At 28.7% G+C, this 288,358-nt stretch overlaps 21 protein-coding genes, 1 long non-coding RNA gene and 1 other non-coding gene across 34 annotated transcripts; 7 read left to right on the top strand and 16 right to left on the bottom strand.

Moving 5' to 3' along the window:
- Positions 1–2,305: 2,305 nt before the first annotated feature.
- Positions 2,306–2,424, bottom strand: LOC122853598. The gene has a single exon (XR_006373935.1). It is a non-coding gene; the product is annotated as a 5S ribosomal RNA (ribosomal RNA).
- Positions 2,425–6,972: 4,548 nt separating this feature from the next.
- Positions 6,973–59,125, top strand: LOC122851866 (paired box protein Pax-6-like). Of its 3 annotated transcripts, none has more exons than XM_044151355.1 (10): positions 6,973–7,177; positions 10,266–10,383; positions 28,234–28,399; positions 29,596–29,776; positions 38,079–38,278; positions 38,604–38,713; positions 57,029–57,288; positions 57,509–57,792; positions 57,882–58,186; positions 58,768–59,125. In XM_044151355.1, exons 2-10 carry the CDS (start codon positions 10,371–10,373, stop codon positions 58,854–58,856), a joined length of 1,608 nt encoding a protein of 535 aa, XP_044007290.1. In that variant the 5' UTR covers positions 6,973–7,177; positions 10,266–10,370; the 3' UTR covers positions 58,857–59,125. The 3 variants fall into 3 exon arrangements, 2 of the variants coding, with proteins under 2 accessions (XP_044007290.1, XP_044007289.1); XM_044151354.1 differs by having other exon boundaries at positions 6,974–7,177; positions 57,482–57,792; positions 58,768–59,123; XR_006373747.1 differs by having other exon boundaries at positions 6,975–7,177; positions 57,482–57,792; positions 57,882–58,334; positions 58,768–59,123.
- On the bottom strand, positions 44,281–46,245 carry LOC122851879 (pro-resilin-like). The gene is made up of 3 exons (XM_044151375.1): positions 46,151–46,245; positions 45,387–46,070; positions 44,281–44,974 (listed from the first exon to the last, which is right to left on the bottom strand). The coding sequence occupies exons 1-3, from the start codon at positions 46,154–46,156 to the stop codon at positions 44,522–44,524; spliced, it is 1,143 nt and encodes a 380-aa protein (XP_044007310.1). The 5' UTR covers positions 46,157–46,245; the 3' UTR covers positions 44,281–44,521.
- Positions 59,126–59,210: 85 nt separating the features above from the next.
- LOC122851873 (zinc finger CCCH domain-containing protein 11A-like) lies at positions 59,211–66,457 on the bottom strand. Its single transcript, XM_044151364.1, has 6 exons — positions 66,236–66,457; positions 65,894–65,990; positions 65,425–65,544; positions 65,173–65,350; positions 64,950–65,066; positions 59,211–61,417 (listed from the first exon to the last, which is right to left on the bottom strand). Exons 2-6 carry the CDS (start codon positions 65,951–65,953, stop codon positions 60,549–60,551), a joined length of 1,344 nt encoding a protein of 447 aa, XP_044007299.1. The 5' UTR covers positions 65,954–65,990; positions 66,236–66,457; the 3' UTR covers positions 59,211–60,548.
- Positions 62,819–64,955, bottom strand: LOC122851891 (morphogenetic regulator of filamentous growth protein 1-like). The gene has a single exon (XM_044151392.1). It carries the CDS (start codon positions 64,852–64,854, stop codon positions 64,420–64,422), a length of 435 nt encoding a protein of 144 aa, XP_044007327.1. The 5' UTR covers positions 64,855–64,955; the 3' UTR covers positions 62,819–64,419.
- A 9,262-nt stretch (positions 66,458–75,719) lies between the features above and the next one.
- LOC122851865 (leucine-rich repeat-containing protein 27-like) lies at positions 75,720–78,875 on the top strand. Its single transcript, XM_044151353.1, has 10 exons — positions 75,720–75,823; positions 75,952–76,284; positions 76,349–76,753; positions 76,825–77,014; positions 77,097–77,255; positions 77,328–77,511; positions 78,062–78,166; positions 78,247–78,329; positions 78,418–78,647; positions 78,731–78,875. Exons 2-10 carry the CDS (start codon positions 76,057–76,059, stop codon positions 78,857–78,859), a joined length of 1,713 nt encoding a protein of 570 aa, XP_044007288.1. The 5' UTR covers positions 75,720–75,823; positions 75,952–76,056; the 3' UTR covers positions 78,860–78,875.
- A 25-nt stretch (positions 78,876–78,900) lies between these two features.
- On the bottom strand, positions 78,901–86,064 carry LOC122851854 (protein O-GlcNAcase). Of its 2 annotated transcripts, XM_044151335.1 has the most exons (10): positions 85,645–86,064; positions 85,493–85,544; positions 83,729–85,412; positions 83,429–83,603; positions 81,532–81,585; positions 80,755–80,840; positions 80,511–80,680; positions 80,228–80,423; positions 79,976–80,135; positions 78,901–79,892 (listed from the first exon to the last, which is right to left on the bottom strand). In XM_044151335.1, exons 1-10 carry the CDS (start codon positions 85,712–85,714, stop codon positions 79,756–79,758), a joined length of 2,784 nt encoding a protein of 927 aa, XP_044007270.1. In that variant the 5' UTR covers positions 85,715–86,064; the 3' UTR covers positions 78,901–79,755. The 2 variants fall into 2 exon arrangements, with proteins under 2 accessions (XP_044007270.1, XP_044007271.1); XM_044151336.1 differs by lacking the exon at positions 81,532–81,585 and having other exon boundaries at positions 78,958–79,892; positions 85,645–86,062.
- A 111-nt stretch (positions 86,065–86,175) lies between these two features.
- On the top strand, positions 86,176–88,910 carry LOC122851863 (coiled-coil domain-containing protein 22 homolog). Its single transcript, XM_044151350.1, has 6 exons — positions 86,176–86,462; positions 86,608–86,779; positions 86,870–87,820; positions 87,906–88,346; positions 88,436–88,631; positions 88,707–88,910. Exons 1-5 carry the CDS (start codon positions 86,413–86,415, stop codon positions 88,553–88,555), a joined length of 1,734 nt encoding a protein of 577 aa, XP_044007285.1. The 5' UTR covers positions 86,176–86,412; the 3' UTR covers positions 88,556–88,631; positions 88,707–88,910.
- Positions 88,911–88,941: 31 nt separating this feature from the next.
- On the bottom strand, positions 88,942–90,778 carry LOC122851874. Its single transcript, XM_044151366.1, has 3 exons — positions 90,662–90,778; positions 89,349–90,502; positions 88,942–89,279 (listed from the first exon to the last, which is right to left on the bottom strand). Exons 2-3 carry the CDS (start codon positions 90,408–90,410, stop codon positions 88,998–89,000), a joined length of 1,344 nt encoding a protein of 447 aa, XP_044007301.1. The 5' UTR covers positions 90,411–90,502; positions 90,662–90,778; the 3' UTR covers positions 88,942–88,997.
- LOC122851864 (ufm1-specific protease 2-like) lies at positions 90,615–93,465 on the top strand. Of its 2 annotated transcripts, none has more exons than XM_044151351.1 (6): positions 90,615–90,915; positions 91,165–91,374; positions 91,449–91,676; positions 91,771–92,272; positions 92,346–92,870; positions 92,940–93,465. In XM_044151351.1, exons 1-6 carry the CDS (start codon positions 90,877–90,879, stop codon positions 93,149–93,151), a joined length of 1,716 nt encoding a protein of 571 aa, XP_044007286.1. In that variant the 5' UTR covers positions 90,615–90,876; the 3' UTR covers positions 93,152–93,465. The 2 variants fall into 2 exon arrangements, with proteins under 2 accessions (XP_044007286.1, XP_044007287.1); XM_044151352.1 differs by having other exon boundaries at positions 90,798–91,047; positions 92,940–93,407.
- LOC122851895 (mitochondrial import inner membrane translocase subunit Tim8-like) lies at positions 93,456–94,132 on the bottom strand. Its single transcript, XM_044151395.1, has 3 exons — positions 94,015–94,132; positions 93,755–93,887; positions 93,456–93,667 (listed from the first exon to the last, which is right to left on the bottom strand). Exons 2-3 carry the CDS (start codon positions 93,872–93,874, stop codon positions 93,494–93,496), a joined length of 294 nt encoding a protein of 97 aa, XP_044007330.1. The 5' UTR covers positions 93,875–93,887; positions 94,015–94,132; the 3' UTR covers positions 93,456–93,493.
- A 53-nt stretch (positions 94,133–94,185) lies between these two features.
- Positions 94,186–96,200, top strand: LOC122851876 (exosome complex component RRP45-like). Its single transcript, XM_044151373.1, has 8 exons — positions 94,186–94,355; positions 94,429–94,523; positions 94,598–94,820; positions 94,895–95,112; positions 95,171–95,398; positions 95,470–95,728; positions 95,804–95,957; positions 96,093–96,200. The coding sequence occupies exons 1-8, from the start codon at positions 94,290–94,292 to the stop codon at positions 96,149–96,151; spliced, it is 1,302 nt and encodes a 433-aa protein (XP_044007308.1). The 5' UTR covers positions 94,186–94,289; the 3' UTR covers positions 96,152–96,200.
- Positions 96,201–96,245: 45 nt separating this feature from the next.
- Positions 96,246–98,279, bottom strand: LOC122851890 (histone deacetylase complex subunit SAP30 homolog). Of its 2 annotated transcripts, XM_044151390.1 has the most exons (4): positions 98,210–98,279; positions 97,130–97,286; positions 96,762–96,989; positions 96,391–96,659 (listed from the first exon to the last, which is right to left on the bottom strand). In XM_044151390.1, exons 1-4 carry the CDS (start codon positions 98,230–98,232, stop codon positions 96,531–96,533), a joined length of 537 nt encoding a protein of 178 aa, XP_044007325.1. In that variant the 5' UTR covers positions 98,233–98,279; the 3' UTR covers positions 96,391–96,530. The 2 variants fall into 2 exon arrangements, with proteins under 2 accessions (XP_044007326.1, XP_044007325.1); XM_044151391.1 differs by lacking the exon at positions 98,210–98,279 and having other exon boundaries at positions 96,246–96,659; positions 97,130–97,923.
- A 1,145-nt stretch (positions 98,280–99,424) lies between these two features.
- Positions 99,425–114,786, top strand: LOC122851875 (high mobility group protein DSP1-like). 6 transcript variants are annotated; one of them, XM_044151370.1, is made up of 6 exons: positions 99,425–100,457; positions 108,060–108,811; positions 111,132–111,353; positions 112,290–112,456; positions 112,547–112,721; positions 113,981–114,786. In XM_044151370.1, the coding sequence occupies exons 2-6, from the start codon at positions 108,158–108,160 to the stop codon at positions 114,101–114,103; spliced, it is 1,341 nt and encodes a 446-aa protein (XP_044007305.1). In that variant the 5' UTR covers positions 99,425–100,457; positions 108,060–108,157; the 3' UTR covers positions 114,104–114,786. The 6 variants fall into 6 exon arrangements, with proteins under 6 accessions (XP_044007305.1, XP_044007306.1, XP_044007302.1 ...); XM_044151371.1 differs by lacking the exon at positions 99,425–100,457 and adding an exon at positions 106,598–107,700 and having other exon boundaries at positions 113,212–114,786; XM_044151367.1 differs by lacking the exon at positions 99,425–100,457 and adding an exon at positions 106,599–107,700.
- Positions 114,787–116,165: 1,379 nt separating this feature from the next.
- On the bottom strand, positions 116,166–118,630 carry LOC122851861 (alkylated DNA repair protein alkB homolog 8-like). Of its 2 annotated transcripts, none has more exons than XM_044151348.1 (6): positions 118,438–118,630; positions 117,921–118,149; positions 117,526–117,849; positions 117,048–117,433; positions 116,808–116,963; positions 116,166–116,736 (listed from the first exon to the last, which is right to left on the bottom strand). In XM_044151348.1, exons 1-6 carry the CDS (start codon positions 118,546–118,548, stop codon positions 116,194–116,196), a joined length of 1,749 nt encoding a protein of 582 aa, XP_044007283.1. In that variant the 5' UTR covers positions 118,549–118,630; the 3' UTR covers positions 116,166–116,193. The 2 variants fall into 2 exon arrangements, with proteins under 2 accessions (XP_044007283.1, XP_044007284.1); XM_044151349.1 differs by having other exon boundaries at positions 116,172–116,736; positions 117,921–118,184; positions 118,438–118,536.
- A 3,256-nt stretch (positions 118,631–121,886) lies between these two features.
- Positions 121,887–124,994, top strand: LOC122851856 (endoplasmin homolog). The gene is made up of 2 exons (XM_044151337.1): positions 121,887–122,244; positions 122,361–124,994. Exons 1-2 carry the CDS (start codon positions 122,199–122,201, stop codon positions 124,721–124,723), a joined length of 2,409 nt encoding a protein of 802 aa, XP_044007272.1. The 5' UTR covers positions 121,887–122,198; the 3' UTR covers positions 124,724–124,994.
- A 110-nt stretch (positions 124,995–125,104) lies between these two features.
- Positions 125,105–130,027, bottom strand: LOC122851849 (nuclear pore complex protein Nup160 homolog). The gene is given in 5 exon segments (XM_044151327.1): positions 125,105–125,431; positions 125,550–127,651; positions 127,654–129,548; positions 129,550–129,577; positions 129,791–130,027. Coding segments are annotated over 5 exon segments (4,215 nt in total). The 5' UTR covers positions 129,876–130,027; the 3' UTR covers positions 125,105–125,326.
- Positions 130,028–185,484: 55,457 nt separating this feature from the next.
- Positions 185,485–186,189, bottom strand: LOC122851896. Its single transcript, XR_006373749.1, has 3 exons — positions 186,029–186,189; positions 185,766–185,961; positions 185,485–185,647 (listed from the first exon to the last, which is right to left on the bottom strand). It is a non-coding gene; the product is annotated as an uncharacterized LOC122851896 (long non-coding RNA).
- Positions 186,190–192,995: 6,806 nt separating this feature from the next.
- LOC122850847 lies at positions 192,996–194,213 on the bottom strand. The gene is made up of 3 exons (XM_044149906.1): positions 194,040–194,213; positions 193,793–193,881; positions 192,996–193,709 (listed from the first exon to the last, which is right to left on the bottom strand). Exons 2-3 carry the CDS (start codon positions 193,871–193,873, stop codon positions 192,996–192,998), a joined length of 795 nt encoding a protein of 264 aa, XP_044005841.1. The 5' UTR covers positions 193,874–193,881; positions 194,040–194,213.
- Positions 194,214–197,622: 3,409 nt separating this feature from the next.
- On the bottom strand, positions 197,623–201,866 carry LOC122850848 (probable serine/threonine-protein kinase dyrk1). Its single transcript, XM_044149907.1, has 5 exons — positions 201,450–201,866; positions 201,028–201,358; positions 199,415–199,570; positions 197,769–198,053; positions 197,623–197,672 (listed from the first exon to the last, which is right to left on the bottom strand). Exons 1-5 carry the CDS (start codon positions 201,864–201,866, stop codon positions 197,623–197,625), a joined length of 1,239 nt encoding a protein of 412 aa, XP_044005842.1.
- A 26,010-nt stretch (positions 201,867–227,876) lies between these two features.
- LOC122850849 lies at positions 227,877–232,906 on the bottom strand. Its single transcript, XM_044149908.1, has 5 exons — positions 232,642–232,906; positions 228,971–229,360; positions 228,742–228,833; positions 228,120–228,671; positions 227,877–227,885 (listed from the first exon to the last, which is right to left on the bottom strand). Exons 1-5 carry the CDS (start codon positions 232,904–232,906, stop codon positions 227,877–227,879), a joined length of 1,308 nt encoding a protein of 435 aa, XP_044005843.1.
- Positions 232,907–233,495: 589 nt separating this feature from the next.
- Positions 233,496–234,680, bottom strand: LOC122850850. The gene has a single exon (XM_044149910.1). It carries the CDS (start codon positions 234,678–234,680, stop codon positions 233,496–233,498), a length of 1,185 nt encoding a protein of 394 aa, XP_044005845.1.
- A 30,345-nt stretch (positions 234,681–265,025) lies between these two features.
- Positions 265,026–266,261, bottom strand: LOC122850851. Its single transcript, XM_044149911.1, has 2 exons — positions 265,653–266,261; positions 265,026–265,580 (listed from the first exon to the last, which is right to left on the bottom strand). Exons 1-2 carry the CDS (start codon positions 266,259–266,261, stop codon positions 265,026–265,028), a joined length of 1,164 nt encoding a protein of 387 aa, XP_044005846.1.
- Between the last annotated feature and the right edge of the window lie 22,097 nt (positions 266,262–288,358).

Raw genomic sequence — 288,358 nt, forward strand, 5'->3', positions numbered from 1 at the left:
ATCTTACAGGTAATAAAGATGTTGGCAAAAAACAATAATATTAAAATCAATCTTGCCTGGATACCATCTCACCAAGGTATATCAGGCAATGAAACAGCTGACGTAGAAGCCAAAAAAGCTATAACATCTGGTTTGATGAGACTTGATGAACCACTAACACCACAAGAATTCAAAAACTCATTAAAAAAACAAGTTTAAATTGCTGGAACAACCTGTGGACCAATGCAGACACGAAATTACATCAAGTAAGAAACAATATTTGGGAAAATACTGAATCATGTTATAATAGAAGTGACCAATGTATCATTACCAGGCTCAGAATTGGTCACACAAGAACAACTCATGAATACCTGATGAACAATACTGAACCACCGGTATGCCAACACTGCAATGAAGATCTCACTGTGACACACTTATTAACAGAATGTAATTATTTTTCAACACTTAGAAATTCACTAAGATTACCAACAAACATCAAGACTCTACTATCTGAGAAAAAAGAATACCCAAACCTACTAAAATTTATAAAAAATAGTAAAATTGATATTTAAAAAAAAAAAAAAAAACTAAACTAAAACTAAAAATCAAATATAATACAATCAATGTAAATCATTTTTTCTTTTTTACTATTTTAAAATAATGTACTAAGTCGCTCATGACCTCAGCTGTTAATGCGACTTTAAATAAAGATAAAAAAAAAAAAAAAAAAAGTTTATTTTTTTTTAAGTTAGGTAAATATATTATTAACTACTTAACTCATCAGTTAAAAAAAACACCTTTTTTTTATCATTTAATATATAAAAATCAACTAGGTCATAAACCAGGGCATAATTTTTCGACTAAAAAATTATTACCACTTTTATCAATATTTTTATTATTTATTTATAAACTAATTTTTTTCATAGTTCACCTCGACTCGATTTTCAGACGGACATAAACTGGTCAACTTATGAATTTTTTCAAATATTTTTTAATAATTAAAAATTATAAAAAAAAGTGATTTATTAATTTTTATCATCAAGAGAAAATATAAATTTTAGACAACTCACAGTAAAGGCAACAGTCAGATATTGTTATCGTAGAAACGTGGAAACGAGGTTGACAGTATTTTAGAGTGGGTATAAGCAGAGTGAAGCCTGCACCGAGGTCCCATTAGTCCGACATTTTGTGCTTGCCGTATGGAGTCGGTATAAGAGGTTTTCGTCACTCCCGAACTCACCGTATGAAGTGGGTATAAGAGGGTTCCGTCACTTCCGAGGTAAAAATCATCTATGGCTTCACTCTGCTTATACCCACTCTACAGTATTTCAGATCGCAGTGACATCATCGATCAGACGAGAACTAGTGTTTTCAACGGAATATGGTCGTTCTAAGTAAATACGAAAATTCGATCCGATCAGTTTAGATCTAGCTATGATCGAATTTTCGTATTTATTTTATGCAATCAACATAGAAAAAAAACTAATAGAGCTGGTAATAATTGTTTTGGAGCTTGAAAGTCTCCAGATAATGACCATATCACGATGAAAATACCAGTTCTCGTCTTAAATCTGTAAGTAGGTTTTAATAATCAACAATTTTCCTACACTTCATTCATAATTAATATAATAACATAACTGCAATCGAAGAATATTAAATAATATAATAAATGAAACCAAACATGTAAAAATCACAACATAAATTGATGCATAAGATGTGATAACAGTAGATTTATACCTAAAATTTAAGTTAAGTTGTCACTACACAACATACAGATACATTGTTTTGTACTTTTATACATATATATAGTAATTAGATATGTAATAGTACTCATTTGTTAATTAAATAAAGATTTATTTATAAAAAAAAAAAAAAAGTTCTCGTCTGATCACTGAAGTCAAGCATCGATGAGCGTGGTTAGTACTTGGATGGGTGACCGCTTGGGAACACCACGTGTCGTTATCTTTTTTTTTTTTTTTTTATTTTTTATTTTGTTTTATCAATTAATATTTTTTAATATCCAAAATAATGCCACATCTATATGGCTCATTCTAGACTGTATTTTCAAAATTTGGTTTGTCAATATGTAGATAAATAAAAAAACGAAAAATTATTGTTAAGTAATAAAAAAAAAGTATATAATAGGAGACATGAAAAATGAGTCTTGGGAGAATCAGCCATAGATTTCCTGAAAAAAATTTTTTTTACGCTTGAGAGAGATGCTCCAGAAGTTCAAAAATTTCGTAGTTTTCACCAAAAAGTTACAACCTTACATTCTCAAAGTTAACAATTAAATACAACAAAATAAAAAAAAAAAAAAAAAAAAAGATAACGACACGTGGTGTTCCCAAGCGGTCACCCATCCAAGTACTAACCACGCTCAACGATGCTTGACTTCAGTGATCAGACGAGAACTGGTATTTTCATCGTGATATGGTCGTTATCTGAAGATTACGATATAGCATTTTCCAAAACAATTACGACCATTTGTCTATACCGAGTATGAACGTAAGGTGTACGTCAATTCTATTGTCTTGGCAAAAATTTGAAAGTCAAACCCTGCTTGGTATAAACTCAGTCGGTGACTTTGGTTGTAACTATAGTTCAATGTTTTCTTAAGATGAGCAAAATGAAAATTAATTTTGAAAAATCTCGTTGCAATCAAGTACTTAGCTTCACGAAACAGTTTTTTTTTTTTTTTCGTTACAGGAATATTTTGCAGTTGATAATTAACAACAGCTTACAACATGTGTCTTCCACTCACTTTCTATTTAAAAAGAAAAAAAATATCTCCAATTTATTTTAGTTAAAGGCTATACGAAATTCCTATTGAAATCTTATGGTTTTTTTGAAGTTTGATTTTTGGTCAATGGAAGTTTTAAAAAATCCAAGAAATCATAGTTAAATATAAAGCAGAATAACACGAGACGCCTGTTGCATGTTCAAGCTTAGTGTGTAATGTCATCATCGATACCGCAATACTAAACGTAGAAACGTGTTGTCACGAGTTGAAGAAAAATAAAAAAGATATAATATAAAGTGAAATACAATAAAAAAAGATAGATAAAAAAATATATATATTTAATCCAATGTATGTATTTGTGCGTATATGTACATTTTTATTTTTTATACTGTACAAGCAAGTATTTCAAGGGGGGAATTTATATTTAGCCCAGGTGGGAGATTGGGTAGTGATGCAAGAGGGGAAATTTTGTTGAGTTAAAAATCCTATTGGTGGGTTAACTTGACAAAGGCGTGGTTAAATTGTACCCACCCAATAATAAACAAGCGACTCCTACTTGTTAATTTGTTTGCTTTGTCCTCCAAGTTTTTGATTTATATATGCTGGAGAATTTTTTCTAAAAATTTTAAGTGTAACACATAAAAGTAAAAAATAAAAATACCCTAAACAAAATTTCCAAAATTCATTTACAATTCAAAGTCAACACAAAACTTTTCTTTTTTCGAATAGAAAAAATCTTTTAGAAATTGAGAAAAAAAAAAAAAAAACAGATGATTTAGTTAATTATTTTTTAACAATATTTTTAAATCTGAAATAATCTATTTCTATTTTCTATATTCTTTTAAATTGATCGTATAGTCATAATAGAAAAAAAATTTTTTTTTTTTTTTAATTTTTATTTGAGAAAGAAAAATTCTGTCGGGTAACAATATTTTTCTATAAAGTAATAAAATAATTTTTTGATTGGAAAAATATTATTATCTCGTCTTAATTAAAAATTTTCTAAATCGAAAAAAATTTGATGGAAACAAAAAAAAATTTTTATCAATTAAAAACATGTTTTATTATTTTATATGAAAACATTTTTATACAGAAAAATTCAACAAATATAGCTTTTTCAGTGTATATTTAAAGTTTATAAAAGCACTGATTTACTTTTTGGTTAAAAAATTCGTTTTTTTTTAAAGGCCAGACAAAAGTTAGATAATTTTTTAAACTTATAATAACTTAATATAATTATTTTTACATCTGAATTATTATTTTTTTTTTTTTTTTACGTTTATTATTTTTATGTTTTGTTGGATCAGTTGCAACTAGATTCAGAATTTTTATAAACCGCTCATTAATATTATATTTACATAAATTTTTATATGATACTCTGCTTGTTTTTTATTTATTTTTTTTTTTTTTTTGTAGATCAAACGTTTTATATTACGTGATCTTCATTACGACAAATATTTGAAATACACTGAATAATCAATTAAATTTCGTAATATTGATTTTTTAAATTTATTTTCATAATAATAATGTTTTTTTTTCATTAATAAATTAGGTCACGCAAATGCTCAAGATTTCATATCAAAATGATAATATTTTTTTTTGATTTTATAAATCCTCGTTCTTTGGAAAAATAATTTTTTTTTCTCATAAATTTTTTATGATCAACTTATTGACCTACATTCGAAATTAATTGCTCTGAAAAAATGCTAAATGACTATTTTTTTCTATTTTTATTTTTTTTTTTTCGTTGAATAAATTATAAATGAAAATTAAAAAAAGGAAAAATATAAATAATGTATATTTAAAAAAATTATTATTATTATATAAAAATTAAATTAACGTTTTATTGTATTTTGTATATATTATGAATATATTTTGAGATATTTTGAATGTAATAAGAATTGGGGAAAATCCTTAGAAACGGTTAGTGACTTGACCTTGGTTGGATTCACGCGTAAGTGAACAAACGCAAAATCGAAACGCGTTACTTCCAACCGCGTGGATACCCTAAAGCTGAATTCACATTGCCAGTGACTACGTGGGGATTCCTTGAAGTAACCCCTCTTTATTTTTTGCCCCTTTTTCCTTGTCACCGAATCATCCCTTTGTGGGGGTGACGTAAACGAGAAAATTCTAAATAATACATCTTCAAATACTTGTTTCATATATACAAACTTACTGTTATTTAAAAAATTTATTAAAAAATACTTTAAAAGTACTGTTTCAATTTTGTTACTGTTTTTTAATTTTCTCAACTAATTTATTTACTGAAATAATCATTATACACAATACACATATTATACATACAATTCTATTTATTTTTTGTTTTACAATTTTTCGAATATATACAGTGACTTTTGATAATTCAAAATTTTTCGATTCTGTCTGACCTGCCCATACTGCTTAGTGTCAATTCACTGTGTATAATGATATTGAAAATATTTTTAAATCAAAATAAAAAAAATGTAATTTTATTGTTGCATTGAAGTAGGTTCTTGTAACGACACGTGTTAAAATATATTGAGGGTTCTTAAGGGTCAACTTGGGCCACTTTTTTTTTTTTTTTTTCATCTCAACTGGCATGAATGTTGCACGTTTCCAAGTACTCTTTAAATTTCGATATTTGATACCGTTGCACTTTTGTCTAATATTTTCAAAAAAATTCAATTTTTTTCGAATGATAATTTCATTTTTTATTGTCATAATAATTTTCGAGAAAATCCAGTTCTCTAAAAAAAAATATTTCAATGTATTATTACAGAGATATATTGGTGAATTTTTATTTTTTATTATATTTTCTGAGAAAAAAAGACAACGACACACACACGAGAGAGGGTGGCTAAGGGTGAGTCACCCGTGGCGCACTCTGGCGTGAATAACACGGTCTCGCACCCCCGTCTTTTCCTCATTTCTCCCTATAGTAGTGCACGCGTGACTAGATAACGTTTTGCACAAGGGGGGACAAACGCCAATTATATTTTAATAACCTGTGCCGATATGCTGCGTCTCTTCTGTTGCGACAAAATTCATCAGCTTTATATATAGATATTTTAATAAAAGCCATATTTTATTATTTTTTTTTTAAATACCCAAAAATTCCGTATTATCCACGAATCATTTCATTTCATATTCATATAAATTCCTACCCTCAAAAAAAAAAAAAAAATACATAGAAAAATGAAAAAAAAGAGAAGTGTATCATATCATATATGTATATTGAGGTTGAGAGACTTTCAGTGAGTACGTATTATATATACGTATATAAAACAAAAAAAATAATGATTTAAATTCCTCAAAAATATTTTGAAAAAAATATTTATTCCCGCGAGTATCAAAAAACTCGAAACATCCTAGATGATAAAGAAATGTAGCCAAGAAAAAGAAAAAAACCAACACCAAACGAAGCAGACGGGCCGCAGGTCGGTTTCCATCTGCCACCGTATATTTTTGTGGACTTTTTCGTCTGTATGATACAGACTGTATCCTCTTTCCAACCCTTATTTCATGCTGAAGAAATATCGCGCGTGCGCCCTTTTCTCTTAAATGCTGTATGAGCGCCCCCAATAGTCCCTTCCGCGCGGTTGAGCATCTCCACCATTCAGAATCGATGATGTCACGTAGGCCGGGGCGCATTTATTCTTCCCCTCTTGCTCTCTTATCCATCTCCCACTTCTCTTATAAAATGAAAAGTGGGGGTCACAAATTTTGATCCTATTGGTTAACAAATTCCACTACCCTACCAACACTCACTACTGTCGTGTTTGTGTTACGTGAGCAACAGACAAAGACAAACAATCATATACACATTCACAGCAAGTATCTAAACTTCTCGCACACACATTACAATTTATATTTTAGATGTTGCAGTGTGAGACAAGAGGGCGGGTTTGATTCAGTCTCGCTTTCTCTCTCTCTCTCACTCTCTCTTTTCCATGCGTCTATGATTTTGTTGAGGTGACTTTTATTCCAAAATATTTCACTTGGTTTGTTCGCGTCCGCGCCAAAACGCCACGCGACTCCGTGTCTCTACGTTATTACGGAGTTTTAAGTTAAAATTATATTTCAAGTTATCGTTATTGTAACCGTCAACAATCGGATATTTTTATGTGCACGATTATTTATTTATTTTATTTATCTTAATTAAGTAATTAATGATATAAAATGTTTATTATAAAATTTATTTATTTTAATTTTTTTTCAATTTGCTGATTTTAAAAATTAAGAAAAAAAATATTTATATTTATATTGCAAATTATTTATTTATTATTTAAAAATAAAAAACAAAAAAATTTTAATAAAAAATTTGTGTGAAACTTTGGAGTATTTTCATTAGTGGATTTCAAGTTATAGATTTTAAAAATTATTATTATTTTTTTTTTTTTTTCTCTTCTATTGACAGTGAATAATTGTTGAGGAATCTGATAAGTGCTGAAAAACTGCCGCCGGCAAATCTTGGTGAGTTTTCATAATTTTGATTTTTTTATTTTTCTTTTATTATGAGATCAATGACAAACTCTTTAGAAAAATCCGAACAACGTTGTTTTTTTCTTTTTTATTTTTTTTTATATCCCTAAATGTATTGAATATGGGAAATTGCCCGGGGTTTTTGAAATATATAATATAGCATATATACACAGACTTGAGAAGTCCCGACGGATCAGCTCTTGCAAAAAAAATAAAAAAATACAACCCCGCTGTGACTCTTTTTTGGTACTTCAATCGAGCATGCCAAGGCTCCGAAAGATACCCCCTGTAGATTTTTTAAAGCTTGAAATTTAAAATAACCCATATGCATATAATGATATAAAAAAATCTTTATTATCCTTTAGTTCCCATAAAAAAAAATAGTCAATTTTTCTTATATATATGTATTAATAAACTTGAAGAAAATAAAATAAACAATTATTTAAAATTTGATCTTCTACAAGTTCTATCAAATCATTTTAGGGTGACTGGTTTAAATATTTTTAACATTGAAAAAAAAAAATGGTAATTAGATATTAAGACAACGTAGAGATAGTGAGAGATTCTTCACATAGTGCTAGAGAGTGATAGAGAGGATTTAAATACTGCCCGGAGACTCAGATAGAGTTCTGAGGAGAAAAATTTCATCCCTTTATAAAGATTTCATCAAACTAATACTTGAATATAAATGTATATCATCGAGAATTTACTAATCTAAACTTTTTTTTGCGTTATCGAAAACAAATATTTTTTCCATTCAAATGTGTAAAAATAAAAAAATGTCTCCATATAATAAAAAAATGTTTACAGACGGTCTCACTTTAAACTTATACAAAAAGAATAGACCAATTAAAAATTATATTTTACGGAAGTATATATATATTTATTAAAATTTTGACTGACAACTAATTAATATCACGTTTCCGTCTGACTTTTACTGAGTTAAACTGATGAAGGGTTGAAGAATGTCATGTATATTTTGGGTACATATACCTGACTCAAGTATAAAACATAACTGTAATGGCTCAACTTCATCCCCCATGAGCACGAAGCATTTACCATATTATCTACACATTATTATACATCCTCATGATATACAATAGATTCCTCTTTCAGCCTGTTCGCAATATTGTATTATAAACTTTGCTCTGATGAAATTTATCTTAATGACGTTTTCCTTCAGTTGGTAAATTCACAACTATTTTCATTGTATATATGATGAGTAAAAATAATGTATATTTGTTACTCATTTTCTTTTAATTAACTTGTATATATATATATATAGAAGTGTTTATTATACGCACGAGTAGTTATTCTAATTGACAAAAACAACAGAAAAGTTTGTCAAAAAGTCAGCTGTTTAAATTAAGAAAATATTATTTTACACCGATAATAATATGGCTAGAAACATAATTATTTTATCTATCTATGCTATACTTATCTTATAGTCATTTAGAATCAATTTAAAATAAAAAAGACTGATTTTTATACAATCTATAAGGTTATTTTGAATGTATATGATATTCCGTTTGATTTAATACAAGTAAAAAAAAAATATTATTAAATGACAATCTTTAGATAATGACCTCTAAAAATAGCTTGACATAATTTTTTTTTTTTCTTTTATCGATGAAATAAAAGTATACAGCTGTGGTTTTATAGAAATATAAACCATCTATATACATTTTGAGGTATTTTTTTCAGAAAAAAAAAATCGAGGACAAATTCTTTATGCATAATATATTGTTGATAAAAAGAATAAAAAAAAAAAAAAATTCACACTCAAGATAATAAATATTAAAAAATCAAAACTGCCACATGCCTCGTGGTTTTCCAATCAGAATTCAATGAGACGTTAAAAAAAAAAAAAAAAATCAAATTATTGTACCAATCGAAATGCAAGAGAATTTAACTTGACAACTTGAGATAAAAATTCCAAAATAATAATAATAGTAATAATATCAATAATAATAATAATAATAATTTTTAAGAGATAATTTTTTTTTAATTTAATTAGATATTGTGAGTTTGAAATAATATTTTGTATTTATGAATGTCTAGATACGATAAATACTATTATAATCATTATTATTAACATTACTATTTTTATTAAACGTATGTGTAGGTTAAAAATGAGCTAAAAAAAAAAGAAGTGGGGCGTGTTCGCTAAATCGACAGCTTGGCGTCTTGTAAACACAAGCCGGCGCGATCCTGTTTGCGCTCGCTCGGGCATAATCCGAGGTAATCCCCTTCGTACAATACGCCCAGTGATTTACTCTGCAACTTATTTTTTATTTTTTTTTTATATAAATATTATATAGATATAGATATAAATTTTTTTATTGCACACATTTTGGCTGAAAAAAATATAACTTTTATCAGAAAAATAAATAAAAATACATATTTTTTTCTTTTTTTACTTAATTCAATCAGTTATTTTTAATATTTTTTAAAATATATATATTTGAAAACAATTTTAATTGGTATTGTTACGAGGGATTTCCACTCTAAAATTTTTTTTCCATTTTCTTTTTATATTTAGACTTTTGAGTAGTCACTAATTATGGTGTACTAGTACTGCAATCGAATTACAGCAATATATAAGAGTATAATTGACACACTTGAAATCAATCTTCAAATTCAGTCGCCGAAATAAAAAAAAAGACATGTGTTAATTAGTATATAAAAGACAAAAAAATGTTTTTCTTTTTGTAAATTTGTATGTTTGTGTTTAAATTTATTTTTTTTTAAATTTTATTTTCTACGAAGGTTCAGTGAACTTGTAAAAAGGTTTTTAGTTTTGAGTTGGGTTGAGATCAAAGTACGCAACTTGTTTCAAGTGTCAACGATTGACACAGCTGCGATTAACCAAGGTCGACTTTTATTAAAATTTTATATATATATACATATCTGTGTCTTTTGACTAATGTAAAAATATACTTAATAAATAATATAAATGTATCGTTATATTTTTTAAGTATCATTTTGGTGATTTAATATCGATTAAATTGGATTGATTAAAATTCAAATGATTATATATTTATTTTTAATTATTATTTTTATTTTTAATTGTTTTCAGTGACGTATAGTGATCAAAAGCCTGAAGATTTTACCTTCGCAGCAGTTGGGCGCTGCGGTCGCTCCATGGCCGGGCGCCACTGGCCTCCTGTCAGTCGCTGATGATATGGCCCACAAAGGTAAATAAATCCTTTTTTTTAATTCTATTTCAATACTCTAACATTTCAAACTTTCCGGTTTTCTTACTAAGATATAAGTATAGGTATATTATAGAAAACAAAAAAAAAAAATTAATAATAAAATACAGCTTTATATTATTAAATAACTCGAGATAAAATTTGAGTCTTTTTTCAGTATTAAATAAAGAGATAGGTTCTAAAAAGAGGATTGCTATATATATGCTACTAAAAAAACAATTCGAAAGAAGTCTGCTATCAAAAAATAGTTTTAGAAATACCTTTTGTATGAAGTAAATATTAAAAACATACTCTAAATATTCACACTGATATTCAGAAGTTTAATATATATTTGAAAAAATGCACATGAACCTAAACTTTTGAAGATTTATTTTTTTTAAAAAACAAAAATTTTGAAAATTTTAAATCACAGAGAGATTCCTGTGATGTCTCATCAAAATCTCACTCCAAGTCTTGTTTGAGACACTCAAAGAAATATTCTTGAATATCCGAGGGGAAATAAAATCAAGCATTTGAGAAGTATTTTTGATGTCTTCTAGTGTTTAAATTATTTTTGGATATTTTATTGGAATTTCGAAAGGTATAAGTGAGAAGCTCGAGGATTGATTCTAAAATACGATTGACTCTGAAGTTTTTTAAAAAGGTTTAAAAAGTATTTTGGTACCCCAATTTTTTTTTTTTTTTTAGGGATCATCGAATACCTCTCATCTTTTTATAAATATACTTTTAACGGTATACTCAGAAACACAAAATTGTTTCACCTGCAAAATGACTCGATTTTTTCATCTGAGAAACTAAAAAAAATAATTAATGGTCAAACAATATACATTATGAGTGTTCGATTATGCGTCTCAACAACCCAGGATAAAAATTTTAGGTACGGAAAAAGTCTTGAAAAATAAGATTTAGAGTAAGTTTGGTGAAAATAAGACCAATTCTGATGGTTGCCAATATCACTACTTTGTCAGGACTTTTTAAAAGTCCTAAAAAAGTATGGAAAAATAAGTCTTTTGGAAATTACTTCGAAAAGGTACGGAATTTCAAGACCTTTTCGGAACTTTTCAGTGTTCACAACGTATATCCATCAGATCAGAGTCTTAAATTCAAACACTTTTTCCAGACCAAATTTGAATGACTTGACAAAAAAAATACCTTGTCCTGATTATCAGGACTTTTTTAGACCGAAATTAAGACATTCAATCAAAATAATACTTTCGTTTTTAAATTCGTACTTCTTCAGGTCTTTTTCCATACTATCAATATAGTTTTTCCATACTTTTTCAGACTTCAAGACTTTCTCCGTATATACTTGAAATTTTTATCCCGGGAACGTTTAAATAATGCATTGATTACTTAAATCATATCCATATATATATATTGTTTTGTAAACGACCACTTGAGCTTTCATTTACACCTCGGTGCAGCCCGTGTAGGAGACTACAACACGGCCATGCAACGGCCGATGCATGGCGAAATTCTGCCATTAATGGGCCACTCATACGCCGGGCCTGGCGCGTTACACCATTCTAATATATTGGCTGCCATTATTGGCCCATTAACATTTGCCAAGATCGGCCCATTACTTGCGAAATCAATTATTTTTATAAATAAAAATAAAAAAAATATTTCTTTTTTCAATTGCATATATAGATTATCGAGTCCAACTCTGTTTTTTTTATAATAAATGTTTTTTTTTTCCTGTCTCTCGCTGGGCACGAACTTTCGACCGAAAACCTAAACCTACACTAAACCTATGCATTAACTAACTGAGCCACGAGCGCGATATATATATATTGGAAGTTTTTTGTTCTCTTGTAGTAATTAAGTTCACTCGTAGACTTGGTAGACTTTTTTGAAGATGATTATTCAAATACAAATATATTTATTTATTCATTTAATTTTAATGCTCCATTGTTGATTTTTTTTTTTCTATTGTCTTGTTTTTTTTTTGCCATGAATTGGCCGATGAACGGTAGCCATTAAATGGCCAGCCATGAATTTGCCATGAATTGGCCGATGAACGATAGCCATTAATGACCAGCCATGAATTTGCCATGAATTGGCTGATGAACAGTAGCCATTAAATGGCCAGCTATGAATTTGCCAAGGATCGGCCAATGAACGGCAGCCATTAAATGGCCAGTAATGCATTTACCATGAATTGGCCGATGAATGGCAGCCATTGAATGGCCAGTAATGCATTTACCATGAATTGGCCGATGAATGGCAGCCATTGAATGGCCAGCCAATTAATGGCCAGACGTTGGCCAAGACAAGACTGCCAATCTTGGCAACACAATAATGGACCGATCGTTTGCCAAGTATATCCCATTAATGGCCCTTGCTTGGCTACCAATCATGGGCTGCCGTTTATCGGCCAGTGTATGGCCGTGTTTCCATGCTTGGCGATTCCTACACGGGAGGGTAGATTCCCCACCTTAACCTGAACGTAAGGCTTATAAATCGATGTCAGTTCGAGCTAAAATAGAGAAATTCCCCAGAGATCAAACAGAGATATTGAAATCTTATATTTTACTAATATTTTTTGTCTTATTCAATTATAATAATTAAGTCTTTTTGGGATCTCATAAAGATCTCTCCTAAATCTCGTTTGTGAGACTGATATAGATTTTTCAGAGACAAATTAAAGAAGAATTGAAGAAAAATTAGAGGCGATATAAAAATTTCCCTGCAGTGACAGAACAGATAAAAAAAAACGTAGAGTCGGACTTAAGGTCGGAGTTAAAGCTGGTGCAGGTAGATATTGTTGAATTTCAAAAATTAAATGTTTATTTATTTAATTGTGTTATTATTGAATTAAGAGAATTTATTCACACATATTTAGGTCAATCTTAGAATCCATATGTAAAAAAAACGTCGAGTCGAAGTCGGTGCAAGTAGATATTTATTGAAAAAAAAGTTCAAAAAGTTATTCGTTGTTAACTTGTTCAATTTATCTCTAATTTGTCTCTAATTTTTCTTCAATTCTTCTTCAATTTGTCTCTGAAAAATCGCTATCTGTCTAAATCTAAATCCGTCACAAACGAGATTTAGAAGAGATTTTGAAAACTCTAAATTCTTTATATAGATATACATCGATACGATTGATAATTTTAAAAAAACTTAATAAATTAATTTTTTTATAAATTATATATTCAGAAATATATTTGTCAAGTAAGATCGTTGAGACGTTAAATAAACGAGCAAGTTAAAAAATCGAGTGAATCCACAAGTGAGTAAACATTTAAGATATAGAGTCTCGCGTCGACGAACCAAGTAGAATACGTACAAATGTATATATATATAGATACGGGTGAATGGATATGATTCTCAGGAGCGCACGTTCAGGATGCTTGAAAATCGCCCGAGTTATCTGACCGAGTGCGCGTGACCATTGGGGTGAATAGCGTTAAGTTAACGCTGGATCATCGAATCAAGACACGACACACAGACACAATTTCTCAAAAAATCAATCAAATTTATTCATCTCTTTTTCATTGGTTTACATAAGAAATGTACATATTCAAAAAATTGATAAATTACACTTTTTTTTTTTTTTTTTGTTTCAAGAGCTGTAGACACTTTATATTAGAACCAAAAAAAGCGTCTTTTTAATACCTATAGGTCTTTTTAATACCTTTTTTTTAATACCTTTTTTAATACCTTTTTAATACGTCTTTTTAATACCTATACAATCTGTGTACATATTTTTTGTTTTGAATAATTGTTAATGCCGTAATTGGGCTATAGGAGTCCTGCTTGCATATAAAAATCGAAATCGTTATTGGCACCGATACGGGGAAATTAACGGGAAATACGGAGACATTACGGGTTTCACACACAACGTAATCAGTTCCTCACACACAATTTATTCTGGATAGCTGTCCAATGACTAACCAATTGGTTCCTTCTTCTATAGCGGTCCAAATTCTGGTTACTGCAGCTGAAAATTTCTTTCAGTGTGCACTGGAGTTTCGAAAAGTTCAATTTTCAAGTGTGCTATGAAAGCGGTACCAGTATCCATTTTTAAAATTTTTTATTTTTTTTCGTATAAAATATCTAAAAAATTTTGAGAGATGTTTGAAAGACAAACTAGAGATTTCAAAAAATTATAAAAAAAATTCAATATATCTAATTTGTCTCTTGAACATTTCAAAAAATTTTAGAATTAATGAAAAATAGTATATTTCGTTACAAGTGCCCACTCAGAGAGTGTGCTCTCAACGAATTTGGAGGGGCAAGCACGAGCCTTGGCGAGTGTTTCCCCTCCAAATGAGTTGTGAGCGGGCTCTCTGATTGGGCACATGTGGCCAATCCTCTATTTTATAAGTTACTAGGGACAGTGGTAATAATGTGTGAATTTCTAAAAAGCGCACTACCCCTCTTGCGCTTTGGAAATTCACACATTGTTCCCACTGCCCTTGTAACATAAAAGATATTTCGAAATCTCTATATCAATCTCACAAACAAGACTTGAAAGAGATCTCTAAGAGATTGAACTTTATCAAAAAAAAAACTGTAGGAAAAAAAATCAAAACACTATAGAAACATCAATCAATAAAAAATTTTGAAAATGCATAAATGAATGATAAAAATTTCTGCGCAGAGGAGGATCAGTTGCTTCAGCAATTGTCTCGTTTCTATATAACTTTTTTTCTATTCAATTACTATTTAAAAACATCAAAGTAAATAAATTTAAAAAAATGTATTTTTTAAATTTAACGATTTATTTAACAGTTTTTTTTATTAAATTTTCTTTGAACCGTCGGTTAAAGGTAGAAGAAAGTGCTTCTTGACGACTCTTATTCAATTAATTCGTAACTGCTGGCGACAGAAATGCCGCCACCATCCTCTGCAGTAGCACGTTCTCTACTTTTATTCCTTTTTCATCGTGAGTAAAAAAAAGGTTTATAAAAAAAAAAAAAAAAAAAAAAAATTTAGAGAACCTGACTGAAGCGCCGTTAAGAAATCTCAGCATCAAAGATCGACCCACCCTCTTTCTTTTTTCATTTTCTGCCTCTAGTTTTTTTCCGGCCCTCTTAAATATTTTTTTACACTTTTTTATTTTTATTTTTTTTGACAATTTTTTTTATTTTTTTCTTTTTCTTCAGCCCCGTCTATTTTCCATCCCCTGCTTTTATCGTTTTATTTTTGCAAAGTATTGATTCAATGATTTTTCGGGTATATGCGTTATGAATTTTCCACAAAGAGAGATAGACTGTGTACTCTCAGTGAAATTCGTGCGATATTCATTCAACTGTAAAATTTTCTCTTCAAACAGAACCGCCCTGGGGGTATTATATTTATATATATATATCATATGCCTATACGCAATATTTTAAACTAAAATTTTCTGTAGCTAAACAAAATAAAAAATAAAATACAATTTAAAAAATTATAAAAATATAAGTATACAGATAAATTTATAGAGATAAACGAATTTAAATATTTCATTTATTTTATTAGAGCTTATTATAAGCTTAAGTATTTCTAAAGTTCAGCTTATAACTAGATATAAAATATACAATTCTAAATCTATAGCAAAAATAGATGAATATTCGACAATCGATACTTTTTTTTTTTGGAGCAACGAAACTGAAAAAAAAATATTTGTTTGAGAAGAAAAATTTTGGCATTCAAAAATATACTTTCCTAAAATAATAAAATAGTTTTTTAATTAAAGAACAATTTTTTTTTGTCTTCATTCAGTATTTTGATTGAAAAAATTTTGAATTGTTTGAAAATTATTTTGTTATTATATATAGAGAAATTTTTATATTCCAAAAATTTTATTCTTTAAATGCTTTTTTCAGTGTAATACTTTTGTATACTTTTTTACATCAAAAATACCCTGTGAACAGTATATTTTATGATTATAGATATTTTTATACTGTTGAATATAAACTCGAGCAGTTTTAATTTCTGCCATGGTTGTTGAATTTTTAATAAAATTTCAATCTTTAAATTAAAAATAATCAAGTCATATTTACAATACTCTTTTTTATATTCATTATAAATATGTCTCTTGAGTTTCTTAGCTTGTATATATAGAAAATTGACGCAGATGATCGAGGTATAACATGTATATATACATATAATTCATAATGCATATATATATATATTTCAATATGAACCGCCCTTTTGGTTATTTTTATATATATATTAAGCCTATAATTTTTAAATTTTTTAAGCTGTTTTAAAGACTAAATCATCTTGAATATACAATTTTACAATTTCTCAAAAAGGACCATTTTTTTTTTCTGAATTTTTTTTTTCACAGAATCAGGTACATAATACGCATTTTGATCACAGCAAAACTAGATATAGAAATATAAATATTTTTTATCTTTAGAAATTTTTATTTTCGCAAAAAAACTTTCAAAGTGCAAAACGAAAATTTACAAGGAAAATATAGTTTTATTTTATTTTTTAAATAAAGCATATTTTATAAAATTATATTCATTTTAAAAAAAATTTTTTCTGGAAAAGAATTTTTTTGATTGAAAAAAAAAAAATTTAGAAAATAAATGTAAAAGAAATTTTTATTTCTACCAAAATTTTATTATTGCTAAAAATGCTTGTGTGTGTATACTTGATTCTGTGAAAAAATTCAGAAAAAAATGATTATTTTTTGAAAATTGCAAAAATCGTGATATTTAAATGTTGTTGCTTTTAAAAAATATTGAAAAAAATCTAAAAAAATTAAGCTTATTTCCTTTAGAATCAAAAATAGCTCTTATTTCAAAATAGAAAATTGACGCAGATGATCGAGGTATAACATGTATATATACATATATATATATATATATATATATATATATTATCATATATAATGAGTCAATTTGAGATCGATTCGAAGTATCATTTATATCAGGAATATAAGTATTTTTAATGACGATTAATGGTTGTTTATGTAAGTCTAAAAATGACTCGAATATTTTATCCTGAATCGCTAAACTGCAATGATTTTTATTTGTTTTTTTTTTCGATATGTTTTAAATACAACGTCAGCGATATGAAGTTTTATATTTTTCAACCCCTCTAACTTAACTTTTACTTCAACTTTCAACATCCAATGCATGTTTATTCTTTTTATTTTGCATTAAACCCCGACGGCATCTTTCATCCGAGAATGCAAAAAGTCGCGACTCTTTTTCCAAGCGTCAACGGATTTCACCCTTTTTTTTCTTCTTCTTTTAGCATACATCTAGACTTTCATTTTCATCCCTTGTATAATATAAAACAAGTGCTATGGATATATCTTTTTTTCAAAATTGAGTAAACTCAAAATAGTAAAAACATTTGTTAATGTATAAATCCCTGAAAATTTGAATTGTATTTTCATTATATTTTTTTTTTTTTTATTTATTTTTTGCTGTTAAAAGGAGGGTAAACATTAGTAAATATTATGACAAATTATAGATTCGTTTACTTGAAAAAGAGATTCAAATATTTATTGTAAGACATACATAACACAACTGTCGTTTTAATATTTCCCCTAAATGTTTTGTGAGATTACATTCGAGATTACATCGGTAAACTGCATTGTATAATTTTTTTATTTCATTTTATTCGTCAAATATTTGAATGGAAAGAAAAAAATTGAGTATTATATTAGCTCTTTTGCAACAAGACAAGAAAAAAATAATAATGAAAAAAATTAATTGCATATTTGCATGTAAATTGTAAAATAAATTGTTTTTCAATTAGTTAAAGTAATTTTTTATGAAACTAAATATTTAATAAATATTTTTATAAATAATATTCAATTATGATTAACAAATTATTGAAATTGATTATATATATAATATATTAAATTTTGAAGAGAAAATTATTCGTTATACATTTAAAAAGAGCTTTGATATTTGATAATAACTTTTATTCATTGATATTATTGTTTAAACTTAAATTTTTATTTTTTATAAACATATAAAATATATTTCTAAATATTATATTTAAAATATTTATATAAGTATATTATTGTGGTCAAATATCAAAACTGATCATCTCGATACTCAGTTTAATTATTGCTTAAATGTACCCCTGTAGTGGATCACCCTCTGTGTCGTTCAGTCAAAATTGGAAGTGAATATATAAAAACCCAGCAAATAACTCTCATGGGAACGAGAGTACCCGTGGTGAAACCACAATGACATCGGCTTTAACATTTGGACATTTTATAAACTCAATAGATTCAGTGTACACCTTGTGTGATCCTAAGGATATTGTGAGTCTATTAAACAACTTCATCGACTATATTTCTTGCGTCAACGAACCCCTTGTAAATTGTTTTTTTTTTTCTTATTTCATTCATTTTTTTTTTTTCAAAACGTGAATTCCAAAAATGCAAAAAAAAAAATAAAATAATAGCACTGAATTTTTTGGATCAAAAATAGTTTTTTTATTCATAAAAAATTCCCCTTAATCGATGGATTACATAATATGATAGAACACATGTCGAACGTTATTATTTTGTTAAATTTTATTATACACAAAAAAAAAAAAGAGAAAAATTAAATAAGTTTATCTTGAAAAAATAGGGAAAAAAAAATTAAGTAGACAGTTATTTGTTGTAAAAAAAAAATAAAAAGAAAGTAAAAGTTATAAATGACAAAAAAAAAATAAAGAGATATTATATTGTCAACAATTTTCTAACTAGAAAAGTGGTGACCTCGAGACATATTTCATTGAAAATTATTTGTTTTTTCACATAATTTTTTTTAGAATGGAAAGAAAATGAAAAAAAAATTCGAGACAATGGAAATGTCGAAGATGAAAATAGCGAAGAGAGAGAAATGGGTGGCGTATAGGGGTTGGCTGATGAAAGGGGAGGGTTGAAGAGGTCGGGGATGTTGATATGCCAACGTCGATGTACTGAGCGTCGGCACGAGATGAGAGCAGAGAGAAAGAGAGAGAGAGAGAGAGAGAAAGACCTGCGGACAGACCTTTTCCACGTTGCGCACCCGTAGAAGCGGCTCTGACAGATCCATTGGCGCGTAATAACGCGTTTACGAGGCTCTTTGTCCGGTATGCCCGCTTTGGACCACGTCCGCCTCGTGCTCACCTTATTCCAGGTACATCTCATCCTCTTCTCGTTTCTCATTCTACTCACTCACTCTATAATAGCCGGCTATATACAAAACAACCTAGAGCAAATTGAGAGGAGTCTCGAGTCTCATTTACCTTCTTTTGCACGGGTTGACAAAATACCTTATTTAATTATTCAATTTAAAAAATTAAAAAAATTTTTATAATCATGTTTTACGTAAACATATTTTGCCACTTTAAAAATTATAAATATACTTTTAATTAATAGACACGTGCAAACTAACAAATTTCTGAACTTGGTCAATGATCAAGTTATCAGAAAACAAGAGTTGGATCCTTTCAAGTAATTGAATATATTGTTGATAAGTTATTAATGCATCGACTTGCGATAGAACAGATACGATATTCGTTTTCCTGAACACATTGCAAAGCTCACATGCAGTCCAGGAAATAAACAATGTGTATGAGCCAGTCTACCAATTACGAGCGCCGATTTGGGCCTCATCTTTCCGATTTTCTCATAACTTTGTGAGTCGATAGGCCTCTCCGAAATAGTAACCCCCAAATTTTTTTAGGTTTTTCATCCATTATTCTGGCCGTTAGTATATGGGTAGAATTTTAACACATTAAATAAAAATATGATTAAAAATACTTTTTTGTGTAAAATTTTTTCAGCTTCTCAAACAAAATATTAATTTTTTTCTATAGAACGTATAAAAAACTTGGAAAATCCAGTTTTAAGTATATAAAAAGCTGTTTTTGTGAAATCGCCCATAGATCGATGTTGGATATTTTTTAAAATAATTTTTTCGAAAAACACTAAAGAAAATTTTACAATCAATATGTAAAATTCAGAATTGGATCTCTGTAAAAATGGCTAGAGTCAATGAAAATGCTATAAATTTTGTACTGATTTCCCAACTTTCAAAATAATTTAAGCAAAATATATCATAACCAAAACAATCTTTTCTTCTCTCAAATTTCCAATTACTAAAATTTATCTATTTTATTATAGAAATATTGCCGTGGAAACATTAAAAGAAAATTTTTTTTTTTTTTAGTAAATAAATTTTTATCTTTGTCATATCCCTGGTGAAAAAATTTCTCCGGATTTTCTTCAAATGTCTCCGGATTTTGTACGGATTTCACCTTAAGGTGAAAAAATTTAGTTATATTACCTTGAAATAGGTATTAATAATACTAATGATGACTCATCATCTTTTTCGTCTACACGTACCCTGCAATAGTAACATTATTATTATTATTATTATAATTGAAATATAATTAATGTAATATCGCTTGAATAAAGAAATGTTAGTTTTTATATAACTTTTAAATTTAATTTATTATCTTCTTTAATAAGATCAAATAAATTATGACATATATTGACTGAAAACAGTTACAAATACTTGAATTTATTGTGTCAATACTTGAGAATAAAAAAAAAATATCATATATATATGTGTATTTCTGTTTCGAATAGAGAATAAAAATAAAATAAAATAAAAAAAACATGTTCGCAACAATAAGCTCTATTATTACTTCAACTATTTTATGTATTTATTTTTACTTTTGTATATTTTGTACGTCGGTCAGCTCTACTCCCATCAGTAGCTTCCGTGTAGATCTTATTCTTTTTTTTTTTTTCTATTCACCTGGTCAAGTTAGAGTAGAGAAAAAAATAAAAAAAAAATAAAAATAGTCTGGACCCTCGTCATGTCAACTATTTCAGAGCATCTCAATTCTCAATAACATAACACACTCGAGATAGAAAAATAAAATAACACATAACAAACATTTTAACCGACCCTACAAATAAAATTTCACCGACAAAAATTTATATACAAGACGCGTTTTTTAAATTCCAGGTATAACAAACTGAAGATGAGAATACACTAAAATCACATTTTTCATCGTCTTTTATCATGCTTTTCTTTTTTTTTTTTTTTTTTCTATTAATATTGTTATTATTTTATTATATATTTTCATCCCCAATTTTTCGCTGCAACTTGTCATCAAACGACAACTGTTTATCCTGCATCTGGCCAATCTCATAAATTATCGTGTCGTATACATATATGAGACTCCATATATTTCCTTTTGTGTCATGTTATACAAACCGACAACAAAACCATGACTCTAAGAATTATATTTTTACGACAAATTTCTAAACATCATCAAAATGACATTTTTTTATTTGACAATTTTTTTTTTTTTTTTTTTCCTTCAATAGTATATTTTTATTTGTTTGTTTTTTTTTATTTTTTTTATTTTATGACCTTGTTGATGACATTTTTAACAAGGACCTCAAGCGGTAAATTTTCGAGTGAGCTATATATATTTTGCCATACATTTATGGTGTTCTAGTGTACAAGAGTGGCACACACAACAATAAGGCTTTCATTCTATTTTACCGGAAGCACTTTCAAAGAGACGATTGAGATGCCAATTCTGTTATGGAATTTATTATTATTGGTCATTCGTCTTTTTTACTCTTGAGATATAGTTTTGTGCTGCCACTGAGTTAACAATGAAGATTTTTATACACCAGCTCTTTTTCATCTTCTCAATATCCCTATCAATGTTTATTTAATAAATTGCGGTAATAAAATACTAATACTTGAATTATTTAAGTTCAATTAGATTTCTTGTATTTATTTTGTTAATATCTTTAATTCATAAATTTGAAAAAAAAAAAAAAAAGATTATCAACAAACACTCTGAAGCATCAATATAATGTTGAGATGCAAATAAATTATAAAAAAAGTCAATGTAAGCTTGATTTAATTACTCTTTGTAAGGACAAAAATCAATTAAGAATTTAATTGTGCTATTCAGTGATCAGTCTGAGGTTAAGCTCAATTAAAACAATATAATTTATTTTGAAATGATTTCTATACTTCGGAGTGCTATATTCATCTTGAAAGTCTTGGTGTTACGCTGCCTTGAAAGTCTCCTGCAGGCATGCCAAGTATAATTAGATAAGTCATGACAGTTGTGACTGTTTGACTTTTGGAAGTCAGATTGTTGATTATATACCATATTACTCCCTAAAATCTTTTTATCTAATTCCTATTTATTTCACAAAAATTGGAACCTTTATTTTCCAATAATTGTTTTCGTAAACTTACAAAACAACACTGAAAAAGTACGAAAGATTACTCGAAAAATTACAATGTTATATCTACATGTTTTTAAAAGTCCAGCTTTATTATAGTCAGAAAAAGGAAAATAAAACGATCAACTGTCATTCTATAATGAGCTCTAATTTTGGATATTTTTTAAAGCACTTAGCCTCAGCATACCGTATATTATGTAAACATTATAAATACTGATACTATATAGCATACTAATAGTGACGATTTTGTTGCTAACAACCACGGAGCAATTGATGTGACAATAAATAAAAATAAAAAAAAATAAAATGCATTAACGGACGACCTTTAGTCTTTTACCAATTGGAAATTGAAAATTTCTTAAACTCCGGTGGGATGGCACGTTTGGGTACATCATTTTTGGTCTGATACACACAATATGTATAAAATTAAATAATTAAATTCTTAACCTTACAATTATTTATGATAAAAAAGATAATGCTTTTAGTGTCAATAAACACTGTCTCCAACTTTCATTCAGTTTTTACACTTATATGCTTTTGTATAGGAAACATTAGGGAATTATAGGAAAATCACTAAAATTTCGTGCTGCTATCTGCCGCTAAATTTCGACAACTTTTAAAAAAATTATTAAATAACGACTATCGTAATTGTTTAGATCTTTATTAATTAATTAACTAATCAATTAAAAGAGCTCGCACTATCGTCAAAAAATTCATTAAAACATTTTCTACAAGTTATATATGGTTAAAAATGCTCAAGAAATGACTCTTTTGTGGTTTATTTCATTGTGTAAAGCACTTACTCAGGTTTTTTTTATAAACAATTGCTGATTATAAGTAAACTAATTGTTGAAAAAATTCCAAGTATAACCTTGGTTGTAGATTTTGGCATGTATAATCCATTAAAACAAAAAAAAAACGCATGTAAAATGATTTTTAAAGAAGTTGTGTAATTTCTAAAAAAAACAGATATTGGTTTTTGTTGAATAAATAAATGAATTTAACAAATAAAAATAAAAACGACCTTTAAAAATATCAATTTCGTTCCGTATACTTTATTCTGTCAAATTTTCGCATCCATGAATTTTGCTTAGTTTTCTTAATATTTCCCTTTGAATATTTTTTTCAAATTTTCTTTTGTAATTTATAGTTTCATTATTCATCTCAACAATTTTATTTTTATCAGAGGCTGTGGCTTTTGCTAAAATCTTTCATTTGAGCCTAATATGAACAGTCTATCTTAATTATTATGGAAACTATGATAGTGGTCTTCTTAAAAAGTGTACAGAAAGCAATACTAGCAATCCCACCTCCGTAAAAATAATGAAAGAAAATTTCTGGAAATTTCATGACATGTAATGATAATAAAATAAAATCAAATATTTTATTATTATTATTATCATTATTTTTATTAATAAAAAACTTGCTAGACGGAGATCGAGTCATTCGCCTGTCACAATCGATTATCACGCTTGATGAAGAGGCGGGACCACCGTGTGCCAAAAGGGAAAGCAAAAGAGTTGTGAAAAAAAAAATTAAAAAAAAAACTACCTCAAGAAAAAGAAAAGAAAATAACGGGAATGATGAATTTACTGTCTAAATCGAACTGCTATATATATATATATATAATATAAAAAAGAATCTGAGAAATATGGTATACCACTCGAGTTTGTAACTTTTATTTATATATATATATATTTTAAAATTTTTTTTTTTATATATTATATATTTATTTATAAAAATACATCATCAAATAATGATGTGAAAAAAATTATACATTATTTTTAATAAAAAATGTAATATTTTCTATCGGTTAAAATCGATCTGTTTAATCAACGTTGTAATAACTTATAAATAGATCATTATCTCCATGTAAGTAACTCGTCAGATATGAAAAAAAAAAAAAAAAAAAAAATTCCAACAAAAATAAATTATTATTTTACATATGTATAATAATAAATTGACTCAAAATATAATGCATACTAAATATTTAATTTAAAAAATATTTTAAGCAAATAAAAACGTGTATATAAAAGGCTAAACAAAAAAATGAATATAAAAAAAAAGGGGGAAAAGCTAATGAAGTCTTAATAAAAGTAAATCTTTTATGAGGGTTTTATTTCTCCAACTGATATATATATATATATATATTAAATACATAAATGTTACAATATGAAAACACATATTACTTGAGTATATATACCCAATATACCTACCATTACACATTGTACAGAGAGTGTGAGAGAAAAAAAAATAACAAGAGAGAGATAGGAGCATCGGCACTCGAGTGCACCCCAGTGTTAGTAACGAGTCTCTATCGTGTTCCCTATACTCCGTTTGGCTTGTCTACACTCTGGCATGTATAATAACAGTACATACAATTTTGCCTTATTCTATACACCGATGTATTTATCCCTATAACACAATAGACCAACATTCTACACATTGTAAAACATGGTACTCTCAACCGAGTGACAAGCAACGTGTTATGTTGTTTTTCATTTTTTTTTTTATATATATATATATGCACTGCAAATTATTTTTTGCCATTCATGTATCGAAACCTCGATTTTCGATGCATGCGTTCAGCCTCGAAAACGGCATATTCCGGAACTTCTCCTGTCGGCGTAGTTTTAGACACTGCGAAAATTCTATACACTCTCGGCGTGGTAGAGAACTGTGTAGAAAATTTTTCTACACACTTCGAAAATTTTGTGCACTCCCGGCGGTGGATTAGCACCGGGGAAATAACATTATTCAAGAGTCACGTTGGCTTGATATTTTATTGTCGTGTATGTGTTTGTGTGACGTATGTTCGTTGGTCCTAAGTCAATAGACCACATTATAATGAATTCAACTGATTAATGTCATTATTAAATTTTAATTTAATTGTTATTATTAATTGATTATAATTATTAATTCAATTAAATATTGTTGTAAATTAAATTAATTATTATTATTATTAATTAAATTGATTATTATGATCAATTCAATTGAATATTATTATAAACTAAATTAATTATTATTATTTATTGAACTGATTAGTATTATTAATTAAATTGATTATCATTATTATTTATTGGATTGATTATTATTATTTATTAAATTGATTTTTATTGTTTATTAAATTAATTGATATTATTGATTAAATTAATTTTTATTTTTGATTTATATGATTATTATTATTGATTTAATTGATTATTATTGTTTATTAAATTGATTATTATTATTGATTTAATTAATTATTATTATTATTAATTTAATTGATTATTATTATTATTTATTGGATTGATTATTATCATTTTTTAAATTGATCTTTATTGTTTATTAAATTGATTATTGATATTAATTTAATTAATTATATTATTGATTTAATTGATTATTATTGTTTATTAAATTAATTGATATTATTGATTAAATTAGTTTTTATTTTTAATTTAATTGATTATTATTATTGATTCAATTAATTATTATTATTAATTTAATTGATTATTAAAGTCACATGCATCAAAATCTCGGTTTCGAAACATTCATGGCAAAAAATAGTGTGTGTAACTCGGGCATAAAAATTGAGAATTGTGGATGTGTGTGTGCGCGCTACGCATGCACCTCATCCAATTCTCAATTACCTAAATACCTAAAAATACTAATTAGTCATTAAACACTATTACAAACACATACATATCCTATCACTCGTATTATATTATTATCTCGACTTCTTTAAAAAATAATAAAATTATATATTTGTCCTTTTTCAAAATAAACCACCCTTTTTTTTTTTACATTATTTTATATCAGTTTTAAGAAAGAAAAAAAATAACAAAAAATTCAACAAGAAAAATCGATGACATTTCCCTTAAATTTATCGCCTGTTTTTCACGCACGATTGAACTTTTTCTGATAATAAATAATAATAATAATATTAATGAAATAAAAAATTGTAGAGTATACACGGAGAAAAATTTTCAGCAAATTTTGCTATGGCGCCATATCATTGAGGGTCTATCTTTTGACTATTAAAATATTTACTATCATGTGAACAAAAAAAAACAATTTTTGCTTTGAAAAATTAAAATGTACCATAGCAATTTATATAATGTTTTTTTTTTGCTATGTTCAGATAAAAAATTACAACGCATTAAGAAATTTTTACCAAGGCCAAATTTATAAGTTAAAATAATCTAGCCTAAAAATTACATTGCACCATAGCAAAATATATTTATTTTTTTTTTTGCTTTGTTATTCATAAAATTTTACGTTGTTGCTGTGGACAAAATTAAAATGATCCTCTGAAAATTTACAATGTGCCATAGTAAAAATTTAATTCTCTTAGAAATCCTATAGGTGTCACTGATAAATACAAAGCAACATGGTTAAAATTACAATGGGCCATAGCAAAAGCAATGTCAACCACCCCCACTTCTTAGCCGACTGCGCAGGCGTGTCTTTGCTTATGTTTCAGTTGTTAATAAAAAACAAACAAATGTTAGCTTTTGTAAATGTTGTTGTGGCGCAGCGGATAACAATAGAATTCTGTTCGGAAGGTTTGGGGTTCAAACCCTGGTTTAGGTTAATAAATGAAATAAAATAAAATAAAATAAATGAAATAAAAAAAAACAAATAAATAAATTATAGATATTGACAATAAAAAATTATTATAATATTTTCAATAAATGGAATAAATTTGCGTTTGACCATAACAAAATACTATGGTTTACACAAAAAATAGCCACGCCCACACGATATTTTGCTATGGCCCATATGAAAATATCATGAAACCAATAGATGGCGCAGCTCAGCTATGGGCCATTGTAAAATTTGCTATGTTTTTTTCGTAAAAAAAAATAAAAAATTCTCTCCGTGTAAAAAAAAATATTATAATATCATATTGAAAATAAAAAAATAGATAAAGTAAATTTTTCAAATACGCAAAAAATATTTATATATATACGTGCACCATGGTTTTAAAAAAAAAGTTTATATATTTTATTGAAGTAGAAAATTCAGGATCACACGGGGATTCCTCATAAATTATATTGAGAAATAATCCATGGTAAAGATATATTGTTATATATGAAAAAAAAAAAAAAAAGTATAGATCAGAGTCAAGCTGTCCAGATTCGACAAACCAATTTTGTATGTCTTTTCTACTACTCAAAAATAAAAATGTTTTAAATAATATTCTATATAAGTATATAAGTGTTTAAAATGAATGAAAAAAAAAAATTCTAAGTGTGTGGGCGTGTCGAAATTGAAACCACCCGCTGTGGAATGAAGATCTGAAAAAGAGAGAAAATATAATAAAAAAAAAAAAAAAATTAGGGGGAAAGACGCGGCATTTGAGTTGTCATCGGCACAATGAGCCAAAGGTTATCTACGATGAATTTTTTCTGTCTAACACTCACCCTCTTTATCCACCCCTCTTCATCTTGAGAAAGAGTGCGCAAAGAAAAAAAAAAAAACTGTGGATATTTTTTGACTTGGATGAAAAATAGCATTAAACTATTGTCTAATTTTTTTTTTTATTTATTTGACAGTCTTGTGTTATATACTTGAGCTATGTATAAAAAATAAAAAAAACTTTTTTATTTTGTGTATTTTTTATTTTTCTTTTAAAAATTTACAAGTTTAAATTAATAAAATCAATTATTTTTGTTTGTTGATAGGTCATAGTGGTGTAAATCAATTAGGTGGTGTTTTTGTTGGTGGTCGACCACTTCCCGACTCGACACGACAAAAAATTGTTGAACTTGCACATTCGGGGGCTAGACCATGCGATATCTCAAGGATACTTCAGGTCAGCAATGGATGCGTCTCGAAGATACTTGGCAGGTTAGTTTGAAGTAGTTTACGATAATCATTAATAGTCTCTAGTGCATTACATTTAATTTTATACAAAAATATATAAGTGACAAGTGTGTTTTTTTTTTTTTTTTTTCCTTTTCACCAAGTTGGTCAACAATTTTCCCAAATGCAATTATTGTTATATATGCAAAAATATTTATTAGTTGGAATATCGCAACTGAATTTATTTATAACATTTATAGTTTTTATAAATAAATTTTTTATCTTGCTTAATTGTATTGGAAAATTACGAATAATATGTTAGAGCTTTGCAATTGAAAACATGCTTTCAATATATATTTCGTCATTTTCATAATTAAGAGCTTTATAGTGCTACCTATATAAGAACTAATGCCAAACTGCAGTTCTGATATAGTTATTAATCATTTTGATAATCATGAGACATAGTATACATGTATAAGACTTAAATAATACAGTATTATTATTATATGTTTTCTTAGTAAGAATAATAAAATAATAATAACAAAGTAAAAAAAATTGAAAACTATACATATACATGTATATATTGTATTTTATTCTATATTCACAACCTCGACCAACTACTAGCCCAGGGGTTTTCGCATCTAAATTATTTAAAAACCTCCAGTTTAGTTAGTCTAGTGTTGTAAATAAAATAAAATACAATACAATTAATATATATAAGTTTTAAATTCTTTTCTGAAATCAATGAAAACGAGATTTGTGAAATCCAGTCCTGTTGCTCAGAAACAAATAGCTCAAATATGAAAAAGTTGCGCGCGCAGCTGACCACAAGAATGTCAACCACGTGTGCATGTCTCACATACATTTTAAGAATTTAATTTTTTCTCATTTAAACTTTATACATGTATATTTTCATACAGCTCTTGATGGAATATATTTTGTGCAAATTTATTACTTCATAACAACATTTAAACGCATACATTTAACTATATATACCGAGTTCGTTTCTAAAACATAATCATCACGATAAAATAATCAAGTAAATTACTAATAAATATTGTTTATTGTATTTATTGATTATACACTCTGTAGTCGTGATGTGACTATATCAAACAATGAATAGCTCTATATATATATATATACATATATTAAAACCATTGTTATACAATTAATTCAGTGAAGTGAGTTAAATATTTTTGGGATCTGTACCGAATTGAACCGCAAGCTTACTACTGTTCCAGGTATTATGAAACAGGCTCAATAAGACCAAGAGCAATTGGTGGTAGTAAACCTCGTGTTGCAACTGCTGAAGTTGTTGGTAAAATATCACTGTACAAAAGTGAATGTCCATCAATATTCGCATGGGAAATACGTGATCGATTGCTTCAAGAAGGTGTTTGTACCAACGACAACATTCCAAGTGTAAGTAAATTTTAAAATAGTACATATATAATAGTAATAATAATAATATATACATGAATATAATGAAGGAAAAAAAAACTCGTTGTTGCAAAATTATTCGCGTGCGTCCAATGAAATACTAGGGTTCATAACAACCCCAAGCTGAAGCTTCAATAGAAGAAGAAAAAGATAAAATAAGTTTCTATTTAGAAAAGTAAGACAGTGATAGAAGCAAGTAAAGGGCTGTCCTTTAAGCATCATCCACCTTCATTTTAATTTTCTCTGTCTTACTCACACTTTCTTGGATGATTGGCTTCCAAAACTGATGGGATTCACCATCCCTTCTGTCTTTCGTCGTCGTTGTGGGTCTTTTAGTAATGACTCCCAAGTATTCCTTCACGTTTACTCGCACCCTCGCCGCACTTATATATTTAATACTTCGTCTATATACATTTATATTCCCTAGATATAAGCATTGTCAGAAAGCTCTTCAATCCAGCTCTTTTTAATGTTTAAATTCTTTAATTCTAAAAATCACCATTTTGTCTTCAAACAAACATACGAAAGTTCTTGACAAGCTTTATTCAAATATATTTATATTTATTTTTTTTTTTGAACTTATTTATTTGTTTGTTCATTTATTTAAAAAAAAAATAAAAAAAAAGAAAAAGTTTGTATACAATTTTATTATTGCTTTTTTATTTATTTGTTTATTTTTTTATTATTTGTTTTATTTTATTTTTTTGACGAGTGTTGTGCTCAGTTAGGCGTTAATAAATTTAGTTTTGCTTTAAATATATATAATGGAATATTACACGGACCATTAAAGAATCGTTAATCTTAACCCACAACAAGTTATCGGTAACTTGAGCTTTGGAGAATACAACATTGGCTCGCTGGAAAATTTTTCGGTGCGATGCTCACTTGGAACTTTCATCCGGATTATACCGCGACGCCTTTGATCCTTCGAATATCGTATTTTTTTATTTTATTTTTTTTTTAACCTTTCTTCTGATTTTTTTCTGACTTTATCAATATATGTATATTTATTTTAAATCAGGGTTATTTTTGATTTATCTCTTTTATGATATTTTGCTCTAACTAACTATATATATATATATATATATATATATATATATATATATAATTATAATTGAAAAGTTTTTTTAAAGATTCAATTTTTATTATGTAGGGAAAACTTTCTTTATATTTGTTCGCTTGTTGAAAAAAAAGAATTCAACTGAGTTTGAGACACGGGGTTTTTTACTAATCAAATTACCAAACTATTTCATTACAAAGTTCTCTGAAAATCAGGATAAAATCATTTGAATTATTGTGAAATTATTTTAAAAAAAAAGATACTTCAGTGATTTCTTGAGATAATTTTCAGTCTCTAGAGAATAAAAATGCCAATTGAAAAGAAATAAAGTTTTTGACATTTTATAAATAACATTGCCAAATAAAGAATAATAATAATTGATAATAATTAAGTTATAAATATATGGAGTTAAAAATATTTAAATAAAAAAGTCATAATGTATGTATAAACACAAAAAAAAAAAAAAAAAAAAAAAAAACAGAAAATTAAATAAACTATTATTCTTTATTTGAAATCACAATCAACAGCAAAACTCTCAGTTGACAAAGTTAAAATATGTTACTGTAAAGTGACATTAGGTTTTCTGTGTGAAATGATGAAAAAAAAAAATATTCTATAAGCGAGTTGTGACGATTGGGAAAAATTTTATTATTCTCAGACATTACTCCCGTTATTGTAATGCAATCAAATTGAATACCCTGGGTAAACAATTTCCTTTTTTTTATTCTTTTGTTTTTATTTTATTCGTTATTTATATTAAATTTCAAAATTTTTTAAATTTTCTTTACATTATTAATTCTTTTATTTGCTAGACAATTTTTTTTCTTCTTTTTACTTTTCATTAAATACACATAATTCAATGTTGTTTTTTTTTTTTTATCAACTTTTATTTTATTTGTTTTTTGATTTTAAATGTCAGGGTTAAAATAAATAATGAAAATTTGTCGCATGTCCAAAATGGTTTTGTTCACTATCTCATTCTATCTCATTCCATTTTATTCTCAAACCATTTGGCTTCTGTATTTGAATCTGGCACCCGGTGTAGTAGCGGCCGCGTTATTGGTTTATTCGCACCACTGATTCGGAACTCAGGGGTTCTCAATTCACATTTCAGCATCTAACTCATCATAAAATTTATACAAAAAAAAAAAAACAAATTATTTAATAATATTATATATATTTTTATCTATCATTGATATAAAAAATTTAATTTTTTTTTTTTTCCAATTATATAATATCAAAAATCGATATAACTTATAAGTTGTCTCTTTTTTATTCGTAAATTATTTAGTATATAAAATTTAATTTTTATTCGTTCAAATTAACTGTTAACTTGATGATTAAGCCGCTAAATTGTAAAAGTCATGAGAAAAAAATTATCCTTATTTTTTATCGTATATATATGCATTATTTAGTTACATCCAGTATATATAAAAGTTTATACAAAGAGTATATATATAACCTAGTTATTTCAAAAATAAAAATTTAAACTAACCAAATAGAATGAAAAAAAAAAAAAATTCATTGTTTTTATATTTTGTGAAGAAAAATACTTGTGGGGGGAATTTGATAGAAACGCGGTAAAGTAACCGCAACAATGCCTCTCTGGGTGAGTAATAGATGGTCTAGAAGAGCCAAGGCAAGTGAATTGTTAGTTCTATTGGTCCTTGGAAGGAGTATATAAAGACTTGGATAAAAGAGATGCGCCAATGACAACATCAGATGTATAAAATAAGAGAAAGCAAGTCAGTAAATATATATGTTTTATAAGGATTAAGGAGGGTTATATATATACAAAAAAAGGAATATCAGGGGAAATAGCGCGAAGAAACGACACCCTTTGCCTCGTCGTTCTCGCGTAAATCAATGTGACCCTTGCCTCCCCTCATCCCTCTTCTTTAAGTTTGCAGGGTTCCTTGTCGACTTCTGGCGCGTCACGCGAACGACCCCTTTAGATGTGCTATATAGTTTCTGGTTGTGTGTTTCTATACTACTACTAGATATATGGGGATGTTGTAATATAGCTAGGGTATATATAGTGAAGAAGGATAAAATCAAGGGTGAGGTAAGTTAGGGGGTGTTGGAGACGTCCGGCTACTGCATTATGTATTTCTCACCAAACCAACCTCGACTTTCATACCAACTTTAACTCAACGCGTCGTCGTTATTTTATTTTTTTTTTTTCTCATCCTCTATCTTATCTCTTGACTTCCTAACGCCACTTTTTCTTTCGTTTCATTATTATTATTATTATTATTGTCCTTTTTTTCTCGTTTTTTATGTGTGTCTTGCTGCTTTAATCAGCGATCATGGTCCGGCAATATTTTTTTCAGAATAAAGAAAAAATAAAAATGTATAAATATAAATAAATCAATTTCTTTGAAATGGAATTTTTATTTTTTTCTATTTTCTCAATCAAAAATTTCATATATTATATATGAATATAAAAATATTAATAATCATTTGGATATATTATCTTAAATCTATACACCAATCAATTGTTCACCATCATTATTTTTATTTACATCAGATTTTTGGTTTCAAAGAAATTTATATTAAAACGAAAAAAATTCGACCCTATAATTTTCCTGCATCAAAAAATCTGTAACTATCATACTAAGCAATAAAAATAGACGCGTGGCATCTCCTCCTCCACACCCTAAATATATTTGTATTTAGTACAACATGCATGTAGATTTTTTATGTATTTTTTTTTTTTTTGGTAAAAATAAAATTGTTACATTTTTTTTTGTACCCTACTGTTAAAACCTTGAAAAGCGAGATTAAAAGCTGTGATTATATACATGGAAATTGAGCTGGGTTATATCCCCCTTTTTCCTCTTTATTCCATTCCTTTTTATCCCCCTCTTTCCCCCTTATTTTATCCACCCCCTTAACATACACAATCATCTTTCTTCTTCCCCATTTCAAATTGCGAATACCAGACGTTCCTCGGTTTCTATTTAAATGTAATTTGTATCTAGGACTACCACCTAAAATTTTTCGACTAAAATATAAGGATATAGTGAGTATTATATATAGAAATTAGATGGTTTGGGGGTAATATCTTTCCTCATCTCCGTCAACCACCATGTGGTCTTTTACCTCTTTTATATATGTACAAACAAACAAACATAAATAATATACTTTTTTTTTTTTTCATTTTTTCCACCTGAAAAATTTACAAATATTTAGGTTTATTTTAAAATTTCTCGGGTTTACCAAGCATCATGAGTTTACTTACACAATTAAAATACCATAAAATTAAAAAATTAATGTACTTATGAGCTGAAATATTATTATTCGCAGAAAAAACTTCACAGTCAACCCTTGTATTAAGTTCAAAAATTAGTTTAGTCAATAGAACAAAAATATAAACAACATATCTTTGAATAAAAATAAATAAATCTGCAGTAATATAGAGAAATTGTATATGAATGAATATTTTTTTTTTTTTTTTGTATAAATTATTAAAGCAATATCAATTTTCTCATACTAATTATTATAAGAATTAACTAATATATAGAAAAAGCAATTTTAATTTTAAAAGTAAAACAAAGAAAAGAAACAAAAAATTTTATTTCCACATAATGATCTCTGACGTACTAAACGGACAATATGGACCCCAAAATTAGGTGGTATTCAAGTTTTATCAGAAAAAGTTTCAACAAACCTGTAAAAAAAAGTGAGCTAATATACTGCAAGTAGTAAGTTAACATGAAAATTTAAGCAATTGGTAAAAATAAGAATTTTGGGAAAAAATTTTTTTTTTTTTATATTTCCCATGGGGTAGAAAAAAGTAAATAATGACAAAGGGGTTTGTTACATTATACGTTTAAAAATCAGTATAACAATATCCTTAAAAAAAAATTTTTTTCACAATAAAAAAAAATTATCATCGCTTACAGTGTGACGAAATTCGACCGAAATATTTGATAAATAATTTTTATTGAGCTCGTGCATGGTAACGTGTGTCAGAAATGTATATATATTTTACAAATTGGTATATATATGTATAAAAAAGGGAGTAAATACAAACCGAAGGGTGCAATATAATGACAGGTTTAAGTGCCAACAATTCACTGTCGTGTAATTATCAATTTGTTCCAACCCTCAAATTAACATACACCTATATTTATACAATACAGCTTTATTCACATCTCGTTGACATTACTCTCTTAATATAAAATTAAAAAAATGACAACATATATTTTTAATATTTATTATTATTTTATTTATTATACTCGTTAATCAGTTATCTGTAGGGAAAATATTAATTCAAATACTCGAGACTTGGGTGTTGCATGTATATATATACAACGACAAGGGAATGATAAAATTGAAAAAAAATAATAATAATAATTTTACATCCAGCTTATCTTCCAAGTTTCAATACACTCCACATATTATATTATTTGTTCAACACGTTATAGTATACACCAGCAATGTTGAGAGCATCATTGAAATTGGCTTTAAATGTTGAATGCAATGATGAGTGTATTACACTTCTTTTTTTTTTCATAATTTTTACCCTTACAACTTTTTTTGTTTTTAATTATGTAATTCTTTTTTATTTTTTATATTTATATTTTCTCTCCACGAATATAATCATCGAGAAGCCTTATTGCGATACGCACTGCTACTATCAAGCCATCAACATAATATTATGACGTCTCTATCCGGCTTCACAATAATAATAATCACAACCCCCTGTGTAACATATCACTTGTCTATGAGAACAAGATACAGATATATATATCAGCAGGGGGTGGAACATGGATAAAAAACGAAGGCTGGGAGGATTTGTCTCGTGTTTATTTTTTTTATATTTTTTTATATCTACCCCTGGCACTCTTCATCTGAGCTCTCTTTATATCATGATGCTTCACACTTCACGCTTCATGCTAATATAATCGATCGACAATGTGTCTCGTCATATTTTCAACCCCTCGACACGCGACTTGTGATTGTTGTATTTTGTCACTCTGTGCGTGAATTGTCTGTTTATTTATTAAAATATATATCTTAATCTTTTAGATTTTTTAATATTTATATCGATTATATAGAAAATAAAAGAGTAATATGACAACAGATTATTTGGAAATTTTATAATTTTTTTCAAAACTTTTTAATAAAAAGTACAGTAGTTTTTAGTATATACAGTGAATACATTTTTAAGATCAAAAACTTGAAGTTTAACAATTTTAATGTGAGAAATTACAATGTCGTTATAGTAAACTATATTGATATTGAGAGGTTGTTCACGAGATAATTTAGTGGTTCAATATTTCAAATTTGTGATTGCAATGAGTTTCACATGAATTCACTTATTACAAATGATTGCAAGTTATTTTAAGTGATTTTTCAATAAAATCAATAATTTCAACAATGAAAAAAATGTATCAATGTATTTCCTTTATTTATCAACTCGAACATATACTTGCATAAAAAAAATTCATGTCACGTGAAATATGTGATTGCATTATTGCATTAATAATTGCAAGATTGCAAAAAACTTAAAGTTATCTCAAATATTTTTAATGATTGCAAGCAATCATTAAATCAAAAGTGAAAAATAATTTTTTTCAATTTCATGATATTTCAAGTGATTACATAGTGTTGCTAATTGATTTAAAAAAAGTATAGTTGGGTGATTTTATTTGTAAATGAGCAACTGTTGGTCTAATAAATAAATCAAGATTTCATCAGTACCAACGTATAAGTATCTATAGATATACACTACAAATTACATATAAATTTATAAACTAATTATCCGAGAAAATGAATAATAATTAAGGTAAATTTTATATATAATAATTAGAATAGAATAAATAGTTTGATATATATAATATGTAGACTGTGGGATATATTGGCCGTGGGATTGCATCACGTGGTTCCCTGTAGAGAAAAAGAAACGCCCGGACAGCCGGTTCACATTTAATGTTATATATATTGGCAAAAAAAGAGAATGAGTTAGTACCCTCGAGAAGCGTGTCACAAGCATCACAACGTTGAAACGCGCTGACATTTCGGACCCCCATCGCGATAAACCACCCCGCTGAACATGTCGAGTATCACCAAGCTCGACCACGTCGTCTCGGTATTCCCAGGAGCTACTTGATATTTTTCTTCCATCATCTTTTTACATTTTTTTTTTTTTTTTTTATATATATATACATACTACTTGCGAACAAATATAATATATATTTTCATCTATAAAATATTTTAAATGTTTAATGTATTTTGATGTCATTAATATTATTATATCACGTACATGTATATATATTTAAAGCTTAAACCTCGACTGTATTCATTTTATTTATACTCTATTTAATTATTTATTTATTCATTTATTTATTTTCAATAAAATTTTTCACTTTCAAAGTGGCTTGCTAAGGTAACAACAATGATTACAAGAGTCACCGGTATACAATTGAGGGTGCTATTGTGAATCGATTTATTTATTTTTCTTTTTTATATTCTATGACAATTGGTCTAAAGTGGTAGACCGTGACACATGTCTCGTTGATGTGGTGATATATTTTTTTCAAGACCAAAGAAATAAAATAAAATGCTTCTACCGCGGTAAATAAAAAAATATATATATTTATATATTTATATGAAAAAATATTATGGCAAAACAGTTGGACACTCGATGTCGTCTCAAATGTCGTTTGACTGACATTTTTTTTTTTTTTTGGGTCCTCAAATTTTTTGTGGTTTTATTGGCCTTATAGTTATTATTATTATTATTATTATGTAATATCATGTTTATTATTTTGACTTCGAGAAAAAAAAAATTTATATATATCTATATACTGCCTATATTTTTCATTTAATTCTTTGTATTTTTTATTTTATTTTTTATTTTTTTATCCCATCGAGATTTCAACACTCTTGCTGATAAATCCCAATGGAAATCGAGGTAATTTTCACGCAACTGATTAAACCAGTATTTTAATCATCAAGTAATAAAAGTCACGAGGCAATCAGGCTAAAGCACTTGAACATACAATTCGACTTGAAAACTCTCTATGTTTATTTATTTTTATTACTCTTTTTATTTTCTTTCTCATCTTTTTTCGATTTTTACGAAAGACAGAGCGTAAAAATTATGGCATATTGAATAAATTATATATGGAAAATTTTTTATTTACACATTAACTATATAAACATATATACTTTTAAATGTAATTAATTTGATGTGCAATATTGATGTTACAGGTGTCATCAATAAACAGGGTACTTAGAAATTTAGCTGCACAAAAAGAACAACGTCAACAACATCAACAACAACACCAACAACAACAACAACAACAGCAACAATCTGTTGGTGTTGGTGCATCTAGTCCAGGTGAAAGTGTTTATGATAAATTAAGGCTTCTAAATGGACAAACAAATGGATGGCCAAGACCAAATCCTTGGTAATTTTATTGATTATATATACATGTATACATGTACTCTAAAAAAAAAGGTTTTCATGAGATTATTATTTTTAATTTAGGAATATTTTATTCAAAATAATACAATGTCAAATACAAATCAAGTAAATTATTTTTTTTTATACTTTTTATTTCAAATAAACAACCAATTTTTATATTTTTTTTTCTATATATAATCATAAAGAAACTTTTTTTTTTTATGTACTTTAAATTTAATTTTCATTTATGAGTTTTTTTTTTTTTTTTTGTTTACATGATTTATTTAGTTGAAATAAAATTCAAATTTTTTTAATTTTTTTTTTTTAAGGTATCCAACAGGTGCTGGTAGTCCATTTCCATCACTACAAAGATCATTGAGTCCAAGTCATTGCACAGTACTTGCACCTGATCCTGCAGATATACTACATGCAAAAAAAAGTGAGTTTTATAAAATTTATTATATATTTTCAATGAATTATACATATGTACATAATATTGTGTTTCGTATCAAAGAGAGAGAGACCACAAAGCACTTTGTTGTTCACTTGCAATATAGCCTCCAGGCGTTATTTGCCAAATTGGTACCACAAACTGTAGTAATTTTCACAAACAAACACATGTGAAGGCAAATATATTTGTGTGTTATCATTTGAAAGGATTATACACACGTTAATATTATATAATTAATCTTGTGCATACAAAGGTACATATATATGGAGGAAGATGTATTAATATCAATCATGTATTCGTTGTGCTCATGACATATAGATGGCACACCAAAAAAAAAAAAAAGCAACATCTAAAATTATCATAATGTTTTTATACGGGTTATATGAAAAAACTTGGAATTATATATTAGAAGAATTTTTCTTTTTCATCTGCATATAAACTAAAATGAAAAATTATCGATTATTCTGGTAGTTTTTACTTTTTACGGAGAACCCAATGCAATTTTCACATATATAATTACCGTAAAATTTTCTCAGCTTTCAGAGTTTACAGCTTTTCGTATAATTAAAACTCAATTTTGAATTTTATGCAGATTCTAGAAAAAAATAATTTTTGTTTTGTCAAAAGACATATAATAATGATACTTGTTATAATTTCCCTATTCAAATTTGAAATATAATTATCATTTATTCAATTAATCTTCAAATAAATGATGTGAGAGGTTTTAAATAATAAAAAAAATAAATCAGATTAAAGATTTCGTCAAACTGCATCGACTTAAAACCATTCAACTTGAGTCCTATGTACAAAAATTTTTAGAAAAACCATTCAGTTATAGTCCATGCAGTAATCTCATGTGCTCACACCATACACGAATAATATGTTTACAATATATTTAACGTATCTATAGATTAAATCTTATAATTAATTTACCATCAAAGACAGTGATTATCTGTGAAAGACGTTGTTGTGGTTAGGGTATAATTTCAAATAGCAACTGTTGCAGTATATTTCACAACCACACATGTGGACCCCGCCGGCTAGGATTACCGTGGGGGTGTTTTCCATAACTTGTTTCTACCACACTATTTTATACATCTAGGGGTAGTTTGTTGAAACAACGCCCCAGGGTCTTCAAGGACCCCCAAAGGACCAACAAACTCGATTATATCGCAATCATCGGGTTCTAATCGCTGCAACTGTTTATGATAAAAAAAAAACTATTTATATATTATATTTTGAAAAATATACATTATGAAAAAATGTACTTTAAAAAATAAAAAATAATGCATATCCATATATGAAAAAAATAAAAAAAAAAACCATGTGCAGCATATTTATATTTTGACGAACTGTTTTGTCTTTTCTCGAAGGTGAAAAAACAATGCCACGACCCTTCATCACTGGCTTTTCACCCTGTATATACATATATATTTTTTTTCTTTCCCTTTTTTAGTCCGCTTGCTCAACTTTTTTCTTTTTTCTATAACTCTTTTTTACTTCTTTCATATTGTTTTTTTCTTTTTTTTGTAGTTGTGTGTGTTTCTTTGGCCTCCTCGTGGAATTCTCTCGCATAAGAGAAAAAACACTCTTTTTATAGGTCGATGCATCCATTGTTAATAATATTTTTTTCTTACCATAGAAAATTATAAAAGATTAAAATAACATCTATTTTGTATTGATCATATTTATATTGATTAAAAATGTTACAACTTTTTTTTTTTCCAATATTACGTACATATATATAAAATTATCGAAAAAAAGATGGCTGCTGGGATTTAAATGGAGTCTTTATTGAAAGGACACCTTTTATCATCTCTTTACAGTTTATCTTGTTCTGATGTTGTCTTTTATTATTATTATTTTTTTTTTTTTCAACATCTTTTGTTTATATATTTTCTTTAGCTCAGAGCGTTGCCGCGTTTTCGATGCGAAAATCTTTTATATCGTTGATCGAGACAATGCCACGTTACTCCATACACTGTTTTATGGTAAAGTCTTGTCTTTTGCAGAATAGATGAACAACAAAAAAAAAAAAAAAAATTACAAAACAACTAAAAGAAAAATATAAAACAAAAAAAACAAACAAACTCAAAAGCCAGTATGAGCTGTGTATATATGCATGAACCTTTGAAATGTTTCATACTTTATATATGAATCATAAAAATGATTGCTTTTGAGGTTAAGAAAAATATAGAGTATGTATTCGCAGGTCAGTAAATCTGTCACATTGAGTCGTGTCAATTCTCAGTATAACGATTTATCGTATCCGTCAATCTTCAGCTCTGATGACCTCCTGTTCGTATATCATATTACTATTACTTGGTCTCGTCACCCAATATATATATATATATATGCGTATATATAGATATACAATATGTAACACACGCCCATGTTTATATACTCGTTTCCCATTTATTATTTATTCAAAGTGATTTATCTCGGCTTTTTGCCTTTTGTCTTTTCATGGCTGGTGTGTTTATCCGACCGCGCCATCGCCACGACTCCTATCCTCGGTTGGATAGGATAAGAATCTTGAATTGTGGGGAATGGTGGAAGGTGTCACGTCACATATTACTCATAAATATATTTTTTTCTTTTCTTTATAAACAAGATACAATTATTATTATTATTATTATTATAAAACATGTGAAAAATGTGTCATAATTTATAATATATTATAAAACTATAGGTATATTTATAAAAAATATCGTTTTTTGAAGACTTTATAATTGTCCATTTTTTGAAAATAATAAGTTAATAAACATTGTAAAAAAAAAAAATATTTCATAGTTACGTATAGATTATTGAGAAATAATGAGAGTTTAAAACCACCAAAAAAAAACCACCAATTGTTAACAAATCTTATTATAATTTAAATAAAGAAATAAAAAAAAATCAACAAAAACTACCAAAATAACAAGAATTGTCAAAACTGAATTCATGAATTTATTCATCTTTTATTTTCAAGAACAACAAGTTAACTAGCAATCCAAAAACTTCAAAATTCTTAAGAGATGATCAGGTTTTCCAAGCTGAACAATTTAAGCTCCATTTGAGCTTTCTATGATAATTATATTTTACGAGTTGTAATCAATAAACTATTTTTCTTTGGTGATTGTACATGATCTCACACCGTAGTAAAATATAATGATAATATCGGTCAAATGGCAAATGCAAATTAATAGAAAAAAAAAAAAAATGTTTTAAGACCCTTTGGAATAATTACAGCGTGAGATGCGAGAAAGAAGTTCAAGTGTCTTGGGATGAGGACAAAGTGTCGTCAATCCTCCCCTAAGACGGAAAAGAGTTCTTTTCACTCGGCACTTTTAGTCTCTTGGACGTTGGTTGAGGGTGAATACGATAATAAAAAGAAAAAAAAAATAGGGTGGATGATCTGCTCCGTAATGCCAATCGATACCTTCTTTTATACGCTTCTACATTTTTCCTTCAATAACATAAAAAAAAAAAAAAACCCGGATACTTAGGAGTGGTTGGCACGGGCTAAGAATTTGCCTTGGGTTAAAAACGTGAGTTGAATCTTTTGAACAATTTGTAGATTTTTAAATCTATTTGAAACTTTTTTTTTTTTATTATTTATTTAGAATTTATATATAAAATTTTTGTTCCTATATTTTTTTCATTTTTTTTTTATCGATCTATTTAATGAAAGACTTGAAAAACAAAAAGCATTTCATTTTAGTCATTTACTCTTTCTTTCAATTGTTGTTGTTTTTTTTTTTTTCATTTCTTATTTTTTAATACATGAACTGTTGGGGAATGATTGAAGAGCTTCCTGCTGAGTTTGTCTAGATACTGGATTTATTTTTTTAAATGTCAGTATGTATACCATACAGAGTTCCACCTGCTTCGATGTTTTTCGCTCTTTTGTACTATCATCGACCTCCTTCTGTGACTTATCCGTATATTACTGTGCCCAATTGCACTATAAAATTTTTTCTTTTTATTTTCGCACTTTGTTTTTTTTTGTCTATCATATATACAAAGAATTTTTTTACTAATCAAATAGGTATATACACAGGCTTTCAAAACTTGTCAATAAATGATGAAATATACTGTGAGTGACAAAACAATCAAATTATATATATATAGTAGGTTTTTTTTTAAGGGTAGTTTTAATTCAAGGTAGCCGAAATATTATTGAACTTTGATGAAAAATACATTCTTTATTATGAATTTAGTTTACAAATATATAAGCTTGAATTTAATTCTCACTGAAAAAAAATATATTCTGATTGAAGCAAAATAATAATATAACTCAAAAAACAATAAGAAATAGAGAAAACAGCAGGAGTTCTCTTGAGTCTCAATTAGGAACAAGAGTCGTAGGGAGATATATATATATATATATATATATATCATCAAAAAGCTCTTTTAAATGCAGCATATTCTGTCTTTCTCTGAAATTTCTCACTCGGTCAGATTGACTCTGAAACCACGCAATGCCAACCCTTTTATTGCACCAGATGTCACACTTGAAACGTCTTTTCTTCGCCTTCTGCTATTGAATTATTTCACTCAACTCTGCACATATATATATATATTAAATAATCACTTTGTATATATATAATATTCTTTTCCGATCTAGTAATTAGCAAACAAAGTATCTAATTACAATAAATACAAGTATTTTTATTTTTTTTTATTTTTCACGCATATTGTTTACAACTTTTCCAATTCGTTGATTCGAATTGCCTTGTATAATAAAGCTTCAAACAATTGAATAATGAGGTATATAAATTTTACATATATATAATGCTCATTTATTAGAATATATATATAGAACATTTTTATAATATAATTATGTTTCCTAATTAAAATTATTAATAGATTCTTTTATCAAAAATCTAAAAAAAAAATACTTTTATAATTGATTCATTAATTTTTTTACTACCGGGAAACAAAAAAATAAAAAATATATAGTAAAAAATAAAAAAAAATTCTAATGTTCAAGATAGTTTTTAATCTCTTGCAGATATCAGAGAGTATAGGTACATAAAATGGTTTATCGCAAATATGATTCTTTTTTTATCTCAGGAAAAATAAAATTTACGTGAAAAAAAGGCATCACTGGATCTAGCTTTTATAAAAATTAATATTCCCTACGTGGGTGAGAAGGATGAGTTTTTTTTTTTTTTTTTTTTTTTTTTTTGTCGGAACAAAAAAAAAGTAGATAATGGTGTGTATATAGGATATAAGTTGGCGCCTTGCCGGTTAAAATTTTTCCCGTCCAACGAAATATAGAATGAAAAAAGCTGAGAAACTCTGTTTTTTTTTAAAAAAAAAAAAACTTAAACACTGGATAAAACTGCCAAGTCGATAGTTGTAATTCAAGCGTGATGAAATAATTCCAACATAAAGTTTGAAACCTTATTTTTCTATCGCACGATAATTATTCCATTAATGATTATCTGATTCGACAATGATGGAATTGTACCAGCAGTGATGTTATGAAACACGCGCCCTTGCGCACGCCATTCGTTTGAGCGCGATATTAAATTTCTGGAATTTTGCGGTTAAGCGTGTCTAGGATATTCCTATATATATATATATAATAGAATGTACATATATGTATACGTAAATGCTGTATACAGAATTTTACTCTTCCTTCAATAATAAATATACGTCTCTCGTATTTTCCAATTCAAAATAATATAACAATTCATAAAAAACAAAATTTGATGCAAGAATATTTTCAGTATATTGAAAGAACAAATTAATAATGATAAATTTACAATTTAACAACTTTATGGATTATTGTTTGTTTTCTTTTTTTTAAAGAGAAATTAAAAATCGCTGTTCAGGTAGTTGATAGTTTGCTGTATAAGTTGTGTATGATGAACTAACTGGTGCAACAATACCACTTGGAATTTCAGCAGCTAATGGTTGAACTTCAAGTTTAGCTGGTGATGCTTGAATTTTTAAATTTTTTGGACTTGTTTCACGAATTGCAACAACTGGTTGTTCAGCATTTATTGCCAATTTTGATGGTGCAAATTGTAATTTTTGAAGTGGTTGATAAGCGTATACTGGTCCACGAAGTGGTTCAACATTTTCAGCACGTATTTTAGCAAAATATTTCATTGCTTCAATATCTTGACTGCTAACATATTGTACACGTTGTAAACGACCGTCGGGAAGTGCAACATAATATTCACCAGATTCTTTTTTTGATTCATCAACATCACCAATTTCTTCAAGATCATTTACAGAGTCAACTGGCTCAGCCTATAAATAAAACAATTCAATGAAAAATTAATATTATATATCTTTGTAATATGTAAATGTCATAAATTCTTAAAATACCATCATGTCAAATTTTTTTTTGTTTATCTATATATACATGAAGTTACTAAATCACAAATTCAGACAAGTTTTTATGTGGCACCTCATTTAAAGTCAAAGTGAGGTGAAGCATTTACTCGTGTGGATATATGTGTATTTGTATATGTGTGTTCCGGCCATGATCGAAAGTCAACAATGATACGAATACTAAACAGTTATTTTTCGAGAATTCAACGTTACAGATAGACGAATTGTATAAATTCAGTTTGGGATAGTCATTTAAAATTCAGTAAATGTAACTGACAAAGTGTATCGGATGGTAAAAGTTGTTTGAATGGAAAAATAGCAATTTTACCTGTGATTCTACTCCACTTGATGAATTGGTAGATTCTTCATAGTCTGTTGCAGTTACTGGTTCAATTGTTGTGTATTCAGGTGCACCATATTGTTGTGGAAATTGTACTGGTCCACCATATTGATTTTGTGGTGATTGAACTGGTGCACCATACTGATTTTGAGATGATTGAACTGGGCCGCCATATTGGTTTGATGGTTGAGCTGGTGCTCCATATTGATTTGATGATTGAGCTGGGCTTCCATATGGATTTGATGGTTGAGCTGGGCTTCCATATTGATTTGATGGTTGAGCTGGTGCTCCATATTGTTTTTGTGGTGAAAATTGTGCACTAATTTGTCTTTCAGGTACTAATTGTGTAGTAAATTGTTTTTGTGGTGAACCATACTGATTTGATGGTTTAGCTGGTGCACCATATTGTTTTTGAGGCTCAACTGGACCACCATATTCTTTTGATGGTTTAACAGGAGCACCATACTGGCCTTGAGGCTGAACTGGTGCTTGTTGTTGTTGTTGTTTTTGTGGTAGTTCAAAAGCTGGGCCATCTGGTTTCCAGCCAGATGCTTGATATGGAGCCTCTTCTTGCTGTTTAGCAAAGTAGTATGTCTTATCATTTTGATACTCCTGGCGATAACTCGGTGGTTCTGCCAGTGTCATAGCAATAAGACAAGCAATAATAACAATCTGTAATAAAATTTATTTATTTAATATCTAATTATTTTTTGAAATTTCAATTTATGGTATATATTATATATTTTAATTACCTTCATGTTTACTGCAGTTGATACTTTGAACAATATCAATTTACTGATGTCCTGTCATTGGATTCATCGACTATTTATACGTGTCTGTTCATCACACTCCCACCAATATTTATCGTCACATATGACATTGGCCCTCTTAAAAACAATGTCATAAGTTCCAACAACACAAGGACAATTACACAAACAAAAAAAAATGTATGACTCTTCATTCATTTCGATTAACATTTAACTTTCAGTTATTAAATTAATATATACTATAAATTAAAACAATAAAATTTTGTTTTCTTTTTATGTTTTGTTTATAATCAACGTAAATTTTTATAAATGTGTTTCTCCGATTTCCTGGGATTTCATTCGTCTCAACCGGAAATATATATCCGCTGGGAAATCCTTACTCACATCATCTCCTTCCATGTTTATCACAAGGGCTGAATGATATTCCCCAGGACACTGTCCACTTCATCAAAGTGTGGAATCGAGTTGACCCTAAAATACATCCACAGTACATTTGTATACACATATACATATATATATATATATATATATTCAGTAGACTTTGGTGAAGGACAAGGAAAACGATTACAGCATCGATTGTTATTTCATGCGTCCAGGACATCGTGTCACACAAATACCTTCCAAACAAAATACGTGCGTCTTTCTGTATAATTTCGCATGTATATTTTAACAAACGGTCATTACAAATTCTATTCACAAACAAAACATATATATATATATATAAACACTATATTCATATGTGAATTTATATAATTTATGCACAATATCATTTGCAATATAATAAATTCACATATGAGCTAAATTTTGTTCATCATTATTCCAAGATGCCAAGGAGACTTGAGAGACTGACACCATGACTTCAAAATGCAGTAAAAAATACTGTGACTTATCTAACTGCATGATTGCAATGACTGCATTCAACAGAAATTAATAACTACATAAATTTCGTTATTTATTTTCAATTTCACACATTGCAAAATCGTAATTTCATATTTAAACTTAAACATAATCATATAAACTCTTTGATTATTACATTCACATTATTGCAAAGACTGCAGAGACTATATTAAAAATAATTTTTGTTAGATAAAAAAGTAAAGAAATATTTTCTCTTATGCAGAGATTTACTTAAAAAAAATAAAATAATAAGATGGTTTAGCTACATTGCTATATGTCAGTCTCAGATTTTGTGATTGTATGTGTGTTTACGGTGAGGGATAAAGAGAAGGAAAAAAAAGCTGCATGCAAGAATGAAGGGGTGGAAGGCTCCACGGCAAAGCAAATTATTCACACTCAAACGATTCCATTTCAATATCAGGCCGAGCCCAGGGACAAAAGAAGGGCGAGATGCCTGTCTCCCTTCTGCTTTTGCTTTTTGCCGATGTCCTCCCCCCGCCCTGTATACTACTACTACTACTTTTATACTACTATATTACTACTACACTTACTGATGCTCTTGTTCCTATTTTTGACTCTGTCTGTAGCCCACAGGCCTCTTATTTTTTTGACAATTCTTCATTTCTAAATCCACCTACAATCCCTCTGTCTTTTTACATTCTTTTTGACCTCTTGTATATATCAACAAATATTATACCTTCCGTCATTGCTTATTTTCAAATTTTTTTTTACCCAAACTATGTATATGTTTTGCCAAAGTAGATATCAAGTTTTGAAAAAAAGAGTACTCGTTTCGAAAAAAAAAAAAATTATATTATATATTTTTAAATAAAAACTTTTCATATAAGTGGAAAAAGAAAAAATAGTTCTTAAATTTAGAAATTTTTTTTTTGTAAATTTAAAACATGCACTAACGAAACTATTATTTATTGACAAAAAAAGTTTTATGATAGAAAATAAAAAATTGTTTTCTAGAAACTTTTTCCCTCAGTCGAAAGTGTATGCAATTCTCATAGATTTTATTTGTTTTCAAAAAATTTTACCATTGATTTTTGTAAATTTATTACAGAAAAAAATAAGACAATTTTCATGTTGGTATAGACCAAAGTAATCGAATATACTGAAAATACATGCAGGGGCGGTTGTGTGGATTCTCAACTTATGCGAAAATAAACCCTTGGAAATTTTTCCTGTCCGTCTAAACTGGATTAATCGTCTATGAAAGGGTGAAAGCTATATATACAGAGATTATATACACATATTTATTTCGTCACGTCTGTCGAAACCCCTTCTCTTTCTATACAATTGTATCCATATTTCACTGTATTCCACTACAAATTCATTTAATTTTATTCAAACAAAGAAATCATATTACAAAAAAACTGTTTTTCCAAATTAAGTAGTTAGTTTATAAACAGGTTAACATATATATATTTAAATAAAAAGAAAAAAAAATAGCTGTTATGAGGAAAATAATAATTTTAAATATTCCTGATCAGGATGGTTAAATTACTTGAAGTGTTTACATAATATATAAAGTGACTCAAGCCAATAATTGACGTTTCAGAGGTCGTCTGCGTGGTCGGAATTTTCAATCAGTACTATTAAATTTTCACGTTCCGTCAAACAAACACCGTAGTTTATCTATTTTTGTCTTTCTCTTAACATCAGTGAAACGTAAATCCCCAGTGACACACCAGTTGCGCGTCCCCAAATACCCATAATACCCATCAGCATCATCATCGCTTCCGCATTAGTATAACATATCACCATCAAATTAACAAAAAGAAGATTCATTTAAAAAAAAAGTTAAATTATATACTATAAAGTTAAATTTTGTATAAAAGAAATACTTTTTAAATTAAATTACAACTATAAATATATTTTAGAAAATACTTTGTTCTTGTTTTTTATTTGTGGTATATATTTTAAAAATTTTCTTTTATAGTTTTTTCATAATTAAGTCATTCTGCTAAATATTTATATTTATATCTTAAGAATTTTTTAAATATTTGAGACATATATTTTTTAATAATTCTTTTTTTATAATATGATTTATTATAAAATTATTTATAATTAAATTTCCTTTGAAGTTTTTGTACACGATAGATTTCCAATCTCTCTTCAACATCCAGATTCAGAATCCCGAGTAGAAATTCAGGTCAGGTTCGGATCAAGCCCTGATCAGGCTTGCCTGATTTCAAATCCAATCTGGATCCAGATACTGGATCCGAACCTGATCAGGATGTAACGCTTTTTCGTAAGGTTTGGATCCAGAATGGATCAGGATACCTGATCAGGCTGTAGTAAAGATACATGATCCATAATGGATCCAGATACTGGATCCGAACCTGATCAGGATGTAACGCTTTTTCGTAAGGTTCGGATCCAGAATGGATCAGGATACCTGATCAGGCTGTGGTAAAGATACATGATCCATAATGGATCCAGATTCCGGATCAAAACTGGATCAGGATACATGATTTATTCAAAAAAAAAATTAATGATTTCAAATTTATTTTTTTTTTAATTTGAAATCTAACGCTTAACAGAATACAGATAAACTTTATTATTACAAACTGACCTAATTGATAATTTACCTAACTAATTATTGCTACGACCGGGGTTCGAACCCTTCGCCACGGGATTACAACGCTAGTACTTGACACGCTCGGCCATTGAGGCATTCGATAATCCGTACTAACTTTTGGTCCTCATAGGTTCTACAAATTGCCTGATCAGGATAGCATCAGGCTATCTGTATTTTATCCTTAATAGGGATAGCCTGATCCATTCTGGAACAAGACTGGATCAAGAAAAAATTATTTGAAAAAAAAATAAATGCAATAATTTTTTCTTGATCAAGATTTGATCCAGAATGGATCGAACTACTAAGGATAAAACAGGCCTGATATCTATCAGCTAATTATTAAAGACGCAAATTTGATACTTGTTTCTTCATCCATTTTGGATCCAGCTAGCCTTACTCTATCCTTAATAGAGTAGCCTGATCCATTCTGGATCAAGACTGGATCAAGAAAAAATTATTTGAAAAAAAAATAAATGCAATAATTTTTTCTTGATCAAGATTTGATCCAGAATGGATCAAGATACTATAATAAGAATAAAATACAGATAGCCTGATGCTATCCTGATCAGGCAATTTGTAAAATTCAAAGACGCAAATTTGATACTTGTTTCTTCATCCATTTTGGATCCAGCTAGCCTTACTCTATCCTTAATAGAGTAGCCTGATCCATTCTGGATCAAGACTGGATCAAGAAAAAATTATTTGAAAAAAAAATAAATGCAATAATTTTTTCTTGATCAAGATTTGATCCAGAATGGATCAAGCTACTCTATTAAGGATAAAATACAGATAGCCTGATGCTATCCTGATCAGGCAATTTGTAAAATTCAAAGACGCAAATTTGATACTTTTTTCTTTATCCATTTTGGATCCAGCTAGCCTTACTCTATCCTTAATAGAGTAGCCTGATCCATTCTCGATCAAATCTTGATCAAGAAAAAATTATTTGAAAAAAAAATAAATTCAATAATTTTTCCTTGATCAAGATTTGATCCAGAATGGATCAGGCTACTCTATTAAGGATAAAATACAGATAGCCTGATGCTATCCTGATCAGGCAATTTGTAAAATTCAAAGAAGCAAATTTGATACTTTTTTCTTTATCCATTTTGGATCCAGCTAGCCTTACACTATCCTTAATAGAGATAGCCTGATCAGTTCTGGATCAAATCTTGATCAAGGAAAAATTATTTGAAAAAAAAATAAATTCAATAATTTTTTCTTGATCAAGATTTGATCCAGAAATAGTCAAACTATTAAGGATAAAATACAGATAGCCTGATGTTATCTTGATCAGGCCATTCCTACTCTATCTTTAATAGGGGTAGCCTGATCCAATCCGGATCAGGACTTGATCAAGAAGAAATTATTTAAAAATTAAATAAATTTAATACTTTTATCTTGATCAAGTCCTGATCCGGACTGGATCAGGCTATCCCTATTAAGAAGGTGCCTGATCCAGGCTTGATCAGGATGTGATAGAGTTACTTGAATAGGGATAGCCTTACGATATCCTGATCAGGCCTGGATCAGTGTTCAGGCTATCCTGAACAAGTTTCTACTCGGGATGTCTAAAGCTATTCCAAATATGTAAAAAAAAATTTTGACTCCATAAAAAGTGAATGCTCTCTCTGAGAATAAAAATAAAGACAATTAAAATTTTCTTGAAATATATCAACACGAAAAAATTGTTGAAAATGAAAAAGATATAAAGTTAGTATTGTTGATTACGATAAAACAACTTTTGAACATGACCCCTTTAAGACAAACACATATAAAGTATACAAAAGATTTGGTTTGTTAAATGCTGTAAAGATTCATGTTGTAGTGGAAAGAGGTGATGCTAATCGAGAAGGTAAACTTTGTGGCGTAAACCACGGTATAAAGACTGAAGTTCTTATATATATAGCATAGCGTAAACGAAGCTTAACCACCTCTATACCATTTGGGGGTAGTAGATATTTTGCGCGAGCGCGCATACTCATCCACCCGCGCTTGTATTACTAGAAACGGGGCTTATAAGAAGGGTTTTAACTCTTAACTTTCTTGAAGGAGTCTGAGTATATGTATATATAGTCAAAGCGGCACAGTTTAAACTTGCAAAAGTACATCGTGAGTCAAGAGGATGGAAGTAATTGCTTGAATTTCACCTTACACTGTATTTTGGCGCGTGTCATAATTTTTTACAAGGTGATTTAAGAAATTTGATTGATATTTTTTACAACATTTAAAGTTGCATTATTCATATATATAATATGCATGTTCTTTTTTTTATATATTTTAAAATTGAAACAATCTATCGACTCAATTGATGCAAAAGACAAAATGAAAAATCGAAATAAATGAAAATAAACGAAAAAAATATACAAGTACTTGCATTTAGGTTCTTTCATCAGTCTTTTTGTGTTCCGGGGCGGACGAACGAACAGTAGCACCGGAATTTGATTGAGTTGCGCATAAGAAGATTTGCCGGCAGCAGTAGCAGTATTCGTTGAAGCGTTTGTTGGCAAAGAGGATTGTGAGTTGAAATCTATGGAATCACTTCGTGCAAAAGCAACGCGAGGAGTTTGGTTATAACATGAAAAAAGGGGAGAGTTTTATATAGCAAAATTCATTTTCTACTCCCCGAACTTCCTCTGCTCATCTACTGTGAATATACAACAGTTGTATAGTATATATACCAAAGAAGAGGGAGTTACAAATGAATCGCGTAATAACCCTATATAGCTAGTCGCATCAAGCCCACCGGGGAACTGCTTATGCATTCGATCGCACGGATGGTTGAACCTAATCGAGTTGTCGATATATATACTTCCTTATACCATCGTCTTCAAAAATATATTTTTTTTTTCATTTAAAAATTATCAATGTTTTTTTTTTTTTATGTATTTATATTAATTTATGATTTGTTTTTTTGGTTTTTTTTTGAATGAAATTTTCTGCGATCAAGTATAATAGCTTTTTCAAGCTTCTGCTTATATAATAGTAATAAACAAAAAAAATTGGTTTTCAATATCTTATGGATATTATATGCTTCATATATAAACTCAAAATACGTTTTTATATATTTTCAAATAAGTTTAAAATATAATGATATTGAAAAAACAATGAATCATAATATAAGTATATACAAGGACCCAAGTAGAAATAAGAGTCAATTTGACGTCAATTTGAGGTCACCTTTTGACTTTACATGTTAATTTGATAGGAGAAGTCAAAAAATTGACTTTCATTTCTACCTGGGGACAAGAAAAACGAAATGATTATAGATATATGTATAGGAAACTTTAATGAAAACATGAAAATTAAGCAACCACAACTACTAAACTTGTTCAAGTTTATAAATACTAGAAATATTTTCTAATCTATATATATTATAATATATCATATGATCTATATATGAAAAATATTTTTAACTTTAACAAGCATTTTTGTTGAATTCAATCAACAATTTTAAGCACTTCAATGATATAAATACTCATTTTTTATAATCAACACAAAAAAAAAGCATTATTCAAACTTGAATGAAAGTAAATTAACATTTAAAATGTGTAAGTTTATGATGCAAAAAAAAATATTAACATTCGTTTCTAGTTGTCTTAGCTGTTTTCATAATTTTACATATTTTTTCTATGTTATAACATAAGCTGCAGTGAAAATATTGATATAATTTTTCTGGGATTTACTCCGATTTATTCCACTTTTGCCCGATCGATCTCCGATTTACTCTTTTTTTAAAAATTAATTCCGTTTCCCTACAATTTACTCCGACTTAATCTTCTTTTCTCGGATATTCACTAGATTTTTTTTATTTATACTTCATTAACAAAATTGAAAGTAAATTTTTTAGTAAATCGGAGCAAAGTGTCAATTGAGAAAATTTTTGTTCACAAGCGTTGAATAATATAAAAATGCGTGAAATAATATTAAAATAAAATACACATATGTATAAAGATGCGTGGCAACTTTTTATATATAATATAAAGAGATATTATAAAAATGAACAGTGATAATCGGTCGAGGGGTGAGAGGTGTGACAGCGTAACAAAACGACCTATCGCCAACTTTTATATAAATATATTTCCAACTTCTCTGATGCGTACAGCCTCAACGAAATAAAAAAAAACCAAAAATAAGAATGAATAATATATAAATACAAGTTATGTTTAAAAAAAAACTGTTGAATTTATGGGGTGGGGTATAAAAAATGAGAGTCGCATTATACGTTATTAGTCGACCCTAATAACAAAGGACAACCGTTTTGTACCAACTAGACATCATCCTTTTAACATCTGTATCATAACCCCCCACTTCTAGTTTTTTTTTTCTTCTTCTTTATCAACCATTTTATGCATCTGCCGCGTGATACACCGCCATTTTATCATGTATCTACCACGAAAAATGACATTTACACATCAATGATTTTAAATTCTCTCGCCCTTAATTTTTTCTTTTTTTCTGACTCGTACTATTTTTAGTAACACACTTTATATTTGAAAAAGCCAAGTATGTTTTTTTTTTTTATTTTCTTTGTGAGTACATTGTATTTGCATAAGTTGACGTTTAAAACAAACAGTTGGCTTACATATTGTTTCATACATATTGGTTTCTTTTAAACGAATTTAAAATCATCAAGAGTTTGCTACTTGAAATTTTTAATGGTTCTACTTTTTCATTATTGATTTGTTCTATTGTTTTAATTGTTCTATATGTATACCAAACTGGCACGTGGTCGTTTCTGTATTATAATATAATGTCTTTGTTTTTGAATGTTTAAAAAAACGTTTAGCTATAAACGAAACATCTTTAAAAAATTGAAAAAAAAAAAGAACAATACTCTTTTGCTATAATAACTAAACAATGTAATTTAATTTTTATAAAACTTACAGTCGTTATGAAGAGTATACTTTGTGTCGCGTGCGTGCACATTACGCTTGACCAAACCAAATATTATTTTATTCTCATACAACACAAGTGTATAAATTCATTCAAATAGTTTTTTATTGTTATTTGTCCACCATTTACAGTTCTTTATATCGATGCTCTTTCCTGACTTTTTTTTTTTATATCATCGACCGAAAGCATTATATCTGTAGCAGATTTTTCAAATATATATTTTGTATATATAGTGGTGAATTGTATATGTTCGCCATTACAGTCCAACGAATTTCAACTTAAAAATCAAGACAGCCCGTGTCTCTATATACATATACGGTTTTTTTTTTTATTTTTGACTTTTTCTTGGTTCTTTTTATTTTTATTTGTTCTTAAACCGGTCCGATGACTTCTGTCTGAATACATGTTGGCGTACATATAGCTAAAAGATATATACATATATAAAAAGGTTTCGATCGACAAAATGGCACATTCTCCATCCTTTTGTCTGCGTATATAAAATAAAATGCAAGGAAAAAAAAAAAACAATTCAATATGATTGTAAAATGTGATAAAATAAAAAAAAAAAAAATTTTTTTAATATATATATATATATATTTTTAAATGAAATAAAATATTTTATTCAGTTGTATGTTAGTTGATGCGTAAATTGTTATAACACAGCGTTAAACTTTCGGTAAAGTGCTGTGATGTACAAATAAAGCGTGATATCAAGAACATAGATATTGCATATATATATACATTATGGTGTAGTTTGAGTCAAACTGTTTGACTCTAATAGTATTGGTGCATGTTGCGGAAGGAACTTGCTTCGCAAGTTGTCGTACGCAGGAATAAGGAAGGAAATGTCGAGGTAGATTAGATGGGTGGAGTGTATATGCGTTATATAAAATTTGGGGGTGGTGAATGTTCCAAGACACGATGGTTTTAATTGCTGCTTAAGGCACCCTCGTTCGTGTAAACCTACTCTCTTCGCCTAGCACATCCGTAACTTTAATTCTCATTTCATTAATATATATATATGCGACTATGCGCGTTTAACAACGACGCTTGCAACTTTGCGCATTTCTTTTTTTATCCTTTATCTTTATCACTTTCTGTGTATATATGTACCTCTTAAAATTCGCAAGTAAGTTTACGGTCTTCTCTTCTCTTCTTGTGGCTCTACGCCAAAAGTATCCTTATATATATATATATATATATATATATATATTGCATCACAGTTTGTACAAAAAAACGATGCAAAGCTGGTTTGATACCACATCGGAGTGTGGCATGAACATTTTTCATTTTATCATGTGTTATGTCAAAAAAGATTAAAACTTTTTACTCACTTTTTTTTCACGTTTAAAATAAAAAAGATTATCTATTTTTAGGACATTTTATTTAAATGTTTGTTGATTAAAAATTTATATAATTTAAAATTACAAACCATATCACAATTTTATATATATTTTTTTTTTCAAAAAGAATTGTAAACTTATGAAAATAATGAAACAGTGCACTTGTACATGTAATTTTATAGAAATATATATTTAGGTTTTTATTTCTTAAATTCAAAATATTTTTTATTGATTGTATATACATATTGTAAAGTACAGTTATATAAACATATATAGGTAAATATTTCTCTTCAAAATAATTTATTGCCTTAAATTTTTATTATTAAAAATTTTATGAATTACCAAAATATTGAAAAAAAAAAACAAATAAATATATTTAAATGTTAATATATATTTTTATATTTTATTTTAAGGATAAAAGTGAAAGGACTCGTTATCAAGTTTCCATTACCACATAGCCGCATAAGAGAGAAAGAGAAAACAATGAGTAAAGTTGTATGCCTGGGGGTGAAAACGTCGAGCATCTTATCGCGTTCTCCAACCCTATATAGAATTTTCACCTTTACCTCTTTTCCTTCCTCTTCTTATATATTTTTCTTCTTGTTCTTCTTCTTCTTCACCATCTTCACCATCATCTTCTCATTCTGTTCTTCATATTGTCGATGTATACATATATATAGCATCTTTATCAAGTTAAAGTCTGGGGTTCTAGCTAAAACTCACTGACGCCTGAACGCACTCACCCAGAAACCAACGATAAGGTTTGCCAGGCGACGCCTACAATCCTACGCACACTTTACTCATTTTCTCTCTATCTCTCTTTCTGCATGTACACTACTCATATATGAAATGATATCTATATTTTTCACAACTATATATAACAATATCTGTCAGCATATAACAGCGTCACTAACGTTTTCATTATTCCTCATGAACGCCATTCATCTATATAATACAAAAGAATATTTAAAAAAAAATGACAAAAAAGAAAAAGAGCAGGAAAATTGAATAATCTAATTTTTTGACCGCATTTTCATTTTTATATAGAAATAAAAAAAAATATAAAAATTGTATATGAATAAATGTTGTGGTATTTAAAAATATAATATTAAGTTTTTATTTCTTTTTTTTTTGCAGTTGCAGAATTAGAGGGTGGTGCTCATTCAGATGAGACAAACAGCGGTGGTGATAATAGCAATGCTGGTAGTGTATCTGGTGGTCCTGATGATGACCAAGCTAGACTTAGATTAAAACGTAAATTACAACGTAATCGTACGAGTTTTACAAATGAACAAATTGATGCACTTGAAAAAGAATTTGAAAGAACACATTATCCAGATGTATTTGCAAGAGAAAGATTAGCTGGTAAAATTGGCCTACCAGAAGCAAGAATACAGGTACTATGATATAATTAATTATTAAATTTAAAAATTTTTAATAATTATTTGTTTTTTTGAATTTATTTTTTTATTTTTTTTTTTTTAAATCATTTTGTATACACATGTATAGATACATATATATACAATAATGATTTAATATTTAGTATGTATATTTTTTATTTTATTTTTTCGAATCTTTCAACTAACTCAGGTATGGTTTTCGAATCGTCGTGCAAAGTGGAGACGTGAAGAAAAATTAAGAACACAAAGAAGGGACACTGGACAGCAACAACAACAACAACAACAACAGCAACAACAACAGCAACAACAACAGCAACAACAACAGCAACAACAGCAGCAACAACAACAACAAGGACTAACACATGTTGGACTTGGACATCCAACACCACCACCACCAAGTAGTATTTTACCTCCACAAGCACCAAGTCCACCTAGACTTCACCATGGTTTTGCACCGACAGGTGTTTATCCTGGTATACCAAGTATGCCTGATGCCTATAGGTAATTGAAATGAAACAAAATATATATATTACTATCAACTTATTGATTATAAGTATAAATTAATAATAATTATTATTTAAATTAAATAGCCCAATGACGTCAATGCCAAGTTTCACAATGTCAGGACAACAAAGTCAACAACATGTAAATAGTATGTCATCACTAACTGGTAGTGGTATGGGACCAATGGGTATGTCTGTCGGTATGTCTGTTGGACCAACACCAGCATCGTGTCTTCATCAACGTGATAATGGTTATTCATGTGGTGTTGGACGTCCATCAAGTTATGAAACATTACATCTTGGATATAGTACAAGACCAAATTGCAGTCCAACTCAGCCTTATCATACAACCGGCCTCAATCAATATCACAATCAAAATACAAATTCAACTGGTGAGTGTCTACCACACTCACTGCTAGCACTATGATCATCATGGTCCCAGGGACTAGGACTTGGCTATCATCATTCACCTGGATTACCATTATAAATTAATTAATAAAACTACACGAGAACAACTACACAATGATAAATATTTAATCGGTAATGGATTTGCCAATAAACATTACCGTATGACAATTAATTAGTTTTTTTTTAATATTTTTTTTTCTTTACTTAAATTATAATTAATAACACAATATCGATTACAAAAGAATAATTTACTTCTTTTTTTTTTTGACTTTGTTGGTTTCTTTATGATATTGAGTCGGTCAACAATATTTCGATTAGCTTTTTACCTGTGAGTTTTTGATTGACCGAGTTAAATGACAACTAATATATTTTATTCAAACAAATTTGTTAGATTGATTATAAAATTTTATATAAATTAATTTTTTTATATACACTTTTAAATAAACCAACAAAGCCAAAAATAAGATTTAATACTAGTTTATTAATTGCAAATAATATCACAACTATAAATAGTAATTACAACAAATTAAAATACATATAATTATGAAAAATTTTTGTTTCTTAGGTTTGCCGGGTGTTAGTGTGCCAATTGCTGTACCTGGACAGCCAGCACCAGATATGGCAGCCCAGTACTGGTCATCGCGACTTCAGTGACCATGGTGGTCATCCACCTCAACCTCATAGTCACACTGAATTATTATATTTTGTTTTAAGATATTTTTTAAATTTTTTATGTGTTAAATATTTTAAATAATATTCGATTATAAAATTTATATTATAATTGTTCAAAGTGATTTTATTATTAATTTATGAGAAGATAAAGATTGTGTTAATCATGTGCAAGAAATTTTTTTTTTTATAATAATAATTCAAGGGGTATTAATAGTTTAACAATGCTTTTTTTTTTTTCAATTTTTTTTTTTTTCTAGAGCAAAATTTACATTTTAATTTACAATGTAGAGTTTTATCGATTAAAACTGATGATGAGAAAATGAAACTATAATTTTGTTTGATATCAATTTTTTTATATTTTCTTGGATAAACGTCTTGTTGAACATCGGTTAAACCAACGTCGATAATTGAAGTAAAAAAAAAAAAAAAAAAATCATTTTTAATAATCGACTCGTTAAGTTTGTTACAATCACAAGTAAAAGAAAAAAATACAATAAAAACCACAGTAGAATTTTCAAAGTAGATAAACAAAATAATAAACTAATAATTAATAATAATTAATGATAATTAATAATAATAATAACTATGACAGATACGAAAAAAAAAAAAAAAAAAAAACCACTTACAATTAGTAATATTTATATACTCATGTAACAAAAATTTCAAAAATGGATTAACCGATGAATGGTTGTTTCGTGTGCGACCCTTTCATTGACTCGTCATCTTCTTTCATTTGCCAAAAAAAAAAAAATATATATATATATTATATATAGAATATCTACACTCAAATTGTAAATTTGAAAAATGAATTAGTTAATTATTTGATATTTATGATATTAATTAAACTCACTGTCTTTTTATTTAAAAAAAAATGTAAAAATGTAATTTTTTTTGTGAGGACGAATCGATGATAAATAACGAATTGTGATTTATCTTATTAGGCCAAGATGTTTTAAGCGTACAATTATATCATTCTAAATAAATAAATAAAAATAAAAAACAAACAAAACAATAGATATAGATAAATTAATTTATTATTTACTTTAAATACCTTATATTTTTTTGTTCTCATGAAATTTTATAATTTTTACACACTTACCTTTAATTCATTCATATTAACTTATCAAATAACTTTATATTTTATCGATAAAAACAATAATTTTCTTTTTTTTATTAAAGACTTTTTTTTTTTTTATTGATAAATTGATATTATCACTCAATTTTCTATCTAATTTTCATCTAATTTCAATAATCAAAGTCAAGTTTTTTTAAATTTTATTATTATGATAATTATTGAATTATAATATTAATAAATCTGATATTTTCTAATAAATATGTAGCATTATCAATTCACCTTTGATTCAATATTTTTAAATCAATCAGTACGCGTACAATAATAATAATAGTAATAATAATAATAAATAAAATTAAAAGAATACATACATGACTCATTCAACCATGAATTTTAGATGTCTTGCTAAATAATATTATTATGAAATGATTATGTCATTTTTAAACTCATAGAATAAAACATAAATACTACACTCTAACCACGTATGACAAATATAAAAACAAACAAAAAAAGTTGACTATATTAATTCTAATATTATACATTTTACATATTAAAAAAAAAGTTATAATTTTTTTAACTGACACATTGAAAATAAAAACAAATCAGTCAAGTAATGCATCAATGTCTTTAAGCACATCATCAGACTCATCTTGAAAATGATCATTTGAATGTCCATCAATAAATTGATCAATTTTTAAATCATCAATATTTTCATCAATATCAATTTTTTTATCATTATCATTTTGAATATTTTCTAATGATGATACAATAATTTTTTGATTATTAATATCATCAGTACTACTGTCACAAAGACGTACTTCAATTTTTCCACTAATTTTACAATCTTCATCATCAATTTTAGTTCTACGTAATCTAACTGGTGGTACTATTGATAATTTTTCAATTTTACATTTTTTTTCATTACAATCATTAGTATTATTATCAATGTTATCATTAGAATCATCAAAATTACGTTTTCTTGATAATATTTTATTAGTATCACTTGATATTTTTACTTTATCAAGTGTTATTATTGCACTTTTTGTTATATCACTTGAATTATTTATTAATTTATCATCAATTAATGATTCATTTTTACGTTTACGTATTTCATCTAGTGTTAATATTTTAAAATTTAAATCACCACTTGTATTTATTGTTTTATTTTCTTGTTTTAATTGACCTATTTTATCACGTGAATATAGTGATAATGTTTTTCTAATTGTTCGTATTACTGATGGTTTTTTTTCTTTTCCACCACCAGTTTGTTGTTGATATGAACTACTTGGTACAACTGCTGCTGCTCCTGTTGTTGTTGTTGATGATGATGATGATTGCTCGTATGAATAGTATGCTGCACTCTCAGCTTGTATTTCTTCCAGTCTAATCTCTTCGTATGTTTTGCAGTATGGTACACTTGTTGTTGACTGGTTTTTACTTGGTGATGATGTTACACCTTCACTATCTGACTCTGCAAGAACACGGGAAGATTCGAGTTGACTATTAGTTGACAGTTTTTTTCTTCCAATCTTCATTTAGTTTTTTATAAATTTATTTTTATATATATTATAATTTTTTTTTCAAGCTTTCTTGAATATTTTATCAAGTTATTATCATTTTTTTTTTCTTGAGACTGAAAATGGTTGGTTAATCTTTTTATTATTATTATTATTATTATTATACGAAGACACGAAACAACTAGATGAAAAATTAAAATTAATTATATAATTTTTTTATTTCATCTATATTTTAAATTATTCATTTTAGTAACGTGTCGACGTAAATAGCCTTTGTTTTTTTGTTTGTTATTGTTAAATGAAAAAATACTGAAAATTAAATTAGAATAAAATCATTGATGATCATATTAAAAATAAGAATAAACAGGGTTCCGTTTTGATATATAAACTGTCTAACTTTCTTCACTCATTTTTTTTGGTATTAATTTAATATTTCTTGTTTTTTTTTTTTCATTATCGTGGTATGAAGTTTATTGAAATCCAAAAATCATCGTAGCGATTAAATAGCTTTTCATTCGCTTACATTGATTTATATAATTATGTGTATTTAATTATTAGCGTTATTTTTATTTTTCAAACTATTATATAAATGTGATGTTGATTGTTTATTATTGAGAAAAAAAAAAAAAAAAAAATTGTAACTTTTGAGTTCTGATTTAATTATATATACATAAACGCAAGAAATTATTTGTTACTTTTTTTTTTTTTTTCAATTATATACTTACATGATTTGAAATAATATCATTTTTTTAATATATATTTTTATGGCAATGAATAAACGATATTTTTTTTTTTTTAATAAAGTATATTAAATGAATAATAACCGTCGTAACAACGATGGTATTGAAAGTTTTTTTTTTTTTTTTGTTACATTATTTCTCGTTTTTTATTTTTTTTTATTTTCAAATACAAACATATTTTTTGTTAACAAATTTTTTTTGTAACAAATGAAAATGTCAATACGACGGTTTCACATACACTCAGAAATCTTTTTTTTTTTTTTTCTTTTAACTTTTTTTTTTTTTTTTTTTTTTTGCAAGCTGTTGTGCAAATTATTCTCTTTTAATATATTTAATATATTGTTTACGCAAGTAAGTGAAATATAGAGAAATTCTATTTCAAACTAAACAAAAAAAAAAAAAAATTAATTCCATTTTTTAAACGGAAAAATAACCATTTGACTCGAGTCAATTCGCGTAATCATATTATAATTAATCAATAAATATTTAATATTGATAATAATAAATCAGTTTTTGTTGATCAGTTAATAAACAATTAAAATGATCAACAAAAATATATAAATTGATTTAAACAAATGTAAATGAATTAAACAAAAACAAATAAAATTTGTAAACTTTTAGCAAGCCGAGGATCACCGTTGTAAAAAAGCGGGTACATTGAAAGCTTATGCGAAATTTAATTATTATTTTCATAATATTACGATTTTGTTATTATTTATCATTTTTATCTATTTTTTATAATAAAAAAAAACAACAAAAAACTTGATACAATTTATTTTTCTGAGGCTAAATCCCTGCGTAAGACTCCGCTCCACTTTCTAAGTTTTTTTCTAATATAAACTTTTATTTATTCTTTCTATCGTCATGCATTGTACCAAAGACGAAGATAATTTGTATCATTATCATTTTTTTTTTTTAATAACTTCTTTATTTTTTTAACAAGAAAAAAATTCATTTTTTAATTTTTAAATTTATCATTTTAAGCGCGATAGTATTTTTATGAAAAAAATTAATCTTTCATTCGTCATTTTTTTTTTTTTTCAATTTTTTAATCTATTCTTCTTATTCAACTATTTTTTTTTTATTAATTTTTTTTTTCTGTTTGGAAATATCGTGTGTAAAGCCAAAACATATGAAGGCATATTCTTTTGAATATTTTTTTTCAGCTTTTTTTTTTGCTGAGGATTGTTTATGCACGTTTTGATAAATCCTTCGGGCTAACAATTAATAACTAATTAATTAACAAAAAGAAAAAAAAAAAAAATTAATTGGTGAAAAATTGTATACAATTGTTTATTTTATAATTCAATTGAAATTTTTAATTTATTCAATCGTTTATTATTTTAGGGATGCACTAGGTCGCCTAATCTTTTTTTTTTTCTTGTTTGTCTGTGCAAAATTTTTTGCTAACTGAATCACCGACTGGCCAAATAAATGTGTTTAATTATAAAAATCTTTTTCTTTTTAATTCATCAATTTAGTTTTCAATTGAAAAAAAAAAACAAACAAACAAGCAAATCATCAGTCAGATCCACGTGGACCAGGTGACTAAATCCCCAGCGCACGTTAAACTATTATTATTATTTTTTGTTTTTTTATTTATTTTCGAAATATGTAACTACCTCAAAACTAAAAATATCACTAATATTTCAAAGAAACAAATTATTTTTATATTCTCAAACAAATATATCCCTTAACTTTTTAGAAGTCTATTCTAAAAACGAACAACAAAATACAAACTGTGCTAATAAAGAAGATATTGCAATAGATCATAGGTGCAGTGTAAGAAGAAAGTAAATAAAAACCAACAAAATTATCTACTTACTAAAAAAAAATAAAATAAAGGAAAAAAAAAAAAAAAACAAATTCATCTAATATAACAACTAGAATTTTCTAGTTGATTATTGTTATTATTATTATTATTAGATAATAACTATTCCGGATAGTTGAATAAATGATTAATTATTCTATAGAAACATCCATTCAATCAACGTAATTATTCATGTGTTTTGCAATTAATAATGCAAATATTTTTGTTTCTATCTTTTTTTTTTTTATATATCATCAATGTTCCGAAGTATAAAAAAAATAACAAAAGAATAGAAACCAAGACACTCACCGCCAGGTGATAAAATTGATTATTTCAATTTATAAAATTGTTATTTAAAATTCCTACCAATAGCCCTTCACAATTAATATTTGATAATCGTATTTTATTAATATCTTCTGTATGGTGTATAACCGATAAATGGAAATGGATATCGCGTTCTATGTGATGTTCCATTTGGTTCATGTATACCACTATGATAATTACGATGTAATTGCGAATTATTTGAATTATGTAATTGTATTGTTTGACCATGATGGCCCAATGAATGATAATGACTTTGTTGTGTAAAAGTTGCAAGATGACATGCTGCAGCTGCAATTGCTGATTGTTGTTGAACCTGTTGTTGAACTTGTTGTTGGGCTTGTTGAGCTTGTTGTTGATAAGATTGTACACTTGTTTGTGTAACATTTTGACGATTTTGTATATTGGTTAAACTTGAACCAGCAATATTAATTCGATTTGTTAAGTCAATGTCGATTGGTATTGTCATTTGATTACGTAAACCGAGGGCTGTTGCTGTAATATTATGACGTAAATTCATATTTGTTGATAGGCTAGATGGTAGGGATAATGTGCCTGGCGTGAGGTAGTGTACGTTGAAAGATGGACGACGGGGGGGCTAGTAAAGCCTCATACCTTCGTCAAAATTTACGATCAAAGGATCGACTGCTGGACTACCGATGAAACTTCCAGCTTCACTGCTACCACGTCCTTGATCTGATTCACCACCACTTCCATCGAATTTTCCATCATCTAAATTTGATTTTTCATTGATATTTATTATTTATAATTTACTAAATACTCTATATGAAATAAAATGGTCTTTCTTTTATAAATATCAACTAAAAATTTTATTCACCTGGACGATTTGACCACTCTTGACTGACTGGTTTGAGTTGCATATCACTTGTCTTGGGTTGATTAATCAAAGCTTGTTCACTGGCTGAACGTTCAGCAGCATGCATAAATGGGCAATGTGGTTTTTTGCATCCTCCTCTTTGTGATTCCCAATAGCATGGAATTGATTTGCGATTTTTCTATAACAATTAAAAAATTCAATTACTAAATTTTATTTAATAATTGTATCATTTTTTTTTTTTTTTCTATTTACCTTGAGTTCCATGTGTCTAAAATTGCAATGTTCATTTAAGCAATTACCCTGCTGCCAATATTGACACATGACTTCACAGCCAAGTGCCGAAGATTCATGTCGGAATCCACAACTATCTCCCTATTAATACAAAAAAATTATCATTATAAATTTATAGTCTTCAACTTGAAATTTAAATTAAGTTAAATTTCTTAATTTGAAATAAGAAAATAAATATATAAATAATATGGATAGAGGTGTGGAAGGAATAAGTGAAAGAGTGAGGGTGATTGTATTATTTTCATAATGATTTCTCGGATTTTTTGTTCAATATGGCGTCCTAACCTCTCAAAAAAAAAGTCCATTGCATACAATATGGGACTATAAATCTCCTCTATCCTCTCTCTACCATCATCACTCCAAGTAAACTTCAACAACAACAAGTAATTAAATAAATAATAAAATAATATTGACTCAATAATCAACATACCTTGGTACATGTGGAATAGTAAAAAAAGTAGCAATCTTGATTTTTGTGGTTCTGCTCCATTGTGAAAATTTTGTAAAACAATAAATCGTGTTCTATGCTGTAAAAATAAAAAAAAAAAATTGATTAAAATAAATAAAAACGAATAAATATTAATAACTATTGTAAACTGAACGATAAAAAAAATACAAAATCAACTCATTTTAAAATGGAGTAAAAAATTTTACACGTGTAAAATAAAAAAAAAAAAAAAAAAACATTATGTTGGAAACTTAAAAGTAAAATTTTCCAACAAATAAAATATGTCGTAATTTGATAATAAAAATTAAATAAATATTTAAATACCTTTTAATTATTTATGAAGGGAGGTACAAGGTCACTTATGTAGGTATATTTTAATTGCTTGTTCACAAATTCACTAAAATACGTGTTTCAAGCTTACAGATTATAGCTAGCTTTTCTTTTTTTTTTTTTTACTTTCACACGGCTCCTTCACTGAATCGCGGAACACACGCTATCAAGCAATAGTCAAGGAAATGTTTCGGTGTGTGCACTGTACAGGTGCGTGTGTGAGTTAGTGGTTCTACGCCGGAAATGAGGTAGACAGATAGTGATGTCAGTGGAATTTTTACCGTTAAATAACAGCGGTAAATTACTGAAAAATAATTATTGAGTTTTTTTTTACCATTTGAAGGAAAAGCCATTGGGTGCATGGGTGCATTTTTTTTCGTTTTGCAATTGTAAATTTGTAATACCGGCCAAAATTTTATAGGAAAAAGCTGTTTCTTGTAGTGGCAGTACTGGCACATGACATTATTTTTTTGGCTTCCAATTATTAAATGGATAACTGTTCAATGTTTATATCAAACTGAAATAAATTGAAAATTGACTTGTTGTGATTGTTTGTTATTGTCACATAGCTCGTACCACACATTATCGTAAACTGTAAAGCCTGGAGTATTGCATAGAGAAATTTATCACTTTTGTCGTTGTTTCTGTTTCTAGTTTTTAGTCGGTATTACAGGGCGAAATTGCAAAACGAAAAAAAATTTTTTATTAAAGGAATGCACCCACTAAGCCAAGTTTAGTTTATTGGCTGGGGTACGTTCCAAAACCTTCGTTCAGTTCGGTATATCAAGATGGCGGATTTCAGTGTTTTTTTTTGCCATTTTTTTTATCGCAATAATAAATTAATCACTCATACTTATTATTGATTAGAATAAAAAATAACTAACTACTATTATTCTCCTTTCTCAACTAAAAATACATCAACTGACACTAATATAGAAAAGTTTATAGGGCTGTTTAAAATTTTCATATATTTGATTTGAATCGCTGCCATCTTGATATACCGAACCGAACGAGGTTTTGGAACGTACCCCTGCTTTCTTTCATGAACTTAATAGGTGCTTTCTTTTGTGTATTTATTTTTTTTCACTTTCATGCGCCTGTCATGCAAACTTGATGAGAAAACAGTGACGTCGAACAAATAATTCTTAAAAAATAAAAATTAAAACATGGCTGATCCATCCCTTCATGTCCTACGCTGTTTCTGTTTCTTTCATGAACATAATGTTCAGAACATTGATGTGATCTCCATCAGCGCAAGCGTAGACGCAGATGCGCAGAATTACTTATTTAAAAAAAAATGGCTGTGCATTGGCGCCGGTATTATATTTATATTTTTCTGCTAATGTTAAGGTGAAACACAAGTTGTTCTGTTTTACCGGTAAAGTCTGTATGCTTTTACATACAAAAAAAATACTATTATTATTATTTTAATTTTTTCCTATATAAAACACATGGGCTTTACCGGTAAAACAGAACAACTTGTGTTTCACCTTAAGATAAATATAATGTCAGTGGTTGCCGGCGTCAATGCACAGCCATTTTTTTTTAAATAAGTATTCTGCGCATCTGCGCCTACGCGTGCACTGATGGAGATCACATCAATGTTCTGAACATTAAGTTCATGAAAGAAAGCAGCCATTATTTAATACTAAATTGAAGTATATAATTTCTTTCAGCAGTCCAATTCACAGGGCATTACAATTTAGGGCTTTTTTCCTCCACTGGCGGCGCTTGTAGAGCTTTTGTATGTGAAATCTATATAAAAAAAATCAATATTACAGGTGCTGAAGCAACTGTGCCTCCCTGCGGGGGTAATTTTAATTTCTTCTTTAATATATATTAAAATTCGTGACTACAAATTTATTTCATTCTCTATTGTTACAGCTAAAATTTATTTAATTTTCATTCATTTTGCTTGTTCCTTCTAATGGGTCATCTCCATGTCCAGAATCGCTTTCTCCTAACCTTTTAAACTCTCTGTTTTTATTCATTTTGTTGTACTATGATTTAAGCCTGTCAATGTTAAATATTTATTACAAAATTGTCGAGTTCGATTGTATTTATTCTATTTACTTTTTTCTCTCGGTTGAATCAGGGTTTAACGTTTTAGTTGTTGCTGAAGTCGTCATTATATTTTTAATTTTTTTATATTCATTTATTTTCAATTCCTTTAATACTAGCACATCATCCTTTTTTCCCTAGAAATTTTTTGCCTTTTCATTCCATATAGTTAGTTCAATCTAAAATATATTTTCTTTGGTAAATTTATTATCTTTATTTAGTTTAATCAAACTTTTTTTCATTTAAATTTTATTTTACTTCATAATCACTGTCGTCTGCAAATGTTATTGTTCTTTATTTTAATAACCGTCCTGACATTGCATATATAAATTCCACTTTATTGCTATTATGATTGCGATGATATCTAAATAATGTCATTATTACTATTGAATAGTTTTCTTTTTTTTTTTTTTTTTTTTGCTAAAATTATTTTGCAAATGAATTAATTGGTAGATGTACAATTTCTTGTATTTTTTTAAACTCGAAATTAATGTTTGGTATATTTTCATTTTCCTCATTGTCATCGAATTTTATATTAGCTTCTACTGGTATCATTATTTCTTTATTATTTATTGATGGGTATTGTTCATTAATTTTTCTCAATAATCCTCCAGTGATCGTATATATTTTGTTTAAATTGAATATTTAATAATTTATCGTGTTAATAAATTTTTTTTAAATCTTTTTGTTGAAAAATCTTGTTGAAAAATATGATTTTTTCATGATATTTTGCTATACTTTTATTTTTTTTTAACTGATATTTTCCTAATATTTTTCTATAATTATCGTATTTTTCTTTATATTCAGTGATTTTTCTATATTTTTGTTTATTCGTTTATATATTCTTTATTTTCCTATATTTTTCTTCATTTTCCATATTCATCGTGTTTAGATTGATTAAGGGACTTAGAAAATTTTCAGGGGGGGGGGGGGCATAATTGATATGTTGCCTTATTTATCGTTTTTTTCTTTATATTCAGTCACTTTTCTATATTTTCCTTTATATTCACTGATATTTCCCATATTTATCGTTTTTTCTTTATATTCACTGATTTTTCTTCGATATTTTTCCATATGTATCGTATTTTTCTTCATATTCAGTGATTTTTCTTTCATATTTACTGATATTTTCCATATTTATCGTATTTTTCTTTATATTCAGTAAGTTTTCCTTGATATTTACTGATATTTCCCTGATATTTTCCCATAATTATAAGAGTTTTCTTTATATTTAGCGCTTTTTTCTTTATATTTACTGATATTTTTCCATATTTATCGGTTTTTTCTTTATATTCAGTAATTTTTCCTTCATATTTACTGATATTTTCCCATATTTATCGTTTTTCTTCTTTATATTCAGTGATTTTTCTATATTTTTCTTCATATTCAATGATGTTCCCCATATTTATCGTATTTAGATTAAGGGACTTAGAAAATTTGCGGAGGGGGGGGGACTACCATGGTTGGGGGGGGGGTCCAGATGAAAAGCGAAAACAATAGGAAATTAAAATTCCCTAAAAAAAATGTGACAAGCGCCATCACCGGCAAAAAAAAGCCCTAAATTGTAAAAAATTTGCCCTGTGAATTGGACTGCTGCAGTAGGTGCTTTCTTTTGTGTATTTTTTTGTCTTATTTTCGCGCATGCGCAGTTAAATGCGCTGTCAGCAAAAAGTCAGTTTGCAACAGCGTAGCATATGTCAATAGGTGCTTTCTTTTGGGTGTTTATTTTTTTTCCTGTTTATTTTTACGCATGCGCCGTTGAATCCGCAGTCAACAAAAAGTCAGTTTGCAACAGCGTAGGATATGAGAGGCTGGATCAGCCATGTTTCAATTTTTATTTTTTAAGAATTATTTGTTCGACGCCACTGTACTCTTCTCATGTTTGTATAATATGCGCATGTGCATGATCATGCGCATTGAAGTGAAAAAATATAAATACACAAAAGAAAGCACCTAATGCCTATTTTTCAAGAATTATTCGTTTTACGCCACCGCTCTTTCCTCATGTTTGCATAATATGCGCATGTGCATGATCATGCGCATTGAAGTGAAAAAAAATAAATACACAGAAGAAAGCACTTAGTGATTTTTTTTTCACTTCTATGCACATGATTATACACATGCGCATATTATGCGAAATCGTGGAGTGAACAAAGGCGTCGAATACGTAATTCTTAAAAAATAAGAATTCAAACATAGCTAATACAGCCTCTTTAACGTCTCATGTACTACGTTGTTGCAAACTGACTTTTTGCTGACTGCGCATTCAACTGCGCATGCGTAAAAATAAACAGAAGAAAAAATAAACACCCAAAAGAAAGCACCTTTTAACGTCTCATGTACTACGTTGTTGCAAACTGACTTTTTGCTGACTGCGCATTCAACTGCGCATGCGTAAAAATAAACAGAAGAAAAAATAAACACCCAAAAGAAAGCACCTAATAGTTTTCTCAGTCGCTCGGGATAACTTACCAGCAGTCCATTTCACAGGGCAAATTTTTTACAATTTAGGGCTTTTTTTGCCGCTGATGGCACTTGTAAAATTTTTTTTATATAGATTTCACATACAAAAGCTCCACAAGCGTCGCCAGTGGAGGGGAAAAAGCCCTAAATTTCGATGCTCCCGCCACATTTACCTATCGTGTGACGTGTTCAATGTGGGGTGCGTTCTGCACATGAAGAATAGAGAACAGGAGGACGAACTTAAGGGATTACCATCACCAATCAAAAACGCAGATAGAGCCTTGGAATTTATTAAGTAGATTAATGAAATAATAATACATACGCTCAAATTTTTTGATAATTTTCTTGTAGCTAATTACTCAGTAATTAATTACTAAAGTAGGCTACGTTTTCGGAGGTTATACATAGGTTCTTATGGAGAGTCCGGTTTAGTTTTTAGAAACCTGGTTAGCCATTTTATGGAAAACGCAGATAGCTTTATCAAAAACTAAAGATAGATAGAGAATAAGGAAACTTTTGATATAAAAATTAATAGGGCTTCGAGACCTTTTTATTTTACAAAAAAAAAAAAATAAATTTTTGTCTTTGTCTAAATACTTAAGTGCAAGTGAGAAACAAGATTTTCTCCTTCTTTTTTATCTCCTTCGCAATCATAGAAATATTATGTTTCTAAATTGCCATCCGCAAGAGATCTCTAGATATGAGTGGGTAACAACTTAAGGAGGTTATGCACAAATTCATTGCGGGTGTTGCGGGGCGCTTCTGACGTCACAGACAAAACTGAAATCCGACTACACTGTAAAAAAATAAAGTGAAAAGCGCCTGCGCCCCATATACAATATATGGGATTGCGGGTATGTGTGTGTTTTTGAACATGCCATACGTTGCCACATCTAATTTTTGTAAAGTTTATAATTAATTACTCATTAATTGACCGATCAACATATGAAAATTTTTCGCGCAATTAATAAAACTCGGTTTCTAGTATATGTGTGATTTTTTTCAAGACTTTTTCATCATTTTTTCTATCCGAAAAAAATGGTTGAAATCTCCATAAGAGCCAATGTTAAATATTATTTTCAATAATTAATTACAAAAAATTTAACCGATCAACATAAGAAAATAATTATACCGTTGTATTCAGAATGAAAAGATCTACTTGTGTACAAAATTTCAGAAGATTCTCATTATATTTTTTAAAAAAAGAGTAATTTGTGCATAACCTCCTTAAATGGGGCTATCAAGCCAAAAACGCTACAAAAACCAACAAGGTGAATTAGTTCTATTTTGGCCGGTAGATTACTCTGATGCCAGGCTTGGACCACTTTTAGTTGTAGTAGTTACGTACGTGTGATAATATATGAAACGATATCTTCACATGTGTAGGTGCAATGTTTATGTTTATTTATCATTGTTGATCATATCAATGTGTGAAGTTAATGTTTATTTTATTAAACAATATATTTGATAACTTTTAACAATTATATTTTAAATTTTAATTACTATCATATACCGGCACGATCAACATATTTTTCTCACTAAATACTTTAAAATTTTAATTCAACATATTATTTTAAAAAACTGTGCATGTTAGGTTATGCTGATAGTAGTGTTAAATAATTTAATAATAATATTTATGTTTCAATGTAATAATAAGAAAATTATTAATAATAAAATATTTTTAAATAAATAAATACTGTCAATAATAAACATTGATAAACAACGACACACACACTCAGCAGTCCAATTCACGGGGCAAATTTTTTACAATTTAGGGCTTTTTTTTGCCGGTGATGGCGCTTGTAAAATTTTTTTTATATAGATTTCACATACAAAAGCTCCACAAGCGCTGTCAGTGTAGGAAAAAAGCCCTAAATTGTAATGCCCTGTGAATTGGACTGCAGCAGCTCACAACTGTCAGTTGGATGGTCCAAGAGCGCTATTTCGCCCTCTTGGTATAAATTTTAAAACTAATTCACGAGTCGATTTTTATACACATTTTTAGCTTACGGAGTTCGTCCTCCTGTTCTCTATTCTTCATGGTTCTGCAGTCCAATTCACAGGGCATTACAATTTAGGGCTCTTTTCCTCCACTGGCGGCGCTTGTGGAACTTTTGTATGTGAAATCTATAGAAAAAAAATTTAACAAGCGCCATCAGCGGCAAAAAATAGCCCTAAATTGTAAAAAATTTGCCCTGTGAATTGGACTGCAGGGGTAGCGATTGACATGTATAAAACATAATGTTTTAAACCAGTGTTGGGTAAGGTATCTTACATACATCGAGGTATCTTACATTGCGTTCACAGTGCGTTCTATTAATAAAAGTGGGACCTTCATGCTACAATGACATAGGAATTAATGTCGCCACGAAAAATATGTGGTAAGCAGCATTAATTCCTTAGCTTTATTTTTTCCTTAGGGTTCAAACTCACGACAAGCTAACTTTCGCTTGTAAACATGGCCGACATAATTCTGAGCGATCTGAGTATGCGCAACACGTAAAATTACGAGGAAAATCACGTCAATTGGAGATATAAAGTGCTTTCTTTTAAGTGTTTATTTTTTTCACTTTAATGCGCATGATCATACACATGCGCATATTATGCAAACATGGGGAGAGAACAGTGGTGTCAAACAAATAATTATTATAAAACAAGAATTAAAACATAGCTGATCCAGCCCCTCATGTACTACGCTGTTGCAATTTGACTATTTTTGACGCATTCAACTACGCATACGCAAAAATAAATAGGAAAAAAAATAAACACCCAAAAAGAAAGCACCTTATAGGTGCATTCTTTCGTTCATTTTTTGTTGGTGTATCATGACCGCGCATTTGCGCAAAAGCTGAAAAAGTACGTGAGTTTTTAAGTTTTGTAACTTTAAAACACAAATTAGGGATTGTGTATGGTTATATAAATAATCTACTGTCAAAATTTCAAAAATTTTTCTGTATTTGTACTTCCTGTTGAACATCCCTTAAACAGTGATGGGTTTATAAGATATCTCGTAAATTACAATAATTTACACGACATGGTTCCTTACATGAAGTATCTTACACAAAGTTTGCTGCGCTATCTTGCAGCAGCCATGGAACCTTGATTCCACAGTCAGTAATTCGACGTTTTTTTATTTATTATGGCAAACAAGGTCTGTAGGGTCTGTAGATTAATAGACGGCTGGGATCAGGTAGAGTGGGTATAAGCAGAGTGAAGCCGTCGAGGTCCCATTAGTCCGACATTTTGTGCTCGCCGTATGGAGCGAGTATAAGAGGTTTTCGTCACTTCCGAGCTCACCGTATGGAGTGGGTATAAGAGGGTTCCGTCACTTCCGAGATAAAAATCATCTATGGCTTTATACTCTGCTAGAGTGGGCAGTGTTGGGTAAATGGTCGATTTTTGAGGTTTCATACACTTACAGTAAGATACTGTAAGATACTGTAAGAAACTGTAAGATACCTCTGACTTTTGAACTTATTCTTATTGACACTCGACAATTAGTTCTTATTGCTCGATATATATTGGTACATGTAATTTATTTGTTATATAAATATATATAATATCAAGGAAAACCAGTTTGAAGGAATTAATGTTGTTCGAAACATAATTTTTTGGCAACATTAATTTCTTAGCTCCATCCTTTCCTTAGCTACTGCTTTTCCTCGGACATTTTCTATTTAGTAAATAAATAATATACATGTCATTTTATTTTTAAAAGATGGAAATGTCCAAGAAAAAGCAGTAGCTAAGGGAAAAATGTAGCTAAGGAATTAATGTTGCTTAAAAAAGAATTTCTTTGGCAACTGTAATTCCTTAGCTCCATCTTTTCCTTAGCTACTATTTTTCTTTGGGATTTTTATTTATTTAAAAAATAAAATGCATGTAATTTTATTTATTAAATAAATTAAAATGTCCAAGGTAAAGCAGTAGCTAAGAAAGATAAAAACTAAAATTAATGTTGCCAAAAAATTATGTTTCAAAAGGGTAATGTTGCTTTAATTTTAAATAACTAATTTTTTAAATAAAATCCCAAGGAAAATAGTAGCTAAGGAGATGGAGCTAAGGAATTACAGTTGCCAAAGAAATTTTTTAAGCAACATTAATTCTTAGCTACATCTTTCCCATACTGTTATTTTGAATTTTTATTTATTTAATAAATGAATTACATGTATTTATCAAATAAAAAAAAATTGTAGCACGAAGGTTCCACTTTTATTCGTAGAAGGCGCTGGGAACGCAATGTAAGATACCTCGATGTATGAAACCGATGATGTAAGATACGGTATCTTACATGGTATCTTACATGTGTAAGATACCAAGGTATCTTACCTACCCGACACTGAGAGTGGGTATAAGCAGAGTGGTGCCAACAGCGGGTTCAGGTCCGCCATATCGTGCTTTTTGTATAGAGTTGGTATAGGCACAGTGACGTCACTTCTGGGCACCTTTTTGCTATTGGCGTCACTCTGCTTATACCCACTCTACCCCTCTATACTCTGCTTATACCCACTCTAGCAAGGTCTGTAGATTAATAGACGGCTGGGATAAGGTCGTCGCACAAGCATCAAACATGACCGACTTTTAGGCGCGCATTATTTAAACCATCTTTATAGCTTACCTACATCTGGTCTATTACAGAAACAGTATACAACAAGAAGTTAACACTTAATTTTTTTCAATTAATAATTAATTAAATATTCTGAAAAATTGACAAAGTTATCAGACAGTTTAATATAAATAGTTGTAAAAAAGTGAAACAAAAGTTACTCGAATAATATAATTTTTTCTTTTTCAATATAAAAATAAAATAATCTACAGACCTTGATGGCAAATGGCTGAGAAATTAATCTAGAGTACGCGACTTAATTTATTTGGTTACGATGTACATCCTTTCCTTAGCAACATTTTCCAATAACTTTTTAATTAATTGATTGAATGGCAAATTTAATGAAAACTTTAAGCTTTAAATATAAAAAAAAATTATCAATTAAAAAAAATGATTTGCGAGAACGTTATTTATTTTGTTTTAATCAACGAGACGTTTAATCATTAAACAATGTTAGTTTTTTTTAAATTATATTCATTTTTTTATTTAATTAGAAACAAAAATAATTATTTGATGATTGATTATAAGATTTTTTACATGATATCCAGAAACTCTATAATATATTCCATGTTTTCCTTAGTTACATTTGTAAGACTGGGAAAGAATGCTTTTGTTTAAATGGGTTGTCCTGGTGATTTTCATAAACAAAATGTTGTTAATTTGATAACTCTCAAACTAAATATGCATGTGGATCAATAAAATTATCAAAACCATCAAGATGTCTGAAGAATTAACAAAAAACTTATTGAAAAGTTATTATGGCTTTGGAGAAATAAAACAAAAAAATGCTACTAACTTTTTGGCAACACATATGGGTTTTGATTATTTATATTTTGATGATAAGATTGTCTCAAATGATAGTAATGATTGTTTAACCAATAACAATCTTAATAGGATCGATCTACATGACAAGGTAGTTGTGTGTTATAATTTTCTAAATAAAACTGTAAATTTTTTTATGACATTTTTTGTTATAGATTGATGTCAAAGATGACACAAACCAGTTTACTATTGGTGACCATCTTCAACGTTCTTGGCGAGCATTAGATGATGACACTAACTTGATAGTGAATCACGAGTCTGATAAAGAGCCTCAAAACGCACCTAAAATTAAAAACCTGGACGATAACAATACGAAAAATTTTAAGTTGAATTATCCCTGTGATACAGACAATCGAGATGACTCAGCTTCAGACATTTCTTCAATGTCTATGAAAAAAAAAACAAAAAAAAAACAAAAAAAGAAATTGGCAGATGCTGTTCTTTCAATTCCAGTAAATGATAAAAAATTGCCAATTATTACTGACCAATTTTGTGACATGACAAACTCTCACTTGGAAGAATTTCCTCAATATTTTTTAAATAAAATTGCAAATATTAAGGTAAAAGATAAAAATTAAACTCACAAAAGCTTAAATATTTACTAATTTATATTTTCATTTATTTTTATTAGATGATTTATCTGGAAAGTAATTTATTATCAGAACTTCCTAGTGATTTTTTTGATATTTTAAGGCATCTTCAATGGTTTGATATCAGAAACAATCGTCTAAAATCTCTTCCTTCCTCAATAAAAAATCATTCTTGTCTTGAAACAATTATGCTTCAAGGAAATTTATTAGAGAAACTTCCTCTAGAACTCGGTAAGTTTTTATTAAATGCTTTTTCTTTAAATAAATTTAAGTGTTGATAAATGATTTTTTTGTTTCATTTCTTAATGTTTAGGTCTTATACCAAAACTAAAAACACTTCACACAAGCGGAAATCCACTGAGTTATCCGTCTACAGATATTTTAAATAAAGGATTTTCAAGAATAATACAATTTTTACGTGAAGAATGGAATAAACTTAATCCAAATGAACAAGTTTTTTCTCCATCAGCAGGTAAAAAATTAATCTCAAAAATAAATAAACAAAATACAAAATTATCTATCTGAAAAATAAAAATATATTTAGGTTCGAAAATGATCAAGTCATCGTCAACAGATTTTTCTAATAATCTTTCGACTATATCAAAATTGTCATCGGGTTCATATAAACAACTAAAAACAACCTCATCAGTATCAACTTTAACTTTATCATCAAAAAAAAAAAAACTAACAACACGAGAAAAATCTAGAAATTATAAACCAAGTAACAGGTATGAATCATTATCAATGAACGAGTGGCATCTTCTCGAGTTAAATAATAAAAAAAATAAAATCACTGATTTAGAAGAACACTTAAAAAATACATCACCATCTTCTCATCAGGATGACATTATTAATTATCAACAGATTAAAATTAAAATAAATGAATTAAACATTGACAAAAAAAAGACAATAACAAACACGTCGGGTTCATTATGTTCGAGTACTCGTGATATTGGTGTTTTCGTAAATTTAGATAGTTTTGATAATGAAAAATTAAACTATTGTGGTAAGGGTGGGTTGAGACTGCCAAAAATTGTTAATAAAAATTTTTCAAGAGATTGTCAAAGATTGGAGGATGTAAAAGTGAAAGAAAGGGTTTATGATATCATGACAAATAATAGAATCATGACAAAAATTCGCCCAATGAGGCTTGATGATCCTGATTGGACACTCGCTTTTATCGAAACTTATTTGGAGGGAATTAATAAGCCGGCTGAATGGTTCCCACAACATAGAAATCATTATTAATTTAATTTATTATTTTTTAATTTTATTTAGGTGTAGAAAAATTCATAATGAAGAGTTTCTAGAAGAAAAACTTCGATGGATTTTGAAAGTCAAGGAAATACTTATCGAACAATCAAAAGTTCTTCAACAAAACAAGTAATCTTTTTGTTTTTATTTCAATTATTTATTAAATATTTTATAAAAATAACGAGATAAATTTTTTTTTTTACAACCAGAAATCAAGATGCTTTAAATTTATGGAGAATGAAAAGAAAAAATATCGATAAAAATATTGAGAAAGCTTCTTCCAGAACTGAAGGTTAATAATTATTATTTACCTTTTTTTATTTTTTAAATTATTTTTTTGTTTACAAAATTTAAAATAAAATGAAATATAAATTTCTTAGAAGATATTCCGTTTGCCATCGACATAAGAGATATGCCGTTTTTAAAAACACATAAAAATAAAAAATTAATAGACAAGAAAAAAGCAAGTTTTTTTAAAAATACTGATGAAATCGATACTAAAATGAGAGAGATTTTCGAATCATTGAAATTATCAGAAAACAGAGATCAAAATATTAAAAATCAAGGACCTGATTTGCATTTAAATGTTCTTAAATCTAAAATAAAAAAGGTTTTTCAATTTCAATTATATTAGTTATATTAATAGTTGAAAAATAAAATAATGCTAATAATAATGATTTTTCTATTTTATAGATTGAAGAACTGTACTCTGAGATTCAAAAGTTGAAAAGATTTAATACCACGACAATATCAAAAAATTATAATGGACCAAATATTGAAAAAGAAGTTGTTTACAAACTGCTTCCTTCGATGATAATATAAATAAATTGAAAAAGATTTTAAATAATATCAATGCAATTTTAAATAAAAATTTTGTTTCAATTTATTATTTTCCAGGACTTATTCAATAATATAAATCATGGTGTTAAAATTTTTTAAATCAAGCATAAATTGCGCTCAACTAAACGTAAATGAGATTTAACGAGATTCATTTTTTTTACATCATTTATTCAATACACATTTGATTGGATAAATGATTGTTCACCGGAAATGAAAATAATCTGCAACTCAACTTAATTTTTAATATATTTATTTTTGTTGTTTTTTTTTTTCTTCTTGCATAATTAACTATTAAGAAACAATTTAAAAGTATTGTACATGGCCTGACAGAAGACATTAAAAAAAAAAAAAAAAATTCATTTGATATGACGACAATAATTTGATTATTGTTCAAATATTATTTTTTTTCATTAATTTTGTTTGATTATCTTTAAAATTATTTCTTGAAAAATTTAAAATACATTGCTATTTTTTAAAACCATTTTGTGCCAAAAATTGTTAACCGGAATAACTGCAACTTCCCCAGTGCAACTTTTTATTGGACATTTCATTGCTATTATTAGTTAAAAATTATTGGGATTCATGTAAATGTTATTTGCATTTATTTATTTACATATTTTTAATTTTCAATGTTGTTATATCAAAAAAATTACTGTTTCATTTTTTCTTTTAAAAACCAGACTTTAAATTGAAGTACCGAAATATCTTTTATTTAAAAAAAAATTCTCATTATTTTTATTCGTTTGGAAAATTTTAAAGTTAAAAAAAAGTATGATAATTTTATTATCATATTAATTTTTGACAATGATACAAACTGATAGTGGTCCAATTAGCCTAGTTGTCAATTATGATTAATGAAAATACACTTTATTACGAATTTAAAAACTTCTGCACATTGTGATGACACCAGGATTTTCGTCTTGACCAGGTTGATAATCAATAAATCCTAACTTTCCATAAAATTCATGAGATTCTTTGTCCATTGGTGACATTGTTGTGTGAACCCCAAATGATCCTGTCATAAAAAATGGTAAATTCAATAGTATATTTACGAAGATAATAGTATATATAATAATTAAATATAAAAATGTAGTTTACCATTTGCTCGTAAAGCAGCAAGTATACATGTTGTTAATCTTTTAGCAACCGATTGATCTGTAACTGTTGGTAGTATTGAGCACATAATTGATGATGGGTTTTGTCGACACAATTGTTCAGATACATCCGGAACAAATGAATGAAAATATCTTATTGCTTCCTAATAAAAAAAAAAAAAACATAATAATCATTTAGACATATTTTAATTGATATCATTTTGAAAAATTAGTTTTTTAAATTAATAAAACTCACTTGAATACTCGCTGGCAAATCATTTGTAATATCCTCCAATGGATATTTACTTTGTAATTCTGGAATCCATGAAATAAGCATTTTTTGATTGAATAACTTTATATTCAAAGCAGCTGTAACATATCCAACGATACCTTCATCGTCTTCAACAATCATACAAAATTCTGGACTCAATGTTAGATATCCACCAACAAGTCTGTTAAAAAATAAAATATAAATTATCATATAAAGTAATACATTAAGGGATTTTTCAAATTTATTAAATATATAAAATATAAATTACCTGTCTGCAACAGCTTGTGATCCAGTAACACCAGTTATTCTATTACAAACAACATAAACAGCTTCTTCATCAGTTGGTAAATAGGGTCTAATTGTGTATATTTTACTTGTTGGTATATCTGGTGCTTTATAAACAAATAAATCATTTCCACTATCAACCGGTATCAACCTCTGAAAAAACAAGACAATGAAAAAATTGTTTTTTTTATTTTTTAAACGTGAAAATATTAAAAATATCGAGTTACTTGGAGATCAGCAGTAAGACCACCTCGAAATACCCAGGGTTCTTGATCACCACTCATGAATGTCTCTTTCCAACCATTGGAAAACCCTGTTGTATCATAAACAAAAAAAAATATTTATTAAAATATCCAGCAAAAAGTTGAAATTTTTATATTAATTTTTCAAATAACTATTTTCTAATCTACTTATTTAAATCAAGACTTAATATTTTTTCAATTAATTTAAGTGGATAAATTTTATTACATTATTTATAAATAAAATAATATTGAGTCTTGTTCGCGCATCACAGATTCTTGAATTTATTATATGTATATATATATTAATATACTATTTTTGATTTTTAAAAATAAATATCTTTGCTGATAATGACAGTAATGCACCTGTAAAAATATTATCTGGAAAAAGCAGAAGACGCTAAAAAGACTGAAGAATAAAATTAAAAAAAAAAAATTATAAACGCAATTTTAAAAAACAGAATTATCTTATCAAGAGTCTGTGATTTTTTTTTAATTACCCATTAACTTTGGTACTTTTTAATATTTTTTTAAATCTTGCTTTGACAACTACGCGCTTGGTTTTACGCGCAACCGCTGTTATTATTTATTTATTTATTTTCATTTAGTATCAAACATTAACATTGTAAAATAATTCATGGTACATGATATTATGCCAGCAATTTAATTTGGAGTGTTATTTTCAGTTTAATAAATAGCGTTAATGGTTGATACTTATATAATAACACGCGCTTTGAGTTACTTAGTAAAAAGTAAATCCCATACATGTGTAGCTCCCCTGAGTAAACGATGTCATTGTTGCTGGAAATCTGCCAAACGCTATAAACAAGAGAAAAAAAAAAAAAACAAACGTAGAGTTTTTTAATTATTCTTGTATTCAAAATTGCAAATAAAAACATATTCTATTTTAAAAAACAACAATTTATATCTATACCCAAGTATAAAAAATTTGGGTAAAAAAAAAAAAAAACAATTAATTACTTAATTTTTTAGGTCATGAATTATATAGATTGTTGATCTTTTCTGAAAAAAATATTGAAATAATTGTTTAAAAATCCAGGAACTTAATCTGCATGTGATAATATTTGTTCTATTACTTTGTATTACTATTACTATTTATGTTGTAATACATTTTTCTATGTAAGTAATCAATATTTTAAAACTGAAATTTTGATTTTATTTGAGTATCCCCGGTGAGAATTTGTTTTCGACTATTTTTACGGTGAATGAAAGACTGAAATGACTGAAGATATGGAGAAAAAGTCGAAGAAATTTCTCGGTCATGTACCGATATTAGAGCAATTATTTTCACAAGGGATGCTGAAAACATGTATACAGTACTTCTGCATGTCTATTTCTATACAGTTTACATTTATTAATTATTATTATTTTTTTTTCTTTTCATCATATTAATTAACTATTTTTCATTTTATAATTTTTAATTTTTCACGAAATACAAAAAAATGAAAAGAAAAAAATTATAATCTCAAGCTATCTCGGTGAAAAAATTTCTTGTTTTAAAAGACTTTGTTTATTTGAGAAAAATTTTCTAAAGAAATAAAGATTCCTTGAAATTAAATTGAATACCAACTCGTTAATTCAAGTGAGGATTTAATTTAATGATTCTATTTTGAACCAAATACTGATTTGACTAACGTTTTCCGAAAACTTAGGGTAATTCAATCATTTATTAAAATATTCAACTTCAGATTTAGCTAGTGTTTCAAAAGAATTAACATTTTAATATTACTATTTTTTGACAATCTTTGAAAAATTATGTTAATAAAAGTCAGGCTATTTAACACAACCATTTTTTATCCATCAAAAAATATTTTTTTTCCAGATTTACTCCGAAGAGAAATTTTTCTACTATTAAAAATTATTACGAAGGCAAAATATTTCACGCCAAAAAATTATAATATGGAAAACTTTTGACTGTTTTGATTACGTAAAAATGCGTATGGTAAAAAAATAAAAAGAATACAGAAAAATATTTCACCGGGGCGATTTTCGATAAAAGTGTTATAATGTGTAATAATACTAATTATGATTTATCAAATGATAAATGATAATAATAGTAATCCACTGGTGCTAAATGCAGTAAATTAATAAATAAATAAGTATATATATTTTTATAATAATCAAAGTACAAATATTTTTTAAAAAATCAAAAACAAATAAATGGAAAATAATTAATTAATCAAAATATTAAAAAATAATATAATTAATAAAAAACAGAACAGAAGCACGTCCATATTTTTGAACAAATTAAATATATATATATTTTTTTAAAAATAAGTTAATATTTGAAAAAATTTTTTTAGATCAATTTTAAAAGTTTTTTGTTCAAAAAATATACATAGGTAAACCTTAAAATATGATTGAACAAAAAACTTAAAATTGATAAACAAAAAAATTAGAAAAAAAACAATTAATCGCACTAAATTTAGAAAACAATGGAATTTGTATTTTATTTTTCACAAAAAAGATCAACATATATATATATATATTTATATTTTCAAAACCGAAAAAAATATGAAAAATTGGAAAATAGTTTATTTTTTCTTTTAAGTGTAAGCAAAAGTTTTGGGCAAATTGTTTTTTTTTTTTTTTAAATTTGAATTATATTTTTAAAAGTAATTAATAGTCATTAAAAACGTACCTAGCCATTTGACGTAACTATTTAAAAGTGATACAACTCCCCGCATGTCCCACACATAGGAATAAAGATCATAAAGAAGTTCTCGATTATTACAAAAAGTAAGACGTTCAAATAATCTGTTAACTGCATTGCACATATCATTTATTTTAGCAGCACGTGTATGCCACTCTTCAATCTGTAAAACAAAAAAAAATTAATTATAATAATAAGTGATTTTTAAAAAATACTAAAATTAAAAATCAAAATCAAGTTTTTTTTAAAACTTGGTAAAATTATTTTGAAAAAAAACTAAAAACTTACATCAGCTTTGCTTCCTTCATCTTCATCTTTTCTTTTATTAATTATAACATGAGCATTAATTTTTAACCAATTAAATTCTTGAAGCACCTGTATAGCTTGTCCACCATGCTCAAAAGGTAAATAAAATAAATCACATAATAAAGATAAATCTTCATATGTTAATTGTTTATTAACATCCTTAATATCACTATCTAAATTATTAATATTTTCATGTTCATTTTCAACAATCATTTGATTACCATTAATTGTTGGTGATGTAGTATCAACTTCAACTTGCATACTACCAGATGTACCACTACAAGTTGATGTATTTTCAACCATAGCATCATCTTCTGTTGAAATTTTAGCAACATGTGCTGGTGAATTTGTAGGCGTTGTATTACAATCCATTGGTTCATTTATACTTGATAGAGTTGTTAATAAAGTTGTTGGTTCACCATCCAATGTACTACCAACAACTGGTACCAATGCTTCATTAACAACTTTTGAATCAGATACGAGTGAATTCATAACGGGTCCAGATATTGGTTGTCCAAAACTTTCACTACTAGTAACAGTAGAACATACTTCAGCCAGTGCCTGTAGATGATTTGAACCACCTGTATTACTTGTTGCTGTTGTTGTTGTTGAAACAGTTGTATTTGTTGTTGTTGTTAAACTCATACAAGTATTAACAGATGGTATTATTGGTATCGGTATTGTTGGTGCAACACATGGTTGTGGTTTAGCAATAACACCCCATGCTGCACGTTTTTTATAAAATTCTGGTAGCCAATCATTTATTGCATTTTTTAGTGCATGTCTTGGATGATACATATTTGGTGATAATGTTGATGGTACATCTTCACCAATAACACCATCTTCAGTTTCAGTTTCAAGTTTAATATCAGCTGATACAGTATCATTTAAACTTAAATCACGTTTACCATCAACATTACATCTACTCCATTGTGCTAATGTATGAATTGCAATAAAATTAGCACCATATTCACAATTTGGATTTGTCAATACACCACGTAATTTTGGTATTAAATCTGGTGATCTACCTGAATATGGTCCAAGAAAAACACGTTTTTGATCATAATCATTTGCATGTAAATTATCCCATATAACTGGTGGACGTTTTAATACTTCTGTTATTTCTTCAATTGATTCAATTGTTAATAAACGTGATACAACTTTTGGTCCTGTCCACATTATATCAATTTCTTGAGCTAATTTACTGCCAAGAGTATTGAGATACTCGGAAGATGATACATTTGGCATTGCTCTTGTTGAACAATATTGAGTTGGACAGAGAAGAAATTTTGGTTGACCCAAATGTTGAAATATATCATTTGTAACAGATACTTGAGCATGGGCAAATGATTGAAATACTTCTTTGTCTGCTTCACTCATTTCAGGCTCAATGTCATCAAATAACAGAGCAAATGCAACACAACCAAATTGACTAACTTGTTCTAATTTACGTTTCAATGCTGTTACTTCTTTGACATTTGAATATGTTATATCTAGTCCTGGTGATAAAGCATAATAAAATGATATTCCTGATTCTTTTGCTGATGTTATTAGACCAGTTAAATGTTCAGCTTCTTCAACTGTGTAGAGATCACGCCAGTATGCACGATGTTTATAATCATCTTTTGGAGCATACAAATAAGAATCCATTTCCCATTTTTTCATTCTGTAATTAATCATCATTGAAAAAAAGAAAAATAATTTTTATTTTTTGTTTTTTTTTCAAGGTTACATATGGATACTTACTTTTGAAAAAGATCCTTTCGTTGCTCTGTTGTCCAAGGGCGACCATAAAAGCCTTGAAAATAAAAAATATATTGTTAATTTTTATCAAGAATAATAATCAAAAAATTGAATTTTTATATTGAAAATATTTTTAAATAATTTTTTAATTTTACCTTCAACAACGCCACAAATAAAGTTTCCATTTTTAACATTTGTATTTGTTTCGCCGTTAGTATCACCCATTATTTTAAAAAATTTAATTTATCTTATAAAAATAAATGAAAATAGTCAGTTTTTTACTGTTGAAAAAAAAAAATGATAAACAAAAAATAAAACAATTAATTAATATAGCAAAATTGAAATTTGATTGTTGGCAAATGTCAATACACTTATTTATTTGTTTGTCAAAATTTGGTATACAATCATTATGAATAATAATATATCATTATATATCTGTTATAATTAATACACCGGTCACTTTGTGATGATCAGTGATGATAACTCAATTTATTATTTTTTTTTTGACTTTTTTATATTTATTTTTTTGACAGTGTAAACTGTGTAAATGTCTTGAACTAGTATCGATATTGGCTCGTCTGGAAATATTTAGATATTATTTATAATAATAATAACAATGTTAATAAATACATTCGATATTATCGATTATCGAATTCACGATATATCGAGATCCAACAAGATAAGTATACATAACATTACACCCCTTGATCTATCATCCTGTCATTGATAGCAATAATTGACAACTCATTGACACTGTTATCATCACATACAAAACAACAGATACATATATAAACAACACCCACTGACACACACTCACTCATACGAGAACCGAGTCCACCGAGTCTTATGGCGGATGATAATAACTCATAAAATTTCAATTATTATAATAACAATTGTTAAATTCATAATTTTATATCATAATCATGGAAGAAGTTGACAATATAATAATTCATTCGTTACGACAAATTGGCTGGTAAATCAATCATTTTTTATTTTTTATATATTTTCATTTATTTATTATTTCATCTAGATGTATTTTTTTTCATCAATGGATAACCTGGTGAATACTATGTCATTCAATTGGATTATAACTAAATAATAAAATATTAATTTTACAGTGATATTGATGATTGTACTACAAATTTAGGATCTTTTAATACTGAACTTGTTGTTGATGCAGCTGTTAGATGTTTAGAAATAATACGTCCAGGTATTGGAATATCCAGAGTACTACCTATTAACATGGCAGCAAGATTTAGACTTGGTGCAACACTTGCACAAACATGTTCGGTAATTTAACAATAACAAATATATATTTATTTATTTTATCAAGTTATTGTTTTTTATTCAATTAAAATATATATATTTTTTAAACAATAGGATCTTGGATACAGAGGTGATATTGGCTATCAAACATTTCTCTACTCATCTGAAATAGATTTAAGAAAAGTATTCATTTTTTTAATTGAAAAATTACCAAAAGAAAGTGATAAAGAAATAAATGAACCAATTAGTAAAATTGATGAACTTGAAAAACAAGTTAATAATATAATGTCAAATGAATTATCATGTTCATGGTTACCTCATAATAGTCATAATAAAAAAACTGGATTTATAAAAATGCCTTATAAAAGTTATGATATTGATTTGCCATCAACAAGTACTGATTTACATTTTCAAGAATATTATGAAAAATATCAATTACAAGTGCCTGAACAATTGATTAAACCTGATTATTTATTACCATCAATTATATCAAAATGTTCAAGAGATAAATATGGAAAACCAACAGATATTATTGAAAGACTAGAGTGGATTAATTCACAAGCAATACAACATACATCATCATATGTTAATAATCAAGAAGACAAAACAATGAGTAGATTTACTTTGAATGAAAGATTACAATCATCAGAAAAATCAAGTTTTGATGAAGAAACAAAAACACCAGAATTAATTAATAAACAAAAATCAACAACAGAAGAACGACAAAATCAAGAAATTGATAGAATAAAGCTAAATTGTGAAAAATTAAAATCTGAAATTGAAATAATTCAAAATGATATGAAAAAATTATCAAATCAAATGACACAATTAAATGCAAAACAAATTGAAGAAGAAAAAAAATTAGAATTAAGAGATGAAGAAAAAAAAAATAAAGCAAGAACATATGATCTTCTTGAAGATGGTGAAAATAATTTTAAAAAACTTGAAACAATTATTGATGCTGGAAAAAAAAAATTAATTAATCTTGCAAATCAATGGGAAAAACATCGAGCACCTTTGATACAAAAATACAGAGATGAAAGAGAAAAATATTCAGCAAAAGCAGTAATTAAAATTATACAATTATTTTTTGTTATAATAGATAATAATAATATAAATAATAATAATAATTTTTTTTTTAATATTTCAGAGTACAAGTAAAAAAAAAATAGATCAATTACGTCAACTTCGTGAAAAAGAAAAAGAATTGATAGAAGAATGTAAACTAAAAGATCATCAATATACTCAATTAGTTGCTGAAGTACAAAAGCTTCCAAATGAAACAAATCGTTCAGCTTATACACAAAGAATATTAGAAATAATAAATAATGTTAGAAAACAATGTGATGAAATAGATAAAGTACTTGGTGATACACGAGAAATTCAAAAAGAAATAAATATGTTAACAGGAAAATTAGAAAGATCATTTACTGTTGTTGATGAACTTATATTTAGAAATGCTAAAACAAATGAAGCTTCAAAACGTGCATATAAATTATTAGCAACCTTACATTCTGATTGTAGTGAACTTGTAACACTTGTTGAAGAAACTGGTACAACTTGCAGAGAAATACGTGATCTCGAAGAACAGGTAAATAAATTGAATATATTAATAATTATTATTGATTGATTGTATCAAAAAAGTATAAATAAATAAAAAAAATATTGAATTACTTTTAGATTGATTCAGAATCAACAAAAAATGTTGAAGCAAATTTAGAACGTATAACTGCTGACTTAAAACAAATGAGACAAGAGACTGCTTCATTAACAACTCAACTTGCCACAAAAAATTATTGATTTTGATATTATCCATTAATATATTTTATAAATATTTTTTTACAATTATATTTTATAAAAATTTTGTTATACTTTGGTGAGTATTTAAAAAATTTTATTAAAGCAAATTTTTGTCTCAACGAAAAATGAAAAATTAATTATATATTTACAGGAAATCCAGAAATTTTCTATCTAGCCAGAATTTTTTAAGAAATAGCTCAGTAACAAATGTTAAATAAATAAAATGAAAAAATTTTAAAAAACAAAAATGCCATAAATATTGGAGTAACAAAAAAAAAAAGTTGTAAATAAATAATATAAAAAATAAAAAATAACTTACCAATAATTGCAATAAAAAAAAAAAAAATTATTTATATATTTTTAAATTGTATTTTTTTTTATTTTTTTAATCATTTTAATTGTTGGTTGATTTTGATAATTTAATCTGTATATAAAAAACATATTATTGTACTCTTGATTTTTTAGTTATTTCAGGAGGTATGTAATTATTTTCGAGATCCTCTTTGACTTCAAGAATTGGACCATATGTTTCTTCTTCCCATTGTAATTTTTTCTCAATTTCCAGTTCAATTTCCTCCTCTTTGTCAAAGAAATTTAAAAGTCTTTCTTCTGTTTGGATTTCTTTTTTAGTTTTTTCAACATTTTCGAGTCTTCGTTTTTTGTCTAAATCTTCAATTTGCTTGTGAAGTAGATCCATTCGTTCTTTATCCCATTCTTCGTAGCACTAGAAAATAAAAATATGAAAAATAAATAACTCATTTTCTCAATTTTTTTGAAAAATAAATAAACTTACTTGAAGCTGTTTTTTGATGTCATTTTCTTCATGATCTTTAACAGCTTTTTTTACTCTCTCTTCTTGTTCTTCTAAATAGCAGCCTTCTTTCAAACCCACTTGCCTTAATTTTTCCAAAATTGTTTTAAGACTTTTTACTTCATCAGTAATTTTATCCTCAGGAATATCTTGCAGTTCTTTATCAACAATGTTTAACATTTTTGTATAAATAACATCCTTTACTCCAGCATCAATATAGCTTTTAGCAAGTTCTGCAGCTTTATCATATTTTTTCCACAGTATAAGTCCACCAAGATGACAACTTCTTCCCAAAGTATCGTTAGAATTTTTCGAGAAAAATACCAGTGTCTTACCGGCAATTTCTTTTGGCTCACGAATATCAAAGTGATCATCAAAATAAGGGTTTCTTAAATATCCAACTCTAACCTTGACAACTTCTTCTTTTGGATTAACTGGAGGTGGGGGTGGTAATGTCCAGCTGTCAATGTTCTCAAGATATTGAAGACAAGAATAAACACTTAGTTCATTTGTTAGTTTGTGATCAGCATCTTCTTGAAGCATTAACAGACTTCCAATTTTAGTGGCTGATACGAAATCTTTTTCTTTGATAAATTGATTCATCAGAACGTTGTAAGTAAAATGATCAGGAAATATGCCATAATTTAAACGATCATTTAAAACTTCAAGGAGAGTTTTTTTGTCATTTATTTCAAGAAAATAACGAATAACAGCGTGTTGAGTTGATTCTAAAATATTTGTTGCTTCTGTACTATTTCGTAAACGATGAAGAATGTCAATTAATTCATCAACTCGTTCTGGATCTTTCAGGGTATTTGCAAATATATCAACGTCAATTGCGCTTGCTAGGCCAGACTTATTAAAACGTTGATCTAATTCTAGAAACATGTCACTTGGATTTATTTTGCTGAGAAGAGGTGATTCTAATCTACGATTCCAGGCATCTGTGCATGGATATGATTCGGATAAAAATGTCCTTTCGAATCGACGACATTTATGAATACGCAAAAGACACCGGCTACTTGATTTAACTGAATTCCACATTTTTAAATTTTTTAAAATAGTTATTATTTTTGTTAGCTAATTTTAGCAACTCTAAATACTCATCTCTCCAGTTTTTTTTAATTGTAAATAATCTATAATAAACATAAACAGTTAGTTGTTATTTGAAATATATCCAAGTTCAACAAATTAATTTTGAGGTTATGTTTTTTAATACATAATTAGTTTATTTTTAATTTTTTTTTTAATGATTGTTGCTCAAATTATTGTCCAACAATATATTCTAATATTACCTTAATATTGTTATGCAATTGTTGAGTCAAATCAAACTTTAAAATAATAGTAATAATTAATATTATTGTTTATTATTCAGTAACAATTTTTTTTTAGACTTTTATATTAAAAAACACGTTGAAGATGACACTTTGAAGTTGCTGAGTATCGTGCTTAACAAATCAGCTGTTCGAAATATAATATGATAATATATCAAACGCGATAATCGATACTTATGTTTTTTGATAAAAATCATCAACACACCATCAGTTTGGTATACATACACTATACAGTTATTTTAATGAGAAAAAAATTAATTAACTAATTAATCATTGATATAATAAAATAATAAATTAAAAATAAAAACATGACGCCAAAACTCAGAATCGCTAAAAAAGTGTTAAAAGTAATTAAAAAATTATTAAAGAAATAAAAATCATTGTTTATAAACATCAGTATTTGATAAATGTCAACCCATATGTTTTCCAAATCATTAATAATAATGTTAATTTTTTTTTTTTAGAGACTTTTGGAGTTGAAAACAACCAACACAGGCAGATTATTCGGAGTAATGTCTGATAATTCGTTAACTGTTCTTGGTTTTGCTCTTAATCCAACTGATGATGATGCAATTGAACCAGCTGCTTTACAGCTCAATATGCCAGTTGAAATTGATCTATGCGGTGTATTATTCATTGGTGATTGTAAAGAAGATATTCCTGATGCTTTCAAAGTACACAAACAATTGTTAAAAATTATAATATCATCATTAGTTATTTATGATAATTAATTTTTTTAATATTTCAGGACATTGATATAACCGATAATCCTCTTTTAATTAAATACAATTTGAGTAACCACCAACTTGAACCATATTACTATGTTCATCAAACATTAAAACCAGCTGGTGAATTGGAGGTGATTGATCAAGATGAAATTTGGGAAAAATTTTATTACATCAGACTCAAAACAAGTATACCAATGTTGACACAAAAAAATGATATTATTGAAGCTTTCCAGACAACAAGAAAAAATGTAAAAGAGAAAAAAAAATAATAATTTTTTTTGATTATTCAATTAATAATTACAAGTTGACGAATAATGTTTTTTTTTTTTTCTATTTTCACAGCTTGCATCAGGAAATATTGGTTTTCACTTTCCTGACAGCAACACATACCTATTAGGCAATGATGATGAATCCACCGAAATATCCCTAAAAAATTTGTCTAAAAAAGGATCGAATGAGTTGAAAAAAAATAGCGAAGCTAATACAAGAATAATTGATGCAATTGATGCTAGTATGTTAATTGGTATGACTAGTGAAAAATCAATTGATGGAAGTATGAAATTTGCTCCGGTACTTCAACAAGTTACAAGACCATTTGAAAGTCTTCAATTTAATTTAAATATTGATGCACTATCTCTTGTTGGCCATAATCTAAAAGCATCACAGCTTTACTCAATTCTTGTTGAATCAGTTTGTCGTAACACCAGACTTATTGAAAGATCAATTGCTCAACAATTAAATAATAAAGATAAATTTAAAGTACCAGAATTAATGCATTTCAGACCAAAATCTTGTCCAGTCATCACTATTAGTTATCCAGTTGGATGTACTGATGATGAAACTAGTACGAATTTTATAAAAATTAATCATTTAAAGTTTTAAAAATTGATAAATTAATTTTATTGTTTTATTTACAGAATCATATCGTAAAAAACTACACAAAGCATTAGCATTAGATTTATCAAAGCCTCTATTTTGTCGAGGTAATGCTGTTAAATTTTCAAATGATATAAAATCAAATGAACCAATATTGAGGCCACATGATGCTGTCCCATTACCACAAGGTTCAATTAGTCTTGGAATTGTCAAAGGACTTTATGCTTATCATCACTATATGCAAGATAATTTTGATGACAATGGCTGGGGCTGTGCTTATCGATCATTCCAGACAGTATTTTCGTGGTTTAAGTTGCAAGGATTCACACAGAAAAATGTGCCAACACACAAAGAAATACAAAAATGTCTTGTCGATATAGGTGATAAAGGACAAAATTTTATTGGATCTAGACAATGGATTGGATCAACTGAAGTTGGATTTGTTCTTGAAACACTTTTGGGAATTTCAATTAAAGTTTTGAATGCACGAAGTGGAGCTGATATGGTTGATCAGTTTAACAGCTTGAAAGATCATTTTGACATCCAGGGAACTCCTGTTATGATTGGTAATTTGAAAAAAAAAAAGATATTTTAATAATTTTGATTCTTTAATTTTCTTTTTATATATTTTTTAGGTGGAGGAGTTCTTGCTCATACTATACTTGGAGTAAGCCAAAATCAAGATACAGATGAAATTAAATTTTTAATACTTGATCCTCACTATACTGGACCAGAAAATTTAACTACAATTATCAACAAAGGCTGGTGTGCATGGAAAGGAATGAATTTTTGGAAAAAAGATGCATTTTACAACATGTGTCTACCACAACGACCATCACGATACTGATGATTTTAAAATGATTATCCAAGTGGATAAAAAAAAATCAAATTCTATCTAATTTTAAAGTTTTAAATTTTAACAAAAAATATCTTCTACTTTTATGTTTTTTTTTTTTCGTCCTATTATTCTTTAAAAATTTATTGTACACATCTGAATAATTAATTAATATAAAAAAAAAAAATCAAAACGTTTATATATTTTAATTGTTTTTTATTAAATCAACGATTAAAATTTTTATTTGTAACTTAAATATTGTTTTTTTTTTTTATTACAAAATTTATTGTGATAGAAAAAAAAGAAAAAGTTAACATTGAAAGTAATTTACTAGAATTTTTATTTAATTAACTTTTACATTCCTCCAGCTGATTTTTGAAGAATCTGAGCAAATCTGTTTGTAATGAGGAGTGAAACATCGATAAATCTATCAACACAATTATTAAGGCATGTTTCAGTTTTACCATCAAGTTTGCTACCTGGTTTGTCAACACATTTTTCCCAGCAAAAATCATTAAACTCGTGAATCTATCACAAAAAAAAAAAAAAATATGTATTAGATGACGTAATTTTCTTGATTGTTGAAAAATTATTTGATAAATTATATTTATTTACCTGAGCTGTAAATTGAGCTTTTTGTTTTTCCATCATTAAAAAATTATCAAGCTCTGAGTCAACTGCTCCAGCTTTTGGTTTTGGTGCATCTTGAAATGATGAATTAAATAATTCTGCCATTTTACTTTTATTACTGAAAAAAAAATGACAAATTGAATTGGTTAATTTTCACCATTTTATCATCAATACTCAAAAAAATATGATTATTAAAATTTTTTAAAATTTATTAACTGATTAATAATATTAAACTAATTAATTACCTTTTTAATATTTTTTTCTATATTTTATTTTTCGTTATTAATTAATAATCTCGTCTTTTAACTTCCGTCACGTGTAGATATGCAAAGAATGTGTGTATACACTGCCTACAGTATGACTGCTTATATGTAGTAAAAACTAAAATGAATTTATCAACAGAACATAACCTATGATATATTGAGTTAGATTGTATATAAATTGATAAATTGTTCATTGGATTCTGGTAAACACTTATAAATCATAATAAATAATACATTAATTATCACAGTTTATTACAATGAAAGAAACAACACTTTCAAGATGTGAACGAGAGTTTATAAACACTGCTGTATCAGAAAATATTGCAAGTATTATTAATTTTAGTTTTATTGTTTTAAATATTTTTTTTCTAATTTAATTTTTTGATTTTTTTGCAGAGGTTAGATGGAAGAAAATTATTGGAATCACGAGATTTTAAATTATATTTTGGATCAACTTGGGGAACCTGTATTGCAAGTCTTGGATTAACAAAGTAAATTAATTTTTAATAAACATAACAAATTGAATAAGAAAAAAATGTTTAATTTTGTTAATTTATTTTTTTAGAGTTGTTGCTAGTGTTTCATGTGATATTCAATCACCAAAAGCATCACGACCAAATGAAGGAATGATTTTTATAAATGTTGAACTAAATCCACTAGCAGCATCACATTTTGAACCAGGTAGACAAACTGAACTTGGTGTTCTAATTAATCGTCAACTTGAAAAATGTTTTAAAGATTCAAGATGTATTGATTTAGAATCACTCTGTATTGTTGCTGATCAAAAGGTACATCTTTAATCATCTTAATAATTTCCAAAGTACATGAAATATTTTAATATTATTTAATTAAATTTAAATAGGTTTGGAACATAAGAGTTGATGTTAATGTTATTAATCACGATGGTAATTTAATTGACTGTGCGTCAATTGCAACACTTGCTGCGTTATCACATTTTCATCGACCTGATGTAACATCAACTGGTGATTCAATAATTATTCACAGTTTTGCAGAAAAAGATCCACTTCCTTTAACACTTTTTCATAGTCCAATTTGTGTTTCATTAACAACGTTTGAAAAGTAAATATTTATATTTATTAATATTATATTATTTATTAATTTATTAAATTTATTTTAGTGGAATAACAGTTATGGATCCAACATATATTGAAGAAAGATTAGGAGTAACACAATTAACACTTGGATTAAATGCTTATCGAGAAATGTGTTGTCTTCATTTTGACCATACAACAAGAAGCAGAGTATCAACAGATATTTTATCAAATGTCATGAATAAAGCAGCAAATTGTGCTGTTAATCTCGTTAAAAAAATCAAAGATATTGTTAAAACAGATGTTCAAACTAGGTAAGAATTAAAATTATCATTAAAATATTTATGTATTTAAAAAAAAAAAAAAAAACCTGATTGTCTTCTAGATACAACAAGGAAGAAGCCAAAGCCTGCAGATTCAAAGACACCATTCCCACTGATAAAATTACATCAATGATGACAGAAAGGATACAGATAAGATTAGCCAGATGGAATACAGCAACAAATTATAAAATAGAAAATGAATCACAAACTAAAGATAATAATGATAAAAATGATGAAGACATTAACGATGTTGAAATGGATCAAGATGACACTAAAGTTGTCAAACTAGATATCCAATCAGCAGAGTTAATTAACAATAATGTCAGCAATTTTTTTGTTTTCTTTCAAGTTTCTTTGTTTTTCACAAATTTTTAATTGAATAATTAATGATTACAGGCAAATAAAATTGGTGAAGGTGGTAAAAATACATGGAATCTTTCTGAACCATCAGACGAAGATATGGAAGAAAATAATGAAAGCGAAAACGATAATGATGATATTGAAGTCATTGATGTCAACGAAAAGGATAATAAATCAATTGAAAATATTGGTAATATATACTTGTTAAATTATTTAATAATCAAAAATTGTTTTATCTTTTTTTTTTTTGTTCTTTTTTTTCTCAAAAAATTGCATAGTATATTTTTTTAATTTACTTAATTATTGATTTATATTTTGTTTTTAGAACTGAGCGACAGTGAAGAGGAAGACACTGGGACTCTGACAAAAGATGATTTGATATGATAATACTTAACTTAAAATTAATATTTTTCATTTTAAAAATTAAAATAATTACAATAAAATAATGATTGTTTAATTTTTGAGTCTTAATAAACATATATAATTATAAAAATCACCATCATTTTTTTTTTTTTTTTTCTTTTACAAATAAAATTCGTAAAAAATATTTATCATTATTTATCAATAAGTGAAAAATAATACATATTAAAATTTTTTTTAGTTACTAATAGGTTTTTTTTGTGTTGTTTAATTTTTTTTTAAATTTTTTCTTTGTAATTGATGATAAAAATTGGAAATTAAATGATGAAAAAATATTAATAATAACGATGAAAAATTAATTAAGTTATCGAGATTTCGACTCGAATTGAGTCAAAGCCTATAGCTACGTTGCATCACTGTTTAAACCATTTTTTTGATCAAGTTTATTTGAATTTATTTTAACTGTGTCGATGAAAAGACTCAACGCATCTTTTTCAGATACTGGAATTGTCTTAAAATGCTGCATAAGTGCCTGTGAAATAAAAAAACAAAAAAAAAAAATTATTACATTAATTTACACTAATAAGAAAAGATAATTAAAATTTACTCATTTAAAAAAAAAATAATATATTACATCAGCAAGTTGAGCCTTATTGAGTCCGGGTTTGGTTGATACTTTAAAATGTTTTTTATATCTTCTCAATGTACCAATTTGAAGTTGAAACAAATCAACCTCTGGCAAGTCATTTTCAGTTTCACCAGAATCATCTTCTGAATCTTTTCTTCGTCTTTGCTGTTGTTGCTTTGATCTGGCATTTTGTATTACTTGCTTATGGTGGTCACAGATGTAAATATGACGAGCCTGTGAATGTTGTTGTCAATTTTATTTGTTTGTTTTTTGTTATTTTATTTTATTTTTTTTTTCTAGCTTAAATAATTTACAACTATTTTTTAAATATGTATACATGTATAAATATGTAGGATAATGTTTTTTTTTCTTACCGCTTGATCTATATTAAGCTTGAGTCTTCTTTGAGTAACTGTTTTTTGAATTCTTTTGCTGTATGATGCATTACCAGCTGCTCTTAAACAACGTTCACCATCGTCAACCAAACAACAAACTTGATCAGCTGCTCCCCTCGAGTCCTCTTCGCCAGTGCTAAATCCATTCATTATTAATTAATAAAATATATTCTCTCAATATATTATCAATTAATGGTCACAAATCACAATTTTATTTCTATTGTTTTTTATTTTACAATTCAATTTTCATAAATTATTTAAACTGTCACTGAGCATTTTTACAGTTTCTCCAAGTATAAATTTCATAATTATTATAAATTAATATCATTATTATTTTATATAAAAATAAATAAATGTCACTGAATCATCAATAATAATAAAATATTAAAAAATTAACCGGTCAATTGAAAAAATTAAAAACTTTTATTCAAAAGAATATTGATGAATAAAATAAATTATTAAATTTTCACTAACAATCAGGTGTTTTGACAGTTTAATGTCGATTTGCATTACACTTTAATAATAATTAATATTTTATTTATCTTGTAATTGACATGATGACGAAACAACTGTATCCTTGAACAAAAAAATACGCTTTATACTTTGGAGCAATGTCAAATAATATAAATAATATAATATTAGAAATATATATATAACGATGCAATGACACGTTTATGGTGAAATTCCGGCAACTCTCTCAAAATGTTAAAAGATTATTTTATTATCATTATCCCCACACGATGGTTGCACACACACGCAGACAAGCGCTTGCATAGACAAACCTGGGAGCAACAAATTTGCCAGATTGATTGTAGAAAAAAACGAAAAAAATATGGTAAAAAAAAAAAAAAAAAATAAGAAAAATTTACTTCTCTCTCTTTTTCTCGATGCAATAAAACTCTCACTCGATATTATTGGTCAAACTCTGCCATTTTCTTTAGCTATCAACCAATAATATCATAATATCTTATTGATGAAATTTTCAAATAATTTTCAAGTATCATTAATTAATTGTATTTTATTTTTTTATAACATAAAAAACATGTGTTATATTGTTACCTGAAAATTTTTAAATAACACATTTAATGTGACATGATTACATACGAAAAAACGCTTTTTTTCAGAGATAGTTTTACTAAATTTGATTATTATTATTATTATTATTATTAAATTTTCTCTCTTTCTCTTTTCTTTTTTGATGGTCAAAAAAATTAACAATTTACAACAATAACATAATATTTATCGTAATGAATAATAATAATAATATTAATAATGGTATAGTTTAAACAAAAAGGTTAAAGAAAGGTTAGGTTAGTTGCATAATTATCATTATTATTTTGTTTCGATAAGTGTCGCCATCTTTATTGTTATTATTTTTCAAGAAAACAACAATATTAGTTTATGCACACTTGTTATAATGATTAAATATTGATGCTTTAAAAATTATACAACTGATAATAATAAAAAAATATATATATTTTTAATATGCAAAATATATAAAATGAGATAAATTATAATGATTAATGTAAAGAACACCAATTTGCCGCAAATTTTTATTTAATGATAAATTTAGCCACAGTGATAGTGATGTCACTGTGATATTATTCCAATGCCAATAGTAAAAACAAGTAAAAACTTATGTTAACGTGTGTTAACGTTAAATTGGTAAAAGGTTGTTTCTGATTGGTTTATTTTTTGCGGCTTATCTTAAATAAACCAATGAAAATTGATGATTTCTGTATGCTATACGACGTATACCGCATAAGTGGCGTGGGGCCCTGCGTTATTCGAAGCAACGAGAGAATCCTTTTAGCTGTAGAGCCAACTGTCCAGGTAAGAGAATAAATATATATAAAAAAAAAAAAAAAAAAGTAAAAATATAAAAAAAAATATTTTATTTTCATCATAATAATCTTAATTAAACATAATTTTGTGTTAATATTATTATTGTTCATTGATTTTTTTTTTTCAAGTAATTATTCGCATGACAATAATGACAAATCCGTTTCAATTCTACGAAAAAATAGAGATCATTTATATGCATAAGTGTGAACGAGTAAAAAAAATGATCAAAATATGTTAAACGTGTTGAACGCGAGTGTATTTTTATTTTTTATTTTTTTTAATTTATAAAATGTAATAATTAGTGATTTATTATTGAGATTGACGACAGTAGTGGCCGTGGTTTTATTTGTGTTTTTTTAAGATAAAACATAAATTCATATGCATTTTAATTTATTCCGAAAAATAAAATGCGTGATAAATAAAATTTCTTTTTTTTTTTTCTTTTTTTCTCAAGTGTTAAATATTATGTCAGTGTGACTTGGTAACAATAATTATATTTGAAAAAAAAAAAAAAAAAAAAATTTCTCGCTTTTTACCAAACATAAAACAGTCATCCATTGAAAATGGCTGCCTTATTTCATTGTTAATAATAACGTCATATAATTTGTCCATTGATATCTCAATAAATTTACTCTAATATTTTGCAGTAATGGCTATAATAAAATAAAGTGATATGTGTGTTTAATTATAAATAAAATGGCAGTATTAATATATTGTCAATAATATATTTGTAATAATTTTTAATATTATTACATTTTAGATATATCAGAATATAATATCTGTATGTGTGAGAGTGTGTGTGTGTGGGTAAATGTCGCACGCTTAGAAGCGTCCATTCGACTCCATTACGTGTCCACAAGGTCTGGGCATTTTTTTTTATTCAGGGATTTATATAATAATAAATTTATGTGTGCATTAATAACCCCCGACACAGATGCATATACTCCATAAAAAAATAAACAACAACAACAACAACCCCAACAATAAACAATCTAATTAACAACTAATGATTATTTCTTCTGTTTAAAAAAAAAAAAAAACAACAATATACCGTTTGTTGTGCCGAGTGAATTTGTGTTTAATTTTCGAATATTGGAATTCATAATTTTTTTTTTTTTTTTTTTTTACTCGGAATGACCATATATTATTACTATTATTATTTTTTTTTTTTTTATTTACCATCTTTGTTTGATAATGACGGGCAAGAGGGGGTAAAGTGGACAGAAGCATCAAGAAGGTGACATGAAGCGCTAAGGAGGGGAAAAGAAAAATAAAATAAAATAAAAAAGAGTAAAAAAAACGGCAAGATGCTGACAAAATAAGTGCGTACGTCGCTGTGTTTACACGTAAGCGTCGCCTCAGAATATCTTGCATTTTGTGCGCCATTTTTAATCTCTAATGTGTCTGTGATTATTATTTTATTTTAATTGGAAAAAAAAAGTACAAAAACACCACTGATTCTGTAAGTTTGATTGTTGTTTATTTTTGTCGATATGGGATGGTTGTTAGTTTAATTTTTAAATTTAGTTAAAATTTTGATAGGGTATTTTATTATATTTACTATTATTTTTTGTTGATATTATTATTATTAGTATTTTTATTATTATTATTTTAACCAGGAGGGGAATATTTGAAAGGACAAAGGGCGGATTTTTTTGGGGGCGGACACGAAGTTGATGCTCATGGGAAGGGATGGGACTAGGCTGAAAGTTTCCGGGATAAACGTTCGTGTGTGTCTTTCATCGCGTCAATCCTAGTACTTGAACGTTATTTTTTTAGTGTTTGATAAAATTATATATATTTTTAGTGTTATTTTAATACTTTCCAATTGGATTTTAAGGTATGATTGAATTTAATATATATTTACATTAAAATAGAAAACAAAATTAAATAATTTTCTTTCAGTCTATATATAGACATGTATGATTTGGAATGTGAAACACATGATTACTATGTGTATAAAAAAAAATAATATATATATTTATATATACATATATATAGTGTTTGTATGTAGTTGTGAGTTATTATGTCGGGTTAGAAACAAAAATGGCTGACTACTGGAATATACCAGTCAGCGTTTGCGCGCCAAAATTGAAAGCGCTGCATTGCTGTTATTGTAATATCATTATTATTATAATATTATTACTGTTATTTAAATATAAAAAAATACATTTTGTCATATTGTCATGCGAATTGTTACATTATTATAAAATTAATTAACAATGATAAATTAGTTTTAAGAATTTATTATTTGTTTTTTTTTAAAATATATATAATAAAAGTGTCTTTTTTATGCGATTATCGAATATATATTATTTTTTTTAAGAATAATCAATTTTGATGACTAGTTCTTTGTTGACAGTCGTCGCCATTTAACGTATACATTTGTTTGGATATAATGCTACTAAACTATTGATTATTTATACTCATGATTTTTATTATTCGACAAAATAATGATTTTTTTTTTTTTTTTTTTTTAAATAAAAGCTTCCTATGTGATTGAGAGCGTCCTGACGCCAACAGTTGGCTTCCGGCCATTCGTGAAAAATAAGTCCCTCTTAACTTTCGCTTTACCTTAAATGATAAACAAATACATAACAAAAATATATAACAAAAAGTGATAAAAATAAAGAAAAATAAAACATGATTTTTCTCATGTTGTATATTTCTTCAAATGCTTTGAAGCCAAAGAGTAAACTTATGACACAAATAATAACTGAATTATTATTAATATTTTATTTTCATATTTAAAAATATTACGACACTGTTCATAGTAATTATGCAGGTGCATTTACATCCGGGATATTGTTATTGTTAATTTCAAATTCCCTCGTTAAAGTTATTTATTATTATTTCGAAAATTTTAATTGTTTAATATTTTGAGGTTATAAAGCATTTTTGATATTACTCCAAAATCAAATTGTTTTTTTTTTTCTTTATTAAGTGAATTAAGTTTATTGTATTTTAAATGATTTATTATGATATTGAAACCTTTAAATACATGTCATATTTTAAACGAAAATTAACAATTACATATTCCTTTGAAAGTTTTTCAATTAAATTAAATTTGTAATTACACATAAAGACTATAATTACTTTCTTGAATTTATCAAAATCAAATTTTACAAAGTGCTGATAATCTTATCACACAAGTATAATTGTTTAAAAAGTAAATTGGACTATAATTGCAATTTGTTTTTTTTTTTTTTTTATTTACATTTTAATAATATATTTTTTTTATTGAGACTTGATTATTGCGCGAATTACTTTACCATCTGAGCAAGTCTCACTGTAATTATTGATTTCAGATTTTGTTTTTTCCCCTTTTTTTGCCCTTAATGCAAATTTAATTATTTAATTGATTGACATTCGTATGCATATTTAAAACAAAAAACAATCTATTTTACCAAAACGAGACTTTTGCTCATTGGGTCATAACAATATTGTCTTCATTTTAAATGTAATTGTGTATGTTTTTTTAAAAAAAAAATATCTGGTATTTTTTATTGTTAGATGAAACAATCTTTGAAAGTAGCAAGTTAAAAAAATAAATGAGTAAGTTGAGTATTCAGCATATGTACTTGCATTGACTAAACAACAAAGAACAATATTGTCTTGGTCAATGCATTTGCAGTTTTATTCCAAGATAAAAAAACCTCATTGAAACTTTAACATATGCTGTGAGAAGATAAATAGAGAAAGAAAAAGTGATAAAGTAACAAGTACCATGTCAAATAACTTCAGAAAACCGATCTATCTGGTTAGTTTCGTAAGAACGTTAAAACCTCATCGAGCCATTCTCTTACTGTTTATCAAAAAGAAAATAACAATTATACAAGTCTAATATAAATCAAATTTTTTTTTAAAATTTTAAAATTATCTTAATTGTAAATGTGATTTTGAATCTTTTCAAAATAACAATTTAAATTAAATTAAATGTTAATCTCACTTTTGATGTTATTGTCAAATTATGAACCATCTTTATTTGATGAAAATATTTTATATTGTATTATCATAAGAAAAATTTAAAATGAAAATATTTCACATATACTTTTAATTATAGGTTTTTAGATATAAATGGCTTTAATTTACATTAGTGAATTAATTGCTAACCAATTACTAATTTATTATATTTTTTTTATTATTATATATTTTAATAACTTCAATTTGAAGTTATTTTTATCTGTTGATTAATAATTGCTAATTATTTGTCTATTTAAAAAAAAATTAAAAATGAAAAAACGTATTTTTTTTTCAAATTTTCGTATTGTATTTTAATCAGGTATAAAAGTATATACATGTATTGTATTCCCTAGCGGTTGTTAAATATTTTTGGGGGGATGAACCGAGGTAATTGGTGCCGATAACTTTGCATGGTCCTTTTGACCACTGTCCTTCCCTTTTTTTATCTTAACTGATCTTTTTATTCGACCTTACAAATTGTCAGGTCATTTTTTTTTTTTTTTCTTAAAACCCTATTATTGTGAGAACAAATTTAAAACTAAATTTTGACCTTTTTTACTTCTTCAAAGATTGAAAAAGAAAAAGAAAAAAAGAATATAGACTGTCACTAGTTGTGAATGCAGTGTATTTTTTTTTTTATCTATTTTATATATATAAATAATACTTGAATTTGTTTTTAATAACAATGTATTTGCAAAATTGTAGTACTATTTTTACGTTATGATTATTACAAGGGGACACACATTGAAGGTCATAAAATTAAGAGGGGAATTACACCAGCAAAGAAGGGGGTTAACTCAATATTTCGCGCAAAAGCCGGCTGCACATAGCAGACATAAATTGCAGCGTGGCAACGACCCTTTTCTTTGGTTCCACCCTAAGGGTTATAAATTACTTTATTCCATACCGTATGGTCCCGTATTTTAGTGTCATTTTTATATATATAATGATTTTTAAAAACTTTACGTTCCTCTGTAAAATTTTCAGATAAGTTTTCCGAATGGAAATATAATTGATTTGTTGATTGAAAAAAAAAAGTTGAATAGGTATAATTAAACAACTTTGTACATGTAATTTTTTTTTCCTCATTAGCAATTCTTTTTTTTTTTTTGTATTTACACATTGTAAAAACATGAATAATTTTAGAGTTGATAATAACGTTTGAAAAATTTACTGAAAAAAAAAAATAATAATCATTATTAAAAATTCTAATAAAAAATTAATTAAAAAAAGGGTTGTGTTGGCATAAAAGTATGTGGTGATTACTGCGCACAGTCATATCCTTTCACTCGTGAAGGATCGTTTTACCTCGGTTTGTATCGCATGGCCTCGGTTATAATCGGCTACTGCGTCTCTTGGCAACGCGAATAAAACCTCAAACCTCACCTTTACCCTCTCGTCTAACTTTTTTATTTGTTATTAATAATAATATTAATAATTTTTTTTTTTTTTTTTTTCTGTTTTTTTCTTATCTACATTTCTTGAATCTTCGAATTTGTTTTTTATTTTTTAATACTTATATGGTTAATCAAATATTAACCATAATCTTGCTTTTTAAAATTTTATTCTCGCATCAAATAACTTAATATTTCATTATTGATTGTCCTCCATCTGCTTTATTTATTTTCTATTTTTAATATACCAGTTGATAAGAAAGCAATTTTTGACTACCACCTTTCAGACTATCTTATTATATCCGTTTTTTTTATAATTGTAAAAAAACAAAAAAGAAAAAAAAGTTATATGTTTATGATGTTTTCGTATTTGTTAGGTCAATCATTTTATTTATTTTTAATATTTTATATATGTAAATATAAGTAAATTATAAATTCAAAAGTTGATTTTTAAAAAATGATAATTCTTTTTTTAACGCTAGCTTATTTTTCTACCAAATATTTTGTATCTACCACGGCCCTGGGAATGCGGGGTTTTTATCGCCATCTCACTCTCGTCTTATTGACCCGGACCCGGTTCTCTCCTCCTCTCACTCACTCTTCGCGTTATATCCTCTCGCGTCCTCCTAACGCCAGTTTTCAGTTTCCCCTTGTTCCTCTTTTACCTCTTCTTTCCTCCTTACTCGTACAACCAAACCAACCTCCTATTCCATAAAACCTTCGACTCATAGCAATATATTCTCATTAATTTTGTTTTTCAAATTTTTCCATCATTTTTCTTTTATTTGAAAATGTGCATATATTATATATAAAACGTGTATGTTTATAATGATATTCATATATTTATATTATCTATTTACACCACTATTTATATTATTTATTAATTTTTGTTTATAATATCAACACCAAATCAAAAAATATTTCAAATTTCGCTACTTTATATCCAGCTAATTTAATTAATAATAATAACAATAATCAAAATAGAGTAAAAATGAACTGCTCCGAAACAAAGCCAGATGTTTTTTTTCTCCGAAAAAAGGCGGCAAACTTGTAAATTCTAATCCGTCGATAAAACAGATATGACCTCGAGCTAAACTCGGAAGTGAAACTCCAAAAAAAAAAAAAAAAAATTATCGAAACAATAGAAAAAGGTGGTTTAAAAAAGTCTATTGTCCTCTTTTCAACCATATAAAATCCCTGCCTAAAAGTTGACCTCGGTAGTTTCAAGGGTAGAACCCTTCTCCCTCTGCAAGTTATTTTTTTTGTTTAAATTTATTTTTTTCTCTCCTCTGCCCCTCTCTCTTAGTCCCTTGTCGTGCTTGGCGCGCAGTCATAATAAATCTCATTTTTTCTTTTTTTATTTTTCCCCGCTTACACACCGTTCTCACATCTAAAATGTTGGGGCGGAAGCAAGGTTCTCCTTTCTTTGGCTCTCAATTCCTTCGGTCCTTTTCATTGGTTGTCAACCAGCGTTGCCACGTTTTTTTTTTTCGTTATAACTTACCCTGCAATCCCCACCACACATTTATTGCCCGATCTAAACGGACAGTCCTTTGTGAAGTGCCTGGTGAAAGCTCGACGTGGCAACCTTGTTCATTTCCCCCGCTATTTAATTTTTTTTCTTTCACGCTTGTTGGCGCCTCTCATCCCTCAATACCCCTCTTTGCCAGTAATGTTGCTATCGTCTCCCCTGTATCAGCATTGGCCAACCTCGAGAAAGAACGTAATATAATAAACCGAAACAAATATGCGCACGCAACTTATAATATCTCTCTTCCCTTATTTCCCTTATATTCTCCCCACTTTTTACTGGCATCGTTAACCGCGTTGTTCCCGGGCTTTTGCCTTTATAAAAATATAAAAATATCAAATTATTATTTTTAATAACTTAAAATAATGAAACATATTATTTTTAAAATGAAAAAAAAAAAAACATTGCTCAAAATAAGTAAAACTAGTTTGAGTTTTTTAAAAGAATAAAATAGAAAAAAAAAATGAGTTTTTTTTCAGGCAATTTAGAAATTAGAAGGAAAGTCAGATGGGGTTGCTTAACGTTGTTCGGCACAGAATAAAATAGTTGGGGTATAAAAAAACCACATAAATAAAATTATAGTGGGGATATGAAATAAGTGCGGCAGAGGTTTAGGGTCGAGGGGAATTATAAAAGAGGGGATATTAGAGTGAGAAAGAAAAGAAGGGGCAAGCCGGCCCCTTCCCCTCATGACCGCCACCCGCCTCTTGCCACCGAACCTTGCCGAACGAACGTTGAGCAGCCGTTGAGCGTAGCGTCGAGTAGACCGCATCCCAAAGTATAACGTACGTACGGTGTGTTTTCTCTTTTTCCGTACATATTTATTTCCATTCACAATAACGCGATATTTATTTTTTTTTTTTCTCTTTTGCCTCTTTATTTTTGAAATATATATTATATACATACATATGTAAATATATTGGTGTACCATTACCTATTTCAACATACATACATTAATATATTATTATTTAACAATAATACATGTGAGTACAAGAAGATAATAACAAGTAATCATACTTACTAAGAAAAAAAAAGAAAACGAATAAACAAGTTATTTGCCGGGTGAATTTATCAATATCATCGTGTTCAATTTACAAAACGTGCTACTACAGTGTTACTGTTGTCTTACAACTGTGTGTGTTTGGAATATTATTACATTTGAAATAAAGTAAATCAGTGCTACAACAATATATTGTAAAATAAAAATATACATCTGACGTAATACAAAATTGTTTTAAAAGGAAGGAAGAAAATATTTAATACAACGTTTTGCTGGTGAATTATTATTTAAAATTTATTTAACAAAAAAAAGAAAATAAAAAAATTAAGGGAGCGAAAAATAAAAACGAAAAAATAAAAAAAAAAATAATAACGAATACGAAGAAGAAACGTAGCAATTCCCTTCCCTTCCCACTGTGTTCTCCTATCCACCACCCCACCCCTGCTGTTCGCGTCTCGACAATCTACCGGTGACAAAGTGGTGTGCATGTGAATATTCCTCATTTAATTATTATTTTTACTTTACCTAGAAAGTCAATTTCATTAAATAAAATTAAAAATAAAAAAATTAACTTTTTTGGATCTTTGTTAAATATTAGTATAAAATTTGACTAGCATTTTTTTAAAATTATTTTTTCATATATACATATATTTTTGTGAATGTTTCTTCCCATATACATTATTGTATATACACACGCGTATGGAAAATACACATACACATAGTAAACGGGCGTGCATATTAAGTAAGAAAAAAACCCGCGAGGGTGCGCGCGTGTTGATGTGTCCAGTGGTGTGGCCGTAGTAGCCTTAAACCATTGGTGAGTGTGGCCATTTTTTTAATTTTTTTTTTCTTCTTTTTTAGGAATTGAAAAAAAAATCTTGTTTTTTCGTTTTTTCGTTTTTTTTTTTTTTTTTTTTTCTTCCCCTCATTCGTTCGTTCAAGTAGTTTAATTAGTAGATATTATTTTTTTTGATTATCAAAAAAGTAAAAAATAAAAAAATGGAGTAAAATAATTGAAATATACAAGATTTCGATTTAAAACAAAAAAAAATGAAAATTAAATAAAATAGGCTTTTTTTTTCTTTTCGTTGGTATTTTTATTTTTTATTTTTTCGCTTGAAAAAAAAAAAATTATACAGGCAGTTTGATTAATAAAAATAATAATCTCGACATTAGACGAGATATTTTATATAGATAACAAAAGTGATTTCGTTAATCGTTGGAATAAGCGCCCTGGTGTCAGGGTGATATTGTAAGACGGAGACGTGCGTGACATGTCGGAACATCACCGCGTCGCCGCGGCAGCTGCAGCCAGTGGCTGGGGAACGCCGAGCCCTGGTAATCGTGAAGATGGTGCCTGGTGGTCAGGTTTGAATGCCGAACAACAAGCAAATCAACAACAACAACAACAACAGCAACAACAACAACAATTACAACAAGCTCAAGCACAACAACAACAGCAACAACAAACGCTTCATCAACATTTAATGAATCAGCAAGCTGTTGTTGCTGCACAACAACAAGCGCAACAACAATTGAATCAACATCATCAAGATATCGTTAGAAGTACAGCAGCAGCAACACAACAATTATTTTCATATAAAATGGCATCTAGCTTTCAAAATCCAGCAACAACTGGTGCACAATCAAGTCCAGTATCAACATCATCACCTGGTGGTTGTATGAGAGGTGGTTATGATTATAGAATTGGACAACAGCCTGGTGCTGGTGCTAATCAAGCTGGTAATGGTGGTAACGCTGGACAACAGCAACAACAGCAGCAGCAGCAGCAACAACAACAAAATCAACAAGCTGGTGTACAACAATGGTGGTATGCCGGTGGTGTTATGGATGCTGGACAAAATAATATTCATCAGATGCAGGGTGCTCAACACCTATCAACACAAACGTCTAATCAAGTTGCAGCGGTATGTTTTTATTTAAAATAAACCATCCAGAAAAATAACGAACAAATTTAATAACAGTATAACTCGAATATTTACTTCAATTATTTATTGAAACAAACAATATTTTTATCATTTTTTTTTTTTTTCTTTTAAATTGAATAAAAATATATATCTATCATCATCTTAAAATTGCTTTTATAATGAAACAATATTTTCTTTGCAATATTATTTTGCAAAGATAATTTTTAATTTAAGAACCACTTTTTTTTGTTCAATTGAGTGTGTGTATGTGTGTATCCATTTTCTTTTCTCTTCACAACTTGTGCTGGGGATGTTGAGAAAGATTCTTTAACAAGGAAGAGAGAAAAAACAAGATTCACTAATTTTCTTGCTCCAAAAAGTAAAAATACCAAATAGCATGTGATACCAAATATTGACAAATATTATTTAAAACTTTATTTACCATGAAAAGTAAATATAAATATATATTGAAGAAAAAAAAAAAAGAATACATGTAAATTGTAATTGGGCCTACTGGTCGTTTTTATATTGTAGAGAGGTAATACTAGGGCCCTCGTGGCAGTGTGTTCCTCTTCTTTTTTTTTTCATCTTGGTCATTTTTTTTTTTTTTTTCTCCGTTTTTTATAAATTGTATTTCCCTCGATGCCCCGATGGATCGCCTCACGGGCAAGGTGTACAGGGGCCCCAGATACCGGTTATTCCCTCACTCGGGGTCAGCCACGCTTCTTTCTTTTCTCATTCTCTCCGTCTCACTTTTTTTGTTCATCTTGTTCCCTTCTATCTCCTACATCCAGCCTTCAGGACGCTCTTGTATCTTTTTATGTTATTTTTTTTATTTCAAAAATTCTGAGCGTCTTTTCACCTTCAATTTAATCTTTTCATCAGCTTATTATTATATTTTCCAATATATTATTTTATTAATTTTTTTTTTTTTAAACTTATTTAAAAAATTTCGGAGTAAAATATAACTAACATTGTAATTGTACAAAAAATTAGTTTTATTTTTGAAAATTAACAATTTTTTTTTTCATCGTCTTCGGACAACAAAATTATGAAATTAAAATTCGATTTTTATTAAAACTATTATTTGAATAATTAAAATTTTATGTTTCATATGAATTTATTATATATATATAATACCAAGTATTTTGGACTTTCTTCTTGGACTCAACAGCCCGTTACTTCGTTTTATTCTCTGTCTCATTTTAATGGACACAAGCTGTTTCTCTCCAACAACGCCATCGGCGTGTGCGGCCGCTATTGATTCTGGTTAAAGCCGGGTCGTGCCCGCGCGCGGTTCGCTGCCTCTTTTTTCCCCCCTGCGTCGCGCCGATTTTCCCTCCTCAATATACATACCATTATAATTAAAAATTAATACCAAAAAAAAACTGCTGTCTGATTACCTTTTTCCCCATATACAAAATTCCATGTCAAACATTTTTTTTTTTAAATTAAACAAAAAAAAATATATATTTATTAAAAATTTATAGTTTTTAATAAATTAATTAATTTTTCAACAATTTGATTGATTATAAATTCAAATGTTTGAGGATTTATCATGTGAGTCATTGTCAATGACAGCGTACTTATTTATTACAAGTTCACCAACATTATAAAATTCAAAAAAAAAAAATTCCAAAGTTTATTAACATATATGAAAAAAAAAACTTTATTAATATTTGTCATCGAGGTGAGAACGAAGAAAAAAAAGATTATTATTATTGATATATTATTATGAGTGTGTTACATTTAAAGAAATGTATGTATGAGATATTTTTATTGTTCCGTGACGAATGTCGTGGCTTTGTAAAGTCAAGGTCGTTCATTTATGTCCATCAACCCTATCAATCATAACGACAATATGTCAACACCTGGATATTTTTTTTTTATTCTAACAAACACTTTATTATTCCCCATGAAGCTTTTTCATGTTATATTTAATTACAAACAGCTGATCGTTTTCATATTTTATAAATAAATATATTTTTTTTTTTATGATTCAGGTACATATAAAGAAAAAAGTATATACTGGTTTTAATTTTTCATTTCGACCTTCTGAAAGCTTTCAAAGCCATTCAAAATTGATTAAAATACAAATTAATTGTAATATCACATTAAAATTTATAAATAATTATAATCATTGAATTACGTTTCACTTGAATAAATATTATTTTTCGATAATCGATATATTGAATATATATAAATATAAAAAAAAGACACTTTTGTTATAATTTTTTACTTGGTATTATTTTAAAACTAGGAAAGAAAAAAAAAAAAGATTTTTATTTATTTATTTGATTTTTATTGTTTCAACAAATAGCATCAGATACAACAGCTGCCACAACAAAATAATCTTCAGCAAAATAACGCTCAGTTAAACAAAATGCCGAGAGGAAAAACGGCAAATGAGACAAAACCGAGGGGGCGAATGACCGCGTATGCCTTCTTCGTACAGACATGCCGTCACGAGCACAAGAAAAAGCATCCAGATGAAAATCTTGTTTTCCAAGAGTTTTCCAAGAAATGTGCTTCGAGGTGGAAGGTAATTATTACACCAAAAATAATCATTTTTCAATTTTTTTTTTCATCTCAATTATTAATTAACTATTTTTTAGTACTATTGTACTATTAAAAAAATTAATCAAAAATCTTTATGGATTACTATTTCTAAATTGTCTCAAAACTTAAAATTTCGTCTCGGGACTTGATTTTTTCAAAAAAAATAAATTTTTTAAAACTCATAAAATCCACAATAGTAACATTCATAATAATAGTACTAATAATCATTATTATCCATCACTTTCGAGTCGTAAAAAACTCGACGATAGTAGTAATAAAACCCCAGTAATAAACAGAAAAAAAAAAATTGCATTTTTTTCATTTATTTATTTCTTTTTTCATTCTTGAAACATTAAAAAATAAAAAAAAAGCAATATAATTCGGTTTTTTTTTTTTAAATATATTATTTGCGGCTTTCTTTTTAACCCACCTGTTTCTTGATAATGATGATGTAATGACAGGTCGACATTATTTTATTTTCTTGGCAAATAAAAAAAAAAAGTAAAAAATCATTTACTCTTTTTTAAAATTAAATATATAATAATTTAAAAAATAAAAATATGAATAGGCTTGGTTCACTTTCTATCGACTCAGTAGAGGGTTGGAAATGCCTCACCCGTTGTTTCTGTCTATCGACCAACTCTCCAAGTCTACCTCTTTCCACCCCTCGCTATCCATTTACCACCCCTTTTGGTTCCCCTCTCACAAACACCCCTTTTACTGTGCACCAGCCATTACCAATTTTCTCCATCTTGACTTTATATCCCCTCTTTTTTAATAGTAAAAAAAAAATTGATCGCGAAGCAGACATAAAACATAAACCCTTATTTAATAATATAATATTTTATATTTATTTACAATTTTAATTAAAATGTAATTTATTAATTGGTTTTTTTTTTTTCTTATTTACTGTTTTTAGACAATGTCTGATAAAGAAAAAAAGCGTTTCCAAGAAATGGCTGAGAAAGACAAGATAAGATACGATGGTGAAATGCAGAATTACACACCACCCAAAGGTGAAAATGTAAAAGGAAGAGGAAAAAAACGTAAACAAATCAAAGATCCAAATGCACCCAAGAGATCATTGTAAGGATCTAAATAAAAAAAACAGAAATTACTAAAAATCTTTATAAATGTCAGTTAAACATTTTCTAATTGTTTTTATTATTTAAAAAGGTCTGCATTCTTTTGGTTTTGCAATGATGAACGTGGCAAGGTCAAGATGCTAAATCCTGAATATGGTGTTGGTGATATCGCCAAGGAATTGGGAAAAAAATGGTCTGATGCTGATCAAGAAACTAAATCCAAATACGAAGCAATGGCAGAAAAAGATAAAGCTCGATATGAAAGGGTATGTTACTGTTTTTTAAATTTATTTTTTTTACTAACAAAGTTTTTTTTTTTTTAAGTATAATATTAAACTAATTTATCTAAATAAACCATTTTTTTTAAATAATTTTTTTGATCATCAAAATATAATATAGTATAATATAATATAACATAACATAACATAACATAACATAATAATAATTAACAATGAGAACAAATCTCAGAGAACAAAAAAAAAAAAGCTTCTATAAAAATAATCCGGTCTATTGCTTTTAAATGATAATAAGCATTTATTAACATGAAAAACTAAATTAAAATTTAATAATTTTGGGTGACTAACAAAACTAATTTATAAAATTAAATATTTTTATTAAATAATATAATAACTAACAAAAACATAATTTAAGTATTAAAAAATATATATACATATATATAGATATTATTGCAAAAGTTAAAAACTAAATTAAAAGCATTAATTTTTTTTAATCGAGAAATATATAACTTTTTTAAAGGAATCGACAGCATACAAGAACAAAAAAGAGAAAGGATTGGAAGATAATTTATGATCAGAATTTCGATAAATAAGTCACTAAGCAGTAGAGAGTGCTATTCTCGCGAGGGAGGAATGAAAAAATAAAAAAAAAAAAAATACGAAAATCCAAAAAAAAAAAAAAAAAAAAATTAAAAACAATAAAAACCTTTGAGACATGATATTATAATTATAAAAAAGAAGAAAAAAAAATACGATCAAAAATCATCAATCGGCGTGAGTAGCGAAAAGCTAATAAAAAAAAAAAAAAAAAAAAATTATTAAATAACGATTAATTATAATATAATTAATATTAATTAAATAATAATCTCAAAATGATAACAAGACGAAGAAAATAAAGAAAGAAAGTGTTTTCAGAAAATGAAAAATTTGTATAGTCAGAATTGTCAAAAAGAATCATCTTTTATTTAAATAATGAGAAAAAAAGAAAATTTAACTTTTTTTTTTTTTTTTTTTGTTTATTGTCTTGTTGTGTTCTTGTTTAAAACTCGACAATGAACAATACAAAAATATTAATTTTCGAAAACATTACTTTCAATTTTCTTCGTTGCTTCACAACTTGACATCGTATTTCAAAAATTCACATACAAAAATGCTTACAGCAAAAAAAAAAAAAAAAAAAAAATTAAAAAAAAAAGTAATTATTGAAATTAAAAAAAAAAACGTCAAATGTGTCTCACATAAATGTGTGCCTGGCGGTTAATAGTGGAACATAAAAATTTTCATTAAAGGATATGACTGCGTACAAAAAGAAAATCATGGATGGTCCGAAAGTGGGAGCAACACCAAATGCAATTAAAAACGAGAGTGAGGAAGATGCTGAAGAAGATGACGCTGAGGAGAATGATGATTGAATCGCAACATTATAATAAATAACGACAAATTAAACATCTCTAAAAATTGATAATAATTTTCATAATTTGTTTAATTCCAATAGAAGCATGTCAAATAAAAAATATAAAAAATAAATAAAATATTGTTAAAATTCAAATAATATGGATTAAAAAATAAAAATAATAATAATATTAATAATAAAACTCACTGTGTGTACATACACCATTGGCGTACTTACAAAAAAATTTAATATAAACAATTAGCATTCGAAATAATAATGATCCATCTCCTTATCTCTTGCTCTTCCTCAGTATTTTATTTCCACCGAAAAACTTAAATAATCTTTATTATATTAATTTTTGTATTTTTTTTTTTTTTTTCCTTTTTTCTCCCAAGTATGTCCTCTCTATATCTCTCCATCCCTCTTAACTCTACCATCAACGTCCTTTTTCATTATGTTAATTAATAAAAAAAAAATAAAATAAACAATTTTGATTATAGATGATGGTAAAAACAAAAACAAAAAAAAATAAAAAAATTGTGTGTGCATGTGTGAGAAGATTATTAAGTTGTAAAAGACGGTGAAAAATAAAAAAAGATAAAAACGCTAAGTAACGAGTGAGAGCTTAATTGTATGAGTGAACATTTGTATTTTAACATAATGATGGTAAGAATTAAAACAAAATAGAAAAAAAAAAAAAAATCCAAGGAATAATAAACAATTAATTGAAGTTAAATTGAACAAACCACAATATTATGTCGGAAAATGTAAAACATCGAGAAGAAAATAAATAAATCTTATTGATTTAGAAAAAAAAAAAAAAAAAAAGAAAATTTTGCACTTTTTTTTTTTTTTTTGAATTTTTCTTTCCTATTTGTTGATTATTACTTTTTTTTTTTCCACTTACTTTTTTTTTTTTTTTTTTTTTCGATTTTGACTAGCCAACTTGAAGAATTTGCGTGGGCCTTAAAAGCTCAAAAAAAAAAAAAAAAAAAAAAGAATAAAATGTGCGTATGACTTTAGTTATTACTCTGTATTTGTTGCAACTTTCAGCTACATGATGGTTAAACAGTTGTAATTTTGCGAGTAAATTCAATTATTGTGAATTTAAAAAACGCGCACGTGTGGCTCACATTTTTATTAAGTGAATTTCTTCATTATATATATATATATATATATATTTATATTTTTTTTTAATTATATCATAATTATCACTGTGTTTTTTCTGTAATATATATGTTAAAGTGTTAACATGTAAAAAAAATAAAAAACAAATTAGTTTAGTAACGTTTCATCTCGTCATTGTTTGTTGTCATCCAATTTCACAATAACGAGTAAAAAATTTAAAAAATAAAATTTATAAAGCTTTAGTAAAATAAATAAATGAATAAATAAACGTGCAAATTAAGGAAAAAATGGTAACGAGTTAAAAAATTTTTAAATTGTTTAAAATTGCACGAAAACAAACAACAAAATCCTGCCAAGAGTCATTTTGCCAGGTAATAAACTGTAATCTAATAAGTTATTATTTGTCATTTCTTATAAATGTTGACATTCCTAGACTTCTAGTTGTGTACAGATATCTTCCAATTATGATAAATAAAAAAAAAACGAATAACGTATATTTAAAATAATGAATGTCAAGATGAAATGAATTATTATAAAAATAAAAAAAACAATTATCATGGAACAAGGAAATAAAACGTCTTATATTATTTATACATATCTTACAAATAACAAAAATTTCTTGTAACAAAAAAAAAACGGGCTACTTAGTGTGAGTCCGGTCAACCAAAAATTCCTTTCCTGTTGCATTTTTTTTTTTTAAACACGTCAAATGTTTTTTGGTTTGACATGATATTATTTTCAAAATGACTAAGTTCAGCCTGTAAAATATATATCCAATACTAATTAATTATTTAAAATATTTAAATTAAAAAAAACTCTACCTGTTAATTATGACAGTAATAGTTAATAGTATAAAAAAAAAAAATAGTTTTTTTTAATATTTTCACAGGGATTAAATAAAAGTTTGTTCGAGAAAAATTTAAAATAAACGAAAAAAAAATTATAAAAAATAATTTCTATATTAACAATGAACAATTTTTATTAAATTTTTTCAAGAATAGTACACCAATTACCCTGATCGTAAAAAATTTTTTCAACTTTTGAATTTGGTAAATTTTGGCATAATTTAATAAATTCACTTTCTTCAAATACATGATAATAACGAAGATATTCACCGCCACCTTTTCGTTTCCATGGTACGAGTACATCACTGTGTCGAAAATTCGTACGATTTTCATGAATGTTAAGGGTTAAATTATCAAAAATTTTTTTAACATCTGTTGAATGATTGTCATTGGTTTTTTTTGAATTGAAACGAAGATATGTTGAATCCTTGGAGTCACGACGTTGCTCTTTAGCCCAAACGTAGATCAAACATTTTCCTCCGGGTCTTAAAACTCGAAGAATTTCTATAAATGCATTTCGTCGACGATCAGGTGTCGAGAGATGATGAATAACTGCTATACAAATTGCAGCATCAAGAGAGTTTGATTTGAATAAAAGTTGGAGACAATTCGATAGCAAAACTTCTCGTGAACGTTTTTTACATATGTCGAGAAGACCAGAGCTTCGATCACATCCAATCTTTAATAATAATAATAATGATTTTTTTTTTTTTTAAATTATGAATTAGTTTTTAAAAATATTTAAATTACCATGAAAATTTCTGGTTTTTCTATTAGATATTTTCCGTTACCACAGCCAACATCTAAAACAATACCACCAGGTTGAATATTTTCCAAAAAAGATGCAACATTTGGCCATTTTTGGTGTCTTGTTTCAGAAAAATGTTCAGCTATTTCATCATAGACCTATAGTACACAAAGATAAGATAAAAAAAATTTACAAGTAAGATGGAGTAATTCATTGTTAAAGTATTTTAAAATATAAATTACCTTGTGGACATAGGAATTTTCAAGTCCAGGAGCAACAGAATTATCAATTTCTTCATTAACATAATTTTTTGAGTCACAATATTGAGGATAATTGCACTGACAATTACCTCTTCTGACTTTTCTAAATGTTAGAGATATTCTTGTGCCTCTTTCTTTGGTAGTTAGACCATCGTCATCATCATTAATGACATCATTGTGTCTTGGAGAAATACCATGAGTCCAAGCATATCGTGATTCACCAGACATAATCAACAATGATCGAGCTGGTAAGGCCAAGGAAACTTTTTTATTGTCTTTTCTAAAGTCCATGACATAAGTTGCTCCCAAAGAAAGAGATAATATTGGATCTTCAAAAACACTGTGAGTATCAATGTGAGGTGGTATACCTTTAAATAAGATATAAACAATATCAAGTAATTGCAACAAATATTATTTTTAAAAAACATCATTTTATAATCTTTTTTTTTTATTTCAATACCTTGGCCTGGTTCGTAATGATTTATTGTTAATTGATCATAAACTAAATCTCCACAGTGTTTTTTTATAAATACTCCTGATATAAAATTTAATTCTTCTGGTATTGGAGCAATTGGTTTATCAACATCAACTCGATTTGTATCATAACAAAATTCATAACCAAAATGTTGAACTTTTCTATGTTTTAGATGTCCAGAATATTCATCATTATTCCAATTTAGTGTGTCAAGTATTTTTGACTCTTCATCGGGTGTTACAAAATCCAAAATTAATCTCAATCCTGGTGGAGGATCCAAGCTTTCTGTCTCGTTTTCCAATTCTGGAACTTAATATTCAAAAAAAAAATACTTAAATTAATATTATTTAATTCAATAAATAAAATAATAATTTGCTTACTTGATTTTGCAAAAGCTAAATATAAAATTCCATTATGAAAATCATTGTTTTTTCCATGTATATTGTTGTAGACATTCGAAGCTGTTTGTTCATTTTCAAATTTAACAAACGAATATGATTTACCAGGTGGCATTATTATGATAAATTTATTTGTTATTTTTTCTAATATTTCAATAAGTACTTCTCGTTTTAATCCGGTGACTAAACCTCCGTTACATATTACCAAATTCTTGAATTTAATAAAAATAAATTATCTTAACATCACTATATTAAAAAAAAACAATTATGGTTTGTTGTTTTGAGTGCAAGACTACAATTTCCGTGGCGACAAAATTTTAATTTTTATAACTGATTTTGAAATGTCATTTTAAGATACATTTTATATTCAACGGTCGATATCTCTAGTCTTCTTGAAGATACCTATTACATTTCTCTTGGCCATAATTTTTTACTTAAAAAAAGCCCATAAAATTTTGTCGCCACGATAATCGTAGAATTGCCGTTTTTAGATTATCACCTGTGTTGGTTCATCACAACAAGTTATATTCATATCTTTTGCAAGTCTATGAAATGCTTTTTTTTGTTTTCCGATGCATTTACGTTTATTTTTCACTTGATTATCATCCATTTTTACAGTTTTCTATTGTTTTTTTATTTGAAAATATTAAATAAATGAAGGAATGGACAGTGAATCAGTGTCTCAGTGATGGGGAGCGTTCGATAGCTGGGTAAGCTGGCCGAGGCCAAAAATCTGGCCGTTTTTTTATCATAGTTTATTTTATATGCTTGTAGTGCCAGCACTGCTCCATTATAATTCAAAATATTTGAATGGGTTTTTCTCATAGTGAGTTTTCGATTTATCAAGTTGTCATTCTGTTGGCCCAGGCCGAGGCCCTCGGCCAGTGTTGGGTAGGTATGATACCGGTGTATCATACAGCAGTATCATACACTGTATCATACATCTCCATTATCATACGCCATGTATCATACATTAAAAGAGCCTCTACATTTTACTTTTTAAACTATTTTACTGACGCCATTTTGCCTAATCCACCATTGTACACATATTTTGCGCCCAAAAGCAATATGTCAACATAATATGTAATTTCATGAATTTATTAATATTTATTGGACACAATCAACGACTAATGATTGTATATATTTTATTTAAATAATCTCAAAAATTATTATAAAAAAATGAGATAATACACCATCACATGATATGTGGGGTAGGAGGGTTTTGACAGGTTCTAAGGAACATCATGGAATGCCAGGCAATGCCAGGAAAAAGTTCCATTAGCTTGCAAAAAAAAAAAAAATAAATACAGTTATTACGAGATTATAATCACACAGATAATTTAACATTACTCAATATCACAAATATATTTTCCCTGTTGTTTTCTATGAGGAACGTATTATATTGATCTGGGAAACCTATTTGCCAAGTTGACATCTTTTTCCATATTGGCATACTTTAATATATTCAAGACGAACTCATTAGCTGATTTTTTGAAAGTAGTCATAATATTAACTGTTCAATTATTTTCTCATATAATGTTTTAATTCTCATAAAATTTTTCATACACGTTGATGAATTTATTTATTATTTATCGTTGTCGAAAAAACAGTTTGACAGCTGTGTACAGTGGTGTGAGTGATTTTAATAGATCATTTACTTCATTTTATAAAAAAAGAGGGCACTTTCAACTATCATACACTTTATGTAGTATCATACGTATGATACGTATCATACGTATGATTGTATGATACCCCGAAAATCGTCGGATTACCCAACACTGCCCTCGGCCAGCTATCGAACGCTGCCATGGGTAATTCGACGATTTTGAGGGTATTATATAACCATACGTATGATACGTATCGTATCTTCTACATGAAGACATGAACTATGAAGTGTATGATCAGGGATGGGCATGTATAAAACATAATGTTTTATACATGCCCATGCTAATCCTTAAGGCATGTGGCCACTAGCATAGTTTTTCGACCAAGTTCTGTGCCGCAGTGATGGGGCTCCATATACTTGGTTGGCAGGATTATGAAAAATAAAAAACTGAGATATAGAATCGTTTGGGAATGATTTGGGAACGTTCGGGAAATGATTCTCATAATTTAGGAATGCTTAGTTTAATTAATAATTAATAATTAAAGAATGGGCTAAAATTCACTAGATGTATGCGCACAAGCATATTGCGCATGAAGCATGCATTTACACTGCAATCGCAAACGCCTCCTTCAGTCACTAGAAGTTAAGCACCTGGCCTTAAGGAGAGTGTCCACAATGCAAGTTTGCTAATTTAAAGATGGCGAATAGCAACACTGAAATATAATAAAACTGCAGTCCAATTCACAGGGCATTACAATTTAGGGCTTTTTCCTCTACTGGCGGCGCTTGTAGAGCTTTTGTATGTGAAATCTATATAAAAAAAATTTGACAAGCACCATCAGCGGCCAAAAAAAGCCCTAAATTGTATAAAATTTGCCCTGTGAATTGGGCTGCTGGAAGGTGAACTCCTATGCCTAGCCAATGCACGGAGTGTCGCTAGAGACAGTGTTGGGTAAATGGTCGATTTTTGAGGTTTCATACACTTACAGTAAGATACTGTAAGATACTGTAAGAAACTGTAAGATACCTCTGACGCCATTTTGAACATTCTTATTGACTGTCGACTCGACAATTAGTTCTTATTGCTCGATATATATTGGTACATGTAATTTATTTGTTATATAAATATATATAATATCAAGGAAAACCAGTTTGAAGGAATTAATGTTGCTTGAAACATAATTTTTTTGCAACATTAATTTCTTAGCTCCATCCTTTCCTTAGCTACTGCTTTTCCTCGGACATTTTCTATTTATTGAATAAATAATATACATGTCATTTTATTTTTAAAAGATGGAAATGTCCAAGAAAAAGCAGTAGCTAAGGAAAAGATGTAGCTAAGGAATTAATGTTGCTTAAAAGATTTCTTTTATAACTGTATTTTAGCTCCATCTTTTCCTTAGCTACTATTTTTCCTTGGGATTTTTATTTATTTAAAAAATAAAATGCATGTAATTTTATTTATTAAATAAATTAAAATGTCCAAGGAAAAGCAGTAGCTAAGAAAAAGATGTAGCTAAGAAATTAATGTTGCCAAAAAATTATGTTTCAAGGAATTAATGTTGCTTTAATTTTAAATAACTAATTTTTTAAATAAATAAAAATCCCAAGGAAAAATAGTAGCTAAGGAAAAGATGGAGCTAAGGAATTACAGTTGCCAAAGAAATTCTTTTTTAAGCAACATTAATTCCTTAGCTACATCTTTTCCTTAGCTACTGCTTGTTTTTGGAATTTTTATTTATTTAATAAATGAATTACATGTATTTATCAAATAAAAAAAAATTGTAGCACGAAGGTTCCACTTTTATTCGTAGAAGGCGCTGGGAACGCAATGTAAGATACCTCGATGTATGAAACCGATGATGTAAGATACGGTATCTTACATGGTATCTTACCTACCCGACACTGCTGCTGCCGACAGTCATAACTCATATTATTATTTATTACTTCTAGTTATTAGTATTATTACATACCGGCCGGCTTTCGCCTTATTTTTCACTCATACGCAGTTTTACGGTTTTACGTTATTCCCGAATTGCGATTGTAAATTGTTCAGTGTTCGGGGGTGCATTCCTTTAATAAAAAATTTTTTTTCGTTTTGCAATTTCGCCCTGTCATACCGACTAAAAACTAGAAACAGAAACAACGACAAAAGTGATAAATTTCTCTATGCAATATTCCAGGCTTTACAGTTTACGATAATGTGTGGTACGACCTATGTGACAATAACAAACAATCACAACAAGTCAATTTTCTATCTATATTTCAGTTTGATATAAACATTGAACAGTTATCCATCTAATAATTGGAAGCCAAAAAAAATAATGTCATGTGCCAGTACTGCCACTACAAGAAACAGCTTTTTCCTATAAAATTTTGGCCGGTATTACGGGGTGAAATCGCAAAACGAAAAAAAATTTTTTATTAAAGGAATGCACCCCAGTGTTCACTCTGCCACTCTGGATTTTCCTCGACGCTTGAAAAAAATAAATCCAAAAAAAACAAAGAAGTGGACGAATCAAATCACGATATTTGTTGGCGATCGAAACAGTCACTGAAATCGTACACTGGAAAATTCCAAAGCTTTGACTGTTGGTAAACAGCCTAAACTTCTCGGTGAAGTTTTTATAAGTTATTAATTAAATAATCCTATAATGAAAAAACAAATTTATATATGCTTGGCTCTTTTTTGCTTAACTGGTAAGAACAAAGAAAAAAAAACAAATTAAAAAATGACAGTTATTCAACTTTAAACTGTTTTTTCTGTGTATTTATCATCTGGTAATACGATTTCATGATTAATCTATTTTATACAGGTCTAGAAGCAGTGAGAGCTGATAGTAGTAAAGTAGAAACGGAATTTGGCAAAGTAGAACTTGGTCATGGTATCAGTCGTGAAGCTTTGAGAACTGATGCCGATGTTGTTGATCGCGAAGCTGAGGCAATTTCTTTCGATAACTCGAATTCACAACGTCATAAAAATGCTGAAAAGTTTACATTTCAGACAGAAGTCAATCGTATGATGAAACTCATTATAAATTCTCTATACAGAAATAAAGAAATATTTTTGAGAGAATTGATATCAAATGCATCTGATGCTCTTGATAAAATTCGTTTACTATCTCTTACTCAAAGTTCTTTGAGGGAGACCAATCCTGAAAATTCTATTCGTATAAAAGCAGATGTTGAAAACAAGATACTCCATATTAGTGACAGTGGTGTTGGTATGACAAAACAAGATTTGATTAATAATCTGGGTACTATTGCCAAATCTGGTACTGCTGAATTTTTAGGAAAATTGCAAGAATCAGGAAGTAATCAAGATGCAAATGATATGATTGGTCAATTTGGTGTTGGATTTTATTCTGGCTTTTTAGTTGCTAATAAAATTGTTGTTACATCAAAACACAATGATGATAAACAGCATATTTGGGAATCAGATAGTAGCAGTTATAGTATTGTTGAAGATCCACGTGGTGATACACTCAAACGAGGCACAACTATAAGTCTTTATTTGAAAGATGAAGCTTCCGATTTTCTTGAACAAGATACAATTAAAAATCTTATAAAAAAATACTCTCAGTTTATTAATTTCCCAATTTATCTTTGGAGCAGCAAAACAATTCAAGTTGAAGACATTGAAGATGATGTATCAAATTCAGAGACGAAAAAAGAGGAACATCATGATGATATTACAGATAATGATGAAGAAAAAGCAGATAATGAAGAAGTAGAAGTTGAGGAAGCACCTAAAGAAAATGAAGAAAAACAAAAGAAAATGGTTGATAAAACAGTTTGGGATTGGGAAGTTCTTAATGATTCAAAACCAATTTGGACATTAAAACCAATTGATGTTGATGAAAAAGATTACAATGAATTTTATCGTGCAATAACAAAAGACACTCAGGATCCATTGGCTAAAGTACATTTTGTTGCCGAAGGAGAAGTATCATTTAAAGCACTTCTTTATGTTCCAAAAGTTCAACCAGGTGATAGTTTTAATCGTTATGGTACAAAAGCTGATAATATTAAATTATTTGTACGACGTGTATTTATTACTGATCAAATAAATGACATGATGCCAAGTTATTTATCATTTATTCGTGGTATTGTTGATTCTGACGATCTTCCATTAAATGTTTCTCGGGAAAATCTTCAACAACATAAACTAATTAAAGTTATTAAAAAAAAACTTATTCGTAAAGTACTTGATATGATTAAAAAAATATCAAAAGAAGAGTATGAAAATTTTTGGAAAGAATACAGTACAAATATTAAACTTGGTGTTATTGAAGATGCACAAAATCGTGCAAGATTAGCAAAACTTTTACAATTTAAATCATCAAAAGAAAATCTTACAAATCTTGTTGATTATGTTGAACGTATGAAAAAAGATCAAAAAGCTATATTTTACATTGCTGGTTCAAATGATGATGAAGTTAAAAATTCACCATTTGTTGAAAGACTTACAAAAAAAGGATATGAAGTACTTTATTTAACTGAAGCTGTTGATGAATATGCAATATCAGCAATACCAATGTTTGAAGATAAAAAATTCCAAAATGTTGCTAAGGAAGGATTTACTTTGGATGACAGTGATAAAGCCAAAAAAAAAAAGAAAGCACTTGAAACAAGATTTGAACCACTTATTAAATGGTTGGGAGATAAATTATCTGAATATATTAGTAAAGCACAAGTATCTGAAAGACTTACTGAATCACCTTGTGCCTTGGTTGCTTCAATGTTCGGTTGGACTGGTAATATGGAACGTTTAGCCATATCAAATGCTCATCAAAAAGCTGATGATCCACAAAAATCATATTATTTAAATCAAAAAAAAACTCTTGAAATTAATCCAAGACATCCACTGATAAAGGAATTATTGAGACGTGTTGATGCAAATCCAGAAGATAAAAGTGCCAGAGAAATTGCCACTATGATGTTTAAAACTGCAACTCTCAGATCTGGTTATATGCTTCAAGAAACAGCATCATTTGCTGAAAGTGTTGAGTTACTCATGAGAAAAACACTAGGAATTCCAGTTGATGAACAAGCTGAAGAAGAAGATGATGATGATGACGACGATGAAATTCAAGATGAGTCAACGGAAAATCAAGACTCGACACTAATTGATGAGAATGATGACAAAGAACAGACAGATGATCATGATGAGCTTTAAATTTCATCTTTTACAAAAATCGTAATATATATATATGAATTTAAAACTAAAAACACCAGACTGATTTTTTTTTCAACTTAGTTATTTGTCTATTTCAATCTTTTCAATGTGAAAAGAGATTTTATATTTTTTCAACTTTTAAAAAAATAAAAACATGAGTGTATGGATTGTATTTGAGTAAAATGAAATATTTGAAAAAAATAAATTATCAATAAAATTTACTGTAAATATTTATATTTTAACTCTTTATAATAAATTACCTTTGCAATTAAGAAATTGTTGGTATTAAAAATTGCATATTTACTAAAACGATATATATAATTATATCAAGACCAAATTAAACGTTTTATTCATTTACTTATTTATGTCTCTTCTAGACAAATGCCTTTCAGAGCCAACAATATTCAATAGAAAACATGAAATTATTCTGATTTATATCAAAAAAAATAAAAATATTGTTGATTAGCTTTACAGGTATATTTAATATTTTATTGATCTGAAAAATAGTCAGTACAAAAGAATTGGTTTTGAGTAATAAAAAACAAAATTTTATATCAATACATGGTAGAAAAGTAGAATGGCTAATTCTTATAATTTTTAGATTCAATACATTTCTGATTTCTGCGTTTTAAATCGTACCATGTCTTCAGACACTCTCTTTACTGTATGTACGTAGTCATCCAAAGTATTCTTCAATTTCAAGTATGGCTAGAAAATAAAAAATAACAAAACATTAGACATTTATAAATATTGAAATAATTGTCTTTATAAAATGAAAAAAAAAAAAAAAAAATATTCAATTCAATTAAAAGTATAAAATGTGTACCTCCATGTAAGTGTGATCAACGTCACTTGCATTTTTCAATTCAAGCAACAAAAGTTCAATTGTATTTAGTGGTAGCCAAACTGGTGGTCCAGTTGCAATTAATGGTGTGTCTAAACCAAAGTATTCTTTTCCTTCACCAAGAATAGCATTAATATAATCCAATGTTAAATCTAATGCTTCTAATAATCTTCCAGAATTTAAAATAATTCTAAGTAATTCAGATGGGTTTTTTTTTTTATAAGAAATCATAAGCCATTGTGGTAAAAAAGCTCCTTGTTGAAGTAATTTACTAGCAACACATTTATAAAGTTTACTTTCATTTTTTTTTTCATGTAATAATGTCAATGTTTTCATTAAATTCCAACAAACATCAACAACACAATTGTTACTACAGTTAACTAAATCAAATACATTATTTTGTATAAGCCAATCCCAGGCATTTGAATCCTCTTGTTTACTGAGTCTTAAACATTGTGATGTTAAACCTTCAAGAACACTGCATTTACTAATATTAAATTCATCACAAATATGTAATGCTGTGGTGTACAATCCAACACTTGTGAGAACAGCAATAATTTCAGCTGGACCTGCTTGTGCAACAGTGTGAAGATTAGAATTGTGTTTTGATAGTTTGAGTCTTGCATTAACAAGATAATATTCTTTTTTAATGTCTTTTAATTCAAATATTTCAACTGTTTTTTTAGCTTTATAATAAAGTACTTCTTTACCAGTAATATTACGTTTTTCATCATTATTAGAATAAGCCTCATCAACAACTGGTCTCACAATCCATCTGTATTTTTCACTAACAAGATTCAGACAATTAATACAAGCCAATAAACACTGTGCTTCTTTTGTTAATAATTCAATCGAATTTGATTCTTGACTTAATCTCATTGCTTGTTCATACATAACTGATGCTGCCTTACGTAAATTTCCTTTGTTAACATGAAAACTATACAAAAAATTATAATAATTATTTTCTATAAGATCAACACTTCTTGCACGTCCAATGACAATTTTTTCAAGTTCATTATACATATCAACATAAGGAAATGATACCAAATCAATGAGTTTTTTTTTTTCAAATAATGTTACAACTAATTGTCTTAAACAATCAGATTTTCTTTCATTATCAGGATTTGAGTTTAGACAATGATATGCTTCTACATAATGGCCTAAATTTAAATGTTGTGTAAATACAATTGAATGAAGAGTTGGAAGGTTTGGATCATCTTTATCAGATACTGTAATAGCTGTGCAAGCTAATTCAATAATGCAATCAGATGCTTTATGTTGTTCAAATAATTCAATTATTTTTAAATAGTATAAAACAAGTGCACGATTTTCAGTTGAAGTTGATGATTCAAGTAATATTGTGGCAAGAAAATTATCAGTTAATACACCACTTGATGCACGAAGAAAATGATCACATGCTTTTCTTGTTTCACCCATTTCTAAAAGTGCAACAGCAAGTATAAATTTTCTTGATGCAGAATTCCATTCACACCAAGTACTAAGAAGCCGTACATATTCTTGAACAAGAAGAAATTGACAACTTGATAATAGCCATTCGGGAAAGACAAAATTAGAAACTGGCCAAACAAGTTGTGCAATAAGTGTCATCTGAGTTAACATTCCACAATGCCAAGGTATTAAATCACTATTGTCTATATCCATGGAATTTATTAACAAGTTATGAGCATGTTTAGCACCACTACATTGTACAAAATGCTCAAGCAGTGATAGTGATCTTTGTTGTGTTCTGTAATTACTTGTGCGTGATTCCATAAGTTTTAAACTTGAAAGTCTTTGAATACTTGTTTCTAAAAGTGATGGTTGTGATGTTGGATTAGCTGTTGTTTCACGAAGCCACATTACAACATAATAAGCTTGAGTTAAAACAACTGTACGTGGTGCTAATGATGATTTAATAGAATGCAACATTTTTGAATCAAAATTTTCAAGTCTTGATAAAACTATTCGTTGAAGAATCAATAAATTTCTGCAAATAGCAAATCGTAAAAGTGCAATTTGTGCAACACTTTCAGTAATGGTTGAAATTCCAAGTTGACTAGAAAATAAATGAGTAGTGTTAAGTATAATTTTGATAATTCAGTAGTATCATTGTCCATAATCATTTTATCAGATTGACCAAGATCATATGTTAATGCTTCTAATAGCATTGCCATTGCTTTTGAGGCATCTTTAATACTATCTAATTTATGATTAATTTCTGTTTGAAAATTAAAGTCTGATAATGGATCATCAGTTTCAAATGAAAGTTTCGATAACATATCATCAATAACAATATCAGGACTTTTAAGATAATAAAGTTCTTTTTTAAATTCACTTTTAATTTCTTCAGATAATTGATTTTCTAGTAGTACAATTGCTGACATCAATAAAATTAAATCTTGACATGTTTCTTCATCTTGTGATAATATTGGAGTTGTTTTGAAATGATATGAGTAACATTGTTCATTAGATAACATAAGATGTTCAAGAGCCTCCATAGGGCGTAATAATGAGAATGATGATTTTTTCAATAGTGCAACACCATAAGCATTTGGTAATAGTAACAGTCCAACTGGTTTATTTCCATTAATATGATATTGAATAACACACGAATAAAATTTTGACCAACATCTGTTTGCAATTTCCAAATAATCTTCATCTGTCATTTCATAATCCATAACTTCAGATTGTATTTCAGCTTCAACAGCCATACAAACACGTTCTTTTAATTGTCCTGATGATAATATCATATCAGTATTTAAATTGGATTTTCTATAGATACTGAGTGCTCTTGTTATGTCAACCAATGAAAATTGTCCTGGTTGAAAAATATAATTTATGTATGATTGTCGTGGATCAGTACCTAGATCACTAATAATATAATCACGATCAGGTGTCAGTTCTAAAATGGCTGTTTCCCATTTAGAACTTACTTGTAAACTATTTAGCGATAATTGTGTATGTGTTACAGCAACAGTATCCATATCAGTTGTTCTACAAACAGCCCAGAGTCTTGATATTGTAAATGAAAAATCAACAAGATGTTGATCAGGTGCCAAACGTGTACATATTCTGACAAATTTAAATAAACCAGCATCTTGAACTAGTTTGAGAATAGAAAATTCACAGCCAGTTGAAAATTTTAAATAAATACCGAGATAAAATTCATTGTCAGTTGAATTGAGTACTTTTTTCAGCATATGTCCATGAATACCTTGTGACCCTTGATGACTATCAATGGTCACATCAGCAACTGCAACACACTGAGATTTGTTGCATGACCACATTCTCAAAGTGCCCTCTCGACACAATGCAAATAAATATGTATTAATGCCAATTGTGTGAATTTCAAGTGACATGGCAACTTGATCTTCTGTATTTTTGCCTCTCAATGCAATGGCAATACCACTAAGAAATCTTGGCACAATTGAATCTTGTTTGAGCTCAGTTGAATGTACCAAACCTGTTATTGTATCCAATCTTAAAACTAAAATACTAGCAGTATTGTAGGCAAGTGCAAATACAGCTTCTTCGTGTGGCAAAGTTAGCCATGATGCTGCTGCATGTGGTATTGGTGAGTTTGTTGTTCCAGCAGTCGTTATAACATGAAAAGAGTGAGGATCACGAGTTGTTTGAAGTGATGCTTCACCTAATATTGATTGAACAGCAACATCCGGATACGAACCAAATAAATGTTCTTGTTTATGAATTTTATTTGGATGTGGAAATGTCAATTTATGTACACTTGCTACGGTTGCAACAAGAATAATAACTGAATTAATTGTTTCATGTATTGATATTCCATCTAAAATTGGTGTATTCGTAAATTTATAACGAACTTTTGAATTAACAAGATTAACATCAAGACTGTGTTCAATTAGTTCTAAAATATCGTGTGATATTCTCCAGTAAATAAAACGATTTCTAGTATAGTATTTATTACTATTATTGTAAGAATAACCACCAGCCCGTTTGGTAATTGATATCCTGCAGAGTACTTTGACTTCCACCTGAAAAGTACGATTATTATTTTAATTAAAAGTTTGTACATATGAGGTTAGAACAATAACAACTTTTATACAAAGTACTATATAAAGAATTTAAACATATGCAGATTTTTGACAAAACATTTGAGATTACAATAAAGTTTAGCATGTATATATTATTATAGAAACTGTTGTATACAATGAGGTTAAAAGCTGTGTTATAAAAAAAATATTTACCAGTATTTAGGGTGATTTCTTTCCATTTTTCTGGTTGTGTTTGATCAGGAATTATTTCCCTGTATCCCAAATTAAATTCCAACATAATTATTAAAAAGTTCTCAATTCATTGATCAAATCAAGACAAAAATTAACACTTGAATACAAAAGACTTTGAATTTAAAATGTTGAACAACATAACAACAATGTGTTTAAATAAGTTATAGACTCAAACAGCCGACACGCTAAACCGCTCAGAGTCAGATGGTTTCGGAGTTGCCAGATACTTGACAGCAGCGCTGGGTCTATGGCCGATTTTTGAAGTTAATACATTACATGTAAATTACTGTAATTTGTGTAATTTACTGTAATTTACTGTCATATATTTATAACTACTATGTTCCATATACTTATAGGATTATGAAAATAAAAACTGAGATATAGAATCGTTTGGGAATGATTTAACGTTTGGGAAATGATTCTCATAATGAATGCTTAGTTTAATTAATAATTAATAATTAAAGAATGGGCTAAAATTCACTAGATGTATGCGCACAAGCATATTGCGCATGAAGCATGCATTTACACTGCAATCATTGCTATTCACTGAAATATAGTAAAACTGCAGACCAATTCACAGGGCATTACAATTTAGGGCTTTTTTCCTCCATTGGCGGCGCTTGTAGAGCTTTTGTATGTGAAATCTATATAAAAAAAATTTTACAAGCGCCATCACCGGCAAAAAAAGCCCTAAATTGTAAAAAATTTGCCCTGTGAATTGGACTGCTGGAAGCTGCTGGAAGCCGAACTTAGCGTCGCCGAGAGAGAGATTCAATGGATGGGCTTTTGTCCTTGTCGGTACAGTCACGTCAACTAAAGTTGGTTAAGACTGTACTGAAATATAATGTAACTTTTATATCGTGTAGTACTAGTTTGTTTTGACGTTGACTGTACAAGATTTAATGTGCGCATGCGTGAGTGAGAGGGAAAGCCATTCAATATATTGCTATCTCTAGCGACACTCCGTGCATTGGCTAGGCATAGGAGTTCACCTTCCAGCAGTCCAATTCACAGGGCAAATTTTATACAATTTAGGGCTTTTTTTGGCCGCTGATGGCGCTTGTCAAATTTTTTTTATATAGATTTCACATACAAAAGCTCTACAAGCGCCGCCAGTAGAGGAAAAAAGCCCTAAATTGTAATGCCCTGTGAATTGGACTGCAGTTTTATTATATTTCAGTGTTGCTATTCGCCATCTTTAAATTAGCAAACTTGCATTGTGGATACTCTCCTTAAGGCCAGGTGCTTAACTTCTAGTGACTGAAGGAGGCGTTTGCGATTGCAGTGTAAATGCATGCTTCATGCGCAATATGCTTGTGCGCATACATCTAGTGAATTTTAGCCCATTCTTTAATTATTAATTATTAATTAAACTAAGCATTCCTAAATTATGAGAATCATTTCCCAAACGTTCCCAAATCATTCCCAAACGATTCTATATTTCAGTTTTTTATTTTTCATAATCCTGCCAACCAAGTATATGGAGCCCATTAAAGGGCACATGCGCCTGTCATGCAAACTTGATGAAAGAACAGTGGCGTCAAACAAATAATTCTTGAAAAATAAAAATTGAAACATGGCTGATCCAGCCCCTCATGTCCTACGCTGTTGCAAACTGACTTTTTGCTGACTGCGCATTCGATTGCGCATGCGTGAAAATAAACAGGAAAAAAAATAAATACACAAAAGAAAGCACCTGACGATGCGCGCACACCCTGATGGTTGTAATCCGAACAAATGTGTGACTCTGGGTAAGCAACAACATATGATTTACATGTTAATCAGCCGGTTATCAAATGCAAATTTATTAATTAAAAAGTTATCTAAAAAAAAAAAAAAAAAAATATTAATGATAAGTACAATATTGAAAGCTCATTTCCAAGCAATTTATTTGGAATTGGGCCATGTCCAAAAATGGGCATATTAAATTCATTAAGGCCCCAAAATTAGAAATAAATATGACCATTGCTTTTGGCCAAAAAAAATAAAGAAAATGAGCATCTCACAAGCCAATTCGATTCAGGACTTCTCGTTTTATCTCAAAATAACAAAAAGTCACAGAAAAGCGAAAACATAAGTGTCCGACGGAACACTAAAAAAGATGATGATGATCGTGATAATAATACTGATATACCACTGGAAGGTTTTAAATTTTTTAATGTAAAACATGCTGATCAGCTTCCTGAAAAAATAGTGCACTATCAAGAATGGTAAAAGCAGAGCTGCATTGAAAATGCACAAGAAAAAGAAAAGTTAGAACTGTAATTCCTTAGCTACATCTTTTCCTTAGCTACTCCTTTTCCTTGGACAGTTTTATTTATCAAATAAATAATATACATGTAATTTTATTTAAAATAAATAAAAATGTTCAAGGAAAAGCAGTAGCTGAGGAAAAGATGTTTCTAAGGAATTAAGGTTGCCAAAGAATTATATTTTAAGCAACATTATTTCCTTGAAACATAATTTTTTGGCAACCTTAATCCTGCTACATCTTTTCATAGCTACTGCTTTTCCTTGAACGTTTGTATTTTTAAAAATAAATTTACATGTATTTTATTCATAAAATAAATAAAAATGTCCAAGGAAAAGCAGTAGCTAAGGAAAAAATGTAGCTAAGGAATTGAGGTTGCCAAAGAATTATGTTTAAAAAAATAATGTGGTTTAAAATATAATTCTTTGGCAACCTTATTCACTGCTTCATCTTGGACATTTGTATTTTTAAAAATAAATTTACATGTATTTTATTCATAAAATAAATAAAATGTCCAAGGAAAAGCAGTAGCTAAGGAAAAATGCGTGGCTAAGGAATTACAGTTGCTTAAAAAAATTCCTTATACCCACTGCAGCAACTGTAATTCCTTAGCTCCATCTTTGCCTTAGCTACTGCTTGTTCTTGGGATTTTTATTTATTTAATAAATAAATGACATGTATTTATCGAATAAAAAAAAAATTGTGGCATGAAGGTTCCACTAAAAAATCATAGGTGGCGCTGGGAACGCAGTGTAAGATACCTCGATGTATGAAACCAATGATGTAAGATACAGTATCTTACATGGTATCTTACCAAGGTATATCTTACCTACAACACTGCCGCACCCGTATTCACGGGGCAAAATTGTTCTCATTAGGGCTTTTTTTCCGCTGATGGCGCTTGACAAAATTTTTATATAGATTTCACATAGAAAAGCTTCACAAACACCATCGGAAAAAAACGCCCTAATGAGAACATTCTCTGAATACGGGTGCTGGAAAGGCGTATGCTTTCCCATAAGTGGGCTGTGCGGATTCATTACGGTGCAGACAATCTCTCTGTCGCAGTCATACTGCTCGACAAAATCTTTTGCGCATGTCCGAATTATTATTCAGTAGGAGCTCGGAAACATTCGGCAACGCACACAAATTCATTGTGTATGCGTGTGAACCGAACGGATTATTCGAACATGCGCAAAAAATTTTTTCGAGGCGACAGAGATTGTCTACACCATATGAATACACAAAATCATACCCTATGCGCAATATAGTAGTATTAAATATATGTTTACTGTATTTTATTTAATTTAATTAAATGAAAAAAGCAAGCTGTCACTTGGTGTTTTATGAGATTTCTTAATTATTAACGAACGTTAAACAATTAAAGTGTACGCAGTTATTTTAACATTATTAAACAATTTTAAAAACTAAGGAAAACATTGTTGCTTAACAAGTATAACGAAATGTGAGTATTTTAATTTATTTATTGGCAAATGGCTAAGGAATTAATGTAGATTACCAGATAAGTTTTTTAGCTACATTAATTCGTTAGCCATTTGCCGAAATAAATTAAAATATTCTTGGCAAACGGCTACGGAATTCGTGGAACTAAAAAAATTACGATGTCGATATTGGCACGTTATACGGGTGACCCGTATAATTGACGTAAATATACGGGCGTAAGTTACCGAGAGATAAGAAATACGGGGGTAATTTACCAAGTTACTATTGTTACTATTTTTCACGGTTTTACCCGTAGTTTTTCAAATTTCTCTATATTAAATGTTTCCTTACACTGTCATTGCATATTTTGCAGAATTAAAATACGGATTTTGAAATTTTAATCTAAACACCAAAATAAATTATTTACGTTTTTAAGAAAATTTTTTTACGTATCGTATCTTCTACATGAAAACATGAACTATGAAGTGTATGATCAGGGATAGGCATGTATAAAACATAATGTTTTAAACATGCCCATGCTAATCCTTAAGGCATGTGGCCACTAGCATAGTTTTTCGACCAAGACGAAAAACAGAGGGAAAATGTTGACTCACTCTTCAACTTAAAAACTCGTAAAACCCCTTGATGAAATACAATTAAGAATTCTATATTTTTACGATAAATAATTGACATTACTCGACTTGAACTCAGGGGCTCGATTCTCAAATGCTTTTTTCTGGCCGTCCTCACAAGTCATAAAATTTTCTAGTAGAAACTTAAAACTGTCAAGATATTTTTTGTAGATGATTAAAATAAAATGGTTGACAAAGGCGCGAAATAAAATTTTAAAATAACATTATTATAAAACAACTTTTTTATTAGAAATAAAATTTATTAATTATTTTAATTATTAAAATAAAATTTATGATACAATTAATTTATAATGATCAATAAATTTATATGATATAATTACTTGTAGCCATTTTATTTAAAATATACTTTTTCTAAGGGCCAGTTTTTATAGGATCTCTAAATCTTTAATATTCACTTTTCTTAAAATGTATTTTTTTTATGTGAGCTGTAGGTTTCTACTATATTAATCATTATCGACATATTGATATAAAACATACCATTTTTACCGACTGAAATTTTAAAATTGCTCCCGGCTTCAAAGACTCTAGATGTCACTCGTGCCATTGTTGTTGCTGTCACATTCTGTCAGCTGATGAGTACGCTGAATCAAAATAAACAACACATCATGTTTGTTCTAATTGTCCAGAAAATATTGCATTTAAATATATACTGTAAGTTTAAATTTGTTATTGATATTAAAATGACGATTCTCAAGTTATTATTATTATTATGATTACAGAGCTGATCATGAAGATCAAAAAGTATTGTTTAATCGTGAAATTATTTACATTTCGATTGGCAGCTCATCAAAATATACGATGGACATACTCATGAATTAAATATTGTTATTAAAAATTTTCAAAATAATGAAATTCAAAAGACAAATTAATAACCCGAGGAACGAAATTTATATATAACTTTATATAATTATATAAAATTTTATAAAGTTGTATAAAGTTATATATGGTTTTATATTGCCACTTTATTTATAAAGCTATATATAACAGGTTGTATAAAACTTTATATAACTATATAAAACTTCATACAATTGTATAAAGTTTTATATAAAGGTATATAAAATTGTATAAATGTATATGTAACTGTATTTTAAAATGGTCAAACGCAAAATTTAGACATAAAAAACTGTCCACGCTCAGGACTTGAACCCCATACCTTTCGGTTACCAACCCGACGCAGTACCCGATGCGCCACGATAACGCATGTGAATACAAAAATTTATTTGCTTTACATCAACAAGCAAAAGTCACGCCTGCGCAGTTGACTAAAAAGTGGGGGCAGTTGACATTTCTGAGTCCGTCATCAATTTGCTATGCCCCATTGTAATTTTAAATATGTTATTAAGTTATTAAAATTACTATGCGACATTGTAAATTTTCAGAGGATCATTTTAATTTTGTCCACAACAGCAGAGTAAATTTTATAAATATACAAAGCAAAAAAAAAAAAAATATTTTTTGCTATGCTGCAATGTAGGCTGGATTATTTTAAATTTGGTTTCTGTAAAAATTTCTTTATGCGTTGTAATTTTTCATCGGAAATAGCAAAAAAACGTAAGAAAATTGCTATGGTATATTTTAATTTTTCAAGACTACAATTGTTTTTTTTCTTTTAAATGATGGTAAATTTTTTAAAATTCAAAAGACAGTTCTTTGGTAATGTGGCATATAGTAAATTTGATGAAATTCTTTTTCCGTGTAAACTCTATTTACCTTATTATACCTTCTTTGCTTACATACTTATTATACTTATTGACCTTTATTTCGATAGTAACCTATCATTTTTCGTTCATGATGCTGTTGGAATCCGAATAGAACACATTATTCCAATTAAAGCCAGCGAATATATGAACTCGCTCTATTTTATTATTTGTAACTTTGGTTCACTAATTTATAAATATTATGTTCTATAAAGGTTAATATAATTATATAAAACTGTACATGTATAAAACTTATTTATACTGCTATATATAGCTATATATAACCTTATAAAGGTATATAAAGTTATATATAGTCATATACAATTGTATATATCTTCATACAATTGTATATAACTATATATAACTATATACCTTTATAACGATCGTTCCTTGGGTTAAAATATCTTCGTATATTCATATACAAGTTTATATACTTTTATAAAACTATATGAAACTTTATACAGCTACATATAGAAATATATAGCTTTATATAATTATATATACTTATACACAAATCGTTCACAACTTTGTACACATTTATATATAACTTTATAAAATTATATATAGCTGTATATAACCTTATAAAGTTGTATATAATTATATATAGAGAGTTTAAAAATTCTTCAAATTTTTATATAATTATATAAAATTATATAAAATTTTATAAAATTTTATAAAGTTATATGTGAATATATAAAGGTATATAAAGATATATATAAATTTCGTTCCTCGGGAAATGATTGTCATAAAACAACATTATCATCAACATCAACATCAACTAAACCAGCAATATTATTAACATGAGAGGTACTTTTGTATCATCAAACTTTGATGGTTCATCAACAACTGATAGTTATATAAACCAACTTATGTGTTTACTCAATAATGTATCATGGCTTGAACCGCTTGAAGAAACAATTTGATAACAAAATTACTACTTTTTTTTCTAAAAATTACTCTTGTTATTTATTTTTGTAGTTTCGTTTATTATTAAAGTTTTTTGTTAACCCAGGTAGAAAACTTCCGTCGGCCCGACTGTCGGCCGACTGAGTGTCCCGACTTATTAAGTCGGAGGAAAGTCGGGATTTCAGTCGGGCCGACGTCGGATATTCTGTAAGATTCCCTTAAAGTAAAAAATTTAGAATATCAATTGCATTTTACAAAAGAAACTAAATTATTGATAGATAGACTATTTATGTTTGTAATTTGTTTCTAATCATTCTAATCATGAATATTTTTCAATAAATTAAGCATAATTTTTTGTTTTACTCGAATTAACATTAAAATGACAGCTTTAGGTGATAGTCGAGATTTTGGCGACATTTATGAAAACGGTTCTCATCAATTACTGTATATTGAAAATACTAAGTCAGCTGTTTTACCGGCAGGCTAGCGACAGTAATTTTGAATATGCAACACAACTAATCATGTTCATGTTTGGATCGGTTTGGATTAAAAACAACAAGTTTAATAAATAAAACAATCGTCTTGAATATTGTATTAGAATATAATTACCGATTGTTTTAACATCTGTATATTGTATTGTTGACTCAGGTATATTACTATTATGATAATTATCATTATCATGTAGGAAATAAGGTAGCTAACCATACTGCTTTTCCTTGGACATTTTTTATTTATTTTATAAATAAAATACATGTAAATTTATTTAACAAAAATAGAAAAGTCCAAGGAAAAGCAGTAGCTAAGAAAAAGATGTAGCTAAGGAATTAATGTGACTAAGGAATTATTTCCTTGAGACATAATTTTTTGGCAACATTAATTCCTTAGCTTCATCTTTTCCTTAGCTACTGCTTTTCCTTGGACATTTTTATTTATTTTATAAATAAAATACATGTAAATTTATTTTTTAAAAATAAAATGTCCAAGGAAAAGCAGTGGCTAAAAGATAATAGCTAAGGAATTAATGTGACTAAGGAATTATTTCCTTGAGACATAATTTTTTGGCAACATTAATTCCTTAGCTTCATCTTTTCCTTAGCTACTGCTTTTCCTTGGACATTTTTATTTATTTTATAAATAAAATACATGTAAATTTATTTTTTAAAAATAAAAATGTCCAAGGAAAAGCAGTAAACTAAAATCATGTAGCTAATGAAAACTAAGGAATTATTTCCTTGAGACATAATTTTTTGGCAACATTAATTCCTTAGCTTCATCTTTTCCTTAGCTACTGCTTTTCCTTGGACATTTTTATTTATTTTATAAATAAAATACATGTAAATTTTTTTTTTTTAAATAAAAATGTCCAAGGAAAAGCAGTGGCTAAGAAAAAGATGTAGCTAAGGAATTAATGTGACTAAGGAATTATTTCCTTGAGACATAATTTTTTGGCAACATTAATTCCTTAGCTTCATCTTTTCCTTAGCTACTGCTTTTCCTTGGACATTTTTATTTATTTTATAAATAAAATACATGTAAATTTATTTTTTAAAAATAAAAATGTCCAAGGAAAAGCAGTAGCTAAGGAAAAGATGTGGCTAAGGAATTAATGTTGCCAAAAAATTATGTCTCAAGGAAATAATTCCTTAGTCACATTAATTTCTTAGCTACATCTTTTCCTTAGCTACTGCTTTTCCTTGGACATTTTTATTTATTTTATAAATAAAATACATGTAAATTTATTTAACAAAAATAGAAAAGTCCAAGGAAAAGCAGTAGCTAAGAAAAAGATGTAGCTAAGGAATTAATGTGACTAAGGAATTATTTCCTTAATTTTTAACAAGCATTTATTACTTAACTATCTTTCATATACTTCTCCTTGGACATTTTTATTTATTTTATAAATAAAATACATGTAAATTTTTTTTTTTTAAATAAAAATGTCCAAGGAAAAGCAGTGGCTAAGAAAAAGATGTAGCTAAGGAATTAATGTGACTAAGGAATTATTTCCTTGAGACATAATTTTTTGGCAACATTAATTCCTTAGCTTCATCTTTTCCTTAGCTACTGCTTTTCCTTGGACATTTTTATTTATTTTATAAATAAAATACATGTAAATTTTTTTTTTTTAAATAAAAATGTCCAAGGAAAAGCAGTGGCTAAGAAAAAGATATTAATTAATGTGACTAAGGAATTATTTCCTTGAGACATAATTTTTTGGCAACATTAATTCCTTAGCTTCATCTTTTCCTTAGCTACTGCTTTTCCTTGGACATTTTTATTTATTTTATAAATAAAATACATGTAAATTTATTTTTTAAAAATAAAAATGTCCAAAAGGAAAAGCAATGAAGTAAGATATTATGAAAGAATTATTTCCTTGAGACATAATTTTTTGGCAACTTTAATTCCTTAGCCACTGCTTTTCCTTGGACATTTTTATTTTTAAAAAAAAAATTTACATGTATTTTATTTATAAAATAAATAAAAATGTCCAAGGAAAAGCAGTAGCTAAGGAAAAAGATGAAACTAAGGTAATGTTGCCAAATATGTCTCAAGAAATAATAGTCACATTAATTCATAACTACATCTTTTCTTAACCACTGCTTTTCCTTGGACATTTTTATTTAAAAAAATTTACATGTATTTTTTTATAAAATAAATAAATGTCCAAGGAAAAGCAGTAGCTAAGGAAAGATGAAGCTAAGGAATAATGTTGCCAAAAATGTGTCTCAAGAAATACTTAGTCACATTAATTCACTTAGCTACATCTTTTTTCTTAGCCACTGCTTTCCTTGGACATTTTTATTTAAAAAATAAATTTATGTATTTTTTATAAAATAAATAAAAGGAAAAGGTAACTAAGAAAGATGAAACTAAGGAATTAATGTTGCCAAAAAATTATGTCTCAAGGAAATAATTCCTTAGTCACATTAATTCCTTAGCTACTGCTTTTCCTTGGACTTTTCTATTTTTGTTAAATAAATTTACATGTATTTTATTTATAAAATAAATAAAAAATGTCCAAGGAAAAGCAGTATGGTTAGCTACCTTATTTCCTACATGATAATGATAATTATCATAATAAATATACCTGAGTCAAAATACAATATAATCAGTAATATATTATACAATTTCAAGACGATTGTTTATTTATTAAACTTGTTGTTTTAATCCAACCGACCATGAACATGTTGTGCATATTCAAAATCCCGTCGGTAAACGCTGGCTTTATTTTCAATATACAGTAATTGGGGCCCTATGTTAATCTCGAAACTGATAACTGTGTACAAGTAAAGAGTACAAAATTACATTTATTGAAATGATTGAAAATTGCAAACTCAAATAATTCATCACAAAATGCAGTGTCATTAAATTTTTGCTTAGAAAGATATCCGACTCCGCCGGCTGAAATCGGACTTCCTCCATTTGGTCGACCGTGCGTCTACTATATATAGGAAAAATTTTATAAAACATTCCGTTTCGGATATTTTATAAAAATCATTCAAAATTCTATAGAAGAATATTTTTATAGAACAGCGTATTATTATGATTATGATATATACAAATCATTTTTTTTATAAAAATAATCCTATAAACCAAATCCTATAAAAAATTGATAAATTCATTCTATAAAAATCAACCACAAATTTTATAGAATTTATTCTATAAAAAAAAGCGCCAAATCTATATAAGAATTTGTATAAAAATTTGTATAAAAATTTTTATAAAAACGTTTTATAGAAATGTTTATAAAACTTTTTGCTACGTGAACAAGGACAGACAAATAAAATCTAACGCGCAATAAAAAAAAATCTACAGAAAGACCGCGTTACTAACACAAAAAATGAATTCATATTATCAATCAATATTATTTATAAATAAAAATTGTTAATTAATGAATTTTAAGCAATTAATTAAATTTTACTCACGGTATGTCTTCCAGCGATTCCAATTCCTCAGTATTGGTTTCCTGTGTATACTTGATCCCATCGTAAATTTTAAATTTCCAGTTGTTCGACAATTGCCAATCATCCATTTTGTGTATATTAACTAACAAACTTAATTATTAAATTAAAATATTTAAACAAATATTTATTTTTTATTACGTTAATTTACATCAAAGTTTGATAAATATATTTTATGAGTACAGTTCGAAGGACACCCACACTCTGTGCTTTGCAGTGCCGGGGTTCCCCGTGTGATACGTGCGAATCTATGTGTGTGTGTGTGTGTGTGTGTTTCTTCATAAAAAACAGTTGAATTGTTTTTCTTTAATTGAAAAAGAAAATAGTATATATATCACTGTATACACTGATTATTACTATTATTACAATTATTGAACAATAAATAAAGTTATTAATATAATTAATATGTTTCGCCATGCAGGGAGAAATAGACAAATCATCCAAGATGGTAATTATTTTTACTGGATCTATTCGAGAAGTGAATTAACGAGGTATGTAAAATAATACAACTAAAATATTATTAATATTAATATTTAAATTGAAATTATTTTTAATTTTTTTTTTCAACAATTTATAATTTATTTATTTATTTATTTGGATTCTATTTTTTTTTTATAAATTTGAATGACATCATTTTCTTCTGAAAATACAAAAAATAAAAATATTTATTATTATAAATTTATATATTTTTTAATATGTTAGCAACTGTACTTTTAGTGTCATAATTGTTGTAAATTGTATCACAACCATCAAGTGTACATGTACTTATATGTACAAGTTTATGTTTTTTTAAATTGCATACTACAAATTTTGCAAACAATTATTAAATCATGTTATTTTATTTGTGCAGCTAAATGTTGTTAATTTTCTATTACATTTTGTACATGGAATTTTTTTTTTTTATAACGTAATTTTTTATATCTAATTTAAGAGTTTCTTGATAGAAAAATAAGACTACACACTTCACATGGTTATTGTTTATTTGTTGAATTAATAAATGTTATTTTAACAATAATTAAACAAAATTTTCCTCAATACATTTTATAAAATGAATAAAATATTTATTTGATACCTCAATACCTTTGAGTTTAAGATGGTTGATTATACATATTGGTTTATAGTCAAAACAAATACAAATATAATATTGTAATAAATATATAAAACTATATTCTAAATAGAATGTAAAATATATAATTTACAATATATGTTCAGAATTTAATAACTATAATTGCATTTTAATTAAAATTTTTATTATATAATTTTTTGTTATTAATTAAAAAAACTGCTGTTTCAGTTATATTTGCTGCAAATTTAAAAATCATCCTTACTGGCAGTGTAAAGCCAAAGGAAAATATGTTAATGGCCAGGTACTTCTTAATCCTCGCAATAATCAGCACACCTGTGAGACCACACAAGAAGTAGCTTTAGTAAAAGCATTTCATCTTGCTCTTCGTGAAGCAATTACAATAAATTCTCGAAGAACAGCATATGAAGTATATATGGATGTATCAAGGCAGTTAGTACTTTCATAGAATAAAAAAAAATAATAATAATAATGTACAATATCGTTTATAGTAATCTTTGGTAAATTAAAATTGAACTTTTAGGCATCAAGATGCTGTTATGCTCTGTCCATTTGAAGCAGTACGGCCATCATTACAACGTTGGTTGTCATCATCTTGACCTCGTATTCCAAGAAACTTTACAAATTATTTTAATACACTCATGTCTGAGAGATGGAGAGAAAAATATACTCAAAAAGGACCTGTAAATTTAACTATACGTAGTGCACAAGGTACTGATGAGTCCGAAATTATAATTTATACGGATGTTAGATTTACACAATCTTTGCCTCCGTTGACAAAATGGGGAATTGATGCCACATTCAAAGTGTGTCCAAAGAAGCCAAAAATGCGTCAATTTTTGACAATAATGGCACTTGTCGATGATGTGGTAAAATAATTTTTTATTGACAATTAATTACTACTATAAAAATACGTGAATGTTCATAAATTATTTATTTAAATTTCTTTGAATCTCATTGAAATAGAATTCATGCATATATATTTGATTTAAACGTAATATTTTTTTTTTAATTTTTAGTAGTTACCATTTGCTTGGGCAATCATGACGAAAAAGTCAACTGCAGCTTATCGAGCTTTATTTAATGAATTGATTGATATATACAATAATGCCTTGCAACCTAATGAAATATTGATGGATTTTGAAGCAGCCTTGAGAGCAGCTTGTTTGGAATTTTTTCCTAATGTTGTCATAACTCACTGTCATTTTCATCATTCACAAGTAATAAATATTTTTTCATCTTTTATTATAAATTATATCTTATAAAAATCAACATTCATATATAAATAATATACTTTTTAAAACTTGATTATCTTGAATAACTAAGTAAATATTGTATTGTTAACTCTTTCAACAGGCTGTTGTCGAAAAATTAGGATCAGCAAAAGGTAAAAAACGAGTCAATGATTGTCTCAAAGCATGGCCCAGAGGAAGACTGTTTTTTAGAAAACTTTTATCACTCATCTTATTACCAGCTCATCTTATTAGTGATGCATTTTATCATCTTGTTGATAGTGCAGATGAAGATATAATTATTTATTTTCGTAATATTTTAACCTACTACGAAAGACAGTGGCTTCAACGAGTAACACCACCTGTATACTCACTATATAATGTTCGTCATCGTACCAATAACCCCTTAGAATCATATCATCATCTTTTGAGAGCGTTTTGGATTGGATATCAACGCAACATTTGGTTAAATAATGTTATGTAGAGATCTTGCATTGAAAACACGAAACGAGTATATGTCAATCCAAAGAGGGCTTGACGTACGTCGTAGACAAGAAAATTCAACAACTAGACAGCTTGATATGGTTGATCGAGCATGGCAAATTTTTATTCGTAACGAACCTCTCCAAGTCAACAACTTTCTTAGTGCTGCTAGTCACATTTACCCTAGTTTTAGTAAAGATTTAGTATGCTCTGATATTAATCAGATTGATAATTTTATCAATGTTAATAACTATGATGATGTAGTGCTGATGTTCCCAGATATTCATAAATACATAGTTGTTGATGAAGCTGCTGCAAGGGAATACGAATTACATCGAACAGGATGCTTAATTTGTGGTTGTAAATATTTTGCCAATTGTATTTTGGTACCTTGCTATCATTGGTATGGTTGTGAAAAATGTATGGAACAAAATTTGAGAGCTGCAAGAGAATTAAATATTAATTTATCATGTTCAACGTGTGGTATAGTGTGGCACACTGCATTAATTATTGATATTGAAATACAAATATCTAAATAAATTATTACTTGTCAATATTCTTGGATTTCTTGTTCTCATTGAATATATTTAAAATAATTTTAAAAAAAAATCGATTGAACCTAGGTTTTAAATCCAATAAAACCACCATTACAATTAACACCATCATTTTTCAAGATAACATATTAATACCAACACAACAATATTGGTGAACAAGAAATAAAATTAGAACCAGATGAGGTACTTAAAAATTGAGAAAAAATTAAAACTTAAGAAGGTGCTGAATGCCTACTTAATTCAAATTTATTGAAATTAGAAAATTTAATAACAAAAATTAATAGATCAAATTCAAATGATAATAATGATGAATAATTAAAAGCTGTTATGAAAAGTCTTGATTTATCAGACATGTCAAATCTTGTTGCTAAAAATTGTTTTAAATAATAATAAAATTTTTATTTAAAGTTAAGCACAACTAACTTTATACATCAATTTTTTCATTTAATTATTAAAGTTTTAATTGTTTATCAAATGATAATTGATGTATCATGTTCTTTAAAACAATAACAAGAAAAAGATAAAATTTTATATCATTTTATATAGTCAACTCATAAATAGAATAAAAACAAAAAAAATCCTACGACAAGACAAATAAATTATAATAAAATAAAAATTTACAATGTCATTGATTTAAAAACAACATAAACTTATAATAATTTCAAATAGCTGATGATAAATAAAATGTTACAAATAATTGTTACTTAATGATGATATTTTATAAACTAAAAGATAAAACTTTTTGTTATAAAATAAAATAAGTAATAACTACAAAAATATATATATATATATATAAATCAATATGAAAATGATTCCAAGGACGAAAGTTAAAGTTGAAGAAAAGCCAACAAATTAAGTGTTATCAAATTATGAACAAAATGATAATAATAGTAATGAATTTTATGTTAAATATCGTGGTAATACATATGAGATGAACAAATTTTTAAAGAATCATCCAGGTGGTAGTAATGCAAAAATAAATAAATAAAAATAAAAAGTCTATCGCATTTTTACATTGGATAAAATACTCGATCATGTACCACTCTCAAAAGCAGCTTATAATCTATTCAATGAATTTGAATTAAATAATAAAAGAGCCTATGATGACGTTGAGGTAAATAATTTATTGTCATTATACTGATATAATTTTCTTTAATTTTTCACAGAATTTAATTGATTGGAATGAACTACTTCTTGGACAAGTTGGTTTATTAGCCAATAAATATTGGGAGTGGGTTAATTTACCAGTTAAACGTTCAATAAGATTATTTAAATCAGATGTATTGAAATGATTAACTGTAACACCGTGGTATCTCGTGCCTATTGTTTGGATTCTAATATCAATGCACTTTATTAATCGGCGTTATTGAATGATGCATTATTAAATTTACAATAAAAATATATAATTTTTTTTTATATATAGATTGAAATAATTTATATTGTTTTTGTATTTTTTTGTTTTTTAATTTTCATTGGTAACTAAGATATAATCTTGATTATTAAAAATAAACTTGTTAACTTTTTTTATTTTATTAATTGTTAGTTTTTATTTGTTAAAATTAAATCAAGATGATAGATTAAAATTATCAACGTCACTTTAACAAGTGTTAATTGTTTAAGTTGTTCTAAAAAAAATTATAAAGTTGTTTGTTTGACCAAGAGTACTAATTAATTGACTTTCAATAGAAACTCTAATCATAAAAAATTACAAGTATAAATTATTTACATATGATTCAACAGCAACTGAGTATTTAATGTTTAAAGTTTTGTTTATTATACAAATAATTATTTAAATTTCTACATTGTGACAAGTTCGTTACCATTGATCATATTGGCATTTTTTTTGGGTGTTTTATTATGCACTTTTCTTAAGTATACACTTCATCGAAAGTTGTTTCACTTGGAACCACCATTACAAATACAAAAATACTTATTCCATTGATTATTATTAACTTATTAATTGATGTGTCATGTTCTTTGAAACGATAACAAACAATCAATTCATAGTATTGAAAGTATGGTGAATTACGAGATGATCTAGTCAACTTAAATACTAAAGCAATGTCTTAGACAAGATTTAGAACGTGCATGTAAACTTGTTAGAATAAGATAAGAATGTTATTCAAAGAATTATTTAAAGTGAAAAAAAAAATGTATGAAATTTAAGCCGAGTCTACTTGAGTGTTCATCAAATAATATTGAGAGCTAAAGATACAAATGATGTATTTAGTGAACATTTTTTATCTACAAATGAATTAATTTTTATTATTCAATCATACTTGAACAATCATAGTATTAAATTAAAACTTATTTTTTTTTTTTTTAATTTTATTTGTTAACAACTTTTACTGACACTTTTTTATGATCAACACATAAGGGTTACCCTAGCGGAAGAGTCATTAATGACATGGGCGCTTATTCAATAGCAAATTAATAGCAAGTCAATAGCAAAAAGAATTATGGATTACAAAGGCTCTACATTACACTAAACATATTAAATTGATCTACATAAATTAAGGAAAAAATTAACAATGTTCCTATCACATTATTATAGCGTGATTCGATGTCATTTCTCAATAATGATAGCGAAGAATGATGTTAAATTTTTTTAGGTTATGTCCGAGCTGTCATTCGTTGTTGTCTGAGTTTTGGTAATTTATGGAAACTTACCGCGAGAATGGAATGACATGAAACATCCACTCAATAGCTAGTCAATAGCTAGTTAATAGCAAAAAAAAAAAAGTACAAAATACGATATTTATCATTGCTATTGTTTAATTGTTTATTATATTGTTTTTTTAAAAGTTTTCAACAACAATACATAAAATTAAAAAAAAAAAAAATTTTTTTTTTCGTTTAAATTCGTCCAACATCTAGTCAATAGCAAGTCAACAGCAGATCAATAGCAAATTCGTAGCAACTCAATAGCTAGTCAATAGCTAGTCAATAGCAAAAAAAAAAAAGTACAAAATACGATATTTATCATTGTTATTGTTTATTGTTGTTGTTTAATTGTTTATTATATTGTTTTTTTGAAAGTTTTCAACAACAATACATAAAATTAAAAAAAAAAAAAATTTTTTTTTTCGTTCAAATTCGTCCAACATCTAGTCAATAGCAAGTCAACAGCAGATCAATAGCAAATTCGTAGCAACTCAATAGCTAGTCAATAGCTAGTCAATAGCAAAAAAAAAAAAAGTACAAAATACGATATTTATAATTGTTATTGTTTATTGTTGTTGTTTAATTGTTTATTATATTGTTTTTTTAAAAGTTTTCAACAACAATACATAAAATTTAAAAAAACAAAAATTTTTTTTTTTCGTTTAAATTCGTCCAACATCTAGTCAATAGCAAGTCAACAGCAGATCAATAGCAAATTCGTAGCAACTCAATAGCTAGTCAATAGCTAGTCAATAGCAAAAAAAAAAAAAAGTACAAAATACGATATTTATCATTGCTATTGTTTAATTGTTTATTATATTGTTTTTTTAATTTTATGTATTGTTGTTGAAAACTTTTAAAAAAACAATATAATAAACAATTAAACAACAACAATAAACAATAACAATGATAAATATAGCAAAATTGACTTGCTGTTGACTTGCTATTGACTAGATGTTGGACGAATTTAAACGAAAAAAAAAATTTTTTTTTTTTTTAATTTTATGTATTGTTGTTGAAAACTTTTAAAAAAACAATATAATAAACAATTAAACAATAACAATGATAAATATCGTATTTTGTACTTTTTTTTTTTTGCTATTAACTAGCTATTGACTAGCTATTGAGTTGCTACGAATTTGCTATTGATCTGCTGTTGACTTGCTATTGACTAGATGTTGGACGAATTTAAACGAAAAAAAAAATTTTTTTTTTTTTTAATTTTATGTATTGTTGTTGAAAACTTTTAAAAAAACAATATAATAAACAATTAAACAATAACAATGATAAATATCGTATTTTGTACTTTTTTTTTTTTGCTATTAACTAGCTATTGACTAGCTATTGAGTTGCTACGAATTTGCTATTGATCTGCTGTTGACTTGCTATTGACTAGATGTTGGACGAATTTAAACGAAAAAAAAATTTTTTTTTTTTTTTAATTTTATGTATTGTTGTTGAAAACTTTTAAAAAAACAATATAATAAACAATTAAACAACAACAATAAACAATAACAATGATAAATATCGTATTTTGTACTTTTTTTTTTTTTGCTATTGACTAGCTATTGACTAGCTATTGAGTTGCTACGAATTTGCTATTGATCTGCTGTTGACTTGCTATTGACTAGATGTTGGACGAATTTAAACGAAAAAAAAAATTTTTTTTTTTTTTAATTTTATGTATTGTTGTTGAAAACTTTTAAAAAAACAATATAATAAACAATTAAACAATAGCAATGATAAATATCGTATTTTGTACTTTTTTTTTTTTGCTATTAACTAGCTATTGACTAGCTATTGAGTGGATGTTTCATGTCATTCCATTCTCGCGGTAAGTTTCCATAAATTACCAAAACTCAGACAACAACGAATGACAGCTCGGACATAACCTAAAAAAATTTAACATCATTCTTCGCTATCATTATTGAGAAATGACATCGAATCACGCTATAATAATGTGATAGGAACATTGTTAATTTTTTCTTTAATTTATGTAGATCAATTTAATATGTTTAGTGTAATGTAGAGCCTTTGTAATCCATAATTCTTTTTGCTATTGACTTGCTATTAATTTGCTATTGAATAAGCGCCCATGTCATTAACAAGTCGCTATCAAACTGTTGTTGAGTGTTCCGCTAGGGTAGTTGTGCCAAGTACCTCAGTAATATTAATGATTCATCAGTTGTTTTATTCTAGGTAAATTGTTTTGAATTTTCTATTTGTTTACAATTGTTTATGTACGTCAAATATATTAGCTGTCAGCTGTGTACAACATTGATCTAACCAAACATACACGTCAAGCACGTCAATATGGAAACGTCATAAGGGGGAACCACTAACAAGACATCACAAGAAATACTTCCTACAAACTGTAACTTTTGGTTATCTAGAACCGATAAAGTCATAATTCAATTGATATAGTAGAAACCTACAGCTCACATAAAAAAAATACATTTTAAGAAAAGTGAATATTAAAGATTTAGAGATCCTATAAAAACTGGCCCTTAGAAAAAGTATATTTTAAATAAAATGGCTACAAGTAATTATATCATATAAATTTATTGATCATTATAAATTAATTGTATCATAAATTTTATTTTAATAATTAAAATAATTAATAAATTTTATTTCTAATAAATAAGTTGTTTTATAATAATGTTATTTTAAAATTTTTTATTTCGCGCCTTTGTCAACCATTTTATTTTGATCATCTACAAAAAATATCTTGACAGTTTTAAGTTTCTACTAGAAAATTTTATGACTTGTGAGGTCGGCCCCTTTTTTCGTGATAACTCACTCGTGAGATGCTGTCACTCGCTCAGCAGAGTTCGCTGGCGAGCAAATATCACGGTGTGTATAAACTGTTACTGGCAGCGTTCTTTGACTTTTTGAAATGAAACTTCTTTTCGTAGGGTAGTGAAAAAAAAAGCATGTCGGCCATGTAACGCTCGGAGCGAACGGACGGTCGGAGCGAGCGAACGAGCCTTTGCTCATATAATTCATAAGAGTGAGTGAGTGAGTGGCTGCGAGCGAGAAAGGATTTATGCTTAGAATGAATGCTGTGTTTGTGCGTGCGTTGCCAATAGTGTAGCTAATCGGTTTGCAGCGTTTATGAAAATAATGAATAAAAAAATAATATATGAATATACTCGATTAAAAATTATTATTAGTATAATCAATATCATTGATATTATTATTATGAATATGATTGATACCATTGATATTATTACTGATATTATATTGATATTATTATTCTTCTTAATATGACTATGGCATTATTGTTATTTATGATAATATTATTAATATAAGTAACCATAGTATAAATAGTAATAAGAAGAATAATAATATTGATATATAAATATTGATAGTTATCTACATACAGTTATATATATATAATAATAATAATATCAATAAGAATGATAATATTAATACTGACAATAATATGAAATATCGGAGCCGGATTATTTATTAAACATATGTATTTTGCCCAACACAATAATTCTGCCTGATATATAATTAATTAAACCTAATTTTCCCTGCTCACTTAAGAAAACAATAGGAGGGTTTAGGCAGATAGACGCGTAATTTAGAAAGGGTAAATGACACCTGAAATGGACACGAAAAATATAACACAAACACAGGTATAATTCAATAATAAAATAATGGAGACGACACACGAAATTTAATATTCGGAAAAAGCATTAATTTTATTTATATAAAAAAAAACACCATGATTTGAATTAAAAATTACATACAAAAACACTCTTTATTTATTGTAAAAATTATAAAATATTAAACGCTCAAAATATAATTAAAACAAAGGCCCCACGTGTCGATAATACAGAGAGAGAAAAATCAAGTGAATTACGGAGTCAGTTATTTGAAATATTAAAGAAGCGATCCGTCAATTAAATATTACGCGACCCGGTGAATTATCAACTAGATTGAGAAGCAATCTCGTTGTTAAGGCGAAGCAATACCTTTGGTTTCAAGTGAACCCTAACCTATATTTATCGATAGAGCGAATTCCCGCCCCATCTATGAGTCCCAAAGTACATTGGGCCCATACTTCGGCATAGCCGGGATACTTTTTACCCTAAATCTATATAACCATGCTTTACAACAAATGAGGTTTCGTATACTTTAACTTGTTAAACAATATAATATTGTCATATTGAAACCTTGTCCTAAAATAATTATTAATATATTATAATTATCTTTTATGTATATTGAAATAAGTATTCATAATTTTCTCAATACATAAATACAAAAATATATTACTAATATTGACAAGACGGCATGCAAAAAAAAATAATGATCTTAATATTATGAAATGTACTTTACATATTTATTTTGAATCCAATCAAAACATTATTTTTTCAATCATGCAATAAAGCGTAGTTTTATTTTAAAAACAAAATAGATTATACGTGCATACAATAATGAATTCTGGTAACGTCTAAAACTTGAAAAATATTGAGACTTATTACGTGTCATTATTATAATTTATAATAATTATTCAGTACCATGCACTTTGATTTGACATATATATTAAATCATATATCAATCATGAAATAACTGGTCACCAGAATTTTACATTATTTATAATCTTTTCTTTAAGATTTGAGGTTCATGCTAAATATAAAAAACCATGCAAAATTCATCTGTTTTTGATAATACGGTTCTGGCATTGCTGGTATTATTATAATATTGTCATTATTATAATTACAGCAATGTTTAAGAATACTTGCAAGCAAATCTATTATGAACTACTAGAATATAAAAAACCATGCTAAACATAAAACACCATGCAAAATTCATAACAAATATGTAATTGTTGTTATTTTTTTTTCTGACAACTTGATGTTACAAAATGTAAACAAACTAGTATTTTCTTCAAACTACTTACATACAAAGCAAAACCAAAATCCGATTTTTTACTGTTTGACACAACACAGACTCTTAAAATTGTTTTTTAAAACTTTTTTCTTAATAATAATCGATTCTTTACTGTAATTGATTTTTATAATTATAATCTCTACAAGCACTCACAATTCACATCGTGGGCATTAGGCCCCCAACCTAAATTTCATCCCCCAAGTTACAGAAGCGTTCTCAGTGCCATCTAGTTTTTACAAATTTTGAAGAATGACGTGGTGATTGATGATAAAAAAGGTCATAATTATTAAAAAAAACAATAAAAATTTTTTTTATAATTTACAATTTTTAAGATAATCAGCCCATCGGCCATATTATTCTAAGTTCTCCTGCAAATTTTGGAAACTGAGAATGCATTTTTGAATGAAAACGGGTCAATCGCGTTTTTATAGAAAACTGTAATTTATTAATAATTTTTTTTTGTTATTAACAATTTTTGAGACAATCAGCCCATCGGCCATGCAATTTTATATTGACCTTCAAAATTTCATGCCTCTAAGTTCAATATTAAAAGAGTTTGGGCGATTCTTGTGAAACGCTTTTTTCAAAGGTATTGCTTCGCCTTAAGAAATAAATGAAACACTGACTCTGCATTTACGTAATTACTACACTTGATTATCGCCGAGACTTATAAACACTTAATATAAAATTAATAATTGTACTTACAATGACGGTTGAATTAAAATTACTGGCTATGAACGACGTGGACCTTGACCTTGGTTTCGCTTTAATTACGATAAATATTTGTAGATGTGTGGTTAATTGATGATGAACAACGGTATTTAACTTAAAACAAAACACTCGCGTAACACAGAATCTAAATTTATAAAAATGGTAATCGTTGGTTTATAAATTCGTTACCTGGTTATTTATTTAATATATTTGTATTCTCGAAATGAATTGAGACAAATCTTTAATTAATTACTGATGTTACTGAATTAAAATATATTTAAAACCAATTTAATAAAATTTATTATATAGCCGAAGGCCGAAATATTCTAAGTTTTAATCCAAAAATAATTAAATTTCTCTAAGTCAAAATTTAGATATTCTAAAATTTTCTAAGTTTTAATTCAAAAATATTAATATTTTCTAAGTTTTAATTTAGAAAAATGAAATATTTCTAAGTCTTTATTCAGAAAATTAAAAATATACTAAGTTTTAATTCAGAAAAAATAAAATATTCTAAGTCTTTAAACTCAAAAATAAAAATATTCTAAGTTTTAAATCAGAAATAATTAAATTTTTTAAGTCTTTATTAGAAGAATAAAGCTTCGGCGATTAGGTACAACTTAATTAGAGCTGGAAGAGCTAGTTATGGTGCAGAGACTGCGGACCAAGTGAAGTGAAAAATCTTGATTAAGTTTGGGACTCAATCAGCCCTTAGAAAAGTGGGGATCTTTCGGAGACGTTCGGTTTTCTTCTGGTCCATTTCCTATTTTCCTTAGTCTACTTTTTTTCTATCAGTCAGCCCAAAAACGTGATCTTTGATTATCAATTAAAAATATTTCTAATTAAAATTTTATAACATGAGTGGTATCAAGAGAATCCTTGTAATTTTACGATTCTGTTGATATCACTGATTGTACTAATTTATCCTTTAAATCGATCAATAAAATTGGTGGTATTGCCACTTGGCATTAGTGCCGGCTCAAGAAAATCATTGAGGGGGGTCTTTGGTTCCCCAAAATATATTACTTTTGTATTACGTAAGATGGAGCTCGGGGTATCGAAATATATTCTGAATCTATACAATAAAAAGACATGGCCGAATATGGACATCCTTGGAAACGCAGTTTTATGCAAACTATCGGTCCGATTTACATGAAATTTAACTTAGATATTCAGTTTGAACTCAGGAGGGTTTAAGTCAACGAAAATATCACCCAGGTTACTTTTTACGATCACCAGGAGGTCAAAATGATTTTTCTATTTTTCTTCGAGATTTTTCTTATTATGTTAATATTATTTCAACTAAAAATTATATTTTTCCAAAAAGGGGATATTAAAAATATTACATTAGTTTGTATTGCTGGCTACCGATTCCCCAGGATGTGGAAATTGTATTTTTTTCATTTTCTCCTGGGTTTTTTTTGATTAAACAGTATATTTTATCGAGAACTCAATTTAGAAATATTGTATTATTCTATAATGTTGGTTTTCGGTTCACCAGGATGTAAAGATTGGATTCTTTCATCATCTCCTGGGTTTTTTTTTCAATTAAACAGTATATTTTATCGAGAATTAAAATTAGAAATATTGCATTATTTTATCATGTTGGTTTTCGGTTCACCAGGATGTAGAATCAACTCCTGGGGTTTTTTTTTATCAGATCGGACGTATAATTAATACTTAAATTAAATTGATTGTGTAATAAATCAACCAGTATAAAGTTTTATTTATTATGCATTGATAATTGATAGAGATGTAAGACAAGTTTGGCAAATATAATCCAAAGATCTAATAATGCCGTGATATGCAGAATGAGTGAAAAAAGGTTCTGAATTACAATTATTCGAATGATCTCTTTGTAAATTCAAAATCCTATTTAAGTTGGTTAATGTCAATATTAGGGATCATAGATTGACAGAAAGAACATACAATTACATGTTCGGATAATGACATGGTTAGTTTTCATTTTTTACATATGAAACAAAGAAAATCATTACGTACCCTGGTAGAAATAATCTCTTCAGATTTTCTCCGGATTTCTCCGGATATTTCCGGATTTCTCATGATTTCTCCGGACTTAATCCGGATTTCTCTGGATTTTTTACGTAATTGAGACTTCCGGAGGAATTTCGACTTAAAAAAACAAACACAAAAAAATGGAAAAATTAATAAGAAAAAGTAGAAGTAAGAGTTTACATACGATAAATAAAAAATAAAAATACGATAAATAAAAATAAATTTAGGGTCCGGCCTACTAGTATATAATAAGATTAAAATATTTCAAAATAAAAATAAAAAAATTGGTGCGCTTACCGCAGGACATTACAAATATTTAATTATAAATATTAATAATTATTAGTATTTATATTTTAAATATTATTATTAATATAATTGATACTATTGATATTATTACTAATATTATTAGAATTATTGTTATTAATAATAATATTATCGATGTATAACTATTATAGTATAAATAAAAATGACAACGATAATTCCAATAATATTATCGATAATAATAATATCAATATGATATTAGTAATATAAACAATGGTATTGATCATATATTAACAATAACGACAATAATATAATCGATTTATTATATTTATTCTATTTGGATCAATAAGAGTTATACAAGTAAGACAGGGTCCACAACAGTAATCCAAACACTTAAGAATGCCGTTATCTAATAAATAACTGAACCAAGTTTCAAAATTACAATTACTTAAATGTTCTCTTTCTAAACTTAGAATTCCATTTCGAAGTCGTTTTGTATCAATGTTAGGAATCTTCAAATGACAAAAAGAACATATAATGGCATTTTCGGATAATGACATCGTGAATTTTCCTTTTTCACATATTAAACAAGCAAAATCATTACGTACACTTTCATTAATCATCTCCAGTAATCTGATTACCTCTGCAAGAAATGAAATAATGTCGAATCTAGAAATAATCTCTTTTATAAAAGAATAAAAACAAACCTGGATTATCGAACGAGAATTCCTGTTCATATTCTGAAATCTCTATTTGATCCAATTGTATACTGGTTATTCGCAATTGAGAAAAAATTTTTCTTTAACATGTCGAGAAGCATTTTATATGAAATTTTTTTTTTCGAATGTTTATCAATGACTTTCAAAGATATATCATCGAATTTAAATAAAATATATCTATTATTGAAAGTCATATCGCAACATGTCTAATTCAAAGGAAAGAAATTATCAATAAATGTTAAAAACAATAATAAAAAAATTATAAAAAACAAACTTTGAAAATTTGGCGATTCATGATGTGTATAAAACGTCAATTATGTATCCTAACCTTTCTTGATTTATAAACTTTCCTTGGCAACAAAAATCAACGACATTAAAAATAAAAACAAAAAAAATTCAAAGAGAAAAAAAAAACAAAAAACAATTGAACGTTGAAATTAAAATTTATTCAAAACAAATTATAATGGAACACCCGAACAAAAATTAACGTTAGCAGCATATTTGCCCTCTCTTATAATTACCGATGACAATTTTATTTTTCAGTCAAGAAGAAAGTTTCAACTTTTTTTCGAGTTACTTACATTCAGGTCTATTTGGAAATATGAACATAATAAATTTTTTTTCGTTGATGTTCAGAATTTACGATAATAAAAAACTGAAAATATTACATGATGTACTAAGGTTGTTTAAAAAAACCTGATTACTTTGGTTTATTGGAATATATGATCTCTCTTATAATTACCGATGACAATCGTTATTTTTATAATGTGAGAGTTACAACTATATTTCGAGTTACGTACATTTAGGTTTATTTAGAAATATGAACATAATAAATGATTTTTTCTTGATGTTCAGAATATATGATAATGAAAACTTAAAAATATTCCCTGACGTTCCAAGTTCAAAAAAAAGTGAATTGGATATTAGAATAATTACATGTATTGGAAAATATTTTTTTTTTGAAAATTTTCATTGATTTAATAATTTTATTCTTATTTGAAGTAAGCTGTATGTTTTAAAAAAAAGACAATCATTTGAATTGCATAAAATTATCTCTTATAACTGACATGTCATTTTACAAATAAGTGATTAATATGCTGAAAAGAAAACAAAATATTGGAAAAAAAACATTATTAGGAAAAAGATTAGAAAGATTCAAAGATCCACATGATTAAATCCGAGAAGATGATGATGAACCACGAGAAGATGTACAAACATTAACGTTAGATAAAATTCATAAACAAAAAAGTAAACGTACACAACGAAGACATTCTAAAATGAAAAAAAAATTCGAAATGAAAGCTTTCAATTATAGTCATGTAGTTCAGTAGTTGCGGTAAAGTATATATTAAAATATATACACAAAGGGAATGATCAAGCTATTTATCCAATAGAAAATAAAAATAATAATGAAATTAATGAATATCAATCAGGAAGATATGTAAGTAGAAATGAGGCAGTTTGGCGGATACCAGGTTTTAAAATACATGATCGATATCCAAATATTCAACATTTACACGTTCATCTCGAAAATGGTCAACGTGTTTATTTTTCAAATCAAAATATAGAAGAAAAAGTTGAAACCACCAAGTGATAACGAGTCTATGAATATATTTTTATATTAAACTAAGTGGTAAAAATACATTAAAAATTCGAAAAAACTGTGCAATTGTATTTGTCTAGGAATTTTTGACTTTTTTATTTTCAATAGCCTTATCGATATGGGATTAATATATTACTAACCATAACCGTAACCAGCCCCAACGGTATTAATATTTGAAACATACCTGTATATATTTTATTATACAATATAATATTTGTATGTATTCTATACAGTGTCCCATTTTAATTTATCAATGCATTTATTTTAAAAAATATAGCTTAAATTAAAAAATGTTTCAAGTAAAAGTTGTAGGGTTTGGAGGGGGACATAGAAAAAAAAAAATTCGAAAAATCCAAAATGGCGGAGTTTCCGGTATAAACATAGTTTTTTTGAATGAATACTACAATTTTTTTTTTCACCGTTACGTTTTTTACATCAAAACTAACACTTTTTATTTGAAAAATTTTTCGATAAAATCACTTTTTTTTTCGGCCCAATTTTATTTGTTTATGGATTTTCCTAAAAATATGGCTCTAATCAAAAAATAATATTGAGAAAAAATGTAGCGCTCAAGAATTTTTGTTTTTTTTTCGTGTTTGTCTTTCTAAACGCTACAACTTTGTATATTATATTATATTTGTATACTTTATACATGTACACATATGAAATGTTTTTTTCGTTTAATTATTTGTGTTTCTGTTGCTAAGAAGAAAAATAACGATAATAAAAAAAAAAAAGAATAAAACATATTGAGATAAGCATTACCCGGCGTTGCCGGGTCCGGCCTACTAGTATATAATAAGATTAAAATATTTCAAAATAAAAATAAAAAAATTGGTGCGCCTACCGCAGGACATTACAAATATTTAATTATAAATATTAATAATTATTAGTATTTATATTTTAAATATTATTATTAATATAATTGATACTATTGATATTATTACTAATATTATTAGAGTTATTGTTATTAATAATAATATTATCGATGTATAACTATTATAGTATAAATAAAAATGACAACGACAATTCCAATAATATTATCGATAATAATAATATCAATATGATATTAGTAATATAAACAATGGTATTGATCATATATTAACAATAACGACAATAATATTATCGATTTATTATAATTTCGCAGTGATATTAATAATGTTAATAATAATATTGATATCAATGATAATTTTAGTAATATCGATATAATATTCATAATAATAAAAAGAATCATAATAATACTGACAATCATATTTATATATAAATATTAATAATTATTGGGATTTATATTTCAAATATTATTATTATAAATGTTATTGTCAATATAATTAATACTATTGCAATTATTACTAATATTATATTGATATTATTATTAATCCATAATGTTATTGAAATTATCATTGACATTATCATTATAATTATTATTGACATTATTATTAATAATAATATTATTAATATATATTCATTAATTCATAGTTTGAATTATAATAACGATAATAATTTCAAGAATATCATCGATAATAATAATATCGATGGTATTAATTATATAATAAAAAAAATATAATCAATTAATAGTGACCCTGGTGAAAATAATTTGGCGGATTATGTCATAATATGGCATAATATGACATAATCTGACATAATATGACAAAATATGCCATATTCCGACAAAAATTCATTTGCCAGAAAATGGCATATTCTGGTATCCAAAAATCATGTCAGAATATGGCATATTCTGACATATTCCGACAAAATTCATTTGTCAGAAAATCGCATATTCTGGTATCCAAAAATCATGTAAGAATATGTCAGAATATGTCAGAATATGCCATATTCTGACATATTCCGACAAAATTCATATGCCAGAAAATGTCATATTCTGGCATCCAAAAATCATGTAAGAAATGTCAGAATATGTCAGAATATGGCATATTCTGACATCTAAAAATTTTGTAATGGCAAAATCATTTTGATAATAATTTTTTTAGTAAATAATGTTTTCTTCTCGGTCACGTCGTTGTTTTAATTATGTGACTTTGTTAATAAATTATTACGCAATAAATTTTTTGAGTGATTCCATTTTTTTTACATTTTTTCTTGTACATTGCTTTTTGAAGTTTCTCGCATGTGGCCAACTAGTTCTTATATATACGATATGGATCCATCATATTCATATCCAAAAAATATGACGATATCATAATACAAAAATTTAAATAATCAATGTTTCCTGTAATTGTTTGAAAGAAGTAAAAATGAATAATACGTAAATAGTTATATAACTAGCATAATATGACTGCCTAAAATTGGCAGATTATGACATAATATGCCATAGAATGCAATAAAAAGTTGGTAAATTATGTCATATTATGACGTAAAATGCCATAAATTGACGTTAAAAAATGGCGGATTATGCCATAATATGTCATAATATGACATAAAATGATATAAAATGCCATAAATTGACGTTAAAAAATAGCGGATTATGTCATAATATGTCATAATATGGCATAATCCCCAAACAAAAATCTTGTCAGAATTTGTCGGAATTTGTCGGAAGTCCAAATAACCTTAGAAATTCCGGCATTTTCCGACAAATTCTGAAAAGTAATAATGACAGAAGATGTCAGATTGTGTCATATTATGCCATAATTTTCCTGTCATTTTATGGCATATTATGACATAATCCGCCATATTATTTTCACCAGGGATAGTCTTGTGTTACCAGTTACTGATTATGGTGGGGTTGTTTGGAGTCCAAGCACAAAGCAGTTGATATATAAAATTGAAAAAATTCAAAGAAAATTTATTAGACAGTATTTTTGGTTGAAATGTCATGAGGGTTTTCCTCAAGGTACACACAATGCTCTGATGTGTAAAAAATTGGGTATGATTTCTTTAGAGAAAAGGAGAGAGTTTATTACTGCCTCATTATGCTTGAACTTAATTAATGGAGTCACTGATTGTGCTGACTTACTTAATCTCTTGAATATTTATGTACCACAGTTAAAGCAAGGGCGGGCATTGCCTCAGCTTTTTTATCCACATCTAGCCAGTTCTAATTATTTAGTAAGTAAGCCATCATATGCCTCGATGTTCGCTGTTAATAGCTTATCAAAGATAAATAATGAAATTAACTTGTTAACTTTGAATAGATCTGTAAATATAGCTGCTCTTATGAGTTTGTTTGTTGACAAATAACTAAAATTATTGCTATTAATATTGTTAATTTATGTTATGCAATATTTTTCTTTCATTTAAAATTTATTGTTACTTATTATTTCTTTGATCTAATATAATTGGTTTAATTTATTTAAACGTATGATTATCTTACTTTGTATATCAATGAAATGTAATAATATATGTTAAACCCTGTAATTTGGTTGTACTACCAGTTGGGTGTAATAAAGGATTATTATTATTATTATTATTATTATTATTATTATTATTATTATTATTATTATTATTATTATTATCCATTTGACTATTTTTTATCAGACAAACTATATATAGGAGTATTTTTATCGGTTGAACATTTTCATGTGTAATGTCCTGCGGTAAGCGCCGAACTTTTTTTATTTTAGATAAATTGTATTTTATAAAATTATATATTCAGGGTCCAATTGGATACCCCTAGCTCCATCTTATGAATTATAAGGGTAACATTTAAGGGAGTAAACGCATCCCCGAACACCCCCGAATATTCCCGACCTACCCTATGGTCAGCTTGTGCCATTGACCTAGGATATCGATCAGTTCACTGGGATCTCTGATCCTGTGACTACCAGCTCTAACTGCTTTAACTGCTCTAATAAGTGTTTTACAAAGTTTTAGAATAATTTTAAGAGTCACCAGCCGAAAACTGTAAGTTACATTTATCCAATATTTCATTGATTTATTTTGCTTTAATATTTTTAATTATCTTTACGTAATATTTGGTTACGCAAATGATTAATTTGAACTCATTAAAATCATACTGGATATAACTGGTAATAAATTCAGACCGCATGGTCTAAGTTGTCTTGTTCTTTTAATTTAAATGCAAGTACATACTTTTTGTGTTAAATTATTTAATCAAATAAATATTGAATAAAGTAAATTATAGTTGGCCGATTTAAGCAAGAATTTGCTTGTTAAAAATATTTAATTATTAAATATAACAATCAACGACCTCGTGGTCATGAATTTGGTCTTAACTACGACCTATAAAGTATCGTCAAGCGTTTTATGTAATTATTAAATCAAACAAACGTAAAAGTGAACTTCGTTATAATTTTTATTGTAAATTCAGTGTTACACAAGTGCGTCAATTATCTCAAGGTCCACGTCGGTCCAAATCTAAATATGTTATACTCAACATCAATACTATTGGTAAACTTGTGGTATTTTCATAATAAATTTACCATTTTATTTAACATTATATGTTTTGTGTTTGACTCAAGTTCTTATAAATTATTTGTGTTTAATTTGTGTACTATTCTCGCGTATTTTTCAGGTTCCTTTTTACCTCTCCCTACATTACGTAATTATTATCCCCTACCTTTCTAATGTTCCTTCACTGGGCAGGATAAACAGGGTTAATTAAAATACATATCTAGTTGGATTATTTTACAGGGCAATATTGATTGTCTAATAAATAATCCGGCTACGATATTTCACATGATATGACAATCTATTCTTTGTGTTCTTTTGGTTCATGGAAAACCACATACAAACTCCCTCGCACCTACACCTGCTTTATCGAAAAAAAAAAATTGTCAAGTTCACTCACACATTTATAATCCAAAGCTTTTCTGATCACCGCTATTGTTAGTTGTTACATAGTTTTTAGGGGTTTCCTTCCACGGCAGACGATGGCCAGAAATACCACCTCCACTGCTCACCATCCTTACTTCTATATATGCGCCACTGTACACTCACACATATACAGGAGTATTGACGGTAAGCAGTGGAGGTGGTATTTCTGGCGGTCGTCCGCCGTGAAAGAAAGCCCCTAATAATCCGTAGCAGCAACGTAGATTTTTTTTATACATTATCTTGTTAAAAAAAAAAGTTGTAGTGTTGTGCCTTAGTGTATAAACAATGAAAACAACATATGAATAAACAAATAAAACAACGAAAAAAGTATTATTGTGCCCAGGGCCCATATTAAAACACTGAGAATAAATAAATTTTGCTTGGGTAAATTTGTGGTTGAGCAAAATGGCAGCAGCCGACTCATTAAAGGACGACTGTCTATCCGATTGCAGTTTTGATTGATAAATTGAAAAATGACAATGTACAAGTAAGTAAAATAATTACACGGAAAAAAATTTTTAGCTGCAGTCACGAGGCGTTTGGATAGTTAAAAAAGGATAGTTGATTTAATAATCAAGCCCGATATATTAAAAAGACAATCGGTTAGTTATTCCAGCCGACTGGATAGCTAGCGTGGCTAACCAACTCGTCAGGTTCGACATAATCTCAATGTCAACAGTTGTTGTGTTCATAACCTCTCTTTTTTGACAGATACACCAAATTATTATTAACAATGACTAAAATAATCCATATAGTTATTAAAAATTTAGCATAAGATTTTGTATTCAAGTTGGCGTTTATTTGGTGCATCAAATTTAGTATAAAATTAATTAGATAATAATTTTAAAAATTAGTAAATGTACATTAATATATTGTTTGTACTTCGTATGTCTATATACTTATAGTTATGCATATACGCAATCCTAAATAGCTACTACAGCGATACCAGCTTGTCAGGCTTTGGATAGCTACCACAGCTATCCAAAGTGTAGCTAATGTAACGAGTAGGCACGCTGTTTTCACAAGAATAGTAACCTGTCAAATGTGGATTGCCAAAATAACAATCCTCTGCTAACTATCCAAAGGTTAGTTAGCCGTGGATAGGAGAGACAGCTATCCAGCTCGTTGCTGCAGCTAAAAATTTTTTTCCGTGTATTATTTTTTTTATTTGTTGAATATTTCCAAAGTTTTTTGTTTGAAAAAAAAAAACAACTCGATCTGAGTCAACAAGTGTTTGTAACAATGAGGTTACAACTGCAGTGGTTTTTTACGGAGGCTAGAAGCCATAGGCTCAGTCGCAGTATTGGATTTGTCAACAAAAAAAAAAAAAAAGCTCATAACTTTTGAACCAATGAACTTAGAGAGTTCGTTTATAGCTCAAAAGAAGCGTCTCTGAAAACTCTTCAAAAACCATCACGAACTTTTTCCCTGTGACTAAAAGTTTCAGAAAAAAAAATGGGAAAATCGATTTTTGGAAAATGTTTGTTCTTTGTTCTAAATTTAATGCCATCTAAACTATGAATCTGGGAGCATAAGTTACGAGGGTTGATATGATCTTTAGATATTCCTCTATCATGTTTTATTTCTTTAAAATGGATAAGCAATCAAATAAAAAAAAGACAGACGTTTATACAAAAATTTTTCAATGGTGCAAAAAACGGCGCCAGCAATAACTTATAAAAAAATCAAGATAGAGACTTCGCTTCAGGCTCAAAAAATGCGTTTTTGAAAACTCTATCGCCCGCATCGTGGACTTTTTCCGCTCTGAGCAATAGTTTTTGAACCAAAAAAAAAAAAACCTTGAAATTTGAAAAAAAAGACAGTTTTTTTTTTTTATCAAAAAGTATGCATCATAGAACAAAAATTTTTTAGAAAGCACTAGATCTTTTGAAGACGCTTCTTTTAAGCCTGATACGAAGTCTCCATGTTGATAATAACTCCAAATATGGCGGTCCGAAAAAAAACACAAGATGGCGCCACTAATAACTCGTAAAAAAATCAAGCTAGAGACTTTGTGTTAGGCTAAAAAAATGCGTTTTTGAAAACTCTATCGCCCGCATCATGGACTTTTTCCGCTATGAGCAATAGTTTTTGAAACAGAAAAAAAAAAAAGACATTTTTTTTTTTGTCTCAAAAAGTATGCATCATAGAACAAAAATTCTTTAGAAAGCACTGAATCTTTTAAAGACGCTTCTTTTAAGCCTAATACGAAGTCTCCATGTTGATAATAACTCCAAATATGGCGGTCCGAAAAAATGACAAAATGACAAAATGGCGCCATCAATAACTCGTAAAAAAATCAAGCTAGAGACTTTGTTTTAGGCTTAAAAAATGCGTATTTGCAAACTCTATCGTCCACATCATAGACTTTTTCTACTCTGAACAATAGTTTTTGTAGCAGAAAATTAAAACCTTGAAATTTGAAAAAAAAAAGATATATTTTGTTTCCTCAAAAAGTATGGATCACAGAACAAAAATTTTTTGAAAAGCACTAGATCTTTTGAAGACGCTTTTCTTAAGCCTAATACGAAATCTCCATTTTGGAAACAACTCCAAATATGGCGGTCCGAAAAAATAAAAAAAATGGCGCTCTATTTTATCTTGTGACAATAAATTAAGAATAGTTATCTCTTGATTGGAATTGAAAGTTATCGACCAATGGCTGAAAAAAATATGTGACTGACCTGTTAATTTCTTTGGCTACATTAATTGCTCAGAAATTAACAGGTAAAACACACCGATTCCTTAGCCATTCGCCAGCAGTAATAACTTTTAATTGAGCCTAATACAATCTTTCTAACTTCAGTATCCTGAAAGTTATAGCATTTTTATTCAATTTTTTAATAATTTTGAAAAATTAGGCAATAAATAACTCAACGTAGAATTAGATTAAAAACTTCGTAACCGGCTCTCATTTTCCGTCTCAAAAAACTCTATCTCTACTCTACCGCATTGTGGTTTCTTTCTGCTATCTCCAATATTTTTTGAGAAAAAAAAAAAATAAACATAAAAATTTATTTTTGAATAATTCTATTATCAATAAACCATAAAATTATTTAAAAACTATAATTTTATTATATCTGAAAAATTAAGATAACCATGGCCCTAGCCGGAGTATTGAAAATTTCTAATTTTCAACGGGTAACGCGGGCAACACGCCCCAACAAACGTTACCAGGTCTTTTTTAAAATTAATTTCATCATATTAGTTGATTTAATTTTATTACAATTAATAAATGTATTTTTATTTTATAGCTGCGATTGAATTTAAACAAAAAACTTTCAACGATTACTTTGGCATTTGGTGCTGAACGTACTCGTAGTGAGTTGATGCCTTTTTTGACAGAGAAAATTTATGATGGAGATGAAGTTTTATTGGCACTCACTAAACAACTAGGTACATTCACACCAGTCACCACTTGTAGTTGGACCTGATCATGTCTATTGTTTATTGGTAAGTGCTTGAAAGAAAAAAGATAACTATTTCAATTGACTTTTAACAATTTAACATTATTGTTAGGCTATAGCTTGATTTATTAATCAAAAATAAATATGAGCAAACTTTAGATTTGTTTTTACATGCTTCGATGTATCATACTCACTTTAACATTAATTTAGTTTTTTTATCCTAAAGACAGTATTAGGTACAGTTATCAGAACCTCAAAATGAAAGCAAATTTTGAAAAAAAAAAATATTTTGATCTTCTCAACTCTCAAGCATATCCTCTCACAGAAGGAACTGATCAAAAGCTAATATATCTTTTTGAAAAATTACCTTTAGGTATGAATCTTTCATAAACTCGATAATACTTCATTTATAGCTTCTTATCATTTATTTTCATTGCATTTCAGAGGTTAACAAATCAAACAATGTATCATCTAATAGAAAAAGCGGAAATGAAGTATCAGGTAAAATTACACATAAAAATAAAAAACGGTTTTCGTTTTTTCATCTATAATTGTGCGGATGAGTAAAATTTAATTTGTTTCAGTTTCCTGTTGTGCAGAAGTTGAACCAGGTCATGCTGTGCCTGATAATAATAATGACGATAAAGCAATTGTAAAAGAGTTATTGTCAAAATCTTTTTAAAATGCTGGGGAATGTGCCAATTCGATAGCCAGATTTTTATGAACAGATGAGGAATTGGTAATTCGAGAGATATGTATTATTATAGAGATATTAAATATTTAAATGTATCATTTTATGAATCCTAATGATGAAATGTATACAAATATACTAAAAAATTACCGTGTAAATTGTCCTACCTTTTTCCGAAATGATCCATTGTTTTAATGTATGATATTTTCAGGGCTGGCAAGATATATAACCCACTAATAACCCACCAAGAATCATTGGCGGTTACAATATTTTGTGACGCGATATTTGCGGGATCTATAACCCGCTAATAACCCACCAAGAAACCATTGGCGGTTACAATATATTGTGGCGGGATATTGGCGGGATATGTAACCCACCAAGAAAGCATTGGCGGTTACCATATATTGTGGCAGGATATTGACGGGATACATAACCTGCCAATGGGTCAATTACGGGATATGCCGGGATATTTCCACAGTTATGTTTCATTAATAATTATAATTATTACAAGCTTCAATTGCTCCATTACATACATCATTTCTTAGTGGAATAAATATATCAAAACCACTCAAATATATGTCCAACTAAACCAATTACTAACTATGGATTTTTCAACATACCTATTACAACTATTATTGTAAGTTGAATAAATACATACAATACCTTGTGTTTAAATGCATTAATTAATTCTTCATGAGCAATTGTTATGATAAATCTAATTATTGAATTGATTAATACTATTTGACAATTTATATTTTTCACAAAATATAACCTATGATATGTCAAGTTTTTCTTGTTAATTTTTTATCAACTGATGACATTACTGATGCCCTAAACATTGCTTGTACTTCAATTATTTTTTTAAATTCACACAATTCTTTGATTTATCAATATTTTATATATTTTTATTTATAAGTTCTACACATTTTAATATTGTACGCGCAGTTGTTGATGTATTGACAATTAGAATAACATGTTGACACTAAATGCAGTGACACAATGGTAATGACACTTTAGATTAATTTGACTGTTGCATTAGGTTAATGTTTTGTTAGAAATAATTTAATCAACACAAATATTTTAATAAGTATTATTTATTAAATATGATAAGTCAGTTGACAATCCGAGATGGACGCAAGATTGATTAAAATGTATCTGGATCGATACGCTTCATGAGACCACATCGAAACGAGTGACGACCAAGAGGAAGTAGTGGGTCCAACAGGGCCCGGCCGTTGGGATTTTGTTTATGTTGTTTATATTTGTTTTTCTTAGAAAAAGCTATGGCCTGATGTTGTATTGCGTCATGTATTTTCATGACGCATTTGTAATATTACTCCGCTTAGTCAGCCACCTCTGGGCCAGTATCGACTCCTAATATTATTTTAAATATTTTCTTACAGTTTTGATAATTATATACTTGAATGACACTTTTATTATTAATAAATTTTTGTTTTATGTCAACAAACTGGTGCAACTATGTGTCAATCACGCGGCCATCTTGACGCGACAAGAAGAGACAGAAACACAATCACTGAACAACGCATGCGCAATAAAATAAATCCCATTGTAGTAATTTGAAGGCCAATGCTAGTTAGCCTGTTTTACCGGTAAAGTCTGTATACTTTTCTACACAAAAAAACACTATATCAAATTTTTTTCCATATATACATATGGGCTTTGCTGGTAAAACAGGACAATTTGTGTAAATTGTTAATTTTTTTTTTAAATACGACAAATTTCAAAAAACTAGGAAGTGGAGCCTCTTAAAGATGACAAAACACATATACAGCCAAATTTTTAAAATTTCTCAACCAGTTGTTTTTAAAAAAACTGGGTTTGAAAATTTTTCAAAATTATTGTTTTTAAGAAAAATTTCCAAATTTCAAAAAACCAAGAGTTGGAGCCTCTTTGGGATGACAAAACACATTTACAGTCAAGTTTTCGGAATTTTTCAATTCATGGTTTTTGAAAAAACTGGGTTTGAAAATTTTTCAAAATTACGACTTCCAATAAAATTTCGAATTTCAAAAAGCCAAGATTTGGAGCCTCTTGAAGATGACAAAACACATATACAGTCAAATTTTTAAAATTTTCCAATCAGTAGTTTTTGAAAAAACTGGGTTTAAAATTTTTTCAAAATTATTGTTTTTAAAACAAATTTTCAAATTTCAAAAAACCAAGAAATGGAGCCTCTCGAGGACGACAAAACACATATTCACTAAAATTTTCAGAATTTTTTGACTCGTTGTTTTTGAAAAAACTGGGTTTGAAAATTTTTCAAAATTACCGACTTCCCAAAAAATTTTCAAATTTCAAAAAACCAAGATTTGGAACCTCTTGAGGATGACAAAACACATATGCGGTCAAATTTTTAAAATTTTCCAATCAGTAGTTTTTGAAAAAACTGGGTTTAAAATTTTTTCAAAATTATTGTTTTTAAAACAAATTTTCAAATTTCAAAAAACCAAGAAATGGAGCCTCTCGAGGACGACAAAACACATATTCACTCAAATTTCAGAATTTTTCGACTCGTCGTTTTTGAAAAAACTGGGTTTGAAAATTTTTCAAAATTTCTGACTTCCCAAAAAATTTTCAAATTTCAAAAAACCAAGAGTTGGACCCTCTTGAGGATCACAAAACACATATACAGCCAAATTTTTAAAATTTTCCCACCAGTAGTTTTTGAAAAAACTGGGTTTGAAAATTTTTCAAAATTATCGTTTTTAAAAAAAATTTTCAAATTTCCAAAAACCCAGAGTTGGAGCCTCTTAAAGATGACGAAACACATATGCAGTCAAATTTTTAGAACTTTTCGACACGTCGTTTTTGAAAAAATTGGGTTTGAAAATTTTTCCAAATTACCGATTTCCAAAAAAATTTTCAAATTTCAAAAAACCAAGAGTTGGACCCTCTTGAGGATCACAAAACACATATACAGCCAAATTTTTAAAATTTTCCCACCAGTAGTTTTTGAAAAAACTGGGTTTGAAAATTTTTCAAAATTATCGTTTTTAAAAAAAATTTTCAAATTTCCAAAAACCCAGAGTTGGAGCCTCTTAAAGATGACGAAACACATATGCAGTCAAATTTTTAGAACTTTTCGACACGTCGTTTTTGAAAAAATTGGGTTTGAAAATTTTTCCAAATTACCGATTTCCAAAAAAATTTTCAAATTTCAGAAAACCAAGAGTTGGAGCCTCTTTAGGATTACAAAACACATATACAGCCAAATTTTTAGAATTTTTCAACACGTGGTTTTTGAAAAAATTGGGTTTGAAAATTTTTTCAATTTATTGACGCAAAAAAAAAATTTCCAAATTTTTGAAAACTAAGAGTTGAAGCCTCTTCACCAGTGCCCACTTTATTTACAGTCTAAATTTAATGAGATGTAGATTAGTTTTCGAGAAAATTATGTCGCCTTAAACCTCAATTAAAGATGAAAATTTGAATACTGATTCAAAATTAACCAAAAACATTTTAAATATGTATAATTTGTTAAAAAATAAAAACCGTCGGGTCCCGCAATAACGATTTGCCGACGAGAAATGTTTGTCGCGATAGAAAAACATAAAGGCGCTTGTTGTTGCTTTCATGTAGAGCTGCCATAGTCGTATGCAAATGCAAAAACAAGGTAGAATTTACATGAAAGCAACAACAAGCACCTTCATGTTTTTCTATTGCGACTGACATTTCTTGTCAGTGAATCGTTATTGCGGACCCGCAATAACTCCCGCAATACGGGACCAAGAATTGCACCCCTGGTAAAATTATGTAGATATTGTGTGTTTGGCTATAATTGAGACTAAGTAAAATACTTAATAGCTAAGTAAAAATTTGGCTGGTAAAAATGTTTTTTCGTACTCGGCGAGTTTTATCGATTACGGTAATTAAAATTAATAAAAAAAAAAAATTTAATGTATCGAAATTGATATGTACAAAATTTGCCAAAATCTCTGATCTTTAGCAAACATTGGCAAAATCTGACAAAGATCATCCAATTTTGACAAATTTTGTCAAATTTTTTGTCAATTTTTGGCAATATTTGTCAATTTTGATAAATTTTTTTTTTTCTGACGAATTTCGGAAACGTTTGACAAATATCGACGAAATTTGTCAAAATTAGACAAATTTTGGCAATATTTGTCAAATTTTGTCAATTTCAAAAAGTTTTTTTTTTTGATAAATTTCTCATATTTCCCGGTAGAAATATTTCTCCAACTTTTTTCAACTTTCTCCGCCTTTTTCCAATTTTCTCCACCTTTTTACCAAAATGACCCATGGTTGGAAAACAGTTGGAAAAAAGTTGGAAAAAAGTTGGAGTAAATTTTTGGTTGGAGAAAGGTTGAAAAAACGTTGGAAAAAGTTGGAGTAAATTTCAGGTTGGAGAAATAGCGGAAAACAGTTAGAGAAAAGTCGGAAAAAAGTTGGAGTAAATTTTTGGTTGGAGAAATTTGTCCGCCATTTCTCCAACCAAGGGTCATTTTCGTAAAGAGGTGAAGAAATGGCGGAGAAAAATTGGAAGAAAGTTGGAGAAATATTTCCACCTGGGATTGTTTGACAAAATTCTTTTCATCAGGGTTCTTTTGTTGATAACTAATAAATAAATAATTATAATTATTCTTCCATCACATTATTAATAATAATAATATATAATATGTGAACAACAATTTTATTACAAAAGGTTTGCTAAAGGTTTTTTGATCAATGTTTAGCTCTTTCAAACGACCATTTAACAAACTTTCCTTAGTTTGCATGAACCTTGGTATAAGGCAGCCCAGTTATGAGTACTGTAACATGACATTTTCACTTACATAAAAATGCACGTACCTGCTCGGGCTAGTACCAAATGTCACCCTTTCTCCATGTGACACAATTGAAATATTATTTATTGGGGGTTGATTTTCTTCGTGTACGTCTACATATGTCTTTTTTTTTTTTGTGCATATTTTAATGAGGTATTTAATGACTTAAAAAACAGTGTACATTAATTATAGTTTTAACCAAAGTAACATTACAGTTTGAAATGTGGTGATTACCCATGACATACCCTTTTCTTTTTTTTTTATATACAATTGTAAATCAAACACCAACATGAACACTTATAACCACGTTGCAACAAGTCTGGATTACAATATTTTATACAACAAATATATATATTTTCTTTTTAGTTTAAATTTTGGGTGGGCTCTTCTTTGCTGTTGATACTTGGCTTTCAGTCATGAACGGTCCTTCATATGGTTTTGCCAATCCAGCTGAGTGATATTTGGCTCCATGAGACAATGGGTAGGTCTTCTTCAGGACTAGTTGGCCCACTTCAACTCAATATTACTCAATGTATATGAGCTGTTGGATTCTATCAACTGGTACAAACAGAAAAATATTATCTGGTGTTTCTTGGTAGTGCCAGGATCGGTTGCCAAAATTTATCACCATGCCAGAAGATTGTAGGAAGTCCACTCCTAATATAAAATCTTCTGACAGGGTAGGTAAAACAAGGGCATCCATTTGAACGGATTTGCCTTCAATAGCAACCTCCATAGATACTGCCTTTTTGATTGTTTTCAGTTGACCATTCGCAGTCATTACGTATCGAGGTGTAATGACATGTTCAATACCTGCTTGTGCTATTAGGCGTATAGCATCCGGCCCAGCAAAGGTACGATTGGCTCCAGAGTCTACGAGAGCTCGGATGATCAATGGTCCTACTATTATGTCTAGGTGGAAAGCTAAAGGTTGAGGTGACGAATTGTGATTGACCGACGGATTATCTTTTGGAGTTTTCTCTTCAGGAGGTAATCCTTTAGTCCATACTTCTTTTTCTTCAACGGATAATGCTTTAAGATTAGAAGCGAATCTCCAAGGTACTTCCTTTACGTTTGCTTCCGTAAGATTATTATTTGCCGACGTATTATTTGGGATGGACTCGGGAGACTCATGTTTCGGCTCTATGTGCTCCCGTTGGCGTTTTCCGAGTTACAAAATGGACATGTAGACATGGTCACGTCCGGCTTCCTGCAACGATAGCAGAATTTCTTTTATGGTTCCTTGCAATGGCGGAATACGTGACCAGGTTGTTTACAATTCCAACATTCCAAAGCGTTACATCCATGACAATCTGGCGGATAATGTGATGCTTGGGGTACATGTTGTTCGTGACATTCCGACACTGGATTAGAAAAAGTTACAGATTTATGCCTTTCCGAAGGACATGAATCTGGAAGATTTCTCCTCCTTATGCGGAGTGCCTCGCGTAGAAGAGTGAAGATATCATCTTCTTTTAAAATATCTGTCTCGTCACGGTACTCCACTGGTGTCCACTCTGGATCATCTACCATGGATTGTACCTTGCGTGGCGTGGCCAACCAATTTGTACGGCTGCCTGGGCAAGCGAAACTTGGACAGAGTGATTGATCAGGTCTGGGCGGTAAACGACGCGTTTGGTATGATTGAGATATTTTCTTTTGACGGACAGCTTCTATCTCGACATCCCACATGGTAGGAAAATATCGAGCGGATATCTGCCGTTGAAAGAGAGGTAACATATTTCGGATTGTATAATGAACCTTTTCATCCTCGGACCATGGTGGATCCGTACGTTGAAAAAGACCTCTCATACAAGGGATAAATCCACGTACAGGTTCATTTGGACCTTGGACTCTTTTGTCGATTTCCTCGCGTAGAGCTCTCTGGTAGTCTGGGTCGGAAAAGCTTGCACGAAATGCTGACTTAGCCGAATCCCATGAATTAAATTCTCCAGCATGAGTCATGTACCATGTAGAATGATAAAGTCTGGATTAAATCATAGTCACTAGCGCGAGTACACACACGAGCCTGTTCAACGCGGTACAGAAATTCCTCCACATCTTCCCCGGATAGGCCAGAAAACGTAAGTTTCCAGCTTCCAAGTACTTTCAATAGATTCGACATGCTACCTGAGTCAGATGGGTGGTTATTCTCTAATGCTTGAGGTGGAGTACGTGGCTAATATTGATGACGCGTAATAATTTCGGTATTGTTTCGCTGACGTTGCTCATCAAAACGAGGTAACTCGTAGGATTGAGTAGCATGGGACGGCAATGTACCAGTAATTACTTGCTTTATTGGTGGTTTCTGTACCGGAGGAGGATCTTTCGTGGATACATAGATGACAGTTGTCGTGATGACCGTGAATCCTATGCAATGCATGGAAATCAGTGATATTATTTGATGGCTCGTTATTTACTTGGTGAATCAACCCCTTCTTACCTCCAATATTAAGTGAAAATGGTTCATTTAATATGGATTGAGTAGAAGTAATAGTAGATTTACCAGAAGCACGAGTTACTGGTTCACTTGATTGGTTATTTGACGGTGGTTTTATCAGTTCCGAATCAGATACCGTGGAATGTACTGATTCTACCGGAAACTGCGGGTTGGTTGTCTACGAGTAACCACCTCTGCATGTTCCGGGGATGGCTCAGTAATAAAGATGTTAACTGGTGCCTCAATTATTTTCTTTTTACGACTGCGACGAGTTTTAATTAATCTGTCATCCAGTGGTACCTCCGTTTGACTAAGTGCATATTCGAAGTAAATAAATGTAACTCAGTATGAAGCTAACCGGGCAGTTTAGTGAACGATGAGCGAGTGAGCATGGGCTGACCGTGTCTCAGCTTGTATAGCTGTTCTAAGGTAGTTAGAGTAGGAAGCCAGCGCGCACTGATCCCTACTCTAACACTTGCCCTCACCCATGAATGTCAACATTCTCTCCTCAAGCTCCTCGACAACCTTCCCCTACTACCCGTTATCATTGCCAATTGAGGAAATTGAAAATTTTTCCAACATTTAATGAACAAATTAAATGTGGATAATAAAAAAATTTTATCAATTCTCCTCTTTAAATTACTCCAATGGTTTCAGAATTATTCGGATACTCGAATATCCAATCACCATGGATGTAAAATTGAGTAAGATTGTTAACATACACAAGGATGCCATATTTTAACTTTATTTTTCTCCAGCGATGACGAATTTAATCAAAAAATGATTAACTAGTCATCGTGGACGTAAAAATAAAAGAAATCTTTAAAAATAATTTTATATATAAAAGAAATTTCAGACAAACATATTTGCTTTATTTTCCTCCAACGATGATGGATTTAATCAATGAGATGATCATCCAGTCATCGTGGATGTGAAAATAAATAAAATTTATTAAAAAAAAAAAAAAATAAAACAAACAAATTAAAAAAAAATTTTCTATCCACGATTAATAATGACATAAATTTTATATCCACAATCTCGGACATAATTGAATAACAATTAATCCAGAAACTGAGGAATATTAATTTAAGTCAAATAATCAGCCAGGTAACGTGACTATGTTAAGCGAAACTTTATTAGTAAGTAAGAGTTGACGAGTGATGTCGAGTTGTCGAAGGGGCCCCGAACTCTCCGAACTGGTGTTAGAGTGGGCCAGCGCATGCACGTTTACCCGCCTCCCCTGAGTGTTTGCAACTCTCAGCGTGTTCCCCTCAAAAAAAAATTTTTTTTTTTTATTATTTTAATATTTTAAATTTTTAAAATAAAACAATATTTCAATTTTAAAATATATTATTAATTTATTTTAAAAATATTTAACCACCCTGTATTGCTTTACAATAGTCGACACCACAGGTGGCACGCTCCGTGACAACTTTATTTTATTTCGGACCAAGGGGAGAAAGAAAGCAAGAAAAGAATATATTTATTTCTCTCTCAACTCTCCTCTCACACCTATAAATATTTTATATTTTGAAATAAATTTATTTTAATATTTAAAATATTTTATTTTAAATTCCAAAATATTTTATTTTCCTAAAATAATATTCATCGTGCTATAGACTTGCGGGTTGACAAGCTGACGACACGCGTACAACTCTCAGGCTCCCCCTTATCTACGCACGAAACCGGTTCTTGTCACTAGTCTGTCTCTCTCGTTCCCACTGGTAAATTTTTTATGTCTCCGATATATACATGTCATAATTGCCTATACTTTTTGACAAAATAAATCTCCACGCGTATGGAAGATATATAGGTATATATTCTTTTTTTTTTTTTTTTTTTCGCTACACGTACCTCCAACCCCAGTGGACAAGTATATGTGTGTTTTCTTTTTTTTTGTATATAATTCCAACTCCAGTGTACAAGTATATGTAAATATTTTATTTCTATTTTACATATACTCCCAACTTGGATGAGCGGAAATATATATATATGTTTACTTTTGTTTGTCCATGTATGTGATTTCGAATAAATAATTTTTATCCAGCTATCACATCATGAGGGACGAATTACTTTATTTTTCAGTGGTTAAATATGACCTTTCGATAAATTTAAAAATAATTCTCCTGATTATTAGAATTATTAGTCAGCATGTAAGAAATGTTTTGTGGATGGGAAAAAAAATAAATTTATTTTCCTCCAAAAAAATAATCCTCACACTTGACAATAATAATAAAAATTCTTTTACGTTGGTTAGCTTGGGAAAAACGTTTCGTGGACGAAAAATAACTCATTTTTCTCCAACAAAAGTACTTCAACAAGCAGACCAACGTCTCCTTGTCACTTCTACTTTTCTTTTACTTGTTGGAAGTGGATTTATACATCGGTGCATGGAAAATAAATTCACTCGATCAAGACTAAAATCAATTGCTCAATATGACGTTAAATCTCTAGGCATCGGTAAATAAATTCACTTCCACAAGATTTTACCTTACTTACTAATTTCCAATTTTTTGTTTTTCCACAAAATTCTTCCGCACAAAATCACAAATTTACATTTAATAAATCCCGCAATATTTTCCCACAAAAATCTTAAATTTAAATGTTGATCTGTTGTATCGGTTTAATTTTTTTTTTTTTTGACTTTTATATATATTTTTTTTTTGACTAATCTAACTAAACTAAATTTTAGGAACCCAACAAAATAATTTACGAGTAAATTCATTTGTCAGGTCCCTGTTTGGGCGCCATTTGTAACATGACATTTTCACTTACATAAAAATGCACGTACCTGCTCGGGCTAGTACTGAATGTCACCCTTTCTCCATGTGACACAATTAAAATATTATTTATTGGGGGTTGATTTTCTTCGCTAAAATCAACAAAAGGCTCAATTAAAAGTTCACGACCAGGATTTTTTACTTTACAAAATCAAAAAAAACAATTAAAATATAAATAACCCCAATGAAATAAATGATTAAAAAGCCTACGAGGACACCCAAGAATCGCTCAGTGTGCTGGTTATGGTAGATAGGGCCAGGTAAAGACTTAGAATCCACTGTGAAATTAATACTAATAACTAACCTGAAATTGACTACAATAAACTAAATAATTGACAAAACTCAGAGTATTTTATGTAATAAAATAATAAAGTTGTTATTTATTCAATTATCTTTTAAATACTACTACAACTTATACACTAATTTCCGGATTGTGACGTCTCGTGAGCCTCCAGCCGAAAGGTAGAAAATACTCACGAGATCCACGTAAAATAGGGAATTCACCCAAATGTTAAGCTCTCAGGCCAATCACCGCTAAAAGCTGGTGGATTGACTTGACGAGACCAACACTGGAATTGAACTCATGAACGACCTAAACGGACTCTCAATATGGCTCTCTGCTTTGCAGCTGAAAAACCAAGTTGACAAGTCCATAGCAAGGTCTACTCACCAAAAAAAATCTCTCTGACTCTCTACCGCTGACTAACTGAGCAACTCTACCTGAGCTGAGCTGAGCTGAGCTCTCTATATAGTCGCTCTTCCCACTCCCTCAGCTTATTCTTTCTCCTCTCTTTTGCAAGAGTGGGAACAGCAAGCCGAGTGAGGAGAAAATTATTATTACAATACAAATTTTATAAATGTGGGGAAAAGAAATGGAATCTAAGGTTAACGTGACAACATCACGTTACAGTACATAATTTTTCTGTTTTTTTTTATCAATGAATAAATTTTATCATTACCAGCATTTTTATCAATTTCTCCAACATCAGATAATTTTTCAACCTCCTTTTTTTCTTTATTCAATGTTTCTTTTTTTTTTTTTTTTCATCAGATAATTCTTCAGCACCTTTTTTTTTTTCAATCGATTTTTTTTCTTTTTTTTCATCAGATAATTCTTGAGACCAATTTTTTAAAAATCGATTCTTTTTTTTTTTTTTCATCAGATAATTCATTTTTTTTTTTTTTTTTTTAAACTGTCTTTTTATTTATTCAGTGAAACATAATTGGCGTTAAGTCTTGCAACAACTTTGGAGCAGTCTCGGTAATAAAATGAATTTTTGATTTTTATATTATTTTGATATTAATATAAATTTTTTAATGGGTCAGTTTTATTTCATTAGTTTTCATGCTAATTGTTGAATTATTTTCTCTGTATCCATTATCTAATAATTCAGGAATTTCAAAAACTCCATCAAAGCTTGTCAAAAATTCTACTGATCCTTTTTTTCATCATCTAATAGTTCAAAAAATTATAATTTATAAAAAACTTTAAAAATCCGAAGACCCTTGTTGAATAAATCACAGTGACTTAGAGAAGTCATAACCCTCATGCACAATTTTTTCATATCGTCAGGCATCGAAATTTTGTAAAAAAATCTTGATGCTGTTTCTATCATATGGGCTGAGCACATATATTACGGTGAGCAATTTTATTCGGGTGATCTTGAATAAATTAAATTGATATAATCAATTAAATTCATTCCATTAAAACTCTTTGAAACTGACTGGATCGAAGCTAAACTAAAATCGGTGACAATCCTGTAGATTACCGGATATTTTCAGCTGATAAAATACTCGGTCTAACCACGGTTGAATATCCGGAACTAAGTGTACTATACTATACTGAGCTTATGAATCCTGCAATAGGAAAAGGCCTCATACCTTTTCTTTCACCATCTAAAATCAATGAGTACAAATAGATAGGACTATTATTATCATCTTCTCGATAATATAAGATAAGATATTCTAGTTGCATCTGAATAACAAAAAACAGTGCCTTTTTTTTTACACACTTCTTTGAGCTGCTTTTCTGTGAAAAGCATTGCTTTGAGTGGTATTACCGCTTACTCAAGAATAAAATTATTAAAATGTTCCCCTTGCCGTGTTTCTTCAAATTTTTCATGTAGCTTCAACATGAACTGATGAGGGTCTTTGTCTCAATCGTTTGCTGCAAGATGTTGATCAGAAATTTGATGTGAAATACCGAGACTTGGTAAACCGTTCAAATTTCCATTTGATATGCATTCTAAATCAGCATCCGGAATGATTTCTGTTTTTAATCTTACAGCTGAGCTTTTTTCAAAAATTTCATTCGACTATGTACGCAGGTCATAATAAAAAAAACGACGATTAATTTCTTCTTCAGCATGAGCTATTTGTGATTCACAAAAATTTTACAAATATTTAGTCAAGTAATGTATGCCCTCATATAAAAACTTGAGAGTCGTACATGTACTGTTTCGATATATTGCAGTTGTATGAAAACGAATTCGTAAAGTAATTTGACAACGAAAAAATTTATGGTACTTAAATGCTCAAACACGAAATTTATAATTATCATGGTATTGGTAGTTGATAAATACCGAAATTATAATAATATAAGGCCAACCTGTGACTTGCCATTTGTCGGCCGAGTGTCGATTGTTCTTTGGGTTACCAAGACTCTTTTTTATTGTTTCAATATATATTAAGAGCCGCTGCTATGTATTTAATACTGAAAATTTTTTGTTTATACATACTGTATAACAGCTACTCATTTTTTTTTTTTACAGAATGAAAATTTCAAAAAAAAATTTTTTTTTTTCATTAACTATAAAAATACATTCCGGGGTATATGAAACAAATAAAATTTATATATCGGCAAAGTGTCGGTTGATTTTTGGATTGCCATGATTATAATGTATATTTGAGTAGAACAAATTTTCGTCATCTTTGACTATTGCTGCTATGGTTGAGTAAGTAAGGCTCTGGAGTGTCAATTAAAAGATACCGTGTTCAAGTCCCGGTAAAGTCAAGTATTTATGCTGTAATTTTTTCGGTCGATAATAATAAAATAAATCATTAATTAAATACATAATAAAATGAAATTGTTTTAAACAATTAAAAAAAATTTTTCTTTTATAAAATTTTTCTCGTGATTTTTCTCTAAATATATTATGATATCTTCTTTGATATAAAAAGATAGCGCCATAATTGATATATTTGCTTATCTCTTGATATGTTTTGATATCAAGATATCCTGAGATCTCCGGATATATTATTATGTCTAAGAAGATCTTTTCATTTTTTCCCGGGATTCCAAAACTGAGAATTCCTTCAAATTTATACAGTGTGTAATTGAAATACTAATAAATCTTGTCGTGAAATAATATATTATGTTATAGACCTTTTTTTTTATGATAATTAATTAAAGTTGGCTACATTTAGAGAGGTTAAACATGGGCTTTTATGGGAAAGGATGTTTGAGATTTCATTGATCATAATTTAATGACATTTATAAAACCAAGATTTTATTGAAAAACTAATAGATAATAGTATAAATAATAAAGAATTTTTAATATCTGGTTCATACGGGATTATAGAACTAATTTTTGAGTATTAATTAAAAATATGTGGTAAAAACTTGTTTTTTTACTGATTTTCTAACGAGGAGTCATCCCTAGCGGATGCATCGACACCTATTCGATCGGGATTTGACTCTCAAATGTAGCACTCAGTCGACAGCGATTTGACAGCCATTCGACAGCATATATAAAACGTAATTCACGAGCGCCGGATAATCAAAATGAATTGGAAAAATATAAAATAAATATAAGATTATAATGACAACAACTTAAACTGAAGAAAGCCTTGACTAGTATATGTATTTAATATTAAATAAGAATTTAAATTACATACGGTAGAGAGGTTAGGTTGAAAGGATGCGAATATCTACTGGAGTCAAAAAGCAGTCGAGCCTCAGACCATTCATCGGTAATTGACGCGGTCATTATTACCGAGATATTTTGTCACTAATTCGACAGGCTTTCGACACCGAATTGAGAGGTGCCTAATTGGCTCATTTTTTATTGTTTTAAATTGTTTAAACATTATAATGGACTTTATTTACGATAGATTAGTATTTTTCTATAAAAAAATTAATAAAAAATATAAAAAAACTTGTAAAATTTAAAAAAAAAAAATTTTTTTTTTTATTTATAATTTTTAAATTAATTGTTAATAACAATTGCATGTAAAAAACATAATAAAACAGTATAATTAAGCATTTAAAGTATAAACAATTGCCAAAATAATTTTTTTTCAATTTTATATCACTACTTGCCGGTTGACTCTGTTTCGACACCGTTTCGATCGCGTTTCGACAGCTTTTCGACCGCCTTTCGACAGGCTTTCGACACCGAATTGAGAGGTGCCTAATTTGCTCATTTTTTATTGTTTTAAATTGTTTAAACATTATAATGGACTTTATTTACGATAGATTAGTATTTTTCTATAAAAAAATAATAGAAAATATAAAATAACTTGTGAAAATTTAAAAAAAAAAATTTTTTTTTTATTTATAATTTTTAAATCAATTGTTAATAACAATTGCATGTAAAAAACATAATAAAACAGTATAATTAAGCATTTAAAGTATAAACAATTGCCAAAATAATTTTTTTTCAATTTTATATCACTACTTGCCGGTTGACTCTGTCTCGACACCGTTTCGATCGCGTTTCGACAGCATTTCGACCGCCTTTCGACAGGCTTTCGACACCGAATTGAGAGGTGCCTAATTTATTCATTTTTCATTGTTTTAAATTATTTAAACATTATAATGGACTTTATTAATGATGAATATGCATTTTTTTGATGAAAAATTTAATAGAATATATAAAAAATGTTGTAAACAATTAATTTAAAAATTATAAACAAAAAAAAATTTTTTTTTTTTCAAATTTTCACAAGTTTTTTCATATTTTCTATTATTTTTTTAAAGAAAAATACTAATCTATCGTAAATAAAGTCCATTATAATGTTTAAACAATTTAAAACAATAAAAAATGAGCAAATTAGGCACCTCTTAATTGTCATCCCTAGCGGATGGCTCGACTCTCCAATGTAGCACTCAGTCGACAGCGATTTGACAGCCATTCGACAGCATATATAAAACGTAATTCACGAGCACCGGATACTCAAAATGAGTTGGAATAATATGAAATAAATATAAAATTATAATGAGAATAACTTAAACTGACTGAAACCTTGACTAGTATATGTATTTAATATCAAATAAGAGATTAAATTATACACGGTAGAGAGGTTAGATTGATATGATTCGCATTTCTACTGGAGTCAGAAAGCTGTCGACCCTCAGACCATTCATCGGTAATTGACTCGGTCATTATTACCGAGATATTTTGTCACTAAATCGATAGGCTTTCGACACCGAATTGAGAGCTGTCTAATTTATTCATTTTTCATTGTTTTAAACTGTTTAAACAGTATAATGGACTTTATTAATGATAAATTTGCATTTTTTTTATAAAAAAATAATAGAAAATATAAAAAAACTTGTAAAAATTTAAAAAAAAAAAATTTTTTTTTTTGTTTATAATTTTTAAATTAATTGTTAATAACAATTGCATGTAAAAAACATAATAAAACAGTATAATTAAGCATTTAAAGTATAAACAATTGCCAAAATAATTTTTTTTCAATTTTATATCACTCCTTGCCGGTTCACTCTGATTCGACACCGTTTCGATCGCGTTTCGACAGCTTTTCGACCGCCTTTCGACAGGCTTTCGACACCGAATTAAGAGGTGCCTAATTTGCTCATTTTTTATTGTTTTAAATTGTTTAAACATTATAATGGACTTTATTTACGATAGATTAGTATTTTTCTTTAAAAAAATAATAGAAAATACATTTAAAGTATAAACAATTGCCAAAATAATTTTTTCAATTTTATATCACTACTGCCTTGAGGACACCGTTTCGATCGCGTTTGACAGCTTTCGACAGCAAAAGAGGTGCCATTCACCTGAGAACATTATAATGGACTCTGACTGATGTCTACACTTTCTAGGTGGTAGATATCTCCTGTCAATTACCGATGCCATGGTACCTCTTTGATACATGGATTGGTCTTGTCCACTTGATTCTCAAAATATTTTTGCAGATAGCATTCTAGACCAACGGTCCCAAAAGTTCCAGAAGTTTTCTCAGTAATCTCCAACTCGTTAATCGGCTATCAGGAACCTCCAAGACATCATCAATGTGGGCACAATGGCCTCGTTTAACAGACATTCTACTTGGAGTAAAATATCGTATACTGCTCTATATATGTCAATAAATGGTCACCAATGACTCTCTTGATATGATGCTTTGATGATTTAACCGCTGACTCCCATTTGCCTCCAAAATGTGAAGAACCAGGAGGAATAAAACCCATAATGTACTGCTCTGGCTTAAAACTAGCTAATTTTTGACTTTTGATGATGCAGTGAACAACTTTTTTCATTCTACATCTGCTCTTACAAAATTGGTGCCACAATCACTATATAATTTTGTACATGAGCCTCTTCTGCTGATAAATCAATTAAAGGCTGCTAAAAAACCCTCAGTCGTGTGATCTGTGGCTAACTCAAGATGTACAGCTGATGAAGAGACAAACAAAACCACAAGATAAGCCTTGTATTTTTGTTACCCTCTCCCTGACCATGTCTTCAACTCAAATTATCTAGCATAGTCCACTCCTGTATGGGGAAATGGTCTCATTTTTAGGAATCTTGATGGTAGTAACTGACCTATTAACTGTTGTGCTTGTTTAGCACGATGACGTACACAAGTTACACATTTGTTGATGAATGATTTTACTGATACTCGACCTCCAACTACCCAGTAATTTTGTGTCAATGTTGCCAGAATCAGTTGGGCTCCTCCGTAATATGTATTTACACATGGAGGTGTATAAGGAGGGTAATCTCCTATGTTAAAGCATAGGCTGTTGGTGAAGCTCACGGAATGGAGCAAGTCAGTACCTTTTTTTGCCGATGGTGGCGCTTTTACTACAACAGTTCTATGGTCACATGGTATTTTTGTTTACATTTTTGGCACTCTCATAATACATGACAATGTGACACATCAAAGTATATGATCATTAAAAAATTAAAATTACCGGTGCTTACATTTAATTTTTTTTTATTTAGTTTGAATGAATCATTACATTATTTTTGCTGTCTAAAAATATTAACACCCACTATAATTTTGCTATTTTCGTATACATTTGAGTTTTGTCTCTATTTGATGATAAATAAATATCGTTGTAACGATGACAAAGTGTATTCATACGAAAAATTATAAAAAAGCTTAAAATTTGAGATCTCAGGTCATGTTTATCACAGCCAATTTTAGGAAATTTATGTCTTCTATGGCATTAAAAATATGAGACAACAAATCAGTAGTTAAATTTTCTCCATACACAGTATGAAGTATCAAGTTTTCAGCTGTAGCTATTATTTTATACAAATTATCACTTGGTTTTAGCAACTTTCCTCTGCTTTTCAATTCTATTAATTTGTCTCTATCTGATGATATATCAGTGGTTAAATTTGAAATACAACTCTCACATTTTGTGAATTTTTTTATTCTCCTTGCAATATACCCAGAAACGTAAGATCTCACTTCATCGTTCGTATATGGTCGAGCATAATCATGATCAAATGGTTCAACGATCAAATTTTGTACATCATCGTCATCACCAATATATGTTGTTTGATTTTGTAAAATAGATTCAAGTTGTGAGATTACTTTTTGTTTTCCACTTGCTTCAGTCTTGGATTTAATATCTTCAGGTTTAAGTAGAGTAATAAGCATTTCATCTGCATTAACATTTGATCCTTCAGGTGGTTTAATCAAGGAGTAAACACTCAACAACCTGAATGCTTGAGCAAAAGCAACAGGAGTAGGGTGACTATTATTTCCACATGCAGTACGAATAATTGAAAAAAATCTCTGGAAAATTAATAATATTTTATAGTGAAATTAAATCAAGTTTGATTTCTAACTACAAATTAAAATTTGTCAATTTTTATACCTTTAAAGCATCCTGGTTTAATCTACATGTCATTATGTATGATAAATTATCGCCTTCTAGATGAAATAAATATTTATGCAAGTCCAATGTTGCCCTGATCGTGACTTTAAGTCCTGTTAGAGTAGAATTAGTAATGGACTTAAAAGTTTTTACATTATTCTTTTTATTATCAGTAATATCCTCAAGTACAATTTTTTTCCAAACATCCAAATAATTTAAAAAATTTTCAAGCTCCTGAAAACAAAAATTATCAAATGAAAAATTCTTAGTCAAATAAAATTAATTAAAATATATATTTTCCAAATTCTATTTACCTTGCGATCATCGGAATCCCATTTCAGACTTTCTCCTGGGGATTTCGAGTTCATAATCCTTAAAACATTATTTATAATTTTAATAATTTCTTTCGATGGATCTGCATCTTGTAAACCAGGTACTCCTTCAGTTTTAAATAACTCCATTCCTGCAGCAATACTAAAGAACTGTAAAAATTTGATATAAATAATTATTTTTTATCATTTCAAATTTCAGCAGATGATAAAAAACAAAATATACTCACTCTAAATGCTCTTCTAACATTCATTTTTTGGAATGGTTTAGGATGAATAACATTGTGTGTAAGACCTGGGCAAACTTTTAAATTATATCCATCTGGATTATCTGCTTTTAGAACTTCATCCCAGTGTGTTAACTTGATAACTCCACTTGGACTCTAAAAAAAATTAAAACATCATTCACGACTGACAAATCATGTATAACCAACTTTGTTTACTTACTTTAAATATTTTTTTCTCAACAATTCTGTTTCTCAAATTTTCAAATCAGAAATGAACCATAATTTTCTGTTCTCATCACATGGGTGTGAACAACAAACGTTTTCTTCATCAACATTGAATTTTGTCCACATAGCTCGATTCCAGGATGCTCCATCAGTTGTTACACCATCAACGAGAAGGCCAGCATCCTCAAGCTTTGTTATACATTCTAATGTTAATTCTTTTAAGGTATCAGATGGAGTTGCACCTTTCGAAAGGAAACATCCGAGTGTTTGCACCCAAGTACCACGAAAAGGCTGGAACATGAAAACCAGTGCATGATTACCTATTTGTCCTTTTTGGCTGGCTGGGGTATGATCTCCTAAACCAACAAATCCTAAGACATCTAGTGTTTTTTGATCAAATGTCACCATTTTACTCAAAGCAATTTCATCAACCAACAAAACACCTGGAATAAAATAATTTCAGTTATTGAAATAATTATTATTGATTGACATTTATTTTTATAAAAATTACCTCTTCGTTCATATCTTGGTTTTGATAAATTTTTTTCTTTTAATCCATTAAAAATACTTTTTTTAAAACCAAATGAACTATCAAATGAACTGATATATTTATGAAGTGTTTGTCTCGAAGGTAAAGGTAATGTTTCATTGTTCCTTAAGCTATCATACAGGCCGGGTCCTTTTATTCTTAACAGCAAGCACTGATAAATCCATTTTATATCATACCTAATACCTTTTTTACCTTCACCAACTTTTTTAGCTGCCTGAAGACATGCTTTTATAAGTGTTTTTTGAGAATCTTTAACATTATGAATAGCATCTTCTAGTTTTTGTTCTTCAACATTTGCACACTTTTGTCGCAGTTCGCCAACATGCGTTTCAAGTGATTCAATCTAAAAGGAAAATTATAGTAAGGATGTTAATGAAAAAAATTATAAATAATACAGGACAATTTTTATGATTCATGATAATAATATTAGCAATAATAATAATAATTTGATGGCACTTTACCTTTTGCTTAAATCGTTTCACTTTCTGTTGCAAAATCTTTTTTTTTAAAACTTTTTTTACTGTAGTAGTTGGTGGAGGTTTTCGCCATTTCTGGGATTCCATCTTTATATTGCATTTCATGCATCTCAAAGTTGGTCGACCTATACTCTGTTTGTTACATGAAGCAATGGCTTCACAAACTGTATCAGAAATAAGTCTAAGACATAAAATAAAAATTTTATTCGTACGATAAAAAATTAATTATTCAAATTATATTTATTTACCTTGGAGAATTTTTTAAAGTGACACATAGATTCCAATTATAAATTGTTGTTAAATAATGAACAACTTCATTTATATTTTCAAAATTATGGTGCAAATAATCTTCATGTACTTGGATAAACTGTATTAAAACTTGAGATTTTAAATTATCATATATTTCAACTCGTCGTAATATATTGTCTGTTCCGTCGGAAAGAGAGGTAAGCGAGAAGAGAGAGAGAAAGAAAAAGATAAATTTTATTTGAGAAAAAATAAGTTTGAAAATGTAAAATAAAATACAAAAAATATATATAAAACATACAACACATTGAGCTAGCGAGTCTAATCTTCTGACGGCACGAGCCGATGCCGACTAATCCCTCAAACTGACAACGTTTGCCATTAGAAAAATGTTGCAGTTTGAGGACAATGAGGATTAGGCCGCTGACCTCGAAGACCACTCAGTCTTTCGAGGAATACCATAAAATACATTTAAAACATTTGGAAATTTTGTCGGGTCCAAGCGATGCTTGGTTATACAAGCGTCGTTTAAAATAATCGAATATGGTGAATATAAGGAACATCGCCCAAAAAAGGGCAACTTTGAAAACTCAGATGACGACCCTCCGGAATTTAATGGACACCGAGTCTATCGAAGAGACAAACATTCGATTACGCATGAATCGAATTACCGAATTATACAAAGAATACGAAATACTCCACGATGAGGCAACGTTCGTGGAGCCGGATAACGAAAACCATCAAGTCGAATATGACATAATACTTGAACGATACTTTACGTTAGCAACTAAGGTAGAATTAATTTCGCAATCAATCGAAGCAACTTCCGTTCCTCCAGAAAACATTCAAAAGAAAAGCAAAATCAAATTACCACAAACTCAGATCCCAAAGTTCAATGGAGAATTTGAGAATTGGTTGTCATTTAAAAATGCCTTTCAAGCTATAATTAGAGCACATACAGAATTAGACGAAATCGATAAATTCCGTCTTCTTGATGATGCCATAATTGGTGAGGCAAAAAAGAAAATTGCAAATTACCCAATTGCCGAATCAAGTTTCGAAAAGGCTTGGGCGACTTTAAAACGGGCTTATGAAGTCAAAAGAATAATTATCTCGCGCCATATAGCATCGTTGATTAATTTGCCCGCCCAAGATAAAGCATCTACCGAAGGTTTAAACAATCTTGTTGATCAATCAAGACTTAACGTAACATGTCTCGAAGCTTTGAACGTACATGTTGGTCCGGAAATGCCCATCGGTCTTTTAGAGTGTAAGTTGCATAGATCCACTGGTCAAAAGTGGGTCAACACACTCGAACGAGACACATTTCCCACTCTGGATTCTCTCTGTGATTTTTTGACTAACGAAGCAATCTGTTTAGCGCAATTCAAGAGAAAAGAATCCGATATTACTGAATCAAGTAAAAAAGTTCAGCCTCCGTCTAAGAAGAGGCGTTTTAATAATAAACCAACAAATAAACCAAATAACACTAATACTCATTCGACATTTGCAATCAGCACATCCAATAATTGCGTCATTTGTAACGACCGGCAACACCCTCTATACACGTGCGAAAATTTTAAAAAATTATCTGTGCCGGAAAGACGTGAGATCGTAAAAAAAGCTAATCTATGTGAAGTTTGTCTTCGCTATCACAGAGGTGAATGCTATCTAAAAAATTGCAGGTTATGTAACAAAAAACATAACATACATTTGCATGAAGATATCCCAGTCTCTTCAAACAGAGAGACTAAGTCCAAAAATGCAGAGAAAAAGAAAGAGTGACTAGCCGGAGAAATTCCTAACGAGCAGGGCACATGTCTAATGACGCGATCACTAAAGCCAGCTGTTCCTCTGCTGACTAGTGCTGTAGTGAGAGCCAAGGGCAGTTCACAAAAATTCATCTTTTGTCGAACTCTTCTAGACACCTGCTCGACCGCTAATTTTATTACTCATAGGCTAGCCTTTCGTTTGAATTTACCGATGAAAAAATGCTCTATCCCTATCAACGGTCTAAATTCAATGACAACCATGACACAAGGTACGTTAGAGTTGACAATTTATGCGCACTCTAGTGACTTTCATCAAACTCTTACATTTTTCTCCATACCAGAAATTGTAAGTATGTCACCCCCCGAACTTTTTCATGACACAAATTTAAAAATACCAAAAAATATAAGATTAGCAGATCCTAAATTTTATATGCCACAGCCAATAGATATGTTGATAGGAGCCGAGCCGACTCTATCTTTGATGTCGGTCGGTCAACATAAATTATCAACTGAAAATTATCAAATTTGTGTACAAAAAACTTCATTAGGTTGGATTGTGGCAGGGACCTCGAGGACTACAGATCAACCTGAGTCCCTATCTTGTCAGCTAACTCGGCTTGAGAAGCAATTAACCGACTTTTGGAGGTTAGAAGAAATCAGTTTTGAAAAACCGAAGGCTGAACAAGATATGTTATGCGAGAACCATTTTATTAATAATATTTCACGGGACCCTAGCGGTAGATATATCGTGAGGTTACCATTTATCAAGGGTGATCACACTCTTGGCGATTCTAGGTCAGCTGCCTATAGGCGCTTCCATACCCTAGAAAATAAATTTCGATCCAACAAAGAATTAAAATTCGAATATTATAAGGTCATGCAGGAGTATATTAATCTCGGTCATATGTCACCTGTCTCAGATGACTCTGATCATAATTATTTTTTACCACATCATGCGGTACCACATCATGCGGTCATTAAGCATCAACCAAGGTTAGAGTGGTCTTCGATGCGTCCGCAAAATCGAACAATAATAAATCATTAAATGACATATTGATGGCTGGCCCGACCATTCAAGACACGATTTTCAATCAGCTGCTCAAATTTCGTTCTCACAGATACGTCATTACTGCTGACATTGAGAAAATGTATCGCCAAATTTTATTGCATAAAGATGACCGCGCGTACCAAAGAATACTTTGGCGCGTAGATGATCAAATAAAAATTTTGGAATTAAATACAGTCACTTTCGGAGTGACGTCGTCTCCTTTCCTTGCCATTCGTGTCATTCATCAATTAGCAAATGACGAGTCAGACCGTTTTCCACGGGCTGCTCATATTTTAAAAAATGATTTATATGTGGACGATCTTTTAACTGGTGCTAGTACGCTCGAAGAAACGCGTCAGCTCCGAGATGAAATAATCAGTTTATTGAAATGTGGTCAATTTAATATTCGTCAATGGGCCTCCAATGACTCAAAAATTGTGTCAGATTTGTCAAATGGTAATATTAATTCCAATTTTTCACTTGATAAAGACTGTACATTAAAAACCCTTGGAATCGCATGGGAAACTAAACCTGATGTGATTCGATACTCAGTCAATTCCATTCAGATACCGGAAAAGGTTACTAAAAAAAATATTTTATCAGAAATTGCCAAAATATTTGATCCACTAGGCCTAGTTGGACCAGTTGTCTTGCACGCAAAAAAGATTATGCAAGACATCTGGCAGGCCAAGGTTGAGTGGGATAAATCAGTCCCTATTCATCTATATACACTATGGCAGACTTTTGTCAAGGAATTGAATTATTTAAATAATATTTCTTTTGATCGTCATATTTTGACTGACATATGTTGTGACGTTCAGGTCCATGGTTTTTGTGACGCCAGTAACATCGGTTACGGTGCATGTCTTTTTTTGAGAGCCACGTTACCAGACCAGTCAGTGCATTGTCGGCTACTTTGTGCTAAATCCAGAGTAGCCCCCTTAAAATTAATAACAATACCTCGTCTCGAGCTTTGTGGAGCTTAGGTATTGGCTCAATTGTATAATGAAGCTTCCAGCTCATTTAAATTTGTGCCTTCAAAAATAATCTTCTGGTGCGACTCCACCATTGTTTTACACTGGTTGAAGACTCCTCCTAATTTATTGAATATATACGTTGCCAACCGAGTAGCAAATATTCAAGAGCTTTCTGGAAAAGCTTGTTGGCGACATGTCAAATCTGAAGACAATCCAGCTGATGCACTATCGAGAGGTCAGCTGCCTAAAGCTTTAGTCGAAAATAAACAATGGAGCTTCGGCCCCTCGTGGTTATACAGAAGCCGAATTTAAAAGGCCTGAGCGGATTGAAATTCTTGACAAAACCACGTTCGAGTATCACAAGAACGTCTGTCTTTTGATTTCTGAACCGCATTTTTCAATTATCAATACTCTAATGAAGAATTGTTCATCGTATCAAAAATTATTGAGAACTTATGCATACGTTAAAAGATTTATTCAGGCCCTTAAATGGCGTCGTTTAAGAGCGACCAATGAATCACCTGTCTTACCGCAAGAATTATTCCTCTCGAGTCAAGAAGTTGCTCAAGCAGAGCTCGATCTTTTAATTTTCATTCAAGGCGTGCATTTTGAGACGGAAATTAAAATTTGCAATTCTCAAATACAAAATAAAAAATCACGTTTCAATAATATGTGTCCCTTTCTTGATGACAAGGGCCTACTTCGTGTAGGAGGTCGTCTGAAACGAGCTAATATTACTTATAATCAAAAGCATCCTATTTTATTACCGTCAAAAAATTATTTTACCGATTTAATTATAAAAGACATCTTCGGCAACTTCATTCAGGAATACAGACCACTCTGAATGCAATGCGTCAACGTTTCTGGGTACTTGACGGAAGAAATCAAGTACGTCAAGTCATACGAAAATGCATGACTTGTTTTCGCTTTGTCGCTGAAGCAGAAAAATTCAAAATGGCTGACTTACCCGAAGATAGAGTAAATGCAAGAAATGTCTTTAAAATTGTGGGTGTCGATTATTGTGGCCCTTTTTTTATTAAAGAGAAAAAATTCCGTAACACTACTAGAGTAAAAATATATGTCTGTGTTTTTGTATGCATGTCTGTCAAGGCAGTGCACCTAGAGGTGGTTAGTGACCTAACGACTGAAGGTTTTTTAGGAGCGTTGCGTCGACGTGGTACACCGGCTAAAATATACTCAGACAACGGTACTAATTTTGTCGGAGCTAAAAATCAATTAAAAGAATTATATGCACTATTAAATTCTGAGGAGCATCAGCATCTGGTTTATAAGTTTGCGTCCTTACACACACCAAGAATATCCTGGAATTTTATTCCACCATTATCGCCACATCAAGGTGGACTGTGGGAATCCACAGTGAAATTATTTAAATATCATCTCAAACGGGTCATAGGTGAATCAATGTTCACTTATGAAGTATTTACGACTTTTACTACTGAGGTAGAGGGTGTTTTAAATTCAAGACCTCTCACTCCGATGTCTTCCGATCCTAACGATCTTAACGTCCTCACACCTGCACATATTCTAATCGGTGAACCCATTCGAAACTTGCCGGAACAAGACTACACCGAGACTCCTACTAATAGATTATCAGCCTGGGAGCATATCACAAAAATGCGACAGCATACTGAATATCTACATGAGTTACAGAAAAGACACAAATGGGCCAACGACACAGCTAATATCAAAGTTGGTGAAATTGTTATCATCGTTGATAAAAATGCTCCCTGTACCAGCTGGCCACTCGGACAAGTGGTTGATGTCTACCCAGGGGATGACCAGGTGGTCAGAACGGCAGTAGTGAAGACAGCTACTGGAGTCTACACTCGATCAGTCACGTTGCTGTGCCCACTGCCATTCAATGACGTCACACCAATTCCAGACTAATAACCACTAGATTTTTTGTTGTCTTCTCTTATTATGTAATCTGTTACAGGAAGAATCGGAACCAGTAAAAATTCAAATTAAAAAAAAAAAAAAAAAAAATTAATGATAATAATAAGGATATTTCTATGTATAATATGCTAAATTCAATTAATCATATTGCTAGGTAATTATTTAATCTAGAACCATGTTATTCGGAGCTAACATCATAAATCAATAATTCAATCAATTAGAGTCTCGATTTGATCATTTTCAATCAATAATTAGAAATTATAATTTCAATTTTTCTAAATGACCAATTTTAATTTGATTATATTTTCAATTTTTAAACTATCGATTGTCATAATTTAATTTATTATAATATGTTTGTAATCATTATATTTGGAATATAAGATAGTGTACTGGCCAGGTTTTACCATGGTTTCCCTGAGCCTTTTAAGGAATCGGGTACACTCAAAAAGACGATGCCATGGGTGCACAAGCACATCGCACTTATACTGATAATTATTATATCAAATTATCAAATATAAAAATACTTTTTTATCATCATGTATCAACTGTTAAATAATTTTAATTTTAAATACAATATTTGAGTTGATCGTGTACTCTCTCAACGGGGGGAGTATGTTCCGTCGGAAAGAGAGGTAAGCGAGAAGAGAGAGAGAAAGAAAAAGATAAATTTTATTTGAGAAAAAATAAGTTTGAAAATGTAAAATAAAATAAAAAAAATATATATAAAACATACAACACATTGAGCTAGCGAGTCTAATCTTCTGACGGCACGAGCCGATGCCGACTAATCCCTCAAACTGACAACGTTTGCCATTAGAAAAATGTTGCAGTTTGAGGACAATGAGGATTAGGCCGCTGACCTCGAAGACCACCCAGTCTTTCGAGGAATACCATAAAATACATTTAAAACATTTGGAAATTTTGTCGGGTCCAAGCGATGCTTGGTTATACAAGCGTCGTTTGGCCTTCTAGAATTTTCCAGATTTTTCATTACTAAGGCCCAGAAGCTGGTTAGCGTCCTGGACCTTTTTTCTAGCATCAGTTGCAGTCGCAATCCCGTAGCCTACGGAACTCTCTTTTGTCACTTGCTATTACAAAAAATCAACTTAAATAATGTCACAAATAAATTGAATAATAATATAAAAATTAAAGAGTAATTTACATGATAATTATTAAACTAGAACAGTAACAAACAAAATTGTTGTGTTGATTATTCAAATCAACTATCCTAAACTCCTTACTAGATATAAATCCCTTAACGGGCAATATATCCAACATTGTCAATTGAAATCGATACAAAAATTACTTTTTTTTTATCAGGGGCTACAGTATGAGCCCAGTTGCAATTTTCAGGATATTTTATATTATTCAGGTTATTGAGTAGAGTATCAAAAGTAAATGGCACTTTACAAAAATTGTGTTCAGTTGGTAGTTCTTCAATTTCCATGTCTTCATGGTCTACAGTCTGAGTTGACGCATGTATCATATGTGATGATGATTTAGTTGGTACATGAATATTACATTGCATTGGTACATATAATTCATACTCATCTGATACATGAACATCAGAGTCATTTTGTTCATGAGCATTACATTGCATTGGTACATAAAATTCATGCTCATCTGGTACATTAACACCAGGTTTAATTGATACATGAACATAAGGATTAATTGGTGCATCAACGATAGATTCATTTGGTACTTCATCATTTGCTTTTATTGCCTCGTTATCACCCTTAAATATTGTATTATCTGAAGTTGAACAGACGTCTGAAGATATAGGGACAGCCTTAGGTTTCAATCGTTTTTTACTACGAGGATATATCCACGTTTCTGAAGGTAATTTTTGAGTAAACTGTGACATTATATCACTTGGATGAAAATGTTTTTCACAAACCAAACTTGATACACTCAGGGAATTCCTTAGCTTTGGGAGATTTGATTTCCAAGCATCAAAAAGTTTAGGATCCTTAAATTGTTAAGAAAATACAAATTAGTATGAAAAATAATATATATATAGGTATATAAATATATATTTCATTAAAATATTACCTTTGGTACAGAAAAAATAGAAATACCATTTTTATTTCCCTTTAATGTTTGACATTCGGAAACAATACATTTTTGTACCATTTTTCGTGCTAAAAAAAGGACACCAGTGATAATAAAATAATTTTAAATATCAGTTATAACTGTAATTAATAATATTCGAATATTTTTAAGATTAAAGCTACATAAACAAAAGGATTGACATATCCATACTTATATCTTATTATAAAAAAAATAAGAACTAACTTACTTTTAAATGCAGACTTATTGATAGTTTTATCAATGTATTATATTATGATCATAGTTTAAATCGTCACATTAATTAATAGCAATTAATAAATAATTATCTTTTGACTTGTCACATTATCATGAAAAAATATAAACAAAAATACCATGTGACCATAGAACTGTTGTAGCAAAAGCGTCATCACCAGCAAAAAACCGTACTGACTTGCTCCATTCTGTGAGCTTCAGTAAATTTCGAGAGATTACCCTCCTTATACACCTCCATGGTATTTACATGACAATCATGTAAAATAAGTTCTGTAAGTCTCGACTCTTTTGGGAGTATGATTGGATTGACAGCCTCAGCTTGTAATGATGATATAACCAATCTACTTCCAACTCTTAACAAACCATCTCTGTCAATGAATGGATTGAGTTTAATCAATGTGCTTGATCTTGATATTGATTCACCTCTGACAGAGTAGTTATCTCTTGAAATTGTTGTTTCTCAAAAAACGACTGATAAAATCTCCTCTACCATGAAGCTGATGATACGCTTTGGTAAGTGTCGAGAATTTTGTCAAATCCAATGTCTGCTAGGTTCTCTTCCCCGGTCACATGATGCCAGATAGCACTTGAAATTGTACTCTGTATTAGTACAACTCTGTTTTGAATGAATGTTTTCCAGCGACTTGCATCTCTTTTTATCTAATAGTAAGTGATAGATGAATCAGTCCACAAATGTGTCTCCACTGATGTCAAACTATCTTGGACATCTTTGACTAACTTCACCGATAATACCGCTGCTGGAAGTTCTAACCTCGGTGTTAAGACCTTGGTATCATTCGAATCGCGTGATCCTGTTTTGAGTGGTGCCAATTTTGATTTAGCTGTTATTACATTGCTCTTAGCTTCACCAAGAGAATTAATGACTACTAAATAGACGACTGCACCCACTACTGCATCTGAAGCATCTCCAAAATCGTGGATTAGTATTGATGAAGTTGATGACTCAAGGTTTAACCATCTCGGTATGGTAATTGATGATAAATGATTAAGTTGTTCGTCAAATTCTCACTATCGATTTAACAAATCAATTGGTATTGCATCATCCCACTAAAGTTTAATTCTCCATAATTGCTGTACCAACAATTTACCTATTGTGATTACTGGAGTGATCCAATCAAGTGGATCAAATAGTTGAGCCACTCTAGCCAACACCACTCTCGTGTTTGTTTTTGGGTTCTTGTATGGGTTGTATATGTAGTTAAAACCTTGATATCCCACGTTAAACCAAGTGTTCTGAATAATGGGTCACCCTCTATAGATGACAGTGATGATTGTTCTTGATGTTTCTCAGCTGATTTATTGAGAGATATTCCTGTTGCTGATCCATTTTCTCAACTCATAACCGCCAAAATTAAACATGTCTCACGTTTGTTCCACCTTCTCTATTCCTCCTTGTATATTATCCGCACCAAGATAAATGTCATCCATATATGAACCGACTGATATAACATTTGCTACCAATGGATCTTTCTCCTCTCGTTCCAACTGTATCAAGGTTGCCAAGGCCAAAAATGGTGCAGGCTTGGTACCATACGTAACAGTTGTTAACTCTTCAATGGGTGGTTTAGGTTAATTTCTACATAATATCCTCTGATATTTTCTATCTATTTAATGTATCTAAATTCGCCTAAACATTTGCTTAATGTCACAAGAAAAGGCAAACCGATATGGCCACTGTGTTAATACCGAAATTAATGGATTCAACAGCTTTGGCCTCTTATACAGGTTATTATTCAATGATTCATCTGTATTTGTCACCTGTGATCCATTGAAAACCACTCTCAGTTTTGTTGATGAACTTGATTCTTTGATGATGCTGTGGTGAGGTAAATAAAAGCAAGATGAATGTACCTGGGCTGGTGATACTTTGGTCATATGACCTAAATTTTTATACTCTCCCATGAGCTCGTTGAAGCTCAGGATTCTTTTCCATCTTTTTCTTTTGATCAATTAACATTTTTTTGGCCAATTTAAATGAATTACCAAAATTAGTGACCTCTTTCTTAAACGGATATCTCGATGAACCAACAACTTGTATCTCGTTTGTAACTTGACAATAACTGTTGTATACGTTACATCTTGCTCAAACGATGAAGCCTCTACTGATGGAAAATGATCTTCCTGATACCAGAATTGTTTGACCAGTTGAAAGAGATCATCGTCTCGATCACACGTTACTCCTTGATGATAACTCTTGTTAGTGTATGATAAATGGTAATGATTTTTCTCAACTCTAAAATTGGCAGATAATATCTAACCTAACTCAGTAATTTGTGCCAATGGTCGATTGATGTTACCTCTGATGACACTGTCTTTTAGAATCCTGCTGCATACATCTGCACCTAAAATTACATCTATTGGAGCAGGTTTGTAAAATGCAGGGTCTGCAAATACAAGTTGTTTGAACTGCTGCCATTTGTGACACTTCACCGATACTGATAGTAGAAGACCTGTTAGTTTGGGTAATATCAATGCAACTACATTACGTGTTACGGATTATTCTTACAACAAGGTACTACAATCATACACATTCCCTCCTAACCCGTTACCCTGTACGGAATAACAAAACAAGCGGATTTTATAAAACTAAGTTAAATATCAGGCTCATTAAGTTATATTATTTTCAAGTTATTACAATATTATTTTTCTAGTTAAACATTCTTCTTTTTTTTTGTTATTTCATAGTAAATATAAATTAATTAGCCTGGTACGTAACAACAGACTGAAGTCTCATATTCGTAGCAAAATTGTCAACTGTATTTAGTTTCTCAAGGATGATTCGCATACGCGTCGTAAGTCGCTCAGCACTGACGCAGGCTCTTGCGGCTATTCTAAAATGAAGACGCAGAATGCTTGCGGCTTGACGCAGAGCCCACGATACTACCTTGCGTCGTTTTAAAAAATAATGATCCGCCATTTTTGTTGACATATTCCACAACAACGTAACTCTCAAATAATATGCTCATTATGTCAGCACTGGTTATATTTATTTTTTCTTTCAATAATAAATTGTAGAAAAAATCATAATTATAGACAATCAAATTATTATTGTCATCGAATTAGTGTAGCTGTAAAAATAATTAGTGGGTTTTTTTCAGGATATTCATAACAATTAGTGAAATGAAAAATAAATCAAAGGACAACATCTTTCAAAATGACATATTTATGAGTAGCATTGCAACAATTAATAAAAGAAATAATTAAAAAAAGCCATCAAGAGCACCAATTTCACCTCTTTTTCCTTCAGGTTTTTTACTTGCAGGGGCAATTGGTTCATCTCCCAAAGCTCCTTGAAGATAGGTGATTGTTCTAAGATGATTTAAAGAAATAAATTAATTGAAATCATATTGTGTGTGTAAAAAAAACTGTTTCTGGCTTGAAAATTAATTATAATTACAGTCTTGGCTGCAAGACTTCATCAAGAAATCTCATCTCTTCAACATGGCACCACTGTTTCAGAGCTGAATAATCTGTTGCAGCAGCACCTGTTTTTTATTTTTCAGCTCTTTTACCCTGCTGTAATAGTCTCTCATATTTTTTCATTTATTTGAAACAGCAGCAGCAGCCAGAGATAGCTCAGGATGACGATCTGTTTCAAAATTAAAATATATAACTAAAATTATCTAATACATTTATTTATCTGTTTATTTATTTATTTATTCATTTACTCGAAGATAAAGCATACCTTGCATCATTCCAACAATATCATCCCAAAGATCTGTCGTGTGTTGCTTGGACCGATTGGACAAAGGCTTGGAATAATCTTGCTCTTTGACCAAAGAGATCAAGTCTGACTCTTGGTCCTGGTTCCAATTTATTGGTTTTTTATTATTCAATACAGCATTTTTATTCTCTTGATTTGTTGGTGGTGTTGATATTGAGTATGACTCTTGATCTGGGTTCCAATTGATTGGTTTTACATTATGTGATGCAGAATTTTTATTTGTTGGTCTGGATTTGTCATTTGTTGCTGTTGTTTTTGAAGGATCAAGATTGATGATCCATTGTCTTGGTACATAGATAATGTTTTAAAATTTGCCAAGCACTGATGGGCCAAAAAGTTCCAGGTACCATCTCCAAATTTGGTCATTACAAAAATGGTTTTGCACACAGGGCACGTTACATTTAACATGTGCGACTACATCATAAAAAAAATATGGATAAATATTGGTCCAAGTAAATTATTAATTAGTTGTTGTTTTATACAAAATTATGTAAATAATAAATTAATAACAATACTCACATTGTCGAGTTCTGACATCTTGATATTGTGACTATGTTGATTGTGTTATTTTTCACATCAAGTTTTATCACATCAAGTACCCTACTACTATTCTCTTCTGCCCTCTTTTGTTTTTATATTTATTAATATACTATATTTATTCGACCCATGGAATAAAAATAATTTCGAATTGATTTTTGATGATTTTTAAGATCCATAAAAGACCCAGAAGAGCTTTATTATTACCAAAAAGCCAATTTAAATTATTTTATAAAATTTTGTGATAGTTTTTAAGTGGTCAGACGTCTTCTAGACCAGCTCAAGCTCATACAAAATTAAAATAGATACAAGGAAACACCTAAATCATGTATTATAAAGGGGAAAAAATAACAAATTAATTGGTAATTTTTATAATTTTGCTAAGTTATGTAACATGTAACACTACTCAACGTAAACATATTAGCTTTGACTACAATAGTCAAAGCAAAGTCTCTGTAAATATCTGCGCAGGTCAAGTGAAATCAGTGAATGAATAAAATATCTTAATTTGTAAGTCAGTTGCTATATAGCTCTCGCCTGGTACTGGCTAACTGCCCATTGCGAGCAAACCAGCATATTTTATATATGTGCAAGCATATCTGTAAATTATTAATAAATACATTCGTAATAAAGTTATTTTGTCATATAAAATATAAATTGAATCTTCGTTAAAAAATAATAATTTATATTCCTTCACTGTAACTTAAATAAATATTTAAATGTAAAGTATTAAAAATTATCAATATTATATATTTGGTATTGGAATCAACCAGAAGGAACATTGGTGAAGCACGTCGTTGGCCATATTGTCCAACGCATACAAATCAGTGCTTATTTGGATCTTCATATCAAAAAAATATATATTGTCAGTATTTTTATATTAATCATTATCTTAAGATTGTAAAAAATTAAATAAATTTCAATTATATAAACTTAAATTCAAGCGTAAGCTTTCAGTTAATATTTATTTTTATTTACATATGTGTTTATTATTATTTTTAATAGATGAATCCTATCAAATTGCTATTTTACAGCTCCTTCATGTTTAAAAAACTTTGTAAATTAGTCACGAATTTTATTTCTAGTAACTGATGAAAGACTTTCTTCAATATCTTCATGCTGTTCATTTAAAGCAACAGCTTCTTCTCTCCACAATTCAGTACCAAACTCATTATCAATGAAGTTGTCTCTACAATTATTTCCACTATTATTATTATCATTTTGTCCTAAATAATTGTGTAGACAAACAGTGCTTTTCACAATACTTTCGGCAGCCTCACGTTTAGCAATAATGGGTTTGCAAAGGATTCTCCGCTCAATATTTTTTTTTCATGTTGCTAAATTCTTATGACAATTTAGCATTGAATCAACTACTTGGTTTCAATGAAGTTTTAATGCTCATAACTACTGTTGTATTTGTCGTGAAAATAAAAAAGTCTGTCATAGTCAAATTAAAAAAAATAGAGGACAATTATATACAACAGATAATTATTTACAAGATTTAAAAATTCTAAGAAATAGCATTAAAAAAAAATCTGTATTTTACGATGTATTTGATATGATCAATTCACCAACTCTTGATCCTTAACATGATAAAGAAGAAGGACGATTTCGTTATACATATAACAGGAAAAATATGATATGACTTAATAAAAGTTAAAAAACATTTTAATATTGATTATTTAAATAATAGAATTTCTGGATTCAACATCGATAAACCAACTGGAGTTAATGTTTCTCCACCAATTGGTATTTATGTATTTAGAAAAAAATGTATGATACTGTCAGGATCAGAAATGTCGTGGTTGGTAATGAATTTTGGCATTCTGGTCGGTTACTGTGTTCCTGAGAATTATAAAACATGGCAATGCACCTGCTGTACTGGAAAAATTAATTGAAAAACATCATGTGTTATATTGTGAAATATTTTAATGTCATCTGGTGGGAAAACTTCATTTTTGGGTGCATTACCCAAACGCCATGAAACAACATGGACCACTTAGATACATAAGTATCATACGAGGTGAAGCGAAACATCGTATTTAAACAAAAATTGCAGCATCAGTTTTATCATGTTGAAATCCTTCTTATACATTAGTTTTAAAGCATCAATTGAATTGGGCTAGTAGAATTATAAAACAAGAACCTATGGAAGACTAAATAATTTTTAGAGTAGAAACAACAATTGACTTGAACATCATCAACCAGGTGCAATGTATCATCATCAGTACCCCTTGGTAGATATTTGCCATGCATCTTAAATATTAGAAACTTTTAAAAATTTCAAATTTCTTTATTGTACAATTGTTTTTTATTACGTGGTTGACAAATAATAATGCAATAATCCAATTTTGACTGTACATACGCGAAATACAAGGTCTTAATTGATGCCGGATTATTGAAACTTCGAGATATTCTAATCACAAACCCCAGTGCAGACATAGCCGACTCAATTGAACCCTCCAGGTGATCACATTACATTCACCTATGTTAACATCTAGTTTGTTCATTACACACCAGCTGAGGAACTTGTTAATGTTATTTTGAAGGAATTGACAGTCTGTTATTGAGACAATAGGTAAAAATAATTTCACGTCAGCAGCATAAATTAGAGTATGACACGATAAATAAGTTGGAAAGTCGTTTATGTAGATGTTAAAAAAAAGTGGGCCCAGGTTAGAACCTTGGGGCACCCCTGATACCCCATGGTTTACTTGTTGTGTAACAGCTATCTCATCACACATTTCTATCTGTTGGAGCTGTTGCAATTGTTGTTTTTGTTGTTGTTGTTGTTGATGATGTTCCGTTGCTTCATCTGGACGATCTTGAAACGACCGTTGATGAACTTTACCGTAGAATTGGTCACACCTGACTGAGCCAACTGTTTCTTGAGATCGTTTCTTTGTTGTAGTTGATGTGGTGCAAAATTGTTCGAGATGTAAATGCTGTTCATCCAATCCGTTCAACAATCCAATGATTGTTTTTTGCCTCGAGGAATTTTTGTGTGAACAGTTCTTTATTAGTGATATTATTAAACCTGACTTTCGTCATTTTGAGCTTGGTGAGTGTACCAGAAAAAGAAATACAGGAAAAGGCAAGGGTTACCTTGCCCAATAAAGGTGTGACATTATTGAGCACGACGCTAACTAATTCATCTACCTTACCTCTATTCATATCCAGACGCTGTTTATCACTAATATTACCATCAGCTTCAGGAATTCCAAATATAACAATGTTCGTCATTCTGTTTATTAATTCAGAGCTATTGTTATTATTTTTATCAGTGCTGTTTATTTTATCATCCAAGATTTTTTGTATCTGTTCAGTTTGAGTATCAGTTTTGGTTTGTAACTGTGTCACAGTGTTATTTAACTGAGTAACAGCCAGTTTTGCATGGTTGACCTCACTTTTGATAAGCTTGAAATTCTCAATAAAGTCTGTAGTTAAATTAGCAACTTGTGCGACAACACCATCAATTTTGTTATTAAGTTTAACAGCTGAATCCGATATTGCTGTATTCATGTCTATGGTCAAAGACTTTGTTAATCCATTAATATTTTTATTTGATCAAGTAAAGATGTTTCAGTTTTTTCAGTTTTTTTAGGTGGTCTACCAATTGGTTTAGATATTTTATTTACATCTACAGTTGTCTTTGTAATGGTTTTACTTGATTTTTTAACTGACTTTCTCATCATTGTTGACAATGTCAACAGACTTATCAAATGACACACTGCGCCTGTGTGGTGATCTAAAGGTAGACATAATGTAACTGTCACTCCGATCAGCAAAAATTAGTTTTTAATACGTTTCTAATACGTATCTTAAAACTTTTGAAAAGGATCTAGAGCGTTTCTTGATTGGTTACAGAAACGTTAAAAATGGACAGTGGTCAATGACAGAAACGTTTCGGATTGATTTTCTAGAACTGTATTTGAACGTTCCGTAAACGTTTCATATACATTCTAATTTCATACATCAATACGAATCAGATGTGTTTAATAAATATATTCAAAACGTTTAGTAAATATTATTCGATACGTTATGAATCCGTGTATACGCAATCATTCAAAAGCGTTTTCCAGATATATATAGCAAATATATTCCTAAAACATTTAATTATGATTTTTACGGAACGATATTAACATTTTTTTAGTATAAAAAAATAAAAAAAAAAAAAAACCATTACAAGTATTACGGTTTTATTTGATTATCACACATTGACAGTTATATCTATATACAACAGAATATTTGAAGAATTCTGAAATTTTTAAAAAAATGAAACGGCGAAAAGGGATTCGATCCAGTGATGAGTAGTTTCTCCGTGTCTGTCTTGTGTTCTATCCGCTTGACCACGACAAGTTTGGTGAAGGCATATCTTAAGAACTGTCTTTAGTTTTGTCGCGAATTATTATTTTTTTTTTTGACATTTCTTTTATTCTATTTTTTTTTATTTGATTTTATGAGCAATTTTTTTCGTATTCTACAACAATTGTGTTAATAAAAATAGTATTAATTTTTTTAAAAAACGAGCACTAGGTGATGAATTTTTTCGGGAAACGGCCAAATTTTGTAGATAGATTTTGTTAATGATTTGAAAAAGTAAAAATTTTAAGTGTATAGAAATGCTCATATAGAAATCACATACTTATAGTACTAGTTATCGAACAGATTTTATAAGAATGTCTCGGAAATGCATTCACAACGTTTCATATATCTTTTCTTGGTGAACGGTAGATGGCGTATCAAACGATATTCAAACGATGTAGTGTCCTTATTTTAGTTGCCATTTCTCTTTCTTTCTCTCTTATTTTTTACTTACTGTTACTGACAAAACATCTTTTTCAAGGACTTATCATAATCAAAATTTTGTTAATATTTTATCAATTTTCTATTTAATTTTTTATCAGACTCAACAATTTAAATCCTCAATAAATATTTCATCTCGCGACTAAATAATAAGAAAAAAAACCAATTACAATTCCTCATAGTTCACCGGAGTTTGTGGGTATTTGAGTCACTGATGGGCATTGTTCCCACAAATTCAAATCAATTTCTCTCTCGATTTGTCAACGAGTATGGGCAAATTATGAGACGTAATGGTATAATTTTTAATAACGAAATAATAAGACTCACTCCAAGAACGTTCATAGCCGATGGTCCTGGTCGTGCAATGGCTTTGTGTCACAAAGGTCATGCTGGCTATAGTGCTTGTTCTAGGTGTACAATTATAGTGATACCTGCTCCAGGCAAAAGGAAGGTCATTTTTTTTTATAGAAATATTTTTTTGCGAAACGAAAGAGATTACTATAATGAAATCGACCACGAAACCCATAGCGTTGGGCCGCAAAGTGTTTCCTATAGAATTCCGGGATTTCAAGTAGTCTATAATACGGTATTTGATATTATGCACACAGTTTTCCTTGGTGTTTGTAAACAATTTTATGCCGCACTAGTTATCGGAAAATACAATAAAAATCTTCAGCTCAACGAATATAATATGGAATTAATATATGTTCGCTTAACTTTAATCTCCGATTCCGATCCTCGCGAGTTTTCCCGTCACCGGGTAGATATAAAAAATTATTCTCGACGAAAAGCCACCAGTGCCGTCAGCAACTTTTACACACTGGTTCTATATTTCTCCGAAGTATCATTCATCCAGCTATTTATACACATTTTCTTAAGCTTGCAACTGCTTTGAAAATTTTTGTCCGTCCAGCTACAGAAAACGGAATTATTATTGCCGAAAAACTTTAAGTGTTATTTGTAAAGGGTTGCAATGCAATATATGGTCTCAATTTTTATACATACAATTGTCATATTCTCCTTCATTTGAGAGAAGATGCTAGACGCCTAGATCCTAGATTCAATGACAGCATTTAAATATCAAAATAATCAGCAATATTTTTGTCACTGTATAGAAAAACCTCATCAATATTTACAACAAATTAGAAATAGGCGTGCAGAAAAATCTGCACTACAACTACCTATTGTTATCAATAATCAATATTATACCCAAGGTAAAAAATGGTATGAAAATAATTTACCTTCTTTTATTCCCGCTAACACGCTTCAATACCGAACACTTAAATGTCCTAAATTTTTAATTAATATTGATGACCGAGATAATACACTTATACTAAATGATAGTTCTCTGTGCATTGTTCAAAATATGATTAATTATAACGGGCAGATTCAACTTCTTCTCAAACGATTTATACCACCGAATGAGTCTTTTTTTAATGTGAGATTGCCATCTATACTATTCGGGGTTTGTAAATGCACGGTACTTTCAGATGTTATGGACCTTGTCAGAGTGAATGAACCCCCACGGAAATATTTTATAAAAATTTTATAAAATTTGGGCAAAAAAAATAAAAAAGCTATGTAAAAAATTTATAAAATTTTTATAAATATTTTGCTTTTTTTTTGATAAAATTTTTATAGATATTATAAAAATAATATATATAAAATTTATATAATTTATATAAATATTGTAAAAAATATTTATAAATATTTTACAAAATTTTCGTATAAAAATTAGTGAAAAAAGATAAAATTTATATAAAGTTTTTACAAAGTTTATGTAAAAATTTTATGAACAATTTATATAATTTTTATAAATAATATGAAAAATATTTATAAATATTTTTTAAAATTTCCGTATAAAAATTAGTGAATAAAAATCAAATTTATATAAAATTTTTACAAAGTTTATGTAGAAATTTTATGAAAAATTATATAAATAATAAAAAGTATATTTGAAATTTTTTTTTGAATATATATATATATATATATATATTTATAGCAACTTTATACCTAAAAAATATGAATAAATATATTACAATTAATATAAAAATCAATAAAAATCATTATATATTAATATAAATTTTTTTATTTGAATATATTATAATCAATGCACTGAATATTACAAAAAATTTATTTTTCTGCTGTTGGTTCAGTATTGTCTTCAGTCTATAAAATAAAAAAATAAAAATACAATTTAGAGAGTTGACGTTAATAAAAAAATAACAACTTCAATATTATCATTAAAAAGTTTACCTTTGAATCTCTTTGTTTTCTGAATTGTGATAATCTTGTATTTATATAAGATCCAAACTGTGCATAATTGAAAGATTTTTCAAATCGTTGTCTAACATTTTCTAAAAAAAAAGGTAAGTATTATTATTATTATTATTATTATTATTATTATTATTATTATTATTATTAATTTTTTTACCTGTTATAACATGAAGGGTGGTCTCGTTCAACTTCTTAAATTTTTCTTTGTTACTTTTGTTTTTTGATGAGCCTCTTTCGTAATTGCTTTCTAATAAAACTTTTTCTTCAAATGAAGCTCTTACAAGGGCCCACCCCATAGCTGTGAAAGTTAATTTTGATTTCGCATCCTTCCACTGATCATAAGAAATTTCGATTTTATTTTCACCTGCCGTCAGAATTTTTATTTGTGACTGAAAAAAATTACAATAAAAAAAAAAAAATCAAATTAAATGATAATTTAAATAAACTATTATTAATTACTTTTTTATTAGAAGATTTTGTCGCTTTTTCAAAACAATCAACTGATTCTTCTGTAGTCTCTGAATGTTTTGGTTTTTTTGAAGATTCATTTTTATTAAAGAAATGAATAATATCAGCTGCAACTAAAATAATAGGTTAAAAAAAATAAGTATTATTATTAGAATATATAAATAAAGATAAAAAAATTAATACAAAATAGAATTATAGTTACAGGCTTTCAAATCAGCTTTAGTCACATATTCATTTTTTTCTTTTCCATCAGTAAGTGTTGGCCCTGTTAGAAGTTCGACATTTAAGATTTCTGATGATTCGTTTTTATCATCAAGTTCAGTTTCACTTATCTATGAAATAATAACAATAAAAGTTTTAAAGAGAATGAAAACAAAAAAATAAAATTATCATGCATAAAATAAAATTATTCAATTAATATTGACAAATTAAATAGAATTAGAATAATAAATTAAACTAGACTTATGAATTATAAACAAAAATATGAATGAATGAATTTGATAAAAAAGAAATTTATAGAATATTACGTAATGGATTATCAACTTGTCAAAACAATCAATAATAAACGTTAATTTGAATATTAAAAAAATACAATTAAAAGTCAAAAATTAAAATATAAATCTAGTTGTTTACATAATAAAAATAAATGATTATTTTTCTTTTTGTACCATATGAATCCAACAAAAAAAAAAAAAAATTTGTGTATAAATATATAGAAAAAAAAAAAATATTGTAAATATTTAATTTCCTCAGTGGCACACAATGATTTATCAACTGCATTAGGAAAATAAAAATACTTTTTTGGAAATTAAATAAATATTTTTTTAAATTAGTAGTTTTGTTTTAAATAAATATTTTGAAGAATTAAACTCTTGTGATTATATGTTATTATTAATAATAACTTATTAACAAAATGAATTTATCCAATTGTTGTGATAAGAAAAAAAGTTGATATATTGGAATGAATAAAATAATTTAATTATAAAGAAAACATTTATAATTGAAATAATCATCAACTGTTGTTACAGCTAATAGTGCATATGGTAATGATGGTGATGTATAAAGTGCAACTTCAAGTAGTGATTTTTTATCATGTGTCAAACTCAAATTATTTCTAAACATTTCAAATCTCTCAACTAATATAACATTGCTAATTTTATACTTTCATTAATTCTACTATTGATTAATGTTCAATAAATAAAATAATTATATAAATTATGTATTTTAATAATTAATTGTTGAAGTTAAAAATATCAGTTTTATTTTGTAATTATTTAAATGCTATTATCAATTATTTTTATTTTTTGTTTTCAAGTAATTTTTCAAAATAAAATAATATATTCAATAACGAAATCAATTCATTGATAAAATATTTTTCTAATGACATTTTAATATTTTTTTTAATACCATGAGGATAAAAGCAAAAGAAATTAATAAAAAAATTGGTATAGAGAACCAAGATGTCCTGAATTGTTAGGTTAAAAAAATAAATTCATCTTGTTTTTTTTCATGAGAAAAAAATTAAAATTTATCAACCAGCTAACATATTTAATAAATAAAAAAACCCCATACTAATAATGACACTATAAAAAATTGTGGAACATTGACTGAATTTAACATATAAATAATCATCAACTGTTGTTACAGCTAATAGTGCATATGGTAATGATGGTGATGTATAAAGTGCAACTTCAAGTAGTGATTTTTTATCATGTGTCAAACTCAAATTATTTCTAAACATTTCAAATCTCTCAACTAATATAACATCGCTAATTTGACACTTTCATTAATTTCAAAACTTATTGTTTTTTCATTATCAATATTTTAATTTATGTCAAATTTTATAAATACCTTTCTTTTCTCGATACATTTGCGTCCTCTGTTCCTGGCACCATGTGCTTAGCCATTGGTAACAAAGCAGTTTGTGTTTTGCCCGCGTTTACGTCAATGATATTCATCATTTTTTCTAATTTTTTAATCGAACCTGAATAAATTATATTATTATTGTTAATTAAAAAAATCGCATTCTTCATTTTCAATTATACATTCATTATGACTTTTCATATACTTGACACTTGTATAACAATGGCTTCAAAGACCTCCCATCCGCCAACAGGTTTTTTCCCAGGTTCATGCCATTCTACTGGGAATGGTTGATCAAGTTCGTATTCATCATTTTCATATAATTCATAATTAAAATTTTTAATGTAAGATATTGGGTATCCGACAGTATATCGTCCTTTATCTTTTCCTTGTGTCCATTGGACGATGGCAAACATTTCTTTTTCCATTTTTCTAAATAAAAATAATAAATCATGAAATTATAATACGTTGTTGAAAACATTGATTAATTTATTTATTTAAATTAATAATTAAAATAATGAATTAATTAAACGAAGAAATAAAAAAAATTCAGACATAAAATATTTATAAAAAAAAAAAAAAAAAAAACTACAAAGAAAACTTGTTCAGACAAGTTGAGACACTATCATTTTTATGAAGATCACTGTGATTTTTAAAATCATAAAAAATAACAAATTCAATATATATTACCACCTATCTGTTTGTATGTGTATATTGACTAAATAAATTACATTACTGAAATTTATAAACACTATTCATTTGTATAAATCTACATGTTTATATATATATATATTTAATACAGTACCTTTTATTGTTTTATCAAACTTTTTTATATTTATTATAGCTATTCTTTTATATTTACAACACTAACCTCGAAATATAAATAAAAAAAAATAGTTGTTTTAAACAACAAAAGTTTATTTGTCAGTCGGCAAATCAATTCTTAATATTACTTAGTCATAAAGTTTTTTTCTCGAAAATATCATGCCTCATCGGAAAAAAAGAGGACCATATAAACGCTATTTAGCAAAAGATAGTTGCTTAAAAATGCCTCGTCGGACGAAAAATTATATAAATAAAAAAATCAAATTCGATGACAGCGATAGGTATAAGTTTATCTTTATGTTTTTTTTTCTTTATATCTACTCGTAATAGTCCTATGAATTTTTTTTCTTATTTTTTTTTAGTTCGTCATCAGGTGAAGGAGTTGAAATTCAAAATAACTTCGTAAGTTTAATTTTTTCATAATGTTTGATTTTTTTTGAGATTTTTATTAAATTTTTTTTTTATGGACAGAATATCATATGTAAAATATCTACATTTTGTATGGAATTTTAATTCTTTATTTTTTTTTATTACTCACTCAATATAGTCATCAAGTGGATCTGAGGCTTCTGACGACCATGTTGAGACACCTTGTGACCAACACGACTGTACTCTCGATAAATTCATTCCTGAAACTATCTGCAGTTTGGAGAACATTGATCATGTTGCACAATACTCGGTGAGTAAAACGTTTGATTGTGCTGAGTAAATTTTATCGTCTATTAAAACTTCGACGTCTTTTTAAAACTGCATCTCTATCACAATTTTTTACAAGGAGAGAATTTTTTTGTGAAATTTACCAAAAAAAAAATTTATTTTTACATGGTCACAACGACATACATATTGTTCATTGTTTTTTTTTTTTTTTTTTTTTTTTTTTGTGATGACTGTCCCGACCGGGATTCGAACCTGTGACTCTACCTAAACCTATGGAACCTATATTCTAAACCGAGTGCCTTATCCCCTAAGCTATCGCGCGCTGTTGTGAAAGGTATAAAATTTTAATCCTTATTAAGAATGATCTTCACTGAATACAAGAGAAGAAGTTGTTTTTATTAATAAGGATACTAAATCGAAACATAATGGAATAAAAAAATATAAAAAAAATTTGAACATTAAAAATGTAGGAAAAATTGAAATCTAGCGAAATATTCAGGATATTTTAATGTATGTTGGTTCATTAAGCTAGAGGTATCAGAGAAATTAATTTGTAATCTTTGATAATTCCTTATTTTTTAATTTTAAAAAAATGAAAATAACCAAGGAAAAGCAGTAGCTAAGGAAAAGATGTAAAAAATAAGGAATTGATCTGACTAAGGAATTATTTCTTTGAAACATAATTTTTTGGCAACATTAATTCCTTAGCTACATCTTTTCCTTAGCTACTGCTTTTCTTTAGACATTTGTATTTTGAAAAAATAAATTTACATGTATTTTATTTATAAACTAAATAAAAAATGTCCAAGAAAAACATGTAGCTAAGGAATTAATGTGACTAAGGAATTATTTCTTTGAAACATAATTTTTTGGCAACATTAATTCCTTAGCTACATCTTTTTCTTGGACATTTTTTATTTAGTTTATAAATAAAATACATGTAAATTTATTTTTTAAAAATACAAATGTCCAAGGAAAAGCAGTAGCTAAGGAAAAGATGTAGCTAAGGAATTAATGTGACTAGGGAATTATTTCCTTGAAATATAATTTTTTGGCAACATTAATTCCTTAGCTACATCTTTTCCTTAGCTACTGCTTTTCTTTAGACATTTGTATTTTGAAAAAATAAATTTACATGTATTTTATTTATAAAATAAATTAAAATGTCCAAGGAAAAGCAGTAGCTAAGGAAAAGATGTAGCTAAGGAATTAATGTGACTAAGGAATTATTTCTTTGAAACATAATTTTTTGGAAACATTAGTTCCTTAGCTACATCTTTTCCTTAGCTACTGCTTTTCCTTAGACATTTTTTATTTATTTTATAAATAAAATACATGTAAATTTATTTTTTAAAAATACAAATGTCCAAGGAAAAGCAGTAGCTAAAGAAAAGATGTAGCTAAGGAATTAATGTGACTAAGGAATTATTTCCTTGAAACATAATTCTTTGGCAACCTCAATTCCTTAGCTACATTAATTTCTGAGCTACTGCTTTTCATTGGACATTTTTTATTTATTTTATAAATAAAAAACATTTAAATTTTATTTTTAAAAATACAAATGTCCAAGGAAAAGCAGTAGTTAAGGAAAAGATGTAGCTAAGGAATTAATGTGACTAAGGAATTATGTTCTTGAAACATAATTTTTTGGCAACATTAATTCCTTAGCCACATCTTTTTCTTGGACATTTTTTATTTAGTTTATAAATAAAATACATGTAAATTTATTTTTAAAAAATACAAATGTCCAAGGAAAAGCAGTAGCTAAGGAAAAGATGTAGCTAAGGAATTAATGTGACTAGGGAATTATTTCCTTGAAATATAATTTAACATTAACATCAACTCTTTTCCTAACCTTTTCTTTAGACATTTGTATTTTGAAAAAATAAATTTACATGTATTTTATTTATGAAATAAATCAAAATGTCCAAGGAAAAGCAGTAGCTAAGGAAAAGTTGTAGCTAAGGAATTAATGTGACTAGGGAATTATTTCTTTGAAACATAATTTTTTGGCAACATTAATTCCTTAGCTACTGCTTTTCCTTGGACATTTTTTATCCATTTTATGAATAAAATACATGTAAATTTATTTTTTGAAAATACAAATGTCCAAGGAAAAGCAGTAGCTAAGGAAAAGATGTAGCTAAGGAACTAATGTGACTAAGGAATTATTTCCTTGAAACATAATTTTTTGGCAACTGTAATTCCTTAGCTACATCTTTTCCTTAGCTACTGCTTTTCCTTGGACATTTTTTATTTATTTTATGAATAAAATACATGTAAATTTTATTTTTAAAAAATACAAATGTCCAAGGAAAAGCAGTAGCTAAGGAAAAGATGTAGCTAAGGAATTAATGTGACTAGGGAATTATTTCCTTGAAATATAATTTTTTGGCAACTGTAATTCCTCAGGTACATCTTTTCCTTAGCTACTGGTTTTTCTTGGACATTTGTATTTTTAAAAAATAAATTTACATGTATTTTATTTATAAAATAAATTAAAATGTCCGAGGAAAAGCAGTAGCTAAAGAAAAGATGTAGCTAAGGAATTAATGTGACTAAGGAATTATTTCTTTGAAACATAATTTTTTGGCAACTGTAATTCTTTAGCTACATCTTTTCCTTAGCTACTGCTTTTCCTTGGACATTTTTTATTTATTTTATGAATAAAATACATGTAAATTTATTTTTTAAAAATACAAATGTCCAAGGAAAAGCAGTAGCTAAGGAAAAGATGTAGCTAAGGAATTAATGTGACTAAGGAATTATTTCTTTGAAACATAATTTTTTGGCAACATTAATTCCTTAGCTACATCTTTTCCTTAGCTACTGCTTTTCCTTGGACATTTTTATTCATTGAACGAATGATATACGTGTCATTTTATTTTTAAAAAATAATAACGTCCATGGAAAAGCAGTAGCTAAGGAAAAGATGTAGCTAAGGAATCAATGTGACTAAGGAATTATTTCTTTGAAACATAATTTTTTGGCAACTTTAGTTCCTTAGCTACATCTTTTCTTTAGCTACTGCTTTTCCTTGGACATTTTTATTTATTTTATGAATAAAATACATGTAAATTCATTTTTTCAAAGTACAAATGTCCAAGGAAAAGCAGTAGCTAAGGAAAAGATGTAGCTAAGGAACTAATGTGACTAAGGAATTATTTCCTTGAAACATAATTTTTTGGCAACTGTAATTTCTTAGCTACATCTTTTCCTTAGCTACTGCTTTTCCTTGGACATTTTTTATTTATTTTATGAATAAAATACATGTAAATTTTATTTTTTAAAAATACAAATGTCCAAGGAAAAGCAGTAGCTAAGGAAAAGATGTAGCTAAGGAATTAATGTGACTAAGGAATTATTTCTTTGAAACATAATTTTTTGGAAACATTAATTCCTTAGCTACTTCTTTTCCTTAGCTACTGCTTTTCCTTAGACATTTTTTATTTATTTTATGAATAAAATACATGTAAATTTATTTTTTCAAAATACAAATGTCCAAGGAAAAGCAGTAGCTAAGAAAAAGATGTAGCTAAGGATTTACAGTTGCCAAAAAATTATGTTTCAAGGAAATTATTCCTTAGTCACATTAATTCCTTAGCTACATCTTTTCCTTAGCTACTGCTTTTCCTTGGACATTTGTATTTTTAAAAAATAAATTTACATGTATTTTATTTATAAAATAAATAAAAAATGTCCAAGGAAAAGCAGTAGCTAAGGAAAAGATGTAGCTAAGGAATTACAGTTGCCAAATAATTATGTTTTAAGGAAATATATTTGCTTGAAAAAAAATTTTTTTTTCAAGCAAATATATTTCCTTAAAACATAATTCTTTGGCAGCATTAATTCCTTAGCTACATCTTTTTCTTAGCTACTGCTTTTCCTTGGACATTCTTATTTATTAAAATAAATTGCATATTTTTCATTTGTTTTATAAAGTAAAATACCAAGGATTTGTAGCAGATCACTAATTAATTCATCAAGTTCTATTCTTTTTGTAGACATTATCTCATAGTTTTTTAATTGACATGGTAACACTGTAAAAATAAATATGTTATCATTGAATTGAACCTGAGTAAGATTTTTTGAAAAAAAAAAAATTATATCGATTTAATTTACATGGTAATACTGTAAAAATAAAAATGTTATTCATCGAACTTCATATAAACAAGTAAACACACAAAATTTACATGGTTCCTTGTAGAATTATACGGGTTCTTCGGATATAAATTGTCAATCACCTGCTGAAAATAAATACGCTTAATATTTATTATCCATACTATAGAGAAATTACTACAATTTAGATAAATTTTCCTAATGACCATGTAAATATCTTAATTTACCAGAGATTTATATTTAGACACACTGTAAATAAATAAGGAAATCCCTGTAAAAATTACGATATTGTTTTTTTTACATTGTGCCAATGTAAATAAAACCAACGGCTTTGTATTTTATATACAAAAACCAAATAATAATTACCAGGCATGTCACTTCGTTCCTAACTGTCGTGATTACCCTGTAAATTTCACAAAAAAAAAATTTTCTCCGTGTAGATATTAATCAAACTTTCTTTCAGGATGTTGAACTTGATGACTCTGATGAAGATTTTCAATCACCTCCAAGTAGTCCGGAGCCTTTGGAAGAATTTCACTGCAGTGATAATGATCTTTCGCCATCAGATAATGATGATTATCCTATTATGACAGCAGAACCTATTTCTATATACTCAAAAGAAGTATTAAAAAAAACACTTTTAATGCTAGCTGGAAAAATCCGCCATTCTCTTACGTATGCTGCTGCAGAAGATTTTTCTAAGCTGATTGATATTAATGCTAAAAATTACATTGGACATTCATCAAAATTTTTATAGCAAGAAAATAGTAAATCATTTTGCTATCCCCATACAAATTCATCATTTCTGTCCATCGTGTAAGTTGTATGCCGGGGCAGAGCTAAATTCCAAAAATGGAAATGACTCTAAAATTTTTTTAAAATGTATTGAATGTGATCAATTAATCGACACTTCTGAGAATCGTCAACTAGGAAATATTTTTATGCATTTGCCTTTAGCTGACCAATTGAAACATTTCTATGAACGTAATCACACTGATATTTCATATTCAAATTCTCGACAGAAGCAATTTCCGTACAACATTGAAAGTATATTTGATTCTGAATTATACAAAAAACTAATACCAGATAACAAGGCAAACGACTTAATTAGTGTCAATTTTAGCATTGATGGAATGCCTCTATTCAAAAGTTCACAATCATCAATCACCCCAATACTGTGTAGTATCAATGAGTTACATCCAAAACAACAACATCAGCACATAATGCTAGTAAGTGTGTTTTTCGGATCCAAGAAGCCTATTATGAACGAATACCTTAAACCATTTGTTGCCGAGTCAATTTCATTAGCTACTAAAGGATTCGACTACGTTTACGATAATATTCAATATAGAAAGAGATGCAAAATTTTGTCAGGAGTTACAGATTCAGTTGAACGTCCTGAACTGAGGTGTACTACTTCTTTCCGGGGAGCCTATGGATGTGGATTTTGTTTGAATGAAGGATGTGAAATAGCTAAAGGCAGAGGCAGTGTCCGTGTTTACTCTCTTGATAAATACAACAATGCTTATGGTGAAGGTCTCCGAAATCATGAAGATACGATACTCCACTCTGAAAATAGAATTAAAGGTGTTAAGTGCCGAGCAATATTGTGTGATGTACCAGGTTTCGACATCATCAAAGGCCTGTGTGTAGATTGGATGCATTGTGTAGCACTTGGGGTCTGTAGACAATTCGCGAAACTATGGTTTGACTCAGCAAATCATCACCAAAAATTTTATTTTCATCGTTTTCTGAATATGATAGATGAGTATCTAATATCAATCAAACCATCTAGTGACGCGTCTAGGACTCCGCGAAAAATGTCAGATAGAATACATTGGAAAGCCCATGAGTGGGTTTTGTGGCTATTATTTTATAGTTTGCCGATCATGAAAAAATTATTTCCTGCTGAATATGTAAATCATTGGAGTCTACTTGTCGATGCAATTTCAACACTTCTCCAAACGTCCATGACCGCAACTGACATATACAATGCTGAAAGGAAGCTGATAGTGTTTGTAAAAGATGTTGAGAAATTATATGGAAAAGAACATATTTCATTTAATATCCACCTGCTGACACATTTAGCTCAAAGTTGCTTTGATCTTGGACCACTTTGGACACACAGTGCATTCAGGTACTTTTTCTTGACTTATTTGAGATTTTTTTATCTGTATATATACAATGTAATTCAAAACATCAAACAAATCATGATTGAGATGAGTACCAGGTAGATACTAAAAAAGGCAGTAGCTAAGTAAAAGATGTTGCTAAGGAATTAATGTAGCCAAAAAATTTATGTTTTCTTTAGCTACATCTTTTCCTTAGCTACTGTTTTTCCTTGGACATTTTTATTTTTAAATTCAATATCATTTATTTATTAAATAAATAAAAGTCTCAAGGACAAGCAGTAGCTAAAGAAAAGATGGAGCGAAGGAATTAATGTAGCTAGTTTTAAGCAACATTAATTCCTTAGCTCCATCTTTTCCTTAGCTACATCTTTTCCTTGGGTTTTTTATTTATTTAATAAATAAAATACATGGAATTTTATTTTTCAAAAATTGAAATATCCAAGGAAAAGCAGTAGCTAAGGAATTATGTTTGATTCTGAATAATTGAATTTCTGATAGATTTTTTTTTTTTTTTTGGTTTTTTTTTAAATGAAATAATTATCTATCTTGTAAATTTTTTTCAATTGTTTCTGATGTGGTTTTTTTTGCGATAATGGGTGTCAAAGTTGACAACTTTTACACACGAGAATAGGCCATACTTTACATTTTTATTTTTAGCTAGTTCGCTGTCTGATCTCTGTCTGAAATCTTTCAAATTACGATCAAATTGAAGTGGTTAAAAAAACGAATCTACTCAAAAAATTTAAATTTTTTCTGACGTGAATTTTAAAAAATAAATAACTTTCAAATATTAAAACTTTGCTAGATGCGCGGCACACAGACATGAACACAAGCATGGTATTGGTGTACGACGTAAACTTTGCTTGCTAGTGTGTTGCCGCGCACACACATACTACTAATAAACTTGGTTTTTTCATCAGTGGCGCCACAAAAATTTCAGGACACGGGAATAAAAAATAACATTGTTAATATACGGGCCCTTCGTGGAATAAATATTGGTTCGGTAATGCGACTTGGAATCAACCTTAATATTGCTTAAAACATAATTTTTCTGGCTACATTAATTCTTTAGCAACATATTTTCCTCAGCTACTGCTTTTCCTGGGACATTTTTATTTTTAAAAAATAAAATTCCATGTATTTTATTCATTAAATAAATGAAAATCTCAAGGACAAGCAGTAGCTAAGGAAAAGATCTAGCCGAAGAATTAATGTAGCCAAAAAAATTATGTTTTAGGCAACAGTAATTGCTTATCAACATCTTTCAAATAAAAGAATAGCAATACTACAAAAATAAAAAATATGTCTACCGCAACAGAGAATTTGATTGGTGAAGCTAAATGCGTCAACTGAGCAACGGCGGTAGCTTAGACAAGACCTAACCTTACCATAGTCACAAAGGAAGAGAAAAAAAAAAAAAAAAAACCGTGGAACAGCAGTAGCTGATACGCACTTGTGTTAGACTGGTTGATGTAAAGACGTAACGTATTTTCTGTAAAAAAGTTTGATAAAACAATAAAAGGTACTGTATTAAATATATATATATATAAACATGTAGATTTATACAAATGAATAGTGTTTATAAATTTCAGTAATGTAATTTATTTAGTCAATATACACATACAAACAGATAGGTGGTAATATATATTGAATTTGTTATTTTTTATGATTTTAAAAATCACAGTGATCTTCATAAAAATGATAGTGTCTCAACTTGTCTGAACAAGTTTTCTTTGTAGTTTTTTTTTTTTTTTTTTTTATAAATATTTTATGTCTGAATTTTTTTTATTTCTTCGTTTAATTAATTCATTATTTTAATTATTAATTTAAATAAATAAATTAATCAATGTTTTCAACAACGTATTATAATTTCATGATTTATTATTTTTATTTAGAAAAATGGAAAAAGAAATGTTTGCCATCGTCCAATGGACACAAGGAAAAGATAAAGGACGATATACTGTCGGATACCCAATATCTTACATTAAAAATTTTAATTATGAATTATATGAAAATGATGAATACGAACTTGATCAACCATTCCCAGTAGAATGGCATGAACCTGGGAAAAAACCTGTTGGCGGATGGGAGGTCTTTGAAGCCATTGTTATACAAGTGTCAAGTATATGAAAAGTCATAATGAATGTATAATTGAAAATGAAGAATGCGATTTTTTTAATTAACAATAATAATATAATTTATTCAGGTTCGATTAAAAAATTAGAAAAAATGATGAATATCATTGACGTAAAGGCGGGCAAAACACAAACTGCTTTGTTACCAATGGCTAAGCACATGGTGCCAGGAACAGAGGACGCAAATGTATCGAGAAAAAAAAGGTATTTATAAAAATTTGACATAAATTAAAATATTGATAATGAAAAAACAATAAGTTTTGAAATTAATGAAAGTGTCAAATTAGCGATGTTATATTAGTTGAGAGATTTGAAATGTTTAGAAATAATTTGAGTTTGACACATGATAAAAAATCACTACTTGAAGTTGCACTTTATACATCACCATCATTACCATATGCACTATTAGCTGTAACAACAGTTGATGATTATTTATATGTTAAATTCAGTCAATGTTCCACAATTTTTTATAGTGTCATTATTAGTATGGGGTTTTTTTATTTATTAAATATGTTAGCTGGTTGATAAATTTTAATTTTTTTCTCATGAAAAAAAACAAGATGAATTTATTTTTTTAACCTAACAATTCAGGACATCTTGGTTCTCTATACCAATTTTTTTATTAATTATTTTCTTCTTGCTTTATCCTCATGGTATTAAAAAAAATATTAAAATGTCATTAGAAAAATATTTTATCAATGAATTGATTTCGTTATTGGATATATTATTTTATTTTGAAAAATTACTTGAAAACAAAAAATAAAAATAATTGATAATAGCATTTAAATAATTACAAAATAAAACTGATATTTTTGACTTCAACAATTAATTATTAAAATACATAATTTATATAATTATTTTATTTATTGAACATTAATCAATAGTAGAATTAATGAAAGTATAAAATTAGCAATGTTATATTAGTTGAGAGATTTGAAATGTTTAGAAATAATTTGAGTTTGACACATGATAAAAAATCACTACTTGAAGTTGCACTTTATACATCACCATCATTACCATATGCACTATTAGCTGTAACAACAGTTGATGATTATTTATATGTTAAATTCAGTCAATGTTCCACAAATTTTTATAGTGTCATTATTAGTATGGGGTTTTTTTATTTATTAAATATGTTAGCTGGTTGATAAATTTTAATTTTTTTCTCATGAAAAAAAACAAGATGAATTTATTTTTTTAACCTAACAATTCAGGACATCTTGGTTCTCTATACCAATTTTTTTATTGATTATTTTCTTCTTGCTTTATCCTCATGGTATTAAAAAAAATATTAAAATATCATTAGAAAAATATTTTATCAATGAATTGATTTCGTTATTGAATATATTATTTTATTTTGAAAAATTACTTGAAAACAAAAAATAAAAATAATTGATAATAGCATTTAAATAATTACAAAATAAAACTGATATTTTTAACTTCAACAATTAATTATTAAAATACATAATTTATATAATTATTTTATTTATTGAACATTAATCAATAGTAGAATTAATGAAAGTATAAAATTAGCAATGTTATATTAGTTGAGAGATTTGAAATGTTTAGAAATAATTTGAGTTTGACACATGATAAAAAATCACTACTTGAAGTTGCACTTTATACATCACCATCATTACCATATGCACTATTAGCTGTAACAACAGTTGATGATTATTTCAATTATAAATGTTTTCTTTATAATTAAATTATTTTATTCATTCCAATATATCAACTTTTTTTCTTATCACAACAATTGGATAAATTCATTTTGTTAATAAGTTATTATTAATAATAACATATAATCACAAGAGTTTAATTCTTCAAAATATTTATTTAAAACAAAACTACTAATTTAAAAAAATATTTATTTAATTTCCAAAAAAGTATTTTTATTTTCCTAATGCAGTTGATAAATCATTGTGTGCCACTGAGGAAATTAAATATTTACAATATTTTTTTTTTTTCTATATATTTATACACAAATTTTTTTTTTTTTTTTTTTGTTTTATTTTGTACAAAAAGAAAAATAATCATTTATTTTTATTATGTAAACAACTAGATTTATATTTTAATTTTTGACTTTTAATTGTATTTTTTTAATATTCAAATTAACGTTTATTATTGATTGTTTTGACAAGTTGATAATCCATTACGTAATATTCTATAAATTTCTTTTTTATCAAATTCATTCATTCATATCTTTGTTTATAATTCATAAGTCTAGTTTAATTTATTATTCTAATTCTATTTAATTTGTCAATATTAATTGAATAATTTTATTTTATGCATGATAATTTTATTTTTTTGTTTTCATTCTCTTTAAAACTTTTATTGTTATTATTTCATAGATAAGTGAAACTGAACTTGATGATAAAAACGAATCATCAGAAATCTTAAATGTCGAACTTCTAACAGGGCCAACACTTACTGATGGAAAAGAAAAAAATGAATATGTGACTAAAGCTGATTTGAAAGCCTGTAACTATAATTCTATTTTGTATTAATTTTTTTATCTTTATTTATATATTCTAATAATAATACTTATTTTTTTTAACCTATTATTTTAGTTGCAGCTGATATTATTCATTTCTTTAATAAAAATGAATCTTCAAAAAAACCAAAACATTCAGAGACTACAGAAGAATCAGTTGATTGTTTTGAAAAAGCGACAAAATCTTCTAATAAAAAAGTAATTAATAATAGTTTATTTAAATTATCATTTAATTTGATTTTTTTTTTTTTATTGTAATTTTTTTCAGTCACAAATAAAAATTCTGACGGCAGGTGAAAATAAAATCGAAATTTCTTATGATCAGTGGAAGGATGCGAAATCAAAATTAACTTTCACAGCTATGGGGTGGGCCCTTGTAAGAGCTTCATTTGAAGAAAAAGTTTTATTAGAAAGCAATTACGAAAAGGCTCATCAAAAAACAAAAGTAACAAAGAAAAATTTAAGAAGTTGAACGAGACCACCCTTCATGTTATAACAGGTAAAAAAATTAATAATAATAATAATAATAATAATAATAATAATAATAATACTTACCTTTTTTTTTAGAAAATGTTAGACAACGATTTGAAAAATCTTTCAATTATGCACAGTTTGGATCTTATATAAATACAAGATTATCACAATTCAGAAAACAAAGAGATTCAAAGGTAAACTTTTTAATGATAATATTGAAGTTGTTATTTTTTTATTAACGTCAACTCTCTAAATTGTATTTTTATTTTTTTATTTTATAGACTGAAGACAATACTGAACCAACAGCAGAAAAATAAATTTTTTGTAATATTCAGTGCATTGATTATAATATATTCAAATAAAAAAATTTATATTAATATATAATGATTTTTATTGATTTTTATATTAATTGTAATATATTTATTCATATTTTTTAGGTATAAAGTTGCTATAAATATATATATATATATATATATTCAAAAAAAAATTTCAAATATACTTTTTATTATTTATATAATTTTTCATAAAATTTCTACATAAACTTTGTAAAAATTTTATATAAATTTGATATTTATTCACTAATTTTTATACGGAAATTTTAAAAAATATTTATAAATATTTTTCATATTATTTATATAAATTATATAAATTGTTCATAAAATTTTTACATAAACTTTGTAAAAACTTTATATAAATTTTATCTTTTTTCACTAATTTTTATACGAAAATTTTGTAAAATATTTATAAATATTTTTTACAATATTTATATAAATTATATAAATTTTTAATCAAGTTTTTACATAAACTTTGTAAAAACTTTATATAAATTTTATCTTTTTTTACTAATTTTTATACAAAAATTTTAAAAAATATTTATAAATATTTTTTATAATATTTATATAAATTATCTAAATTTTTCATAAATATTTTACATAAACTTTGTAAAAAATTTATATAAATTTTATCTTTTTTTAAATATTTTTATACAAAAATTTTGAAAAATATTTATAAATATTTTTTATAATATTTATATAAATTATATAAATTTTATATATATTATTTTTATAATATTTATAAAAATTTTATCAAAAAAAAAGCAAAATATTTATAAAAATTTTATAAATTTTTTACATAGCTTTTTTATTTTTTTTGCCCAAATTTTATAAAATGATTTTATAAAACAACTTTTATTAAATTTTTATAAAATTTTTATAAAATATTTCCGTGAGGGAAGTCAGGGGAAAATGTTTTCGAACGCCATACTTTCACGATTCTAATAGTTTATCAACTCCAAATCACTGGGTTATTTCTGTCATGACATCCACCATAGATGACGGAGTAAAATCTGAATTCAGAGTAATAAAAAAAAAAAAATGTAGATGAAACACCAAGAATGCCTCGATTCGGTAATACCATGACTACGAATATAGTCAAAACGTATTTAAAATGGCTGTGACTACGTGCGACTACATGTGATTACGACCAGCTGATGACTATCAATGACTACTAATGATTGCAATTGCAGAAACTTGTGATTGCGTTCCACTACATTGACTCCATATGATTACGTTTTCACTGCACTTCAGCAGAAACATACTTATTTGCATCATTGATTCAGTTTAAATTTGTAAAACAGCCATTGCTAAACAATCACCAATGTCATCATTACATTGTGAATATTTCAATCCATCGTGAATTTATTATTGTTAATTTCGTTTTCATTAATTTTATCTGTTGTCAATGTATCTAAAAAAAAATGGTCTTGATGTGTACATAATTGTTGCATCCTTAAAATCAGGTGTTGAATTGATAAAGGAATTAATATTATTTGATTGTGACATATTTAAAAATGCAACAAAACTTTTTCGACCATTTGATAATGACGATAATATTAATAATCTCAACATTGCTGGCACATGTTCTTTGTCTTTTTGATTTTTATTATCATTTTCATTATTTATTTTTATTAATGATTCTTATTGATAATTTAATTTTCAAACAATATTACTTGTTGGTGATGTTATTTCCATTATTAGTTCCAAACTTATTCTTCCATTTCTTTCGGTCTCGTAAAAGTTCCCATATTAATTGTTTTGTTGTATCATTCGACAAATCATTAAGTGAACTTACTGTTAAATTTTTTCTTAACCAATCTTGAAGATCTGTGACACTTGAAAATGATGTTCTGTCACTCACTGACAGCAACCATCATCACTGTCATCATCAAAATTGACATGTGATATATCAATTGTACCATCAAGAAATTCGTTGATAATGATGTCTTGGGCATCATTGTTCTAAATATTATTCATTTTATCTGACATTTTATTATTATTAATATTCGTTACTCAAACTTACTAAATAGTTGTGCATCACAAAAAGATGAACAAGTCGAAAATAGTATTTAAAAATATAATAGCTTTTTTGCTCTATAGACAAATGCTTCTGGCAGCTGATTTAGATATTCAAAAATATTACTCAATGTCAAAACAAAAACTCATTAAACTCGATGAAAAGAAAAATAAACAATAACAACAACATGTGACTTAAAAACATAGCTTAAAGCAGCTTACTTGATTTTTAGGTATAGGAAACTTTTTTACTGCTTTAACTTTATCTGGGTCAGGTTTGACGCCATCTTTTCTAATTATGTGTCCCAGATAGTGGACTTATGATTTCAGAAATTCACATTTATCAGTTTGTAAGCGTTAATTGGCTCTTCTCAGCCGTTCCATCATCTGTTCCAACTTCTGGTCATGTTCTCCAGAAGTTTTAGCGGAAATGACTATGCCATCTAGGTATATAAACATTGATATGCCTTGCATTCCGACGAATACTAAATGTTTTAATCTCTGGAATGTGGCAGGTGCATTTTTTAATCCCATCAGCATGCGAGTAAATTTCCAGTGCCCATGTGGTGTAGAGAGAGCAGTTTCAGGTCCATCAAAATGGTCCATTCCAATTTGGTGGTACCTGGACGCTAATTCGAAGACAGAAAAGTATTTAGAGCTTCCTTATTGATCTAATATATCAGTTATATTGGGTAAAGGAAAGGCATCGGTAACAATTTTTTCATTGAGTGCTCTATAGTCGATGACCATTCCAAATCTTTCATTATATTTTGAATCAGATTTCTTTAGTACGATCTAGACAGGACAATTATATGGGCTTTCAGAAAGTTTGATCATTCCTTTTTTAAGCCCTCTTGGACTTGTCCTTCTACCTCTTCCCTTGAGTTATAGGAAGGCCTGTAAATTTTATTATTGATAGTAAGTTCGTCAGTCGTAGGCATATTTTCTTGGCATAGAATCGATATGCACTGATTCTTCTATGTTTAAATGTTCAAGACGTGATAACTCTTTTACTTTCTCCACTCTGTTAGTTACGACATTTATATTAAATATTTTTTTTTACATTATTATATTAATTCTAGCATGTTTATTTATATTAATAATAAAGATATTTTGACATTCAAAAGGAAGTATGTTTGTTTATAATAACAAAAATATTTTGACATTTAGATAAAAATATGTCTATTCGAATGTATATTATTCAATATATAAACAAAAGTATGTTTGTCTATAATAACAAAAATTATTTTAGCATTTAAATAAAAATATGTCCTTTTCAATATTTATTATTCAATATGTAAACAAAAGTATGTTGGTTTATAATAATAGAAAAATTAGCGTGTTGCGAGTACGCGCGAGGGAAGTGAAACTTCTTTCGGTGTAGTTGCATGTCACGCTGAATATCTCGCTGAATGATAATAATAATACTGACAATAATATTCAAATATAAATATTAATAATTATTAGTATTTATATTTCGAGTATTATTATTCTAAATTTTATTATTAATATCGCCGCATGAATGAAAGAAGGGCGTAAACTCTATTTTCGGGAATTTTTTTTTATTGAAAGAAAAAGCGCGGAAATGCAAAGTCATAAATTTTCGGGTTTTTCATTAAATTTTAAGGTTAAAAAAAAAGGAAGAAGGGCGTACAACCTTCTATAAAGGATAAAGAGCGTATGCTTAGAGACTTATGCTCTTTTTTCTATTATCAAAATCATTCCATTATCAAAATCATATTATTACTTATATTATATTGATATTATTGTTGAACATAATATTATTGGAATTATTGTTATTTATAATTATATTATTCATATTTTACCATATAGTATGAGTAAAATAATAATGATTTTAAAAATATCATCGATAATGATAATATCAATATAATATTAGTAAAAATACCACTTTTATAAACCATTTTTATAATAATATTGATAATAATAATAATATCGATATAATACTCATAATAATAATAAGAATCATATTAATATTGACAATACCATTCATATATAAATATTGATAAAAATTAGTATTTATATTTAAAATATTATCATTATAGATATTATTATTATTATAAATACTATTGTGAATAGATGATAATATTATCGAAATTATTGTTGTTATAATTATCATCATTTATATATATTTATAGCATGAATATTAATAATAACAATAATTTAATTATTAATAATATTTATAATAATGATAATATTAATTACGATTTTTAAATATGATCTATACTCAGTTAGGTATACTGTTTAATAATATGTAAATAAAAAAAAAAAGTTTCAAGTCGCACACGCATACACACAAACCAGCTGACCCTTCGAGTTTGTGCGCTATCATGCGCTATAGTGTATGGTTGCCAGCTTCCCTTTTCTCTTTATGTAATTCTCCACTCTTTATCCGCTTGTAACAGAGCGTATAACAGAGAGTATAACAGAACGTGTGATAGAGCGTGTGACACTCAGTGTGACGCTATCGGGGCCTCGAATTTTGTCGCTACCCTCCGTAAAGAAGTTTCAATTAAAAAAACAAGTTTATTTAAAATGAAAAGAAAATGAATGCTTATGTTTTATAATAATATATGTATATCTTTGATTCATAGTGTAGCGATTCGCGCTGCCTTATAGGCTGATCAAGACCGATCCAACGGAAATCTTCCAACCAACGACTTCGTTTTTTTATTTTATTATTTAGTATTTCTTTTTGTATATTATTATTATTATTGTTCATTATATTTTCCCCCTTTTTTCACCAAGATAGAGAGAGGAGGGATAGCTTGGAGTGGGGACAGCTTGGTAGATCCGAGCTGCTCCGAAATATCTTGGACTGAACTCGCTCTCTTGGCTGTGGGACGTTGTAAGAGATACACGTTTCGAGATCAGCTCTCGGTTTTACGTAATGTAGGGTACTCATGTGTCCAGCTGGATACTCAGCGGACACGTGGATTTTTAGGTTAGGTTTTTGGGGCGTTGTCTGTGTAGATCATTAGACAACGTCAAGCATACAACTATTTTTGATTATTTAGTTTAGTTATTTTGTTAGAAACGCGGTCCCTTTGTTTATTTAATTGATAAATTAAATTCAAAGTCGCGAGTAAGTTTATGTTGTACGTTTTGGAATATCGAGACTACGATTAGTTATGGATTTTTGAGAGTACGTTTTTGTATTTTGGATTTAAGATTAAGTTTTGGATAAATAAATAATGCGTTTTGGTTTTGAGTATAAAATATTATTGTGTTGTTGTTGATTGTTTTGATTTGACTATTATAATTTTTCTTGTAACTTTATCCGGCCCTCCTACCACAACTAGCACACTGAGCGAGTCTAGCTTCCCTCTAGGCTAATTGTTGATGGTTATTCTGGTTAATTTGTTGTATATTTCGGTTGTTGGGTTTAATTATTGCTATTTTGTGTCTTTGGGTATGAATGTGATAAGCCTTTTTCGAGTTTTAAGGCGAATTGAAAACTACACGATTTTAACAAATAATAATAATAGTTGGTTATTTGAGATTTCGAATTTGGTTAATTTTGTGTTTTGAGCCCGATAAATAAATAAACCAGATAACATACTTGATAATTGGTCCGAGAAGGTAACAGGCAGAAATGCCACATTACAATAGATAACGTTAATGCAAGTGAAAACACACTGAAAAACTTGTAAATGATGCCCATTTTTTTTTTCAAACAATGTGTAGGTGAGAAAATTGAAAGTGTTATATAAGAACGAAGGAAAAAAATTCGTCAGAATATATATTCCGACAAAAATCCATTTGCTAAGAAATTGCATATTCTGACAAATTTAGCGAAATTGTTTTTATACTAATTTTTTTATGAAAATAATATTTTTCTCTCGCTCTATGTCATTGTTTTAATTATGTTAATGTCGTTTGATTATTACGTGATAAATGTTTTGAGCGATAAAATTTTTTTACAGTTTTTTTGTACGCTATTTATTATAAAATTCTCACACGAGACTATCATATTTATATATACGAGAACCCCTGGGCGCGCTTTGCGCGCCCCTCTTATGACGTTAATGAATCAAATTAAATTAAATTATAAATAATAAGAAATAAAAAAATAATTTAGAATGAATAAATTGAATATCGCATTATATTTTTTCTATTATCAATTTTTATTCATTTTTAATTTCTTTCCATTGATTTTCAATAATAATAATTAAATAATATCAACAATAGAGCCACATGAATAACAAATAATTTTTAAAAAAATTAAGTTTCCTGCAACCTCATTCAACACAAAAGACATTTCTTCATGACATTTTTGTAAATGTTTTATCTGAATATCCTTTATATTACTATTTAATTCCTCAAGACTATGTATTTTTGATAAATTAATCATTAATTTACAAAATGAGCAAATAATCATAAACTCTTTTTTTTCAAAAAAACCTTTTTTACAATTCACACATTGTATTTCTTGTATCAAATGATCTATTATCCTCTGTTTCAATTCAATTGTTTCTGTAATACAAAGAAAAATATGTCAAATCAATAATGAAGCTTCAGTTCATTATCGAACAATATAAAATTACCGTGCTTTGAGGCTCTAAAATCTTGTTCAATCTCTATTGTTCCAAGACATCCATATACATTTGATTCAATATTGAATTTTTTATTCAATAATTTTAGTAGTCCGGCATTTGTTATTATTTGATTCAAATTTTTTTCAACTATATTATTATCTAAATTTAGTTTAAAAAATTCATGTCTTCTTGAGTATATATCCTTGAAAACTTTCTGAAAATGAATCAGTTATTATTAACCAAATAAAACTTTTATGAAATAATATTAATCATACTAAACAATAATTACCTTTTTTAATTCAATTGAGATACTTTCCATTGTCAGAATAATCTTATTATTTTTTATTGAAAAAGAATGAAAATAACTTTGATACGTCAATCGATCTAAAATTGAAAAAACAATATATTTCCCATTTATATTATTTCATGAGATAATTATATTTTTTTTTTGATTTAATTGATCTAATTGATTAATCAGAATTATTCAATTTCGTAAATATTCTTATGGCGTTGAATATATGATTAATTTTTGTATATTTCTTGATATACATAATTTTTTACAATATTTATTTCACGTTTTTCTCCTAAAAATATTTTCAATGATTTCCAAGATTTTACCCGTGAAAATGCTACGTACAATTGACCATGATTAAAAACATCTTTTCTAAGATCAACACCGACCATTTCGAATGTTTGTCCTTGACATTTAATTATCGTCATTCCAAATGCTATCTTGATTGGAAATTGTCTTCGTTTAAACATGAAAGGATAAACATCTTCACAATAGAGACTTATGCGATGTATGAATACGATATCATTTGCTTTATCACCAGTTAAAATTTTACATTTTAAAAGATTATTAGACATACTTAATATTTGCAATCTCGTTCCGTTACATAAACATTCACTTTGACTAATATTACGCAAAAGCATGACAATACAGTACAACCTTAATTTTAATTCATATGGTGGAAAATTTGGTGGATTTAACGTATTTAAGTATTCTGGTAAAATAGAATTATTAAGTTCTCCATTATCACAATTTTCAGTACTATCAATTCCAGTAAAAATTTTTTCTGTATCTTTGTCCAAAAATTGCACCACTTTATCATTTATGTTATCTACATGATAATACAGCAACTTTCGATAAACTTTCATACTTGCGTTCATCTATTAGTTTTTTGAAAATAACCTCTACTATATAATCATTTCTATTTGCTAAACATTCTTGAGTAATTACTAAATTGTCATTATTATCATTTATTGTGCCGTTTCCAACGTCTAGTATATATTTAGCAAACTCTGATTTTTCCGGTAAAGTTCTCATATTTTCTGATAATGAAAAAATTTTAAAATTTTCCCATAGTTTACTGAATTTAATTGATAAATTAATCATTTCACTCCGAGTACCATTTTTCAGTACTGGCAATAATCCCGAAAATCACCACCCATGAGCATAATTTTCCCACCGAAAGGTAGTTTATTATTCATTATATCACGGCAGGTTCGATCAGCTAGTTCCAAACAGTATCTCGGTGCCATTGGTGCTTCATCACAAATTATCACATCAATGTTTCTGAGTTCTGCTGCTTTTGATTGCTGTTTAATATTCGAAGTTGAATCAGCATACATTGCAACCGGCATTGCAAATAGATTGTGCATTGTTCTTCCTTCTGGAAGCAATATTGCCGCAATTCCTGTAAAAGCCATTGTAGCAACTTTTTTTCCATCGCTTCTTAATAAGTGATATATTGTACTATAGACATATGTTTTTCCTGATCCACCCGGTCCATCAATGTAAAAGCATGAATTTAAATCATCTTTTCTACATAATAACGCTTTATCCATTATTTCATCTACTATTAATTTTTGTTTTATATTCAAGGTTTTATATTGATTCAAACCTATTTCTGAGTGGTTTTGTAATACATATTCGTCGTTATTCAAATTCCTTAGAGATTCAAATTCATCTAACGATGGCATTGTTGGAAATTTACTGATATTTGATTTTTCTTTTCTAAGAAGCTTAATTATTTCATGATATAATTTTGTATATGATTGAGATAAACTATATTTTTTCTTAAAGTCATCTGACATCGAATCTTTATGACTTTTCCAAAGTATTTCTGGTTTCACTGGACAACAGTGTATTAAAATTCTCACGAATAAGTGTCTCAGCTGTTTAGGCATCATCCATACTTCTCCTCCTGCTGAAATATATTTATCCACAACATTTGAAGTTGTAATTTTACAGTTTTGTTTTAGGGTAAATAAAGCATGGACATGTGGCAATCCTCTTTTTTGATATTCCACAACATAAACATATGCTTGTATTTCCCAAAAAAGATTCTCTTTTACTATTTTATTTATTAATTCATTCTTTTTTATTCCAAAAACACGTGATACTATGCCTGGTCTATCAGAAGCTGTTTGACCCATTAACAAATTTTCTTTAATTTCTCGCCAATTCGGATTACATGTCATAGTTATAAATAAATCAGCCTTCCGAATTTTCTTACGATAGCCATTGCATCTTGATAATGCTGAAGCATGTTACGTGGAGATCCTGTGAAAGTGGGTGGTAAAATCACCATTTTTCCTACATTTACTTTGGATTCATTTGCAGCAGTTTTTAAATGATCAATTAATCCTTGATAACTATCAGCTCGAATTTTTTTTTGATTTAACCTACAAAAATTTATTCGATCTTTTTCAATTTTTACATATTTATCAACCACCCATTGCTGAAACAGTCTTCCGCCCATTAAAAATATATTATCGTTTCGAGATGCCATTCTGTATTTTATATAAGCAGCACGTGAAACTCTTTTTGATCTCACAACACACAGAATATCTCTATGCCATCCTTTCGTACCAAAAGGATAAAACAATGGATAAATCCAAGGTTCTACATTTGGGTCCATATTACTAACATATTCAAGTTTTTTCGTTTTTTTATTATGTATCGTCACATATGACTCTGGAATATCTCCATTAGCAGTTGTAGTAAAAATCGCTGCAACTTTATTTATTTTTTGCATATTATATCGTCGTGCGTCCATACCAGGTTTATTGAAGAATATTAATTGCCATTCTGGTTCTTCATGACCGTCATTAATTGTTTGCTGTAATTCTTCATGCATCATTCGATATGACTTTGCAAACAAATTAATCTCACAAAGAGTATTACCTATAGCATTAATAATTTCCGTATTCAAAGATGAATCTTTGTTTAATTGTGACCGAACGTTAGTTGCTTCTAGGTCATAATCATACTGTATCGCACCACGTATCCAAATATACCACGATAATTTCACAAGGGTTGTAAGGCCTTATGTTTGATACAGGGCTATCAAAGGATGTGGAGGATAGGTTGTAACTTGAAATAATAGGAATAACACTTTAAATAAATCCAAACACTGTGGCTTAAATTCTATTAATATATTCACTTTATTATTTCACTAAAATTATAATTAATTGTATTGTATATTGTATATTGAGTTGACTCTAACAAGTGTTGTCATGGACAGACACTACTATTTTATATTGTAAGTATAAAGAAATCCCGTTGTACGCGAATCAATATTAATTAGAGATGTTACGTAAACGAGTGTTGAAGAGCAACTGATTTCTCAGTTTGTTGAAAATTGTTAAGTCCAAAAAATGGGTGTGTACTTAGTTAAAAAATTAGTTTTAATTGGTCAAAAATTAGTTCAAGAGAGGGTAAAAAACTAGGTGTAGGTGGTGGGATTTTTAGACATAAAATTGGGTTGGGCCTTGGTCCAAAGGGTGACATAAAAATACCATGTGTAAACAAAAATATAGATTTTACGACCGGAAAGTCCAAGACGTTTTCATGAATTTAGTTTATTTTAAAAAGTTATAAATTTACTTTTTATTGTCGATTTTACGATCATTCTGTGTATCGAAAATATGTTAGTGCAGTTGTTTGACAGATGTGAAATTTTCTCTAATTCTTGACAAAAATAATGTTTTAAAAAATATGTTATAATAGTACCAAAGAGACTTGAGTTTATGGTTTTATTTGTTACGTGATTTTTACTCAAAAATCTATGCAAGAGTTGACCATGTGTGGGAATATTCGAGTTTGTAAAAAAAGCTATTAAAAGTACATAAATGAAATCGTTGTTTAAAATATTTTAGAGAAAATATAAACCAAAATTGTTAGTCATATGTTATTTGAAATTGTATGATCTCGTGATCTAGCCATAAAAAACAGAGTAATGTTTAAAACTTATCAACTTATTGTATTTTGTTTAAAAAATAGAAAGAATAAAAATCCGGTCAGTCTGGGACCGACAGACATGTGGTTCGACCCGGAACATTCTCCCCCCGTTGAGAGGTCGGCCGATCAACTTGAATATCTAGAACAGAATAAAAAGTGTTAGTAAATGTAAATTTAATTTATTCTAATGTCATTCTGGGTCACAAGGAACCAAGGGTGCTATTTTCTTGACGTTGCGTTTGTAGGTAGACTTTGCTGTTTTGATGGTGACCGTACGGACAATACCATCCGTCCCAGGATGCGTCTCGATGATTCGACCCAATGCCCAATGCATAGGTGGAATGTTGTCTTCCTTCAATAAGACCACATCGCCTATTTCTATGTTGTTGTTGTCTTTGTTCCACTTACTGCGGTTGATCATCTCGTTGAGATATTCATTGTGCCAACGTTGCCAAAATTCTTGTTTTCTTTGTTCAATTAGTTGCCATCTAGACAACCTGTTCATGGGTATGATGTTGTAGTCATGATCTCTTATAGTTGTGAGAGCATGTCCAATTAAAAAATGTCCAGGTGAGAGCACCATAAAATCATTTGGATCAGTTGAAATAGGTGTCAGTGGACGTGAATTAAGTATTGCCTCGATCTCAATAATCAAGGTGTTGAATTATTCTTGTGATAATAAAATTTCTGGTTCAATAACCCTTTTAAAATGATGTTCGAATGACTTGACTGCGGCTTCCCAAAGTCCGCCAAAATGTGGAGAAAGTGGTGGCGTAAAATGCCATTGAATTTTTTTTGTGTTAAAAAATTCTTGTAATTTATTTTGTGCATCGTTTGATTTTAATTGATCTTGCAGTTTAATCAATTCATTGTTGGCCCCTTGAAAATTTAAACCATTGTCTGAATAAATATCAGTCGGGTAACCACGTCTTGCAACAAATCTTTTTAAAGCAGCAATAAAACAATCAGTAGTTAAATCACTGACCATTTCTAGATGTACAGCTTTGATGACGAGACATACAAAGACTGCTACGTATATTTTAACTTTAATTCTATTTCTTTCTTTCTTTTCTTTAACTAAAAAAGGTCCACAAAAGTCAACCCCAACTATTGTAAATGGAATTGCTTCATTAACTCTTGCTTTTGGTAAATTACCCATCAGGTAATCAATTGTACGAGGCTGTGCTCGTAGACATGTTGTACAAGTGCGTATTGTTTTACTCACTTGATTGCGACCATCAATTGGCCAATATTGTTGTCTTACAGCATATAATGTGGCTTGAGTACCAGTATGCAAGTGTATTTTATGTTCATGTTTAATTATTAATGAAGTTACATGATGATTTTTAGGTAAAATGATTGGATACTTTTGATTGTATGGAATAGAGGCATTTTGTAATCGCCCTCCTACTCGCAATAATCCATTTTTATCAATAAATGGAGTGAGTTTAATTAATTTACTTTTTTGATTTAATTGTCTTTGATTTTCTAGAATTTTTAATTCATCAAAAAATATTTCTTTTTGTACTAGTTTAATTATTGTATTAGTAGCATATTCAATTTCATTGATTTTTAAATAACCAGTATTCTTGTTGTTTGTTTTCATTCGCAGACAATATGCAATGACATTTTGTAATTTATTCCAATATAAATAACGAGTTAAAATATTGTAATCATTTTTATTGTTTATATTTACTTGCGGTTGTGTTGAACTTGTCGTTTTGTTGAGACATGTGTTGACCTTGAGCTCAGGTAGACTGCAACCAAGACGGCCCATGTTGCCATGTTGTTGTTTTGATGAATTCTTCAGGTAGTTGACCTCTTGAAATCAGGTCAGCTGGATTGTCATGTGTACGTACATGGCACCATTGTGTTGTTTTTGTTTTTTCTTGTATTTTGGCAATTCTGTTTGCCACGAATGTTTTCATAACACTTGGCTCTTTTCTTAGCCAGTGTAAAACAATTGTAGAATCTGACCACAAATATGTGTCATCTATTGTTATGTGTATTGCTTTAATTATTGTTGTATAAAGCGAAGCAAGTAATAATGCTCCACATAATTCCAATCTAGGGATTGATAGTGTCTTGAGAGGAGCTATGCGCCCTTTGGCACACAAAAGTTGTGTGTAAACTTTACCTTTTTTATCAATGGACCTGAGATAAATACAAGCCCCATATGCTTTTTCACTGGCATCACAAAAGCCATGTAATTGTATACTTGTTGTATCATTTAATATTGTATGTCTTTTAAAAGATAAATCATTTAAAAGTTGTAATTGGTTATAAAATGTTAACCATTCATCTTTAATTGGTGATGGGACAGGTTCATCCCAGTCAATGTTCATACTCCATAATTGTTGCATAACTATTTTTGCTGTCATAACAACTGGACCAAGAAGTCCAAGAGGATCAAAGATTTTTCCAATTTCAGAAAAAATTTTGCGTTTTGTAATTTCGTCAAACGTAATTGTTTTAACTGTGTAAACATTTGTATCTGTAGTAGATCTCCAGTAAACACCGAGTGTTTTTATTGCACTGGAGTCATTAAATTGTAATTGTAAATTTTTGTTAGCCTCTGGAAGGCCTTCTAATAGTCTAGGCTCATTGGAAGCCCATTTGCGTATATTTAACATACCTTGTTGTAATAAAGGAATTAATTCATCCCTCAATTTAATTGCTTCTTCAAGTGTTTGTGTACCAGTTAAAAGATCATCGACATATAGATCTCTTTTGAGTATTTCTGATGCTATAGGAAAATTTTCTTGTTCATCATCAGCTAATTTATGTAGACATCGTATAGCTAGGAATGGTGATGGAGCAAGACCAAATGTTACAATATTTAATTCATATGTTTTGATAATACCAGACGTATTTCTCCATAAAATACGTTGATATTTTCTATCTTGTGGACGTATTAAAAATTGTCTGTACATTTTCTCAATGTCACCAGTCAGTACGTACTGGTGTAATCTAAATCGAAGTAGTAATGAGAAAATGTCTGTCTGTATTGTTGGGCCAATTCATTGAGCGAATGACCCTTGGAACCCTTGGCTGAGCCGTCGAACACGACTCGTACTTTTGTTGTTTGGCTTTCTTCTTTTATCACTGCATGATGAGGTAAATAAAAACCATCTTCTTGTAATTGTTTATCTGGTACTTCAGACATGTGACCTAAGTCTAGGTATTCTTGTAGTACAGCGTTATATTGTATTTTTAGTTCTACATTATTTTGTAATTTTCTTTCAATTGAATTAAGCCTTTTTGTATTGTAATTCGTGTCTCCAAGTTGATCGACAGATTGTTTGAATGGTAAGGCGACGACGTATCGGCCTCTTTGTTTCTTTGTTGTAATATGTTGTAGAAAATGAAGTTCTTCACATGCTTGTTCATCTACTGTGAGATGACTTGTTTCTGTATTTCTTTATTTCCCAAAATTTAGCTAAATTGAATTTTGTGTGCTCTGATGCCAGGTGACAAGAACACTTGCTTTGTTGCTTTGTTTGTAGGTGCATTTCTCCTCCGATGACCCATCCTAATTTAAGTCTTTGTAAAATAACTCAGGGCCACCGTTCTTGGATAGATCTGTCTGTCCTGAGAGAACAGAGACATTGTAACACCTGCCCCTAATAAAATATCGACTGGTGCAGGCTTAAGAAAATTAGGAATCGCTAATTTCATTGTTGTAGAATATTAATATCATTTTTGTTAATTTCTTAGTCAGGAACATTTCTGATATCCGTGGCACCGTGAGAAATTTAAGTGTTCTTCATACTTTGTATTACATGATTGTATTGTTGTATTTACGACATGTTTGGTGGACTGTTGATGCCGTGTTCAACGCGCCTATTGATATTAAACATTTACTTTTCTAATTTTAATTTGTTAGCCATACCTTCTGTCATAAAATTAGCAGTTGAACATGTATCAGGTAGACATCGACATAGTATTTTTCTCCGTCTATATTGAGTACGTTGATCAATGCGCTGAGACGACTAAAACACTTTGTTGTTGAGTTGACGACAAGTGCTGGTGAACCTGTAGGTATGCTGCTATGTTGTAGTCAAATTTGTTTGTTTACATCTGCTGCTGGAACAGATGTTGTGTTGGCCTGGTCAGACTCATGGTCGTTGGCCGATGCAAAATGTATGGTGTTTTTGTCGGTGTACGACACCCTGTTGACTTGCAATCTTTTGACCCGTGCCCCTTTTTCAGTAATTCAAGCATAATGAGGCCTGATTGCAGCCTTATATCTTTTCTTCTTGTAAATTTTTGAATATCTCACAACTATATACAGAGTGTTTCTCGGAACATATTGGACAGACACGTGTAGTAGTTGTTGTCAATGATATTCAATCTTTTTTTAACTTGGGGCTTTTCACCTTATTTTCATTTGTATTTGTTTCTTCTTTCAAAGCAAAAATTACAATATCTTGCTCATCGTTGTTCCAAAAATTCTAAAAGTCGGAATATTTTGGTATTTCATGAGAATATGAGTCATTTCCCATTTAAAAATTGTATCTTGATTTAATTTTTAATAACATAAAATCAACTAGTGCTATGTCCCATGCATTATGTTTAACTTGTAAATTTTCTAATGCTTTAATACGTTGTCTAAATGTATCTACTAACTCACCAAGAGCTGCAGGTGTATCTTTTTCAACTTCGATAATCAATTGTATTATTGACCAATGTCTTGTCGAAAAGACGTTTATCTTCATATTTGTTTTTTAATATTAACAATGCTGCATCAAAATTATTATCATTAATTTCTAAATGTTTTATAAGTTCTAAGGCCTTGCCTGTAAGAACATTTGTCAAGTGATATAATTTCAATGTCTTGGACAATGAATTATTGTTGTGAATTACATTTTTAAATGAACTAAAAATGCGTTGAACTAGTTTGTGTACCATCAAACTTAGAATATGTATTTGTGGAACTGGAAACATTGTGTTTAGTGTTCGTATTTGTATTTGTCGAAACTTGTATTATTCGGTAATGCTAGTATGCGTGCGTAACATTTTTGTTGCTTCAGCAACAGCTGAAAAATATGAGTTTTGAATTGTGTACAAGCTTCTCTGAGCTTTTGTTTTTTCATCATTCTTCAATTGATCTTGTATATCCTCGAAAACATAAAAACGTTCTCGAAGTGTTTTTGAGCACTACTTCAAACTCGTCTGGATCAAATCGATCTTGATTAAGTTTTGATTCTATCCATTCTTTTGTAAAGTCTGTAATTGATTTTTTAAACATCCCACGTTGTCTGTGAAGATTTTTAACTTTGTCTTGTAACGCTTTTGTCACTTGTTTCAACCATTGTAAATAGAGTGCTGTGACTCTAATATACTTAACTTCACTAAAGTCAATGGTAATATTCACTTGGTGAATCCGGCTCGAAGGAAAAAAAAAAAATGTATTCCACCACGCATCCAAATATGTCCATGATAATTCACACAAGGGTTGTAAGGCCTTATGTTTGATACAGCTATCAAAGATGTGGAGGATAAGTTGTAACTTGAAATAATAGGAATAACACTTTAAATAACCAAACACTGTGGCTTAAATTTACCAATATCACTTTACTTTATTATTTCACCAAAATTATAATTAATTGTATTGTATATTGTATATTGAGTTGACTCTAACAAGTGTTGTCATGACAGCACACTACTATTTTATATTGTAAGTATAAAGAAATCCCTGCTGTACGCAGAATCCATATTAATTAGAGATGTTACGTAAACGAGTTGTTAAAGAGCAACTGATTTCAGTTTGTTAAAAATTGTTAAGTCCTTAAAAAATGTATGAGTACTTAGTTAAAAAATTAGTTTTAATTGGTCAAAAATTAGTTCAAGAGAGGGTAAAAACTAGGTGTAGGTGGTGGATTTTAGACATAAAATTGGGCCTTGTGTGGTCCGGGGACATAAAAAATACCATGTGTAAAACAAAAATATAGATTTTATGACCGGAAAGTCCAAGCATATTTTCGTTGAATTTAGTTTATTTTAAAAAGTTATAAAAATGTTTCTTTTTATTGTCGATTTTACGATCATTCTGTGTATCGAAAATACGTTAGTGCAGTTGTTTGACAGATGCAGATTTTCTCACCTTTAATGTACTTTTGTTTTTGAAAATATATGTTATAATATGTGATTTTACTAAAAATCTATGTAAGAGTTGACCATGTGTGGAATATTCGAGTTTGTAAAAAGCTATTAAAAAAGTACATAAATTAAATCGTTGTTTTAAAATATTTTGAAAAAATATAAACCAAAATTGTTAGTTATATGTTATTTGAAATTGTATGATCTCGTGATTCAGCCTTAAAAACAACAGAGTAATGTTTTCACATGCTTGTTCATCAACTTAGATGTATTTTGTTTAAAAAATAGAAAGAATAAAATGGTCAGTTTGGGACCGACAGACATGTGGTTCGACTTTGAACACATACGCTACATTATAAAAAACCACAATGTCAATGAACAAATTACATACCCTGATAGATCTGTCTGTCCAGAGAAACAGAGAATAAAACAAAAACCCCTAATAAAATATCGACTGGTGCAGGCTTATTAAATAATAGGTCTCAGAAGCGAAAATGGTCAATAGTATCAACTTAAACATAATAAACTCTGATCAGACCAAGTCCAAAAGTACACTGAAGACATAAGCAATTCATTAAAAACAGCTCGATGAAATAAACCTTGAATTGAACTGCGTGAATAACACAAAACTATTGTGTATATATATTTGTTGCCAAGCCAAACAAAGATAAGTATTGCATCAATTAATAAGAACACAATGAACATTATAGTAAAGAACGTATAAATTAGTTAAGTTCCTTTCTGGCTTTGGCCACTTCTAAAACAACTTGAACTGAAGAGGGAGATAGTTTCACAAAATCAGCTATTTCCCAAGGATCAGATTTGTTTGTTTACATCTGCTGCTTCAACAGGTGGTTTTGAGCTAAGATAATTGATAAGTAATTGAGTGAATTACTGATTAAAAATCCAATGGAATGACATGAGAAATCATTTATCAATCTCGAGTGATAGCAATCAAATTTTCAGGACACTTAGTCTGAATTGGGATGCGACAGCTGATTGTTTCAGTTATATTCGGATAGTATATATGACCCTGAAGCAATCACAAAAGAGTCATTTTAGCACAAGTAGCTCAGCCATTTGATCCACTTAGTATAGTTAACTTTAAAATATTTATGCAATCTCACATTAAGCTTGATTGGGATGTTTCACCCTGAAAAATTTATTGGGTCCATGGAGATTTTGTCTCTCAAATGAAAGTCATCATCTAAGATAAAATAACAAGATGGTTCATTTTCACACCATCATTTCATCAATTGCGATTCATGGATTTTGGTGACGCTTCTAATGCAGTAATTGGTGCTGTAGTGTATCTTGGTGTAAAGGATTACTCTTAGGTGTAGCCAAAAAGTAATAGAATAGCATCTAAATTGAAGCTAGCATCTATCAAAACCGAATGCTGCATCATAATTATTAAAATAGAATTTCTAAACCGAAATTAAGTTGTCAGGCTGCAGTGCTGTTGGTGAAATTTGTCAAGACATTCAACAAAGTTTGTTGTGTCAGTCAGCAAAGATACACTTATGGACTCATCTTATTATTGGATCAAGGTGACGTGTGTCGTTGGAAACATTGTGTTAGTGTTCGTATTTGTATTTGTACAAAATACACTGCCAGTATTGCGTAGCAACTTGTTGCTTCAGCAACAGCTGAAAATAATTTAGCTGATATAGTATCTCTGGGCTTACTGTTACAATTCACAACTGTATAAATACACGTTGTGGTGGAAAACATCCAACCTGGATTATCAAGAGTCACTACTTCATAAACTCGTCTTGAGTCAAATCGAAGTGATTAAGTTTGACTCAGATTTTTGTAAAGTCTGTAATTGATTTTTTAAACATCCCACTTGCGTGAAGATTTTTAACTTTGTCTTGTAACGCTTTGTCACTTGCAGCACCATTGTAAAAAAGATTTTATCATACTTTCTTCACTAAAGTCACTGGTAAATAAATCTTGTTTGATTACTTAAAAAACGTCGAATTCATTGCTACCACGTAACAAATAACCAAGGGTTTATATTTTCAAGAAGGGATTAAACAATTACTAGAGTGATAGAACATTGTGGAGGTAAGTCTTTTGATAAAATTAACATCGTTTTCTGATAAAATGCTTAAATTCGGTAACATACTTCAGTAAATTTCATGACAAGTATAAAAAATATATATTGATACTTGCCAAAAGTGTCGAAACTCACTGAGCTTGTATTGTTAAGAGTATCAAGAAATACTTTGCATGGTGGTGCACAACTTATAATGGTAAACGAGTGTTGAAGAGCAACTGATTTCTCATTTGTTGTTGTTAAGTCCAATGGTGGGAGTTTCAGTTAAAAAATTAGTTTTATTTGTGTAAAAATCGAGCTCAAGGAGGTGTATATGAGGGTAATCTCTCTCGAATTTCACTGAAGCTCACAGAATGGTCCAAGTCATATAATATTATCGCCATGTGACGGCGCTTAGTCCCCAGTCAAGATCCGAAGTCAAATGGTATTTTGTTTAAATTTTTTTTTATTTGTTTGATTTCTGTTAGAGACGTTAGTGCAGTTGTTTGACAGATGTAAAAAATTTTCCAAAATAATAATATACATTATTTACTTAACAAATGAACAGTTAATACATTTTAATAAAAAAAAACAATACCAAGGGTAAGCAATGGCTAAGTAAAAATTTAGTGTTAAATAGATAATTTTTATTAAAAAGATTATTCCAAATAAATTTTATTTATTGATTACATGTGATGCCAAAGTTGACATAAGAAATAATAATAGTCTTATTGTAGTTTTTTAAAAAATAGAAAGAATAAAACAACTCATTGAGGACCGAAGATCAAGTGCGTGTTGTACAAAATACTATGCTACATTATAAAAAACCAGAAAACCAAATTTTTTGAACAACATCCAGCAGAAAACAAGTAAAAAAAAGACAAAAACCACCAAGGGTTTGTATTAACAATATGTCTCAGAAGCGAAAAATGGAAAACCATGTTGATGGATCTCTTTTATGATTGTTGTATAAAGTAATTTATTACACTTTTAAGCACAATATAAATAAATAATTAATAAATATCATTGTTTACAGATTGAATAACAAACGTACATTTTGTATTTTTTCGCTAGATGTACATGGAAAAATTCATCAATTAAAAAAAACAAATGAAAACGAAAAAACAATAAATAGTTAACTTTTTATTACTTGCATAACTTTTTATTAAAAATATACTGTTATAATTTTAGTTTGTTATTAAATAAAATACATTAAAGACAAGCAGGGACATGAAAATGGAGATATAAATTAATGCTGCTTATCAGGTGGCTTTTTCTGGCTGCATTAATTGTTTTGTCGATTATTTCTTTTGGTCACTGAATGACATGAGAATTTTTTCATTTATTTAAATCAAATTGAATTAATACATTATAATGAATTGTAATACTCAGAATTGTAAGAGTATATTCGGAAAAATGGAGCTGAGAACATGTTGAAAATTCTTTTGGCTTTACCAATTCTCAGCCATTTGATTCACTTATCATAGTTTAACGGTATTTTTTTTTTTTATTAAAATACCATGCAACATCAGTCACATATGATTATCAAATATAAATTTAATGTTTTAATCATGGATTTTATAAATTCAAATGATCTTCATCTGAAATTTATCAAAGCATAAAAGCCATCATTTTCACAATCATATCAACAACTGGTAGGTGGTATTGGATCAAATGTGCGAAGTTCTGTGCTACTATAATCAAGTTTTTATTGTTTTTAAATTGATAGAATTTTTCCATGTACATCTAGCATGAATAAATAAAATGTACACGTTCTTTTCCCTCAATCTGTAAACAATGATATTTATTGGATTATTTATTTATATTATTATTTAAAAATTGTAATAAATTACCTTATACAACAATCATAAAAGAGATCCATCAACATGGTTTTCCAATATCACCATCAGCACCATATAAATACAAACCCTCTGGTGGTTTTTTTGTCTTTCCTTCTTTTCCAACTAATTTATCTAAAAAACTTGGTTTTTCTGGTTTTTATGCATTAATGCTATCATAAACATTTTGTGGATTTTGTACAACACGCATCTGATATTCATCCTCAATAAGTTGTTTATTTTTTATATTTTTAAACTTCAATTGACTATTATTATTTTTAAGTCAACATTTGCATCACATGTAATTGAAATGAAATTTATTTTGAATGATCTTTTAATAAAAAATTATTTATTAAACATTAAATTTTCCTTAGCCATTACTTACCCTTGGTACTTTTTTTTATTAAAATGTATTGCTTTAATTTTATTTGTTAAATAAATAATGTATTATTGAGTTGAATTATTTTTTTACAACATAAAGGAATACTCTAACTGAGCTACACAAGAAAAAAAAAAAAATGTAAACAAAAACACCATGTGATTCGATCTTCGCTACTAGCGTCATCACTGGCAGAAAATGTACTGATTCTGTTCCATTCCGTGAGCTTCAACAGCCCCTATGTTAATACACAGTGTGACGTCACAGATTATGTGTTAAAACTGTGAGACATCGAGCTAAAGCTGCACAACAGTTGATGGGTCAACTATTAACATCAAGTCTTGAAATCGAGGCCATTACTTCATATAGGAGTTAACTCTGCTCTGATTTGAACTGAAAACATGGTCAGGTTAATGCAACAGGTCATACAAAGGCTATCTGGTTGTGTTTGTATGTATGGCTTTATCAGCAGTTCACCTCGATTTAGCAACTGACTATACAACTGAGGGTTTTTTTGGCAGCATGCTGGTAGACGATGTGAGAAATTGTTTAGTGCCTGTGGTACTAACTTTGTGGGTGCAGATACTGAGTCAAAACGCATGTTTAAATCATCCTTATAGGAAGTCAAAATCTGGCCAGTCTTCTAGCAAAAGATGGTACAGATTAGAGTTTTATTTCAACTGGTTATGTGTCCTACCAGTCGAGATCACAGATGAAGTTCACAATTAATTTGTCAAGTAGAGGGAGAATGTTGACGTGTCGTCACAGTAATGCTCAGAGTTTACTGCTCATCCCTATTATTCACTGGCCACTCAGCTCACATTAGAGAAACTCGCATGTCGTCATAGCAACGCTCGCCTTACACCGTACGTTGCCGTAACGGTTCGAGGCACTCGTCCATCATCGAGCATCAACGGCAAACTTCGACTCCAACATCCAGCAAGTGTCCAAGCAGCCAGCCAAAAGCCACTTGCAATTTAGTTATCCAACTATACACATCACACTATATTTTTTGTCAAACATGTATCACGAAGTATAATTACCTTTGAGTTAATATCATTGAGAGTAATAAGGTATACAGCCTTTCTACAGAGAACTTTTTTACATAATATCAACCTCTTTTGTACATATTTTTCACATCAAATAAACGTAGTTATTTAACCACAAGTTTGCCATTTCCTGTCACATTTATTCCATTCCTCAATACAGTCCACATCCTAACGTTAAGAGAACTCCTATGCAAAAATTACAATTGATGACAAAATTACATATGGATCAATAAAATTTTTCTGTAAATATTTCGACAGTTTCTTTGTAATGATACAACATTTGAGTATAAAATTTGATAGTATGTTTATTCATCAAGAATCTAGTTTACTAGTTCCACATATACTGCCGTTCACAAAGGATGATCGATTTTCACTATTGAAAATTAATGATATAAAAAATATGACGAACGTCATACAAGTTGGAGAATACATATGTGATCGGCCGAATCAGCTGCCAGTAGTCAACTGAAGCTAATTACTCGCAGAATCATATTTATCGGATAATAAAATAGACATTCATGAAACTGACTGATAATTATTGCATTTCCCACGATTCAGTGTTTTCGTTCGCGAATTCATCTATTAATAATATCATATTCATTAAAACGTATAAAAGTCCAAGAATCACAGTCTTAATATCACTAAAAACTTTGGTGATACTTAGTGATGAAGAACATGCATGAGAAATCTTAAAAACGCTCATATATTTAAGTTTTATACGTTTCAACAGGTATTACACTCTATGATACTGTAAAAAAATATTAAACCTAGAAAATTCACGACTCATTTAACCCTGAACGTACCCCACCACACGATCAGGCGCGAAAGAAAAAGTGGTAGAAAGATGAGGCATGTGCTGCACGTGCAGGATAAACGGGTAGACTATCATAACATAGCACGTAACCACACATTATACTGGTCTTCATCATTCGTGTGTAGACGCCGTAATTTCCAATTATTCACTTTTTATTGGTGAACCATTACCCATTATGATTGTATATGAACAATCACATATGTGCTTTTTCGAGACAGATTATATATGTCCTATATAGGTACTTAACAATCAGCAAATCATTCAGTGTTAGTAAACAAACACAAGTTTTTTTTTTTCCGTTGTGATTCATTTTTGAAATGTGATATACGAAAAGAAACCTTTGGAAACACAAAACAGAAAAATGGTGTTACTTAAGAAAATCCAAATATCTTAATGTCATTTTAAATCGAATAATCAAATTTTGTCAGGTACGGCTTCAGTTCGGAAGATGATGCATGGTGTCTTCAGGAATTCGTCCGATCGTTGAATAACACAGCTCCAGAAACGATTAAATGTAAGTCCTTATCAACGTTGACTTGCCAATTGTCTCATGGCGTTCTTTCAGTTTTCCTTGATTGAGTTTATTCTTAGTCATTATTAATGTCATTCTTTTTAAGAGTATGCTAAAAAACTTTTTAGAGTAAAATGACTAGAACAACCAACAGACGTAAAACGACTTGCACATTAACAAGATGAACGTGTCATTTGAAAAGTAATACCAAGCAAACGTCAAAGATTAATTTGATTAAAGAAGCGTCAATATTATTCAAAAATTTTGAATATATAATAATGACTTAAAATTTGAAAAACGATCAATATAACTATGGAGGTAAAATAAAATCAAAAGGAAAAACAAAATCAAACAAAAGTTCAAGATTAGTTAGATGTACCTCCTTAGCTACTGCTTTTCCTTGGACATTTTTTATTTATTTTATAAATAAAATACATGTTAATTTATTTTTTAAAAATACAAATTTCCAAGGAAAAGCAGTAGCTAAGGAGAAGATGTAGCTAAGGAATTGAGGCTGCCAAAGAATTATGTTTCAAGGAAATAATTCCTTAGTCACATTAATTCCTTAGCTACTGCTTTTCCTTGGACATTTTTTATTAATTTTATAAATAAAATACATGTAAATTTATTTTTCAAAAATACGAATGTCCAAGGAAAAGCAGTAGCTAAGGAAAAGATGTAGCTAAGGAATTGAGGCTGCCAAAGTATTATGTTTCAATTACTAAGTAGAAGATGTAACTAAGAAATTAATGTTGCTTAAAACATAATTTTCCTGGCCAAATTAATTCTTTAGCTACTGCTTTCCCTTGGGTGTTTTTGTTTTAAAAAAAAATATCACATACACTGAGAGTAATTTTAACTAAAAATTACAAACGTATAAGAAAAAATTACAAAGCGAATAGTAAAAACTGCGTTCCTCCGATTATTTGTAAGAATTATTCGTATATTGATAAATAATTTTTACAATAAAGTTATGTAAAAAATTTGGCCATTGACTATATACAACACTAAGCCATAAAAATTACATAATTTTATTGTAATTTTTCTTCAAAAAAAATGACTAAATTCACGATACTCACAAGTAAATTCTAGCAGACTGAGAATTTACCCACTACCGGTTTTAGAATTTACTATATTTTATTATAAATTTTATTTAAAAGTTGGACATTTTTTGTGCTAAGTTCGGCAGTTTGTGCTAGATTCACGGAGAACGGCAATCAATTCCCGGCAACATTTTTTCTTTTCTGTTTACACGCTCAAAACTCGAAAACTAATTGATAAATAGAAAAAATTAATTCTTGATAAATTGTTCAGAAATAAATAACCAACAATAAACCTTGCTTAACCCCATACCTAGCTTCAACAGATAAGGCTGTAGAAATGCTTGAAATTACATGACAATTCAATCATTTGTTCAATCAGTCGGCCATCTTTGTATTATTTCGCCCCACAACCAGAATTTTTACAAAGCGATATAGTAAAAAATATTTAAGTCTATGCTAACTTTTATATGTGTACATGATAAATTTTATTATATATATTAGAATATTTATTAAATTATTCAGTATGTTTTATTCGAACTTATAATATTTTTTATCGTTTCCACAAAACATGTATGTGCTTTATTTTAATTAACTCATAACTCATTATCTAAGACATTAATCAAAAAAAGTAATTCTTTATAAATTGTTTAGAATTAAATTCTCAATAATTAACTCCACTCAACCCCATGTCTATCTGCAATAGATAACGATGTACAGAGACTTGAAGTAACATAACAATTTTTTGACATTGTGTGACATTTTACATAATTTTATTGTAGAATATCATCTCTCGCGGCCAATCCCAGAAATAAAACAAAAATTACAAAGCGGTATAGTAATTTCTATTCAACATGGGTTTTAATTTTTAGTTAAAATTTCTCTCAGTGTATGTATTAATAATAAATAAAATAATATTTGAGCACCCTTCTTTGGTTTTTCAAAAGCTGTTCCACGTATTTTTAGACAACGTCAGCCAACAGATGAAGAGTTCAACAAATTCATGCAATGTGCATTCAAAAGTACCAAAAATCGTAGGGCTGAAAAAACTAAAACAGCCGGAGCAGCCTAGATCGACACTAAAAAAAAAAAAAAACATTACAAATCCATTTTATAAAATTTTCATCAAAATATACAATATATTTATTCATGTAGATTTTATTCAAAAAATTTATTTATAAAATTATATATTCATCACAAAACTATATATGTTTCTACATTTATTTCCTGTTCAATCATCATGCTTTGAATTTATTTTGTGTCACCGAGCATATATTGATACAATTAATAGCTAAATCTTTAGTTTCCAAACTGCGAATTAATTGACTGGCAGAAACTACCAGTAATCTACTGGTAGATAACTGGTAAGACCTACAGGTAAATCTTACCAGTATTTTACCGGTAAATTACTGGTAGGAGATACCGGAAAGACTTACCAGTAATCTACCAGTAGGTCCTACCAGTAATCTACTGGTAGGTTACTCATAGGAATTACCGTTAGTTCCTACCAGTTATCTACCAGTAGATTACTGGTAGGTCTTACTGGTAGATTTCCAATGAAAATTACCGGTAGCTACCAGTAGATTACTGGTATGTGGTTATCTGGGTAGCTTAGGCACTTTGCATCGACGAATTTTAATTGCTATAAATTACTTAGAATATTTTTTACAAATCGACAGCACCAATTGTAAGTTATTGTTTATTCAATATTTTATTGATTCATTTTTATTAAACTACTTTCAACTGTAATTGTGTAACATTTGGTTACATAATTTATTATTTTAAATTCATTAAATTCATTGTAAATTTAGCTTGTGTTGAATTACGACCGCATGGTCTGAAATTTTCTTGCTCACGTAAATTAAATTCAAGTGCACGCTTTGTGTTAATCTAAATAATCAAATAAATATTGAATAATATAATTTATAATTTGTTGCATTAAATAATCAAATCATTTATTAAAAATCATTAAATATTTACTTATAAAAATTCACGACCTCGTGGTCATTCACTTTGTCCTGAATACGACTTGTAAAATATAGTGAAAAGTTTCTTACAATTGCTTTATTTAAATACAAGTAAAAATAATAGTTTTATTGTAATTTTATTATAAAATCAGTGCTACGTTAGTGTATGTAATTTGACACAATCTAATCACCGATCTACAAAAGTTCAAGGTCAAGGTACACGCCGCCATCAGATTTGTAAAATTAGAAATATCAACAGCCAACGTAAGTACATTTTTTTTATAAAATTTGGTTTAGTATTTGCTTCGTGAAATTGTAACAATTGTGTAGTTGAATTTTTGTAAAAACCACGCGTCATCGTTGCGTTGATGTAGAGTTAGTGATTCATCCCTAATAGTAATAATAATTTCGGGCCTCGCATTTTTGAAAAAAACCAGAAACTTAGAAAAAATAACGAAGTTTCCCTGCCGGGAATCGAACCCGGGTCTTTTGCTTTTCGGGCAAAAGCCTTGACCACTAGACTACAGGGCTTCTTACTTTTTCTAAGTTTCATCAAATTAACTCCGACGTCCTTCTATGCGTCAATTCATTTTTTGAAAAAAAAAAAACTATTTGACGAGTCGTTTGCATTTGATAATTCTTAATCTCTGACTCCGTAACGACCGCATGGTTTTAATTTCTCTCTCTTTTCAACGCGCCGCGCGAGTAACTATAAGTGTGTCATATAATTAAGTATTGTTGTACCGCATCTTTATGTAAAAATAACTTATTTGATTAAAAATAGATTGTGCTCCGAATTTTTATCTAATTACAAGTGTTGTGTAAAATTATTTTGATTGTATAATTGTGACATATTTTTCGCGTGTTTTTCAGGTCTTCTTTTATTTCTCCCTACACTACGCTTTCTCCCTAGCCAAAGTTGCAAAAAAACACGACACAGACTGCAGTTTTCAAGAAAATAAAGTATATTTAATTACAATGAATAAGAAGAAAAAAATCAAAATAAATATTTAGAAAAAAATTTGCAATCGAAAAAAGGATTTGAAATCAATGAAAAAAATATTGTCATCAAAGTTTTCTTTTTCTTTATAAGTAGAAAAATAGTATATTGAAAAAAAGCTGAGAATTGAATAATTACTGTCTTTCTGTGATGCAACAAAAAAATTAGCATTGTTTGTAAAATAAAGAAAAAAAAATGTTACTATTATATTTATATCATAGGGTATGAAGAAAAAAACATGTTCTAAAGTCAAAAATAAAATATATAAAATAAAATATAAATAATGGCACAGAATAATTTTTTTATTATTATAAATCCTTGTGACAAAATCATTTTGATTCAAAAACTTATATTATTGACGTTGACGATCTTCACAATTTATTGAAGATCCTTAACGTTATAATCACGTATTTCTTTTATGTACGTCATTGGAGATCATTAGAGATCTCTATGAAAAAATTTATTATATAATAGAATTAAAATATTTTAAAAATGCAAGGAAGAATAAACCTACGGAAATTTCGACAAGAAATAAATGTTGACAAGGAATAAGTCAAATAAGATTTGTAAAAAAAATTGTTTAAACTTTCAAAAATTTTTAACTTTATATAATTTTCCACTGGTCATTTTATTTTCAATATTTTTTTTTTTACCATAAATATTCGTTGCACAGTATTTCTGGAATATCCATCAAATGAAAGACCTTTGAAGGAGTAAAATATATTTTCTTGTGGATTTCTATGGACGCATTTGTTAATAAACAATAAAAATTTTATGTGTCGCGCAGTTTGTCAAGCGTTGTTAAAGTCAGTGCTGATCAGCAATATCGAGTAGCATATAATTTTTTTTCCTTTTATTTTTAATAATTATATTTTACTTTTAGCATCAGTGACATTTTTTATTTAAATATTATTTACTTTTTCAATATTATTTTTCATTTTAACTTTTAATTTTCTGAGCCACGGTTGCATTTAAATCAGCAACTCGATATTTAACATCCGTTGAGTTTAACAATTATTAAGAATAATATCTCAGCAATAATTAATTGCTGACTACCATGAGAACCATCAATTTTGATTGGTCGAAGATGTTTCCACCTAGGATCATCCCTTTTTTATATAAAACTAAAATCAAAAAAAATAAATAAAAATTATCATAGTGCTCAAATAATACTTACTGATTGTCCATTTAATTCGCACTTTGTTGAATATTGCTCGCCTTAAATTGAATAAACTAAATTAATAATATTAAAAATTATAATTGCAGAAAGAAAATATTTATTCACTCCTTTAATCATATTAATTATCTTCCAATTAATCATATAATTTAATAGATAAATACGAATTTACATTTAATAAAAATCATTCAAATACTCGAAAATTTTGACACGTTGATATGATGTTTTTTTACTTATGTATTGAATTTCATAAATTTATAAACGAAAGCACAGTTTTTATATCAAGTTAATGATGATATCAACTAAGTTTATTCAGATTATTCAAACAAAAAAGTCAACTTATTTAATTAACATTTAACTCGTAATTAATTACATCAACAAATTATGTTGATATGTCAAGGTATTGATATTTACACAACAATTATCAAACAAAGAAAAATTGAACAAAGTAATAACAGTACGAATAGATTGAAGTTTAAGAATTGAATCAGAAAAAAAAAAAATTATTATAATGAAATTATTATCATAAACACATAGTTGTTGTAAATTTTCGACAAAATGGAATAGACTTACAAATGATATTTTGTTGTTGTTGTTGTTGTTGTGCTGCTTGTGCTTGTTGTTGTGCAACGAAAATTTATTCATAATTCAATGCGTCAATTGATTTAATTAATGTTTGCACAATCTCACTAATTTATCAATCCTTATATAAAAAGGACAGTTATCATCGATCTTCCTAAGATTTGATTGGTTATTTGGTTTTCTTTGTCATTTTCATGTCATTTGTCATTCTGTCTTTGTCGGTTGTTAATGAAATAAATAAACAAATTTTCTTTCTCAGTCACTCACATTTTTTTTTTTTTCCCGTCGTTAAGGTAATCAATAAATTTATTTGTTTATATATTTTGAAATCAAGATTTGACAGATCGCTTGAACGAAAAATAGTCTTTAAATTATAATAACTGTTTTTATTGATAATAAATGAACTGATTTATATATAACTTTATTAATATGATGATGGAAAAACCAATAGGCTTATGTACAAGAAAATAAAAGTATGTATCTATATAATATCCATATACATTCTATTTAGAAACAAAAAAAAAAAAAAACGGAATCATTTTATTCACAATTTTATTGACAATTGAAAATGTAATCATTCTATTTTGACAAAAAAGTAGAATATATATATACATATATACATGTCTCTTTAAGTAAAAAAACTGATTATTTCAGTATAACTATTGATAAATATATGACTGTTATAATTTATTGATGGAACTGGTCATGTTGATATGATTAATGGTATATGTGTTTATTTTTATAATTTCTTCTTTCACATCTTATAAATAATTCTTGAAAATGAGTAATGTCACACTTTGTTTAGAAGTTGTGGTGAATTATGTAATGTATGAAACAAATAAAATGAGGATTCGAAACTTTAAAAGTAATAATATGTTGGTGTTGTCTTGATATTAGTCATGATCTCACTAAAATTTCATTGGAAAATATTTATTAGTCTCACAAGATTTTCATGTATCTAAGCTAGGCGATTTTTTTGAAGAAGTTTTTTGATCAGGCTGGCCTTAATAAAGAAAAGTTAAGGTTTTCTTCATCAATTCTTGATCAGGCTGGCCTTATTAAGGATAAGTTAAGGTTTTCTCGATCAATTCTTGATCAGGCTGGCCTTATTAAGGATAAGTTAAGGTTTCCTTGATCAATTTTTGATCAGGTTGGCCTTAATAAGGATGAGTTAAGAGTTCCTTGATCCAATCTTGATCGATTTATCCTTAATCAAGCATCTTGATCAAATGGTGATCAAATTTTGATCAGGCTTCCAGTGTTAAGGGAACATTGATCAAGTCTCAATCAAGACTTGAAGTCAAATCAGGCTAGCCTGACCAGATTTCCACTCGGGATCATATTTATAAAGAAGAATGTTTTTTTTTAAAATACTTAAGAACATAATAATTCGCTCTGTGTGAATGAATGATTAATTAATCAAAAATATACATACCCCTGAAAACGGAATAGTAAAATGGAAAATGTTTGAAGTAAGCACAAAAATGTTATAAAGAAATCGTTTTTTTTTCGACAAAGGTTGCCGGAAATTTCATTGTTTTATAAATTATATGTTATTCGTGAAAATATAATGTCGAAATTTTTTTGAAAATTAATAATCAACATTAATGAAAAATAATTGAAAAAGAAGATTTTAAAATAGGCACATGATTTTTCAGATCTTTAGTTTATGATTTGACAAATGGCTCAAGAAAAACGAAATATTAGCCACTTTTTGAATTTATTTTATCTACAAGTCGTGGTAAATATAAAATTGCATAAAATAAAGAGTTATAATCATTTCATGAAATTGTTTGGAGATTTTTATTGAGGGTGAGTTTGAAGTCTCAGATTCATAGTTTCACAAAAATTCTATTCAGAAATATATGTTTTATGTACATGACTTGAAGCAGGAAACGTCGTATTTCGTGTACAAGTTATAGCAAATATAAAAAAGAGTCAAAATTGATTTTAAAATTTTTTAGGATAGAAGTACTGCACGGACAAAAATGAAAAGTAAAATTTATCATAAAAAAACTGTATAAATAATATTTTACGGAGGAAAAGAAGAATCTAAGGACAAAATCAAGTGAAAATTCTACCTATTAATAAAATGAAAAAACGGAGACGTGTTTTTATATTTTTTTAATATGAATTTCACAATTTAAAAAAATAAAACACAAGCTTAACCATATTAATTTATAAAATTTACATTTTTTTTTCCTGTAGTTTTTTTCATGAGGTGTTTTTTGAATATAGGAATCATGATTTCGGGAAAACTCTATTTAGAAATATTTTATTATGAACATGAGTAATTTTGAAATGAATGTTTAATTAATTAATTGGGAATTGCATCACAGAAATAAAAGAATCGAAAATAAAGTGATCGAGACTTTGATGAATAAAGTATTATGGGTAAATTATGAGAAGGGTTAACTCACAAAGTTACCGACCGATTTCCTTCATATTCAACTTATTATCATTGTAAAATTACACAGATACATAATTAGTGTTAAATGCATTAAAATATCGATCCTGAAAAAAAAATTATATCGTCGTTTATTTTTATTTTACGCTTATGTTTCTGTTTATTAAATTTATCAAAAGAAAAAAAACATATTTACAAAAAAGTTTTACAAATTTTAGAGTCAGCTTTTGATCTGTATGGCAAACAAAAAATATCGAATTAAAATGAATAATTTGTTGGTTTATAATTACAAAAATGTGAATTTAAAGCGAATCTTAGTTTAAAATTATTACGATCTCTTCAATTTTTATTGAGAGAAAATTTACTATTATTATGAAAGTTAATGATCAGTGTAGCTCCTATAAAGTTTGTTTTCTTGGATCATTATATTTTCTACGATACTCTTCGATAAGTTGTAGTGAGAATTGCTTCTGGTCCTCGTTTTTTGTTAAGATAGTACTCTTCTATCAATCGAATAGCTCTTTCTGCTGTATCATTGACCACTTTTAATTTTGTTACTATTCCATGACCTTTTCTGAAGTTCTTATTTTGAATCTATAGTGATGGATCAATATTCATAAATTCTGAATCAATCTCAAAACGAGTGAAAAAGTTTTTCGTCTGTGATGTCACAAAATAATTAATTTCGTGTTTACAAAAATTATCAACACCCGTTAGCTTAAAAGAAATGCGCTTCGGGCAAACAGTTTCAATTTCTTCAGCTTCTTTTAACTTAACTATCATTCGACGTTTCATTTCTAGAGACAATGCATCATCAAATAAAGAAAATGCAACTGTCTCAGGATAAAGGTACCGTAAATGGTTTATGAATTTTTTTACGGTCACATTGGATATTTCAGGATCGATATATTTATAGTTTTTAAGTTTTTTGAGAAACTGAAGATCGTGATTAGGAGACTTTGCAGCAATAAGCGAACTAAACCAAGCCTCAACGTAGGTTGTAACCAAAAAAATGCATATATCCTGAACGCCTTTTTTTCACCCTTTGACCAACTGAAATTATCACGAAATAAAAACATTTTGAGACAATAGAGTATTATAATAGCTTTATTCAAACGATTTATTAACATTTACTCACGTAATAAACTTTTATCTCTTTCACTCTTATCGAGTCTTTGTTTTTCCAGAAGAATTTTTTGCATCTCTTGCTCTTCCAACAAATCATACATCCCTTCAATATCACAAATATAACCAACTCGTCCTTTTTTCCTCTGATTTGTTAAGAACGCAATTCTTACATACCAATAAAGGCGAACTTCTATAAGACTGACAGTTTGTTGAATATTCTGAGCGTACACAAAAAAATTAACGATATTGTGTATGATGAAAATAAACGACGATATAATTTTTTTTTCAGGATCGATGTTTTTATGCAATTAACGCTAATTATGTATCTGTGTAATTTTTCAATGATAATAAGCTAAATATGAAGGAAATCGGTCGGTAACTTTGTGAGTTATTGTCAAAACAAATTTGAAAAAAAAGAGGAAAAAAATCCCAAAATCGAGAATAGAAAAAGCTTTTGCGGCACGGGTTAATGTTGAGTAAAAATTTTGAAAATTTGAGGGAATTTTTTTTATATATATTTCTAACTAAATGAGGGGGTGAGAGTGATAAAATTCCACCAAAGCCTTTTTAAGGACCACCCTAAATGTATAAGCATAGGGAAAAATTTTTAGGTTAAACACGTTATCTCGATATTAAGTCGATTTTACCGGTTAATTTCTACTTTAAGGTGCACAGTAGTCTGCCCCGATAACCGCGCATAAGAAACAAAAAAAAGTTCTCAAAATAATTTTAAAAAAAGTTCTAAAAAAATTTCTGAAAATATTTGTAGAAAAAGTTATAGAAAAAACTGTAAAAAAATTCTAAAAAAAGTTTTAACAAAAATTCTTTAAAAAATTCTGAAAAAAGTTCTCAAAATATTTCGTGAGTGTTTTCAATCAAACATTATCATACCAGTACTTTGACCAGGACATTTTCCCCTACTTTGTTCAAGACATTTTCTGGTACTTTGTCAAGGTCAGATACCGGTACGTTGATTAGGACATTTTTCGGTACTCTGTCAAGGTCATTCACCGGTACTTTGGCCAGGACATTTATCGCTCGTTGATAATTTAAAAATAAAAAAACACAAAAATAACCAAGACCACCCACTCCACCCCCTCAAGAGTTTATCCTAAAATTCTTTGAATATTTTTTTCTCATTCAGAAGGGTAAGTCAAACTCAATTCCATGAATAAAAAATTTTTAACAAAAAAACCCGTGAAAACCATCCCCTACGACCCATAATATTGATTTAATTTTTTCCGCATTTTTTCCATAATCAGGATATTTTTTCCTTCAAATGCACTGCCGCATATCCTATGATTATCAAACACGATATATGTTATAAAAACTCATAATAAATAAAATATTACAGCGCCCTCTCATGCCTGAAATCTTTCTACTTTACTCATAAGTAGTGTCATAACTAGTGTGAGTGCTGCCGGCTTATATTTACAGACACTAATACTACTCCAGCAATAAACATTGGGAAAGGGGGGAGTTCTAGAACCGTAGATTTTTTCGAAAAGAAGGATGGAAGAAGAAATAGAAAGTTGAGCCCGGAGAGATAGAGGGAAGGATGGAGCTGGACGATCCGAACCGAATTACAATATTCGAACTTACCCCAGATTTTCAATGGAATTCAGCCGGCTTAACAATCGTTTTAACTTTTTGAATTCGAGAAGCCGTCAATTGACTTTACCAAGACCAAGAACTCCACTGTCTACCTATTCAGCAATTTCAGAATCATTTTGACCTCTTTAGACTTGGAAGACGTCGATTGACTTGACCAACACCAGCAATTTAAAAATCGTTAGAAATTTTATTTGACCTGGCAAATCGACTCGACCATGAACAAAAACCTCCGCTGTCTATTTATTCTGCAATTCGAAAATCGTTGAAACCTTTTTTGAGCAGTTCAGACATAAATTAAGTTGACCAGGACCACCAAGGACCTTCGCTGCAATTCATTCGGCAATTTAAAAATCGTTTAAACTTTATTGACCTGTCTAGACCAGAATTTACTTGACAAGAATCAAGAACCCCGGCTGTCTATCTATTCAGTCATCTAAAAGTCGTTATGACCTCTTAGGACTCAAAAAGGACTTAAAAATACGTTAATTGACATACCAAGAACGAGAACCTCCGCCGTCTATACATACAGCAATTAAAAAATTGTTTTGACCTCTTCGGACTTGAGAAGACGTCAATTGACTTTACCAAGACCAAGAATTTCTGCTGTCCATCTACTTGGAAATTAAAAAATCATCAAAAATCTTTTATGCCCTGCCTAGGCTTGAATTGACTTGACTAGGACCAAAAACCTCCGTCCTCCTTCTATTCGGCAATATAAAAATCGTTTTGATAACTTTGGACTTGAGAAGACGTTAATTGACTTCACCAAGACTAAGAACCTCCGCCGTCCATCTAATCGGCAATTTAAATTGTTTTGACTTCTTTGGACTCATGAAGACGGCAATTGATTTCATCGAGACCATGAACTTCCTCGGTCTATCAATTGAAAATTTAGAAATCGTTCAACCATTTTTTGACCTCCTTGGGCTTGAATTGACTTGACTAGAACCAAGAACCTCCGCCATACATCTACCCCGGAAAAAATAAAAAGATCTTTTTATATATAAGATTATATCTAAGATCTTTGAATATATGATTATACTTCGTTTTAGTTTTTCGATAGTGCCATTTTTCTACAGGGTCCAATTTCAAATATTGACGGATCGAATCCGGCAATGATTCAATCGACGACGCTTCATCTGTAGACTCTACGATATTTTTTTGAAATTTTTTGGTCGTTTATTTTTTTTTTTATTAAACAAAATATAGTGTCAGAATTTGTTTTTGCAAGATATTTTTTGAACCACCAAACCGAATTAGTTGATGTTAAATGAAATTTTTTTTTTTTTCTCCCAAAAGCAATTATCATATTTATTTTCAATTTTTGGGCCTTATTAGATTTAATATTCCCATTTTTCGACAGGGCCCAATATCAAATATTGACAGATCGATTCCGGCAATGTTTCAATCGACGACGCTTCATCTGTAGACTTTACGATATTTTTTTGAAATTTTTCGGTCATTTATTTTTTTTTTTTATTAAACAACAGAAATAAACAACATTAGAAAATAAAACAAAACAAAAAAAATCGTCATTTATTTTACAATAAAATGAAAAAACAAATCAAACAACAAGAAAAAAAATAAAAAATTCTACGGAACACTTAGGGTGCACCTTGGAGGACTTGACTATATTTTTTTTTTCTAAACTCATTATTTTTAAAAAATATCCAAATTATAAAAAATTAATTATTAAGGCCCGAAAATAAAAAAAAAATATCGTTTGAAATTTCTATTTTTTACGCTTCAAATTTTTTTAAAACATTAAAAAAAAAACCACGAAAAAACTCTATTCAAGCTATTAAGGACCAGAAATATGATGATTGGAAAAAAAAGAAAAACTTTTTCTTTTTTTAACATTGACGAATCCGGTTTGGTGGTTCAAAAAATATCCTGAAATAACAAATTTTGACACTACATATCGTTAAATAAAAAAGAAAATGGAAGACAGAAAAATTCGAAAAAAATATCATAAAGTCTACAGATGAAGCGTCATTGATTGAGACATTGCTAGAATTGATCGATCAATATTTACAATTGAGCCCTGTGAGAAAATAGTAATATTGAATCGTATAAGGCCTGAAATATCGTAGCCGGATCATTTATTAGACAATCAATATTGCCCTTTAAAATAATCCGACTAGATATGTAATTGATTTAACCCTGTTTATCCTTCGCAGCCAGGGCGCATAAGAAAGGTAGAGAGACGGATTTGCGTAATGTAGGGAGAGGTAAAAAGAAACCTGAAAAATGCGCGAAAATATAACACAATGATACGGTAGAGATAATTTTAAATAACACTTGTAAATTCAGTAAAAATCGAAGCACAATTTATTTATAAATTAACCCTGTTACTATTATATGAAAATGCGATACAAAAACAATTATTAAATATGTAACCCAATTAAATTTTACTCGCGCGTCGCGTCGAAAAGAGAGAACCTAAAGCCATGCGGTCGTGACGGAGTCAGAGACAGAGAAATATTAAAATTGCGAATTACCCGAACAATAATTAAATTATGACGGCTGAAATACTAGCGACGGGATTGAGAAGCAATCCAGTCGATTAATTAAGCAAGTCACTGACTCTATATTGACGCTACGATGACGCTTGGCTTTTACAATGTTAATATTTTTACACTTGTCATAAATTCACAGAACAAACACTGAACCAAATTTATTTAAAAGAAGGTACTTCCATTGATTGTCGGTGATTTAATCTAGCAATCTAGTGACGGCGTGTACCTTGGCTTGACCTCGGAGACGCTCGCAAATTGACAGGTTGATTTGGATGTTTTATCGTTAGCAACGATGTACAAAAATATATATAAATATATATATTTTATATCGATGTGGTACAATGTAATTATACAAATTGATTGTATGTGACTGAAGATTAAATTGTGTCAAATTGTAGACATAATCGTAGCACTGATTTTACAATAAACTCACAGTGAATGTTACTTTTATTTGAATTCAAAATAAAATTATTATACGAGACTTTTTCACTGTACTTTATAAATTGTATTCAATATTGAATGGCTGACCACGAGGTCGTAAATTTGTATAATTAATTATTTAATTATTTTAAATAAATAACTGATTATTTATTATAGCAAAAATGTAATTTATTCTATTCAATATTTATTTGATTAGACAATAGTAGTGTACCTACCAGAGTTCTGGATCAGAGGGAGGTCGAAAAATAGTAGATCGGCGAGGAGACAGGGGACTGCAACTCGGTCAGTAAAACAGGGCTGGTAAAGAAACTTGTCATTTGAATTCCCAGTTGTTGATAATGCAGAGATGGTAAAAAAAATTTGTCATTTGATGGTTTGAATTTTCAATTGCCATGTGTCGGTAATACAGATTTAAAAAATTTTTTGTCATTTTAACGTGCGATTTCTCATGTCCCATACCCCATGTCTTAGATTTTATGTCCCATATATCATCTGATGGTGTAAATTCCCAATTGTCATGTGTCGGTATTACAGACTTGACCGGGAAAAATTAAATTTTGTTATTTCAACGATTTATCATGTCCCATGTCCTGGGGCATAGCTCAAGTCTCAAGTCCTATGTCTCATGTCCTATATACATATTTATTTTTAAATTAGATGTTGCTGTAACTAGGAAAAAATTAAAATGAAAATTAAAAAAATTTTATTATATTTTCGGATGACACATGAAACTTTCATCGCGGTCGGTAATGAAGATTCCTATTTTACCGACTGATGGTAAAGTAAATTCGACAAGTTTCGGGAGTCAACCAAATATGCAATAAAATTTTTTCAGAAATTTCAAAAATATTTTTGGAAATGTTCCAAAAATATTCTCTATTTTAGATCGACTCCTGAAAATTTTTCTTGTCAGCAATAAATTTACTCGAAATAATAATTTTTTATTATTCATTTATTTTTCACTACTATCATAGGACTGTAAGCTGACGTCATCATTCAGTTTTTTAACTTGAATATCAATTCAACATGAAATTACAAAAAAATAATTCTCGTAGAATGTATTCAAAGATAAAAAAATGGAGAGTCATCAAAAAAGTAAAGTCAACTATATTTTTAAAAAATGATATAAATCACGTCCAACATGAAGACAATGATTCGAACGGGGCATCGAAACATGATCCATGACGTACAGCAAGCACGCGCGGTCATTGTAGATCCGTTGTCTTAATCATGCATCGCTTTTTATTTTTTGCTTACTTTGCACATTTTTATTTTTCTTTTCAAGACAAATGTATTGTTCTTTTTATTTATTAAATATATTTTATGTTGATTGCACGGTAAATTATTCATCTTTCATTAGTCAGTGGTCAGTTGATCTCGCGGCAACTACTTCCTCCTGATTATTAAAAAAATTATATATTTAAAAATGTATTCTATCGAAAGGTGTGAGAAGCTTGTTAACATTTTAAGTGCGGGTTATTCATCTGCAAATACTATTGAAAACATTGATCGATGGATCAAATGGGGTAATGCGAATGTAAAACTATTGAATAAATTTTTAAAAAATTCAGCTGATTCTGTAGGTGTAAAAAAAAGAATCCAATTAGTGATTGTTAGACTTACAACAATAGTTGAAAAGCTGCAAGTGAAAAGAGACAAGACATTACATCATGGTGCTGGTATGAGTACTCATCATGATGAACCAACATTGCATGACAGAGTAAAATGGAGTAAACTTGGAGAATATTTTTAAAGGCAATATTATAACTGGAAGTGTAACAAATCTTTATCATATAGGGATTGAAAATTTTTTGAGAGATGCTCAAACTGTTGTCAGCAAAAAACTAAAAGCTTTTTTGAAAAAAAAAATTAATCTCAAGATCAATTCATGTTTACATTGTGAATATGAAGTTTTAAAAGATGATACAGAAGTGAGAGAAATCTTTTATTACAAAAAATGCTGTTATACTTCCAACAACAGACCTCGATGAATGGTTCGATGAACACTTTTTCGATCCATTATTAAAGAAAATTGAGGAGTTTAATCTTGGTATTTCCGGCTGGAGCTTGAAAAAAATTCAGAGCATTATCTTCACTGTATGCAAATATCAACCGTTGCGTGGTGGTGATTCTACGTTTGTTGAAATGTCTGCTGACATCAAAAAAAAAAAGAGCAGTATTGAATATAGAAAATAAAGATCATTTTTGTTTTTTGTGGTGTGTGACTGCAGCTTTACATCCTGCTCAAGAAAATGTGTGTCGTGTTGCATCATATCCACATTTCAGTACAGTGTTATCATATGATGGAATATCTTTTCCAATAAAGTTGCGAGACATACCAAAATTTGAAAAACTCAACAATTTGAAAATAAATGTTTACGCAATAGTTTCCAGCAATCCGAAAAAAAGTATTAGTGCTCCTATATTTTTGAGTGATAATATTTGTGACAGTCAAACGATTCATCTGTTGGCGGTGGATAAAAACGAAAATGATAATAAAAAAAAAAAAGTTACCAATATTAATGACAGTATTTTTGATGATGAATGTTTTTCGGCTGACGATGATGATGATGATGATGACAATAATATGGAAGTTGATGAAGAATATGAAAATTATATTCAAAAACAGAAAAAAGGAAAAAAAATTTTCCATTTTGCATTGATCAAAAATTTATCACGTCTCGTCAGTTCACAAGTCAAACAATATAATGGTCGTATATATATATGTGACAGATGTCTCAATCATTTTACATCACAAATATGTTTGGAAAAACATTTAGCTGACTGTTGTCAAATTAATCATGCACGGATGATTATGCCAAAAGAAGATGCCAATATACTGAAATTTAAAAATCATCGATACAAAGAACTTGTACCTTTTGTCGTCTATGCTGATTTGGAGTGTATTTTAAAACCGATTGATAATACCGACTCTGAAGAACATATTCCACACAGTGCTGCTTACTATGTTAAATGTACCTATAATAATACATTATCATTCTACAGAATGAATCGTAGTGAGAATTGTATTGAATGGTTTATTGGAGAATTGGAAAAATCAGCTCACCAGGTCAATGATATACTCTTAAATCCAATACCAATGGAAAAATTGACTGTGCAACAGGAGCAAGAATTTCAAAATGCAACAATATGTCATATATGTGAGGAGATTTTCCTGGAGCAAGACGTTAAGCACCATGATCACGACCATTTCAGGGGAAGATATCGAGGTCCAGCTCATGCTAGATGCAATATTAATTATACAAAGTCTCACAACATACCTATAGTCATGCACAATTTATCGGGATACGACTCACACTTTTTAATACAAGAACTTTGCAAGGCATTCGATGGTCGCATACATATACTACCAATAAACAAAGAAAAATACATTTCATTCACAAAAAAAGTGGATAATACTGTTGTAAGTTTAAGATTCATTGACTCATTTAGATTTATGTCTAGTAGTATTGATAGATTATCATCTGATTTGAGCAATGATCAAAAAATTATAACACGTAGTGAATGCAATAGCGAATACTTTGATTTATTGTGTAGAAAAGGAGTATTTCCCTATGAATTTATTGACTCATGGGAAAAATTAGCTGAAACAACTCTGCCACCGAAAAAAGAATTTTTCTCAAAATTGAATAATTCTGATATATCAGATGCAGACTATGAACATGCCAAAAATATTTGGGAAAAATTTCAAATAAATACATTGGGTGAATATTCTGATTTATATTTGAAAACTGATGTGCTTTTGTTGGCAGATATCTTTGAAAATTTTCGTTTGAGCTGTTTATCAACATACAGTCTAGATGCACTTCATTATTTTACTGCACCAGGTCTAGCATTTGATGCAATGTTAAAGTATACAGGAGTGAAACTTGAACTTTTGACAGATCCAGCAATGCATCTTTTCATTGAGAAAGGAATTCGAGGTGGTGTTGCACAATGTATGAATAGATATGCCAAAGCCAACAACCGATATATGGGTGAAAAATACAATCCAGAAGAATAAGAATCATACATCATGTATTTTGATGTAAATAATTTATATGGTGCTGGCATGAGTCAATATTTGCCTTATGGAGGTTTCCAATGGGAAGACAATTTAAATATTGATGTGACAAATATATCAGATGAAGCTGATATTGGATATATCTTAGAGGTTGACTTGGATTATCCAAAATATTTACATGAATGGCATAAAGATTTACCGTTGTGTCCAGAGCAATTCACAGCACCAAATTCAACGCAATCAAAATTAATGACAACATTATATCCGAAAAAAAATTATGTCATACATTATAGAAATTTAAAACTATATTTGGGTCTTGGCATGAAGTTGAACAAAATTCATCGAGTATTAAAATTTAAACAAAGCTCATGGTTGAAAAAATATATTGATCTCAATACTGGTATGCGTCAGCAAGCGACCACAGATTTTGGTAAAAATTTTTTCAAATTAATGAACAAACAGTGTATATGGTAAAACGATGCAAAATGTAAGGAAAGAAAAAGATGTTAAAATAGTGACAAAATGGGAAGGTCGCTATGGAGCTAGATCATTGATTGCAAAACCGAATTTTCACAGTTGTTCAATTTATAAAGATGACATTGCAATTATTGAAATGTCACGAGTGAAAATAGTTTTCAATAAGCCAATTTATTCTGGATTTACAATATTGGATCTTTCAAAAATCTGGATCTATGATTTTTATTATAATTATATCAAGAAAAAATTCAATCACAATGATGTCAAAGCACTTTACATGGATACTGATTCACTCATTTTAAATTTTAAAGTTCCTGATATTTATGAAAAAATGAAAGAAAATTTGGAAAGATTTGACACATCAGATTATTCAACAAATAATATTTATAACATGCCAAGAGTCAACAAAAAAGTTATTGGTCTTATGAAAGACGAAAATAATGGCAAAATTATGACTGAATTTGCTGGTTTAAGAGCCAAATTGTATAGTTATAAAGTCATGAACAATGATGATGATAAAACTTACAAAAAAGCCAAAGGTGTCAAGGGTTCAGTTTTAAAAGACATAAATTTTAATAATTACATGTCATGTCTTTTTGATTATTAAATATTGAAAAAAAATCAACATTTAATCAGAAGTAAAGACTATCAAGTGAAGACAATTGTGCAGAGTAAAATTGCACTCAGCTGGGCTGATGACAAACGAGCTCTTGATCAAAATGGTGGAACTGATACCTTACCTTGGGGCTATGACCCCGAATAATCATAAATAATGAATATATTTATTATAAATAATAGTTATATATATATATATATATATAAAAGTGCTTTATTATATACGTTTTATTTTTCAAATTATTTTATAAACAAAAATGGAAATTTGATACTAAGTTGCGAGTTATATTGTTTATATTTTATAGAATTTGAAGTAGAAAGTGCTGACGTTTTATTTTTTTTTAAACTATTTTATAAACAAAATTAGAAATTTGATACTAAGTTGAGAGTTGTATTGTTTATATTTCATAGAATTTGAAGTAGAAAGTGCTGACGTTTTATTTTTTTTTTAAACTATTTTATAAACAAAATTAGAAATTTGATACCAAAGTGCGCGCGTCTTTACTCTTTTGTATATGAGTACCAAAGAAAAAAATATTTCAGTCTTGAATAAGATTTCAGTCATAATGGTTGAATATATTGTTGATGTTCAAGGATTTTATGATACTGATCAAAGTTTTATTGTGAAAGAATTTGCAATAGCAAATTTGAATCAAGAAGATGATATCAAGTCGGTAGTATTCAAGCGTCCATGTGCCATGAGTACATTATCATCTGCTTGCAAATTGACAAATAATTGGTTAACAAACAATCATCATGGACTGTTATGGAACTCAGGAGATGTTGATTATGCTGAACATGGAAAAATTATAAATGATAGTCTTGAGTCTTCAATTTACGTATATGTAAAAGGTCATGAGAAAAAAAAATGGCTCAGCAATATTTTAAAAGACGATAAAACTATTATTGATTTGATTGATATGGATTGTCCAGCGCATGGCAAACTACCAACTAAGGTATGTCAAAAAAACTATGTACACCATCTGAGTTATCATCTCAATTTATGGACTCTTACTTGTGCATTGGATAATGTACAAAAATTGAGAGCATGGTTCCGAACTACCTGGGGATCAGTTTCATCATTGAAAAAATCGATTCAGCTATTTTGTCATCTTGAGAGTCTGGAAAAAATGGCAACAGAAGATATTGCAAATTTACCAGAGAGATATATTTTTCTGCTTACACCAAACTCTATTGATGCTGTATGGGACAAATTGCCAGAAAACTTTAAAACAAAAAAAGATTTTCTTCAATATAAACGCTGCATTGAACATTATCATCATCAAGACGAAAAATCAGATGAATTTGACGGGCCATCACCCATGATAAAAGATTGTACATTATGTCAAAATAAAAATAAATGAAAAAAAAACTTTTAACATACATTATTGGTTCATTTATTATGATAACAATTTATGATTTTCAGTAAGGAGAAAATAATATATACAACAATTTTTCATGTACATTATTTGATTTATTTATTTATTTATTTATTTTTTTTCTTTTACATATTATTATTATAAATATAGGATTGGTAAGTTTACAGGCATATATTAAACGAGCTTGCGTACTGAACCACTAATTGGATTATATTCAACAATTCGATCATGTAAAATCAAACAATAAGCTGATGTTTGAGCTGGAAATTGTGTTGTTGATTCAAATTCGAGTCGAATATCTACTGGTCCAGATTTTAAAAATTCATTTTGCTTTGAACAATTTATGACAATAAGTGGAGCTTCTTCCAAAAATTTTTGTCTTGTAAATAATGGTTGTGGTGTTTCTGTGTAATAGTAGGAAGCTTGGAAATATGCAAACATATCATATAATAATGAGAATTGATTATGAGCAAAATCAATATTTAAATTTCCATAAGGATATGATTGTGAATTTAAAAACAGCTTAACATCACGCAAGTTACAATGATCAAAAACACTTGAATTGTTTGTTACAGAGTTTTTTCGACCTGTTTGGAAGCCTAAAATTATGTATCTCGGTTTTTCCAATTGTGTTGATGTTTTCACACTCCAATTTTGTTTTGTAGTTGCAGGTAATAGTGGATACTCGTACAATTCCCATGTACGAAAACTGATTGCTATGGATGGATCCTTGGCAATATAATTTAAAAGTTGAATTTTCTGCTTATCAGACACTTTGATATATGGAACAATCTATTCCACCTTTTGAAGTCTAATTTGTATTTTTTCGCAACTTTTTCCTTCCACATGTTGTTCTTGTAGACAGGCATTCACATCACTATTTGCTCTTATTAGGATGAGTTCATGTTTTGCATTGATAACTAGTTTTTTATAATCTTCAGCAAATCCTAGCAGCAGGCTCAATGGTATTGATATATCGAAATAACCACTCGAATCGAATAATGATTCTTCATCAGACATTAACCATCCGGCATTCTCCAATAATGATTTTTGATTTGGACTTAAGGAAATATATTCTTTCATAAGAGTCGTAAGACCAACATTTTTGCTCCGATCAATTTTAATTGCATTTATCTCATAGCGAATTTCTTCAAACATGTGTGCTATTGCCATTCGTACCAATGAAGTTGTTTTTGGCACAGATTTTCCGTCACTTGTAAGAAATCGTCCAGTAATATGAAGTGAACTTTTACTTGGTAGTACACATAAATCTTGATGTTGAATTCCAATCCGGATTTCATCGTTGTTATTGAATGTTGAAGAGCCATAAGGCTGATGAGCATGTAACTCACAATGGGCAATCGATTCATCAAAAATGATCGGTTCTTGTATACTTAAAATTTCATCCATGGTATAATACAAAAAAAGCAACAAAATGACACTTTTATTTCCGTAGATGTTGTTGACGTGGACTGAGACCGAGACTCTTGAGAAACTGAATACTCTGATGTGTTATCGCTTTGCTTCCTTGCTTTTGACTGATTTTTTTTTGGCATAATGTCTCGCATTTATAGCTTTGCCCAATTATTTTATTATTATGTTTATTCTTTTTTTCTTTTTTTTTTAAAAAAACGATGCCCATATTTTTTTGTCCTATTTGACACTTTTAATGTGTAGTCGAATTGTAATCGTTTCTCCACGGAAATTCAGAATTTCACCATCCTGATCGACAATGTTCAATTGCAATTGATGTATTGCTTGCACTGTGACTGGCAGATAAATGACATGAGATGGTACTTCAACAATCTTATATCCAGGAGGCACAACAGGGAAAAATTCATGTATTGTGTGAACTTTGTGCTGATTCATATATGCACCAGTTGTTATGTTACACTGAATTTGGAGTGTATTGACCTTTAATATGGCAACAGGCAAGTCAGATTTATGTAAAATATCAGCTTCGAGGATTCGTTTTGTAAAGCCCAATAATCTTCCAAACGAGTCTTCTAGTTCAAAATGAATACGTTTGTTACATTTAACCTCACTATGTAGTTCATTGTTATCTGGTTTAATACTAATAGTAACGTCATTCTGACATATTGCTTTTTGGATATAACTTTCAATATCCTCAATTTCATAACTTCCTGTTGGAATTGTAATCAGTTTACAACCTTCAATGTAGACTTTATTGTTACCAACGTCAATATTCGGTATAGAATTAAATGTTGTAAACTCGACAAGCCCAGCAACGTAATTTTTATTTGCTGACAACTCAATTGGTGGGAAGTATTGTGTTTCAAGAGTCGATGATCTGCCCGACAATGTCAACGTAAATGAATCATCCATGACTAATGATTATTTTAGCATGTGTCATAATTATTTATAGTCTCTTGCCAGCCAGAAATTTGAGACATAAATGACCGCAAACAATTGTATTATAATTTTGATATTTTTCATAATTATATTTAATGCTACCAACACCGAGATAATTAATCAGTTCTTGTGGAGGCTTCAAATCACCAAAGCTATCGAAATAAATGACATCATTGAGCCGTTTTTAGTATGCAACTCAATGTGTACCAGCACCATCTTTATCATCAACATTTACAATTGCTAGGACCAGTTACTGGTAAACCATTTCTCATGAAAACTTCTCGGAAATAAGGAATTTTAAAAGCTTTGGCGTATTTGATGATATCAATATTTGTGAGAGCTCGATGTGGTAGCATTACAAGTTTTTTTTCTTATTTACATTTTTTGCTGGGTTTAAAAAGAGCCCTAGTCCTTTTTTATAAGGAGATAAAAATAATCCTTTGCCCAATACAATTGATTCCATTTTCTTATTATGACGTTGATTTTCTCGTAGTAATTTTTTTGCTGCATGTACAACATTTATTGTCTTTGAAATTGTTGCTGCACCACCCGTCATAGCACCAGATGCACTTAATCCACAAATAGTGGTATTAAAAATGGTAGTATACTACCATCACTGTTATTTTCTTTATTCAATGGAAGAGGTAAAATTCGTGGTAAACGAATTTTTTTTTTTCCACCAACTTTTTTGACAGCAACACGTGCACTTTTCAGAACCGTCTTTATTGGATCAGTGATTCCAGGCTTTATAGATCGTTTTGATATATCTATAATCCTGTTGAGACTTGTTAAATACTTTTTATATTTTTGTTTTGGGATGATTTTATCTTTTTTATCATTCTTTTCAGTTGTTTGTATTTTCTTGATTTTATGATGAATTTTTTTATTCTTTTTGCTTTTATTTAAACCCATACCAAGTTTCGTTTTCAAATTCATTGCAGTTGTCACACCCCAAGCTACGGCTCTTTCACCAAGTGACGAATCTTTGGCAAATACACGTTGCCAAGCTTTATCGGCAAGTATTTTATCAGCTTTATGTCGTTCTTCGAGATTGTCAGGATTTTTTGAGTAGCTTATATCATGCTCACGACAATGTTCATCCAACGGATTAACACCGCGATCACCACGAGCTAATCTTTTATCGAGCTTTGTACCCGGACCACAATAATTATACTGTGGAACGTGTAATTCAAATGGCAGGCTATTGATGATACTGTTCAACAGACCCCTTCCTTTTTTTTTTTTTATTTTTTTTTTTATTTTTTTTTTTGCGCGTTGATGCTCAATTATTGTCTTCGAAGAACTAACTGCATTCAATAAAATCCCGAGTATTTATATGTTTTCACGTTAGTACAGATTAAGCTAGCAGCTTGTTCAGTTGTAAAAATAAAACATGGAATTTCAAGAACAACCATTAAAGTTGCCAGTCATCAATTTTGATCAAATTGTGCAAAAAACTGCTCCAAAAAAACCATGTGAAAAAAGACATGGAAGTTTATTATTGAATAGTGTGAGAGGTGTATTTTGTGGACCTTCAAATCCTGGCAAAACAAACGCTCTTTTTGCAATAATAATTCACCCAAATGGATTAAGATTTAAGAATGTTTATGTGTATTCCAAATCGCTTAATCAGCCAAAGTACAAATTTCTCGAAAAAATTATTAATAATGTTGAAGAAATTGGTTATTTTCCATTCAATGAACATGAGAAAGTTATTCAACCTGAAGAAGCTAGACGAAATTCACTGATGATTTTCGATGATATATCTACAGAAAAACAAGATAATGTTCGAGCATTTTTCTGCATGGGTAGACATCAAGCAGTTGATAGTTTTTATTTATCTCAGACCTATGCTCACATACCCAAACATTTGGTGAGAGATAATGCCAATTTTTTCGTACTTTTTCGTCAAGATGAAAGAAATTTGAAGCATGTATACAATGATCATGTAAATACTGACATGGAATTTGTAAAATTCCGCATTATATGCTCGACATGTTGGAATAAAGATAAATATGGATTCCTTGTGATTGACAAAGATAGTGATATTAATAATGGCCGATACAGGAGAGGTTTTGATTGTTATATTAACATTACAAACGATTCTGCTGAAAATACAGTTTCTCCCTCTGCTACCACCACTGGTACATCTACTATCTAAAAAAATATCAGATAATTTAGAGTAATATTATACGATATATAGTAAAAATTCCAAAATAAAAGACAGTAGGATTGTGTACTGTGAACTGTCAACAGCATCATTATCTATCATGAAGCATACAAACTTACATGCTGAAAAATCATTATTGCATGAAATTGAAAAAGCAAGTGACTCTATAAGACGTAAACATAAATCAATTAAATATGGTCGAGTTGAAAATGAAAGAATAACAAGTGAGGTGTTAGGACCCATCACTGAACCTTTAAAAAAAATGCTAGCAGATGTATCAAAACAAAAACCAGCACGAAGTTCCAGTAAAAATCAAGCAGAAAAAAAAAATAATGCTCAAAGAAAAGAAGAAGAATACACGACAGAAGAAGAAGAATACGAGACAGAAGGAGAAGACGAAAAATCAATATTGACAAATAATGACGAAAAAATTGATATTGATCCGTTAACTTTTCATAAGAATAATGTTAGTGATGCTGATGATGATGACACAGACGAAGATATAACGGAGAAAAAAAAAAAAATTTGGATGATGAAGAAGCACCTTGAAAGGCAAAAATCAATAAATTCTCATGACAAGGCTCAAAATACAATGTACACCATTCAAAAATTAAAAAACAATAAATTATTGTTTGGTAATTCAATGATTGAAATAAAAAATCATCATATTTATGTGAAAGATAAAATTTATCCGGCTACTCAAGGTCTCTTGGAGTTATTATTTCAACAATCACCTAATGCATCTATTATTCGGAAAGTTGATCGAGAAATTTTTATTGAAATTATAAAATTAACAAATGCACATCGTAAAAATTTCAAACCTGATGGTGCATTTCTGACAAACAGGACACAAAAATATAAAAATTATGTATCACTGTTTGTCAAGTCTTTGAGAAAACAAAAAGTAGAGAGCAAAAAAGGTTCAGCACTTGTATTACCAAAATACAAAACACTACAAAAAAATAAGAAAATAAATAATACAAATTATATATATTGGGATGATCCCAATGAGCTTGTCAATCGTCTTCAATTACTTGTAGCTTCAGAAAAAGCTGGCAATAATAGTCACGCTAATGAAATTCTTTCAATTATTGAAGAATTAAGAGAAGCTGGTATTATTTGTTAATATATATGTTCATTAAGTCTTTAATGTACAGTCATTAAAAGGACATTGGAGTGGAATAATGTCTAGTGTTGATATATTTGGACGTCAATTATCAAATAAACGAAAATATTCTATCGGAGGAAAAAGTGATGGCGATACAATAAGAGGACCACCTGGAGAAGGTTTCAAATTTACAGAAGACGGAAATTATGACATTGCAGAAAAAAAATTATGTCACATTGCCGATGCTCAAGACATGAATGATGCTGTCTCAAAAAAAGTAGCACTGATTTTGATTAAGAATGAAACTAATAATCAACTTAGAATAATGCAAGAAGATGGTCAAAAATATATCACTGAAGTCATTAGTAAACTGACAATCAAAGTGGACACATTGCAAAAAAGTGTTGAAAAATCACGTCATACATTAGATGAGCTGAGTACAGAAGTTGCAAGTATATCTCACTATTTGACAGAAAATTTGGGAGTACGTTTAGAAAATCAAAAATAAAAATGAATAAAACAAAAAAAAATAATAAAAAAGAAGACAATAAGTATTTGAGAAGCGTTGTGGCACATGAGCTACACAAGCCTGCTCGCAGATATTATCAACGTAGACATGTTGACATTAGAGCTCTCGATGAAACATGGCAATGTGATCTTGTCGACATGAGTGCATATGCTACCGTAAATGAAAATTATAAGTTTATACTTACAATAATTGATAATTTTTCCAAATATGCATTTGCTGTACCACTCAAGACAAAAAGTGCAAAAGATGTTACTGCAGCGATAAAATCTGTTTTCCTGAAAGGTCGATATCCAAAAAAACATTTACATGTCGATCAAGGCAAAGAATTTTACAACAGTGAATTTAAGAATCTCATGAAAAAATATAATATAAATATGTACTCAACATATAGTACTTTAAAAGCAAGTATAGTCGAAAGGTTTAATAGAACCCTGAAAAATCAAACAATTTAAAAAGTTATCCATTGGTCGTTGGTTCAAACCCGGCTCAAAGGAATGTTTTTTTTGTTATTTAATGAGACAGGACATAAGACATGGGAACATACGAATTGGGAACATGGGACATGAGAAATCGCACGTTAAAATGACAAAATTTTTTAAATCTGTTTTACCGACACATGGCAATTGAAAATTCAAACCATCAAATGACAAATTTTTTTACCATCTCTGCATTATCAACAACTGGGAATTCAAATGACAAGTTTCTTTACCAGCCCTGTTTTACCGAACGAGTTGCAGTCCCCTGTCCCCTCGCCGATCTACTATTTTTCGACCTCCTACGGGAACTTCGTTATTTTTTCTAAGTTTCTGGTTTTTTTCAAAAAATGAATTGACGCATAGAAGGACGTCGGAGTTAACTTGATGAAACTTAGAAAAAATAAGAAGCCCTGTGGTCTAGTGGTCAGGGCGTTCGCCCGGAAAGCAAAAGACCCGGGTTCGATTCCCGGCGGGGGAACTTCGTTATTTTTTCTAAGTTTCTGGTTTTTTTCAAATCCTTCGGAACACTGAAAATTGAAAATAATTCCATTAGTTTTTACAGAAAACCCAACTTGATTTTCTCATATCTTTTGTGAAATTTTCTCAGTTTTCCAAAAAAAGTATTTTCAAACATGTCAGTTTTGGTGCAACGCAACTACCCAGGTAGGAGTAAACGATTGTGCCAGGCATGGCACAAGCTTGTGCACAAGACTCACATGCTTGTGTCTAGCTTGTGCGTCAAGCTTGTGCCAAGGCTCGTGTTTCGGGCTTGACACAAGCTTCCAAAAACAATTTAAAAAAGTATAAATAAATTATTATTGTTAATTTATTATTTATAACATTAATATTTTTATTATTGTTATTTCTTTATTCAGACAATTCCAATAAACGACAATAACTAAAAGAAAAACTATGGACGTGACGCAGGATCGATTCGGATCCTCTCACGTGGAAGTCCAATGCACTATCATGTTGACCATCGGAATATTGATGAAAGTGATTTTAAAAACATCTTATATAAATAAAACCTATTGAGATTCAACACACAGTTTTTCCAAAAGCCTGACACGATAGCCAAAGCGTGATAATTTTTATTCAAAATTTATATAAAATTTCTATATCTCATTACTATATTTATTTTTTTCGAGTTAAATATGGTCATAAGTCAAGTCTTGTGTCAGGCTTGGTTGAACGATGGGCACTAGCTTGACACAAGGCTGTGTTACAAGGCTTGTGTGAGGCCGGGACAAATCAAGGGGACAGTCTCCCGAGTGGAAATTTAGTTAAGGTTCTGATCAGAACCGGATCAGGGAACCTGATTTCAAATCAGAACCGGATCAGGAATCCTGTTCAGGAATGGATCAGAATGTAACGCTTTTTTTAGGATTCTGATCAGAACCGGAACAGGAAACCTGGCTAGATTGTAGGGTTAGAGCCAGGATACCTGAACAGGAATGGATCAGGATTCCTGACTAGATCGTAACCAGGAATCCTGTTCAGGAACGGATCAGAATGTAACGCTTTTTTTTACGATTCTGATCAGAATCGGATCAGGAAACCTGACCAGGATACCTGATCAGGAATGGAACAGGATTCCTGATCTGGAACGGATCAAGTAATTTTTTAAAAAAAATTGTTTTTTATTAATTGATGTTTTGTAACTAATTTACTATAGCAATGTTATTGATGAAACAGATTGAACGATAAGATTGTATATACCTAACATAACTTAAATTATCTAACCACTAGCGGGACGCGAACTCGGAACTTTCAGATTACAACTCCGGGCCTTAACACGCGCGGCCATGCCGTCTATCGATGATCTGATGTAATTTTTTGTTTTCATAAATTACATCAGCTAAAAAAAAACTTAAATCAGAATTTGCGACGTAAATATAACGTAAAAATAAAATATAACAATTTGTTAAATTGTCCGTTGTCATTTTGTTTTAGAATTAAAATTAAAATTAAATCCAAAAAATATTTATCCTGATAGTATTCTGATCAGAATCTCATCAGGATTGCCTTTTCAGGATATGCTCAGGTTTTCTGTTCTTTTTCTGAACAGGAAAATTAAGTAAAAAAAGTCAATTTATTTGATATATTTATCCTGACAGTATTCTGGTCAGAACCTGATCAGGAAGCCTTATTCAGGATATGCTCAGGATTCCTGTTCCTTTTCTGAACAGAAAAACTGTGTGAAAAAAGTCAATTTATTAAATATATTTATCCTGATAGTATTCTATTCAGATCCTGATCAGGAAACCTTATTCAGGATATGCTCAGGTTTTCTGTTCCTTTTCTGAACAGGAAAACTTTGTGAAAAAAGTCAATTTATTAAATATATTTATCCTGATAGTATTCTAGTCAGAATCTGATCAGGGAACCTTATTCAGGATACGTTCAGGTTTCCTGTTTCTTTCCTGAACAGGAAAACTCAATAAAAAAAATTAAATTATTTGATAAATTTTTCCTGATAATATCCTGGTCAGAATCTGTTCAGAAAACCTTATTCAGGATACGTTCAGGTTTCCTGTTCCTTTCCTGAACAGGAAAACTGAATAACATAAATTAAATTATTTGATAAATTTTTCCTGAAAATATCCTGGTCAGAATCTGTTCAGGAAACCTTATTCAGGATACGTTCAGGTTTCCTGTTCCTTTCCTGAACAGGAAAACTGAATAAAAAAAATTAAATTATTTGTCTAATCTGTATTAATCTATTGATTAATACTTATAATGAATAACAATTCATAAAATGTATCAGGGTCATATGATAAGACTTCTTTGTTATCGTTTTAACTTGATGTCCCCAAAACCCCCGATATTTTTTTTAAAAAAACTATGTAATGGAGGTTTCAAGGACTTCACTTTTAAAAATTCACTTATCTTCTTAAAATAACTCAATGACTGTTTTGACGGTGGCAATAGTCGTTATATCTATTGATTAATACTTATATTGTATAACAATTCAAAAAATGTATCAGGGCCATATGATAAGACTTCTTTGTTATCATTTTAACTTGATGTCCCCAAAACCTCCGATAGATTTTTTTAAAAAACTATGTAATGGAGGTTTCAAGGACTTTTTTTTCAAAAATTCAATTATCACTTTAATTCAACCCAATGACTGCCTTGACGGTTGCAATATTTCTTATATCTGTTGAGTAATACTTATATTGAATGACAATTTATAAATGTGTTAGGGCCATATGATAGGACTTGAAGATAAAACACTATTTATATATCCTACATGATGTCCTCGAACCCTTTTATTATATTTTTTTATCCGGATTATGTTGGTCGTTCTAAAGACTCTTCATAGAACTTGAACGAACTAATGATAGAAAATAGAGTACAGAGTTATGACTGTTTAGAAAACGTGTATAACATCATCTACTTCTACGAAGTGGACTGAATCCGAGTAAATCACGAGAAAATTGAAAAATATCAGAGAAAAACGGAAAAATATCATAGAATAAAAGAAATATTAGAAGAAAAATTTTTGAACTTGCAATTAAAGAGTTCTGAGAGTAAACATACAATGCGGCCATTTTTTAAGTCATACTTAACGATTGTATGAATTTCAGTTTGGGCTTCAAGTTCCTAAAAGCGCTAACGGAAGAAGTTTATGGTTTAGTACGTTCTGTGGACACCAATAAAAATTAAGTAGAACTTGTAACAAAGACAACAGTCTTTCTCTAAATACCTACTGTCTAACAAATAGTTTCAGTTATTGCTATCAAAACGAATTCAGTTTCGGTTTTCCCGAAGGTATCTAAGAATTTCTAATGCTACTCAATCAAGGCGGTATCTCGTTGTTCAGACTACTGGTTTGAGGTGATCAATCATTTCTGAGGTTTCGGAAAACCGGGAAAAATTGTCTCAACTTTCGATATTAAAAAAATACAAAACGACCGTCTTCCCAATCAACGCGTTTTTCGTCGGAGAATTTCCTTATATTTTGGTTTTATGTGATAGTCCTTATGATTCGATTCGTCGAATAAATTATTGAAACTATAATAAATTACAGTGTAGAAGAATGGCCTTATTTCGATTTTGAAATATTTATTTTATAATTTCCGGTATAGGCTGCAAGTCCTCAAAACTACCGTTCTACGAATAAAAAACTTTCGCAGTATGGTGGTTTTGAGGACGTCTCAAAATTACGTCGTTAATTCCGTTTTAATTCAAGTATGGTTTAAGATTATCAGAAAGGTTCTATGAAATTTCCAAACCCGCAGGTCTCGTGTACACCGAGAAAGTTTGAGTAGACTTGTAACATAGACAACGGTCTTTCTCTAAATACCTACTGTCTAACAAATAGTTCCAGTTATTGCTATCGAAACAAATTAAGTTCCGGTTTTCCCGAAGGTATCTAAGAATTTTTAATGCTACTTAATCAAGGTGGTATCTCGTTGTTCAGGCTACTGGTTCAAAGTGATCAATCATTTCTGAGGTTCCGGAAAACCGGGAAAAATTGTCTCAACTTTCTATGTTAAAAGAATACAGAACGACCGTCTTTCCTGTCAACGCGTTTTTCGTCGTAAAATTTCCTTATATTTTGGTTTTATGTGATCGTCCTTATGATTCGATTCGTTCAATAAATTATTAAAACTAAAATAAATTACAGTGTAGAAGAATGACCTCATTTCAAGTTTCAAAGATTTATTTTATAATTTTCGGTATAGGCTGCAAGTCCTCAAAACCACCGTTCTACGAATAAAAAACTTTCGTAGTATGGTGATTTTGAGGACGTCTCAAAATTACATCGTTGATTCCGTTTTGATTTGAGTATGGTTTGAGATTATCAGAAAAGTTCTATGAAATTTCCAAACCCGCACGTTCCGTCGACACCAAGAAAGTTTGAGTAGAACTTGTAACATAGACAACCGTCTTTCTCTAAATACCTACTGTCTAACAAATAGTATGAGTTATTGCTATAGACAGGAATTCAGTTTCGGTTTTCCCGAAGGTATCTAAGAATTTCTAATGCTACTAAATCAAGGCGGTATCTCGTTTTTCAGGCTACTGGTTCAAGGTGTTCAATCATTTTTTGAGGTTCCGGAAAACCGGAAAAAATCGTCTCAACTTTTCATGTCGAAAAAATACAGAACGACCGTCTTTCCAGTCAACGCGTTTTTCGTCGGAGAATTTCCTTATATTCTGGTCTCGTGTGATAGTCTTTAGGATTTGATTTGTCCAATAAATTATTAAAACTATAACAAGTTACAGTGTAGAAGAATGGCTCCATTTTAAGTTGCTAAGATTTATTTTATAATTTCCGGTATAGGCTGCAAGTCCTCAAAACCACCGTTCTACGACTAAAAAAATTTCATAGTATGGTGGTTTTGAGGACGTTTTGAAATTACGTCGTTAATTCCGTTTATATTTGAGTATCGTTTGAGATTATCAGAAAGCTTCTATGAAATTTCTAAACCTCTACGTTCTGTGGACACAAAGAAAGCTTCAGTAGAACTCGTAACAAATATAATATCTTTTTATTATTTAAATTTTAGCATATGCCCTCAAAACAACCATTCCACAATTATAAAAATTGTATGTAACGGTGCTTTCGAGGACTTTCAACAATTATTTGATGAACAATTTTTTTTTTGTGTTTTCTGAAAAAACTTGTTGTTATGTCTTATAGATTACAGATATCCGTAAAGATTCTCAAAAACGAGTACATATTCTGCATATTCCTGTGCATTTTCTATTTTTACAAATATATGCTATTACTATTGTTTAGAAAAATGTAAACAATAATGGCAGTATGCTACTACACTGACGTCATCCTACGACAGCTCTACGACAGCTTACGACAGCTTACTACATGCTGTCGTATGATGTCGTAGGCCTGTCGTAAGGATGTCTTAAGGATGTCGTAAGGCAATGTAGTGAGTGTGAATCCACCTTAACAGTTGGAGTGAAATGAAAAAACCAAAAAAAGAGCATCATATCCTTTGACGGATGTGAGCCTGACTCCATTACTATAATAAGCGCAATGGTAGATTATGTATAGTATATACTATACTATAATAGGTTATCCAGCGGTCGATTACTGTTAACATGAGGTAATTTTGAATATTAATAAATTAGAAGATGTCTTTTATAAGTAAAAAAAAAAATATATATATTGAATGAAAATACAAAATCAATTTATTTTATATTTGGAGAAAATCTCAAGTAAATTTAAAATATATACCTATTTGGACAGACATAATCAAAATTGTTTCAAAATTTACTTTTTGTTTTTTTTTTGTAAATTTTTTTAAATAATGAATCAAATATAACATTGTGTTTTTTTGTTTCAATTAAACTATGAAACACATACTTTTTACCTTAAAAAATCTAAAAATGACATTGTCTACAAATTCTAACAGGTATAACTGAAATTTATTTACAATTTACTTTTTTTTGTAAATAGACAATGAAATTTTTTTTTTTTTTTTTTCATAAACATTAGTCAGTTAAACGTTTCAGCTGCATATATTACTTTTTAATTATATTATGTTTTTATAATATTTATCTTTTTTGAATAATTTGTAGTTATCCTAATCATATCAAGTCGTGAGATTTTTTTTATGAGATATTTTTTCTAAATAAAAAGTAAATATAATTTATATTTCAATTATATTTTTCAAAATTATAAAGTAAATTGAAAATTTACGTCATTTAAATTCGTAAAAAGATATAACTCAAATTTATTTTTGATTTACTTTTCTTTTGTAAATTTTTATGAGTAATATAAGTATAGTCAATAAAATAATTAGTCAGTTAAACGTTTCCGCTGCACATATATAACAAATAATTTTTATTATTAGTAATTATAATCATTAGTAAATAATTTATTACAAATAACCAAATATTCGCCATTATATTCCAAATAAAAAATGATATATATCTATTTATTGCAATTTTAACTATAAAATTTGAAGATTAAAGATACAAATGTAATCAACTTGAGGGAGATTTTTCGGAAAAATGTATTTAAATACAAATATAACTTTTTAGTCAAATTTATAATTTACTTTATATTTTTTAAAAATAATCAGATATAAATAAAATTTACTTTATATTTGTTATGTCCGAATTTACCCGTAATAATTGTAAATGTACTTACTTGGATTCGATCCTAACCTCGCGGTCAATAGATCAGGATCACGGCGCGAAAAGGAAAAGACAATGGATGAGAGAGAGGGATAGGTTGTTGTAATTATTATTACGCTTGGTTTATTATCAAAATTATGAATGACATTTATTCAATTATCAATTATCGCGATTATGTTATTACGTGTTGTGTATTGTGTATAATAAAATTTTATAATATTAAATGACTTACGTTGGTTGATTTGATTTCTGTGTTACAATTGCTTTGGATCTGGCTCTCTTGGTTACTCTTTGATTATTGATTGATTGCAGTTCAATTATTTGTTGATTGTTGATTGTAATTTAGAATGATGATGAGTCGAGTGTTGATTCGATTCACAATCACTTACACTGGCTCTACGCTCTCCTTATTATTTATTTGTACAATAAAATATTTCTATTATAAAAATAGAAATATTTAGAAGAAATGTTGATAAAAAATTTTTAGTTAAGACAATTATTTAATTTAATTGAAATAGTTTTATTACTGGTTTCATTTTGAATGTACTTTTGCAAAGTCAAAGTTTTAAAATCAAAGATTTAAAATTTTCTAAGTTTTAATTTTTAAATAATAATTATGTCGAGAGTCAAAGCGACGATCTAAAGCTGGTCCGAGTTTCGATAACTGACTCTGGAATAATTTTCCGGAGTATTTATATGAATTGGGACCTAGGGACGCTCTTCTTTTCGGGAGAGGAAAGCGTCGTTTCCGTGTGCAAAAGGGGGTACGCTAGGTCCCATGGGTCGGCGGTCGTAAATCTTACATTTTATTACTTTTTGAGTGTTTGTCGTTTCTATTTTCCTAAGATATCTCTTTTTTTTATAGTTTCTGTCGGTCTGTTTTGTATTTCTTTTCATTACTTCAGTCTGTCGTTTTTCCGTGTTATCGTCTAAGGGTCTGGCTCTACTTTTATTGCTTTTCTTAGAATTTTAACTATGTCTGATGTTTTTTCAATTCCTATGCACTTTCTGTATATTTTTTGATTATATACTTTTTATTTTAGTTATGTGTCTCGTCTCTAGTTTTATGGTTTTTCTTGGAATATCTTTTAGGTCTAATGCATTTTTGGTTTTTATTGCTTTTTAGTTTTTTTATATTTACGTTATCTATTTCTTTTAATGTTCCGCTGGCCTCATTCTATTTTTATCTCATTCAAATATTACTGCATCCCGCTGGATGTAACATATTTTTAAAAAATATAATTCAAATATAAATTATATTTACTTCATATATATAAAAAAAATTGATGTTCCTTACAATTCAATTTTTTTGACTGCATTAATTCCTCAGCTACTCCTTTTTTTCTGGTATTTTAATTTATTAAAATGAATCATATTAATATTATTTGTCAAATAAATAAATTGAATTACCAAGGAAAAGCAGCAGCTAAGAAAAAATGGAGTTAACGTATTGATGCAGCTTACTTTTGAATTTTTTTTGGCTGCATTAATTCCTTAGCTTTATTTTTTCCGTAACCACTGCTTGTCTTTGGTTATAATTAATTTTTCAAACAAATTACATGTATTTTATTTGTTAAATAAATTACTGAAAACCAAAGAAAATCAGTAGCTAACGAAAAGACGAAGCTAAAGAATTGATGTTGCTTACCATTTAATTTTTTTGGCTGCATCAATTTCTTAGCTTCATCTTTTTCTTAGCTACTGCTTTTCCTTGGTTTTTATTCATTCATTTAACAGATAAAATACATGTAATTTATTTTGAAAAATTAAACAAGTATAAATTTATTGATTCATCATTAATAATTGTATTCCATACAAAATATATATCAGAAGTAAAAGCTAAGTCACTAAGGAAAAAATGAAGCTAATGTAATGATATTGCTTACCATTTATTTTCTTTGGTTGCATTAATTCCTTAGCTTCATCTTTTTCTTAGCTACTGCTTTCCTTTGGAAATTTTTATTCTTTTCTTTGGTATTTTAACAAATGAAATTGATGCAATTTATATGAATAATTTAAAATATCAAGTCGCCAAAGAAAATTAAATGACAAGCGTTATGAATTCCAATTATTATTATTATTTTAAATGGAGCAACACGCTGAAGATGTCTACACATATTTCTCGAGTCTGGATGGCTCACAAAATTTTTTTTTTTCTAATTTTTCAGGTTTGATTTTTTACCCAGAGCAAGTCGTGTTTTCTTGGGCTTCGAGAACTAAGAGTGTTCTACGGTCTGGACCCTCATCTGTCACTCAGTTTTTTTTTTAAGTTTGCAAATCAAACTTTCCGTAATTTTCACATAAGCTGGTTCCTGTTGAGTTCATCAAACTTATTCAATCTTTTTTTGATATTACAAATTTGAATACAGTTTTTTTTTCTATTTTTCTATTTATTTATTTATTGTAAAATTTATGAAAAAGAGTCCCAAGAAAAATAAATTTTTCTTTGTAAGTTTTTTTTCAAATTTATTATTCTTTTGGAATAAGTTTTGAAGAAGTTTTAACATATTAAAATATCAAGTTCGATTTTCAAGTTTTTCTTTTAATAAATATCTATATTTTTTTTTGAATTTAGATATTTATATAACAGTATTTCACATTTTTTGTTTTATTCACAATTAAGAGAAGTCAAAATTGAATCACTTTTGTACGAAAAATATTCTTCTCTTTCTATTTAATATATATTGTAACGAAATTTATCATTCCGTTGGTTCTCGAAATAAATATTATTTATTTGATATCGATTGAATTGTTAATAATTAATGGGAGTTGGTCGTTAATAGTTCTAAGGGTCACTGCTTAAGCTCTGTGTAGGGTCAAGTCTGCTACGAGTGGTGTCAATGTAGCACATGTTTTGTATGTATTCGAGGTCCCGTAGCAGGCTTGATACTTTAAACCTTATCATGGTGAAAGTCTCCTCTCTATCTGTCGAACGCTCTGAAGGAGACTACACGCCGGATCGTAAACCCATTCGTATTGCGGGCTAGTAAGGCTGCGCATGTCTGGGGCGATAGGTAGGGAAGCGCGAGAGTAGAAGAAGAGATCCCTCAGTAGCTTAGAACTCAACACAACTGGTCTGGCTCTCGAAAGATCCACTACCTTCTCTCGAATGCCTCTCTATGTTTCACTACTGGTTCTCTCTATATCGTTTGGATATCTTGTGGAGGTTCTCTATGTATCAGAAGTAAAGTCCTGGTGGAACTCTGTCCGAATTCCCAATGACAGACTAATACTAATGATCACGCTATATGGCTATCTCTTATAATCATAATTATTATTATACTACCACTACATAATGATGTATGTGATTATAGTTCACGATGGACCACTGTAAATAATCACAATAATAATAATTCTGAGATGTATTATTAATGCAATGGCAACGTAATTGTAAGACCTGGCCACGTTGGCTTGCTGTATGGTTCCCTATACAAAATACTCATTCCATATGTGGAATATTTGCTCCCACACTTACGATAGTTGTGACGTCAGTATTTTCCTTTAGTATAGTCGCAATGTAATATAGGCGTATGTAATACACTATACTTAGTTTACGATAGCTCCCTTCAGGTTTGGTTATGTATTTCATAATCCTATCAGGTGAAACGCGCCCCTCCACCATTTCTAAGACTGAGTTAGTTTCCTCTTTTGTTCTCGTTACTCCCACGGCTGTTGGCTTCCGAGATAACCAACGTGGCTCCTCCTGGTGATTTAGAGAAGGATGGTGAGGAATCCTCGTGCGGGTCAGAAAATCAGTTACAATATATATGATAGTTACAAGTAGATGATAATTTAAAACATGAATCTGAAAAAAAAAACGAAGGAGAAGAATGAAAAATTAGAAAGTAGAGAAATCGCAAAGAGTGATCATAAAAAAGAGGAAGAAAATTATAAAAAAACAATAATGTGTGTGTTATCGTACGCACAGGGAAATGAAATTTCTTGAAATAATAATTACCATTTGGAACTCAAGTTCCATACTCTTGGGCATGTACAGATTACAGTCGACCGTTGTTGACCGTGGACCAAAAAGTTGAATCAAACTCGATAGTAGAATTTTTTTTTCATCTAAATTTTTCATCTAAGTTCAAAATTCTTATTGCAACAATTAATAGGTCATTTTCGGTGGAGAAATAGCAGACAAATGAGGGAGAAATATTTCAACCAGGGTTAATTTTGTTGGTTATAGTAATATTAATACAACTTTTACTATGATAAATGTCTACTAGTATTTTCAGCATATATTTATATAAATAGTTTATTGATTCATACTTTATTCATTTATACCCCATTGAGTCTTTGAAAATCAGCTTCTTGTAATTCATCAACAATAATACAGGTTTATCTTGTTCTTGGCAGCAAACAACACCCAGCTTGATATTCAACTTTGAAAATAATAATACAAATCAAAATTATAGATTCAGGTCCATTGAAATTGATAATATACCTTTTATTTGTTGGTGTTTACACTTCACTTCAACTTTCTTAAAAATTGAATAATAAGGAATCATACGACTTCTATGAATCGTAAAACAACATAAAAAAAAAAAAATATAGTCAAGTCCTCCAAGGTGCACCCTGAGAAATCCGTAGAATTTTTTATTTTTTTTCTTGTTGTTTGATTTGTTTTTTCATTTTATTGTAAAATAAATGACGATTTTTTTTGTTTTATTTTTTAATGTTGTTTATTTCTGTTGTTTAATAAAAAAAAAAAAATAAATGACCGAAAAATTTCAAAAAAATATCGTAAAGTCTACAGATGAAGCGTCGTCGATTGAAACATTGCCGGAATCGATCTGTCAATATTTAAAATTGGGCTCTATCGAAAAATGGGAATATTAAATCTAATAAGGCCCAGAAATTGAAAATAAATATGATAATTGCTTTTGGGAAAAAAAAAAACATAAATTTCATTTAACATCAACTATTTCGGTTCGGCGGTTCAAAAAATATCTTGCGAAAACAAATTCTGACACTACATTTTGTTTAATAAAAAAAAAAATAAACGACCGAAAAATTTCAAAAAAATATCGTAAAGTCTACAGATGAAGCGTCGTCGATTGAATCATTGCCGGATTCGATCCGTCAATATTTGAAATTGGACCTTGTAGAAAAATGGCACTATCACAACTGATAAGGGTCAAAAATTGAAAATAAATATGACGATTGCTTTTGGGAAAAAAAATGGAACCTAATGGGCTTCGTAGAAACCAATTTGATTCATAACTTTTTTTTTTATCGCGAAATAACAAAAAGTCACACGAAAAGTAAAAACATAAGTGTCCTACGGAACACTAAAAATATATCAGCTTTGATAACCTAGGTGATTTTTTTGTTGTTGTTTCACTCTCTCCTTTAATAAAAAAAAAAAAAGCAAACGCGTGTCAAAGTTGATTTATAAAATTTTTTGAACAGTTAAAAGCAATATTGAAATTAAAAATTTACATTTACAAGTTTATAATCCTTCATCATGTTTTGCAATATAATATATATTGTTATTGAATGCGCAATATTTTCAAGCCTTGATGAAACTACCTGAGTATATATGTATAATTTAATTCTTCATTGAAATATCAGTAAGCTAATAATTAAGTTCAGAAATTCATAAATTATTTTGAACAATCTATCAATCTTGACTTTTTTATTTTACTATAACTTACATTCAATTACCAGTGACAAAATATTTAATTAATGACAGAAAAAAGCGATGGACAATAAACAAGTCAATAGTAATAAGAAATATTTTTTGAACATTCCATTTTTTTTTTTTATGTAATTAGCAGTCAATGAGGAAGTTCACATTAAATATTATTTTACAATGTTGATTCAGTATTGTTAATGTTGACAGTAATTAAATTCATCGATTTATCTATTAACATCCTGGTTAAAATGATTTCTGCGATTTTCTTTGGATTTTCTCCAATTATCAAAAGCGGAGTAATTTAGAAAGAATGCGAGAAACTGCGGACGAAAATCGGAAAAAATCAGAATAAACGATATTTCGACTAAAATATATTATCGAATAATAAATAATATAATTTATTCGAAAAATAATTGAAAAATTTTATCCATAAAATTATTTTTTCCCATAATTTTTGGACAGCAGCAATAGGTACTAAGTAGCTCGTTACTATTGGTAATGATGTTTTATTATTTTTGCTTCATTCATCGTTACCTAAAAGTCTGTTTAGATCCTTTCTAGATGATGCTGTTACACCTAAAAGTGCATATAAAACAAAACAAAAGAAAATAAATTTATAACATGATTTCAATTATTTATTTAACTTATTATTAAATAAATATATGTTTAAAATACCTTAGAATTTCCATTGGCTTATATTTTTTGTTTGTTGGTTTCCATTTGCTCCAACACATTTATTTGAGCTTATTCGTCCTGTTAACGTTATTTAATGACTTCTCCTTTCGAAAGCACGAATAATATTTTTCAGGAAGTTTGTTCATGTATTCACTTCTATACCAACTGAATATACCTTTGAATTGGTTGGAATTCATTCAATGAGGCTGTAAGTGATTCGAAAGCTGCTGGTATTTTTCCTGTTGGCAATAACGATATTGCCAGGATTTTGGACAATAAAGTTTAATGTGCTACGACAGTTGAGTCAATTTTTTGTGAAGCTCTGTTCAATACGATCTAGAAAACAAAAAAAATAGATAATATTAATTGTTGAAATTAAAAACTATTTTTTTTTTTTATCAAAAATTATTTTTTTTTTTAAATTAAAAATTATTTTTTTTTAATTAAAAATTTATTCTTTTTCAATTAAAAATTCATTTTTTTTCAATTTTAAAAATAAAAAGAACTTTCTAATCCAATGGAATAAATATGAACGTTTACAGGTAAGACACCAAATGACCGTGTAACTGCATTTCGAAATCGATGATCCACACTAATGGTGACTTTTCTTGGTACAGGGCAGTTGTGCCGCAGTCCTTTTTGAAAATATGCAATCGTCTCATCACGAATATCATGTGGAATGGTATCAATATAACCATATGGAAATGGCAACATCTGAAAACACAATGAATAATAAATGATACAAACTATTTCGAAAAGAAAAAGCACAATAAGTGTTTCTTGGTAAACTTACTCGGTTTTAATATTTTAGTGACGTAATTAATATTGCTGTTGTTTCAGCAATGCTAGGTACAATTAACGATGATAGTTGAGAATTTAAATCATATTCGGTGCCTGCTGGTAATGATGGCACAATACACGGTCGCCAATGACCAAAGACGTTGTTGTGTCAGCTGCTACAAGCGATCTCAAATTAATTGACCCTCCACTGTAGGTTAAGATGCTTTCCCATTCAACATTTTGTGTAAGTCTCTGGACATCGTAGAATGTCTGCTGATGCTCTGGATTTATTTACGCCATGCAGACAATCTTGTCGATACTTCTTAATAGTTGACGTGCAAAAGTACCTGTGGATAACTAGAAAATATAATTAACAAAAAAAACATTTTTATTATTGTAAATATTTGAAAAAAAAACATTTTTATTATTTTAAATATATGAAAAAAAAAAAACATTTATATTATTGTAAATAAAAAAAAAAAAAAAAACATTTTTGATATTTTAAATTTATAAAAAAAAAAAAACATTTGTCTCTTGTAAATATTAAAAAAAACATTTTCATTATTTCAAATATTAAAAAAAAGTCATTAAATTATGATTAAAACATACTTGGCAAAAACATCATTGAATATTGATCTAGAATGTTGGAATGGTTGACGTTAATCACATCTCTTTTTGGTTCCGCATGAACACTATCAGGTGGATGATTGATGGTGCCATCATCTAGTAAGCATGCAGTGCGTTGCAATTTTAGGACTTAAAAGCTGAACACTTTAAACTGTAATATTTAAAAAAAAGATGAAACCATTTTGATTTCATTAGCTTTTGATTTTGAAAAATTTCGTTGGATCTGTTAACAAATGGGTTAAAAATGATAGATGTTTTTTTTATTGAATCATCAATGTGAAGTTGCTGCATTGTTTTTGTTTTTATTTTTATGTCATAAATTTTTGGTTGTTGCATGTTATTTTGAATTTTTGACTAAAATAGATCCTGATTATTCTCCACATTAATATATCTTAGGTCAATATTATATTATATTATTAAATAAATAAAAATTAAAAAATTTTACATTAAAAAAAACAGAGAAAAAAAGTGATATTCATAATATTATAGAAAAAATGAATATTTAAATCAATAATGAAAGTGTGACAAATATTAAAATTAAAAATAGCGAAAAATAAACAAGAATTTGACGATAAATTAAATGCATTTAGAAATTCAATTAAAAGGGAATTAGAAAAAACAAGAAAAATAATGAAAGAAGAAATAGTACAATTGTTGAGAGGAAATAATTCAAATCTGGTAAATAATAATTATAATAATAACAATAATAATAATAATCAACCTCGAATGGAAATACAGAACGATTCTCTATCAATCAATACAAACTCTACTGGAAGTTTGAAACCAATGTTAAAATCAGATAAACATTTTACGTAAGACAACCCCCTCATGGAAAAAAAGATAAATGGAAATTTCCAGTCACTACCTATTATTAATTTAGAAGCTTCAACTACACGGAATATTTAAAAAATGGACGAACCCCGGTCGTAAACCTATACGTGTTGCGAGTTAGGAAAGCCTGCTACGCATGTCCAGGGCGATAAGTAGAAGAATGCTTATGTGTGGGTGTTAGAGCTAGCAGCAGCTTAGCACTCAACGCTGTCGTGAGACGACACAATTTGTCTGGCTCTTGGACAATCACTACCTTTTCGTGACTGGCTCTCCGTGGTTCACTACTAGTTCTCTCTACTGTCGTTTGGATCTCTCGTAAAGGTTCTCTAGGTATCAGAAGTTAAGTCCTGGTGAAACTCTGTCCGAATTCCCAATGACAGACTAATACTAATGATCACGCTATATGGCTATCTCTTATAATAATAATTATGATTATACTACCACTACATAATGATGTATGTGATTATAGCTCAGGATGGACCGCTGTAAATAATAAGAATAATAATAATATTGAGATATATTATTATTGCAATGGCAACGTATGTGTAAGACCTGGTCACAATGGCTATATTTGCATTATTCATTAAACATACATTCGATGAAAAATTAAAAAAAAAAAAAAAATTTATTTAACGATGATGAAATTAATCAATTCAGGAAAAGTTAATTTTTTATTTTTTTTTTTAAACCGGAAAAATAAGATAGCTTCAATATAAAGTTAATTATTTTTAACCTTGATGAGAATATATATTTATGTGATTAATAGATTATAAATGAAATATAGTAATTTATAATCTTTAGATAAATTTTATTAATTAAATTATAAAAATTAAACGAGAAATATTGCATAGAAATTTTAAAAATTATTGCTCATATTTTTTTCTATTGTTAATTAATTTATACAAATGCAATTAATTATATAACTTATTAGCGAATCGCATGATAATTTAATAATGCAATAAATGCATTTTATTGTATGCAATTTTTATTTTTAATTTTTTTTTTCAAGGATAGAAAAAATCAGTTTTATTATTCATGCAAGCGTGATTTATTATCAAAGAATTTTCTATTTTTTTATTATTATAAATAAATCAAATAAATAAAATTTATCAACAAGCTAGAAAATAAAGTTTATATTATTATTGTTATACTGTTATTATTATTCTTATTTTTTTCCGAGTATT

The sequence above is a fragment of the Aphidius gifuensis genome, linkage group LG3 (genome assembly GCF_014905175.1).
Source record: "Aphidius gifuensis isolate YNYX2018 linkage group LG3, ASM1490517v1, whole genome shotgun sequence".
Lineage (NCBI taxonomy): Eukaryota > Metazoa > Arthropoda > Insecta > Hymenoptera > Braconidae > Aphidius > Aphidius gifuensis.

Excerpts from the sequence above, each read along its gene's own strand:
- LOC122851866 (XM_044151354.1), top strand. Across the intron at positions 28,400-29,595 it reads GTCTCGAAGATACTTGGCAG|GTATTATGAAACAGGCTCAA; the intron begins GTTAGTTTGAAG and ends CTACTGTTCCAG. Across the intron at positions 29,777-38,078 it reads CCAACGACAACATTCCAAGT|GTGTCATCAATAAACAGGGT; the intron begins GTAAGTAAATTT and ends TTGATGTTACAG.
- LOC122851879 (XM_044151375.1), bottom strand. Across the intron at positions 44,975-45,386 it reads CAAGTGGAGTAGAATCACAG|GCTGAGCCAGTTGACTCTGT; the intron begins GTAAAATTGCTA and ends TTTTATTTATAG.
- LOC122851891 (XM_044151392.1), bottom strand. The coding sequence starts at position 64,854 with ATGAATTTACGTCATAATATTACAGCAACAGCCCTCGGTTTACGTAAT.
- LOC122851873 (XM_044151364.1), bottom strand. The coding sequence starts at position 65,953 with ATGGAGCAGAACCACAAAAATCAAGATTGCTACTTTTTTTACTATTCC. Across the intron at positions 65,545-65,893 it reads ACTATTCCACATGTACCAAG|GGAGATAGTTGTGGATTCCG; the intron begins GTATGTTGATTA and ends TTGTATTAATAG. Across the intron at positions 61,418-64,949 it reads GATCGTAAATTTTGACGAAG|AGTCAGATAGTGAAGGTGTA; the intron begins GTATGAGGCTTT and ends GTGTTCTTGCAG.
- LOC122851865 (XM_044151353.1), top strand. The coding sequence starts at position 76,057 with ATGTGGATCAATAAAATTATCAAAACCATCAAGATGTCTGAAGAATTA. Across the intron at positions 76,285-76,348 it reads GGATCGATCTACATGACAAG|ATTGATGTCAAAGATGACAC; the intron begins GTAGTTGTGTGT and ends TTTTTGTTATAG. Across the intron at positions 78,167-78,246 it reads AAAGTTCTTCAACAAAACAA|AAATCAAGATGCTTTAAATT; the intron begins GTAATCTTTTTG and ends TTTTACAACCAG.
- LOC122851854 (XM_044151335.1), bottom strand. The coding sequence starts at position 85,714 with ATGGGTGATACTAACGGCGAAACAAATACAAATGTTAAAAATGGAAAC. Across the intron at positions 83,604-83,728 it reads ATGAAGGAAGCAAAGCTGAT|ATTGAAGAGTGGCATACACG; the intron begins GTAAGTTTTTAG and ends TTTGTTTTACAG. Across the intron at positions 80,136-80,227 it reads ATTTGCCAGCGAGTATTCAA|GAAGCAATAAGATATTTTCA; the intron begins GTGAGTTTTATT and ends TTTTTTTATTAG.
- LOC122851863 (XM_044151350.1), top strand. The coding sequence starts at position 86,413 with ATGGAAGAAGTTGACAATATAATAATTCATTCGTTACGACAAATTGGC. Across the intron at positions 86,780-86,869 it reads CACTTGCACAAACATGTTCG|GATCTTGGATACAGAGGTGA; the intron begins GTAATTTAACAA and ends TTTAAACAATAG. Across the intron at positions 87,821-87,905 it reads AAAAATATTCAGCAAAAGCA|AGTACAAGTAAAAAAAAAAT; the intron begins GTAATTAAAATT and ends TTAATATTTCAG.
- LOC122851874 (XM_044151366.1), bottom strand. The coding sequence starts at position 90,410 with ATGTGGAATTCAGTTAAATCAAGTAGCCGGTGTCTTTTGCGTATTCAT. Across the intron at positions 89,280-89,348 it reads ACATCAAAAAACAGCTTCAA|TGCTACGAAGAATGGGATAA; the intron begins GTAAGTTTATTT and ends TTTATTTTCTAG.
- LOC122851864 (XM_044151351.1), top strand. The coding sequence starts at position 90,877 with ATGTTTTTTGATAAAAATCATCAACACACCATCAGTTTG. Across the intron at positions 90,916-91,164 it reads ATCAACACACCATCAGTTTG|AGACTTTTGGAGTTGAAAAC; the intron begins GTATACATACAC and ends TTTTTTTTTTAG. Across the intron at positions 91,677-91,770 it reads TCCAGACAACAAGAAAAAAT|CTTGCATCAGGAAATATTGG; the intron begins GTAAAAGAGAAA and ends CTATTTTCACAG.
- LOC122851895 (XM_044151395.1), bottom strand. The coding sequence starts at position 93,874 with ATGGCAGAATTATTTAATTCATCATTTCAAGATGCACCAAAACCAAAA. Across the intron at positions 93,668-93,754 it reads AAGCTCAATTTACAGCTCAG|ATTCACGAGTTTAATGATTT; the intron begins GTAAATAAATAT and ends TTTTTGTGATAG.
- LOC122851876 (XM_044151373.1), top strand. The coding sequence starts at position 94,290 with ATGAAAGAAACAACACTTTCAAGATGTGAACGAGAGTTTATAAACACT. Across the intron at positions 95,729-95,803 it reads CAGAGTTAATTAACAATAAT|GCAAATAAAATTGGTGAAGG; the intron begins GTCAGCAATTTT and ends TAATGATTACAG. Across the intron at positions 95,958-96,092 it reads TAAATCAATTGAAAATATTG|AACTGAGCGACAGTGAAGAG; the intron begins GTAATATATACT and ends TTTTGTTTTTAG.
- LOC122851890 (XM_044151390.1), bottom strand. The coding sequence starts at position 98,232 with ATGTGTTATTTAAAAATTTTCAG. Across the intron at positions 97,287-98,209 it reads TGTTATTTAAAAATTTTCAG|CACTGGCGAAGAGGACTCGA; the intron begins GTAACAATATAA and ends GAATGGATTTAG. Across the intron at positions 96,990-97,129 it reads AGCTTAATATAGATCAAGCG|GCTCGTCATATTTACATCTG; the intron begins GTAAGAAAAAAA and ends CAACATTCACAG.
- LOC122851875 (XM_044151370.1), top strand. The coding sequence starts at position 108,158 with ATGTCGGAACATCACCGCGTCGCCGCGGCAGCTGCAGCCAGTGGCTGG. Across the intron at positions 111,354-112,289 it reads AATGTGCTTCGAGGTGGAAG|ACAATGTCTGATAAAGAAAA; the intron begins GTAATTATTACA and ends TACTGTTTTTAG. Across the intron at positions 112,722-113,980 it reads ATAAAGCTCGATATGAAAGG|GATATGACTGCGTACAAAAA; the intron begins GTATGTTACTGT and ends TTTTCATTAAAG.
- LOC122851861 (XM_044151348.1), bottom strand. The coding sequence starts at position 118,548 with ATGGATGATAATCAAGTGAAAAATAAACGTAAATGCATCGGAAAACAA. Across the intron at positions 117,434-117,525 it reads TCATTACGAACCAGGCCAAG|GTATACCACCTCACATTGAT; the intron begins GTATTGAAATAA and ends TCTTATTTAAAG. Across the intron at positions 116,964-117,047 it reads AAAATTCCTATGTCCACAAG|GTCTATGATGAAATAGCTGA; the intron begins GTAATTTATATT and ends TGTGTACTATAG.
- LOC122851856 (XM_044151337.1), top strand. The coding sequence starts at position 122,199 with ATGAAAAAACAAATTTATATATGCTTGGCTCTTTTTTGCTTAACTG. Across the intron at positions 122,245-122,360 it reads GGCTCTTTTTTGCTTAACTG|GTCTAGAAGCAGTGAGAGCT; the intron begins GTAAGAACAAAG and ends TATTTTATACAG.
- LOC122850847 (XM_044149906.1), bottom strand. The coding sequence starts at position 193,873 with ATGGTACAAAAATGTATTGTTTCCGAATGTCAAACATTAAAGGGAAAT. Across the intron at positions 193,710-193,792 it reads CTATTTTTTCTGTACCAAAG|GATCCTAAACTTTTTGATGC; the intron begins GTAATATTTTAA and ends TAACAATTTAAG.
- LOC122850848 (XM_044149907.1), bottom strand. The coding sequence starts at position 201,866 with ATGAATACAGCAATATCGGATTCAGCTGTTAAACTTAATAACAAAATT. Across the intron at positions 199,571-201,027 it reads GGTATCAGGGGTGCCCCAAG|GACAAAATGATAATAATAAT; the intron begins GTTCTAACCTGG and ends ACAATTATTTAG. Across the intron at positions 197,673-197,768 it reads TATTGTTGGAATGATGCAAG|ATCGTCATCCTGAGCTATCT; the intron begins GTATGCTTTATC and ends ATTTTGAAACAG.
- LOC122850849 (XM_044149908.1), bottom strand. The coding sequence starts at position 232,906 with ATGGGTAATTTACCAAAAGCAAGAGTTAATGAAGCAATTCCATTTACA. Across the intron at positions 228,834-228,970 it reads GAATAATAAACTACCTTTCG|AAAATATGAGAACTTTACCG; the intron begins GTGGGAAAATTA and ends TTTCATTATCAG. Across the intron at positions 228,672-228,741 it reads ATGATAATAATGACAATTTA|ATGAACGCAAGTATGAAAGT; the intron begins GTAATTACTCAA and ends AAAAACTAATAG.
- LOC122850850 (XM_044149910.1), bottom strand. The coding sequence starts at position 234,680 with ATGTACAGACAATTTTTAATACGTCCACAAGATAGAAAATATCAACGT.
- LOC122850851 (XM_044149911.1), bottom strand. The coding sequence starts at position 266,261 with ATGGATGAAATTTTAAGTATACAAGAACCGATCATTTTTGATGAATCG. Across the intron at positions 265,581-265,652 it reads TACAAATTAGACTTCAAAAG|GATCCATCCATAGCAATCAG; the intron begins GTGGAATAGATT and ends TATATTGCCAAG.